The 274,287-nt window shown below is 42.4% G+C and overlaps 1 protein-coding gene across 2 annotated transcripts; it reads right to left on the reverse strand.

Annotated features, from left to right (window-relative positions):
* Positions 1-126,887: 126,887 nt before the first annotated feature.
* Positions 126,888-243,578, reverse strand: LOC106612724 (leucine-rich repeat and fibronectin type III domain-containing protein 1-like protein). 2 transcript variants are annotated; one of them, XM_014214177.2, is made up of 7 exons: positions 243,059-243,578; positions 180,758-180,964; positions 170,866-172,271; positions 142,897-143,573; positions 140,070-140,186; positions 139,074-139,479; positions 126,888-127,287 (listed from the first exon to the last, which is right to left on the reverse strand). In XM_014214177.2, the coding sequence occupies exons 3-5, from the start codon at positions 172,245-172,247 to the stop codon at positions 140,116-140,118; spliced, it is 2,130 nt and encodes a 709-aa protein (XP_014069652.1). In that variant the 5' UTR covers positions 172,248-172,271; positions 180,758-180,964; positions 243,059-243,578; the 3' UTR covers positions 126,888-127,287; positions 139,074-139,479; positions 140,070-140,115. The 2 variants fall into 2 exon arrangements, with proteins under 2 accessions (XP_014069652.1, XP_014069651.1); XM_014214176.2 differs by having other exon boundaries at positions 242,764-243,578.
* Between the last annotated feature and the right edge of the window lie 30,709 nt (positions 243,579-274,287).

The following is a 274,287-nucleotide window of genomic DNA, read 5'->3' on the forward strand; positions in this document are numbered from 1 at the left end:
CTATGTTTTTGTATTTCTTTGTTATGGGGCGTGTGTGGCTCCCAATCAGGCACAGCTGTAGTTTGTTGTTGCTGATTGGGAGTCACACATAAGTAGCCTGTTTTTCCTTTGGGTTTTTGTGGGTGATTGTTTTCTGTTTCGTTAATTTCTGACCAGACAGGACTGTTTGCTGTCGTTGCTATAGAGTGTTTTGTTTGTAGTGGTTTATTTTTATTAAATATTTAAAATGAATACACATCCTCCGCTGCACCTTGGTCTCATTACGACGACACCCGTTACAGGATGACCAAGGATGTTCTCTTGATAAGTGCATAAATTGGACAATTTTACTGTCCTGCTAAGCACTTTTAGGTGTCAGGAAAAATGTATGGAGTAAAAAGTACATTATTTTCTTGGCCTCCTTGCTCGCACACACTTTTTCAGTTCTGCCCACACATTTTCTATAGGATTGAGGTCAGGGCTTTTTGATGACCACTCCAATACCTTGACTTTGTTGTCCTTAAGCAATTTCTCCACGACATTGGAAGTTTGCTTGCTTATCCATTTGGAAGACCCATTTGCAACCAAGCTTTAACTTCCTGACTGATGTCTTGAGATGTTGCTTATATATATTTCCCTTTCCTCATGATGCCATCTATTTCGTGAAGTGCACCAGTCCCTCCTGCAGCAAAGCACCCCCACAACATGATGCTGCCACCCCCGTGCTTCATGGTTGGGATGGTGTTCTTTGGCTTGCAAGCCTCCCCCTTTTTCCTCCAAACATAAAAATGGTCATTATGGGCAAACAGTTATATTATTGTTTCATCAGACCAGAGGACATTTGTCCAAAAAGTACAATCTTTGTCCACATGTGCAGTTGCAAACCGTAGTCTGGCTTTTTTTATGGCGGTTTTGGAGCAGTGGCTTCTTCCTTGCTGAGCGGCCTTTCAGGTTAAATTGATGTAGGACTCGTTATATCTCGTGGATATAGATACTTTGTACCTGTTGCCTCCAGCATCTCACAAGGTCCTTTGCTGTTGTTCTAGGATTGTTTTGCACTTTTCGCACCAAAGTATGTTCATCTCTTGGAGACAGAACGCGTCTCCTTCCTGAGCGTTATGACGGCTGCGTGGTCCCATGGTGTTTATACTTGCGTACTATTGTTTGTACAGATGAACGTGGTACCTTCAGGCATTGGAAATTGCTCCGAAGGATGAACCAGACTTGTGGAGGTCTACAATTGTTTTTTTCTGAGGTCTTTGCTGATTTCTTTTTATTTCCCCATGATGTCAAGCGAAGAGGCACTGAGTTTGAAGGTAGGCTTTGAAATACATCCACAGGTACGCCTCCAATTGACTCAAATTACGTCAATTAGGCTATCAGAAGCTTCTAAAGCCATGACATCATTTTCTGGAATTTTCCAAGCTGTTTAAAGGCACAGTCAACTTAGTGTATGTAAACTTCTGACCCACTGGAATTATGATACAGTGAATTATAAGTGAAATAATCTGTCTGTAAATAATTGTTGGAAAAATTACTTGGGTCATGCACAAAGTAGATGTCCTAACCGACTTGCCAAATCTATAGTTTGTTGACAATATATTTGTGGAGTGGTTGAAAAATGAGTTTTAATGACTCCAACCTAAGTGTATGTAAACTTCTGACTTCAGCTGTATCTCATTGTGGAGCTAGAGGAGTTAGAGCCCTGTCTGTGGTCATAGATGAGATGAGAGCACCCCTCCAGCCAGGATGGAGTCCGTCACTCCTCAGCAGGCCAGGCTTGGTCTTGTTTGTGGGTGAGTCCCAGAAAGAGGGCCAATTATCTACAAATTCTATATTTTGGGAGGTGCAGAAAACAGTTTTCAATCAGCGATTGAGTTGTGAGACTCTGCTGTAGAGCAGAGACAATTACTCGATGCCAGTGGTGTAAAGTACATAAAAAATACATTAAAGTACTACTTAAGTAGTTTTTTTGCGTATCTGTACTTTACTATTGATATTTTTGACAACTTTTACATTATTAACTTCTATGGGCTATTCAACAGCCAGTGTAATCCCGTGGCGCGATATTCAAATACCTCAAAAATGCAAAAACTTCAATTTTTCAAACATATGACTATTTTACACCATTTTAAAGACAAGACTCTCGTTAAAAAAGGCCCTAATGATTTATGCTATACAACGTTTGACATGTTTGAACGAACGTAAATATATTTTTTCCCCTCGTTCATGAAGTGAAGTCCGGCGGGCTTAGATCATGTGCTAACAAGACGGAGATTTTTGGACATAAATGATGAGCTTTTTTGAACAAAACTACATTCGTTATGGACCTGTGATACCTGGAAGTGACATCTGATGAAGAGAATCAAAGGTAATGGATTATTTACATAGTATTTTCGATTTTAGATCTCCCCAACATGGCGCCTAGTCTGTATCGCAACGCGTATTTCTCTGGGCGCAGTGCTCAGATTATTGCAAAGTGTGATTTCCCAGTAAGGTTATTTTTAAATCTGGCAAGTTGATTGCGTTCAAGAGATGTAAATCTATAATTCTTTAAATGACAATATAATATTTTACCAATGTTTTCTAATTTTAATTATTTAATTTGTGGTGCTGACTTGAATGCCGGTTATTGGAGGGAAACGATTTCCTGAACATCAACGCCACAGTAAAACGCTGTTTTTGGATATAAATATGAACTTGATAGAACTAAAAATGCATGCATTGTCTAACACAATGTCCTAGGAGTGTCATCTGTTGGAGATTGTAAAAGGTTAGTGCATAATTTTAGCTGATTTTATGGTTTTGGTGACGCCTGTCTTTGAATTGGCACAACATTACACACAACTCTTGTAAATGTACTGTCCTAACATACTCTAAATTTATGCTTTCGCCGTAAAACCTTTTTGAAATCGTAAAACGTGGTTAGATTAAGGAGATGTTTATCTTTCAAAGGGTGTAAAATAGTTGTATGTTTGAAAAATTTGAATTTTGACATTTATTTGGATTCAAATTTGCCGCTCTTGAAATGCACCTGCTGTTGATGGAGTGCACCACGGGTGGGACGCTTGCGTCCCACCTAGCCCATAGAGGTTAATCTAACCACACTGTCCGATTTCAAAAAGGCTTTACATCGAAAGCAAAACATTAGATTATGTCAGCAGAGTACCCAGCCAGAAATAATCAGACACCCATTTTTCAAGCTAGCATATAATGTCACATAAACCCAAACCACAGCTAAATGCAGCACTAACCTTTGATGATCTTCATCAGATGACAACCCTAGGACATTATGTTATACAATACATGCATGTTTTGTTCAATGAAGTTCATATTTATATCAAAAACCAGCTTTTTACATTAGCATGTGACTAGCATGTGACTGGCATTCCCACCGAACACTGCCGGTGAATTTACTAAATTACTCACGATAAACGTTCACAAAAAACATAACAATTATTTTAAGAATTATAGATACAGAACTCCTCTATGCACTCGATATGTCCGATTTTAAAATAGCTTTTCGGTGAAAGCAGATTTTGCAATATTCTCAGTAGATAGCCCGGCATCACAGGGCTAGCTATTTAGACACCCAGCAAGTTTAGCACTCACCAAAGTCAGATTTACTATAAGAAAAATGTTATTACCTTTGCTGTTCTTCGTCAGAATGCACTCCCAGGACTTCTACTTCAATAACAAATGTTGGTTTGGTCCCAAATAATCCATTGTTATATCCAAATAGCGGCGTTTTGTTCGTGCGTTCAAGACACTATCCGAAAGGGTAAATAAGGGTGACGAGCATGGCGCATTTCATGACAAAAAAAATCGAAATATTCCATTACCGTACTTCGAAGCATGTCAACCGCTGTTTAAAATCAATTTTTATGAAATTTTTCTCGTAAAAAAGCGATAATATTCCGGCCCGGGAAAGCCTGTATACGTACAAAGAGAGAGAAAATAAATACATCTCGTGCCCTCGTGCACGAGCGTGAGTCTCAGAGTACTCTGCCCAGCCACCATCCAAACGCGATAATGTGTTTCAGCCAGAGGCTGCCTCGATATCATTCAGCTTTTTCCCGGGTTCTGAGAGCCTATGGGAGCCGTAGGAAGTGTCACGTTACGGCAAAGATCCTCAGTCTTCAATAAAAAGAGCCAAGATGAACAACAACTTGTCAGAGAGGGCGCTTCCTGTTTGGAATCTTCTCAGGTTTTTGCCTGCCATATGAGTTCTGTTATACTCACAGACACCATTCAAACAGTTTTAGAAACTTTAGGGTGTTTTCTATCCAAAGCCAATAATTATATGCATATTCTAGTTACTGGGCAGGAGTAGTGACCAGATTAAATCGGGTACGTTTTTTATCCGGCCGTGTCAATACTGCCCCCTAGCCCTAACAGGCTAAAGAAAATATTGTATTTTTTACTCCATACCCGGAATTACTCGTTACATTTTGAATGCTTCGCAGGACAGGAAAATGGTCCATTCACGCACTTATCAAGAGAACATCCCTGGTCATCCCTACTGTCTCTGATCTGGCGGAATCACTTAACACACATGCTTCATTTGTGTTGGAGTGTGCCTCTTGCTATCCGTAAATTAAAAAAACAAGACAATGGTGCCGTCAGGTTTGCTTAATATAGGGAATGTGAAATGATTTATACTTTTACTTCTACTTTTTAAACTTAAGTATATTTAAAACCAAATACTTTTTGACATTTACTCTATTGAGATATCTTTACTTTTACTCAAGTATGACAATTGGGTACATTTTCCACCACTGCTCGATCCCGACACATCTTTCTAGCTGATTTACATGCTGAAGCTATGTTCAGGGATACGAACTGTTGAGGGCCCAAAAAGGTGACACTTTTTTGGGCACTGAAACATGCAAAAAATCCCTGCTAGGGGGAAATGCAGGTTTGAACTAATTTAACAAAAAAGAATTTGATCTACATGATCAGTCTCTGTGTGTAAAATAAAAAGTGGTTGATGTGAACCTAACTCACAGCTAAAAAAATGTAAGAAAGTAATCTAATGTTATTTGTTGTCTTGACTTTACTGCAAATGACACTCAAGTCTTGAGAAAAAACAATACACTAATATTGCAGTTAGCCATGGCAGCCTTTATAATAGAACGCTTGTGACCACAACCACATCTAAATATTGCACTTGGGGAAAAAACATCTTCAAGTAGAAATTGAATGAAGCAAACAGGCATTCTATTTTTGCTATTTTATAGTGGCCACTATAGTAGACATTGACCAAGTGCACAAGGCTACATGTGTGCAAAAATAACGTTCACTGACTCAAAAATGTAATAATCCCCCCTCCCTCACACACGTGTTACTGTCAAGTTCAACACAACAAAACCAATATCACAACAAAATATAAAAAAATAACACAACAAAATATCAATAACAACATTATTACATTGTTAACTTTCTGCATGTGGATATATGTTCTTCAATATGCCAGCAGAGCATGAGACCCTTTGTTGGCATAATTGATCTCTTTCAGGCAGAGTACACCTGGCATAGCCCATTTATCCACTGTATTGAAAAAGTGATAAAGAGGGAAAGTGCGTGGGGTTCCTTTCACCTCTAGTGGCATCCAGCTTAAGCCATGCCCAGGTCCAGCAACACTTGATCCCTGAATCCACTTCTTTAACAAGCAACACCTCATTTTCACCTAATTCTCTCAATTTGAAAATGAACCACATACTGTAGAGGGAAAACATTAGTTCACAGATAGTAGTTAGTTTGTTAGCTTGTTAACTAGTCAACATTTCACACAGATTGCCAGGGTCCAGTAAGCAACTAACGCGTTATAACTTGAGGAACGGCAAGGAGTCGTATACCAGTTAATACTATAGGTTACTAATGTTAGCTCATCTGATGTTGTAACATTAGCTAGCTAATGTTAGCTGTCTGTCTTTACTAGCCAGCTAATTTTCACACTATAAACTCAATTATTTGATCAGTTAAGTTGGCTAATGTTGCTCAACATTTCTCTGGCTAGCTAACGGAGAATTCAATCCAGCTAGCAAAGTAACGTTACATAACATCGATAACAATACTTGTTCCACTACACTTTCTCCCTCACTTCATACATTCCAAATGCCAGTTGTTTTTCGGTTACAGCTCATGAAGTACGCTTCATCACCTTCTCACCCCTGTCTCTCTTCGCTCTTCAGTCGCGTGCTGCATTCTGTTGTTAGGTCACCTATTTTGGATTCAAAACAACAAATTTCGCCGAAAGGTGACTAGTTTACATCCCTGTATGTTGCGCTTGGTGACCTCTGACTGTTTCATCCTAACATCGTTGGTGCCGACGTGGATACCAATATACCTATACTCTCTACACTCGCCAGTTTTAGCCTTAGCCAGCACCATCTACAGATTATTGCTGGTAGCCCTGCCCCCTGTTAAACAGTGTATGATCGCTGGATGATTCTTTTAAGGTATAATATTGTGGGTAATGGATTCGCCAATGACTAGAGTTTTCAATTGTTCAGAGCTAATGGTGAGAGCGTTCGGCCTCAGACCCCGTAACAGGTGGAGGAGATACCTGAGAAGGCTCGGCCTCTGACTCCAACTCGCTGCTTAATGGGGAGAACAGGTTGAAAGTTTCTGTCGGCTGAATGAGCGACACAGGTTGAGCATACCGACAGTATTTCTTTCCAGTAGCCTTGAGAAAATTGTCCGGCTGTGGGGACTCTGCGGGGGGATTTATACTACTATCTGTACTTACTGGTGGCACAGACGCTGTTTCAATCTTTCCTACACTTAAATTGCCCTTGCCTAACGATTGCATCTGAAGCTGTCCTTGCAACACGGCTGTTCTCAACATAAGGCGATAGTTTTGTATATTATGAGAATAGCGACTGAAATTAAATGGCATAGTGTTAATGTTACTACTTAGCTTTTTCGGCTGGTAGAGGTCCTGTAGAACCATGTCCAGATAAAGCGTCCGGGGTGAAAAAGTTGAGTGAGGGAAAAACTAAGATGTTGGTAAATGTATTAAAAGTACAAACTGAAAAGTTTGACAGATAGGCAAGTAGCAACAAACAGCACAACAGCACAGAGACAAGTTTGGAAGTTGAGGGCGGAGCAATTGATTGATTTGTTTTCCTCCTACGTATTGATGTTGTACAGGTTTTGATGTCTAACCTACTGTTCTCCATACCTGCAGGAATGGCAGATGGCAGCAGCCTAGCACCTCTGGAAGAGAATGCCTCTCTCTCTTTTCCTCAATGCACATCTCCTCTCCTCTTTTGCATAGAATAATTTGAATGTGTTAGTGGCCTATCTCTGATCCTCGCCCACTGGGCACAGATGTCAATTCAACATCTAATCCACGTTGGCTCAACATCATTTCATTGAAATGACGTGGAAACAACATTGATTCAAGCAGTGGGTGCCTAGTGGGCTCTGTCTAAAGCCATTCTATCCCGAGCCCTGTCTCCTTGTGTTTTACGACCTAATCTTGGCCTGTCGTTGCATTTGGCCATCTTCGCCCTGATAATGCTCAACCATCGTGGAGTATTCCGTTCTCCCTGCGTATATACTTTATACTTCAATTTATTTACCTACTTTTCTGCCACTGCACGGTCCCAGGAATCCTCCTTCTCCTCATCCAGAGTGCACAACATACATCCCAGCTGAGGTGTCAGCAAGTTGTTCTTCTTGCAAGGCCAGCCACTTTTTATGCCTTAATCTCTGAACACAAGTGTTTGTCATTGAAATATTTGTGTGGCTCAGTTTTAAAACCCGTGGATATACTGTGCTGTACTGTATATGCAAATCTACTCCAAAAGACCGGGTTGGAGGGAGACAGTTTGAAGATAGAACTTGATGTCAAAACGATTTAATTAGTTAGCTGAAGTGGACGAATTGTTAAAGAATGTAGTCAAAGCAAAAAGTAATTGGATAGCTCTCAGGGATTTCTTTCTTAGCTTGGAAAAGGAGAATGAATGTTCTCCTATCTCTTTTCTTGATTCTTCTGCTCTTTTCCTGTGTGCATTATATATACAGACATCTGCCTATTTGATTTGGAGAAAGAGAGAGTTGATGTAAGGGGTATAGTGTCTTACAAGATTAAATGTGTTTGTCATTTCTCTGAGTCATTGCATGACTAGAAAGAGGCCTATGCCACCCTTACTATACAGGAGCTTTGAGGATGATCAGGCCGACTAACCCTACCCCATCCCATATCCATGCAACCCCTCTGCTGGTTGCTGGTTGGCTAGTCAGAGTTGGGCTTGTGATGCAGGGAAAACCAGCCATGCTCCTGATATAAGCTTTGCAAATTACAGAATGTTTCACTTTTATGTTAGTGCAACAGAGAGGATCTCTGAGCTCTGGCGAAATGCCCTGACCAGCCTGATTTCCTCTCATGATATCTGCCCCAAGACAAATCCCTGATGTCCCCCTATTGTGGGATTATGGCTCTGTCACAGCCTCCCAGTTCAATCTGATCAAATGTGAAAGTTTGTACACAGTCTGTGTCCTTCAGTGCAGATGGAGTTTATGATGGAGAAAATATACTTAAGCAAAGATTTTAGCTTTTTTTGGAAATGAACATTTTCATTTATGGCGTTTATTTCTTTTTTATGCGGTCTGAGTGATTTGAATCAAAGCCATGACAGTGAGAAATACATGTTTATCTTAATTTCACGCCCTTCACACTTACTGTACAAGCAGTATTTATATTTGATGTGACTAACACCAGGCTCTGCATTCTGAGAGTGACATGGGACGGTGGGAACGCTGAGCTGACGACAACACGTCACTCAAGACCCACCGACTGACATGCTGCCTGAGATTAGCTGCTTTTAGCTCTGACCATATTTTGTGTGTTTGTGTGTGTATGTGTGTGTGTGTGGGGGGGGGGTTATCTGTGTGTGAGCGTCATACTCCTGTGTTTGCATAGTACGTGTTCTAGTTACTTTTTCTAGATGTGTTGTGTGTTGTTCACGTCACATTTGCATTTCAAAGACCTGCACAGTTTTCTGTCCGCTCTGCTCGCCGACATGCCCTAGCATGAATGTTAATAGTGTAACCCTGAGCCTGCCCTGCCATGCTTCAGTGAACTAGCAGCAGAGACAGCCAGCAGAGAGAGGCTCAGGAGGGGTCCTGTTCTAGTGTGTGCTGCTGGATTGGAGTGTGTGTCCTGTCTCGGACCGCTCTCCTGCCTGCTCGCATGCTCGCTTGTGTGAAAGGATGCAGCCATCTTTGACGGTGTCTGTAATGGAAATGTATTACTGTGAGGGGTAGACTACTTCTGTATCTAGATACCATAAACAGTCCGTGCACATGCACCTACACGTTCTCAGTTTCCGGCGCCGACAAAGATGGCCGCCTCGCTTCGCGTTCCTAGGAAACTATGCAGTATTTTGCTTTTTTATGAGTTATTTCTTACATTGTTACCCCAGGTAATCTTAGGTTTTACTAATACAGTCGGGAGGAACTATTGGATATAAGAGCAACGTCAACTCACCAACATTATGACCAGGAATACGACTTTCCTGAAGCGGATCCTCTGTTTGGCCTACCACCCAGGACAATGGATCGGATCCCAGCCAGCGACCCAAAACAACGGCGCCGCAGAAGGGGCAGACGGAGCAGTCCTCTGGTCAGGCTCCGTAGACGGGCACATCGCGCACCGCTCCCGAGCATACTACTCGCCAATGTCCAGTCTCTTGACAACAAGGTAGACGAAATCCGAGCAAGGGTAGCATACCAGAGAGACATCTGAGACTGTAACGTTCTTTGTTTCACGGAAACATGGCTCACTCGAGACACGCTATCTGAGTCGGTACAGCCACATGGTTTCTTCACGCATCGCGCCGACAGATACAAGCATCTCTCTGGTAAGAAGAAGAGTCGGGGTGTATGCCTTATGATTAACGAGACGTGGTGTGATCATAACAACATACAGGAACTCAAGTAATTTTGTTCACCTGACTTAGAATTCCTCACTATCAAATGCCGACCGCATTATCTACCAAGAGAATTCTCTTCGATTATAATCACAGCCGTGTATATCCCCCCCCCAAGCAGACACATCGACGGCCCTGAAAGAACTTCATTGGACTCTATGTAAACTGGAAACCACATATCCTGAGGTTGCATTTATTGTAGCTGGGGATTTTAACAAGGCTAATCTGAAAACAAGGCTCCCCAAATTCTATCAGCATATCGGTTGTGCTACCAGGGCAGGTAAAACCCTGGATCACTGTTAATCTAACTTCCGCGACGCATATAAGGCCCTCCCCCGCCCTCCCTTTGGAAAAGCTGACCACGACTCCATTTTGTTGCTCCCAGCCTATAGACAGAAACTAAAACAGGAAGCTTCCGCCCTCAGGTCTGTTCAACGCTGGTCCGACCAATCGGATTCCACGCTTCAAGATTGCTTCGATCACGTGGACTGGGATATATGTTCCGTATTGCTGCGAACAACAACATTGACGAATACGCTGACTCGGTGTGCGAGTTCATTAATAAGTGCATCGGTGATGTCGTACCAACAGCGTCTATTAAAACATTCCCCAACCAGAAACCGTGGATTGATGGCAGCATTCGCGCAAAACTGAACGCGCGAACCACTGCTTTTAATCAGGTCAAAGTGACCGGAAACATGACCGAATATAAACAGTGTAGCTATTCCCTCCACAAGGCAATCAAACAAGCTAAGTTTCAGTACAGAGACAAAGTGGAGTCGCAATACAACAGCTCAGACACGAGAGGCATGTGGCAGGGTCTACAGTCAATCACGGACTACAAAAGAAAAATCAATCCCCGTCGCAGATCACGATGCCTTGCTCCCAGACAGACTAAAACAAGTTTTTTGCTCGCTTTGAGGACAATACAGTGCCACTAACACGGCCCGCTACCAAAACCTGCGGGCTCTCCTTCACTGCAGCCAACGTGAGTAAAACATTTAAACGTGTTAACCCTCGCAAGGCTGCAGGCCCAGACGGCATCCCCGGCCGCGTCCTCAGAGCATGCTCATGTGTGTTTACAGACATATTCAATCAATCCTTATCCCAGTCTGCTGTCCCCACATGCTTCAAGAGGGCCACCATTGTTCCTGTTCCCAAGAAAGCTAAGGTAACTGAGCTAAATGACTACCGCCCTGTAGCACTCACTTCCGTCATCATGAAGCGCTTTGAGAGACTAGTCAAGGACCATATCACCTCCACCCTACCTGACACCTTAGACCCACCCCAATTTGCTTACCGACCCAATAGGTCCACAGACGACGCAATCACCATCACACTGCACACTGCCCTAACCCATCTGGACAAGAGGAATACCTATGTAAGAATGCTGTTCATCGATTACAGCTCAGCATTTAACACCATAGTACCCTCCAAACCCTGGGTCTCGACCCCGCCCTGTGCAACTGGGTCCTGGACTTCCTGACGGGCCGCCCCCAGGTGGTGAGGGTAGGTAACAACATCTCCACCCCGCTGATCCTCAACACTGGGTCCCCACAAGGATGCGTTCTCAGCCCTCTTCTGTTCTCCCTGTTCACCCACGACTGCGTGGCCATGCACGCATCCAACTCAATCATCAAGTTTGCAGATGACACTACAGTGGTAGGCGTGATTACCAACAACGACGAGACGGCCTTCAGGGAGGAGGTGAGGGCCCTCAGAGTGTGGTGTCAGGAAAATAACCACGCAGTCAATGTCAACAAAACAAAAGAGATGATCGTGGACTTCAGGAAACAGCAGAGGGAGCAGCCCCCTATCTACATTGATGGGACAGTAGTGGAGAGGGTAGTAAGTTTTAAATTCCTCGGCGTACACATCACGGACAAACTGAAAAGGTCCACCCACACAGACAGCATGGTGAAGAAGGCGCAGCAGTGCCTCTTCAACCTCAGGAGGCTGAAGAAATTCGGCTTGTCACCAAAAACACTCAAACTTTTACAGATGCACAATCGAGAGCATCCTGTCGGGCTGTGTCACTGCCTGGTACGGCAGCTGCTCCACCCATAACCGGAAGGCTCTCCAGAGGGTAGTGAGGTCTGCACAACTAAAGCGTTCACCGGGTGCAAACTACCTGCCCTCCAGGACACCTACACCACCCGATGTCACAGGAAGGCCAAAAAGATCATCAAGGACAGCAACCACCCGAGCCACTGCCTGTTCACCCTGCTAACATCCAGAAGGCGAGGTCAGTACAGGTGCATCAAAGCTGGAACCGAGAGACTGAAAAACAGCTTCTATCTCAAGGCCATCAGACTGTTAAACAGCCATCACTAACATTGAGTGGCTGCTGCCAACATACTGACTCAACTCAAGCCACTTTAATAATGGGAAAATTGATGTAATCAATTTATCACTTGCCAGTTTATATTATTTATATTAGATCATGTTTACATAACCTACATTATTCATCTCATATGTATATACTGTATGCCATACCATCTACTGCATCTTGATGTAATTAGATGTATCACTAGCCACTTTAAACAATGCCACTTTATATAATGTTTTCATAACCTACATTACTCATCTCATATGTATATACTGTACCCTATACCATCTACGGCATCTTGCCATCCTGATGTAATGTATCACTAGCCACCTTAAACAATGCTGCTTTATATGTTTTCATACCCTACAATACTCATCTCATATGTATATACTGTACTCCATACCATGTACTACATCTTGCCTATGCCGTTCGGCCATCACTCATTTATATATTTTTATGTACATATTCGTATTCATTCCTTTACACTTGTGTGTACAAGGTAGTTGTTGTGGAATTGGTAGATTACTTGTTAGATATTACTGCATGGTCGGAACTAGAAGCACAAGCATTTCGCAACACTTACATTAACACCTGCTAACGATGTGTATGTAACATATTAATTTGATTTGATTTAGATTTTTTACACACACACATGATTGAACACATGTACGCACACACACACAGACACACACACACACCATCTGCCAAGGAGAGGGGGGCACATCACAGCACATCAGTGAGTCTTTCCGTGAGGATGCCAGAACCCATCACTGGCCCTGACCATGCTAGTACATGGGCTGAGAGGCATGTCTCCAGGTATTACACTGCATGGGGGAGCCGGACCACCGTGAATATGCATGGGTCAAAGAGAGGACAAGTACCATACAAGCAAACACAATGGAAAATAAAAAATGCTATTGTTTTGTGCTAAAAACCTTAACCCCCAGAGTTGATCGACGCACACAAAAAATATAAAAAAATTGCATTGGTGCGTCTCAGTCTACTGCATCCACCAATGTCACACGTCCGCATCTGCGGTGAAAGGTGGCAGAGTTAGAGCGATATTTGTCAGACCATGAGACATTGGTCTTCGCACAAAAACCGTCTGAATGGTTTGACCTACAAACTATTGCCACTCTATGGAAAGGGGAGAATCTCACAAACACGATTTGCTCTCCGACCTCCACCAGTGTCAGGAGACTCATCTGAAGTCGGTATAGTCGATGTGCCAACTTCTGTTTGGTAGTGTCTGAACAGTTTGGGCTACAAACGAATGATTCTCACGAACACGATGGTGTTCTCCGTTTTGCTCTACGACCCCCACAAGTGTCATGGGTCTCGTCTGAATTTAACCTGTACCGGTTTAAAAAAAACGAATGGAAGTACGAAGGTAGTTTGAGCAAACCCCCCAAAATAGGTTAAAAACCATATTTACTGTACTGTACAAAACCTGCTTGTAAATCAAACGAAGATAATCCCATTCTCAGAAAGATGAACAACTAATTGTTTTATGTGATTCTCAACTCCTTTTTAAATGAGAATTGATTCATTCATTACTCAAATGATGATTAATTGGACATTAGTATGCAGTATACATATACACCCCAGAAGTTGCCTCCCAATGCATGATTTGTGAGCCTTCTTGTTTTATCAACAAATTGAAGGGCAGTCTGCAGTTGTATCATTCATTTTTTGACATCTGAATTAATTAAATGTACCCATTGATTCTTGAAGTATGAATATAGCTTATAAATGCCTAGTGAGCTTAGTTCAACTGTGGTACCCCATCAGAACCCAACATATAAGCTTGTTCCACTCCAGTGTTTGAAAAGAAAGCAATTAAAAACAAACATTATATCGCATCAGAACATAGTGAACAAATATAAGGTTGATATCCTGGATGGTCAATCCTTGCATCCGTAGCTCTGTCAATGAATATGAGAGTGGTTACATTTCTCCAGCCATATCCCTCAGCTTTTTACCAAAACAGAGCTGAGGAGGTGCTTTCTTATTGTTTCAACTGCTGATTGTCACTTCAAGATAAGAAAGGCTGGTCATTGCTCACATCAACACCATCAGCCCACACACACTGGACCCACACAATTTGCACACCGTCCCAACAGATCCACAGACAATGCAATCTCTATTGCACTCCACACTTGAGATAATGCTAAAGTGTGCAAATCTGTCATTAAAGCAAAGGGTGGCTACTTTGAAGAATCTCAGTATTAAATATATTTAGATTTGTTTAACACTTGTTTGGCTACTACATGATTCCATATGTGGTATTTCATAGTTTTGATGTCTTCACTATTATTCTGTAATATAGAAAATAGTTCAAATAAAGAAAAACCCTTGAATGAGTAGGTGGGTCCAAACTTTTGACAGGTCCTGTATGTGAGAATGCTGTTCATTGACTACAGCTCAGCGTTCAACACCATATTGCCCTCCAAGCTAATCACTAAGCTAAGGACCCTGGGACTGAACATCTCCCTGTGCAAATGGATCCTGGACTTCCTGACGTCCCACCCCCTGTTGGTGAGGGTAGGCAAAAACACATCCAGTAGTGTGGTGCCTGGACAACCTCTCCCTGAACGTCAGCAAGACAAAGGAGCTGATCGTAGACTACAGGAAATGGACGGATGTTTCTCCCATTCACATTGATAGGGCTGGAAAGGGTCGAGAGATTCAAGTTCCCCTGTGTCCACATCCCTACCGATCTATCATGGTTCACACACACAAACACAGTCGTGAAGAGGGCACGACAATAAGTCTCCCCTTAAGGAAGCTGAAAAAATGTGGCATGGGCCCTCAAGGTCCTCAAAAAGCTCTACAGCTGCACCATCGTGAGCATCTTGAGTTGACTGGCTGCATCACCGCTTGGTATGGCAACTGCTTGGCATCCACCGCAAGGCGCTACAGAGGGTAGTGTGTACGGCCCAGTACAATCTGTCAGATTTCAAACCCACTTATTGATTGCCTCCCATTACATCTTCACACACTTTCAACCACACACACACACAATTGACTGAACACTTGTATGCAGTGGTGTAAAGTACTTAAAAATAATTTAAAGTACTACTTAAGTCGTTTTTTGGGGTATCTGTTATTAACTCTTTCAATTTTTGGCAACTTTTACTTTTACTTCATTACATTCCTAAAGAAAATAATGTACTTTTTAATAAATACATTTTCCCTGACACCCAAAAGTACTCATTACATTTTGACAGGAAATGGTCCAAATCACATACTTGTCAAGAGTGTACTGTAGGTCAACCCTACTGCCTCTGATCTGGCAGACTCACTAAACACAAATGCTTCATTTCTAAATTATGTCTGAGTGTTGGAGTGTGCCCCTGGCTATCCGTCAATAAAAATACAAATCAATTGGGCCGTCTGGTTTGCTTAATATAAGGACGTTGAAATGATTTATACTTTTACTTTTGTTATTTCAGTACATTTTAGTAAAGATATCTTCACTTTTACTCAAATATGACAATTCAGTACTTTTTCCACCACTGCTTGTATGCACACACTCTCTCTCTCTCTCTCTCTCTCACACACACACACACACAGATATCAGAGAGGTGGTAACTCACCAGCATTATGACCAGGAATACGACTTTCCCGAATTGGATCCTTTGATCGTACCCGTCAGCGCAATTGAATTTATCCCAGAGGTTGCTCCAAGACGCCGTCGGCAGAGAAGAGGTATTCAGAGTGGACTTCTAGTCCGACTCAGTAGGCATGCACACCATCCATCGCTTCTGAGTATATTACTCGCTAATGTTCAGTGTCTGGAAAATAAAGTAGACGAGCTCAGGCTGAGGATCTTCTTCCAGAGAGACATCAGGGACAGTAACATACTCTCTTTCATGGAATCATTGCTCTCTCCGGATATACTGTCCCCATCCTTACAGCCAGCTGGGATCTCAGTAAGTTACGCAGACAGGAATAAAGAATTCTCCGGGAAGAAGAAAGATGGTGGTGTATGTTTCATGACTAACTACTCATGGTGTGATTGTGATAAGATACAGAAACTCAAGTCCTTTTTTTTACCCGACATAGAACACCTCACAATCAAATGCCGACCGTATTACCTCCCAAGAGAATTATCTTCGATTGATAATCACAGCCGTGTATATTCCCACATATCCTGAGCCCGCATGTATTGTAGCTGGGGATTTTAACAAAGTCAATTTGAAGAAAATGCTACCGAAGTTCTATCAACACACTGACTGCGCTGCTAAAACGCTCGAAAACTGTTACTCCCACATCCGGGATGCCTATAAGGCCCTCACCCGCCCTCCCTTCGGCAAATCAGATCACGACTGCATTTTGCTTCTCCCTTCCTATAGGCAGAAACTCAAACAGGAAGTACCCGTGATAAGGTCTATTCACCGCTGGTCTGACCAATCGGAATCCATGCTTCAAGATAGTTTTGATCACGCAGACTGGGATATGTTCTGGGTAGCCTCTGAGAATAACATTGACATATACACTAACATGGTGACTGAGTTCATCAGGAAGTGTATAGGGGATAATGTTCCCACTGTGGCTATAAATACCTACCCAAACCAGAAACTGTGAATAGATGGCAGCATTCGTGCAAAACTAAAAGCGTGAATCATCGCATTTAACCATGGCAAGGTGACTGGGAATATGGCTGAATTGTCATGCCCTGACCTGAGAGAGACGGTTTATTTCTCTATTTTGTTAGGTCAGGGAGTGGGGTGGGCATTCTATGTTTTATATTTCTATGTTTTGGCCAGGTATGGTTTCCAATCAGAGGCAGCTGCCTATCGTTGTCTCTGATTGGGAACCATACTTAGGCAGCCCTTTTTCCCTCCTTGAGTTGTGGGATCTTATTTTTGTACTGCTCTGTAAAGCCTGCAAGACGTGACGGCCGTTTACCATTGTTTATTATTTTAAGTGTTCTGAGTTAAAATAAATATCAAGATGAACACTTACAATGCTGCACCTTGGTCTACTCCTTTGGACAACCGTTACATGAATACAAAACAGTGTAGTAAGGTAATCAAACAAGCAAAATGTCAGTACAGAGACAAAATGGAGTCACAATTCAACAGCTCAGACACGTGACGTATGTAGCAGGGTCTACAGACAATCACGGATTACAAAGGGAAAACCAGCCACGTCGCAGACACCAACGTCTTGCTCCCGGACAAGCTAAACACCTTGACATACTGCTTTACTCATTTCATATGTATATACTGTATTATATTGTACTGTATTTTAGTCATAGCCACTCCAACATTGCTCAAACGAAAATGTATATATTTCTTAATGTGTGTGACCAATAACATTTGATTTGGTGTACACACACACACACACACACACACACACACACACACACACACACCAAACCATATTGTCAGGTGCGTCGTAGAAAGTGGATCAAGGCGCAGTGGGTATCGTGCTCATCTTTTATTTTTATAAGTGAACATTTAAACAAAATAAGAACCCGAACGACAGTCCTGTAAGGTAACCTAACTATACATGGAGACAACCACCCACAAACACAAGAGAAAATAAACCCACTTAAATATGGCCTCCAATTAGAAGCAACGACAACCAGCTGCTTCTAATTGGAGGTCGTTCCCAAAACTAACATAGAAATAGAAAAACTAGAAAACCCACATAGAAATAGAAAACATAGAACATAAACCAAAAACCACGAAACACACAAAACAAACACCCCCTGCCACGCCCTGACTAAACTACAATAACAAATAACCCCTTTTACTGGTCAGGACGTGACACATATAATCACTTTGTGACATCTGCTGATGTAAAAAAGGGCTTTACAAATACATTGATTGCTAACATATTTCTGATTTACACCGAACAAAAATATAAACACAACATGTAACGTTTGGTCCCATTTTACATGAGCTGAAATAAAAGATCCCAGCAATTTTCCATATGCACAAAAAGCTTATTTCTCTCATATTTTGTGCACAAATTTGATTACATCCCTGTTAGTGAGCATTTCTCATTTGCTAAGATAATCCATCCACCTGACAGTTGTGGCATATCAAGAAAGTGATTAAACAGCATGATCATTACACAGGTGCACCTTGTGCTGGGACAATAAAAGGCCACTCTAAAAGGTGCAGTTTTGTCACATAACACAATGCCACAGATGCCTCAGGTTTTGAGGGAGTGTGCAATTGGCATGATGACTGCAGGAATGTCCACCATAGGATTGAATGTTAATTTCTCTATCATAAGCATTTTAGAGAATTTGGCAGTGTGTGCAACTGGCCTCACAACCTCAGGTCATGTGTAACCACACCAGCCCAGGATCTCCACATACGGCTTCTTCACCTGCAGGATTGTCTGAGACCAGCCACCCGGACAGCTGATGAAACTGTGGGTTTGCACAACCTAAGAATTTCTCCACAAACTGTCAGAAAACTGTCTCAGGGAAGCTCATCTGCGCCCTGCTGAGATGAAACAATGCATTACTTGAAAGGTATATATGCCTTCTATCTTTACAGTATCTTATAGCCACCCAAGATTTGTCTGGCTACTGTATGTCTCTTTCTTTCTCTTACTCTCTGTTATTCTCTCTCTCTTTTTTGCTCTCTTAATCTACTCTAACCCGTGTACTGGTGTATTCACACCTTCAGTAGTCACATGTTGAGTGGGCGTCTGTGTTTGACCTGGGGGGGTTGTTATACGTTGTTGTTGTCTATCTCTGAGCACACGTATCTCTGGCTTCCTCCTGTTTCAATGAAAAAGAGATGAAAAGAAAATATGAAGAATCCACAAAAGGGAGAAGCGGATGAAAAAAGGACAGTGTAAGAGAAAATTGTGTGTTTTTAGAAGGGTCTCTATTCAGAGAATAAATTAATATTTCTTAGTGTGGAGGCAGTATAAAAACTGGTCAAGATGGGCTCCAGTGATAGAGAATGGATTGTGGCTGAATTGAGAAAAAAAAGCTGCCATGATAAAAAAAAACAATGCTTCCTTCTGTTTTGCTCCTCTTCCTGCTCCCTAAGCTTCTTCTCCCTGGTTGATAGACTGGATTAGAGTTCCCTCTGCAGTCAGGGAAGCCTTGTACCTTTACAGATGGCTGAAAGCTGCTAGCTCTTCAGAGAGCCAATACCAAAGAGTGCAGAGTGATCCAACCTTCTAGTGGTTCAAGCTTAAATGAAAAAGGGCATTATGAACTGAAGGGGAAACCAGAGTATGAAAGGGTGAAACTGAGCTCTACAGAGCTCAAGGTTGAACTCTTTATTGAATGAAGAGAGAGAGAGTTTTCCCATAGGGTCTTTTCACCCTGTCAAGAGGTGTTTGCCGTGTTAAAGCCACAGGGCACTGAAGGGGTTAATGATGTAATCATGCCATGGATTAATTGATATTCTGAGTAACAGGGACATCGCAAAGGTTATTGTCTATTTGCCCTTTTGTTCCAAACCTCTCAAAATGTATTTATTCAGACTTTTACAGCCAGGGTTTATTTTCCTGGAGTGGCTTCTAAAGAGTAGGCAGAGAGAAGAAGATTAAAACTAGTCACTAGTGTGTCATACATTTTCTCCTTTTTACCCCTCTGTTATATAATCAAAGCCCAACAGGCAGGCTATCTCCGGTCGAGACAACCTTAACACGGCAATTTAATGAGAAGGCATCATATCCCATCATCCTATGACTCAGGAGACTAGCAGCCAGGGATCGGAGGCTGGTGCATGAGGCTGGTAGATGGGGCTGGTGGGGGAATGGAATATGGGGTTGGTGGGGGCTACTGGTGGAGCTGCAGCGACATTGGAGGAGAGAAAGAGCAGATGGATGACCCCAGGACTCACACTTTGGCAAAGCAATCGCACTTCTCATGTCTCAGCCCACACCTGGGTGCCTGCTGGCACATATTGGACGAGGTAAATGTGGGGATTGCAATAACCAGCTCTATATGAGATAGGACTCACTTATCTCCCATTGTAGTCCCTTTCCAGTGTGCGTGCGTGTGTGTGTGCGCGTGTGTGTGTGTGTGTGTGTGTGTGTGTGTGTATGTGTGTGTGTGAAAGTGCGTGTGAATGTGTGCGCGAACATGTGTGTGTGCACAAGCGTGTGTGAATCCGCTTCTGTACCTATCATTCTTTACACAAGACAGAATCCCGAATCCCATTAGAGCAAACCTGAATACAGCAGCTGTAATATATTGCAGAGTGTGGTGATGTGAAGATGTTTGAACATCTTAAAAACAGTGGAAGTCTTATTGTGTACTTGGTGAGGTGTGTGTGTGTGTGTGTGTGGCTGGCATCAACTGTGCAGGTTAGACAGAGGAGGGAGGAGGATGTTCAGAACCACCTTTTCAGGAGGGAGATGATGGTGAAAGCCTTCTTTCCTCCAGCACTTTTCTCTTAATGAGATGATCAGTGCTATTAATTACTCAGACTCAGTGGATGGAAATGCCTGTATGCCGTGAATGAATTTAACGAACGAGCTAAACGTGTTACTTCCACCCGTTAATTCAATTACTTGATTTTCTTTAGATATTAGCAGATTTGAATTGCTGTGGGTTATTCCCCACTTTAACCAATAGTAGGGATGGGAGATGAAAACCGAAACACACACTCTCCCTTCCATAGAGTGTCTTCGGTGTGCAGAATAAGAGGAATACTTTTTCATATAAAAACAAATAATTATGTGAAATAGACTAGACTTTGGAGACTTTCCAGGAAGGGTGATAGATGATAACCATGCGTAAATGTCAGTGAAAAATGGCCAAAGCAACATGCCACAGAATGTTTGATGTTTGCACTACGGTATACCACAAACACACCTTGGTTTGCTTGGTGAGTCCACCTGAACTTTGTTCAAGGTGAGTTGAGTAGAGCCTGTTCCTCTGACTATATTTCACATGCTAACGACGTTCGACAAGAGACCATCGGGAATGTCACTTCCACTACCGTTAGGAAAATTAGACATCAAGTAATTCAATTAGTGGCCTCGTCAAGTACACAGCACGGAGTGTGTGCCGGGATCGCGTCGCTGTGCCGAGCCCTCTCATTAACGCCACCTCCTATTAGACCCATTCTTTACATGGAGCTACGAACATAGAGTAGACTTGTTCAATGCGTGGGAAGGAGTTATTAGCTATTTGTATGGGATGGGATAGTGTGTGTGAGTGACGGTGTGTGTTTGTGGGGGTGGGGGTGGGGGGGGGGGGTGTTGATCTTGGGGGAGTGTTGATCAGGTGAAGCAGAATTCTCCATAGGGGCACAGTCAGAGGAGCGTAGTCAGCGTTTCCATGACAACGCTGCCTTGAAACACCTGTACAAAGGAGTCCTCGGGCAAACAACATGGAGAGGTTGCTGGAAGGTTTTCATACAGTCTGTGTCTAACAAGGTACCTCCATATGCAAAATATGGATGGCAGGAAGGAAGAGTTAAATGTAAGTCATTTGCCAGAAGATGACAAGACTTGTTGATATTAACATCTGCGACTTGTTGTTGGACGCTCAGTTCTGTGCACACTACAGGACAAAGGCAAATATCTAGTGAATGTTGGTTAAGCGCAGAGCTACAGTATATCAGCCCACATGGCGTAAGTAGTTTCAATACATTTCATTTGAAAATGTATAAAAGTGAAAATTATTCTCTCTTTGTGCTCTCTAACCATGGTTGATGGTTTCTCTCTTTGGGCCCATTGTCTTCTTTTCACCGTGCACACTACGTTCCCACTGCAGCTCAAGGACATCCATAGAGAGAGAGATAGTGGGACAGCAGCCACCCCCTTTACCTTCCTCTTTTCCTCTCCTCCGCCTCCCTTCCTCTTTCTCTCCTTCCATGGCTATGCCAAGGCCCCTCCATCTCTCAGCGATGTCTCTAATTGTCCAATGCGATCCAGTGACCTTGCAGAGTGAAAGAGGCTGGCTTGACAGAGATGGGCTGTCACAGTGTGGCCTCCAGTGCATTCTCCTTTCGCCCCCGTCCTCACCTAAGTGCTAGTTCTTTCCTATTCATTGGTTGGAATATCTATTCACATTTTACATTAACCGTATGTGTATGTAAGCCATTCATTTGATACGTATTCATAATGTTCAGTATATTTGAATACATAGAGAATGTGGTGTTACAAGGCAAAAGCTGCTGTGTACAGTCTGATGCAGTCAATACAGAACTCTGGGTGCTTCCTCAGTATGTTGTGCTTTCTTTCATTATCCTCTATTTGTTGTACATTTTACTGCATATTCCTACAGTCTGTTCTATGAATCATCTGTAATGAGTGTTTGATGCATAAAGTAAGATTAGTAACCGTGCACCAACTGGGAGTGAATGAATTATTCTCAATCAATAGACACATAAACTTCTCATTTCAAAAGGGAATGGATTTCCAAGTAAACAGAAATTACCTGGTCGTAAAGGAGATCCATTCTGACTGTAAATGTCACGCCGGTCTGATTGGTTCCTTTTCTTTGCATTCACTATTATTATTTATAAGGCCTTTATGCTGATGGAGTGTTCACTTATTTCTGAGATGCAGGCAAAACTATTTTGGGCATTCTATATTTATTAAATACACACAAGCACAAATATGCACGCATGCACGCACATGCACACACACACACGCACACACACACATTCTATTCTAGGAAAATACAGGTGGAGCTAGGTCTTTCAATTCCTTCAACACAATACATGAGTTCTCAGGATTTGAATTGAGCGGTCATACTCTTCCCCTGAATCCATCACTGTGCTGTTAATTTCTTCCCAAAGTGGTACTTAGAGTAGGGACTTATGGGATCTGGAGAGCAGCTGATATTTTAATATGTAGCATCTGTTTAATCCTTGATTTCTTGGAAGCGGATTGTCTTGTTACTACATAACCTCTAGTAAAAAAAACATTGTTTGTCATAAAAAGCCAATATGCTTCGTATTCTTAATCTTTGGGGGCTTCTGTTGTACTGTATACCTATGCCAGTTGTAAACACAATGACTGAATACACTTAAGTAAATCCTGCAGCCTCACGCTGGAAAATATGTGGATCCATTGAAACCAGTGATTAAGACAATCAATCGCAAACTGAGCAGCTGTTGACTCATAATTCACTTTTTTTTACAAGCTCTTACCAGGCCAAAAATATGGTAATGAGCTGGAATTGGCCACTGTAGATTTAATTTAATTTAATTTATATTCTAATGCATCATTTCGTTTACCTTTTCTTACAGTATAGTATATGTACCCAAGGGAACTCTCAATTATTTATTGATGCACTGTGATGATGCATCTATTGAAATTCATAGTATGGGTTCACAGCACATACAGTATGTATTTTTTTAAAATAAGTATTTTTCCAAGAAACAAAGCATATCATACATGTAAATTACACCTTTCAGATAATTATTTTATACATGCTTTTTGCTCCCTGAGTATAGTATTTTCAAGCTTTGGCTAAGAAAATTCACTTGTGCGGTGTTTTCAAGCTTTTTTGTAATCAGACTGTACATAAAAGCATTGCTCAAGAGAGTGGCTTTTACATACACAAGTGAGCTTCTTCAGTCACTGTTAAAGGCTGTGCTATTCCCTACAGCTGGCCTGCCCCTGCCCCATCTGGACAGGATAGATACCTCAGAATCCACATTGCCTCAAACCATCGCCCCATCTGGACCAGCCCTGCCAGGTAGGGGGCCACAGCACTTCCAGACGGGTCATCAATGTTGCATGGCATCAGCAGCCGGAACATTAACTCATTCCACATGGATGGACATAGTTTGTCCAGGAGGATGATAAAATGTGAACATTGAAAGCAGCAGGATTCACTGAGGTAAAATGACATGTGTATAAAATGTGTATTGATGGCACCGGAAGAGATGGCTGCCGTTTTACAGGCTCCTAAACAATTGTGCTATTGTGTGTGTTTTTTCGCGTTATTTGTAACTTATTTATTTCTGCCACCGTCTCTTAGAGCTTCTGGATATCAGGGCAGCGATCACTCACCTCATATTGGACAAAGACTTCTTCTTTAACGAGTCAGACGCGAAGGATTTACTTCAGACACCCGACAAGGCCCAAATCCCCGTCATTCGCATGAAGAAGAGACGGAGATATCAGGGACGTAGGTCGGTGTCATGACATGACTTTGATTAATGTAATGACTGTTATTTATTGAATCAACTTTCTATGTTTATTTGTTACTCGATTAAATTAATCATGTAACAATTAACTCATTAGGAATTTGTGGCACCACGGAAGAAGTTGTTTAACGAGTTTCCATCTCCCGAATTAAATTCAAGATAATATATATAAGATAACAGTAACATATTAATCATTATCTCATATCAGTCTCATTCTGAACATCGCAGACTTCTTGAATACGCAAAAACCCCAGCCTTTTCTGATTATTCAGTTCTACACAAATGTATTAAATTATTTATTTACTCACTAACTAAATAATAACACAAAATACACTTACATGTGTCACAACGTCCACAGAAGGTGGCTCCTCTCCCTGTTCGGGTGGTGCTCGGCGGTCGTCGTCGCCGGCCTACTAGCTGCCACCGATCTCCTTTTCTGTTTCTTTTGGTAATATCTGTGTAGGGTAGCACCTGTTTTGTGTTTAGTAATTAGTGGGGTATTTAGTCTGTCTGTTTTTTGTTTGGGGTTGTGCGGGATTGTTTCGTGTCTGTGATTGCATGTTGGGGATTTATCATTGTTCAGGAAATTACGCATTTTGGGCATTAGGGTTACTGGGCTGCATCCCGGCTCATTCCAGGACTGTTGTGTCTTCAAGGGAACCGTTCTACCCTGCCTTGTTTTGTTCAGCATTGTGGACTGTGGTTTTATTAAACGTGTGTCCACGTACTTGAGTCTCCTGCGCCTGACTTCACCCCTCCTGCATATCTATTACTGTAACAACATGAGAGAAAAGTCCTTAGTGGACTGACAAGATTTGACGGCTTGTTACACAATGGAGAGGGGGTGGAGAAAGAGAGAGATAGAAAAAGGGACATTTATCATGGATACATTCTATAACTATTCTCACATTACTCATACTTTGGTTGGAGTCATTAAAACTTGTTTTTCAACCAGTCCACAAATTTCTTGTCAACAAACTATAGTTTTGGCAAGTTGGTTAGGACATCTACTTTGTGCATGACACAAGTCATTTTTCCAACAATAGTTTACAGACAGATTATTTCACTTATAATTCACTGTATCAAAATTCCAGGGGTTTAGAAGTAAGTTGACTGTGCCTTTAAACAGCTTGGAAAATTCCAGAAAATGATGTCATGGCTTTAGAAGCTTCTGACAGGCTAATTGACATAATTTGAGTCAATTGGAGGTGTACCTGTGGATGTATTTCAAGGCCTACCTTCAAACTCAGTGTCTCTTTGCTTGACATCATGGGAAAATCAAAAGAAATCAGCCAAGACCTCAGAAAGAAATTGTAGAACTCCACAAGTCTGGTTCATCCAAATGCCTGAAGGTACCACATTGATCTGTACAAACTATAGTACGCAAGCATAAACACCATAGGAACATGCATCCGTCATACCGCTCAGGAAGGAGACGCGTTCTGTCTCCTAGAGATGAACGTGCTTTGGTGCAAAAAGTGCAAATCAATCCCAGAACAACAGCAAAGGACCTTGTGAAGATGCTGGAGGAAACAGGTATAAAAGTATCTATTCCACATTAAAACGAGTCCTATATTGACATAACCTGAAAGGCCACTCAGCAAGGAAGAAGCCACTGCTCCAAAACCGCCATAAAAAAGCCAGACTACGGTTTGCAACTGCACATGGGGACAAAGATCGTACTTTTTGGAGAAATGTCCTCTGGTCTGATGAAACAAAAATATAACTGTTTGGTCATAATGACCGTCGTTATGTTTAGAGGAAAAAGGGGAGGCTTCCAAGCCGAAGAACACCATCCCAACCGTGAAGCACGGGGTGGCAGCATCATTTTGTGGGGGTGCTTTGCTGCAGGAGGGACTGGTGCACTTCACAAAATAGATGGCATCATGAGGATGGAACATTATGTGAATATATTGAAGCAACATCTCAAGACATCAGTCAGGAGCTTGGTCGCAAATGGGTCTTCCAAATGGACAATGACCCCAAGCATACTTCCAAAGTTCCAAAGGACAACAAAGTCAAGGTATTGGAGTGGCCATCACAAAGCCCTCACCTCAATCCTGTAGAAAATGTGTCGGCAGAACTGAAAAAGCATGTGTGAGCAAGGAGGCCGACAAACCTGTCTCAGTTACACCAGCTCTGCCAGGAGGAATGGGCCAACATTCACCCAACTTACTGTGGGAAGCTTGTGGAAGGCTACCCGAGACATTTGACCCAAGTTAATAAACAATTTAAAGGCAATGCTACCAAATACTAATTGAGTGTATGTAAACTTCTGACCCACTGGGAATGTGATGAAAGAAATAACAGCTAAAATAAATAATTCTCTCTACTCTTATTCTGACATTTCACATTCTTAAAATATAGTGGTGATACTAACTGAACTAAGACATGGAATTTTTACTAGGATTAAATGTCAGGAATTGTGAAAAACGGAGTTTAAATGTATTTGGCTAAGGTATATGTAAACTTCCGACTTCAACTGTACCTTGCACATGAACCAAGTTATAGTATTTGTTTAGTTTTTAATAACTTCACAAAATCAAAAGCAATATGACATGATTATTCTTTAGATCCCCACGGACCACTCTTAACATTCTTATCTTAGAAATATTGTTCCAATATTGACTTTTTTGGACGTTATAATTTTTGATGCAAGAATTTCTTGGAGGACAAAGGCATTCCTTTGGTTGGTACTGAAGAGGGTTCTCTGCTACATAAGATTTACGATTGGCATGAGGTACCATAAAACTGGCCAGCCCCACACTCCTCTCCTGTGGGCGAGATGGGGGTCTGGCTATCTGTCAGCCATTTGTCAAACTGATCTGAGGCCTTGGATCCTCGACCAGGAGAGTCATGACATCAGGGTGCCTTGTAAGGGTCTGACGGCGAGTGTGTAAAACCATCAGTCCTATTAGCCAACGTGCAGTCATTGGATAACAAAATAGATGAGCTCTGATCACGACTATTCCACCAACGGGACAAACCTGTTGAGGACAGGCCTTCCGCTAGTGTCATCCAATGGAACAGCAGGGCGCGAAATTCAAAATATCAAAAATCGAATAATTTCAATTTCTCAAACATACAACTATTATACACCATTTAAAGATAAACTTCTCGTTAATCCAACCACATTGTCCGATTTCAAAAAGGCTTTACAGCGAAAGCAAAACATTAGATTATGTTAGGAGAGTACATAGACAAAAATAGCCTCACAGCCATTTTCCAAGCAAGGACATGCATCACAAAAACCCAAAACACAGCTAAATGAAGCACTATCCTTTGACGATCTTCATCAGATGACACTCCTAGGACATCATGTTACACAATAAATGTATGTTTTGTTCGATAAATTTCATATTTATATCCAAAAACAGCATTTTACATTGCCGCGTGATGTTCAGAAAATGTATTCCCACCAAAGCCTCTAGTGAATGAGCACATCAATTTACAAAAATACTCATCATAAACGTTGACAAAATATACTGCTCAAAAAAATAAAGGGAACACTTAAACAACACATCCTAGATCTGAATGAAAGAAATAATCTTATTAAATACTTTTTTCTTTACATAGTTGAATGTGCTGACATCAAAATCACACAAAAATAATCAATGGAAATCCAATTTATCAACCCATGGAGGTCTGGATTTGGAGTCACACTCAAAATTAAAGTGGAAAACCACACTACAGGCTGATCCAACTTTGATGTAATGTCCTTAAAACAAGTCAAAATGAGGCTCAGTAGTGTGTGTGGCCTCCACGTGCCTGTATGACCTCCCTACAACGCCTGGGCATGCTCCTGATGAGGTGGCGGATGGTCTCCTGAGGGATCTCCTCCCAGACCTGGACTAAAGCATCCGCCAACTCCTGGACAGTCTGTGGTGCAACGTGGCGTTGGTGGATGGAGCGAGACATGATGTCCCAGATGTGCTCAATTGGATTCAGGTCTGGGGAACGGGCGGGCCAGTCCATAGCATCAATGCCTTCCTCTTGCAGGAACTGCTGACACACTCCAGCCACATGAGGTCTAGCATTGTCTTGCATTAGGAGGAACCCAGGGCCAACCGCACCAGCATATGGTCTCACACGGGGTCTGAGGATCTCATCTCGGTACCTAATGGCAGTCAGGCTACCTCTGGCGAGCACATGGAGGGCTGTGCGGCCCCCCAAAGAAATGCCACCCCACACCATGACTGACCCACCGCCAAACCGGTCATGCTGGAGGATGTTGCAGACAGCAGAACGTTCTCCACGGCGTCTCCAGACTCTGTCACGTCTGTCACATGTGCTCAGCGTGAACCTGCTTTCATCTGTGAAGAGCACAGGGCGCCAGTGGCGAATTTGCCAATCTTGGTGTTCTCTGGCAAATGCCAAACGTCCTGCACGGTGTTGGGCTGTAAGCACTACCCCCACCTGTGGACGTCGGGCCCTCATACCACCCTCATGGAGTCTGTTTCTGACCGTTTGAGCAGACACATGCACATTTGTGGGCTGCTGGAGGTCATTTTGCAGGGCTCTGGCAGTGCTTCTCCTGCTCCTCCTTGCACAAAGGCGGAGGTAGCGGTCCTGCTGCTGGGTTGTTGCCCTCCTACGGCCTCCTCCACGTCTCCTGATGTACTGGCCTGTCTCCTGGTAGTGCCTCCATGCTCTGGACACTATGCTGACAGACACAGCAAACCTTCTTGCCACAGCTCGCATTGATGTGCCATCCTGGATGAGCTGCACTACCTGAGCCACTTGTGTGGGTTGTAGACTCCGTCTCATGCTACCGCTAGAGTGAAAGCACCGCCAGCATTCAAAAGTGACCAAAACATCAGCCAGGAAGCATAGGAACTGAGAAGTGGTCTGTGGTCCCCACCTGCAGAACCACTCCTTTATTGGGGGTGTCTTGCTAATTGCCTATAATTTCCACCTGTTGTCTATTCCATTTGCACAACAGCATGTGAAATGTATTGTCAATCAGTGTTGCTTCCTAAGTGGACAGTTTGATTTCACAGAAGTGTGATTGACTTGGAGTTACATTGTGTTGTTTAAGTGTTCCCTTTATTTTTTTGAGCAGGGTACATAACAATTATTTTAAGAATTATAGATACAGTACTCCTTGACGCAACCGCTGTGTCAGATTTTAAAATAGCTTTTCGGTGAAAGCACATTTTTCAATATTCTGAGTATATAGCTTGCCATAAAAGCAAGCTATACAGACACCCGCAAAGTTCTGGGATCACCTAAACTCAGAATTAGTATTATAAATATTCTCTTACCTTTGCTGATCTTCATCAGAATGCACTCCCAGGACTGCTACTTCCACAAGAAATGTTGTTTTTGTTGGAAATAATCCATATTTATGTCCAAATACCTCTGTTTTGTTTGTGCGTTCAGGACACTATCCAAAGGCATAATGCGCGAGTGCAATTCGAGACACGAAAAGTCAAAATGTTCCATTACCGTTCGAAGAAACATGTCAAACGTCGTTTACAATCAATCTTTATGGTATTTTTAACGTAAAAATGCGATAATATTCCAACCGGTCAATAACGTATTCATTCCAGAAGAAAAAGAAGGAGGGGCGTGCTGTCGGGCTCGCGCATAACCAAGTCCTTGGTCCTCAGGCAGTCCACTCATTGACTGAGCTCCTATTCTCTGCCGGTTACAGGAGAATGATGAAAAAACTTTCTGAAGGCTTTTGACAGCCAATGGAAGCCTTAGGAAGTGCAACATGACCCCACAGACACTGTAGTTTCGATAGGGATTCAAAAGAAGAACTACAATTCTCAGATCCCGCACTTTCTGGTTGGATTTTTCTCAGGTTTTTGCCTGCCATATGAGTTCTGTTATACTCACAGACATCATTCAAACAGTTTTAGAAACCTCAGAGTGCTTTCTATCCAAATCTACTAATAATATGCATTTTCTAGTTTCTGGGCCAGAGTAGTAACCTGTTTAAATTGGGTACGTTTTTCATCCGGCCGTGAAAATACTGCCCCCTAGCCCAGACAGGTTAATTTGGGTACGTTTTTCATCCGGCCGTGAAAATACTGCCCCTACACCTTAACAGGTTTTAAAAACTCTAACATCTTATGTTTCACCAAATCGTGGCTGAATAACGACATGGATAACAAACAGCTGGTGGGTGTTCGGTCCATGATAGAATAGCTGCCTCCGGTAAGACAAGGGATGGCGGTCTGTGTCTATTTGTAAATAACAGCTGGTCCATGAAATCTAATATTAAGGAAGTCTCAAGGTTTTGCTCGCCTGAGGTATAGTATCTTATGATAAGCTGTAGACCACACAATTTACCAAGTGAGTTTTCATCTATATTTTTCATAGCTGTCTATTTACCTCCAAAAACTGATGCTGGCACTAAGACGGCACTCAACGAGCTGTATAAGGCCATAAGCAAACAATAACATTTTCATTCAGAGGCAGGGCTCCTAGTGGCCGTGGACTTTAATGCAGGGTAACTTAACTACGGATCGGTTTCCCCTAACCTGGACGGTTGTTGCTAACGTACCTAGAATGACATTGTAAACAGCAGCCAACATGTCTTATATGGGCAGAAAGCTTAAAATCTTGTTAATCTAACGGCAGTGCCAAATTTTCAGTAGCTATCACAATACCATACTATTGTTTGAGGAGAGTGCACAACAACAAAACACCTTTGGCATGGCAACTGGTTTGATACATTCAACTCTGAAGGTAAATAATGTACTTACATTGAGTAATCTTGCTCAAATTTGTCATCCTGAGGTTCCCAGAGATAAAATGTAGCATAGTTAGTTTGATAAAATCAATTTCTATATTCATATGTACAGTAGGAACTGGGTTCTACAGTTTGTACCCCTGCTGTCTCTGACCATAATCTATCCACCTGCTTACATGCAAAAACCAAAGCAGGAAGTACCAGTGACTCGCTCAATAAGGAAGTGGTCAGATGACACAGATGCTAAGCTACAGGACTGTTTTGCTAGCACAGACTGGAATATGTTCCGGGATTCTTTCGATTGCATTGAGGAGTACACCACATCAGTCATTGGCTTTATCAATAAGTGCATCGATGACGTTGTCCCCACAGTGACCGTACGTACATACCCCAATTAGAAGTCGTGGATTACAGGCAACATCCGCACTGAGCTAAAGGGTAGCACTGCCGCTTTCACGGAGCATGACTCTAACCTGGACACTTATAAGAAATCCCACTATGCCCTCAGACGAACCATTAAACAGGCAAAACATCAATACTGGATTACCGGCTCCGACGCTCAACGGATTTGTCAGGGCTTGCAAACTATTACGGACTGCTAGTGACATGAGCCTACCAGATGAGCTAAATAATTTCTATGCCCGCTTTGAGGCAAGCAACACTGAAGCGAGCATCAGCTGTTCCGGACAACTGTGTGACCACGAACTCCATAGGCGATGTGAGTAAGACCTTTAACCACAAGGCCACAGGGCCAGACGTGTACTCTGTGCATGCGCTGACCAACTGGCAAGTGTCCTCACTAACATTTTCAACCTGTCACTGACTGAGTCTGTAATACCAACATGTTTCAAGCAGAGTCTCTGTGCCCAAGAATAACAAGGTAACCTGCCTAAATGACTACCAACACATAGCACTCACATCTGTAGCCATGAAGTGCTTTGAAAGGCTGGTCATGGCTCACATCAACACCATTGTCGCAGAAACCATTAACCCACTCAATTTGCATACTGCCCCAACAGATCCACAGATGTTGCAATCTCTATTGCACTCCAATCTGCCCTGTCCGACCTGGACAAAAGGAACACCTACGTGAGAATGCTATTAATTGACTACAACTCAGAGTTCAACACCATAGTGCCCTCAAAGCGCATTACTAAGCTAAAGACCCTGGGACTAAACACCTCCCTCTGCAACTGGATCCTGGACTTCCTGACAGGCTGCCCCTAGGTGGTAAGGGTAGGTAACAACACATCTGCCACGCTGATTCTCAACACAGAGGCCCCTCAGAGGTGCGTGCTCAGTCCCCTCCTGTACTCCCTGTTCATGACTGCATCGCCAAGCATGACTCCAACACCATCATTAAGTTTGCCGACGACACAACAGAGGTAGGCCTGATCACCAACAACAATGAGACAGCATATAGGGAGGATGTCAGAGACCTGGCAGTGTGGTGCCAGGACAACAACCTCTCGCTCAACGTGATCAAGACTGGGTCCTCAGATTCTCAAAGAGTTCTACAGCTGCAACATTGAGAGCATCCTGACTGTTTGCATCACCGCCTGGTATGGCAACTTTTCGGCCTCCAACCACAAGGTGCTACAGAGGGTAGTGCGTACGGCCCAGTACATCACTGAGGCCAAGCTTCCTGCCATCCAGGACCTCTATACCATGTTGTGTCAGAAGAAGGCCCAAAACATTGCCAAGGATTCCAGCCACCCTAGTCATAGACTGTTCTCTCTGCTACCTCACGACTAGCGGTACCGGAGCGTCAAGTCTAGGTCCAAAGGCTCCCTAACAGCTTCCACCCCCAAGCCATAAGACCCCCCCCCCACACACACACATTTTTACTCTGCTGCTATTCTCTGTTTATTGTCTATGCATAGTTACTTTACCTCTACCTACATGTAGATATTACCTCAATTACCTCGACTAACCGGTGCCCTCCCAACTCTGTACCGGTACTCCTTGTATATAATCTCACTATATTTTTAACTTGAGTTTATTTTAGTGAATACTTTAACACTTTTTATTTGATTTATTATTATTCAAAAAAATGTTTTAACTGCATTGATGGTTAAGGGCTTGCAAGTAAGCGTTTCACTGTAAGTTGAAAATGGGGCTCCCGAGTGGCACAGCGGTCTAAGGCATTGTATCTCAGTGCTAGAGGCTTCACTACAGACCCTGGTTCAGTTCCAGGCTGTATCACAACCAGCCATTATTGGGAGTCCGATAGGGAAGAGCAAAATTGGCCCAGTGTCCCTGGGGTTCGGCCGTCATTGTAAGTAAGAATTTGTTCTTAACTGACTTGCCTACTTAAATAAACAACAGCTGTTGTTTTCAGCGCATGTGACAAATAAAATTTGATTTGAGTATGAGTAATGAGTATTGAAGGCAACTAATTTAGGAATGTCTGCAATAGGCAACAGTTTGATTTGGCAAAAAGGTTGATTTTGAAGTTCACAGTGTTTTACGTTTGTCACGACTTCCACCGAATTCCTCCTCTCCTTGTTCGGGCAGTGTTCGGCGGTCGACGTCACCGGTCTTCTAGCCATCGCCGCTCCACTTTTCATTGTTCCATGTGTTTTGTCTTGTTTCCCCGCACACCTGGTTTACATTCCCTAATCACACTACATATGCAGTGGGGTAAAAAAACATATTTGATCCCCTGCTGATTTTGTACATTTGCCCACTGACAAAGAAAGGATCAGTCTATAATTTTAATGGTAGGTTTATTTGAACAGTGAGAGACAGAATAACAACAAAAATATCCAGAAAAACGCATGTCAGAAATGTTATAAATTGATTTGCATTTTAATGAGGGAAATAAGTATTTGACCCCCTCTCAATCAGAAAGATTTCTGGCTCCCAGGTGTCTTTTATACAAGTAACGAGCTGAGATTAGGAACACACTCTTAAAGGGAGTGCTCCTAACCGCAGCTTGTTACCTGTAAAAAAGACACCTGTCCACAGAAGCAATCAATCAATCAGATTCCAAACTCTCCACCATGGCCAAGACCAAAGAGCTCTCCAAGGATGTCTGGGACAAGATTGTAGACCTACACAAGGCTGGAATGGGCTACAAGACCATCGCCAAACAGCTTGGTGAGAAGGTGACAACATTTGGTGTGATTATTCGCAAATGGAAGAAACACAAAAGAACTGTCAATATCCCTCGGCCTGTGAGATCTCACCTCGTGGAGTTGTAATGATCATGAGAACGGTGAGGAATCAGCCCAGAACTACACGGGAGGATCTTGTCAATGATCTCAAGGCAGCTGGGACCATAGTCACCAAGAAAACAATTGGTAACACACTACGCCGTGAAGGACTGAAATTCTGCAGCGCCCGCAAGGTCCCCCTGCTCAAGAATACATATACATGCCCGTCTGAAGTTTGCCAATGAACATCTGAATGACTCAGAGGACAACTGGTGAAAATGTTGTGGTCAGATGAGACCAAAATGAAGCTCTTTGACATCAACTCAACTCGCCGTATTTGGAGGAGGAGGAGGTGGAAACATTATGCTTTGGGGGTGTTTTTCTGCTAAGGGGACATGACAACTTCACCGCATCAAAGGAACGATGGACGGGGCCATGTACCGTCAGATCTTGGGTGAGAACCTCCTTCCCTCAGCCACGGCATTGAAAATGGGTCGTGGATGGGTATTCCAGCATGACAATGACCCAAAACACACAGCCAAGGCAACAAAGGAGCGGCTCAAGATGAAGTACATTAAGGTCCTGGAGTGGCCTAGCCAGTCTCCAGACCTTAATCCCATAGAAAATCTGTGGAGGGAGCTGAAGGTTCGAGTTGCCAAACGTCAGCCTCGAAACCTTAATGACTTGGAGAAGATCTGCAAAGAGGAGTGGGACAAAATCCCTCCTGAGATGTGTGCAAACCTGGTGGCCAACTACAAGAAATGTCTGACCTCTGTGATTGCCAACAAGGGTTTTTCCACCAAGTACTAAGTCATGTTTTGCAGAGGGATCAAATACTTATTTCCCTCATTAAAATGCAAATCATTTTATAACATTTTTGACATGCGTTTTTCTGATTTTTTTGTGGTTATTCTGTCTCTCACTGTTCAAATAAACCTACCATTAAAATCATAGACTGATAATTTCTTTGTAAGTGGGCAAACGTACAAAATCAGCAGGGGATCTAATACTTTTTTCCCCCACTGTATATTCCCTCTGTTCCCCCCAGGTCTTTGTGTGGAATTGTTTTGTTACGTGTTTTGTGTGACGCGCCAGGCTGGTTTTTCCCCGGGTACCGTGTTTAACCCGAAGTATGTTTAATTGTTAAACATTTGCATCATTGTGACTGTTGTCGCGCTTTTCACTTTTGCCATTGGCTGGAGGTTTTTTGACGCAGTTGCGTCCGTCTGCTGTTGCTTCTGCCAAATAAAGTGTGCGCCTGATCACAACTCTCTGCTCTCCTGCACCTGACTTCTATACCAGTAGCGCACAATCTGACAACGTTCCCATAGGACTACTTTAATACAGTATATATGTTTATTTAAGTTTATTTAACTTGGGGATGTTAAAGGAAAACTCAACCCCAAAATGGTTTTTGGGCTATTTGTTTCATTAGTCCATTGTTGATATAGTTCCACAATGTTTTGCATGTCAGCAATCAAGTTTTCAAGATACAGTGTATATAACTTTCAAAATATAGAAATGCAGCCGGTTTGATGCATTTTACATCATATGATTCTGCGTTTGGTATCCTATGATGCAAAATGCTTCATAGCGGCTATAAAGGCAATTCGTAATCCAATTCAGAACTTGCCTTGAGGCCACAGTTATGTGATGCCATAGTCAGACGCACTTCCAAACAACAGTAGAGGGAATCCACAGCTCCAATAGTGTACACAAACGTTTATTTTCCAAACAAATGTAATTTTCATAGGCTGTATTCCATCAAAGTCAAAGTGACAAGATTTAAACTGTAAACCAAAGAGATAGACTGGTAGCACCATTCTTAGTAGCGTAGCATAGCGGTAAAAAAAAAGTAAGGTACCGACATACTTGAGGCCTAGTAAACCCATACTGCAAAAAGCCTAAATAGGTAAAGGGAAGAAGAACATGGGAAAAAAGGTGTGTGTCCAGGATAGGCTCCATAATGCTTTTAAATACCCATGATAACTCCATAATTCATAATGCAACATTTATACATATATTAAATAATACCCTTTTTCTAAATGGACCAAAACAATAAATGTAGCAATAAATGGGAATTTGGCTCCAACACGGCTGTATTTCTGTATTTTGAAAGTTCTATATCTTGAAAACTTGATTGCTGAAATGCAAAATATGTTGGGACTATGCCAACAATGGACTAATGAAACAAATATACTCTCTCCAAGGATAAAAGTTAACCAGTTATATAACCTGTTATAAAAAAAAAATACTTTACATTTTATGTCCCAGTTTTCCTTTAAGATGCATTTGCATATCCTTTTTTCCACTCCCCTCTATGTTCTTTCATTTGAAACGTAGGACATACTGTATACAGTTATGCCAGCAGCAGAGACGTCAGGGGGTTTGAATAGTTGATGCAGCAACAGTCTCCTTTTCTTGTACCGTTATAGAAATCTCCCCATTATGCATGTACCAACATGGGCATCCCCACGGCAATTCTCTAGCTTTAAAGGTGAGGTCACCATGTCTAGACTTCCCCTGTAGCCATCATTTGCTGCCAAAGGGAAAGATCCATCACACTGATGGTTGGGCTTCTGGCACATGTATTCTGCTTGATGAGATGAAGCAGAGACTTCCTGCTTCATTCTTGTTAGAGATAAATATATATATTTGTTTCATCTTCAGTAAGGATGTATGTAGATAAATTAAAGCCAGTTCAACCTCATTGCGAACCAAACCTTAGTTTAAAATCTACCATATCAGAAACAGTTCTGAAAATCAACGCCATTTATAGAGTAAAACGTCAAATAGAGTAATCAGTAAGAGCCAAGTGTACTGTATGTCTATATCAAATGAAGGGCACAAAATGAACAGGAGGGAATGACGTGTCACGCAGCCACTAAGAGGCATGACATCAGCTGTTAAACCACCCCCTTTGAAGCAAAGTGCATGTGACTGGGACTGGCAGTCAGTGTTGACATGTTCCACGAGCGTCTCCCTGTAGGGTTGGCAGGGTCATGGAAATGAACAACCTAATGAATCACTGCAGACTCTGATAAGCTGAGAGAAACAAGATACTCTGTGTATGACAATAAGTTGTAAACAGACAATTCTTTGGCAAGGAATTCTACGTGCATACATGTTAACCTGGTTAAGGTAAACAGGTCAGGACTTTGTTTGTAAACCTATATAATTCATTTACTATAAGGCATTTCAATTTTAACTGCAGGCATGTTCCATCATCTATCCAAACATGTTTATGGCCCTCATTGTGTCACTCATTTGTAGTCATTCAAAATGCCATAAATAGTTAATCACAAGTTAGCATCTCAATGAGTTAGCATCCAGGCTGAATAATTTTGCGTATTTTACAAATTCCACTCTGCTTTAGTTTCAGGTACAGTATTCATTGAGTCAGTACATAATATACTGTACATATGGCAGATATGGCAGCAGGCATCACACGTTCGAAGAAGAAATCTCCCAGGACTATTGCTTGGAACAATAGCAGATGTTTGTTTACCTGCTTCCAGGGGGCTTTTATTTTTCTGTCAAACCTGTTCCCCGACACTTGTGCATTGTAAATAATGAACGACACATTGAATACATATCCGTCCGCTTTGATTGGGCAGGTATTTCAACAGCTGACAACAACACAAAAACACAATACAAACCCATGCATCAGTTCCAGAGAAAAAACAAAAACAAACTGGAAGTCAAATGATCTTTAACAGTCATAAAGCATCTCTCGATCTGCCATTGGAAATCAGTTAGAGATTATGCATGCTCTTGCATGACTAAGGAGTTCCCTAAAAACACCATGGTCATGTTGACTGTCGCATAAATAACTGCCGTTGACAGTTTCCCCCAGTGACCGCAGCTCTGCTCCTCTGCTATCTCACTGGCATAGCTTTACTGTCTATCATCACATAACGTGTGGCGGTGTCCCATCACTGCAGTCTTCAAAGGTAGCCCAAACAGAGAGTCCTTTTTGTATATCAACAGACAAAGCTTGTGAATTATTTGCTAATCATTTCATTATAGCTATACAGGACGTCTGGCTGGGTAATTGTGAATTGCTACCATGAAATGTTTTATTAGGAAAATAATACTGCTGTTTTAGAGGATGATTTATACCTATGATATTCCAAGAAACACTAAAGTGTAATGATCATCACCTTAGGTTAATATGCTGGGATTCATTCAATTTGTTTGGGCACAGCAAGCATTGAGCCTCCATTTAGAATACAATTTATTTAGATGGAGATGCTTTACTGTCTATGATTGCTTTTCCAAAAGCAAATACAAAGTAGAAACTGCAAAATAGTTGAACGTTTTTTAGCAACTGCATGTATAAACTTCACAACGTATGAGCCAAACATGTTTTTGACAGACAAGATGATGTGTCATGTGTGAGTTGTGGACCTGCCAACTGTCTTTTCCCCACAACCTTCACATCCTCCACATCAAGATCAAGCAAAGCAATACAGTTCCATCCAAACGACTGAAGGTTAAAAATGGTTTCATTGAAAACCTCCACAGCTGAAATCCGACTGCGTGATAAAGCTTTTCAGGAACTCCAACTGTCCTCAGAACATCCCTTTGTCTTAATGAACACAGTTTGTTCTGTCATTATTGAACCAAGGACCTTCAGTGTACCATTCTCCCCTAACACTGAACCGCCCATAGACTACACGCTGGGATGAGCAAACATAGTAATTTTGCCTCTTGCCTGGTTGGCGCTGGCTCAGGCTCACTTAATCATCCGTTATGATCCAGTGGGGGCATCTCATCCCGCCCCAGACTCCCACAGCCGACCTTTGGTGTCACTATTAACTATTAGCAGCCTGTGTATCCCAGCTTAGGCAGGTACACTGACCCACTGCCCATGAAATGTGCATGAGGCCAAGACAATCCACTGGAACTGGGGTGGGATGGTGGGAAAGAGGAGAGGGGTGTGGTTGCAGACATGGGACTAAGTGGGCTGTCAGGGATTCAGTATTCCACCAGCGATTATACTGGTGCACCCAATGCCCTTGCAACGCGTCAGGCCAGTGCTTTTTGTTTTGTAAAGTCACACAAGATGGAGAGCCAAAATGTTGCCTCATTGTTAGCTTTAGAATTTAACCAGAACAAACTGGCTAGACATCATCTCAATGACTTGGCCCTTCCACACAAAACAAAAAAAGGTCCTTGGTATTTTTTTTTATTGCGGTAAATTTAAAGGAAAGAAAAATATATTCAGGCCTTCCGATTATAGTTCCATCTAAAATCCATTATGCTTGAGACGTGCAGCACATATGATTAAACTTCAGCGCACAGATAGTATAATCTTGGGCCGGTGCAGTCTGGCCAGGACAGTGGATCCTGACACAGGTAAACACATGCAGATCAATTTCAAAGAGGCCCCCAATTGCTACTTCACACGAGACACTTGTTAGACACAGACCGATATTTTATCAGTATTCAATGAGACACATTTCAATTATGTTACAAATCCATTTACGTCAACTTTGACATTCACTCTACATCCAAGGGGCCTATGTTGACTTGCTCAAAGAGATCTAATGCCAAAAAAGTGCCTTGATATATTTAGTCATCACAAAGGACATTTTTCAAGCCCTTTCTGTGTTTTTTTTCTGTCCTTGTGGAAACCACTGAAGCAGTAGACACAGATTAGATTTGACAAGGACAAGGCCTTGTGCCAATCCAACAACCCATGGTTCACATATCTATCATACAAAGGCATACACACAAGATTATCAGAAGCAACAGGTACTGTATCCCCACATCTGCAATAACTAGTCCCTGGGCTTCTCTCTTGCATTTTGATAGTTTTTTGCTGGTTATGGAAATAAGGGAAGCCTGCAATTTCCCTGTATGACGGATCAGGCTCGAAATCATAATCCCTTACATCACCCTAACAGGCTAATCAGTTCTCATTAATGGGGATATGTAGGAGTGATGTAACACTGCTCCTGTTTGGCTAAAGAGATCACGGAAACCATAGCAGCCATGGCTGCCCTTATATCCCGACATGGTTTGGAATCATATCAAAAGGGATTTCTCAACTGTAGCGAATAGTATAAAAGGGAGAACATTCTGCCCACTTCCCTGAGTATAAAAGCCTCCCATTATAGGCCTATGCCTTCACATCTTATCTCTCTCATTACTCTCATGTGAGGAAACATTCTGATTCCCCCTTTTCTCCTCACTATCAGATTTTGTTCAGTGATGACTTATCTGAGTTGCTGTACGCATGCGTGTGTGTTTGTGTGTGTGTGTGTATCACTGACCTCTTCAGTAGAGGTCTCCGAGATAGCAAACACACTATACTTCAGTAATCTTGGTTTGGAGTGAATGAAACACTGCTGGCACTGAGAGGTATATTGTGCACCTCGCCTATCAAGTTTTTTTGGTTCTTCCCTTCCCTTTTCCTCAACCTAAATATACCATAGGTCAATATTTTACCTTGTCAGCTCAGGGATTCAAACCACCAACCTTTCGGTTACTGGCCCAACACTCTAACCACTAGGCTACCTGCCGCTGAGGCAGAGGAAGGGCCGTAATGGTTCATGATGATCGTCCATGAGGAGCATGGAGCGGAGAGGGATTAACACACTCTTATCAGGGACCTAGCTACTCACGCAGCACACACAAACAAATAAGCCAGCTAAGATGTGTAAATATGACCTGATTGAAGTGTTCGCCTTTTATGAGCTCTGTGAAAGTTTTGGCAACACTTAACTTAAATCCGGCAGGTTATAATGCTTCATAATTTATTACAAGCATCTACAGTATCAACTTTCTAATGTCTTCTAAGACAGATGTTAATATGTTTTGTTCACCGCATGTAACCCCACACATAATAGGCCACGATGATAGTAAATCAATGTCTTACCTGTCAGGGCTGGGCCAAAGAGCCCCCTGTCATAATGCAAGTATAGGCCTAAGCAGGATTAGGACTATGGTGTTAGCTTGATGTTCGATAATTTGAAAGTCAAACAAATAACAAGCATCAAGCATCAAGCTAACTTCACAGTTACAAGTTGTGATTATCTGAAGAATGCTCCCTGAAATATTGTATTTCTGTTTGTCTAATAGTAATAATGTTTACCAGCTATATTAAACATATCACTCAGGCATTCTAAGTGAACAAACTCATATATTATTAAACCAAATATGAGAGGAGTTTCAGTTTGCGATAAATATTTTATTAATTCAGATTGTTAAATATTTAACGAATTCAGATGGCGGATTTGTTTTGGATTTGAGTGTGTCAAGTGTAAATGTTTGCTGAGGATTTAGCACTAGCACACTCACCTTGGAGTATTTGGTTCCAATAACAGGCTTGTTTTTTTCTCTGTTTCTCACTCTCTCTCACCTTCACTTCCCTTCCACCCTTTCTCTCTGTCTGGTTTTCTATTTTTTTGTTTTACCCTCCCTATAACACCCCACTTCTGTCTGTCACTCTCTCCCTACACTATCCATTATTACTCTCATATTCTTTCTTTCCCTGTCTTCTCATGTGTTTGTTGTCCACTAGCCTTCTTCTTCCACCTTCTCTCTTCTCTCTAGCCCGCTCTCCTTCTCTCCATCTCGTTTACACAGCACTCTGTAATTCATAGCTATTTGTGCTGCCTGCCAAAAGGTTGCCTCCCTCTCCAGCAATCAATCACAGCTCATTTTCCTGTGCGTGAGAGGCATGAACAGCGGCCCTCTGTAGGAGAAGGAGAGAGACTCAGATTCTGTCTCACAATCCCACAGCTCATAGAAACACCTGTTTCTCTTTCTCATTGATATTCTCTCTATATCCTCCCAACTCATCTGCCACACATAACTTTAAAACAACATCCAACCAATGCATTCAGTTTCAGGGGTAAAAGATAGAGGACACAATGTATTTCTTTGGTAGTTTAAAAGATACCCAGTTAGCATAATGTTCAGATAACCATATGTTTCTTAGAGCTTGGTAAGAAGGTGGTTGTCCTATGGTTACTTTTCATTCAAACTTCCCACAACTTTCTGGGATTGGTGCAGGATAGTTGCTTGGCTTTGGAACATTCTCAGCACCTTTAAGGAATTTTACAAAAAAAACTAAATTTTCTTGGTATTTCATTACTTTAACAGAACATTTCCTAAAAGTTCAAACATGGTTGCATTTAATTTCAATTTGGTAATGTTTTAGGAAGGTTCTTCAACTGGTTGGACATTGGAAATGTTCTCAAATAGTTCAGAAAACCTTAAGAAACAACGTTCTTCTGTGGGAATTTCAGTACTTCAGCATACAATTTCCTACAGGTTCGATTTAATGTCATGTTCTCACATTTTTTCAGAGGACAATAAGAAAACATACAAGAAAAAAACACAAGAAAACGTTAGTAAGGTTCAGAGCACATTCTAAGAATGTTATTTAAAAACATACATTCCATTCTCTTCATCAACAAAACACATCTCTTTCCTCTATCATCTAGGTAAGTGTGTTCGGGAGTGTTGGCCACGCCCACTAACTGGCCACACCTGATCTTAACGAGTGTTTGTTTAATTTGACATGGGCCTGTTTAAGTAGGCTAAAATGAACAGCTTTGTATTTGTAAAAAAAAACATGGAAAGAGAACAGAAGATTATAGGCTTGAATCTCACTTATGCTTAAGCCTGTCAAAAAAATGATGTGTTAGCATGGTTATAGATGTTAATTCTCCCGTTTTGGGGACGTTGAGCGGTACTGGACTGATTCGGACTGACATTTAGGTGTATAAAGCGCTCTGTGAATGCCGTAGTATACCGTGCCTTATAGTGCCAAATAGCCCCATCTGTCTGCTCTCTGTTTCCACTCTCTCAGCGGTGCTGACTTGAAATGTCAGGTTTCAGACCCCACATTTGCATTGGAGTGATGTGTCACATTTTCTGGTCTATTCAGACAAAAAAAAATATTCTCTCTTCCTCTGAGCGGCTGAGCCCAGCCTGTGAGATGGCATATGAACGAGTCCAGCTATTGTGGTTTCATCTCACTGTGATGATATTCTCAGCTGGATTTATAGCTCTCAACATGACAAAATATGAAATAGTGCCAATATTGTACCGTCACTAAGTATGATCATATTTATTTTAGAGTTATAATAAATATAAAATCTTATATAGTCAGTCGCTTATAATGTCATTTTCCATAGTTTCATATTTTCATAATAATTGTACTATGTACTTGAGCTTGTGTCCTCAAAAGTGAATCTCTGCGACAGTACCAGTTATTGTTTGTAGCCATTTCATGAAAAGAACATATATGGTGGAAATCTCATTTTTGCCCTATCATTCAAGAGGTTTCAATTAACAAATGTACCACCTGGTGATTGCAGGCCAAAGCTCCATCCCACCAAACAGACTGAAATTTCAGGTGCTCTTTTCAAACAGCTCTTACACTAAAAGGGCATTGTCATAATTTTCACAATTTCTCAGTATTATTCCAAACTCATAGTGTGGAAATATAAAACACAGGGAAATCATGTTTTTGACGGCACTGAGCCTTTAATGAAGTTATTAAAAAAACTCCAAACAACCTATCATTTCCATTCTCAGAGCGATAATAAAACCTCCCAGGAAAACTTTCAAGGAACAAGTGTTAAATATTCTCATAACCTCCACGCAACCTAAAAAATAAACGTTCCCAGAACAGCTGAAATGTTCACATCTGTTCTCAGAACATCAACAAAAAAAAAGTTTGTTTTTACCGGTCAGGAAACATGTCTTTGTTCCCACAATCAATGTGAAACCAAAAATATACGTGCTACCAGGGTATAGAGATGATTGCATTTTTCATGACTTGCAGACTTCAAATGTTTGTGCTGAAGGTAGTTCTGACCACTTGGGAGTGCCCCCCAAAAAGGGTATGCTCCAGTGGAGGCAGGTAGGATGAGCTATAGGAGGACGAGCTCATTGTAATGGCTGGAATGGAATAAATGGAACGGCGTCTGACATTTGGTTTCCATATGCTAGAGGTGTTTGATATGTTTGATACTGTTCCATTTATTCAATTCCAGCCATTACAATGAGCCTGTCCACCTATAGCTCCTCCCACCAGCCTCCTCTGATTTACTCAAATACATATTATGTTAAACTAATACATTTGCTCAGAGATTGCGAGGATAAAGACACTGAGCCTTTTTCTAAAATGTTTGACGAGACTGGATAACCTACAGTGCATTCGTAAAGTATTCAGACACCTTGACTTTTTCAACGTTTTATTACGTTACAGCCTTATTCTAAAATGGATTAAATTGTTTTGTTTCCTCATCAATCTACACACAATAGCCCATAACGACATTGCAAAAACAGGATTTTAGATTTTTTTGGAAATGTAAAAAAAAAATACAGAAACACCTTATTTACATAAGTATTCAGACCCTTTGCTATGAGACTCGAAATGGAGCTGTTCTACAACTTGATTGTAGTCCACCTGTGGTAAATACAAGTCATGATTTGGAAAGGCACACACCTGTCAATATAAGGTCCCACAGTTGACAGTGCATGTCAGAGCAAAAACCATGTCGGCCAAACTGAGCAATCATGGGAGAAGGGCCTTGGTCCGTGGGTAACCAAGAACCCAATAGTCACTCTGACAGAGGTCCAGAGTTCCTCTGTGGAGATGGGATAACCTTCCAGAAGGACAACAATCTCGTCAGCACTCCATCAATCAGACCTTTATGGTAGAGTGGCCAGACGGAAGCCACTCCTCAGTAAAAAGCACATGACAGCCCACTTGGAGTTTGCCAAAAGGCATCAAAAGGACTCCCAGACCATGAGAAACCAGATTATCTGGTCTGATGAAACCAAGATTTAACTCTTTGGCCTGAATGCTAAGAGCCACGTCTGGAGGAAACCTGATACCATCCCTACGGTGAAGCATGGTGGTGGCAGCCTCATGCTGTGGGGATGTTTTTCAGCAGCAGGGAGTGGGACACTACTCAGGATCGAGGGAAAGATGAACGGAGCAAAGTACAGAAAGATCCTTGAGGAAAACCTGCTCCAGAGCGCTCAGGACCTCAGACTGGGGTGAAGGTTCAATTTCCAACAGGATATCGACCCTAAGCACACAGCCAGACAACGCAGGAGTGGCTTCAGAACAAGTCTCTGAATGTCCTTAAGTGGTCCAGTCAGAGCCCAGACTTGAACCCGATCGAACATCTCTGGAGAGATCTAAAAATAGCTGTGCAGCAACGGTCCCCATCCAACCTGACAGAGCTTGAGAGGATCTGCAGAGAAGAATGGGATAAACTACCCAAATGCAGGTATGCCAAGCTTGTAGCGTCATACCCAAGAAGACTCAAGGCTGTACTCTCTGCCAAAGGTGCTTCAACAAAGTACTGAGTAAAGGGTCTGAATATTTATATAAATGTGATATTTCAGTTTTTATTTTTTATAAATTTGCTAACATTTCTTAAAACCATTTTTTGCTTTATTATTATGGGGTATTGTGTGTAGATTCTTTTTTAATCCGTTTTTGAATAAGGCTGTAACGTAACAAAATGTGGAAAAAGTCAAGGGGTCTGAATACTTTCCGAATGCACTGTATTGGAAGGAATCTTAGACCATTCCTCCACACATAATCTCTCCAGATCCTTGATATCTGTGCTCATGGACTGCCCTCTTCAATTCAAACCACAGGTTTTCAATGGGGTTCAAGTCCAGATATGGCCATTGCAAAATATAGATTTTCTGGTTAATTAACCATTCCATCATTTATTTGTATTTTTTTATCATACAATATAAGTCAGTATTTGTATAATTAATTTTATACAGTCTTTTTTGCTAGTCTTTATCAAGGGATCCAATAATTCCGGAACCCACTGTAAAGACAGAGTGATAGAGGTATTGGCAGGGTTTCCAGACTGACTGTCCGTCCCCCAGCCTGCTCTGGCTCAACCCCTGACAGAGTGATTTGCTCTCAACTCAACTCGACTGATCACTTAGGACTTATGAGAGGCAGTTCATTTCCAACGTGAAGACAGACAGCTTTTTCTGTTAGTTTATTTACTGGCATAAGGCTTGTGTGATATAAAACAATATACTACGGGGGGGGGGTTGTAGTGATCCACCAATATCTACCGTTATCTACCAATATCCACCAAACCAACTGAAAGATTGATGTATCTACATAGCAGCCATTTTGTGCCAAATGAACATCAGGCATACACATCTCACACTGGAGGGGAAATGATTGAGCTTGCTAAAGACTGAATAGGAATACGCCTAGTGTGCTGGGATAAAAATCTCTTTGTAATTATCTGGGTTTCATGAGATATTCAATGACCACTTGGAGTCCAGGGAAGTAGCACATAAATCAAACTGATTTACCTGATAGCTATATGACCATGTTAATCTTTCAGCAACTGCCAGTTACAAAAACCCATATTTACCAGACACTTTTATCCAGAGCAACTAGGGAAAAGTGCTTTGATTAAAGGCACATAAACAGGTTTTTCACCTAGTCAGCTCAGGGATTCGAAGCAGCGACCATAATGGCCTAACACTCTTAATCGCTAGGCTACCTGCCACGATATGAGGACGATTGGACATATTTGGAAATGTCCTCATTTTCGTTTGTGAAACCTGCAGAATAAACAAGGTGTTTCAGGGTTGTTCAAAGATAGGCTATATATGACAACTGTGAAAATTGTTCAAATGACAACATCAAATGCACAGTGTATATACTTTTTCCTTCTATTGGGTCACATATAATGCAGGGAGAGTGTGGTAAGTTGCACCACTCTTGTTTCAACAAAACCATACACAAAATGAATCATTTGACCAAATATTTAGGAAGAGGTCATCGTTTCATGGAGTGTGTGAAAGGAGAAGCCACATGGAAAAAATGGTAAGCAAGTTAGGGCTGAAGGGCTGCCATTTAGCACTGAAGTGGCTCCAACCACTCTGCACCACATCACATCACCTGCTCTTCAAAGACCCCCCTCAAAATTTACCAGTGCACGCTCCACTTTGAACTTGTTGCCAGGTTAATACTTAACGAGCCTCCCATTTGATCTTTTGCCATGAAAAGGGCACTGGCCTCAGTAGACTTGTTAGCAGAGATGCTAACCACCAAATCCCTCCACGTTTGTATGTGTTTGCGGGCAAATCAGCAGTCGCAACCCATTCAGGCTTTCATTTGTGTAATTGTGCGCCCTGTATTAAAAACCTACAGTGGGGGAAAAAAGTATTTGATCCCCTGCTGATTTTGTACGTTTTCCCACTTACAAAGAAATGATCAGTCTATCATTTTAATGGTAGGTTTATTTGAACAGTGAGAGACAGCATAACAACAACAAAATCCATAAAAACGCATGTCAAAAATGTTATAAAATGATTTACATTTTAATGAGGGAAATAAGTATTTGACCCCTCTGCAAAACATGACTTAGTACTTGGTGGCAAATCTCTTGTTGGCAATCACAGAGGTCAGACGTTTCTTGTAGTTGGCCACCAGGTTTGCACACATCTCAGGAGGGATTTTGTCCCACTCCTCTTTGCAGATCTTCTCCAAATCTTTAAGGTTTCAAGGCTGACGTTTGGCAACTCGAACATTCAGCTCCCTCCACAGATTTTCTATGGGATTAAGGTCTGGAGACTGGCTAGGCCACTCCAGGACCTTAATGTGCTTCTTCTTGAGCCACTCCTTTGTTGTCTTGGCCATGTGTTTTGGGTCATTGTCATGCTGGAATACCCATCCACGACCCATTTTCAATGCCCTGGCTGAGGGAAGGAGGTTCTCACCCAAGATTTGACGGTACATGGCTCCATCCATCGTCCCTTTGATGCGGTGAAGTTGTCCTGTCCCCTTAGCAGAAAAACACCCCCAAAGCATAATGTTTCCACCTCCATGTTTGACGGTGGAGATGGTGTTCTTGGGGTCATAGGCAGCATTCCTCCTCCTCCAAACACGTCGAGTTGAGTTGATGTCAAAGAGGTCCATTTTGGTCTCATCTGACCACAACACTTTCACCAGTTGTCCTCTGAGTCATTCAGATGTTTTTTGGCAAACTTCAGACGGGCATGTATATGTATTCTTGAGCAGGGGGACCTTGCGGGCGCTGCAGGATTTCAGTCCTTCACGGCGTACTGTGTTACCAATTGTTTCCTTGGTGAGTATGGTCCCAGCTGCCTTGAGATCATTGACAAGATCCTCCCGTGTAGTTCTGGGCTGATTCCTCACCGTTCTTATGATCATTGCAACTCCACGAGGTGAGATCTTGCATGGAGCCCCAGGCCGAGGGATATTGACAGCTCTTTTGTGTTTCTTCCATTTGCGAATAATCGCACCAAATGTTGTCACCTTCTCACCAAGCTGCTTGGCGATGGTCTTGTAGCCCATTCCAGCCTTGTGTAGGTCTACAATCTTGTCCCTGACATCCTTGGAGAGCTCTTTGGTCTTGGCCATGGTGGAGAGTTTGGAATCTGATTGATTGATTGCTTCTGTGGACAGGTGTCTTTTTTACAGGTAACAAGCTGCGGTTAGGAGCACTCCCTTTAAGAGTGTGCTGCTAATCTCAGCTCGTTACCTGTTTAAAAGACACCTGGGAGCCAGAAATCTTTCTGATTGAGAGGGGGTCAAATACTTATTTCCCTCATTAAAATGCAAATCAATTTATAACATTTCTGGCATGCGTTTTTCTGGATTTTTTTGTTGTTATTCTGTCTCTCACTGTTCAAATAAACCTACCATTAAAATTATAGACTGATCCTTTCTTTGTCAGTGGGCAAATGTACAAAATCAGCAGGGGATCAAATACTTTTTTCCCCCACTGTATGTTCAGCAATTGTCCCGTAAAAGCCAAATAAATACCTTGGAGCATTTGTAGATGTTTAATGTTGGGGACAGCGTGGTGTGGGCTTCATGCAATGTTTCCGTAGGATAAGCTTTGTGAATTAAATATTCAGTAGGGTGGAATAAACCCCTCTTTTAATGATTTGTTCATGTGCTATGTTTGGGTGTTTGGCAATAATTGTATTCTTCAAGCTAAACGACATGTCAGGGAGAAAATAAACTGCATAAAAAAAGTCTCTCTCTCTCATTTTGCATGTGTAGGTGCCTCTCACCCTGCCTATATATGTTCTCTCACCCTGCCTATATATGTTAACGCCTGTTCTGTTTATTGAACTCAAGTGATTTTGTATGTGTACTTCTGAGCCCATCCTTGTCTGCTTCTGCCTGTCATTTTTTTACATGTGTGTGTGTGTGTTATGTGAAAAAAGGAGGCATGTAGAATATTATGAAAAATTGCCCACGCACTTTGGTAAACAATGATTCTTTACTCTGGAATGGATAGTGATTCCAGGAAATGTTTCTTCACAGTGACTTGTAGCCTACTGTACGTTCACCGGAGACAGATTTCTGTGCTCTACCACAACAATTGGAATAGTAATATAGTCCTGTAATATCTAAGCTTCGTCTATGATTAATTTATTACTATACTGTGTCCTTTACATTTCATTAATATAATTACATGTTTAATTTTGACTGATTGTAATGTCGCAAACACTTTATTGAAATAATTTAAGCATTAAAGGGTTATTCCCCCTTTGAAACAAACGTTGTTGTATGTTGTCAATGTACCTTTATTCCATACATTCATAAAACACTGTGTCGTCTTATTTCCCAGAAGGATTGGGAAATACAACAATGCAAACAAAACAAATGAAACAATGTGCTGCAATGTATCGGGACCCAACTTTTCAGATATGTATATTGTCACAGTGTGCAATGAGACGATTCGGTCAAAAGTCAAGCAAAATGCTTCAGAGTAATGACCTGACCAGCAGGAGATTAAAATCCATTCCAATCAAACAGGGGAATCTTTTCACTATTCAATTACGCATGTTGAGCTGTCGTGCAAGCCAAAGTTGGACTGTCTCCGGCTATTCTTATATGCACCAGACAACTTGATTTGGCTGCAAGGTAATCTATTATTGGTGAGTAGCCTCAAGGATTTCTTACCGGGTATTCTCTCAGCAAACAAGCATTATAAACATTGATGAATCTAATAGTAGATGATTAGAGAAGAACCTCTTGTAATTTTCACTCTTCCATCAAGCAGTACAATCTTATCAGTGCACACACGCACACGCACACACACACACACACACACACACACACACGAGCCAATAGTCTGAATCAATCATGGATATTTAATCAAAGCTGTGACTGTGGGGCCACGCCTCTGCAGTACAGAGGATATATTATCGCAACGGAGTCATCAGGAAGTGAAGGCATCCAAATCTTGGAATGAGAATGTGGGGGTTTGGAATGAGATGTTGCCTTCTCTTCTCTTCCTTTCACCATCACTCTCCTCTCTTTATAGCCCCATAGTGGACACAGCAAACACAGACATATAGCTCATATGATACAATGCATCCCAGGCTGGTGGAAGTGATATACTGGGAGCTATATGGGGTCTATGTAATTGAAATAGAGACAGTGAAACAGTCCAAGACAAAAATAAGTGCGTTTGAACATACAGTAATGTCAAACATAGAGAAACGAGTCATTCAAAGTACATAAACCATTTCCACTGTATGAAATCTCATTCCGGTAGTTATGTAAATCACCGGACCTACACTCTTGGAAAAAAGGGTTACAAAAATGAGCGTTCTTCTAAAAACAGTTCTTATAATGAAAAGGGATAGGGTTCAACCTGGAATATTTTTCATCCTAAGAACCGATATGTCTCAATATTGGCCAACATCAATTGGATATTTGAGTGATAAATAAAAGTGAACTTAACCTGAGTGGTTTAGGTTAATTTACCATGTTTCGTTGGCTCTGCCTGTCAAGCAGCTGAAGGGCGCATTTGCGGTGGTACTGTTAGCTGATAATGTTTACTTTGCAAGCTACTGGTAGAAACTTTGTACAGTTGACTGTGTAATGACCGACGCTGGACGAGAAGCAGGTATGGGGAGTCAAACATTTAATGAGGAACAGACAAGGAACAAGACAGGAACAGCATCAGCACACGGGTAACAAAATACGAACGTTAATACGAACGTTAATGCGGAAGCAGGGAACAGAGCTAGGGGACAGACAGATATAGGGAAGGAAATAACACAGGTGATTGGGTCCAGGTGAGTCCAAATGATCGCTGATGCGAGTGACGAGGGAAGCAGGTGTGCTCGAGTGCCAGGGGGGGAAGAGTGGGAGCAGGCGGGACAGTAACCCCCCTATAGGTGTGCCACCCGGCATCCCACCTGGGTGAGCCTGAGGGGCCGGATGAGGCACGGGCGCTGGACAAGCTGGCTGGGTATAAAATCCCGACGAACCGGCAGAGGCGTGGGAGCCTGGCGAGCCGGCTGAGGCATAGGAGCCTGAAGATCCGGCTGAGGCGTGAAAGCCTGCTGATCCCGCCGGAACATGGGAGCCGAGCCTGCTAAAGCGTGGACGCCTGGCTGAGACGTAAAACCGTGGCGATCCGGCTGAAGCCTGATGTGGGATGGGCGCCTGCTGAGCCAACCGGGGCAAGGAAACCTCTCGAGATAGCTAGGGCGTAGAAACCAGACGAGCTGGCTTAGGCACCCCCGGTTCCATCGCCCGGTGCCCGGACCCAACGTCACCACCAACTGAAACGCCAGCACTCCCCAATGCTTCATTTGATGGCTTCCGCATTCTGTGAGGACCAACAATGGAGTCGAGAAGCAGGTACGGGGAGTCAAAATATTGATGTTTTGTTCCCCGAGCCACTTAGTTATCACTTTTTCCTTATGGCAAAGTGCTCCATCATGCTGGAAAAGGCATTGTTCGTCACCAAACTATTCCTGGATGGTTGGGAGAAGTTGCTCTCGGAGGATGTGTTGGTACCATTCTTTATTCATGGCTGTGTTCTTAGGCAAAATTGTGAGTGAGCCCACTCCCTTGGTTGAGAAGCAACCCAACACATGAAAGGTCTCAGGATGCTTTACTGTTGGCATGAGACAGGACTGATGGTAGCGCTCACCTCGTCTTCTCCGGACAAGCATTTTTCCGGATGCCCCAAGCAATCGGAAAGGCGATTCATCAGAGAAAATGTGACTTTACCTCAGTCCTCAGCAGTCCAATCCCTGTACATTTAGCAGAATGTCAGTCTGTCCCTGATGTTTTTCCTGGTGAGAAGTGGCTTCTTTGCTGCCCTTCTTGACCCCAGGCCATCCTCCAAAAGTCTTCGCCTCACTGTGCATGCAGATGCCCTCACACCTGCCTGCTGCCATTCCTGAGCAAGCTCTGTACTGGTGGTGCCCCGGTCCCGCAGCTGAATCAACTTTAGGAGACGGTCCTGGCGCTTGCTGGACTTTCTTGGGCGCCCTGAAGCCTTCTTCACAACAATTGATCCGCTCTCCGTGATGTTCTTGATGATCCGATAAATGGTTGATTTAGATGCAATCTTACTGGCAGCAATATCCTTGCCTGTGAAGCCCTTTTTGTGCAAAGCAATGATGGCGGCATGTGTTTCCTTGCAGGTCACCATGGCTGACAGAGGAAGAACAATGATTCCAAGCACGACCCTCATTTTGAAGCTTCCAGTCTGTTATTCGAAATCAATCAACATGACAGAGTGATCTCCAGCCTTGTCCTCGTCAACACTCACACCTGTGTTAACGAGAGAATCACTGACATGATGTCAGCTGGTCCTTTTGTGGCAGGTCTGAAATGCAGTGGAAATGTTTTTGAGGATTCAGTTCATTTGCGTGGCAAAGAGGGACTTTCCAATTAATTGCAATTCATCTGATCACTCTTCATAACATTCTGGAGTATATGCAAATTGGATGATACAAACTGAGGCAGCAGACTGTGGAAATTAATATTTGTGTCATTCTCAAAACTTTTGGCCACGACTGTACTTTCTGTGTTTGTTTTTTTGTTGCATTGAGTAGGAGAGTAGAAGAGAGTATTAACCAGCAGTGTATTATATACAGTAAACACCAAATTGGCCAGTTTTACCTAGTGTTGATTTTTCAGTGTTTAATTTGTAGTGTTAAATCAGGAATTAAATTAACTTAATTTGGTGGTGTAAAATAACCCTAATGTTGTTGTGTTGTTGTTAATAACCAGGGTTGCGTGTTTACTCTGTTTTGTGTAAAACACTCAAAACCATGTCTATCGTTATCATATTTCCCAGCATGCTCTATTGCAGGTTGCTTTTCAGAATTGTTTCAAAATCTGGGGTTTTGGATGCATTGACTGGTTTATTAATCTTATGCTACCCAAAGATAAATAACATATTATACACAAATCCAATCTGTTATTAGTTAGACTTACTGCACCCATTACTGAAATAATTGTTCAAGGTTAGATGATTTAGGTCGTCCCATTAATCAACCTACCCTACCCTGGCAGTCATTCTGAATTCAGATTGGGTGATTTAAAGTTCCAATTGCTGGATATCCTCACTCTGGCTTGATTCCAATAGGAATTACACTTCACTTTGCAAGCCAGCATAATGTGATTTGCAGGCCTGATGTGACCTGTAAACCAGGAGTTTCCTAACATTCCTGTGTTAGGGTATAACTAGGCCCTCACAGGAAGCCCTTATGATGTATGTATTCTCATAAAGAGATACATTTTAAAGACTAATAAGGCTGGTGGAACTGTTCACAAAGGGTTCTAGGAAGAACCCTTCAAAGTTAAAAGTGTTCTCGGTTTAATCGTTCACAGAGGGTTCCAGGAAGAACCCTTCATAAAGGGTTCTAGGTAGAACTCTCTGCAAATGGTTCTAGATAGCAACAAAAAGGGTTCTCCTATAGGAAAAAAAATGAATAACGCTACATGATTCTACTATATGATTCTAAGTGTACATCTTAAATAGTAAAGACAAAACTGCTTGAAATTGAATTGGCAGAAAATGTTGCAGTTTGTAGTCATCATTCCATGGCCTTGGAGGTTTAAAGTATGTGAGCACAGCTATTTCCCAGTTTGGATATTTTCGTATTCACAACATGGCTGTCTTGGCCTCGTTCATTTGGGCTGCATCCTCTTCCTGCTGAAGCTCCTTTAATCCTTTCCCAGGTTCCTCGGCAAGTGGCAGGGTCATTTTTTCCCCTCCCTTTTTACCGGTGTCCTGTGAATTCACTTTACACAGGAAAACTGCTGATAGGAGCCAAATCTTGAGGCTGCTGGGAAAATAGCAGCAGCAGAACTGCAAGTACCAGCAACTACCATCTTTAAAATGAGAAACTAATTGCTATTTTCTAATGGTTCCTTTGGGACTCCTAGGCCTCACCTTCACATAAATTCCAGAGGCTATCATATTTCCAAATGATAGCCCTAATTGAAGCACACAGGTCTTTTGCTGACATGCAGATTCAAAGGATTTGACTGAGGTGAGGTACATATGCTAATACGCACTCATAATTCACACTTTGGACTTGTTGTGCACAGCATCGGCTCTGCTGCGCTATTATGCATGTTATTTGGACAAACAGGTTGTTTGTCTGGAGGCTTATTATCAGAAATAATCAAGAATGCATTATGCCAGAGTACAGTGCGCTGACGCAGGGCTATCAGTACCCTATACAGTGATCCTAAATGCCTAGCTTCCCGAGTATTAGCATTAGCTCCAAAATGCCAAATCCCCTTCTTTATTGAGGTACTTTTCCAATCCGTCTCGCTCCTCTCCGGCGGTGGGATAATAGAAGCTTCATTAAGCAAGCAGCTTGCTGAGCTTCTTCTGTTTCCTGCATCACCACTGCTTATATGGGTCATGTTATATTTTTCCTAGGGGGAGCAGGGTGTGATGCAGCCATCCACGTGTGGGTCCTGTCGAGCAGCCGAGCGCACATTCTCATGCATTTTCTCCTTAATGGACAAATTATGAAAACTTTGAGATGGAAATGATCCATTTTGGACTTGGGAAGCAACGCTGCTTATGAATGATTTAAAGAAATGAGAGGCACATGCAGTTTCTGCAACTCTACCCAAGAGAATATTCTATTTTTCTCCCTCGACCTTAAAGTCAGTCTAAATCAGAGTGTACAACCGAAGCCCAGAACGACTGCACATGATCCTTAAAAAAAATCATTATGCTCTCTTAAATGTTACAATTTTTACCATACCCAGTGCTCAATACATACATGATTTCACCTGATGACTATCCAACCAAATGCACACAGTAAGTCAAAAGACATGGGTGTGTGTCCTCTTACACTGTTTTGTGTTAGCAGTATCACAATGGTTGCAGTGTGATATACCTTTTTTTTTGTATTGTGTGATATCACTCTAAGTAATTGTAGCCAATCAGACTGAACAAGATGTAACACCTCAATATGACACAAGTTAGATGAAAAATTACGTCCGGTTCACAACTGCAAAATATAAAGATATTATTTGAATGTCTTGTTGATGGTGAATGAAATTTAGCTGAAGCCATGAAGTGGCCAGGATGATACAGAGTATATCTGCAGTGTATACAATGTATGTGTACAGTGTGTGTCATCTTCACAGCATTTCTTAGAAAAGTGTTTGGAGCTTTGCCTAAACTTTTGCGTCTGACTTTTCCTTACAAAATGTGGTTTGATTTGATAAGAGAACACAGTTACTTACAGTAGATCATAATTCTCTCTCTCCCCCCTCTTTCTCTCTTTCCGATGACCTAGATTTCACAAAGCTGCAATGAGTCCGCTGCAGTCCCGTCCTCCTCCCGAGAGCGGTCTCAGGCACACGTTGTATACTCTAGTATGATTTATTTATCACATGCTTAATTGATGGACTGTATCACCATCAGGAGTTACAGTACACACAGGGAGTTTGGTCAAAGGTCTCTGTTCTCTCTGTCAGGACTCTGCATTTTTTAAATTCTCTTGTAGAGCATCATTATCTGTTAGAACAGACCAAATAGACGCAAATAGACCGAACATTAATTTTATACCTAGTAGGCAATAGTTTATGTCTTTATGTTTGTAGTGCCTTTTCTCTAATAGCTTATTTGGGATGCAAAACAGTATTTGTGAAACTCTGGATAGGATTCAACAGCATCTACAGGCTATCGAGTGGCGCAGCGGTCTGAGGCACTGCATCTCAGTGCTTGAGGTGTCACTACAGACACCCTGGTTTGAATCCAGGCTGTATCACATCCGGCTGTGATTGGGAGTCCCATAGGGCGGAGCACAATTGGCCCAGCGTCGTCTGGGTTTGGCCTAGGTCGTCATTGTAAATAAGAATTTGTTCTTAAATGACTTGCCTGGTTAAATAAAGTAAATCTAAGTTTACATTTGGAGAGATTTTACTTTGTCTCTATGTGTGACAAAGCGATGACAAAGGTGTCTGAAATGTCTCCAAGGCTCTCCAAGGCTAGGTGCTGTAATTCTTTCAGACGCAGTATTCATCTCCAAAGTTTATTATTCAGCATTTTGAACAATTAGGGTCAAAGTGTCCAGAGCTTTGGGCATAACAGTTCAATCCAGCCTTGTAAGGGCATAATTTTGATTAATGCATGCTTTTGCTTGGCCACTCATACCATGCCTGAGGCCAATGCATACGACAGCACTTACAGATGAATGTGTCACATAGGGCTTGTGAAGAAGGAACAAATCAAATATTTTATATTTGAGATTCTTCAAAGAAGTCTCCCTTTGCCTTAATGACAGCTTTGCACACTCTTGGCATTCTCTCAACCATGAAAATTAGGAATCTGAAATGCACCTGGAATGCATTTCAATTAACAGGTTTTGCCTCGTTAAAAGTTAATTTGTGGAATTTCTTAATGCTATCTTCTTAATGCATTTGAGCCAATCAGTTGTGTTGTGACAAGGTAGGGGTGGCATACAGAAGATAGCCATATTTGGTAAAAGACCAAGTCCATATTATGGCAAGAACAGCTCAAATAAGCAAACAGAAATGACAGTCCATCATTACTTTAAGACATGAAGGTCAATGCGGAAAATTTCAAAAACTATCATCAAGCGCTATGATGAAACTGGCTCTCATGAGGACCGCCACAGGAAAGGAAGACCCAGAGTTATATCTCACTATATTGGATCACACAATGGCAGAGGGATACATCCGAGGTGAGGATTTACAGATTTACTCCAGTGTAAACCTGTGTCACAGCTGGGGTCCGCCCCTATATATAGACCCCATGGCCGCGACACACAGTCTCTTTCATTTTCTCGCCAGAGGTCCGTATGGTTTGAGGTACAAACTTTCTGATGTTCGCTTGGTAAGTCACTGGTAAGTGTAATATCTTCCGTGGAAGTATACTCACTGGCTGTGTGCAGCCTGGAGCAGCTGGCCATATAAGCCAGCCCCTCCTCTTGAGTGCTCCTTTCGCTACGTGCGGTTGATCTGTATCTTTCGCCTGTGGTTTGTCGTACTCGTGTTTCGTTAGCGTTACACTACGTTTGCGTTACACTACGACTCCGTGTGCATCCATTGGTATGGTGGCTCTTGCTGCCACAAATTGTAATTTACCTTACACTGGCTTGTTCGATGTGTGTGTTGTGAATAACTTTAACATGCTGCTCCCCGCGCCGTAGACGGGTTCTCTGTTAATTACCCTGCAGGTTTTTTTTCTTGTTCTTTCCCCTGCAGAGTGTAAGTCTATCGTGGTGGGCTTTCCACTACATTGAGACATTAACTTTGGAGTTCCTTGCCGGAGTTACTCCATCATATGGTGCTGTTTTTACTGCTTGGATATTAAACCAGTAGGTAATATTGTAGTTGGCGTAAAACAAAAAAACAAGTCAATCAAATCCATTACTTGGTTGCTGTTTTTTTTGTCTGCCTGCTTTTCCCACATGCGTCTTCCCCCATTTTTTGCAGAGGTAATTTATCCCTCACCGGGTTCCTATTCCTCCAAGCGGGTCATGACATAAGCTCTCCCGGGGCGTCGGAACCCTGCTCTGTGGACTTGTTGTCTTGGCTGAGCTTATGGCTTCCTTTTGTAACAGGTGTGATGGTGACATCTTCCCTGGGGATCCGCATACCTCGTGTATGCACTGCCTGGGTTTGAGCCACCCGCAGAGGGCGGTGGAGCGCCCTACTGGATGCCTGTTTTGTGTGGTGTTCTCAGAACGCCTGCGCCTGGCGCGATTGGAGGCCCTGCACTAGTGGATCGGCCAGGCTCTGGCTCAGGCTGGGGACGAGCTCCCTCCCTCAGGAGTGGTGCGCCAGCGAGCTGTTTGTCCCTATACTGGACCCAGTACACCTCCCAGGAGGTGTGTAGCCGGAGCCACCGCAGGCATAGCCCTTCTGGAGGTTGATAGCTTCAGATGGTGATGGCAGCCGTTCCCTGTTGACCAGCGATAGGCTGTTCCTGGGGGACGATGCTGGCACTGTTCACCACCGTGAGCGAGGCTACCAGGCTGACAGGCCGTCAGAAGGCGGCAGCAGGTTTCATCACCCCCCAGCCTACTCACTCGGGTAGCCAAAGCACTGGACATCAAACTGGTGCATAGTGATGACTCTCCATCTGTCCTCATCTCTGCTGAGTTCCGCGAAGGTCCGGGAGTACCCAACCATGGACACCATGATAGCTGCCATGGTCCTCCCGGACCCCCCAGAGTCCTTGATGCGGACTTGAAAGCCACATATGGGTCCCTCTGCTCTGTTGGCCGCCTTATCAACGTGGCCATGCTGCTGCAGGCCTACCTGCAGACTCTGTTGCCCCGGCTGCAGGAGGGCACAGAGGAGCTCCACCGGGAAGCGATTGAGGTGTCTCGCCTGCTTTCCCTGTTCCAGAGGGATGTGGCCCGCGCCAACGGATGGGCCATGGCGCAGATGGTTACCTCCCAGCGCCATCTCTGGCTGGCCCAATCCCGTCTGCTCTCCAGAGCACATTTGCCACTCTCCTCAGGGCTGAAGTTTGGCCCAGGGGTTGATGACGTTCTGGAGCAGACTGATTAGGTTCGTAGGGACCGGGAGACCCTGAGACGGTTCATACCACCTCCTCAGGCCCCAGGTCAAAGGCAGATGGACTGTCGCCACCCACCTGCACCCAAACGACGGTGGGGTCCCTCTCCACCCCCATCACCTCGTGCTGAGGGACAACAGCGGGGAGGGGCACAGCGTGCAGTGGAGCAACAACCTGTCAATCATCACCACAATTGGGGGGCGCCAGAGGAGAGGCGGGCCCCGACAGGACCCCTGACACAATCTTCCCCGGCCTCAGCCGCTTCTCCCAGTCTCAAATGGCAAAGTGGAAGGAGGATGTGGAGTCCCCCTGGGTGTTGTCCACATTGCTCGAGGGGTACCGACTCCAATTCCGGTGCCGGCCCCCGTCCTTCATGGGCCTTCGTGTCACCACGGTGGTCGACCCCCCTGAAGAAACCCCTGCAGCTGGAGATCTCCTCAGTTCTGGACAAGAGACATCAGAACGGCTAGGTGGGTTCTACTCCACTTATTTTGTGGTACCTTTGCTAGGTACTATCAGGTAAATGTGGCACCTCCCTCTGCGTTTGGTTCAGCGGTCCTGGGCGTTACCTCCCTTTCTTTCCCCTTCCACTTTGACGGCCCCTGCATCTCGGTCCCGCGCTGGGACTTCGCCACTGGCTGGCCAGGTGCCTCTACAGTGCTAGAGGCTCCTCAAAAATGATGTGGAGAACGTGTGTCGCGGCCATGGGGTCTATATATAGGGGCGACCCCAGCCGTGACACAGGTGTACACGGCAGTAAATCTGTAAGTCCTCATCTCGGATGTATCCCTCCCTCCCTGCGGAGTGATACCAATATATTGGAGTGATCCATATAGCTCACATAACCGTGGTTACATACGTAACCTTCGTTACCTCTGCTGCAGAGGATAAGTTCATTAAAGTTACCAGCCTCAGAAATTGCAGCCCAAATAAATGCTTCACAGAATTAAAGTAACAAACACATCTCAACAGCAACTGTTTTTTATTTCACCTTAATTTTAGGATCCAACCCTTTTTTTCCATTTTCACCTGAAATGACATACTCAAATCTGACTGCCTGTAGCCCAGGACCTGAAGCAAGGATATGCATACTCTTGATAACAATTGAAAGGAAACACTATTAAGTTTGTGGAAATGTGAAAAGTAGGAGAATATAACACATTAGATCTGGTAAAAGATAATACAAAAGTAAAAAACATGAGTTTTTTTATTTATGCTTTGTACCATTTTGAAATGCAAGAGAAAGGCCATAATATATTTTTCCAGCCTAGGCGCAATTTAGATTTTGGTCACTAGATGGCAACAGTGTATGTGCAATATTGCTACTGTAAATTGGACAGTGTATTTAGATGAACAAGAATTTAAGCTTTCTGCCAATATCAAATATGTCTATGTCCTGGGAAATGTTCTTGTTACGTACAACCTCATGCTAATCGCATTAGCCTATGTTAGCTCAACCGTCCCGTGGAAGGGACACTGATCCTGAAGAAGTTTTAACAAAGAATCTGGAAAAGTTGCTAGGAACAGTTGGTATTGCCTCCAAAATATAGCCTAGTATATAAAACAAATGACACAAATGCAGGCTATTAATGGCTATAAACTAAATGATTAGGTGTATCACTCTTGTGTCATCCTCGATTATTGTTTATGCATTGTGTCCTCGTGTGGGGTTGTTTTTTAAGTTTTTGTAAAGGCAAATAAATCAAATCAAACATAAAAACAAAATGTAGGTTTATAGATCACAACAAAAACAGTCTGCGGCCTTTGGCTGGATGTGGATAGCTGGAAGGTGGGAAGCCGAATGAGATTCCTGGCTATTGCCTTTCAAATTAACTCATGGCTAGATGGCTTGCCTAAGGCGTATAGCTGTCCTCTGAGTGGAGGCTAAACGCCAGAGATGCAAATGCGGCTTGCCATGGGCTTATAGCTGTCCTTCTGAATGGGGGCTACCCGCCAGAGATGCAAATCACGTCTTGAGCGGCAAACTACACTCGCCCGCTGGCGTTTGGAATTTGTCATTTTGGGCGTAGCGGGAAATAGCAAGCGGGGGGGGGGCATTTTTTTTTTGCTATCTGGGTCTCCAGTAGGTGTACTGTACCAAAATGTTCACAGGCCATTTTCTCAAAAGTGGGGTTACAAGTTTATCAACTTCCCAAGCAGAATTACATTCCCATTGTTCCTCAACTGCAGTGTATAATATACCCTTTTCTATCTCTGAGTCTCTACTTTTATCTTGTGTAAAAAAAAAACATTTCAAATTTTGCTGCATCGGACCTAATCCAGGTGGTGGATGACAAATTACTTGGTTGCACAGCCTTTGGCCAAGACAAACCCCACTGGGCAAAAACTGGTTGAATCAACATTGCCTTCAAGTAATTTCAAAAGATCAATGTGATGACATTGAATCAATGTGGAAAACTAATTGGATTTGCAAAAAGTTATCAAGGTAAGGGCATTCCCAGCAGGACAACAACCCCAAACACACATCAAAAGCTACCTAAAATGGTTCAAGAAGAAACACTGGAGTGGCAAATGAAGAGTCCACGTGCTACCTGTCCCAGACCTGTTGTCCCAGACCTGCTGGAACCCTGACCTATTCACCGGACGTGCTACCTGTCCCAGACCTGCTGTTTTCAACTCTCTAGAGACAGCAGGAGCGGTAGAGATACTCTCAAAGATCGGCTATGAAAAAGCCAACTGACACTTACTCTTGTGTTACTGACTTGTTGCACCCTCGACAACTACTATGATTATTATTATTTGACAATGCTGGTCATTTATGAACATTTGAACATCTAGGCCATGTGCTGTTATAATCTCCACCCGGCACAGCCAGAAGAGGACTGGCCACCCCTCATAGCCTGGTTCCTCTCTAGGTTTCTTCCTAGGTTTTGGCCTTTCGTAGCCACCGTGCTTCTACACCTGCATTGCTTGCTGTTTGGGGTTTTAGGCTGGGTTTCTGTACAGCACTTTGAGATATCAGCTGATGTAAGAAGGGCTATATAAATACTTTTGATTTGATTTGAATCACATCTATAACTTATGGCAAGAGCTGAACACAGAGGTTGACGAATTAGAGCAGTTTGCTGCTGAAAAGTGGGCAAAATTGCCAGTAGGAAGGTGTTGTGTACTCACTGATGGCTACAAGAAAAGATTTTCTGCAGTTACAGTATCTTGGCCAAAGGCTGTGCAACCAAGTACTAGCTCCATGTTGTCAATATTTTTGTCTATGCCATTTGTCTTTATTTTCTAAATTAAACTTAAGTTCATAAAAATGAAATAGGTTCTGCAATATTGAAAATCCAATAACGTGTGGAGACTCACATATATATTTTTTAATTTCAACTTATTTGTGGTGTTAAGGATTAACAAAAATTCAGAAGAAAGGACCAGACTTAAACGTAACACTTAACTAGTTGCCTTGAATGCAGCTCCCTAGCAACTCAACAAAAACAAGCTGCTAACCTTTGCCAACCAGCCTCAACTACTGTTTGCAACACTTAACTAGTTGGCTTGAACGTAACTCCTCAAACAAGCTCCAGCTGCTACTAACTGCTAATCAGCCTCAACACCTGTTCTCATTCTCCTTAATCACCACTACCACCCTACTTAAACCTTACCAAACAGTCATTCCATCTCCTTGTTTGGTTTTGTACCCCTCCCCACCTTCTTTCTCTTTTTACTGAGGTGTCTTCTGCAGGGGAATTTCTTCACCACTGCATCCTAACTACCACGGCCTGACGGTGACGTCTACCTGAAAACGTACATAGTCAACCCCTCCGGATCCTTCATCTGTAGCCCTTGGCTTCATCTGGTCCATTCTCATTTCCCCAATGAATCCTCATTCTCACATTCACTCCATTTCCTCAATAAATATTCTAAACCCATTTCATGTCCGGTCCTTAAACTTGTGAATAGAAATAGGGAATTAAAAGTGCATGGGTGCCAATATATTTTGCTGCAACTGTACATTGAAGTGCTTCCAGAGAGCCAGTCTGGCTGAAGTCTATATAGGCTTCTCAGCTCCGCCACAATGACTTCTATTACTTCATAGAGATACAGTGAAAATATGACATCCTTTGTGACTTATTCATTCTTCAAATAAACAATACGCCTGCTCTCTTATTCAGTGATGATATTGGAAAACATGTTTTGGTGAAGTTTAATTATAAAAAATACAAATAAATTGCCTTTTTTTTGTATGAATATAGGCCTGTCAGATTAAGGACATAGTCATCCATGGTATCAGTGAAGACCCGTCACTCGGGGCAGAGCCTGAGCCCCACCTGTTTAGCTGAAAAAATATGTATATACAGTACCAGTCAAAAGTTTGGACACACCTACTCATTCCAGGGTTTTTCTTTATTTGTACTATTTTCTACATTGTAGAATAATAGTGAAGACATCAAAACTATGAAATAACACATCATGTAGTAACCAAAAAAGTGTTAAACAAATCAAAATATAGGCATTCTCTCAACCAGCTTTACCTGGAATGCTTTTCCAACAGTCTTGAAGGAGTTCCTACATATGCTGAGCACTTGTTGGCTGCTTTTCCTTCACTCTGCAGTCCAACTCATCCCAAACCATCTCAATTGGGTTGAGGTCAGGTGATTGTGGAAGCCAGGTCATCTGAATTCCAAGTCGGGAACTCTGGCCTCTTTCTAGAGCTCTGACCTAAAGATCACTGATGTCATGATTCGACCTTGTTTGTCTCCAAGTTCCCAGTGGTCGTGAAAGCACCATAAGTCCAGAGAATGCCAGACTTAGATGACAAAGTTTGATGACAAAATTTGCCCAAAAGGACCACCGCGCCACCTTCCTGTTCAAGTAAGCACAGCACAACAAGTTGAGTCCAAAAATGTCTTATATGCTGCTGCATACATTATGTAATATGCCAGGGAGATATGTATACTAGCTAAGAAAGTAATACAAAGTGTATGTTGTGTTGTAAGTGTGACAGGTTAAAGGAAATACTCATAGCCTGTTATACATTAAAAAGTACTAGTAAGTTGATAGTATGTGAGGATCTTAAAACATCTAAGGTTAAGAAGATCATGCATTCAGTACCAATTAATAGAGATTGATAGAATTGTCTTAAAAAGTTCAAATCCGTCAAGCGTACAAAGGGTAAGAATTGTAAGAGGAATGTGTAAACGTTATATTGATTACTTTATTTTGTGGTGCCTAATTGAAGAGTAAAAGTGTCAATCTGTGATCTACTAAATGCTCTTAATCTATGAGCCTGAGATCGATTGCTCTGGTCTCCACCCAAGTTCCCGGGGAAATCGCGGTCTTTTCCTCATTGCACTAAAGTTCTCAGTGAGGAAACAATACCATATCACTCTCGTGATTATTTCTCCTCTTTTTCAGGTACGTTATTGATGATAAAACAGAGTAATTTAAATGTAATAACTCGCTAACATGTCAAGAGTGTTTAAGGTGTGTTTTAGTAACATCTTGAGGAAGTTAGAGTTAAGTTTGCAGAGAGTAATATGTGCGTGTAAGCGAAGCCCTGCTCGGTTGCAGCGAAGAATAGCTTCGTACTGAGAGTAGCTGCCATTTTATATCGATTGTGAATGAACATGTACGTTGTTAATAAGATATTGTGCGGTGTTATTTGTATAATGGTTTTTCAAACACTTTATTGACTGTTGATAAATTGAGTTATGGTTTACTGAGTTAAAGCCTTGTGCTTGACAGTTATATTGAAATTAGTATATGTTTCAGTGAATTACAGTGTATACTGTTGTGACTTGAATAAGCCTTGTACCCTACAAAACTATCTATTTCCTGTAGATCTGTTGTTCTGTAAAATGTGTTACTTTTGTAAAATGATTGCACTAATGTTCTCATTGAGGAAACATTACCGTATAACTCTCGTGATTATTTCTCCCCTTTTTCAGGGGCGTAACATAAGCTGTTAGTATCGCATGTGCCTCACCCTAAACATTTGGTCCCTTTCACTTTCATAATTTAGCCTAGTGTTCTGACTTGGCCGTGCACATGTAGCCTATAGCATGTTTTAGAGAAATTCAATTGTAAGAGCCCTCTCTAATTATCCTAAGTTTCTGACTTGGTGTACAGGGAGAATACTGTAAGAACGGCCCATGTCCTGAATTCTATCGCTGTACATTTCAAAAGTGCTGAACAAATAGTTACATTGACTAGGTCCGTCCTAGCTCGCGGACACTGACGTCTTGCTCCAAGACAAGCTAAACCCCTTCTTTGCAAGCTTTGGGGATACCACCAACGCGACCCGCTCCCAAGGACTGTGGGCCCTTGTTCTCAGTGGTCGACGTAAGACATTTAAGCGTGTTAACCCTCACAAGGCTGCTGACGTCAGGGCATGCACAGACCAGCTGGCTGGAGTTTTAACGGATATATTCAATCCCTCCCTATCCCAGTCTACTATCCCCACTTGCTTCAAGATGTCCACCATTGTTCCTGTACCCAAGAAAGCAAAGGTAACTGAACTAAATGACTATCGCCCCATAGCACTCACTCATGTTATCATGTGCTTTGAGATGCTATCATATCACCTCCAACTTACCTGACACCCTAGACCCACTTCAATTTGCTTACTGCCTCAATAGATCCACAGACGATGCAATTGCCATCGCACTGCACACTGCCCTATCCCATCTGGACAAAAGGAATACCTGAGTCAGAATGCTGTTCATTGGCTTTAGCTCAGCCTTCTACACCAAAGTACCCTCCAAGCTCATCACTAAGCTCAGGGCCCTGGGTCTGAACCCCACCCTGTGCAACTGGGTCCTGGACCTCCTGACGGGACGTCCCCAGGTGGTAAAGGTAGGAAACAACACCTCTACTTCGCTGATCCTCAACACAGAGGCCACACAAGGGTGCGTGCTCAGCCCCCTCCTGTGCTCCCTGTTCACCCATGACTGCATGGTCACGCACACCTTCACCTCAATCATCAAGTTTGCAGACGACACAACAGTAGTAGGCCTGATTACCAACAATGACAAGACAGCCTACAGGGAGGAGGTGAGGGCCCTGGCAGAGTGGGGCCAGGAAAATTACCTCTCTCTCAATGTCAACAAAATGAAGGAGCTGATCGTGGATTTCAGGATACAGCAGAGGGCGCACGCTCCTATCCACATTGACAGGACTACAGTGGAGAAGGTGGAAAGCTTCAAGTTCCTCGGCATACACATCACTGACAATCTGAAATGGTTCACGCACACAGTCAGTGTGGTGAAAGCGCAACATCGCCTCTTCAACCTCAGGAGGCTGAAGAAATTCGGCTTGGCACCTAAGACCCTCAGAAACATTTACAGATGCACAACTGACAGCATCCTGTTGGGCTGTATCACTGCCTGGTACGGCAACTGCAAAGCCCGCAACCGCAGGGCTCTCCAGTGGGTGGTACGGCCTGCCCAACGCATCACCGGGGGCACACTGCCTGCCCTCCGGGACACATAAGGCACCCGATGTCACAGGAAGGCCAAAAAGATCATGAAGGACATCAACCACCCGAGCCACGGCCTGTTCACCGCGCTACCATCTAGAAGGTGATTTCAGTACAGGTGCATGAAAGCTGGGACAGAGAGACTGAAAAACAGCTTCCATCTCAAGGCCATCAGACTGTTAAATAGCCATCACTAGGCGGATACCACTCTGCTACTCAACCCTGCACCTTAGAGACTGCTGCCCTATATACATAGACATGGAATCATTGGCCACTTTAATAATGGAACACTAGTCACTTTAATAATGTGTACATACTGCTTTTCTCAACTCATGTGTATATATTGTGTTCTATTCTACTGTATTTAGTCAATGCCACTCTGACATTGCTCGTCCTAATATTTATATATTTCTTAATTCCATTCTTTTACTTTTAGATTTGTGTATTGTTGTGTATTGTTAGATAATAATGCACTGTTGGAGCTAGGAACACAAGCATGTAGCAACACCCACAATTACATCTGCTAAATATGTGTGTGACCAATACAATTTGATTTGATTCATGTCTTATCTGCTCGTCGTCCCCTTACGCAATAGTTTGTACATCTCAATTGTCAGTAGAAACTACATTTGTTTAAGTGTAGCGTGGTTCGTTCTGCGTTGTGTACTTTTAACTAGGACACTGCCACAACTGGAGGTCTGCTGGTTGAATTATTTTTTATTTGACCTGCACACGAAGAAACAACACACAATATGTTTAGCCCTTGGCGCAGTCACAGCTCTCCGGCACCTGCGCAAGCACATGGACACTCACTCAAACATGGTCCCAAGTACTCACAAGTTAACATAGGTACCCTAGTTAGCGAGCTCGGTGAAACTTGTTAACATAAATCTTTATATTGTCCACATTGTAACAAACTTATGGTAGCATAACAGTACATTGTGTAACATTACCAATTACAGAGCCAAGGACAACATACCTCACTAGCCAAAGGTCAGGCAAAAGAGAACAATAAGGGGGTACAAAAATACAGATAACCTGCGATGGGCCAAACCAAAATATATAAAACTTTTACAATCACTTGTATGTACAATATTGATATGAAAAAGTGTTTGTACACCAAAAAATAACATTAGCTATGCAGCTGTAATTCAATTAAAAAAACACACTGAATTATTATTATTATCAAATTATTAACAAACCCCTCTTGATCTGGCCTATTTGAATTGGTCCTTGTGTGCAATTTGGTGCATAATCTAGGGGAACAACATCACACTGCTACAGAAGCAAGTCAGCCATGTCAGCAACGTTTTATTTAAAGGCAGTAAATGAGGCTGAATGAACTGTTTCACTGCCAGATGAGGCTCCGCTGATAACCAGGTGTAGCGGTGGTAAGGATTCACTCCATGGTGCTGAAAAGAAAGCTCTGCTGTTGGGACAGGTTTACATAGGCCCTAACAGTTTGTTGGCACTGTTTGTCACTGTTATAGTGCAATTAATGCATTGTTAAATGTTGTGTTGTGTAGTGGCTTTGCTGGCATGCATCTACATGCTAACATTGCCACTGCATGGAATATGTAAAAGAGAATTGTGTTTTTTATTACTGCTCATAATCATCAGAACACACCTTTACAGCTTTTCAAATGGATTCACAAGCTGTCACATAAAGATTAATGACTGACTCAGACTGTCAGAACATCTCTTTCCTGTAGTCTGAGGGAGGAGTCTTGTTAGGGTACTGAAGGAAAGAGGAAATGTGCAGTTGAGAAAAGTGATCCACTAAAAGCCCCTGCCCCAGCAAACCCGAGGCGAAGAAAATTCCTCTCAGAAGAGGAAAATGAGTGAAGCGTCAGCGGGGGAGAGCCTCTGTGGCTGAAAGCAGGGTGCCTGACCAACCATATCACACCAGCGGGATTACTAGGAGTGGGTTCCCTGGGGGAACAGAAAGCATGTCTGCTGCCACAGAGGAGGCAATGCTATGCCTGCACAGGCACGTGTGATACAGGTTTCTGTCGACATCTGATGTTTTCACACAAACACTGCTTGGGTAAATCCTGTCATGTGTCTGCAGCCAAAGCCGTCATTACGTGAGTCTGCAGGTGTCCTCTAAAGCCTCTTTCTTCTAGGCCACAGAAAAGATCAGCGGAGACAGGTGACCAACAGTGACCAAAGTTAACAAGCTAACAAATAAAATAAAACCATAGGGTGCACAGCTTTACTGTCAAAGGATGCAACGGATACTGGGGATGTAGTGACAATATATTTTAAAGCTGAATTGTGTAATTGCGATGTACATATCTACTGTACAGTATGTGAAGTGAAGAAACAGAGACATTTTAGAGCCCATTTTCAAATGAGGTTGTATTTCACTACTTTTCAATTAATATTTCAATAACTTAAACTTCTACATCCCCTCCAGCATGAGACTTACACTGGAAACGTTAACAAAAACAGTTATTTCATATCAGCCTTTCTGCATTAGCCAAATGGGATTAAACTCATATATCAAGAGCAGATAATATTACTTTTAAAATCATTTCAAAATTCTAGGTGGAGGATTTGAACACTTTTTATAAGCGATTACAAATTGCTGCCAAACGGGGGCAGATTGACACAGACCGTGTGCTCAATGTTCTCTCTATATTCAATAAAACACTGACACAATGGTAGAAAATATTTTCAAATGGCAGAACATTGTTGTTGGTTGCACATTAGAGATTCTATTTACGACCATTTTATATGGTTGCAGTGTTATGTTAGTTTGACGACAAGTTCCACCTGGTTGGTATCTACTGTTTCAGTGACAAAAAGGGAATGCTGGATAATATGCTAATCAGCCCTCATAGCTACAATACCCAATAACATAGCTGCCACTAATCAAATAAAATCAAATGTTATTAGTCACAAGCGCCGAATACAGTGAAAAGCTTACTTATGAGCCCCTAACCAACAATGCAGTTAAAAAAAATATATGGATAAGAATAAGAGATAAAAGTAACAAGTAATTAAAGATCAGCAGTAAAATAACAATAGCGAGACTATATAGAGGGGGGTACCGATACATAGTCAATGTGCATGTAGGTAGAGTTATTAAATACATAGTCAATGTACATGTACATGTAGGTAGAGTTATTAAAGTGACTATGCATGATAACAGAGAGTAGCAGCAGTGTAAAGGGGGGGGGGCAGTGCAAATACTCTGGGTATCCATTTGATTAGATGTTCAGGAGTCTTATGGCTTGGGGGTAGAAGCTGTTTAGAAGCCTCTTGTGGACCTAGACTTGACGCTCTGGTACCGCTTGCTGTTCGGTAGCAGAGAGCACAGTCTATGACTAGGGTGGCTGGAGTCCTTGACAAATTTTCAGGCCTTCCTCTGACACCGCCTGGTATCGAGGTCCTGGATGGCAGAAAGCTTGGCCCCAGTGATGTACTGGGCCGTTCGCACTACCCTATGCAGTGCCTTGCGGTCGGAGGCCGAGCAGTTGCCATACCAGACAGTGATGCAACCAGTTAGGATGCTCTCGATGGTGCAGCTGAAGAACCTTTTGAGGATCTGAGGACCCATGACAAATCTTTTCAGTCTCCTGAGGGGGAATAGGTTTTGTCGTGCCCGCTTCACGACTGTCTTGGTGTGCTTGGACCATGTTAGTTTGTTGGTGGTGTGGACACCAACGAACTTGAAGCTCTCAACCTGCTCCACTGCAGCCACTTCGATGAGAATGGGGGCATGCTCGGTCCTCTTTTTCTTGTAGTCCACAATCATCTCCTTTGTCTTGATCACGTTGAGGGAGAGGTTCTTGACCTGGCACCACACGGCCAGGTCTCTGACCTCCTCCCTATAGGTTGTCTCGTTGTCGGTGATCAGGCCTACCACTGTTGTGTCATTGGAAAACTTAATGACGGTCTTGGAGACGCGCCTGGCCATGCAGTCGTGACTGAACAGGGAGTACAGGAGGGGACTGAGCCCTGACCACTGAGGGGCCCCTGTGTTGAGGATCAACGTGGCAGATATGTTGTTACCTACCCTTACCACCTGGGGGCGGACCGTGAGGAAGTCCAGCATCCAATTGCAGTGATAGGTGTTTAGTCCTAAGGTCCTTAGGACTAAAGGTCCTTGAATGCTGAGCGGTAGTCAATGAATACAATTCTCAAAAAAGGTGTTCCTTTTGTCCAGGTGGGAAAGGGCAGTGTGGAGTGCAATATAGATTGCATCATCTGTGGATCTGTTGGGGCGGAATGCAAATTGGAGTGGGTCTAGGGTTTCTGGGATAATGGTGTTGATGTGAGCCATGACCAGCCTTTCAAAGCACTTCATGGCTACAGATGTGAGTGCTACGGGTCAGTAGTCATTTAGGCAGCTTACCTTAGTGTTGTTGGGCACAGGCACTATGTTGGTCTGCTTACAATATGTTGGTATTACAGACTCGGACAGGGAGAGGTTGAAAATGTCAGTAAAGACACTTGCCAGTTGGTCAGCGCATGCTCGCAGTACATGTCCTGTTAATCCGTCCGGCCCTCCGGCCTTGTGAATGTTGACCTGTTTAAAGGTCTTACCCACTTCGGCTGCGGAGAGCGTGATCACACAGTCTTCCGGAACAGCTGGTGCTCTCATGCATGTTTCAGCGTTATTTGACTCGAAGCGAGCATAGAAGTAGTTTAGCTCGTCTGGTAGTCTCGTGTCACTGGGCAGCTCTCGGCTGTGCTTCCCTTTGTAGTCTGCAATGGTTTGCAAGCCCTGCCACATCCGACGAGCATCAGAGCAGGTGTAGTATTGACTCTTTGCCTGTTTGATGGTTCGTCGGAGCGCATGGCAAGATTTCCTATCAGCTTCCGGGTTAAAATCTCGCTCCTTGAAAGCGGCAGCTCTAGCGTTTAGCTCAGTGCAGATGCTGCCTGTAATCCGTGGCTTCTGGTTGGGGTATGTACGTACGGTCACTGTGGGGACGACATCATCAATGCACTTATTGATGATGACTGATGTGGTGTACTCTTCAATGCCATCAGAGGAATACCAGAACATATTCCAGTCTGTGCTAGCAAAACAGTCCTGTAGCTTTATATCTGCTTCATCTGACCACTTTTTTTATTGATCTAGTCACTAGTGCTTCCTGCTTTAGTTTTTGTTGTAAGCAGGAATCAGGAGGATATAATGATGGTCTGATTTGCCAAATGGACGGCGAGGGAGAGCTAATATGCGTCTCTTTGTGTGGAGTATAGGTTGTCCAGTGTTTTTTTCCCCCTCTGGTTGCACATTTAACATGCTGATAGAAATTTGGTAAAACGGATTTAAGTTTCCCTGCATTTAAGTCTCCGGCTACTAGGAGCGCCGCCTCTGGGTGAGCGTTTTCTTGTTTGCTTATGGTGGAATACGGCTCATTCATTGCTGTCTTAGTGCCAGCCTCTGACTGTGGTGGTATGTATACATCTACGAATAATACAGATGAAAACTCTCTCGGTAGATAGTGTGGTCTACAGCTTATCAATAGATATTCTACCTCAGGCGAGCAATAGCTCGGGATTTCCTTAGATCTCGTGCACCAGCTGTTATTTACCAAAATACATAGTCTGCCGCCCCTTGTTGTAACGGGCGTCATAAGGATTAGACCAAGGTGCAGCGGGAACGTGTATACTCATCTTCTTTATTAAAACAAAAGAAGGAAAAACAAACAAATCACGTATACAAAACAACGAACGACACTAAACAGTCCTGTCAGGTGCACAGACACAAAACAGGAGACAACTACCCACAAATCCCATTACAAAAACACCCCTATATATAGGACCTTCAATCAGAGGCAACGAGGAACAGCAGCCTCCAATTGAAGGTCAATCCAATGAACTAAACATAGAAATTGATAGACTAGACTGAACATAGAAATACACTAACATAGAACATAGACCAAAACCCCGGAACACTCTAAACAAACACCCCCTTTTACATAAGCACATAGACCAACAAACCCCGAGACACTCTAAACACAAAAATAAACCCCCAAAAAATCCCAAACTAAAGGGAGGGAAAGGAGGGTGGCCACTGTCACCGACGGTTCTTGTGCTACACCCCCCCCTCCCCCAAACCCCCTACTACAGAAGTGGCTCAGGCTTCGGCCTTACTCCCCAACCTACCCTGTCCACCCCCCCAAATACTCATTAAACTTTACCCCTCCCGAAGTCTCTGGGCTATGGCGCATCGCTGAAGACCTCGGAGGGCTGATGTACATTGCTGGAGACCTCGGGCTGATGCGCGTCGCTGGAGACCTCGGGCTGAAGGGCGACTCTGGCTGCGCCGATTCCCGACTGTAGGGCGTCTCTGGCTGCGCCGACTCCGGACTGTAGGGCGACTCTGGCTGCGCCGACTCCGGACTGTAGGGCGACTCTGGCTGCCCCGACTCCGGACTGTAGGGCGACTCTGGCTGCGCCGACTCCGGACTGTAGGGCGACTCTGGCTGCGCCGACTCCGGACTGTAGGGCGACTCTGGCTGCGCCGACTCCGGACTGTAGGGCGACTCTGGCTGCGCCGACTCCGGACTGTAGGACGACTCTGGCTGCGCCGACTCCGGACTGTAGGGCGACTCTCACTGCGCCGATTCCGGACTGTAGGCCGTCTCTCTCGATTCCGGACTGTGGGCCGTCTCTCTCGGCTCCGGACTGTGGGCCGTCTCTCTCGGCTCCGGACTGTGGGCCGTCTCTCTCGGCTCCGGACTGTGGGCCGTCTCTCTCGGCTCCGGACTGTGGGCCGTCTCTCTCGGCTCCGGACTGTGGGCCGTCTCTCTCGGCTCCGGACTGTGGGCCGTCTCTCTCGGCTCCGGACTGTGGGCCGTCTCTCTACGGAGCACTGTTGCAGGACGCTCTGGACGGGGCACTGTTGCCGGACGCTCTGGACGGGGCACTGTTGCCGGACGCTCTGGACGGGGCACTGTTGCCGGACGCTCTGGACGGGGCACTGTTGCCGGACGCTCTGGACGAGGCACTGTTGCCGGACGCTCTGGACGAGGCACTGTTGCCGGACGCTCTGGACGAGGCACTGTTGCCGGAAGCTCTGGACGGGGACTGCACACTGAAGACCTGATGCGTGGGGCTGGCTTAGGAAGTGCCAGACTAGGGACACGCACCACAGGGCTAGTGAGTGCGAGGAGCAGGAGCAGGACGAGCTGGACTGGGCTGACGCACTGGAGGCCTGGTGCATGGGGCTGGTAGTGGAGGTACCAGACTGGAGACATGCACCCCAAGGCTAGTGCGAGGAGCGGGAACAGGACATCCTGGACTGGGCTGACGCATTGGAGGCCTGGTGCGTGGTGCTGGCTTTGGAGACGCCAGACTGGAGACATGCACCCCAAGGCTAGTGCGAGGAGCGGGAACAGGATACACTGGGCCGTGAAGGCGCACTGGCGGTCTCGAGCGCAGGACTGGCACCACCCTTACTGGCTGGGTGCCCGCTTCCCCCCGGCAAATGCGGGATGCTGGCACCAAGCATACCGGCCTGTGGATGCTTGGCCTCGACACCGTGCGCATCACCACATAGCACGGGGCCTGACCAGTACCAAGCTGCCTCTGGTAAGCACGGGGAGTTGGCTTAGGGCTCAACCCTGGCCTAGCCAAACTTTTGGGGGGGCTGCCTCTCAGGCTTCCATGCCAACCGTGTTCCAGCCAAACACTCCTGTTCCTCTCCAGCCTTCCTCCATGGTCCCTCTCCGGCTAGGATCTCCTCCCAGGTCCACGACTCCCGATAGCTCCTCTCCAGCTCCTTACCCCGCTTCTTGGTCCGTTGGTGGTGGGTAGTACTGTAACGGGCGTCGTAAGGATTAGACCAAGGTGCAGCGGGACCATGTATACTCATCTTCTTTATTTAATCAAAAGAAGGAAAAAGAAACAAATCACGTATACAAAACAACGAACGACACTAAACAGTCCTGTCAGGTGCACAGACACAAAACAGGAGACAAATACCCACAAATCCCTTTACAAAAACACCCCTATACATAGGACCTTCAATCAGAGGCAACGAGGAACAGCAGCCTCCAATTGAAGGTCAATCCAATGAACTGAACATAGAAATACACTAACATAGAACATAGACCAAAACCCCGGAACACTCTAAACAAACACCCCCTTTTACATAAGCACATAGACCAACAAACCCCGAGACACTCTAAACAAACACTCCCTGCCATGTCCTGACCAAACTACAATAACAAAATACCCCTTTACTGATCAGGACGTGACACTTGTCTTACCAGACGGCGCTGTTTTATCCTGCCAGTACAGCGTATAACCAGCCAGCTGTATGTTGATAGTGTTGTCGTTCAGCCACGACTCCATAAAGCATGAGATGCTACAGTTAATGTCCCGTTAGTAGTTAAATCTTCTGCAAAGCTCTTCGACTTTTTTCTCCAAAGATTGCACGTTTGCTAGCAGAATGGAGAGATGTGGAGGTTTACTCGATCGCCTACAAATTCTCAGAAGGCAGCCCGCCCTTTTTCCCCTCTTTCTCCGCCTCCTCTTCATGCAGATCACGGGGATCGGGTCCTGTTCCCGAGATAGCAGTACATCCTTCGCGTCGGGCTTGTCAGTCGTGAAAGGAATAAAAATGATTCTGCTAATCCATGGTGAGTAATCACAGTCCTGATGTCCAGAAGTTATTTTCGATCATAAGAGACGGTAGCGGCAACATTATGTACAAAATAAGTAAAAAAATAAGTTACAAACAATGCAAATAAACAAACCAAAAAAGACAATGAGTTGGGGGCACGTAAAACGACTGCCTTCTTCTCCGGATCCATTTTACATCTTGTAACATGTATGTATTATTATTCACCTTGTCACTATTACCACAAACTGCTGCCACAGCACTCGATTTTAATTAGCTGACCTTATTGGCTTGTAGTGCATTCATGAAGTGATTGTACTAAATACTATGAAAACTAAAACCTGCACTAAAACATGCAGAGAGCAGGTTAGAGTTATTTCCGGTGACACTATGCAAAATCTGTGCATAATTGCTTCACACGTCATACTTCTGATACCTTTTTCATATACAGTGTATTTAGAAGGTATTCAGACCCGACTTTTTCCACATTTTGTTACAAATTGATTAAATTGTTTTCTTTCCTCATCAGTTTACAAATGATACCCCATAATGACAAAGCAAAAACAGTGAAATATCACATTTACATAAGTATTCAGACCCTTTACGCAGTACTTTGTTGAACAACTTTGGCAGAAATTACAGCCTCAAGTCTTCTTGGGTATGACGCTACAAGCTTGGCACACCTGTATTTGGGGAACTTCTCCCTTCTCTGCAGATCTTCTCAAGCTCTGTCAGGTTGGATGGGGAGCGTCGCTGCCCAGCTATTTTCAGGTCTCTCCAGAGATGCTCAAACAGGCTCAAGTCTGGGCCACTCAAGGACATTCAGAGACTTGTCCCGAAGACACTCCTGCATTGTCTTGGCTGTGTGCTTAGGGTTGATGTCCTTTGGGAAAGTGAAACTTCGCCCCAGTCTGAGGTGCTGAGCGCTCTGGAGCACATTTTCATCAAGGATCTCTCTGTACTTTGCTCCGTTAATCTTTCCCTCAATCCTGACTAGTCTCCAAGTCCCTGCCGATGAAAAACATCCCCACAGCATGAGGCTACCACCACAATGCTTCACCTTAAGGATGCCTTCTACTGAGGAGTGGCTTCTGTCTGGCCACTCTAACATCAAGGCCTGGTTGGTGGAGTGCTGCAGAGATGGTTGTCCTTCTGGAAGGTTCTGTCAGAGTGACCATCAGGTTCTTGATCACCTCCCTGACCAAAGTCCTTCTCCCCCGGTTGCTCAGTTTGGCTGGGCGGCCAGCTCTAAGAAGAGTCTTGGTGGTTCCAAACTTTTTCAATTTAAGAATGATGGAGGGCACTGTGTTCTTGGGAACCTTCAATGCTGCAAAAATGTTTTCGTAACCTTCCCCATATCTGTACATCGACACAATTTTGTCTCGAAGCTCCAAGGACAGTTTCTTCGACCTCATGGCTTTGTTTTTGCTCTGACATGCACTGTCAACTGTGGGACCTTGTATAGACAGGTGTGTGCCTTTCCAAATCATGTCCAATCAATTTAATTTACCACAGGTGGACTCCAATCAAGTTGTAGAAATATGTTACGGATGATCAAGTTAAACAGGATGCACATGAGCTCAATTTTGAGTATCATAGTAAAGGGTCTGAATACTTATGTAAATAAGGTATTTCAGTTTTTTTTATATATATTTGAAAAAATGGGGGATATTGTGTGTATATTGATAAGGGGAAAAAATTATTGAATCCATTTCAGAATAAGGCTGTGACGTAACAATGTGGAAAAAGTCAAGGTGTCTGAATACTGGCCTCAGACGATCCCGCATGTGAAGAAAGCGGAGGTGGAGGTCCTGGGCTGGCATGGTTACACGTGGTCTGTGGTTGTGAGGCCGGTTGGACGTACTGCCAAATTGAACATTAAATTATCTGGCAACAGCACTGTTTGACATTCTTGCAATCAGCATGCCAAATGCACGTTCTCTCAAAACTTGAGACATCTGTGGCATTGTGTTGTGTTACAAAACTGCACATTTTAGAGTGGCCTTTTAATTGTCCACAGCACAAAATGCACTTGTTTATTTTATATTTTAGTTTTATTTCACCTTTATTTGCTTAATGTGAGTCTGGAAGGAGAGTTTACAGTCAAGCCAGAAACCTAGGTATTTGTAGTCAGAACCGTCCAGAGTAGTGCTGCTGGGCGGGCGGGCAGGTGTGGGCATCGATCGGTTGAAGAGCATGCATTTAGTTTTACTTGCATTTAAGAGCAGTTGGAGGCCACGGAAGGAGAGTTGCATAGCATTGAAGCTCATCTGGAGGTTAGTTAACACAGTGTCCAAAGAAGGGCCAGAAGTATACAGAATGATGTCGTTTGCGTAGAGGTGGATCAGAGAGTCACCAGCAGCAAGAGCGACATCTTTGATGTATACAGAGAAGAGAGTCGGCCCAAGCATTGAACCCTTTGGCACCCCCATAAAGACTGCCAGAGGTCCGGACAACAGGCCCTCCGATTTGACACACTGAACTCTGTCTGAGAAGTAGTTGGTGAACCAGGCGAGGCAGTCATTTGAGAAACCAAGGCTGTTGAGTCTGCCGATAAGAATGTGGCGATTGACAGAGTGTCACAACATCTACGGAAGGCCCCGTTCGGGCGGTGCTCGTTGTCGCCGGCCTACTAGCTGCCACCGATCTCCTTTTCATTTTCATTTGGTGATGTCTGTTTTGTGTTAGCACCTGTTTTGAGTTAGTTCGTTAGTGAAGGTATTTAGTCTGTCGGTTTAGGGTTGTGCGGGATTATTTGTGTCTACTATCGTCGGGTTGGGGATTCTTTTTTTTCTCTGCCTTTAAATCTTTTTTGTATGTGGGTTTCCTGGACTGTGTCCCGACTCGGGTTGGGTGTTTTTTGCCTATTGTTGGATTCCTTGTTCCCTGCCTTGTGTTCGGCATTTTGGACTGGTGTCTATTAAACGTGTTTTCACCTACCTTGGTCTCCTGCGCCTGACTTCACCCCTCCTGCATTTATAGAGTTCCTGACACAGAGTCGAAAGCCTTGGCCAGGTCGATGAATACAGCTGCACAGTATTGTGTCATGATCATGTTGTTTAATCAGCTTTTTGATATGCCACATATGTCAGGTGGATGGATTATCTTGGCAAAGGAGAAATGCTCACTAACAGGGATGTAAACAAATTTGTGCACCAAATTTGCGAAAAATACACTTTTTGTGCGCATGGAACATTTATGGGATCTTTATTTCAGCTCATGAAACATGGGACCAACACTTTACATGTTGTGTTTATATTTTTGTTCAGTACAGGTAATGGCGCACATCCATGCTGCTCTGCACTCTATAGTATGAGACAGACTTCAGTTTGCCTCATTCTTCAGCCCAAAATCTCAGATAACACTTAGAACATCCAAATGAGTAAATCAACAGGATGAGGTCCTGGTAGGGTGTAAGTACAGTAGATATTAAAGCTTGTACAATCACTCTGTCATGAATCATTGCCTTGATTACTCTGAAGGTGTTGCATAATAATGCTGTACAGAAGGTCTAACCAGTCAGTCATTTCTTTGAATTCTTTTGACAGTCAACTGACTTGTTGATTAGCCAGTCTGTTGTATTGCAGTATTGCTGCTACTGTTGTGGTTGTTGTGGAGGAGAATTAGGCCATGTTTTACAATTCCCTAACGGCTCCCACTCACTCCCCCTGCCATGTTCATTATTAAGGCTTGGCTGACAAAGGCAACAATACCAGCATTAAACAAAGTTTAGCTTGCTAGAGGTGATGTGGAATATACAGTACCTTCCAAAATGTAGCCTACTAGGCATAAACTCTGCACTATAGTGATGTCTTGATAGGCCACACGTGCTTTCGGAATGGGTTTGCATATGTTCTGTGATGGCTACCGCTCACGGGACTATCTCAGACAACCCTGAGGCTACAGCTGACGACAGGAACAAGTACAAGTAGTCCCGCTACGACCTCCGCAGAGTCATCAAACGAGCAAAAGGTGGAATCATATTAGACAGACTTCTGTCTATCATATTACACAGGCTTCTGTATATCACATTAGACAGGCTTCGATGCCCGGATTTCAAAGGAAGACCCAGCCGTGATCTGCCCAACGATGCCTCTCTTCAATACGAACCCAATGCATTTGATGTATACTTCGACAATAACAACACAGTACTGTGTTTGAGGGCCCCCACCAACCCAGAGGACTGTGGGATCTCGCTCTCCGAGCCTGACGTGAGTAATTTCTTTAATCAGTTCAACACTCGCAAGGCCGGACGATATTCCAGAGCGTGTACTCGGAGCATGCTCAGATCAGCTGGCAGGTATATTCACTGTAATTTTCAACCTATTCTTGTCCCAGTCTGTAATCCCCACATGTTTAAAGATGACTACAATCATCCCTGTTCCCAAAAACTCTAAGGCTTCATGCCACAATGACTACCGCCCTGTAGCACTCACATCTGTAATCATGAATTGCTTTCAAAGGCTGGCTATGGCACCCATCAACTCCATCATCCCAGACACCCTAAACCCATTCCAATTCCATACCGCCCCAACAGATCCATAGAAAACTCCACACTGCCCTCACCCACTTAGATAAGAGCAATACCTATGTGAGAATGCTGTTCATTGACTACAGCTCAGCGATCAGCACCATTGTTCCCTCCAAGCTCCTCACCAAGCTTAAGACTGGATCCTGGACTTCCTGACGTACCGACCCCAGGTGGTGAGGGTAGGCAATATCACCTCTGCCATTCTGAATTTCAACACAGGGGCCTCACAGGGTTGTGTGCTTAGTCACCTCATGCACTCCCTGTTCACCCACGACTGCGTGGCCACACATGACTCCAACTCGAGTTTGCTGACAACACAACGGTGATAGGCCTGGGCAGGCCGGCTACCCAAGCCATGGAATGTTCTCTCTGCTTCCACCCGGCAAGCGGTACCGGTGCATGAAGTATAACACAACAGGCTCCTGAACAGCTTCTATCCCCAAGCCAAAAGACTGGTAAATAGCTAACAGAATGGCTACATGGACTGTTTGAATTGATCCTTATATTTTATTACTATGTTGTACTGTCTCTATGCACACTCACAGGACTCTACACACGCATGCACACTGACACTCCTGCACACATAACATGCACACACGTTTGTACTGATTCTACTCACAAGCACATTCACTCACATACAATCTTAATATACGCCGCTGCTACTCTGTTTATCATACATCCTGATGCCTACTCACCTTACCCCTATACATACAGTATCTACCTCTATCACTCCAGTGTCCCTGCACATTGTAAATATGGTATTGGAACTGACCCTGTACATAACTTCTCACTTTCTCGTGTTCTTCTTATTTCATATTTTTATTTCCTGTTTGTTTTTGTTCAACCTTATTTTTAATTCTATATTGATATGGGTTACTGCATTGTTGGGTTTAGACCTTGCAGGAAAGGTATTTCACTGTACTTGTGCACGTGACATTAAAACTTGAAACTTGATGGGCAAAGCAAACACTTTTGCCTTTAGAACGCTTTGCTCTTGGAATTTGACAGAACATCGGTTCTGCTCGCACATACACTGGGGTGTAAGTAAAGACTACAGGCAAACTGTCAGGCTCAGTAAACTATCTCATGCAGAGATGCCATAGCAGTTCATTCATCCTCTCCACCTCCGTTCTGTAATCCGCTCCACCTCCTGTCCACCCCACTGTTTTCTTTCATTCAGCATGGAATGTAGATTCTGTTTTCACATGAGTGCAAAACGAATGGACGTTCCCAAATTGGCTTGGTTAATCATTCAAAGTTTATATGAAGAAGAAGGAAACCTGAATGTTCATGTGCGCAAAGACAGTTTCAAGAAGGTCATGTGTACTGAATTGTTTGTTTTTGTATTTACAGGGTAGATTTGTAGGGTGAGCATTACAGTGTAATTAACTGCATTGGGACAGCTATGAACTCATGCCCTGAATTAGTTTACCATATTCAAAGTGAAGAAAATGAGACTGATGCAGACAAACAGTGGAGCAGCACAGTAAACAACTGTATTTTTACACATTCAGACAATTGTACCCGATTTCCCTAATGGTACCAATCAAAAACTATACATTCTAGAAAACTCATATCCTATATTCTGAATCAAAAGGGGTTAGAATCAAGTCAACAAACTGAAAAAGAAACAGACCATTGTATATGTAGATGTTGTAAAACAGCCTCAGAGAAATCAATACCTTGTCAGCAACCTGGGTTCAAAGATCAAATTAAGTGGGGAAATGTCATATTTTCAGTCGGGAAGCAGGCTTTTTCGCTGTCGAACAAGGCTTTGGGGAATGGGAAGAGCTGTAAATATCAGATCTGGAAATATCAGATCATAGCTATCAGTACTGTAGATGATCTTCCAACCCCCTGTTGCCTTGCGGGTAGCTTTAGGTATTAGACACCTAGCTAGAAGAGGGTAGTGTCGGTTGTATCAGGGTCAACGTCATAGTTCGTTCACTCACTACTGCCCTATGCTAAAAACAGCCACCATATACATAAAGAAGGCTGGATCAACAGCCTCAGGATGAAGATGTATGCACTACCTTTGCTGTCAAGACTTCAACTAAACAGACCTGTTATGCCTCATCCATCCCCTGACAGCAGCCATACTGTACCTCACAGGATCAAGTTTTTCATCAAACTTTGGGAAGACAAAACTAGCATTCATTAAACATTCATCGACATGGCCGCAGGTGAGCAATGCTCCTTTTCCTCATGCAACAGAAAACATAAATGGAAAATGTCAAACGTGGCACCAAAAAGAAAATGCAGGAGACATTTCCACATATCCAGAACATTGGGCATCACCAATTCCTGGACAGGATAAGGCGAGCTCTAACCACTGGAAGGAAGCACTAGTTGATGTCACCTCTCAGGGGAGGGACAGTCACCTACTCTATCTATTTCCAGGTCCCTTTGAATTGTAAATGCTTTACTGTACAATGCACTATCCATCCCTTCATTCTATACTGTTCCCTGTGTTTGCTGTGGTTCTGTGCGGATGATGCTGGACTTAGCCATCAAAATGGCTTAAATTGCATGAGTCATGTCTCACTGTGTATGATTGTTACCTAAAGGGAATAGGGAATATAGGTGAGGTGGATAACCTGAGGTGTCTCCAAGGGATGCCTGGAAAATGCCCTGTTGTTATTCCCGTCTGAATTCGGGATACTGAAAACTCTGGGGTTCTTAAGAGATCCTTACTCACTCAAAGCCAAACCCCACTTCTGCTTTAAAGTCTACAAAGCGAGGGGAGCAAAAAAATCAGGACTGTACATTTCAAGATCTTGAATCCTCATCCGAGCGAGGCGGACCATCTGGCAGCACCACACCAATTCTCCCCGATAAGTGGTCCAGCAGATACGATCAGTACATGAACAAGCCCTACAGCTTGAATTAATCATGAGCAAAAATGTAACCTCTTGTCAGCATCAGAGCTGTGAAAGGAGCACCATTCTCCCTAGTCAACGAGGTCCCTTATCAACACCATAGAAAGGAGACAGAACATGGAGTGTGCTTCAAACTGCTCACTTGCAACACAACTTCTGTTGGAGACCATTTTCATTATAGTGGAAGAAGGAGTCGGTAATGGATGTGGGGTTATTGACAAGGGCCCGGGTTCCCAAAAGAATCTTAAGGCTAAGTTCATCGTTAGAACTTAGCCTTAAGATGCTTTTGAGAAACCGGGCCCTGGTCAATATTAGCCCCCAGGTCATGCTACATGGACTTTATGGCACGTTCTGCTGACTACTTCCATCCTCTAACCACCATCTCTACCCTCTACACTTTGCATTCAAGGCTCACCTTAGAATGCAATCCCTTTACAAGATATTGGTCTTTACCCCATAGTCAATCCATGCTTCCTTAGTATATACAGAATCTCACCATAAATCACATTCATTACCATACTAATGTCTTTCAGATTGAAAATATATATTTTTTCATTAATTTGTATTCATCTGCATGAGGCAAGTCTGTACCCAATGCCAGTGGTTTGATTTGATTGTATGCAGGGTGCAAGAGTACACAATCTAATTATTATTCAAGAAGAATGTTTCTGCCATGTATAGTATTTTTCAAGCTTTTCATTGTCAGATCCCTTATGAAAAGAGTCGGAGTGTACAATGGATATTGGTCACAAACACACGTCGGAGGCACAGGCCGTTCTGGGACCATTCATGCTGGGAACATTCTGCAGCTAAGGCCTTGGCAAAACAAACACAGTCAGAAGAAGACGAGTACATTTGTACAGTTTGCTGTTGTATAATAACAGAACCCACCACATGATGTACAGTGTTATAAATACTCCCTGGCAGTAGCCTTGCATCACGGCCCAGTGTTTCCCTTCAACCCACTCAGCTTTGTTCAGCCCAAATATCTACCTCTTTCTCTGTGCCTCGGCACAGAAAGCCCTGGCAGGCTGGCAGCTCTCCCTGCTTTCTGTCCCACCTCCCCCTCGTTTTTGGAATGCCGTCCAAGAGCCTCTATGGACTGGAGGCTCCTAACCTTTTGTCTTCTGTGGATCTGCAACAAATGTCCCTCTCTGAGTTGATCTGTCAGGGCTAGGGTTACAAAAAAATCCCGCCAAAAATATGTCTCCATTGTCCATTATTACAATCTTTGGGCAACTCAATCACCTGGTAGAGCATATTTTTGGAGAGTTCCTAAAATTGTCAAACAACAACATATTAGTAATTGAATCATTCTTAAATGATGTTTTAGAAGTCAACAACAATTTTACCACGTTGTAATTTCCCATTTGATACACAATTAGTACAAACAATGTGTGGTAAAGGAGGTTTGGTTTTGCTCAAGCTCTCTTCCTGGTTTTCAACCATCTTTGAATGTGTGTTAAAAAAAATATGGGAGTCTGATAATGAAAACCACATGATCATTTTACTAAATGGCATTGGTTCAGATGCTAAAATATGCCAAACAAAATGTATGTTTAATTTCATTTAAAATTTGAAGTCAAAATTACCTCACCCACAAGGTTGCCTGTTAAATGGTTATAGTCCTGCACTGAAAACATAATAATTGTCTCTGTTAAACTCATACTGATAAAGTCACTATGGTGCAGTGCTTCAGTCCACCAAATGTTCTTCCTATATACCCATGTAAGGGGGATTGGAGAAAGGAAACTATCTTAAAGAGAGAATAATGATGCAAATGATGTGCATACATTACCTCAGTTAAAGGGCTTATCTAATATGTTAGATAATGCAAGTGAATGAGCACCATGTATCTAGCCTTCCGGTGAGTTCTGCCATGCATTTCCAAGACTGTAATGAAACAATATATCACCTCCCGCAGCCCACATATCGGGCTTCAGGAAGCGCTTGCTCACACTTCAACTTTCATCTTGAAAACATGGGTGAGAGTATACATAGAGTGCAAATGCTGCTCGTCTTCATATCTACTGTGAAACCAATCTGAGAGGCGGAGGAAAGCTAACACCAGTCTGCAGAGGGTTCACACACACTGACCAAGAGCATACAGTTGCCTAGAGAAGTGATTGTCAAGCAAATACATTCCTCGGAGAGCAATTCATTCAACTGTAATAATTAATAATGCTAAGAATATCTGTGGGCCCTCATCTTTTTAACTTGGTGTTTATCTGCCATTGCCTTGCTTGCAGATCAGGTGTTAGGTTCAGAGGGTGAGTGGGAATCTTGCAAAATAATAAAAATAACTAAATGATAAGATATTTTGATAAGGCTTGACGGAGAAGCCAAGGTTTTGGTTGACCCTGCAATCTCGAAGGATAAGTAGACCCGTGAAGATATTTATCTTGACAGAAAACATATTTTATTAACGAGATGGCAGCTTTTATTTATACCGTTGCCATTTTGGTTATGGCCCAAAGGGTAAACGTCATGTCCTGTGACGATGAGAGCCAGTAATAACGGTTTATAGCTTACAGTGCAGATCTAAAAACAGCTGCTCTTTAAAGCTCAGTTCCTAGTGTTTACTGGTCCTTTAAACCACAGCCAAGGAAAGCTAAGTGAAGACCTAGCTTAACAGGCTTTGGGATACAGAGGCCAATGAAAGTCAGTTTATCTGGTGGAAAAGATTGGGTCAGTGTTTGTATTCTTATCTCACCTGTGAGCGCTCACCTGTAGAGCATTTATCATAGGTAGAGGGATGGATGATAGCGCCTCCAGCAATAGTAGGCTACCACGCACATACATAACGTAAAAAAGGTCCATAAAAAAAACAATAAAAAAAATACATGAATACGCACGCATTTAAATATGAAGACAAGATGTACAGAGGCACACACAGACCCACACGCAAGCGCACGCACGCTGGCACAAACGCTTGCATGCGCGCACACTCACAGCATGGATTTATCCAGCACTTTAGACTTTACCCAATTCCTAATTGTCATCATTTTTTTATTGTGGTGATTCAAGGACTCTTTTTTTAAAAACCTTTGTGTCCAGAGGGTATGAACAGAAATAAGGTATGTAGTATTATCTATTATGTTTAATGCTGTCTGTGAATAATTGGCTTTGACCCTAAGACAAACAGCTTCATCACAATTAGCATATAAGCAATAGGAATGAAGGCCAACTGGGGGAAAAACAAACAAGTAGTCACTTTATTTGTCTCGTACTCATAGCAACTGGAGTTTGCTATGAAATAATGTAGTAAGAGGTTCGCAATCTGCTTGGAATCTTTCACTGTGTATTCATTGGCTCAAATCTGCATGGAAGTGAATGCAGATATTTTGCCACTGAACAGATAAACCAATTGTTATGCTGTATTTAAAAAAGGTTTGCATTTCTTCTATCAGCCATGAATTGAACCTCAGTCGCTGCTCAATTAGGGACTTGGATTAAAAAGGCAGAGGTTAGCTTAATCGCATAAATCAGCAGAAGTTCTTCTCTCTGGTACATTCTTTGTAGAATTAGAGATTTGGGTTGCAATTATGCTCTAGATGACAGAGAGTGTTTGTTACTCGGGAGGAGCTCAAGTAATCTTATTTCGACTGAACTGCAGAGAAGCACTTATTAACACATAATTTGCCAATAAAACCCTTATAAAACAGGGGTTTGAACACTGACCTTGACTGTGATGAGATGTTGTAAACAGCTATCTCAGAGGTTATTGATGGGTTTCACTTTTAGCTGGGGGGTTAATAACAAAAAAATAACTTGTATTGTATGTAACTGACAGATGAGTGGTTGAAAGAAGAGGCTGAGTTGCTAGGGCTCGGAGCTGTCCGCGCTTCTACGCCTGCACTGCTTGCCGTTTGGGGTTTTAGGCTGGGTTTCTGTACAGCACTTTGTGACATCAGCCGATGTAAGAAGGGCTTTATAAATACATTTGATTGATTGATTGATTGATTGATTGATTGATTGATTGATTGATTGATGGTTGCTGCAATAAGGCATAGGGTCACAGGTGCTGCTGAGTGTACAGCAAAACTGTGTGGCTGTTCTGTGCGCTGCTGTCTGTGGTCCTGAAATGTCAATTTCAAGGGTAACTCTCAACCCCAATATCAGTCTTTGCCCAACCCCTTAAAATGTTCATAAAATGCATTCAGGAGAGAAGTTGTGGGTGGCAGGAATTACTCGTAAATATTCATTTTGGGGGTGGGTAAACATAGTAGTACTTGATCCCAACACTTTCTCACTAAAGCATACTTATCAGAAGTCCACTCACACGCTCTGATAATAAAATTATGAGCATCGCAAACAAATGGCTCTGGACAGTTAGCTCTCAGTGAATAGAAGCCAAGTTCCTGACATCTGCTGGCACTTGCAGTCTAAGTTCAAGTCCCACATGGGGCACAAATAAAATCTCACTTACTGTGTTGGAAGGAAAGTGCAATCATCACCTTGAAAATTAGGATCTGCATTGCAGTGTTTACGCAATAACTCTTTACCAATGGTCAAAATATCTCAAAGATTGGTCTTGGGTACCGTATAAAAACATAAAACTACTACCAGGTATGCTTTCACTTTCAGAATTAGAATTGTGTGGGCACAGGATGAATATTGTAAATAAAGGATTTGTAAAGTTTTTTGTTTTTGTTTAAATAGATACCTGCCCTTCGTGGGATTATAACTCAAAATTATTCAAGTATAAGGCAACTGTTTTAGCTGACTGTGCCACCAAACAGTGACAGTAGTTAGTAAAAACTACAACAACTTGACCTGACCACCATTGTCATCCATTTCTTGTCACAATGATGTAGTTACAAGTATAAATGTATAATCCTCATAGCCTACATGTTGTTTTCTCCATAAAAGCACATATGTAGATGTGTATGAAACACTAAGCAAAAACGTTGAAATTGGTCATGTGCGGAAATGTGGAATAATGCCTTTTAAATTCTGTGCAACCTCAGTAGTCCAGTCAAGGAAGCAACATGCTGATATAATGGCACACTTCACTTACCAAGACCATTGCCATATACAGTACCAGTCAAAAGTTTGGACACACCTACTCATTTAAGGGTTTTTCTTTATTGTTCCTATTTTCTACATTGTAGAATAATAGTGAAGACATCAAAATTATGAAATAACACATATGAAATTATATAGTAATCAAAAATGTGTTAAACAAATCAAAATATAATTTATATTTGAGATTCTTCAAAGTAGCCACCCTTTGCCTTGATGACAGCCTTGGACACTCTTGGCATTCTCTCAACCAGCTTCGCCTGGAATACTTTTCCAACAGTCTTGAAAGAGTTCCCACATATGCTGAGTACTTGTTGGCTATTTTTCCTTCAATCTGTGGTCAAACTCGTCCCAAAAAATCTCAATTGGGTTGACATCAAGTGATTGTGGAGGCCAGGTGCAGCAGTCCATCACTCTCCTTCTAGGTCAAATAGACCTTACACAGCTTGGAGGTGTGTTGGGTCATTGTCCTGTTGAAAACAAAAGGTAGTCCCACTAAGTGCAAACCAGATGGGATGGTGTATTGCTGCAGAATGCTGTGGTAGCCATGTGCCTTGAATTCTAAATAAATCACAGACAGTGTCACCAGAAAAGCACCCCCACACCATCACACCTCCTCCTCCATGCTTCATGGTGGGAAGCACACATGCGGAGATCATACGTTCACCTGCTCTGTGTCTCACAAAGACACAGCGGTTGGAACCAAAAATCTCAAGTTTGGACTTTCCACCGGTCTAACATCCATTGCTTGTGTTTCTTGGTCCAAGCAAGTCTCTTCTTCTTATTGGTGTCCTTTAGTAGTGGTTTCTTTGCAGTAATTCGACCATGAAGGCCTGATTCACGTAGTCTCCTCTGAACAGTTGATGTTTGCGATGTGTCTGTTACTTGAACTCTGTGAAGCATTTATTTGGCCTGCAATTTCTGAGGCTGGGTCTTCCAATCCTGTGGCGGTCTTCATTAGAGCCAGTTTCATCATAGCGCTTGGTTTTTGCGACTGCACTTGAAGAAGCTTTCACAGTTCTTGAAACTTTCCAGATTGACTTACCTTCATGTCTTAAATAATGATGGACTGTCAATTCTCTTTGCTTATTTGATCTGTTCTTACCATAGTATGGACTTGTTCTTTTACCAAATAGGGCTATCTTCTTCATACCTTGTCACAAAACAACTGATTGGCTCAAATGCGTTAAGAAGGAAAGAAATTCCACAAATTAACGTTTAACAAGGCACACCTGTTAATTGAAATGCATTCCAGGTGACTACCTCATGACGCTGGTTGAGAGAATGCCAAGAGTGTGCAAAGCTGTTATCAAGGCAAAGGGTGGCTACTTTGAAGAATCTCAAATATAAATTATATTTTGATTTGTTTTACAATTTTTTTGGTTACTACATGATTCCACACAGTATGTGTTATTTCATAGTTTTGATGTCTTCACTATTATTCTACAAAGTAGAAAATAGTAAAAATACAGAAAAACCCTGAAATGAGTAGGTGTGTACAAACTTTTTGACTGGTACTGTAAGTTGTGCTGTCAACTGTTTGTCACCTGCTTTTATAGTAAGCCTTGAGGTGGTACCGCACAGCACATCTAGAGGGGAATGTATTTCATACCGAACCCCTCCATTGAGATGATGTATAGGCACCTTCTCAAGCAGTGGAGGCTGGTGGGAGGAGCTATAGAATGATGGGCTAATTGTAATGGCTGGAATGGAATAAATTGAACGGTATCAAACGCATCAAACATATGGAAGCCACATATTTGACTCTGTTCTACTGATGCCATTCCAGCCATTACAATGAGCCCGTCCTGCTATACTACCTCCACTGTTCTCAAGGTGCCTCTGCATCACGATTTCTATTGTAAAGTTGTAGCGCTAGAAGCCAAAAAAAGCTAGATTTACTACTGAAAGACCAAAATAAACCAAAATAAACATCCCTTTTTCAGGACCCTGTCTTTCAAAGATAATTTGTAAAAATCAAACTTCACAGATCTTCATTGTAAAGGGGTTAAACACCGTTTCCCATGCTTGTTCAATGACCCATAAACAATTAATGAACATGCACCTGTGGAACGGTCGTTAAGACACTAACAGCTTACAGACGGTAGGCAATTAAGATCACAGTTATGAAAACTTAGGACACTAAAGAGGCCTTACTGACTTTGATAAACATCAAAACAAAGATGCCCAGGGTCCCTGCTCATCTGCTTGAACATGCCTTAGGCATGCTGCAAGGAGGCATGAGGACTGCAGATGTGGCCAGGGCAGTAAATTGCAATGTCCGTACTGTGAGACGCCTAAGACAGCGCTACAGGGAGACAGGACGGACAGCTGATCATCCTCGCAGTGGCAGACCATGTGTAACAACACCTGCACAGTATCGGTACATCCAAACATCACACCTGCGGGACAGGTACAGGATGGCAACAACAGCGCGAGTTACACCAGGAACGCACTATCCCTCCATCAGTGCTCAGACTGTCCACAATAGCCTGAGAGAGGCTGGACTGAGGGCTTGTAGGCCTCTTGTAAGGCAGGTCCTCACCAGACATCACCGGCAACAACGTCGCCTATGGGCACAAACCCACCGTCGCTGGACCAGACAGGACTGGCAAAAAGGGCTCTTTACTGACGAGTTTTGTCTCACCGGAGGTGATGGTCGGATACGCGTTTATCGTCAAAGGAATGAGCATTACACAGAGGCCTGTACTCTGGAGCGGGATCGATTTGGAGGTGGAGGGTCCGTCATGGTCTGGGGCGGTGTGTCACAGCATCATCAGACTGAGCTTGTTGTCATTGCAGGCAATCTCAACTCTGTGCGTTACAGGGAAGACCATCTCCTCCCTCATCTGGTACCCTTCCTGCAGGCTCATTCTGACATGACCCTCCAGCATGACAATGACACCAGCCATACTGCTCGTTCTGTGCGTGATTTCCTGCAAGACAGGAATGTCAGTGTTCTGCCATGGCCAGCGAAGAGCCCGGATCTCAATCCCATTGAGCACGTCTGGGACCTGTTGGATCGGAGGGTGAGGGCTAGGGCCATTCCCCCCAGAAATGTCCGGGAACATGCAGGTGCCTTGGTGGAAGAGTGGGGTAACATCTCACAGCAAGAACTGGCAAATCTGGTGCAGTCCATGAGGAAGAGATGCACTGCAGTACATAATGCAGCTGGTGGCCACACCAGATACTGACTGTTACTTTTGATTTTGACCCCCCGTTAGTTCAGGGACACATTACATTCAATTTCTGTTAGTCACATGTCTGTGAAACATGTTCAGTTTATGCCTCAGATGTTGAATGTTTTTATGGTCATACAAATATTTACACATGTTAAGTTTGCTGAAAATAAACGCAGTTGACAGTGAGAGGACGTTTCTTTTTTTGCTGAATTTATATCACTTTTTGCAATGAACTGTCAAAATGAAGACCGGAATTGACGTGTTTCACTATAACTAAGCCTAAAACATCTGGTTTTTAATTATTTCATTTTATTTGTATCATTTTTACTATTTAACACATTCTTTGTGGTGCTGATTCTTTCTTCAGCACAATGTCAATGTATGTATTATTCACTTGAGACAACTAATTAACTGAAGAACAACAAAAAAACACCCTGTCCTTTAGACTTGGCCTTGAACAACGTTAAAAGGGAGCTCACAAATATGCTGGCGGACTATTCAAGACCAGGCCTGGTCTTCCATGCCAGAAATATGCAGCTGTTGGATCAATTCAGAATAATGCTTTGTGGAGTTGTTCCCTTGTTTTTTCACTGTGATCAGCACATTTTTAAGCCTGCAGCTGTCATTATTGTGCAAAGACAACAGTGACATGAAAAACTAAGGATTGGTTCCCAAAAAATCTATTTTCTATTATTTTGCCCTGAACAGATGCGCCGTGACGATCACTTCCAAAAATCCTGTTTGGTTCCGGCAGCTTCAGCCAACAAATAAGAGGATATTTCACTGAGACATGGTCCAGATCAGGAACCATCAGAAATCCTTCTCACAACCACAAACCACCTTAGGGATACTTAAACAAGTGCTATTGGTTGGCACAAGTTTACTGACACACATAGCATGTATTCCAGCGTCCATATAGTACTATGGATGCAAGTGGACAGATGAATGTCCTACTTTATGTACTTTATGTCAGTTCAATGTCTACAAACAATGTCTTATCTGGTCGTAGGGATGTCACATTTGCAACAGACGACATGGGAGCTTCATTGGGTGTGACAGTTAAAGGCTTACCAAAGGACAAGGTGTTACAGATGAGGAGGACAAGGTGTATAGGGTAATAGGATTCTACCTTATCTAACTCTAATTTAGTGTCTCCTTCCTTCGGGATCATGGCTAACAGTCTCCAAGGCAGTCAGACAGCAATGTTGTCCCTGAAAACCACCCTCAAGGTCGTCGGTGGAGTGACATCCATTTGTCAGTCTGACAACAGCTATCGGAGACACACAGGGGCATAAAGCCAGCACACTGCCACTCTGCTGGCCTCATTGTAATTTAGTTTGGATTATGCGTGGGTGGTATACTGTATATATCGTATACCGGGGTATTTGGAAATAGTCACAGGGTGTTTTTGTTATTTTAAGGGTTTTTTATTAATTTGAATATTTTTTGCTACTTTTAAGTAAATACCTGCAGTCAAGTTGTGCAATACATTAGGAGAGAAAGAAAATTGCATCACACATTCACCTGTCACATCATTTTTCATTATGAAGTTTACCGGAAGTCCAAGGTCACGTGGTGTTTGTTTACAAGCACACAATAATGAGAGACCGGAGCCTTGTGAGTCACTCACTGTTGTGCAGCCAAGTGATATAGGTGATCTAGTTAAATGTTTGTCAGCTCGATATCTCATAACTATTGAATACTGTAAACTGTCTAAAATGTGCTAAATGCGCTGCAGTTTTGCATTTTGTTTGCTAATTTAGTAGCTAGTTAGCTATCTAGCTACGTGATTAGTGTCTTCCAAAACTAACTTTCGCTTGGTAACAACAAAGAATCCCCTCCTGGATCAAGGGCCTTGCTGTCTAATATTTGTTCTGTGCGTGCAGCAAACTATGATTAGCATTTTTGACTTAATTGTATAACTTTATGAGCTGGGATGTCTGTCCTGCAAATACTTTAGGTCAGAGACTGTATAAAATGTTTGCAATGCACTCATTGGCATTTAGTTAGCATTCTCTATGGGATTTGACATGTACTTGATAACATTGCTAACCTTAGGATTACAATAGCGTCCCGTGTGTTCTGTCAGTATTACCGAATATCCCGGTATGGCACAAGGTATCACAATCTGGATACCGCCCAAGCCTAGTCTGGACTAGTAATTAATGCAATTTCAGAACCCATTAAGGCATTTAAATGGTTTCCATTACCTTTGATGTTGAGTGCATCTAATGAATATAGTCCAAATAAAAAAGATAAGGAACGTTTTGCCTATTCAAACATATAGGTGATATGATGTGCTTGATGCTTGATTTGTTACATTGTGTACATAAATACATCCGGTACTGTGCCTGCACTCTTATGTGCTCTTAAGTATCCCCAGAGAAGATGGCATACTTAGCAGGTTAACATATATCTTAGTACTCTGGCTTTTTGTAGTAGTAATTTATTTAGGACGATGTATTCTCATGACTGTATCTGGGAGAGTCAGTGCAGAAGCCTGGCTTAATGTCAGCACTTAAACTCCAAGTGATGAAGCCACCATCCACTTGTGAGAAATTACAAATATGAACTTATCGTAACTTTACTGCACTCTGCAGTTATCTTGGAGACAGGGATATGATTTATGGTGTCTGAGCTTGTGTGTCAGGATCCAAAGCTCGAAACACTTCAGTACTTCCCCCCCAATACTTTAAAGTGACAAGGAATGTTTTACAAAATGGCTTTGAGAAGGGTGAAGTGGTCTGGGTAACACAGAACCCAGGAAAAAAAAGAGAACATTCCATTATTCATGGTGTGTCCCTGGAAGATGGAGCCTGTGGTTGAGCTATGATGGTTTGAATATATTGTGGCAGGGTAGTAGTGGCTTCTCCACACACCCCCTTATCAGGGAAGTTAAGACTTCAGCACAAGGCATGTCAGTCTGCCTGACAAAATGTTCCATCCCTTCTCCATTGGGACTCGGAGGGGGGGGGGGTGTCACCCATCAATTATATACAGTATCTCGGCAAACCACTTTGTTTGTCATTTGGAATTCATATCAGCGGGCAATAAAGTGTTATATTGTGTGGGATGGGGAAAGCTCTCCCTTACTCTTTCTTTTTTTGAGAAAGCACAAATAGTTTTTGCCATATTTATTCAAATAAACTATCCCATGACATCATTAGAAGTTTAAATCCCATTACTATGTATTCATGTGGATTGTCATTAGCCAAACACACCAGATCCAGTGACATGTTAGTTTATCAAAGTCATCTAATGTAGTCGGTTAAGTTCAAGTTGGGTGAGAACCATCCACAAAGCGAGTAACAGCATTTTCCATTCTTTTATACCATTAATGGGTTTTCTGTTACTGCCTCAGTCTCATAGAGCGTGGGACAGAGTTAGAGAGAGAGAGAGAGAGAGAGAGAGAGAGAGAGAGGCTCCATAATTATGTCTGAAGTACCACATTTCAAACTCCTTTCATTTGTCTGGTTGTCAAAGCAAGGTGCAGAGGTACACATAACCGAAATGCTATTATCTTAATGACATTTACACACTTAATACACAAAGCAAGAGGTCTCTGTCTCTCCTTGGTGAATATAATTATCCTGCGCTCAGGCTGGTAGAATCTGAGTAACAGTAGTGACCTCCGATTGGAAATCTTTTCTCTCTCTGATCAGTGGTAGAAGGCTGCTCATCTCAGATCTGAGACATAAGGCTAAATGGCGAAAGGAGATTTTTGTGTTTTCTTATCTCCTCTCGTGTGTGTGTGTTTGTGTGTGCTAATGTGTCTAGCGTAACCTCAGTCCCTTGATGGCACTTTGAAAATCACTGAAAAAATCCAGAGTAACGAAAAAATGTATTCAATATTTTGTGTCCAGAAAATTGTGATTCATGTTTACTCCTGAACCGGTCTGCAGAGTGCTGTGTTAATCCACTCAAGCATGCTAAAACCGTGCGTCCCTGCCAGGTACCTGGGCTCCACTATCTACATCAGTTTTCTGGATGAGTGCATCTCAGCTAAGTTCCAGTGGCCTGGTACTGTATGGGCTTAGGCTCAGGGGCTTGTGCATGCATTGTTAACCATATAACGTCTGACCTATATCATACAGTACTCCAATCTTCAAATAAGTAGCTTGGTATAGAGGTAAGGTACACAACAGGTTACACATATATGTAAATATGAATATCACTAGGCGTATTTACATATTTTTCTTTTTACGCAATATTATTGTCGAGATGATCCACTTTAAAACTAGAGTTAGCTGAAATGTAAATACAATCTATAAATTAGCCAAACATAAACCCCAATGGTTACTTTGCATCTGGAGTAGGCTGGAAGTCTGTTATTCTGTTCCAGTGAGTGTCCTCTCTCTTAATTGAGTTACAGTCATTTACATTTCATTTCATAAATGAGACGAGAGCAGAGTAAAGGCACCCGTGGATAAGGCATTAATCATGCGTTTGACCATATGAAAGCTTCGCCGTCGCTTTCGACAAACACTCAGCTTATCGGCGGGCCCATCGCTTGTGTAGATAGCTGGTTAAATCACTCAATTTGAAGCTTGACTGCACTGTGAAATGAGTGTGGGTGAGGGTCAGCCATATCAGCCTATTTGGCTCCAATTAAGGGGGCCCTCACAGGAGTAGGGTTGTAAGGGGCGATGGCAGTATTGTCACAGCTGACGCTGTGTGGTGGTATTTATAGGTAAAAAGCCTTGTACTGTATGTCCTAACACATTCATGACCAGAACATACCTCTCTGGATGGCTCTGGGGAGGAGTAAAAAAGGCAGGGAAAGAACAGCCGACCCTCCACCGACCTTATCCGTTGCTGTTGGCAACACATTTGCTATACATTCCCACAGTCACGTTAGTAGAGAGAGTGTCTGGTAATGTTAAATGTTGAATGTTGACACATAGCTGTCACTGCGTTGTGTAACGTTGTGGAAGGTTGAGGTCCCCAGTTTTTTTGCAGTCGATTCCTCCGCAATACATGTCCCTGCTGCCATGTGTCTGTGGTACTGCAGTATCGTGGTGTGGTCTCCAGAGGTACCGTTGTTCCCACCTGTGGACTACAGGGAGATATATCCACTAATCACCTGGATTTGAGGGAGCTGCTCTAAAGATGCAGCTGATCCTGATCCAGGAAGGTCCCTGGTTCATACCGAGACAAAAATTAAGGTGACATGTCCAGATGTAGGATCTTAATTTGAGCCAGTTTGCTACAGCAGCAAAATAATCCTCAGCAACAGGAAATGTGAATTATTATGTGTATTATAATTAATGGACATTTTTTGTAGTTCAAATCAAGTCTGGCATTTTAAAGTGGAAATTACAAACTTTAGAAGCCTTTTTAAATCTTGAATACACTACAAGTTTGCATTTCCTGCTACGCAGGACAATTCTCAGCAACAAAAGAGTGATCAAATTAAGATCATACATCTGTAGTTGAAACTAGATAGAGGGCTCCACAACGGCAATCAATGAAATTACGTTTTTTTCCTCAGATGTTTTTTCCTCTTTCCCGTAAGAAGAATCATGCTGAAAATTCAAACCCTGTAAAGTGCACAAACTCATGCCTGGGTGCTGAAAAAAGGGAGGAAAAATGTAACGAGTGTGAGCATTTCTTACCTCAAGATGAAAGTATACGAATAGCAGTATGTAGACTTTAGCGTGTATTCACACACGACCAAGGCTAAACTGTCACTAAACGTTGTATATTTCAAGAATAATTGAATTATGCAAGGCATTACAAGAACTGAGCTCTAAAATATTTATTAAGCAATATTTTGTGTGGCTAATATATGGGCCAATTCCTATGATCAAGGTACCTTTCTTTTTAACGGTTTACAAGAACTAATTCTGCAAATGCATATTATTGTGTTATTTAATGTCATGTTCCAAGTATTGTTGTATAGCTCAGAAAGATGAAGACATTTCCTACGATGATGATGCATTATACAACTATGGGTTGAAGAGTGTGAAATGTGGAAATGTGTTTCTTTCTGAGAAGGGTGAAGTTCACAGGAAACATATAGGATCCAACCAGGCAACGTGGCACACAACAGGGATTTTCTGACCATGTCTGCTCACTTTGTTTTGCAGTACAGCAAACCTTTTTTCACCGGCAATCTGTCTAAGTCTTGCAAAAAATGTACAGTACTGTACACAACATTGACCGTGTCTACTCTTCAATTAGGGAGAGACAGAAGATGGTGGGGGCATTGTGTGATTGGCTCTGTGTGCCCCATCCACTTCACAACCCAATCTCCCTTACCCTACAGTAGACTGGATTCTCTATGCCACTCTGCCCCATGTGTGCCTCTAGCCTCAATACACACCACAAACTCACATCAGTTGATGCTCACCCTCAAAAACGGCTTCATTCAGCAGCTCTGACAACCTTGAAGATGCAATTGACAACACATAATCTCAAAGAAAGGTTGCATTTGAAATGATTCACTTCACTTCAGGACCAAATGGAATAATCAAATGGTAGTCATTGACACAGTGTTAAACAGTCCTCCCTTGCTCTCCCCTAAATTACATATATATATTTTTTTACCTTTATTTAATGGCTATTGAGTTGATTATGATCATGATGTTATGTCTACTGTCTGGTATGTATGAGCAGTGCTCTGGAACAGTTGAATGCAGCATGTGGTGAAGAACAGCATGAGACCGCGATTCGTCACCTAAGCCATAACAGCTGGTATTATTATTATGAATCTATGCATCTTTTGGGCAAGCTATCTTTACCTTCCTGTCAATGAGGTGCAACTTCATTTACAACTGTGGATGAAGTCAATTTCAAGTGACAGGCGATAGATGTGCAACAGTGTGAACACACACACACATTGGGCAACAAACACGCAAGCTTGTCAACTTAGATTACTGTTTGCAAATTGCATAGTATTGCACAGAGTTGACAAGGACATTGTAGCATAAAATGATATACCCACACACCTACAATAATTGTCCCAAGATGATTCCCATGGAGTCCCATAGTAGCTAACCTCTCCATAAATACCTCCTCAAGTGCAGATTAGTGTTCTCTCCTTATTCATGTGTCTATCATCAATTACACAGACAGAGGTTTTATGACATTGGGAGACAGTTAGGTACTAGGGAGAAAGAAGAGGAAGCCCAAAAATAAAATCCTCGATGATCCCATTTAAACGTTAATCTCAGCACAAAAACAGAGATGCAAGCAAATAACGTGATTAAGAGGCACTTTGATTAAAATTGGCAGCCGGCGAATTACTTTTAACACGCTCTACACCTCTCAAGGAGGACTGTATTTGAAGCTAAATAGCATCCAATTATTAAACAAGTAGTCTGCAGACCATACGAAAAAGATCCACATACAATTAGTGAGGGCACTGAATATGGTACGTAATACAATGACAGTGACTTACAATTATCTGTGGTCTGGAAATATACGACAACTAGGCCAGTTAGTTGAATGGAAAGAATACTGGATATTTTAATAATTGTGAGTGATTGCTAATGCTGAACGTTCCGAGCTGTGTCCCACCACTACGTGCCTCAATCATCATCACCACACTCCGCTGGTAATGTCCAGCGAATCTAGGCCTATGGCATTACAGCAAAACAAATAGGAAAGGAGTATTAGGGCATAGCCGTCGTGACGTTGACCTTCTGTCAGCTCCTGTGTTATTCGTAGCCATCCACAGTGTGCGTTTTGCCTCAGATAAAGGGGGCTGTTCTTAGTGAGTAAAGAACAGTGATTACATTGTGGGGAATAATTGATTCGGATAGTTTGGGATTTCCCGCTGTTTACTTAGGAATTCTGGTGTGTACCTAGTAATCAAAGGCTTGATTTGGACACCTGAACGGTTTAAGAGAGATCGTAATTTGGGTGTTTGGTCTGTGCTTGGATCAAAGGTGTAATTGGGCAACCTGTTTTGGAGGCATCATCTTATATGTGCCCAGCACGCAACTAGGTTGATACGCCAGCGTTATATTGGAACAGAGTGAGCCGCTCGTAATGCATTTGAATAAAACATACAGACCTTACATCAATGCTGTGAATGTGCTGACACCAGTGTTCCCCTCTAGGCGGTAGACAGATGCGTTAATACTAGTCATAATTGCAGCACCCTCCCCTACTGTCAACAGTGGCTTTTTTTCTTTCACCTGGCAGCCATTTCTAAAAAGCAGTCTCACACACTCTATTTTTCATCACAGCTTTTCCTCTTTCCTTCCCTTTCTAAAGTGACTGGCATGAAAATATCGCCCACCTTTCCATTACCTTAAAAACCTGACTTTAACATGAGCAATTACAATGATGTATTGCTTTCCGTTGTCAGCTTGTGGAAAATGGCAAATTTGAAGCAATTTGATCAGGGCTGTGGCGGAGCAGTGCTCTCAGCCCATGCCCACACGTTTGAAAAGAGGGTGTGTGGCGTAACCGAATCAAACGAGGCAGAGGGTGAGGAAGATTGAATGTTCTCATATCAAACACGGTGTAACTTCAAAGGGAGTTCACACCAGTCACTCAGTCTTTCAAACAATAATGTATGTGCAGAGCACTTTATTTGACTCACCAAACCACTTCATTAATGAAGACGTAATATAAATCGTCGAATAGTGTAAAGAAAAGTGTTCGTTACTTTCCATCCGTTAAGAATGTCTGAAAAAAAGGGGCATAGAGCAAAGATTAGCTTAAAAACATTACCATGTCTATTTTGTGTTGTTTGACCCTCTGTTAATAACCAAACTCCTAGAGTAAATGTCTCTGTAGGGAGAAAAATACATTGATACCGCTATCTCAGTGCAACACAGATACTCTCTCAATACCGCCGTTGTATGGGAGTAAGAGCCACACAAAATCAGCCTGCGAATGCACCAAACAGATAGTTGACAGCATGGTCATCCACCCACTCCACAGACACCACGGGAGGTAGTCTTCCCCTGTCTGTCAATCTGCCAATTAGACTCCTACACCAGGCAAGCCGGCAACTCAGATACATGGCAATTAATGGAACGGAAACACACTCCAGCAAAGGGAGTAAACACACCCTCTTTCATGTAAAGAGCTGGCCAAGCTAAACAACAAGAAAACATCCCTCTCCAGGTACTCAGCCCCCTCCTTCAGGTAATATATTTATGCCGCAGCTCACCTGGGTAAGGTGTCGTATTAGAGGTGAGCTCCCATGATGACATGTTGATGAGATAATGTACCACGTCGGCCATTTTGTTTACTCAAAACACGCTCAGCGCCTGTTACTGGGCTGCTGAATGCTTAAATCAATGGTGTTTTACAAGATGCTCTCCACAATTAAAATGCATTGTCCCTGAGCCAGGTTGCTCTTTCATTATTCATTACTGTGGATATCAAAGGCAATGAAGCACCTCACAAATTTCCATCTTTACTGAGCTTCACTGGTGTTTCACCAAACAGAACAGATCAGAAGCTAATCTCTGGCAGTGGGAGTTTTGGTCCTCCTAACAACAAATAGAGCCAACTTTACAACATACTGTAGGCTACAGTAAATCACAGGTTCACAAGCGCATAGAGTGTGAAAAGATCTGCAGTGCATGACATTATAATTTGTCCCATTTTCAATCTTCGTCCCACTACAAATTCTGCACTGTTGTGGCCTGAGACTACCTTCAAAACATTTCCGATAACAGTCCTCACACCAAGATTTGCCCTATTGTATCTTGTTTTCCTACTTATTCCATGTTGTTTCACAGGTTCGACACCACACACCTTTTCTCACGCCAATCTGTTTAATCTAATCTAATCACCCAAGAATTCCCTAAAATGGCTTTGACTAAAACAGAAGCAAAAAAATTTAGAAATGTTTTCTTGCACTCTGAAAAATCACTGCCTGCCAGCTATTCCAATCTGGGTGAGAAATACCCAGTCTGCGCCACAATGATTACAGTGAATAGCATTAGCCTAATCACGTGGGAGAACGGAGAGCTGCAAAGGCTAACGCCCAAGGCCATGTTCTTATTCACACTGGAGACGGCTGGGCAGTGGAGGAGAATCCATGTCTCCTGGTTCCATGGTTGGAAGCCATGATAGAGATATGATTACCTTGCATCACAATGTCCATTCCACAAAGATAGTAGTAGCTAGCCTGCAGCGGTGGACCAGTGCCAGGAATGGCCCTCCAGGGTAATTGAGGCCAGTTTGCAGATATAGCAAATCATCCATTTTGGTTGCGTTTATTTCTTAGCATTTAGGAGAAATCAAACACGTATAAATAATACATTTTGTTTCTAAGTGTTTTTTGGAGTCAAGGAAATGTAATGAAACGAGGTCAATGTGTTACGTCTTGACCATAGAGAGCTCTTATTTTCTATGGTAGAGTAGGTCAGGGCGTGACTGTTTTTTTAATCTAGTTTATTTATTTCTATGTTGGGTTCTAGTTTCTTTTTTCTATGTTGGGGTTTTTGTATGATTCCCAATTAGAGTCAGCTGGTCATCGTTGTCTCTAATTGGGGATCATATTTAAGTAGTTTTTTTTCCCACCAGTGTTTGTGGGATATTATTTTGAGTTAGTGCATGTTGCACCGCTGTCGTCACGGTTTGTTGTTTTTGTTTATTATATGTCTTGCATAGTTTCACATATTAATAAAGATGTGGAACGATACTCATGCTGCGCCTTGGTCCTTCTCTACACACGAACGTGACACAATGTAAATGTATTCCTATTGGATGACGATCTCCAGCACATCAAGCTTCCACAGATCAAACATCACGTCTCCCTAAATCACAGATTGGAAATTGATTGCTCTTATATTCAAATTAAAGATTTACAAAGAAGAGAGAGAGAACTGAGAATGAGGGGAGGAGAGGAGAGGCAAGACTCCACCAGAGTTTAGTCAATGTTAAATTCCATCTCAGGAGTGACTTTATGGAATCTGACCCTGGTTTATCACCCAGGAGATGTCTATCTGTGGAGACAGATTATTTGAGGACGACCATGACAGTATACTTTGATTGAGATGTGAGTGCCTGTGGCCAGAGCTGTCCCAGACACTTGTCTCTTATCAGTTATTGGACAGATGGCTGGATGTCTATATGTGCTGCTGTCCCAGCTCTATCCCTACACTTCACATCAATCACACTCTTCAATTCAATCTTATAACACCATACTTTTTCAAATTTCAAATTTTATCTTCATGGCTTTGTAAGTCTTTCTTGGATTAATCTAAAATTGAATCCATCTCATCAATAGATGGTTGAGGTAATACCTAAACAATATTCAGGTTCATGATTCATGTAGAAGGGAACCGTTACACAAGTTATATCTGATCATAAAACCTACATCGATAAAATTCAAAAACGACCGTAGCCTGAGGTTCAATGTGAATTCGAAGCAGAACCTTCACTAAAGGTTTTGGGCTAAAACGGAATAATCACATTTGAAATCTTCAGTTCAGTTCATATACTCCAAACTGAGTTTAAGTGTTTCTATGGATGGTTTATTATTCACATCAGATTTCAGGAGTCTTGACTCCTGTCTGACTCAGTTTAGCGTCATAATTGGCTCAGTTTGTGATTTGACAGACTGACACCAACATTCATGTGCATGCTATCATTGATGCTTGTCTGATTTCAGAACGCATCATTTTAAAGTAGTTTCATGTGTGGTAGGCTACTGGGAATACTATTCTCAGGAAGTGCTCATTATTCCATGGTTAGGAGCAACACGCAGACACCCCTCAAATCACTGTTTATAATAAAGCCAACAGCAAATGCAGAGATCAATTTACAATTGAATAACTTAAAATGTGCACTCTTCAGATAAGCCAGGCATCAACCCACATCCACTCTGTAGATACAAATAATATGAGAGGAATTATAACCAACCCCCCTGTCCAGATGTTATCCTATTGCACACGTGCTATACCATTGTCCATACTGTCAATCATGTCCATGGTACTTAATATTATGAAAGAACTGCGTTCAAAACTACAATGGCTCTAGAAGACATCACACACGTCAATCACAATAATTTGAGGGTTAAAAAGTTTGAGGTCGATGACAGATAAATTCCTTTGTGTCAAATTTCACATGCAGTCTGATTAAAAACGCCCTCGCTTTCATTCACTTTAGAATAAGTGAAGGTTCCACCAAGCCTTTCAGAGAATCTCCCAGAGCATAGCGTACACAGTTATGGACAGAATGCCCAAAGGGAAATGAGACAATACACTATTGTTGTGAGTATCACACCTTCAAGAAGCGATCCAAACTCATACTCCTACTCCCACACAGAGCCTCAGTAGAATTATAAACTGAAAGTCACATACTGTTGCAGTCACAGCACTCAATGAACTCTCTTAGAATCCTCGTTGATGATTGACTGATAACTTTGTCATATCATGTGAACAGAAAGGACCGGGTAGATCCAGCCAATTGCCGTTTATAGTCTCCCTCTGGATATCCTTATTAAGTAAGAAGGTATTTCATTGAGCTACACAAAAAGGGCAGCTTTCTCTTGATGCTTGGTTAAACTACATCCTTGCTCCTCTCTGCTTCATGTCATCTGGTTAATAATTTTTTCCATCAGTCTTACCGAACAGATGTGCCCACTCCATAACTCCTCTCTGGCTCCTTCACGGCAATTTTTGTTGTTGCTCAATTCAAAATCATCTAATTGTAACATGACACAGGGTACAACTGATATAAGGCCTCCTTATTGTTGGAAAGGTACATTTCCTACCTTAATGATGCTGCAGAAACAGCAGGGTAACCATCTGTAGTGCCATTCATGATTCAACGCATTTTCCCCCCAAAAATGCTTTATAATAACTTTCTCTGTTTTAAACATTCTGTAAAATTCAAGAAGAACCTTGAATTATGATCAAAGGAATATCTTTACATATTTAGCAGATTGTGTGCCATTTTTGTAGCAATACGTTAAGTGTACAAGAACTACTTGATAAATGCCCCAGGATTTGTAATTACGCTTTTTTTTCTGCTTCTTTGTTTGTAATGAAGTTATGCAAGAGTTAGTGAATCAAAATGATGCCATAGGAGATAACAACCATTCTGTCATTTGTTAAAATGGAAAGAAGAGCTGTGGCGATCTCAAAATATTTTTTCCAATGAACATGTACATCATTTGGTGGTATCAACTAGAGGTCAACCGATTATGACTTTTCAACGCCGATACCGATACCGATTATTGGGGCCCTAAACCCTGCTACCGATTAATCGGCCGATTATTTTATTTATTTATTTTCTAATAATGACAATTACAACAATACTGAATGAACACTTATTTTAACTTAATATAATACATCAATAAAATCAATTTAGCCTCAAATAAATAATGAAACATGTTCAATTTGGTTTAAATAATGCAAAAACAAAGTGTTGGAGAAGAAAGTAAAAGTGCAATATGTGCCATGTAAAAAAGCTCAGAACATGAGAACATATAAAAGCTGGTGGTTCCTTGAGTCTTCAATATTCCCAGGTAAGATGTTTTAGGTTGTAGTTATTATAGGAATTATAGGACTATTTCTCTCTATACGATTTGTATTGGATGTTCTTATAGGCACTTTAGTATTGCCAGTGTAACAGTATAGCTTCCGTCCCTCTCCTCGCTCCTACCTGGGCTTGAACCAGGAACACATCGACAACAGCCACCCTCGAAGCAGCGTTACCCATGTAGAGCAAGGGAAAACAACTACTCCAAGTCTCAGAGCGAGTGACGTTTGAAACGCTATTAGCGCGCACCCGGCTAACTAGCTAGCCATTTCACATCGGTTACACCAGCCTAATCTTGGGAGTTGACAGGCTTGAAGTCATAAACAGCGCAATGCATTGCGAAGGGCTGCTGGCAAAACGCACGAAAGTGCTATTTTGAATGAATGCTTACGAGCCTGCTGTTGCCTACCATCGCTCAGTCAGACTGCTCTATCAAATCATCGACTTAATTATAACATAATAACACACAGAAATACGAGCCTTAGGTCATTAATATGGTCGAATTCGGAAACGATCATCTCGAAAACAAAACGTTATTCCTGTTACATTGCACAACCTTCAATGTATGTCATAATTACGTCAAATTCTGGCAAATTAGTTCGCAACGAGCCAGGCGGCCCAAACTGTTGCATATACCCTGACTGTGTGCAATGAACGCAAAATGACACATTTTCACCTGGTTATTATTGCCTGCTAACCTGGATTTATTTGAGCTAAATATGCATGTTTAAAAATATGTACTTCTGTGTATTGATTTTAAGAAAGGCATTGATGTTTATGGTTAGGTATAGTCGTGCAACGATTCTGCTTTTTTCGAAAATGCGCTTTTGTTAAATCATCCCCCGTTTGGCGAAGTCGGCTGTCTTTGTTAGGAAGAAATAGTCTTCACAGTTCGCAACGAGCCAGGTGGCCCAAACTGCTGCATATACCCTGACTCTGTTTGCACATTTTCCCTAGTTAAAAAAAATTCATGTTAGCAGGCAATATTAACTAAATATGTAGGTTTAAAAATATATACTTGTGTATTGATTTTAAGAAAGGCATTGATGGTTATGGTTGGAGCAATGTGTACCTAAGGGATTATATGCAATGCAGGACAGGCTAGATAAACTAGTAATATCATCAACCATGTGTAGTTAACTAGTGATTATGATTGATTTATTGTTTTTTATAAGATAAGTTTAATGCTAGCTAGCAACTTACCTTGGCTTCTTACTGCATTCGTGTAACAGGCAGGCTCCTCGTGGAGTGAAATGTAAAGCATGTGGTTAGAGTGTTGGACTAGTTAACCGTAAGGTTGCAAGATTGAATCCCTGAGCTGACAAGGTAAAAATCTGTCATTCTGCCCCTGAAGAAGGCAGTTAACCCACCGTTCCTAGGCCGTCATTGAAAATGAGAATGTGTTCTTAACTGACTTGCCTAGTTAAATAAAGGCCAAAAAAAGATATATATAAGAAATCGGCCAAATCGGCATCCAAAAATACCGATTTCCGATTGTTATGAAAACTTGAAATCGGCCCTAATTAATCGGTCATTCCGATTAATTGGTCGACTTCTGGTATCAACCCATTTCCATATCATGTTCCAAATCATCAAGTTCATCAATGACTAGCCTTTTCCTCATACTGGGTCATACTGTCTTTATCATGGGTTTCCAAGTCTATATTCTAGCCTTAAGTCACTGCAATAATCGACTACAGAACTGTTACATTTACATTTACATTTAAGTCATTTAGCAGACGCTCTTATCCAGAGCGACTTACAAATTGGTGCATTCACCTTATGATATCCAGTGGAACAACCACTTTACAATAGTGCATCTAAATCTTTTAAGGGGGGGGGTTAGAAGGAGTACTTTATCCTATCCTAGGTATTCCTTAAAGAGGTGGGGTTTCAGGTGTCTCCGGAAGGTGGTGATTGACTCCGCTGTCCTGGCGTCGTGAGGGAGCTTGTTCCACCATTGGGGTGCCAGAGCAGCAAACAGTTTTGACTGGGCTGAGCGGGAACTGTGCTTCCTCAGAGGTAGGGGGGCCAGCAGGCCAGAGGTGGATGAACGCAGTGCCCTTGTTTGGGTGTAGGGCCTGATCAGAGCCTGAAGGTATGGAGGTGCCGTTCCCTTCACAGCTCCGTAGGCAATCACCATGGTCTTGTAGCGGATGCGAGCTTCAACTGGAAGCCAGTGGAGAGAGCGGAGGAGCGGGGTGACGTGAGAGAACTTGGGAAGGTTAAACACCAGACGGGCTGCGGCGTTCTGGATGAGTTGTAGGGGTTTAATGGCACAGGCAGGGAGCCCAGCCAACAGCGAGTTGCAGTAATCCAGACGGGAGATGACAAGTGCCTGGATTAGGACCTGCGCCGCTTCCTGTGTGAGGCAGGGTCGTACTGTTCTATCAGACTACTTCACACAAACCTTTCTACTGTCACGCAGAGCGGAACAGGTGGACCCAAGAGCAGACTCAGACGAGGAGACTGGGATGAGGTAACCAGGGTATTTATTGAAACATGGGGGGAAGATTGAGTGCAGGCCAGGGGAAGCTCAGGCGGATTGCTGGAAACCAGGTGCGGAGGCTGAGGCTGGAGCGAGAGGTGTGGGGACAGGGTAAGCAGGTCCGGAGGGGAATCCAAGGGAGCGTCGAGTGGGGAATCAAGGACAGAGTTGCAGGACTGATGAGAAGTTGGACTGGAGACAGGGACAATTGTCAGAGCGCGCAGAACTGTTGCGGAGAGGAAAACAGCATCAGACAAGGGAAAACAGGTACAACAGGAACGAATGGCTAGTAATATGGACTGACTGGGCAGAGATTACAATCTGGCAGTGTGGAAGTGGCAGGACTGAGTATTTGTAGAGGTCTTGATTATGGAACAGGTTGCAGCTGGTGGGGATCTGCTCTGACTCCAGCACACCGGTCTCCGCCCACACAATCACACACACACACAGAGAGAGGGGGAGAGGGAGAGAGCACTGGGGGAGTGGCGGCAGGTCAAGGAGACACCGGATGAGCACTAGAGGGCGTGGCAGGAGCAGATGTGACATGTACTCAACAACCCTTTTAATGTATGGAACTAACACAGCCGTTACATACATTATCTACATCCCCTATCACTTTGGTAAGCATAGCAGTCTTCAAATGGGCTACATGATGACATAAAACAACAACTCATTCTCTGGACAGAGATCCTCTGGGGACAGTTGGGGCTCTGAAATGGAGTCCTCAAGCCCGGATTGAAGTCCAGAAGAGTTGGGTGCTCACAATGAGTTGGCGGTAGATCTAGTGTTGCGACAGAGGTGTTAGCGCGTTAACCACCTCTAATCATAGGGATAAACCTGCCAGAAAATGATAGCCAGGGTCCACAGGGACTCCTGTTCCATCTCAGCTCTCCTGTTTCTCTCTGAACCGTTTGTTGGCATGGCAACCGGTGTGCAGGTTTTGGGCTGACCTTTTTCCAGTACGCTTTTATTTTGTCCATGGTGTGTGTGTGTGTGTGTCTGTCCATGGATGTGTGTGTAGTATATTAGGCTTTCACGGGGGAAATATGTCTCTGCTCATTAGGCAACTTTCCTTTCAGATGTTTTAATGTCTGACACATGCTCCTCCTTATTATAATCATTATTTTCCTATTCATCTCCATTATCAGGTAAGGAGCTAATGCATGTGGCTAATGTACAGAATTTCAAATCATGAGCAGTTTCTTGTTTGAAACAAGACAATACCCGCGACACAAATGTGGCTATTGATGTGTAGCATAATATGCTTATGTGTGAGAAACCTCTTTAAGCACACCATTTTCCGGATCAAGCAACATCCGAGATTTTAGGAAATTGTAGATATCTACTTAGCAACACATGAAAACACAGAGTGCAGTTTGCAAATCAGGCCGAGATGATCTGATTGGATCCAGGGAAGTCATGGGAATCAGGTGCAGGGATTGAGAGGGATCGAATCGCACAGATAAAGCTTTGTGAAAATGGAACCATCCCATCTTTTGTACTTCCGGAATTGTAAGCATTTATTTTATTATAGAGACAAGCAAACTGCCTCTCTCTTGAGCCTGGTATAACATCCATGCGGTATTCTAGCACTACTCATAGTAGATGCTGAAAGACTGGCAAGTGAGGCCATCTTTATAAGTGCCCTTTACAAGGTCCCATCTTATTGGTCTTACTGTAGATTTCAACCTGATTCTACAAGCCTCCTCTCAGCTGGAGGATGTTGGGGCATCCATCTGCCTGTGTTGTTTGTACTTCGCCCTTGATGCCTCAGTAAGCCGCGCTGCCTGCCTCCACTTGGGGATGTTTACATAATCACAGACGCACAATGAACTCCCAGAACAATCTGCTCCTATCTCAGCACCCGGATTAGCTCCTCCTGCCCCGCCCTTATCTGAGACTCAAGCCAGACTGAGAGATATAGTCTCCGGTGGTGGTGGTCTTTGTGACACACCAATCGTGAAGGTTACCATGTCTCTGTTAAGGGACATAATGACCTCCTTCCCCTCATTCACCATAGATAATGCTGTAATTTGTCTGTCTACACAGGGGGCCTCACAACCCTTTCCTTCACGGTCATCGTGTGTGTGTGTGTGTGTGTGTGTGTGTGTGTGTGTGTGTGTGTGTGTGTGTGTGTGTGTGTGTGTGTGTGTGTTTGGAAGACATATGGTCCCCTCTGACAGAACACCTCTGAAAAACCAAAATAATATTTAAAGTTTGAGAACAGGTGGATTTGTCTTTAATAAAAGCACTGGAAGATATTGTGCTTGTATAATCTGAACCTCACACACTCCTACTGCATCATATCAATATAAATCATGTGTCACGGCCGTCGTAATGGATGGACCAAGGCGCAGCGGGTATGTGAATGCTCATATTTATTAAACACAAGACAAGACAAGACAAGACAAGACAAGACACCGATGACCGGACAACCAGTCTTGTATGCTCACACAGCAGTACAAAGAACAATCTCCCACAATCCCCAAAACAAACAAACTCCTAATTATAGGACCTTCAATCAGAGGCAACGATAACCAGCTGCCTCCAATTGAAGGCCCCAATCCCAAATACTAAACATAGAAATAAACACCCTAGAAACAGACATAGAACTGTACAACATAGAACTAAACCAAAAACCCCGGAAACATAAATAAAACGCCCCTCTACATAAACACACACTCAAAACCATATAAAACAAATACCCCCTGCCACGTCCTGAGCAAACTATAATAACAAATAACCCCTTTTCTGGTCAGGACGTGACATCATGATTCAAATCAAATTGATGCAGGACAGATTATGTACATAACTACAATATTACAACTAGAGATATTACATTCCATATGCACAAAAGCCTTCCATTATGAGCAATGAAAAAGAAAATTCTCAAAAAAGTGAGATGTGATGATATTATTGTGTCTGAGAGGCCGCATTTACTGTAACTCGGAATGGGTCTGCTTTCATTCATTTGGCTCGTCCATTAGAAGCTAATGAGATCCCATTCATCCAGTACGCTCCTTCTAACAGCCATCGAGTGAGCAGCTAGTATAGCCGAACCTCAGAGTAGACGCAATTAACTTGGCATAACCCTGTATATGGGCTATCGATTTCATAATGCAGGACCCAAGGTTGCGGTGCATTAGCCTGCCAGTCTATACCCGCAACCAACCCGATGGCAGCCTGCCCGCATGTGTAATAAAGGAAGTGTTTCATACATTAACAGCTTTGTTCAGGGATCCGTTCATGGATGGTTCATATTCTATTGACGTACAGTGTGGTACAGGGTTTGTTTGGTAATGGCACCAAGTGAAATGGAGCAGCATCTTTGATGGAGTGACTGTGGGGCACGTATCACAGTGAGGCTAACAGAACCTGTCTCTTGTCCTTTAAATGCAGTCCCCACAGGCAGAGAGAGAGAGAAGGTCATCAGTCGGTGGGTTGGTAGACTGACGGGTGCCGATTTAACAGACATCAAGTGTGTTTCCGCATGCTGGCACGTTATCTCTCGCACACACGTGCACGCACGCACATGCGTACAATCACTGTCAAGTACAAGCAAGTAAACACTCTCATCGTCACACGCGCACATTCGCACACACACAAGTCCAGGTCATTTTTTTATACCACTGTCATTTCGATCCCTTGAGTCACTGATGCATGAGACAGGTTCAGATTCTCATGAGATGTCTTAACAGTGAGGAAAATGCTGCTTAAAGGTGCCTTTGTTTCGAATTCAAGACAATATTTGAAATCTAGCTTCTTCAATCTAAAAACTGATGCTATCGGGCCGTTGTTTTGAATGCTAGCTTCTATAGCTTTTATCCAGCTACATTACTGTAATATATTACCACTCTGAGACAGAGAAACGCATTTATTGTGCAGGGGACAAGCCCAAATGAACACATCTTACTCAGATGCTCTTTGAAGAGGGGAGCTCTACATCTCATTTAGGGGGCAGACTGCAATGAGGCCTAAGCCTGTTCAGAGTCTGGGCCCTAATTTACAGACATATGAGGAAACCCATCTTTTATGAATGTGTGAAAGTGAATGTGTGAAAGTGCGTGTGTTATTCTATATGTATGCAGCAAGACTATACAATATATAGGGACCATAGCATTTATGACTACATAAACTACTGAGACTATAGACACTGAGAGACTATAGATACGCGAGACTATAGAAAGTATAGATACTGTAGAGACTACGGCGACTGCAGAGACTATAGAGGAACCGCGGCAGTGATACGTATGACAGAAGAAGACTAGAGCGAGGGCAAGTAACAGTACCATGCCCCGCTGACAGCTGTCTGTAGGCATTAATAAGAGAAGTGTCTACGTCGTCTGCAGCCACTGATAATAGCATGAGGTGCTATTACAGAGAATATTTGAAGATGCACATAGGGTAATAAGGGAGATCAACAAGTGAGTTTGGGAATAGCACTAAGTGAATATGGATGTGAAAGTTGTGTATGGTTGTGTGAGTGTGGAAAGGACGTGTTAAGTTGATTGAAATTTGGAAACTAAGATGATTGATTGAAATTTGGATATTAGGTTGATTGAAATTTGGATAATAAGAGATTGAAATTTAGCTATAACGTACTGAGTGAATGAGAGCTGTCATGGGACTAGCTCCAGTGTGAATGTGAACTGATTGTGTGCTGAGTTTTCCAGTTCTGTGTGAGAGAGTTTTTCAATCTATAACGTTATCTAGGAGTTCCATCCACCACTGCCCATCATAGTGTGGGCTTACTAATAATAGCACAAGAGTTATTGAGCACGGGGTGTTGTTTTATTTGTATAGGAAGTAGCAGTCTACAGGCATTTCTGGGAATTGTCTATGTGGTTTGGGACCACTGTACCATAGTCTCTGGGAGGATAGAGAACCATTGAAGATACATATGGTACATAGGATGCACATGGAGTGGTGTGGATGTGAAAAACTATGCATAGCTACAGTTGAAGTCGGAAGTTTACATCCACTTAGGTTGGAGTCATTAAAACTCATTTTTCAACCACTCCAAAAATGTCTTGTTAACAAACTATAGTTTTGGCAAGTCGGTTAGGACATCTACTTTGTGCATGACACAAGTAATTTTTCCAACAATTGTTTACATTATTTCACTTATAATTCCCTGTATCACAATTCTAGTGGGTCAGAAGTTTACATACACAAAGTTGACTGTGCCTTTAAACAGCTTGGAAAATCCCAGAAAATGATGTCAAGGCTTTAGGAGCTTCTGATAGGCTAATTGACATAATTTGAGTCAATTGGAGGTGTACCTGTGGATCTATTTCAAGGCCTACCTTAAACCTCAGTGTCTCTTTGCTTGACATCATGGAAAAATCTAAAGAAATCAGCCAAGACCTCAGAAAGAAAATGGTAGACCTCCACAAGGTCTACAATTTCCAACGCCTGAAGGTACCACCTAAACCAACGCCTGAAGGTACCACGTTCATCTGTACAAACAATAGTACGCAAGTATAAACACCATGGGACCAGGCAGCCGTCATACCGCTCAGGAAGGAGAAGTGTTCTGTCTCCTAGAGATGAATGTACTTTGGTGCAAAAAGTGCAAATCACTCCCAGAACAACAGCATGGGACCTTGTGAAGATGCTGGAGGAAACAGGTATAAAAGTATCTATATCCACAGTAAAACGAGTCCTATATTGACATAACCTGAAAGGCCGCTCAGCAAGGAAGAAGCCACTGTTCCAAAACCGCCATAAAAAAAGCCAGACTATGGTTTGCAACTGCACATGGGGACAAAGATCGTACTTTTTGGAGAAATGTCTTCTGGTCTGATGAAACAAAAATAGAACTGTTTGGCCATAATGACCTTTATGTTTGGAGGAAAAAGGGGGAGGATTGCAAGCCGAAGAACACCATCCCAACCGTGAAGCACGGGGGTGGTAGCATCATGTTGTGGGGGTGCTTTGCTGCAGGAGGGACTGGTGCACTTTACAAAATAGATGGCATCATGAGGTTGGAAAATTATGTGGATATATTGAAGCAACATCTCAAGACATCAGTCAGGAAGTTAAAGCTTGGGCGCAAATGGGTCTTCCAAATGGACAATGACCCCAAGCATACTTTCAAAGTTGTGGCAAAATGGCTTAAGGACAACAAAGTCAAGGTATTGGAGGGGCCATCACAAAGCCCTGAACTCAATCCCATAGAAAATTTGTGGGCAGAACTGAAAAAGCGTGTGCAAGCAAGGAGGCCTACAAACCTGACTCGGTTACTCCAACTCTGTCAGGAGGAATAGGTCAAATGGGCCAAAATTCACCCAACTTATTGTGGGAAGCTTGTGGAAGGCTACCCAAAACGTTTGACCCAAGTTAAACAATTTAAAGGCAATGCTACCAAATACTAATTGAGTATATGTAAACTTCTGACCCACTGGGAATGTGATGAAATAAATAGTTCTCTCTACTATTATTCTGACATTTCACATTCTTTAAATAAAGTGGTGATCCTAACTGACCTAAGAAAGGGAATTTAATAGGATTAAATGTCAGGAATTGTGAAAAACTGAGTTTAAATTTATTTGGCTAAACTGTATGTAAACTTCTGACTTCAACAGTATATATGGAAATGAATGAAGACCCCAACCAGTTCTGTGTTAGCTAAGTTTTTAGTTATCTAGGGGTTCTGTCCACCACCGCCCATTGATCTACAGGTAGTGAGCGCTGACAGGAGAAGCCATTGAAGAATTTGAGAGGGTAACAGCCCCCGGACAATTTCCTCGATAACAAGATATGTGTACTCTACCTCTCGGGCTGCTGCGCTGTGATCGTTGCTGGTGGTGTGGACGTAAATAACAAAAAATTGATAACTTTATATAGGGATTATGTATGGAGATATGAAAGAAGAGAGTATTAATACCAAACATAATGTTAAATAGAAAACTAGAGTGAATATTTAACCTGTTGGGGGTAGGGGGCAGTATTGACACGGCCAGATAAAAAACGTACCCGATTTAATCTGGTTACTACTCCTGCCCAGTAACTAGAATATGCATATAATTATTGGCTTTGGATAGAAAACACCCTAAAATTTCTAAAACTGTTTGAATGGTGTCTGTGAGTATAACAGAACGCATATGGCAGGCAAAAACCTGAGAAGATTCCTTACAGGAAGTGCCCTCTCTGACAAGATCTTGTTCTTCTTGTCTCTGTTTATTGAAGACTGAGGATCTTTGCTGTAACGTGACACTTCCTACGGCTCCCATAGGCTCTCAGAGCACGGGAAAAAGCTGAATGATATCGAGGCAGCCTCTGGCTGAAACACATTATCGCTTTTGGCAAGTGGCCGATCAGAGGACAGTGGGCTTAGGCGCGTGCACGAGTCGACCCCGTGCTTTATTTTCTTTCGTCTTTTTACCTAAACGCAGATTCCCGGTTGGAATATTATCACTTTTTTACGAGAAAAATGGCATAAAAATTGATTTTAAACAGCGGTTGACATGCTTCAAAGTACGGTAATGGAATATTTAGATTTTTTTTGTCACGAAATGCGCCGTGCTCGTCACCCTTCTTTACCCTTTCGGATAGTGTCTTGAACGCACGAACAAAACGCCGCTGTTTGGATATAACAATGGATTATTTGGGACCAAACCAACATTTGTTATTGAAGTAGAAGTCCTGGGAGTGCATTCTGATGAAGAACACCAAAGGTAATCAAACTTTTCTAATAGTAAATCAGAGTTTGGTGAAGGCTAAACTTGCTGGGTGTCTAAATAGCTAGCCCTGTGATGCCGGGCTATCTACTTAGAATATTGCAAAATGTGCTTTCACCGAAAAGCTATTTTAAAATCGGACATATCGAGTGCATAGAGGAGTTCTGTATCTATAATTCTTAAAATAATTGTTATGCTTTTTGTGAACGTTTATCGTGAGTAATTTAGTAAATGTTTAGTAAATTCACCGGAAGTTTGCGGGGGGTATGCTAGTTCTGAACGTCACATGCTAATGTAAAAAGCTGGTTTTTGATATAAATATGAACTTGATTGAACAAAACATGCATGTATTGTATAACATAATGTCCTAGGGTTGTCATCTGATGAAGATCATCAAAGGTTAGTGCTACATTTAAGTGTGGTTTGGGTTTATGTGACATTATATGCTAGCTTGAAAAATGGGTGTCTGATCATTTCTGGCTCGGTACTCTGCTGACATAATCTAATGTTTTGCTTTCGTTGTAAAGCCTTTTTGAAATCGGACAGTGTGGTTAGATTAACGAGAGTCTTATCTTTAAAATGGTGTAAAATAGTCACATTTTTTAAAAATTGAAGTAATAGCATATCTAAGGATTTGAATAACGCGCCACAGGATTCAACTGGCTGTTGAGTAGGCGTCCCACCTAGCCCATAGAGGTTAAGTGTTTGTGCTTTTCTAATAACCAATTTCTGTGTTCATGCAGGTGACTGATTGAACAAACCCTCACTATCAGTATCTGCAATTTGGCAGTACGCCCAGACCTTTGTTTTGAAAAGCAGACAGCAGAAAGAGAGGGGGCATTAGAACCTCTGACAAACTCTTTTTTTGCCTGGTCACCTCTCTGTGCACATCTCTTTCAAGGTCAGCATTTCTCAGAGGGGAAAAGACGTCTTCTATTACATGATTGGGCCTCCACAGGGTGCTTATTGGAAAAGAAAGAGAATAAAAACCTATTTTCCCTGATTCACCATGGTGTAGCAGATCTCCTCCCTCTCTGTTGTTTCCTCTCTCCTTCCTTCGCACGCTCCCTTCCCCTTTTTGCCTCTCTCTCATCTCAAATCTCTCCTCTGTAATTCTCCCTTTTCCTTTCGCATTCCTCTTCATCATTTCTTACTATGTCACCTCTCTCCCCATTTTTACTCTCTTCCCTCCCTCTTTCATTTGGTGGGAAATATTCAGCAGAAAGATGGCCTGATAAACATACCCTCCATTTGCTTTTCTCTGCTGGCTTGAGTGGAACAACAAAAAGAGAAATCCAGCCAAAGGCTGATCAAGCGCTCAGCTCCTCCAGTTTTGTCTCCCAGGATGGTTTTCTAAATCCCCCCCATCCCTCTGCTGCTGCCTCCAGCGCGGCTCTCCAATGGCATGCTCCTTGGCGTCAGCTCAGCCAATCAGCATGTGGGGTTTGTTGACTTTGATGGCTATTTTGCTTGGCTCTGTCCCACTAGTCCTTGGCATTGAGGAGAGGAGTGTGAGAGGCTGTGCCTCTCTCCCTCGCTCTGTCCTTCCCTCCTCCCTGTCATCTTTGGACATCTACCAGGTTGCTTTACACAGGTGGGAGTCAGTGGGGTGGAAGGTGGTGGAGGTCGGCAACATATACACTCTTTGTCTTTAGAAAGAGGTCAGACAGAGTGCTCACTGTGCAGTGAATTAAAAGTCAATTGAAATGGCTCGCATTAGGCCTGCTTTATCGCTACCCTGTGAATTCCTCCTCCACCTTCATGAGCAGTATTTGTATTTGTATTTATTATAGATCCCCATAATATTAGGGGTCCGGCAAAATTACGTCTGTAGCCATGAAGTGCTTTGAAAGACTGGTCATGGCTCACATCAACACCATCATTCCAGAAACAGTTGATCCACTCCAATTTGCGTACCACCCCAACAGATCCACAGATGACGCAATCTCTAATGCATTTAACACTGCCCTTTCCCACCTGGACAAAAGGAACACCTATGTGAGAAAGCTGTTCATTGACTACAGCTCAGCGTTCAACACCATAGCGCCCTCAAAGCTCATCACTAAGCTAAGGACTCTGGGACTAAACACCTCCCTCTGCAACAACACATTTACCACACTGATCTTCAACACAGGGGCCCTTCAGGGGTGTGTGCTTAGTCCCCTCCTGTACTCATTGTTTACCCATGACTGCGTGACTAAGCATGACTCCAAAACCATCCATAAGTTTGCTGACGACACAACGGTGGTAGGCCTGATCACCGACAACGATAAGACAGCCTATAGGGAGGAGGTCAGAGACCTGGCCGTGTGGTGCCAGGACAACAACCTCTCCCTCAACATGATCAAGACAAAGGAGATTATCATGGACTACAGGAAAAGGAGGGCCGAGCACACCCCCATTCTCATCGACGGGGCTGTAGTGGAGCAGGTTGAGAGCTTCAAGTTACTTGGTGTCCACATCACATCATAGTCCAAACACACCAAGACTCCAGTCACCAAAGTCATAGACTGTTCTCTCTGCTACTGTACGGCAAGCGGTACTGGTGCGCCAAGTCTAGGACCAAAATACTTTTTAACAGCTTAAACCCCCAAGCCATAAAATGGCCACCCAGACTATTTACATTGACACACCCCCCTCCCTATGTTTTTACACAGCTTCTACCTGCTGTTTATTATCTATGCATAGTCACTTTATCCCTACCTACATGTCCAAAATAAATGGACTAACCTGTACCCCCGCACATTGACTCGGTACCGGTACCCCCTGTATATAGCCTCATTGTTGTTATTTTTATTTTACTATTTTTACTTCAGTTTATTTAGTAAATATTTTCTTAACTCTTTCTTGAACTGCATTGTTGGTTAAGGGCTTGTAAGTAAGCATTTCACGGTAAGGTCTACACCTGTTGTATTTGGAGCAAGTGACAAATAAAATTTGATTTGATTACATGTTTATGGTTCATTGTTTAACTAGCTAGCTAGCTACATGTCTTAACAAAAGACTCCACTATGCAAGTAACCATTTCGGGTGTGTTTGTAAATTCAGTCTGACCATCTACTCTGATTTCAGAGAGCTCTCTCGTCTGAGTGTGCCAGAGCGCAGAATAACTGATGAATTTATGAACACTCAACACCCATTGAATATGGCCGGTGTCAGTAAACAAAGGCAAAAAAAACGTAATGAAATTGTTGCCAGCATCACAGTTACAGTTACCAATGTTCTGGATAACATGAAAACAGCCTAATGAGCTCTGCTACGGCGAGTAAAATGGTCAGAGTGGGGTGTTCTCTCATTATGTGTCTGGAAGTAGGTAGCAACTTAGCCAATGTTAGCCAGTTAGCTTGGGTGCTTGACTGCCGTTGTGAGGTCAACCCTACTCATTGGTCAGAGCGTCCGGTGTGTGCTCTGAACGCTCTGAGAGCTACATGTTTTGAATTTATGAATGAACAATCTGACAGCACAGTTGCCGTCACCAACGCTCTGGGTAACATAACAGGCTAACCAGTTCTGCTAGGGTGAGTAATGTTCAGTGAGCTGTTCAGTTGTGTCTGGAAGTAGCTAGCAAGTTCGCTTGGGTGCTTGACTTCTGTTGTTAGCAGTGGTGTAAAGCACTTAAGTAAAAAATACTTTAAAGTACTACTTAAGTTGTTTTTTGGGATATCTGTACTTTACTTTACTATTCATATTTTTGCCAACTTTTAAATTTACTTCACTAAATTCCAAAAGAAAAGAATGTACTTTTTACTCCATACATTTTCCCTGACACCCAAAAGTACTCGTTACATTTTGACAGCAAAATGGTCCAATTCACACACTTATCAAGAGAACATCCCTGGTCATCCCTACTCTGATCTGGCAGACTCACTTAACACAAATGCTTCGTTTGTAAATTATGTTGGAGTGTGCCCCTGGCTATCCGCCAATAAATGTAAAAAATTATATGATGCTGTCTGGTTTGCTTAATATAAGGAATTTGAAATGGTTTATACTTTAACTTGTACTTTTGAGACTTTTAAGTATATTTAAAACCAAATACTTTTAGACTTTTACTCAAGTAGTAATTTACTGGGTGACTTTCACTTTTACTTGAGTCATTTTCTATTAAGGTATCTGTTACGGCTGTCGAAAGGAGCGGACCAAAGCGCAGCGTGGTAAGTGTTCATATTATTTATTAAACAACGAAACACTATAACAAAGAAACAAAACGAAAAGCCAAACAGTTCCGTCAGGTACGGAATACAAAACAGAAAATAACTACCCACAAACACAGGTGGGAACAGGCTGCCTAAGTATGATTCCTAATCAGAGACAACGATAGACAGCTGCCTCTGATTAGGAACCATACACTGCTCAAAACAAAGAAATACAATACATAGAATGCCCACCCCATATCACACCCTGACCTAACTAAACAGAGAAAAACATCTCTCTCAGGTCAGGGCCTGACAGTATCTTTACTTTTACTCAAGTATGACAATTGAGTACTTTTTCCACCACTGGTTGTTAGTACAGAACGCTCGGCTCAACCCTTAAAGAGATGGTTGGGGCTAAAGATTAAGAGGGTGTGAACGATGCTGAATGGGTGTAGACAAAGAAGGGCTCTCTAGTAGTAGTACCAAAAGATTCAAAGGCTTTTTCTCAAAAGTGAGTTTACAAGTTTATCAACTTTCAAAGCTAAATTACTTTCCCGTTGTTCCTCAACTGTAGTGTATGATATATCATATTGTAGCTCTGTGTCTCTACTTTTATCCAATGTAAAAAACACTATTTAAAATGTTGCTACATAAGACCGATTTGAGCCGGTAGGTCACCATTTTTTTTATCATTCTATATGTAAAATACTAAAGACATGCATGAAAAATGCATTTGTGGACATTTTTCCAAAGAAAATGTTTTGTAGAATAAAAAATTGATAACATATCAACAATTCCCTCTGGGTAAGTCTGGACAATACATCAAAGGATAACCACACAATACTTGGTAAATGAGTTGGTGTGTGGGAAGAGTCTGACTTTCGGGAAAGGGTAGTTAAAGACAAGTACACTGAATTTAGATTACCAAATGCCAAACACCTATTTAGACCCAATCACCATAACTTTAAAGTAAGTTACTAAATATAGTCCAGTTTGTAACATTCTCTATGAAATGGGCTTTTAAGTTATGTGTTAAAAATGATTGATGTGTGTCCATTTTAAAGTGGTTAAAATTCATTTAAATGTTCATGACGGTAGTACGATACACTAAAGAAAATATACATTTTCATCAAGTTTTTGCATTTTTTTAAATGAACCAAAATAAGAACAAAGCTCAAAATTGATACAGTGCCTTCAGAACGTATTCATACCCCTTGACTTATTGCAAACGTTGTTGTGTTACAGCCTGAATTAAAAATGGATTACATTTTTAGTTTTTTAACCCATCTACACACAATATATGAACTTAGCTCTATTCCTTTTCTTTTTATCCTAAAAAAAACTCCTCTAGTCCTTGCCGATGACAAGCATTCCCATAACATGATGCAGCCAACACCATGCTTGAAAATATGAAGACTGGTACTCAGTGATGTGTTGGATTTTCCCTAAACATAACCCTTTATATTCAGGGCACAAATTTATTTGCCAAATTTCTTGCAGATTTACTTCAGTGCCTTATTGCAAACAGGATGCATGTTTTGGAATACTTTAATTCTGTACAGGCTTCCTTTTTTCACTCTGTCATTGAGGTTAGTATTGTAGAGTAACTACAATGTTGTTGATCCATCCTCAGTTTTCTCCAGTCACAGCCATTGAACTCTGTAAACTGTTTTAAAGTCACCATTGGCCTCATGGTAACATCCCTGAGTGGTCTCCTTCCTCTCCAGCAAACTGTATCTTTGTAGTGACTGGGTGTAATGACCAAAGTGTAATGAATAACTTCACCACGCTCAAAGGGATATTCAATGTCTGCTTTTTAATTTTTCCCCATCTACCAATAGGTGCCCTTCTTTGTGAGGCATTGGAAAACCTCCCTGGTCTTTGTGGTTGAACCTGTGTTTGAAGTTCAATGGTCGACTGAGGAACCTCACAGATAATTTTATGTGTGGGGTACAGAGATGAGGTAGTCGTTAAAAAATCATGTTAAACACTATTATTACACATAGTGAGTCCATGCAACTTATTGTGACTTGCAATTTTTTTCTAAACTTATTTCGCCGTGTCAAAACAAAGGGGTTGAATACTTAGTGACTCAAAACATTTTGGCTTTTCATTTTTTATTAATTTGTAAAAATGTCTAAAAGCACAATTCCACTTTAACATTATGGGATATTGCGTGTTGGCCAGTGACACATCTCAATTTAATCAATTTGAAATTCAGGTTGTAACATAACCAAATGTGGAAAACGTCAAGGGGTGTGAATACTTTCTGAAGGCACTATACGTAGATGCAAATGTTTTTATTTCAGCCTGTGGTGCCTGACTTTAACAGGCCTATTCTTCATTTCGCTTCTCAGAATAATGTAGCTGTCACTGCTTTTTCAATACAATACACCTAGCATCCCCTTCTCACCATTGACAACTTCTCAACAATCTGTTAATGTCACAAAGAACCTCATTCTTCAACTCTGGAGTTACAGCATCTGTTAAAGTGGGACAAGAGAGAGAGAATGATAGTGTTTGAGAGGTTTGCCAAGGTCCTTGACAAAGAGGTTTACAGTTTTTTTAACCTTTATTTTTAACTAGGCAAGTCAGTTAAGAACAAATTCTTATTTTCAAGGATGGCCAAGGAACAGTGGGTTAACTGCCTTGTTCAGAGGCAGAACGACAGATTTTTACCTTGTCAGCTCGGGGATTTGATCTTGCAACCTTATGCTCTAACCACTAGGCTACCTGCGGTCCCAAAACTGTGCCAACCAATCCACACTATGCTGAAAATATGCCTTCAAGGCCCAGTTTTGTTGAGAAAGAATCCAGGAAATAACTAATTCTGAAAAAGCTTTGGGGGTGTAACGATCGTCTGACAGAGGGGACCAAGATGCAGCGTGGTAAGTGCTCATATTAACTTTAATGACACTTTAAATAAAACAAGAAAACGAAAGCCAACAGTTCTGCCAGGTGAACACACAAGACAGAAAACAACCACCCACCAAACCCCAAAGGAAAACAGGCTGCCTAAGTATGGCTCCCAATCAGCGACAACGATGTACAGCTGTCCCTGATTGAGAGCCATACCAGGCCAAAACAAAGAAATACAAAAACATAGAAAAAAGGACATAAAATGCCCACCCTAGTCACACCCTGGCCTAACCAAAATAGAGAACAAAAACCTCTCTATGGCCAGGGCGTGACAGGGGGATGTTGTGCGAGCTGTGAATTTGGTGACAAAGTTCAATGTGACAGAGTTCTATCATCCGTAATACATTTTCAGACAATGAAAGGTTTAACTTGAAGATAGCATTAAGTAACCATTTGTTCTCCCAATGTGCATAAACAATAACTTATAGTATAACAGAAATATCTAGCCCACGCAGTAAGTACCAATATTGTCCCAAGATGAGTTAGAGCCAGTCTATTACTATCTCGGTATGCTGGCGAGTGTAACATCATGTTCAAGAATTAAAATCACCCTATCACAGACGGACTTCTCAAATCAGCTGATAAGTGCCGATTTCCTCTATGACCGTTGCCTACATTTGCAGAATGGTGTATTACAAAAGTACTGTTGTCTACACAAGTAATGAATTACTCAATAAAGAAATCCAATACACATTGACACGCCTGCTCCTCCTCCCTGGCGCTTAAGGGCGCCAGGCTGCCCATCATTACTCACACGTCACCATCATTACACTCATCAGCGCAATATTGGACTCACCTGGACTTTCCCCTTCTATATCTGTCTGTTCCTCAGTTTGTTCCCGGTGTCAGCGTTATTGCAGTTATGTTTCCCCTGTTCAGACGATATCCTTGTTTGTTTCATGTCAGTTATTTATTAAATGTTCACTCCCTGTACTTGCTTCTTGTCTCCTAGCTTCTGTCCTTACACACATGGCCTTTAACCATCACCCCTGTCCCACATTCCATCAACTGGAAACCAGTACTGTCTGTGGTGGGGAAAAAAGGAAAAGGGAAAATCTAGGGTGAATGTGGACTGTATGTGGGTGTATGTGAGAGAGAGTCCGAAAGAGAGTTTCCTAAATAAAAATGTCCCCCCAATACATACAGTACCAGTCAAAGGTTTGCAACTCTCTTCAAGGGTTTTTCTTTATTTTCACTATTTCCTACATTGTTGAATAATAGTGAAGACATCAAAACTATGAAATAACATATGGAATCATGTAGTAACCAAAAAAGTGTTAAACAAATCAAAATATATTTTATATTTGAGATTCTTCTAAGTAGTCACTTGATGACAGCTTTGCACACTCTTGGCATTCTCTCAACCAGTTTCATGAGGTAGTCACCTAGAATGCATTTCAGTGGGCCTTGTTAAAAGTTAATTTGTGGAATTTGTTTGCTTCTTAATGCATTTGAGCCAATCAGTTGTGTTGTGACAAGGTGGGTGGGGGGGCTATACAGAAGATAGCCATATTGGGTAAAAGACCAAGTCCATATTATGACAAGAACTACAATATGAATTAACTAATAGAAATGACTATTTATAATTAATCACATCACGGGTGAGCTCACCATTGATCAAAATAATTGAGTAAAACACTCTCTGGAAATCTAAAGTAATCCGACAATGGGTCGTTTCTGAACTCTGCCATCCTTTTTTTCTCTCTCACAAAACCCAAAATAAGAGAAGACAAGATGAGTTTGGTATGTTTATTGTACGCATGTTGAAGGGGGTGTTGTCTACCATCGTTCACAACCCACCATTCATTTCCGGAAGTTCTCAAAAAATGTGTGAACCCTTACTCACCTCATTTTGTTATAACATATTTGGTTCGACAGACGATTACGTGAAACCCAGAATGCATTGTATGTCAACAAACATGGCTCCACACACAGCTGGAATTAGCTTAGCTCATCATAATCATTACAACCTTCAAAAAAGTATTTTACACACATATGTGCCCATTACAATCTATGCAAGAATCGGAATGCATGATTTGTCAATAGAACTTGAAAACATGTGAATAAAACAGTAAATATATAAACAATTACCACACAAAACATTTTCTGATAGTGATTTAGTGATACAAGTGGTGCGTGCCGGCAGTCAATCACGTAACCTCTCACTCCCACTCTGAGCCATTCAGTGTTGTTGTTTATGTATGTAGCTAGTGAGATAAGCTGTAGCATTAGCAATGTCTTTCAAAAGGAGACAACTCACAAATGCGGATATTTTTGAGATTTTTTTTATTCTGTCAATGAGTCTGAGTATGAAAGTCAGGAATCAGATTCTGACAGTGAGGAGCTGCCCCCCAACCTTGTAGCCATTGAAAAAACTGGATCTGAGGACTCCTTGTCCACTGACGAAGTCCCAGGTCCTTTTGAAGATGCTGGTGGTGATGAAGGCAGACCGAAAGTGGATGAAGTACTGGAGTTCAGTGGTAGCTGGAAGGCCGCCAGCCATTTCACCCCTCTTGGCCCTGGTGTTTGCTTTGATGAGTCCAAGTCTGGAGTGCCATGCCCCTTGCCATTTCCATCTGAGGCAGAGTGCTTCAAGTTGTTTCTGACAGAGGAGCTGGTGGGAGACATAGTAGAGGAGACCAATCGCCATTCCTTGGAGCTACAAGAGAAGAGAGAGCCAGGAGTGAGTGGGAAACTCGCTAAATGGGTGACAACCACAATTAGTGAAATGTATACCTTCCTGGTGACAGTCCTTCTCATGGGGATAGTAAAGAAGAACTTCCTAAGAGAATACTGGAGCACAGATCCTATGTTTGCAACTCTCTTCTTAGCCAACCTCTTTTCCCAAGACCGCTTCCTAGTTCTATTTCATCAACAATGCTACTGCCATCCTAAATGACCCGTTATACAAAATAAGAAATGACATCAGCCTTTGGTCGGGTCTTTGTGGCATACAAGGACCTATGCATTGATGAGTCCCTGACGTTCCGTCAATATATTCCCTCCAAAAGGCACAGGTTTGGGGTCAAGTTCTTTGTCATGTGTGACGTGAAGACAGGATTTGTCCAGGAAATTATAGTTTACACAGGGTCCACCACTGACATCCAACATTATGAGGGGTTTGGGGTGTCCGGGTCCGTGTTGATGACCATGCTGGCTCTTCATCTCAGCAAGGGACACACTTTGTATGTGGACAATTGTTACAGCAGTCCCACATTCTTCCAGCATCTGCTCTCCAACAGCATAGTGGCCTGTGGCACAGTCAGGTCGATCAGGAAGGGGATGCTGGTATTCGGAGGCAGGAAGATGCAGAGAGAGGAGGTAGAGTTCAAGGAGAACGGTCAACAGCTGGCAGTAAAGTGGCATGACAAACGAGATGTCCATGTCCTCTCCACTGTCCATACAGCAACCATATTGGCCACAGGGAAGGTGGAGCACCTGACGGGAGAGAGAAAAATCAAACCAGACTGCGTGCTTGACTATAACCTCAAAATGGGGGCAGTGGATAAGACGGACATGATAAACAGCTTTGTGGAATACACTCGGAAAACGACCAAGTGGTATAAGAAGATATTTTTCCATCTGACCGACGATGCCCTCAATGACCACATAGTTCACCGCCAAGTAACAGGTGAGATGATTACTGAACAAGGTATTTTTTATAACTGGACGTACAGTTACAAATCACATATAGAAACTATTAACCTAATAAGGCACTTACTTTGATAGAAACGCAGCCTGGATTTGAGATGCTGTGCCCTAGACCGCTGCGCCACTTGGGAGTCATAAGACCAGGGTAGCTTCAAAATACAACACAAGCTAACACTTCTCTGACGCAATTAGCATTGTTTTACAGAGCTAATAGAAGAATGTAGCGAGCTACATATGCACGATTGAATATAACACCATAAAGGTTTAGGAAATGAGTAACGTTACCTCGCGTGTCTGCGGTTATAAGGAATATACACAAATATATTATGCTCCATACATACAGTGAGCTGCAGTAAAAACGCCATAACACAACATACAGAAACTATTATAACGTAATAAGGCACTTACTTTGCTAGAAACGCACACATTTCCAAAGTTATTATTGGTAACGAAAACAACAATGATTACGATGCAGGCAATAGATGAAAAATGTGAACACGTGTGTGCAGGACGGGAGATGCGCAAATGTCTGCAGACTTGAACTGAACAAACAATTGGGAAGTGCTTGGGGTATTTTGTCCGGGTCAGAAATGTCAAAAAACGTAATTGTCCGCAAAAGTAAAAAGGACTTACTTTTATGTATATGAATGAGGAGGCGGAACACACCTCAATTCAAACTGTTCTTAGAAAATAAAAAGTTGTTAGAAAATCATTTGAAATTGACAAGTTGAAAACAGCCGATAAATAAGGGGGGCAGCGCGGATTAAATGTACTGCTGCGTAACAATCCCATTCTGGAATGGAGAGAACATTCTAACATCACGTGCATAAAAAAAATCGTGCTGGGGCGACCATTAGAGACATTTGGAACTCACATATGAAAAGGTTAACACTTTTTTGGTTACTACATGATTCCATATATGTCACTTCATAGTTTTGATGTCTTCACTATTATTCTACAATGTAGAAAATAGCAAACTTTTGACTGGCACTGCATATCGAATGCACTTTAACTCTCAAAGTGACTGAGGTTAGCATTCATTTTCTGCTTGGCAATCACCTATTTCTCCACCTCGATGTTCCCCTGTATTGATGCCAGTGAGATCGTTCGATCTCCTGTCAAGAGGAAATACTGATGATTTCGCAATTTTATGACGTATGTAATAACAGCATTACGATGATTTAGCACATCGGCAGACAGTCATTACTCTCATGGCACACATCTCTCAGCAAGCCTTTAGGTAGGCTGTAAACAGTCATAAACACCAGGGTCTAGCACTTTAAATAAGATATCTCATTCACACGAAGCATTCTGTTGGTTCAATGCCTGACTTGGATCAGATTCACAGGCAACAGACGGCGAAAAACACCACCAGAGAATCTGTGCAAATTGCAGTGTTTGAATTCATGTCGGCTTTGAGGGTCAGGGGGAAAAACATAAAAAGAAGTCAGTGGAATTGAGTTCTCAGAAATAAAGCCTACTAGGTAGGGGAGAGAGGCTAACCCCGATACTAATGATGAATACCTCCATTAGAAGGCTGTAGGACTGGTGGGGTAATATATATAGAGGGCTGGACTTGACGCTCTTGGACGATTCAAACCTAATTTATTTTTACCTCTGGGATCCCTTTTTACCTCTAAAGTAATTTGGATTGGCTGCCATTGTGATACAACCATGGGGTAACACAGGTTATTGGCTACATGGTGCCATGAGGCAGAAATAGGCGAGGTGGGGATAGGGTGTGGGTGTAATAGGTTTGTATAGGGAGAATATATGAGGAGGGGATGGAGAGAAGAAAAAAGGAGAGAAGAAGGTGTAACAGAAGGTAAATCATCAGCCACAAACAGGCCTGTTAGTCTCTAGGGAATTAATCCACTTTTTTATTTTATTAGAAAAATTTCACACACCAGAAAAATTACATGTACAAAACTATAAGATTTGGAATTGCGTTATGTACAGATACAAAAGATAAAGCCAAATAAAAAGTGACGGAGAACACAGAATGTGAGTCCCCAGCAGTGAGCATTTTTTCTTTAAGTCTGTCTGTTTGATTCAGTTCTCACTGGGTTCAGCTCAAAGGTGAAAAAAAAAACGCAACACAGGAGGAGAGGGTGATGAAGACCATTGTGACGAAGAGGTGGTGGTGATGCACAGACATGCGGTTCAGTTTGCTTAGTCCCTGTTGGTTGGAGTTCTTCCTCCTATATATCCTTGGGTCCTCGGAGTCTGGATGGACGAAACACAGCACATACCTGCAGAGAGAGGAGAGAGACAGCGAAATCAGTGAGGAATATGTTCTATTCTGGCCTCACATCAGTTACAGTTGACCACACATACAAGCCCACTTAATCCAGGTTGATAATTGAAAGGGCTTCATAAAGATCAGCCAACAATTTAGCCCCTGAAGTATAGTGATGATACTGGTTCTCCTTGACCAGTGTTAGATTTATTGAATCCCTGGCATACTAAGGCTTTATATATAATGAAACAGAGAACATCCATAACATTTCCATAAACACAATAGACCCAAGTACAGTTTAATACAAACACAGGAAGCTTCACAAACACAGGCAGCCATACGGCCACTGTGCTTGGACAATGCACTCTGATGGATCCATGCAGTGTTGTGTTCTACTGCTGTTTGATACAAATGTAAATGACTGGCAGCCATGACTTGCAGCCTCCCTCACAGCACTGGCCAAACCGTGGTGGGCATGCCTGCGTGGCTATGAAACAAAACAGGATTATAAAACAACAACCCAGTGCCATTAAACAGCCATTGAATTGACCAGATGCTTTTCCAGTATAGCGCAAGATTACATTTGGGACTCCTCGGCCTTAGACTCATCCTCAATGTCTCACGCACTGTCAACAGAACAGTGATAGGAGTTAAGCCGGTCAGCTCAGACAGCCGAGTCCTTATAGTAGCCTGACTAAGCCTCCCATCGGGCTGGACATTTCATGGCTATGGATGCATGGCAGGTAGTGAGCTGAAAACAAGCCTGGCAGACATTTTAGATGATCACTTTTGCTTACATCTACATACTGAACTAGGCACATGCTGCTGTATAAATCAAATCAAATTGCATTTGTCACATGCGCCGAATACAACATGTGTAGACCTTACAGTGAAATGCTTACTTACAAGCCATTAACCAACAATGCAGTTTTAAGAAAATACCCCCCAAAAAAGTAAAATATAAGTCTGGGTAGCCATTTGATTAGCTGTTCAGGAGTCTTATGGATTGGGGATAGAACCTGTTTAGAAGCCTCATGGAACTAGAATTGGTGCTCCGGTACCGCTTGCCGTGCGGTAGCAGAGAGAACAGTCTATGACTAGGGTGGCTGGAGTCTTTGACAATTTTTAGGGCCTTCCTCTGACACTGCTTGGTATAGAGACCCTGGGTGGCAGGAAGCTTGGCCGCGGTGATGTACTGGGCCGTATGCACTACCCTCTATATATAGGCTCTCTGGTGGCGTATCACTGTGTATGGCACCTGGAAGTAGCTGACTAGCTGGCACTGCAGGTGGTTTGTATTGGAGAGAAGAGGCTGAACAGGTGCAAGAGCAAGAGCTACAATTATGGATGCCATTTTGGAAATACTGTTCCCTTGTATATCAGGCTAACATGTTTGATGCTGAAAGCACTGAGTGGACTGAGGCCTATAAAGTGGAGGAGTTGAGAGGGTACTTATTTGTGCTTCTCAGTTGGCTGAATGTACTAGCATGTCAAAAAACCATAACTGCATGAAAGTGTTTTCAGTCACTTAATGCTGACTTCACGAGGCAGAAGTAGATTGTCCATTCGAAGCATAGGGGGCCATTACATCTTCACGCCCAACGCATTCAAACAAACAATTTGCTTTTCAATAACAAAGTGTACTATAACAAGTGACTTGAATTTTTTTTTTTTTTTACATTCCCATTCAACATGTTCTGGACTAGTCTATAGCAGGCTTTATCCTGTGAAAAAAATGTATGGCTTTTAATGTGACGTATTCCGCTTCAGGACCTTAGTGACCATGGGCGTTCTCTGCCTCTCCCTCCCAGCGTGGGAGCGTTGATAAAGTCAGCTAGCGTCTACCCGAAGCAGAACCTGCCTTCTCTACTACTCGCTCATTGGCACAGCAGGAGAGTCTCTCTTGAAGCACAACCACATATCACGAAGCGCTTGGATTCTGCAAAAGTGCAGAAATATCTTTCTGTATTTCCTTAACCACTTTAAACGTGTAAGTATCAAACTGAGTAAGGGCGACCTATTTGTACACTAGATTATAGCATCATACCGGTAGCTTGCTTTCCATTAGGCCTGCAACTTGTTCTAAACCATTCGTGGTGTTGCATCACACACTATTTTTAGCGAGTGTATACGAAATAGCTTAATTTACATCCATTTACAAACAAACCTTGTGCTGAGCATGCACCATTGAGCTATTTCTATGATCTTCTATCACCATCCAGGGGAAAGGATATTGGACCTGAATGAGGACAGGACCAACATTGCATCCGCCAATCTAGAAATGTTCCGAGAAATTTGACAATGTTCCAAGGGCAATAAGTGTATTCCATGGAGGGGTCAGTCCGATACACATTGTCAGGCTCTTTTACTGTCACACCCTGATCTGTTTCACCTGTTCCTGTGATTGTCTCCATGACCTCCAAGTGTCGCCTATTTTCCCCAGTGTATTTATCCCTGTGTTTCCTGTCTCTCTGTGCCAGTTTGTCTTGTATGTTTCTCAAGTCAACCAGCGTATTTTTCCCTTACTCCTTTTGCTATTCTCTTTTTGATAGTCTTCCCAGTTTTGATCCCTGCCTGACTCTGGACTACTTTCCCACCTGCCTGCCCTGACCTTGATTCTGCCTGCCCATCAGTACCTTTTGCCTGTCCACGACCATTCTCTTGCCTTACCCTATTGGATTAATAAATATTGTAAGACTCCAACCATCTGCCTCTTGTGTCAGCATCTGGGTCTCGCCTTGTGCCATGATATTTACACTACCCTAATTATGATTCCCATCATCACACCTTGCTTCTCATCAGTACCTATTGATTATGCAATTAATTGTGGCCTGAGCAGGAGATATAAATTGGGACCGGCTGTATTATGGATCGCAATCCGCCCCCTGGGGCAATCATCCAATGATCATCTGAAATGAATCACCTCAGTGTGTCTGCCACACAAATCTCTCTCCGAATGCCATCCAATGCCTGCCGACCCAGACACTGTTCAGGTGGCAGACAGTCATTTATTCTCCACACCGCCTTTCATCATCTCACCTTTTTACATGGGATGTTGATATTGTTGCTGTTTCACATTGTCTGGCTAGAGGGCGAGGGATAACAACAGTATTTTGCCCTTGGTTTTAGGTGTCTTTTAGTCACCAAAACTGGCAAAATCTCTTTAATAAAACCATCACTGTAGTATTGTGAAGCTCAGTAGCCTCCTTTGCATTTGCCCTGATCAGAAGAACATGACAAAGTGACGAAATGAAAACAAATAGAGCCTACAACCTAATGTCCCCTGCCGCCTCGGTTCTGCCCTATGATATCTGAGTCGAACGTCATTCTGTCTCCCAAATAATAACAGAGCTTGTTTGCATAATGTTTGCAAGCGACGCCATAGCTGAGATTTCAGACAGTTCAGCACAGACCATTTAGCCTGCTGTTCTTGACTTTTATTAGTGGGGGGACCTCTGTGATCTCACTCTAAACAACCTGTTTATTGATGCCAGGGACCTGTGATCATCAGGCGCTATGCCGCTGCTGATACATTGGGTAACAGGCTTATCACTGCGTCATCAGCATGGAGCAACAATTAGCCACATAACGATACTTTAATTGCAAGAGAAATGAGGCAGGAGACTTGACACAACTTAATGCGAAGTGTGGGAGGATGGGAAGATGGTCGCCATCAAGCCATACAACACGTCATAATTGATTTCTCCCAGGCCTATTTTAGCAAGGTGTTGATAGCAATCTAAAGTCAATCAATTTTGTTTGTTGTTTTTGTGCAGATTCTTTTTTTGGGGGGTGGGTGCGGGGGGGCGGGGGGGGGGGGTTCTCCTGAGCAATAAGGATCATAGCACATGCAGCCAAAAAAATGGCAGCCCCCAACTTGATTATCTACTTGCTGAATACAAACGCGTAGACAAGAATGGTATTGCCACTCGGTATATAAATATATTTTTCTGGGCGCAGACCGGCTGTGACAAAAAGAAACAGAATCCATGTCTTTGCAACTGTTTGGAATTAGTGCCAAGTTTAAATTGAGCTGCAGCGCGCCTCCGAGGCCCAATGCTTCAAACACCCAGAAAGCAGAAACTACGTCCCTGATTAAAGCAAACACACAGCCATGACAATAAAGAAAGCTGCAAAATTTGCTAAATAAATTCCTCTCCTGACATTTGCCGGCCTCTTGGTACAGTAGTAATTAATTACATTTGGCAGTGGTTGTGATATATAAAGCATCATCTGCTTTTTGTTTGTGTGGTGTATGTATTGTAGGAGCACCATAATTGTCTTGAGGGTGGAATCTTGTGTAAATATGAGAGGCATGGTGTTCTGTTCTCACAACAAACACACACATGCACGCACGCACGCGCACACACACGCAGGCATGCACACACAAACAGGCATGCACACACACATACATATGTATGAAAACACATACGCCCTGCACACGTATCCTACATATTGCTAATCAAAGCAAGGGCGATGAAAAGACAAAAACACTAATTAGGAAATTACACCGGCAGCAGAATTACGATCCTTTTAAAGTGGTTCTGTTTTCCAATCCTCATGTTATTTTGTGAGACAGAAAGCTGACGATACCAGGCTGTTTGAACTCAGTTTTAGATTAATGAAATAGACACACACACACATCTATCTTGGCTTCATCTCATCTCTTTCAAGTCTAACCTTAAACCTGTCTCATTTCTCAAACTCATGCTTGATGGTGAGATATGTCTTATCAATAGTGATTTCATGGCCCGGGCCTAGGTACTGACAGCCGGCTGAGCCTTTCCATTTGTCCCTGTCCTCCACGGGAATGGTGAGGGCTTAGAACAATGGAGTCCTCTGATTTCACACATCACTACACCTCAACCCTCTCCACATTAGTATCCAACGAAAAATACAAAACAAAAGCACCTGTCCACCCACCACTGACATATTATTAATTAGACAGACACACAATTAGTTTGCGGATAAAATATATTAACGGTCAGTTTACTCTCAACTATCAAAGGCAAAAGCCAGCCATCAGAGTGAGAGTAGGGTGAAACTATTTGTTAAGACATAAAGTGACGCTCCAGAGCATGTTCACATTGCACTCTCCTCTTCATTTTCCCTCCCTTCTCGACACGCTTCTGTGCTCTCAGATGTTAGCAGGTAAAAGAAAGAGTTCGCAGGGGAATTGATGGCAAGGTTTACGTCTGAGGCGAGAAATAGCTGCAATTATCAATTATGCATACCTCCCTTGCTTTGTTTCAGAAAGCCGATATGTAATAGCAGAGGCCCTTCACTGTAACATCCCGCCTCTCTATCACACGATAGGACCAGATCACCTTGTAATCACCTTGTTGTACAAATTGTAGAATGGCCGTCACCCAAGCCCTGTCTGAACACAAGCTGGGCGAGGGTGAGAAATCACCTGCAATAAGTTGTGGGATAAAATGTTAATGGGATTGATCTGTGTTTGGCTGTACTATGGTATACTATGACCACTGCAGTGATCTAAGATAACATAGACCTAAGCCATGACAAGGTCACTGGATAAATCTCTAGAAAGCACAAACCTTTCATTGATGTGAGAATAATTAAGTATGATCTCATAGGCCTCCTGGGAAATGACCACCTACATGCATGCCCTCCAAGAAATGTATTAATTGACTTAAATAAACAAAACGTTTCATGTTAGCACATAAAATAGGGCAGCAGGTGGCGGCAGGTAGCCTAGTGGTTAAGAGTCTTGGGCCAGTAACTAAAAGGTTGCTGGATCAAATCCCCAAGCTGACTAGGTAAAAAATCTGTCTAAGTACCCTTGAGCAAAGCACTTAACCGTAATTGCTCTTTCAACCCAGATAGCAGATGATTCTGGGCCACTGCGGCAACTGTTTGGCACTGCTGGCTTTGCCTCGGCAGGGTCCAGTCCTATGTGGGCCAACAGTGGGCCAAATACAGCAAACGAGTCCGTATTCATTATGGCAGGGTAAATTTGGGTCGATTGTGGCTTGCGATATAATGCCGACATATATATTTTTTTATTTTTTTATTAAATATGCACTCAACATTTTATCCCTATCATATGTACATATGAATTTCACTGTTATATTTAATTTATTTTAACTGCCTGTACCCTTTGATCCAGTGTTATTAATCTTTTAGATTGTGTATTAGTATATTTTGTACTGTTGGCCTACATGCAAGTAAGCATTTCATTGTAAGGTATTACTCTACTTCTTGCCTATGACAATAAACATACTTTCCATACTTGCCTTGACAATGGACTGAAATGAACCCCCTATTTTGGTGCTATATAAAGTTTAACCTATTTAATGGTTTAATGGTTCTTTAGAACCTAAGGAAAGGGTTCTTGATATAGCCATACAGGTTCCATTCATAACCTTAAGCATGGCTTTAATATAAGTTTAAAAAAAACCATCAAATAGCGTTTAACTATCTTTAAGGCAAAGAACTTTCACTAGTGAAAACCATGTTTCTTTTTTTGGGGTGTACCAAATGTTTTACTCTGTTAGATTATTCAAAGTGACACCTGAAAGTGAATACCTCCAACTCTTGGCGCCAGCCCCTAGTCATATGATATAAACAACCAATTAAACTACAAGACCCCTGCTATTTCGAGAGGAGACCCCAGATCAGTTACCAACTTACAGCATGGCTAGCTAGCTACATGCGACAATAGCACTGTTGTTGAATCGGTTGCATCCAATAGCTAGCTAGTTAGCTAGCAAGCTAACTTCATGAAATAGTTAAGCTAGCTATTTTTCCCTACCTGACATTTTATATAGCTTAACTAGCTGTTAATAATATATGTTCCTTATGAAACTGCAGTATAGGCAAGGTAACCTGGCAAGGTATAGCAAGTAGGCTGTCAACTGAAATTATTTGCTGTCCGGTTATTTGACTAACATTTGTGAGCTAATCGGGGAGCTTGTTCTTTGTGATCGCTAGCTTGCTATCTAAGTTAACATGTCCTTAGCTGCCCAGGTAAAATGAGCCAGTGTACTAGCTAACATTAGTAGCTAGCTACTGTTACTCACTGGCTAGTTCAAATTTTTCCTTTAGGTTGTGTGAGTTAGCTGTCAAGGGGCCACTACTGAGGACGCTAGCTATTAAAGGGTGAGTACTGTAGCTAGCTAACTATAGCTAACTCTATTTGATAAACATGTTATGTTTGTAGCTGTCTAGTAACAGTGCTATGGAATGTTAGATATATATGTGTGCTTGGCTAGTGTTACCAAGCGAATTAATGTGTGTTAGCTTGGCAAACATTAGCATGTAGCTGACATTACTGTGTTGACAAGAAGGTGGGAAGAGTGTCTGCCACTTGCCATTTAACCTGTTAGGGCTAGGGGGCAGTATTGACACGGCCGGATAAAAAACGTACCCGATTTAATCTGGTTACTACTCCTGCCCAGTAACTAGAATATGCATATAATTATTGGCTTTGGATAGAAAACACCCTAAAGTTTCTAAAACTGTTTGAATGGTGTCTGTGAGTATAACAGAACTCATATGGCAGGCCAAAACCTGAGAAGATTCCATGCAGGAAGTGGCCTGTCTGACAAATTGTGTTTCATCTTGGCTCTTTTTATTGAAGACTGAGGATCTTTGCAATAACGTGACACTTCCTACGGCTCCCATAGGCTCTCAGAGCCCGGGAAAAAGCTGAACGATATCGAGGCAGCCTCTGGCTGAAACACATTATCGCTTTTGGCAAGTGGCCGATCAGAGCACTATGGGCTTAGGCGCGTGCCCGAGTCGACCGAATGCTTTATTTTCTTTCGTCTGTTTACCTAAACGCAGATTCCCGGTCGGAAAATATTATCGCTTTTTTATGAGAAAAATTGCATACAAATAGATTTTAAACAGCGGTTGACATGCTTCGAAGTACGGTAATGGAATATTTAGAATTTTTTTGTCACGAATTGCGCCATGCTCGTCACCCTTATTTACCCTTTCGGATAGTGTCTTGAACGCACGAACAAAACGCCGCTGTTTGGATATAACTATGGATTATTTGGAACCAAACCAACATTTGTTATTGAAGTAGAAGTCCTGGGAGTGCATTCTGACGAAGACAGCAAAGGTAATAACATTTTTCTTATAGTAAATGTGACTTTGCTGAGTGCTAAACTTGCTGGGTGTCTAAATAGCTAGCCCTGTGATGCCGGGCTATCTACTGAGAATATTGCAAAATGTGCTTTCACCGAAAAGCTATTTTAAAATCGGACATATCGAGTGCATAGAGGAGTTCTGTATCTATAATTCTTAAAATAATTGTGCTTTTTGTGAACGTTTATCGTGAGTAATTTAGTAAATTCACCGGGAGTGTTCGGTGGGAATGCTAGTCACATGCTAGTCACATGCTAATGTAAAAAGCTGGTTTTTGATATAAATATGAACTTGATTGAACAAAACATGCATGTATTGTATAACATAATGTCCTAGGGTTGTCATCTGATGAAGATCATCAAAGGTTAGTGCTACATTTAGCTGTGGTTTGGGTTTATGTGACATTATATGCTAGCTTGAAAAATGGGTGTCTGATTATTTCTGGCTCTGCTGACATAATCTAATGTTTTGCTTTCGTTGTAAAGCCTTTTTGAAATCGGACAGTGTGGTTAGATTAACGAGAGTCTTATCTTTAAAATGGTGTAAAATAGTCATATGTTTGAAAAATTGAAGTTTTTGCATTTTTGAGGAATTTGAATAACGCGCCACGGGATTACACTGGCGCAAGCGTCCCACCTAGCCCATAGAGGTTAAGGTAAAGTCTCCATCTTTACTTTTTTGTGGTTAAACCTTAGTTTCAAACATAAGTGTTAGTAGGGCATGTCATAATAATGGTGTATGCCATTCCCCTTTTGACCCTCCTTCTGACAGTAGGACCTGCTCCTCTCCATTACCCAACATACAGCCCACAGTAACGTCAATAATATTTAGATTCTAAGGTTACCTAAACCTTCCTAAACACAACCAAATATACAGTATAGAATGTTTAATTACTGTTAGAATGTTGATTTTTTAGCTTGAATCGAGGCTCAACAGGTCTTATGTTAACTGTTTAGTGCTGGTAGAGAGATCATATAATCACATAACCATGACAAATTAAAGCTAAATCATTTTATTCTTCAATATTAATATTAATACATACTTGAAAATGTAACAGTTGTATTCTGCACTGTTTGTTTTTTTGTAGTTAAAAAATAAAACGTATATCTTGAGCTACCTTTTGAATATTTTCATGCCTCCTCACAGTGATTGAAGTTAACCCAGTGTTGCTTGTTGTTTTGGCCTTGGTTGGAGGTGGGGGGGTTTTATCTGTAAGGTTTAGCGACATTGTTGGTCTCTTTTTTGCATTTCCGTCTCGACTTAGTCAGCCATTATAATTATGCTTTAAAGGTTTGTGGTATTATTAGCAGAAGATAACCAATATCCAGATCTGTATGGAGCCTTAGTTATCCAAAACTAAGATAGTGTTTGTGTTTTTGATATTGAAAAAAAAATAGTAACTAGTTTTTCAGCAAAGGCTATTAAAATTAGGTGAATTACTTAATATTGAGATACAATATCCCTATCTTATGGTGCCTTTTCTGTTGTCTGAGTGGTTACAGATTGACTATTTGGGATTGAAAGGTGGCTGTGATGTGAAAGAGAGTGTGTGGAGGATCACGGCACACATAATCTTCCATGATCTTTCAAAGACCATGAACTGCCCTTCTGCCAACTGCAGCTCGAACGGATAGTTCACTGTAATTTAATGTTCTACTGTTGCCAAAGTCCTTCATGAATACTAGAAAGCATAGAAAGAAACATCGAAATAAACCAATGATTCTCCAATTTTAATTTAAAGCTGCGGTGAGGAGAATAATCAATTCCATTTTCAGGAATTTTCCAAGCTGATTAAAGGCACGGTCAACTTAGTGTAAACTTCTGACCCACTAAAATGTTGATACAGTGAATTATAAGTGAAATAATCTGTCTGTAATCTATTGTTTGAAAAATGACTTGTGTCATGCACAAAGTAGATGTCCTAACCGACTTGCCAAAACTATAGTTTGTTAACAAGAAATTTGTGGAGTGGTTGAAAAACGAGTTTTAATGACTCCAACCTAAGTGTATGTAAACTACTTTATACAAAAACAAATCATGAAAGAAAAGCATTGCTGTTAGAATTTTGTAAAGTTAGTGTGGGAGAGGTGCCTCCTGGCATTGACAACTTAGATGGAAAGCTACTGAGGATGGTAGCTGACTCTGTAGCCACTCCTATCTGTCATATATTTAATCTCAGCCTAGTGGAAAGTCGTTGTCCGCTACTAAAAGAGTGGTAAAGTGGCTTTTACTGGTTCTAACAGCAGACCGATCAGCATGTTGCCAGCTCTTAGCAAACTGCAGGAAAAAATTGTGTTATGGTCAAAACATATAGATTCAATGGTTGTAAAGATGTGGAGAGGTCTGTCCATAATAAAGAGATGCTCTGCTTTCTTGACACCACACAAAGCAAGTCCTGCAGGCTCTAGTTTTAGCTTATCTTGATTATTGTCATACGGTCAAGTGCTGCAAAGAAAGTCCTAGTTAAGCTGCAGCTGGCCCAGAACAGCGTAGCACGTCTTGCTCGTCATTGTAATCAGAGGGCTAATATTAATACTATGCACGCCAGTCTCTCTTGGCTAAGAGTTGAGGAAAGATTGACTGTGTCACTTCTTGTTTTTATTAGAAACAATGTGTTGGAAATTCCAAATTGTTTGCATAGTCAACTTTCACACAGCACGGACACACACACTTACCCCACCAGACATGCCACCAGGGGTCTTTTCACAGTCCCTAGGTCCAGAAATTCAAGGACACATACAGTATTATACAGAGTCATGAGTGCATGAAACTCCCTTCCATCTTATATAGTGCAAGTGAACAGCAAACCTGGTTTCAAAAAACAAATAAAGCAACACCTCATGGCACACCGCCTCTCCCCCACGTGACCTACTTGTTGTGTGTATGTACTGACATGTATCTGTAACTGACAGATGGACACACACACTACATGTTAATGTTTTTAAATGTATGTAAATTGTAAAGTCTTATGTCTGTATTGTCTTTTTCGTTATGTGTCGGACCCCAGAAAGACTAGCTGTCGCCATTGTCGTTGGCTAATGGGGCTCCTAACAAATTAATAAAAAAACATCTAATTGGGGACAACAGTCAATGGAGTGAGTGGAGTAGTAGAGAGTTAAGAGAGAAAGTAGCCCAATCCAGACAGATCTAGTAATGCCTACCCCTGTGTTGCGGCTGGGGTCCTCTCCCGCTGTGTTCCTCCATCAGTGTTTTCAGGACCTAATTGAGCTGATCACTTACCAAATTTGACTCCTCAATTGCCTGTCTGCCCATAATTAGCTCTCATCTGTTTAGCCATGTTATTAGTTAAGCCAGAGGAACCAGTAGCGTGGACAGAGAGGAGATGGGAGGCAGACATGAGATGTCTCTGGGAGAAAGATTGGGTCCTCCTCCAGAGTAACTCAATTTTACCCTCCAACACCCTCCCTCTCCTGTTTGTAGTCACAAACTAATCAGATTGGGCCTGTCTGGGGCCTCTAACATGGTTGGCTAAAAGCAACACAGAACACACTCTCACACACAGCCCTAAATTAGAGATATCTGTGGCATGCATGCTTGAAATATATGGTCAACTTGGTTAAATAATGAGTAAGGCCTGGGTGGTTTTCTGACCTTGTGACCTGACCAGGGAGTGTTTCCAGGTCATCCCACATAAGAGTACATAATCCTGTGTACACTCACCTTTGGCTGTGTCCCCATCCTGAGTCTGAAGACAGTCAGGTAAAGTAAGGTACATTATCAGCAGGTCCAGGAATAGATCCAGGTGCATGAACAGGTACAGGTATTGGCAAGTCCTGGTCCAAGTACAGGGCCAGGAACAGCGGATACATAGACAGTGTGAGCCACAGAGAGATACAAGGCAATACGTTTCAAAAGCCACTGGCGAGGCCGTTGGCTCGTCTAGCTCCAATCCCATAGATTATGATGGTGAATTGAGTTCTTATTAATCCATCTTGGGGTGTTTTCATGGGGGGTCCGTAAATACAGTGTGAACTATGGGGGACGCAAGGAGGATGTCTGGCAGGAGTCCTAAAAATGTTCCTGATTTCTAATCCAATCTCCTTGATTCCTGGAATCCTGGAATATTCTGAAAAACAAAAATATGACCAAATGGTTACTGACTGAGTTGAATGCATGATACTGTATGTAGAATCTAATCAGTGATTGAGTTGAATGCATGACATCAATCACAACTAATCTTGAGATATGTGCAATAGTTTGAATGGTAATTGAATTCATAATGATGATATTTACTGGAAGGTGAATCATATGATATGTTTGTTTGTATATGCTATTGTGCTATTATCTGTTTTGTATTGCTCCTACAGTGTATTGGTGTAGGAGGAAAATGTAAGTAATTGTAAGTCATGTTTCTGCATTATGTTGTTTGGATGTCTGCTGCTTTCAAAGGGGCAACACTCAGTGTTAAGGGGGTGGGCTCTGCAATTAGTCTCGCTGAATATGCCATATGTGTAGGAACAGACTCCTGAGGGAGGTCTCTGGCAGTAACGTGGCTAGCAATATGTTAGCTCTGACTAAGTGACATTTTCTCTCCGACACGGCCATCTTTCCATCTCAGTTTGTATCTATTCATCTATCTTACACTAAACCCCCTCCCCCATATTCTTCTCTCAGGTAGATGAATGGAGAGGAATAGGGAAAGAAGGGAACCATTACTCTTGGAGGTTGATGGCTGCTTCTCGCCGAGAAGCAGAAGGAGTCATCAAATTTTAAAGTCACTCCAGTCTCGGTGAGCCCTCTTGTCGTCGTCAGCGGCCACGGGCGCTGGCGTGTCTGGTGGGAGAGACAAATAGAGGTGAGGGATGAGGCGGGTAGAGTTAGTGACAGCCAGACTGGACGCGGTGCGGTGCGTTCATCACCTCTCGTCTCAGGGACACAGCAGGGAGCCTGCGGACATGGCTGCGGGAATGTGATTCATGGCCCGGTGTCAACTGTACCAAATTGGCACCATTTTGTCTCACACAGGGCAGCTCCACAGGTTTTTGGCACAGATCTGATATGGAATCCGGGCAAAGTGACTCAGATCACATGGTAGCCTTGCACTTACTGGTTGTGTGTCCGATATGATTCTACTGGTGGAAGCAAATTGTGATTTTACAGAGTGATTACAGAATGTAAGTGTATTGAGGGGTTGTTCACTGCAGCACCTTTTCAGAATGAATATACAGTGCCTTGCGAAAGTATTCGGCCCCCTTGAACTTTTTGACCTTTTGCCACATTTCAGGCTTCAAACATAAAGATATAAAACTGTAATTTTTTGTGAAGAATCAACAACAAGTGGGACACAATCATGAAGTGGAACGAAATGTATTGGATATTTCAAACTTTAACAAATAAAAAACGGAAAAATTGGGCGTGCAAAATTATTCAGCCCCCTTAAGTTAATACTTTGTAGCGCCACCTTTTGCTGCGATTACAGCTGTAAGTTGCTTGGGGTATGTCTCTATCAGTTTTGCACATCGAGAGACTGAAATGTTTGCCCATTCCTCCTTGCAAAACAGCTCAAGCTCAGTGAGGTTGGATGGAGAGCGTTTGTGAACAGCAGTTTTCAGTTCTTTCCACAGATTCTCGATTGGATTCAGGTCTGGACTTTGACTTGGCCATTCTAACACCTGGATATGTTTATTTGTGAACCATTCCATTGTAGATTTTGCTTTATGTTTTGGATCATTGTCTTGTTGGAAGACAAATCTCCGTCCCAGTCTCAGGTCTTTTGCAGACTCCATCAGGTTCTCTTCCAGAATGGTCCTGCATTTGGCTCCATTCATCTTCCCATCAATTTTAACCATCTTCCCTGCCCCTGCTGAAGAAAAGCAGGCCCAAACCATGATGCTGCCACCACCATGTTTGACAGTGGGGATGGTGTGTTCAGGGTGATGAGCTGTGTTGCTTTTACGCCAAACATAACGTTTTGCATTGTTGCCAAGAAGTTCGATTTTGGTTTCATCTGACCAGAGCACCTTCTTCCACATGTTTGGTGTGTCTCCCAGGTGGCGAGTGGCAAACTTTAAACGACACTTTTTATGGATATCTTTAAGAAATGGCTATCTTCTTGCCACTCTTCCAAAAAGGCCAGATTTGTGCAGTATACGACTGATTGTTGTCCTATGGACAGAGTCTCCCACCTCAGCTGTAGATCTCTGCAGTTCATCCTGAGTGATCATGGGCCTCTTGGCTGCATCTCTGATCAGTCTTCTCCTTGTATGAGCTGAAAGTTTAGAGGGACGGCCGGGCCTTCGTAGATTTGCAGTGGTCTGATACTCCTTCCATTTCAATATTATCGCTTGCACAGTGCTCCTTGGGATGTTTAAAGCTTGGGAAATCTTTTTGTATCCAAATCCGGCTTTAAACTTCGCCACAACAGTATCTCGGACCTGCCTGGTGTGTTCCTTGTTCTTCGTGATGCTCTCTGCGCTTTAAACAGACCTCTGAGACTATCACAGAGCAGGTGCATTTATACGGATACTTGATTACACACAGGTGGATTCTATTTATCATCATTAGTCATTTAGGTCAACATTGGATCATTCAGAGATCCTCACTGAACTTCTGGAGAGAGTTTGCTGCACTGAAAGTAAAGGGGCTGAATAATTTTGCACGGCCAATTTTTCCGTTTTTTATTTGTTAAAAAAGTTTGAAATATCCAATAAATTTCATTCCACTTCATAATTGTGTCCCACTTGTTGATGATTCTTAACAAAAAATTACAGTTTTATATCTTTATGTTTGAAGCCTGAAATGTGGCAAAAGGTCGAAAAGTTCAAGGCGGCCGAATACTTTCGCAAAGGCACTGTATGTGCATTGCAGTGCAAAGTGTGCATTACACAGCAATGACTTTGAGAATGTGGTTGCCCACTGCAAAGGTTTTGGTCAGGTTCAAAGGCAGCCAAATTCAATCATTTTCATTGACAAAATTATCCTCAGCCTAAATGGATCATTTTGGTTCATTATGTCCCTTACTTTCCACTAAAATCAATGTTGTAGCTGACATGGGTGATTGACGGAATTGAAAGAGAGGGCCTGTCTCTCCCTGACCCCGATTTAATTCACCATATTGATTTAGTGATTTACAAGGCCATGGCTCTGGATATCCATGGCCATTCATTCAGAAAGTGCAATTATCCAACGGGAACAATGTATCCAAGTTTCTCACTCTGGCGAGGTTCTTTAAAATATATCTGGCTGTGACCCATTGAATCAGTTGAATGGCCCTGTTCTTAGCAATTACATGTCTCTGAACTGGCATTTTATGTGATGCAATGAGGTGTGCTGGGCTGGGTTATGCTATGGGCTCATGTTCAGTGGCAGAGCTCTAGCTGCTGATACCTACTGTAGGTCACAGAAGGAATACAAATTAATTACAAGCCAGATGTTTCAGACATGCCATAGAGATACCACATTGAAAATTATGAAAAATTGGGTCACTCTCTCATTCACCCCATTCACAACCATTTGTATCTGTCTCTCTCTCTCAAGTACTTACTTCCCCCCACATCGACGATGGTGGCCTCTTTGGGTGTGAGGGAGGCTCTCCTCTTCATCTCAAAGGCAGTCCTGGAGTGACGCCTCTTACTTGGCGACAGCAGGTCCTCAGCAGTCATGTCTGATATCTGCACCGCCTTCTCACAGTCAACCACCAGCACCATGGTGTTAGAGTTCTTTAGGGTGGCATTAGGCGATGCCGCTCCACTCACACCCCCTCCTACCCCTGTCCCTGGTCCCACTCCCACCCCAGCAAAGGCATGACCCTGCTGCTCCTCCTGACTCTCTGTAACTTTAGACCCAGAGTGGGACACCTGTCCCCCAGCCTGTCCTCCGTTGGTCTGGGCACGGATGTTGGCCAGGGTGCCCACCTTGCCTGTGTCCATGCCCTGGTGGCTGTAGACCTTGTAGCGGATCATGAGGATGATGATGAAGACGAGAACGGAGGCCACGATGATGCCACCAATAATGATGATCATGGTGCCGCCCAGGAACTGGCTGTGGAGGGCCTGGCACTGGCTGTACTCGGTCTCCGTGATGAACTGGACACAGCCCACCTGCCGCGTGGCCGTCAACGAGGTGATGCCGTCATCGTAGACCGCCAGGACACACAGGTCGTACTCACGCCCTGACACCAGGTCACGAACCAGGAAGTCCTGACTGGTGGACGGGATCATTCTATTGATTAGAGAGAGATACATGTTTTAGGATTGATGACTAACATGGTATATACAGGAACTAATAATCTGTAGATGGGGGAAATATTTTGAAAAGATGATTAATTCTGGGTAAAGAAAGGTAGTGTAAATACTAGACTTGTCTAAAGGGATTTGTGAATGGATTTGGATAGTTCAAATGGACCGCTAAGACATACTTTTTATCTTAAGACATTTTTACACAGTATTATAATAGCGTTATGGTACACCCCTTGTTTTGAGGTGCGATCGAACTGTTACAGCCTATTGGGCTTACTAGTGGGACCGTCAAAATGACGAACCTCAAAATCAATATTAAAGGTCTATAACAATGGATTTACCAGAAATGTATAACATGGAATATACTGTGGATGAAAGTAATCAGTGTAAAGGTCCCTTGTGGATTCTCTGAAGCTTTGACTCTGCAGAGAGCTTGTGAGTTACATCCACAGTCAATCATCTAACCCTGGTCCAATGAGTTTGTAGAGAAAGACCATATTGAGATCAATGTCCATCCAAGGAGTAAAGCATGTGTCCAATAGGTGCCAATACTACCAGATAATATGGTGCATGTAGGCTTCAGAAGCACTGTAGAACCTATCAACATCAGGAGATACTATATATTCCTTCAACACAAGCAATTTCCTTTTTCCTTTTGGTACCATATCTTTTCATTCTTAAAATCACCCCTTTCAGCACTAAACCGAGCCATTCCCTGTCATAATAGTCTGGTGAATCAGACCTTTGCAATGACAACAATACGCAGACTGTTGTGACAGAAACTACAAACTTGGCAACACTGTACAGTAGTGTAGACCCTTGAAAGGCACTGTGACAGTGTGTGGTCATGTGTGTGATTTCTGACAGTATAAGTGAGCAGTGGATTATCTGTACACAAAGTGATGCCAGTAACATCTTGAGCTGTGATTTAATGTCAGTCCCCATTTTGCATAACTCTCCAAAGCTTCCAAATCTCCCATTTTCATTATGTGTGTATCATTAACTGGCTAACAAGTCTTGACATTTAAATTTACATCAACAGTTCAAAAAGCTGAGTTTGTAAACAACGCCCAGTGTCATCTCACTAAGCCGCCTTGCTTGAGGCTGAGTATACCAGTAGAACACTTAATATAAGTTAAGAAAACTCTCCTGGACTTGGCAAAAGAAATTACAATAATTTAATGTTCACCATTATTTTGAAGACATAGAGAATAGATTGTTGACAGTGTTGAGAGAATGGATGATTTAGGCTAGGACCTCAACCTCAATTGTGACTACAGTACTGAGCTGTCCGTCCCGGAATGTCCTCCCCCGGGACACAGTGACTGAGAATGTGCATGGCTCAGTACAGTGTTAAATCACAAGGTGCTTGGGATCATTAGCACCTCTATTCATTATAAACCAAGAAATACTCCAACTTTTCTGGTGGAAAGTTTAACATTTACACTAAAGACAGAATAAATTGTAAATATAATAATGGAAATGTAATTTTCAATCTGTTATGCAAACCAGACATATTGACACAGTAATTAAATAGGAAATATTCTCGGGAGTTGTTTGCACCAACTTCCGAATAATCCAGTGCATACAAGAAAATTAATGAATTGATGTGAATTGACAAATTGAATTACACGGGGGGGGGATAACAATAATCGTAACCCCGGCATCCGGCCAGAAATGTTATTACTGCCACTGCAACCCCTTCCTAATCTTTATTCACCGCGATTTATCTTTGCATCTTTCTCTAGAGTCTTTTCCAATCCAGTACCAGATAGAGAAGTGACATGCCAATCGCAAGGTTATGAAAGGTTCAAATCCACATTCTCCATTAAGACAATCAACCAACCGTAACCTTGGTCTTGACCCCCTTTTTTTTAAAGAGTCATTGTAGCTAATGCTCTTACAGATGCTCTTGGCTATTATGAAATCAGACGTCTGAGTCCAAGGGATTTCCTCGTTCACATGTAATACAAAGGCCTTACGGGTTGCCATGACAATACATCACATCATCTCAATGGGGAATGAACAACAGAAGAATATAAATAGGGTTCAGCTCCCTTAGCATTGTTCCATTTATCTTGGTCAACGTTCTCAATATCGCACTTACGTGGGCAGGGAATTGGTTGAGTGTATTCCTGTTAAAAGGTGAAAGACAGCGTTTATTAATTGTGGATCCCCTGAGGTGGCCGTTTGGCTTGCGTAACTCCTCCAACCTATTGACTACTAAAAAGTGAGCACCTGTTAGAGGAAGCATTATCCTAATCCAACTAGAATCATGGAAAAGTCTGCAAATTGGTCCACCAGTCTGCAAAGACAATTTTCTTCTGTCTCTCTATCTCTGTGTCACTCTCTCTCTCTCTCTGTCTCTTTCTCTTCCTCTCTCTCCTTTAATAGTTAATATTATGGTCTGTAGGGACAGAAGAAGATGACCGTGCAGAAGAGAGTAGCTGGCGGATCTCAATCCTGGATCCTATTAAAGCGTGGCAGGGGATAGGGAGGTTCTCTCTGTCTAACCACTTTAAAGGTGCTTTTGAAGTCCTCTCATTTGCCTCACCTTTGCCTGTTAATTTGACTGGAAGCCCAGAGTCTGTCTGTCTCTCTCTCTCTGTATAGGGATGACATCCAGACTGCCTTTACGGAGATTCATTATAGCACAATACTGAACAAAGTCGCCTTGATCTAGGCTGTGCAGAGGACCTTTATCTGGTGTTTCTGTGCTTTGGTTTATTACAGGACTTATCATGGACGTGGCGGCTCCGGAATAGGCTATCAGACATGAGACACTTTATGTGCTGGGGGCAAGGACAACATAACAAAACAGTTACAAAAATCAATAGAAAAAGGGTATTGGAGCAATGCAGGGAGACTGATTCTTGATTCATGAAAAACCCTTGCGGCAGATACCCCAAATTAAATTACTCCGCAATGAAGCCGGGTGCCAATTGTGAATAGGGGAGGAAATGATTCTCTTTGTGGGAAATTTAGGGCAGAGAAATGAAACTGTTAGTTGTTTATGTTTTTTCATTCTTCACGAGACTGATTGAAACCTCTAAATGAAGAGCCTGATGAGATGAGTGGAGCTTGAAATGGAACGCAAATTAAACGCTGCTTTTTGGTAAATAACTACGACAATCAGCGTGTTGATCTCAAAATGCATACTTGGATCACTAATATTGATACATCTGTTTATTTAGTTGGTGTTCAAAAACAATTTCCTAATACACTGATTTCAAATGTACCACACATGCATCCTCTCGACGACACATAGTATCAAACATCGACCTGTAGTAAGAGAAGTCTTGATTCCATAGACAGGAGGTAATGAAATAGCATGTTTGAAATTATATCTACATATTGTACTTTGTCTGGACTCTTTAGAGGGGTGATAATTCATGTGTGCTACAGGTGCCGTCTTTCTATCAGTAACATACACTGTTGTTTAAAATGTCGTAATATTGGTAGTAGCTCTTCCTAAAATCTCTGTTTTCTCAAGAGGAACAAGTAGGAACACAAAATGTCCTTCCCACATAATCCCATCTGTACGGATGCACTGTATAATTTCCTGAATGATTGGTGTGGAGTCTGGCGGAGAAACACTGACCTAAACATTTTTAATGCGTGGGGGATTTGCTTTGTGGATGATGGTGTATCGGGGAAGTAGCAGGGATATAAGGCATATCACTAGTGAGGTGTGTATGGCTCACATATTTATTTATACAATTATCAGAGCTAGCTCTAGTCTCAGGCACACCTGACTAGGTTACTAATGAGCCCCCACTGACTGAGGGGGAAGGGGGTGGGGGGGTGGGGGGGGGTGAGTGGTGCATGCAACTTTGAATCATTGCACACACACAGATCGTTGCGCGTGCGCACACACACTCTCTCTTTCAAGGCTGTGCAACCAGTTCTTTTTTTTTAAATAATTCCCCAAATTGGCTTTTCCAAAAGCAAGGTTGAGGATAAGTGACAGTCAATTTTATTTCTCTGACTCCCTTGTGTTGTCCCATTCATATCAGGTACGTCAGGCGGCCCCAGAATGAAATTCAGACGGGAAATATTTAATACTCTTTGTTAAATAAATGAGCTTGACAGGATAACTCATACCAGGTTGGGATAATAGACAAGCCAGAGGTGAATTCAATTAAAGAGTGACAATAAAAAATATACTTCTCAAGTATTGTTGAGCTTAGCAAAGTTTCAGTTTGAGGATAAAAATGTTGGATTCATGAGTCTGAACTTATTTTTCCCTGGTATTTTCTTAGCCAGCCTGGGGTCACTGAGAAGCACTGTTTGGGGACAGATTAGGAACACTAACACATAAACACAAATGTCTTCTTAAATCTCAATGCATCAGGCTGAATTTCCACTGCATTTTAACTGAGTTACAAACATCCATTTGATACAGTTGAGTCAATGATTTAAATAGAAGTCGTTTGATAAAAGAGGGAAGCATGAAATACTGTTGGTGCCGCTGCTCTCAAGGGTACGTACATACCCGGCACATACATAAAAACGCACAGGTGCACGCACGCATCCATGAACACACGCACGCTCACACACATAGTTAGACACAGCTGCCTGCCAGCTTCTCTAACAGCATGAAAGGGGACTGTATTGTGCCGACAGGCCTGGTTTTCACAGAGACTCTGTGCCACGCCCCATTATTCATTCCCCTCACAGCATCAGCGAAACGCTGCCCCTGGGCCCCAGGGCGAAGAGCACAGCCAGGGACAATCAGTCTGTGGGTGGCAGAGCCTCTACCCATTTCACTTCTGAACTAGGCCTCTCCCCTCCTGATCCTTAGCACAGACTGAATCCTGCCCACAATGTGGTGTGTAGGACAAAAAGGGCCTTTGTTTGGTGAGGAAGCAGGTCATGGATAAAACATCTGCAGAGAGGGCATTGCCCCCACATTTGGGCAGTCTTGATTCAACATTTTGAACAGAAATACAATGGTTCGTTGGATCAGTCTTAAACGTTGCACATACACTGCTGCCATCTAATTGCCAAAATCTAAATTGTGCCTGGGCTGGAATAATACACATGGTCTTTCTCCTGCATTTCAAAGACGATGGTATAAAAAAAAACATACAAACGGTTTGGTTTTTTCTTCGTATTCTCTTCTACCAGATCTAATGTGTTATATTCTCCTACATTAATTTCACATTTCCACAAACTTCAAAGTGTTTCCTTTCAAATGGTATCAAAAATGTGCATATCCTTGCTTCAATGCCTGAGTTACAGGCAGTTAGATTTGGGTATGTCATTTTAGGTGACAATTGAAAAAAAGGGGCTGATCCTTAAGAGTTTAACTTCTGGGAGGAATGTGTTGTGAAACTCTGATTTCTGTTGTGTGAAGGAAGAAAGGGAAGTCTCCTCCCTTGCAAAAATAAACTCTCGGCCAACCCCCTCCCTTACGCTAATTTCAACCGTGTTTATGATCCGGGTGGACACACGCAAAGCAGTAAACATGGAAGAAGTGAGTGAGGATGTTTTCAACACAGCTATTCCATTCTATCTCGTCATTTAAGCCACTGCAACAGTTATGCTTAAAATGTTTGACTAGTAAAGGGGACAATTTCACATGCTTGCCAACTGGAAGAATACACCAAGCGATGTATGGAGAAAATTTCTACAAACAAGCATGTTCAGCAAGCGGTTGATAGGACTGGCAGTGGACGAAGTGCGTACCGGTATGTATACATTTCAGATGAACTTGCGGCTAGCCAGCTGTATCATTCATCCTACATTACTATCAACTGGCCAGCTGTATCAGGCAGATAAAAAAAGTTTATTTGCTAACTATCCATTTGATTGATGAATTTGAGAAAATAGTATTAACTGCTGGACGGAAAATGGCTAACATTTTTTTTTTCCAGTAACAGTCAAAAGTTTGGACACACCTACTCAGAAATTGCAGCCCAAATAAATGCTTCACAGAGTTCTACTAATAAACACATCTCAACATCAACTGCTCAGAGGACACCGTATGAGTCAGGCCTTCATGGTCGAATTGCTATAAAGAAACCACTACTAAAGGAAACCAATAAGAAGACACTTGCTTGGGCCACGAAACACGAGCAATGGACATTAGACCGGTGGAAATCTGTCCTTAGGCCTGATGAGTCCAAATTTGAGATTTTTGGTTCCAACAGCTGTCTTTTGTGAGACACAGAGTAGGTGAACGGATGCTCTCCGCACGTGTGGTTCCCACCATGAAGCATGGAGGAGGTGTGATGGTGTTGGGGTGCTTTGCTGGTGACAATGTCAGTGATTAATTTAGAATTCAAGGCCCACTTGACCAGTATGGCTACCACAGCATTCTGCAGCAACATAAAATCCCATCTGCTTTGCACTTAGTGGGACTATCATTTATTTTTCAAACAGTACAATGACCAAAAACACACCTCCAGGCTGTGTATGGGCTATTTGACCAAGAAGGAGAGCGATGGAGTGCTGCATCAGATGACCTGGCTTCCACAATCACCCAACCTCAACCCAATTGAAATGGTTTGTGATGAGTTGGACTGCAGAGTTAAGGAGAAGCAGCCAACAAGTGCTCAGCATATGTGGGAACTCCTTCAAGACTGTTAGAAAAGCATTCCAGGTGACTTCCTCATGAAGCTGGTTGAGAGAATGCCAAGAGTGTGCAAAGCTGTCGTCAAGGCAACGGGTGGCTACTTTGAAGAATCTCAAATATATTTTGATTTGTTTAACACTTTTTTGGTTAATACATTATTCAATGTGTGTTATTTCATAGTTTTGATGTCTTCACTATTATTCTACAATGTAGAAAATAGTAAAAATAAAGAAAAAACATTGAAAGAGTAGGTGTGTCCAAACTTTTGATCGGTACTTTATATTTTCCTATATTATTTTCCCCTAACCCTACCATCCCTCCCCTAATTGGAGTAAACTAATGGATAACAACTCTTAGGCTTCTACTTCCATCTTATACATACTATATACATTTAAGGACACATTATAGTTTACATTCGTATCTTTCGCTTGTTTTTAGTCCCATCCTTCAGCTCCACTCAACCCCTCCCATCTATTTCTGAACACTATCCAGTTTTTATGTCTATTTTGGCATATTTTTCAACTGTGCTGTGATGTTTCACAAAAGTTTTGAACCTTCCTATTCGGACAGATTGTACATATTGTAAATTAAATATATATATTTTTTGCTAACAGTATTATTGTGTTACTAATTGATTGACTATGACTTTTTAAATCACCTGGCAGTGCTAGCGTTAGCTTCAGGTAAATGTTGCAATTCTTTAGCCATTTCTGTACCTGTGAACAAGCTACATATGGACAGTACCAAAACAAGTGATCTAAATGATTCTGTCTCTTCGCAGGAAAAGCTGCAGAGCTGGGATTGTTGTATCCCCCATATACTGTATATAACATTCTATTGCTTGCAAGAATTTTGTATAATAATTGAAATTGAAAAACTAAGTTTGAATCCGGCGCTGTTTTGTGTATCAGTTCATAAACCATGTGCCATGGAATAGGGAAATCTAAAATTTATTCCCAACTATTTTGCGATCGATATGGCACAGCTGTCAATGTTTTGTCCTTAAATGGAACTGGTATACTTTTTTATTTATCACAATTTTGGTCTTTAATGCAGGGCCAACAGACAAGTTCCTTACTTTCTCCCCCTTCCACTTGCCTCTTCCATTTGTGGTAATTCTGAAATTAGTTGGTTGTAATTTTGAGTAGAGCAGACATTTCCATATATTTTTGTTAACAGCAAGTGTGACAACTCCACCAGTCCTATTTATGATATCATTAACAAAGATTATACATATTTCTGTTTAAAAAAAAATATCTTTTTTTTTTAATCAATTAGTATATTTGAGTGTAATCATAATATATATACATACATATACACACACACATACATACACAGTTGAAGTCGGAGGTTTACATACACCTCAGCCAAATACATTTAAACTCAGTTTTTCACAATTCCTGACATTTAATCCCAGAAAAAATTGTCAGAAATGTCAGAATAATAGTAGAGAGAATGATTTATTTCAGCTTTTATTTCTTTCATCAGATTCCCAGTGTGTCAGAAGTTTACATACAATCAATTAGTATTTGGTAGCATTGCCTTTAAATTCTTTAACTTGGGTCAAACATTTCAGGTAGCCTTCCACAAGCTTCCCACAATAAGTTGGGTACATTTTGGCCCATTCCTCCTGACAGAGCTGGTGTAACTAAGTCAGGTTTGTAGGCCTCCTTGCTCGCACACGCTTTTTCAGTTCTGCCCACAAATTTTCGATAGGATTGAGGTCAGGGCTTTGTGATGGAATATCTTGACTTTGCTGTCCTTAAGCCATTTTGCCACAACTTTGGAAGTATGCTTGGGGTCATTGTCCATTTGGAAGACCCATTTTTTGACCAAGCTTTAACTTCCTGACTGATGTCTTGAGATGTTGCTTCAATATAGCTACATAATTCCCCTCCTCATGATGCCATCTATTTTGTGAAGTGCACCAGTCCCTCCTGCAGCAAAGCACACCCACAACATGATGCTGCCAACTCCGTGCTTCACGGTTGGGATGGTGTTCTTCGGCTTGCAAGCCTCCCCCTTTTCCCTCCGAACATAACGATGGTCATTATGGCCAAACAGACCAGAGGACATTTCTCCAAAAAGTACAATATTTGTCCCCATGTGCAGTTGTAAACCGTAGTCTGGCTTTTTTATGGCGGTTTTGGAGCAGCGGCTTCTTCGTTGCTGAGCGGCCTTTCAGGTTATGTCGATATAGAACTCGTTTTACTGTGGATATAGATACTTTTGTACCGGTTTCCTCCAGCATCTTCACAAGGTCCTTTGCTGTTGTTCTGGGATTGATTTGCACTTTTCGCACCAAAGTACGTTCATCTCTAGGAGACAGAACGTGTCTCCTTCCTGAGCGGTATGACGGCTGTGTGGTCCATGGTGTTTATACTTGTGGTACCTTCAGGCGTTTGGAAATTTCTCCCAAGGATGAACCAGACTTGTGGAGGTCTACAATTTTTGTATGAGATCTTGGCTGATTTCTTTTGATTTTCCCATGCATGTCAAGCAAAGAAGAACTGAGTTTGAAGGTAGGCCTTGAAATACATCCCACAGGTACACCTCTAATTGACTCAAATGATGTCAATTAGCCTATCAGAAGCGTCTAAAGCCATGACATCATTTTATGGAATTTTCCAAGCTGCTTAAAAGGCACAGTCAACTTAGTGTATGTAAACTTCTGACCCACTGGAATTGTGATACAGGGAATTATAAGTGAAACAATTGTTGGAAAAATTACTTGTGTCATGCACCAAGTAGATGTCCTAACCGACTTGCCAAAACTATGGTTTGTTAACAAGGAATTTGTGGAGTGGTTGAAAAACGAGTTTTAGTGACTCCAACCTGTGTATGTAAACTTCCGACTTCAACTGTATAACTTATGTTAATTCCCACCATCAGTCTGAGTTGAGTTCACCTTAGCCTAGCTAAGTGGACTATAGCTAGGCTTCTAGAAAATAAGCTGGGTGTACAGCAACAGTCTCTCTCTCACAGCCATTCCGTCACCATGTATTGTATGTAACCACTCAAATTTATGGGAAGAACTATGGGCAATAGCACTGATAAAGTATATTTTAGTTGACATGCCTGTGTGATGTGTCTAATATACATAAATAAAAATGTATGTTATATTTTGAATCATAAGCTCTTTGCTCTTACAACAGAAGTAAAACAATTTAATAAAGACCATATATGCCAAACATGCTATGAAAAGGTTATTGTTTTGTAATCTATCAATTGAAAAATGAAAATGAGTTGTTTATACAAAACTTTATTGCATTTGGTCATCCCCAAAATTAGGCCATTAAAATGGTTAGTTACTTAGTTGCATCCTTCCTCAGGGAACTGTCTGTGGATAGCTGACAACAGGGTGGCAGGTTTTTTGATGTGCTGCTCAAGAGTTTCATAGCTCAGAAGACTCACCTGGGGACAGGGGGATGGACACATGTTAGTTTTTATAAAAGTCTGGGAGACTTTTACAGGGAGGAGAGAGCATGAATTTGAGTGAGTACATTAAATCCAATCCAACCAGTGGCCCAGGACAATATGCTATGCTATCACACAGGCAGACTGCCATAGTAAAGGAGATTTACAGAGTGAATCAAGTGTACTATTACGAGTGGAGCTTACTTCTATGTGCTTTGGAGAGATCTCAGGTAGTTGGTCAGTAGGCTCTGGAGGTGCTTGGACCATTCTGTTTCTATGGTACCTGGAGAGAGACAGATAGAGGTAGTGAGTGTGCTTGAAATACAGTCCTCACCCGACCTCCCACTGACCCAGGGCGTTCTGCCTAAACCCTCTAATCACAGTCTCTCTGACAGGGAGTTACTCCAGGATTATACAGGTGTATGGTGTACAGGTGGTGTACAGGGCTTCTCCACTTATATGAGTGGAGTATTAGTACTCTTGATACTCGTAATAGTATCATGCAATTTAAAGAAAAACAATGACTTACTGACACAAGAGTGTTCCATGTTCCGGCTGGTAGCAAACCTCATCCTGGATGCAGATAAATGTCCTGCCTTGTCGAATGGTGGCATCTACCTCCACCAGGCTCAAAGAAATCAGATGACAAACCTGAAGAGATTAACAAAAGAAAATGGTACCTGCATTTAGGGTTCATGTATTAGTTAGCCTATTTCATGATTCATGTCTGTAAATGACAACAATAGAGCTGATTAAAAAATATGACATGCCATCCAATCAAATTATATTATGGCACAAGGTCCATCTCACTAACAATTGCTACTTCAACTTATTCCATTACAACATCATGCTCCTCCTTATTTTACTGTAGTTAGTTAACTTAGATGCTTGTGATTGTTGAGACCCAATTTTGCAGACAGACTGCCTCAAAGATGATGTTGGAAAACATTTGCTAGTCAACATGCATTGCTTTGGACACATGCCACGATTCTTGCTTTACATCTTACAGATATAGCTACCATAGGTAACTAGATAATAATAGTTTATGATAATTGCAGTTTAGTTTATCATCATCTACTGCAACTAGCTATGTGTAAAACTGAAAGACTGGCTGTAAAACGCAACAAGTTAGCTAGCTAACTAGATAACCAACAAGCTAGCTAGCTACTGTAGCTGGCTTGACACTCACTCCTTAACGTTAGCTTACCATGCTTTTCAGGACAACTCAACATTCTTCTTGCCAATCCCTTCGACTCCTTCTTGCCTACTCCTGTCTCTCAGTCTTCTTCTAGGTTCAAAACGTTATGGATGTAGACAGTCCGGTGTGTTATTGTCAAAAACCAACCCGCTCATTATACAGCCATCTGGTACAGTCAACGGCTCAGTGTTCCAGAGCTGTTCACTGGCACAGAAGCATCGATGTTATCTCAGATTTCCCAACGTCAAATAAAAAAGTGACATATCATATTGATACATATCTGCACTGCATATTATTGTTTGGGGGGGGGCTAATGTGAAGCATTTCATGAAACCATAAATATAAGAATATTAATTAATTTAATGTTTCCCCAGGGGTGCAATAACAACTGCGCACAGGGCTTGAAATCACCGCCCGAGTTTAAGCACCGCCATCGCCTAATCATGATTCATCCAAATAATCAATGAAAACCCCAAACCAGGAACTACTGCTGCTCGTAATCACATACTGTAATTCTACATGAGTCTTCGCTGTTCACGTGTGAATCTGTCCACGAAAGATTAGCCAATACAGAACACGCCTAAGGCCTGCCTGCCTGAGCCAGTGCCTGAACCAAGCAGAGAGAACTCCGGCAAGGGGAGAGCAGGACACGCATGACCAGCCTCTCAAAACAGACAGCAATTATTTCATCATTTATTCATGGTCTAACCTCGGTGCCCTCTACCTTGTGGAGAGGAAGCACTGGAAACCATGCTAGGTTTCCCCACCATGCTAATCAGAGTGAGCGCTTCAGCTCTGCATCATATGATGAGCAATACTCAATTGGGGTCAACAACAGGGCTCTTCAAGCTCTACACCATGCACTTCAGGTAAATAGGAATAAATATGAATGGTTAGAAATGTACTTGTGTGAATAATTAATTTCCCTAAGCCCTCAACACAAAATGGCTGTATGATGACCTTTGCCCTGCTACCTGGTTCTGAAGGTCAGGCTCAGATTGGGGTGTCAGAGTCCTCTGGCCATGCAGATGGTAGGTGTGCGAATGTTGTGTTATTGTATATGAGCCTAAACAACTATTTTGTAATTCTCCCTACCGGCTATTCAGCATGCTACCATTTCTATCCACACATGCTATCATTTCTAACTAAATCTCATCCATGACCCTCCAGCAGACTCTCCAGCATTCACCTAATCTGTAAAACACACAGATACCACGTACGTCTTAAACACACACTCTCAAATAGGCTAACTGCAGTAAATAGCTATCCAAGGTATTAACGGATTTTAATGTGGCATCTGTACTACCCTCATAATCATCATGTGTCCTATTCCCAGTGCAGATTAAGTATCTACTATAAATTCCTTTAGTGTGTACCAGAAGATAAAAGCACCCGAGATACTGTATCCAATGGAATGCCCATTCCCCATGTAGCCTTTGATGAATCAGTGGCGGAGTTTGTTTTTCATGGCTCGGTGCTTCGGGTGGGTGAAGATTTCACTTAAGGACCAATGGAATGGTCTAAAATGAGCAAACTCTCCCTACCTGGGGCACACAATACGAACTCAACCATTGTCACGATGTTGCAATGCAACCAACCAGCCAGCCAATGGTAAACATCGGAGACCCATGAAACCAACGCAACAGCCTTGAGATCCCACAATCTACCGAAATGAACAGCGAGACGATTCCATTTACCCAGCAGCATCTCTGTCATTCAGCATTTCATCCCCAGATGAGAGACGGTCAGTCGCCGTCACCCACAAAAAAACAATTGTCAGTCTATACAGCCGACAACAGTCAGTCTCGCTAAAATGAGCTCTGTGAGAATCACAGTCAGGATGAATAGAGTTTTGATGGCGTATCAGTGCTCCAACATTAGGAGTTATTCATATTCCCAGCACACCGCCGCGTTCCACCGCCGCGGTGTAGGGACGGGCTAATTCCTTGTCTTTATGGAAGAGGAAGGGATAACAAATCCCCCTGTGGAGGATGCTTCAGGTAAACAGTGTGGCGTCAACTCGGCGGGGCTAGCCTCGTATCTTCACAGGGGCAGCCAGATTAATTTGAGGGAATTAAAGAAGCCCCCTCAGTGACAAACACATGGAACCCACGGCCACAGAGCAGACTGGCACAGTAGACCACGAGACAGGGCTACACGGATTGCGATGACAATGGCACACAAAGTGAAAGACAAAAGCATACATTGGTTTCAGTAGGGGACTTTGGCAGAGGCAAGGGTGGTGCTTGTGCCAATTTTAAGATTGGGGGATCTGGGTGAGATGAGTGGTTGGATGTGTGTTGCTGCCCATCTGCCAGTGTCACTCCACCCCTCCCCTCCCTCAGTCCTGTGGACTAAGATTGCCATGGTCCTGCGGGCTCAGCCCACGCTGATAAGAGTTAACTCTGCTCCCCCCCGCTAATGTGGAATGGTGCAGAGGACGGAGAGGAGTCACCTTCCACGGACAGACATGTTACCGATACGGAGGGGAGAATCGCAGGATAGTTTGCCAGACTCTGAGCAAGTCAGAGCTGGCTGGTAACGCTTTGGGATATTTTCCTGTAATTGTCATGGCCATCATCCTAATTATAGAAGCCAATAATGTCATCACTGACATCAGTCATTACTTTCAAGCCCGTCATCTATTTCATGCTTCTGGTTGTCACCATCAACAGCCGAACCATCAACAGGCAAACCATTAACAGCCTAACCATCACCAGCATCACAGTCATCATGACCGTTACCATCATATGAAAACTCCCTGAATAAAGTTTTCATCAGATCCATTGTCATCTGTGCGCCCCCGATATTGTATAATATATATGGACCCAGCAGGTAGAGTAAAAGCAAAACACTTATCTCCGGCTTTTATTCCACTGGAAGAGGAGGACATTTGTGTTAGTGCTAAGTGTGCGGTAGCTGATAAAAATGGTGAATACAGTACATACCGGCGGGATGAGAGATTAAGAATAACAGAGGGAATAAAAGTAATGTATCTTTCCTTTCTGCAATCGCTGTCAGCGGTCATGCTAAGAGGGAGCATTTATGCAATTAAAGTCTGTGTGTGCCGTACCGCATGCAAGAGACCCTGCTGACAATGCATTTGGCTATCCTCGCTTCGCGAGTTAGTGAGGAAACTTTATTTACATGCCATTAGGCTGTGTAAACACATCAGGACCCTGAATTATGTGATGAACAACGCCATTAAAACAATCTCTTAATATGTAACTAACATCACTTTACAACGTACAGTGCTACTGATCTCCATCGACTCGTTTTTTTGCTTTCTATGCAGTTACCATTGCATACACAACTAATGGGTCTGTTCATTTTGATTGAATGTTTTTATTGTTTTTAGTAAGGTACACAAAACAAGGAACACTTGGACAAAGAAGCAAGTGACAAGATCGAAGAAAACATACAGTTCCCATCCCACAGGACTTCCCCAACCCAAAGTTACATTAGTGGTTCACAATAGCAGTCTTTTTACAGTCATATGCTGATGAAAGAGCAGATATCTTTCTCTCACCCGGCCAAGGCATTCGTGCTACAGATATTTCCATGTTTATAATGTAAATGAATGATAGCACCCACCGCTGTCTGTTTAAAGAATGTGGAGCCTGCCAACGTGAGGCTATCATCTTCTTGGCTGCTGTTAATCCAGCCAGCCAAATTACGTCGCTGCCCGACAGATAGGTCTAAAGTAGTGTCATCATTTAACAATAAAATAGATGGTGAGCATGGTACACTTCTACACATTATATCAGAGAGACAGGATGAAACAACCCCAGAAACGTAAAACGTCTGGACATTACCAAACCATATGGAAGAAATGTGCCAGAAGCCCCCCCCCAATTTGGACATTGCCTACCTTTCATCTTGAACAGTTTGCATGGTGTGCAGTAAGTTCTACGGGCAGAACATGTGTCTGTTCTGCCCTCTTCATTAATAGTATGATATGACAGCTAAATGCTTTTTCATAATACAGGAGTCAATATCTGGATCTTCGTTGTCCACCTTAACGACACAGGGTGAAACGACAAGGAACAAGAAATACTGAATTAAATATGAGTGAGAATAAGGAACTTCACGTGTAAATACAGAGCAATACACCATACAAACTCCAAAGTCGTGATACAAAAGAAAGAGCCGTCATACAATACATTTAAACAGAGGAAACATAGCACCATTCCACTAAGCCCAAGATGTACTCTTAAGGAGCCTAACGCTGCTCCTTAAGGTCCAAGGATCGTATGTTATTTTCAGAGGTAGACTGGCTCTGGCTGCCAAAACAGCCAAATAATCCATCTAAACGTGAATCGATTCTCAATTTTGATACGGTTCTAGAAACTTCAAATAATTTCACAAATATATACACTTACTGTACACTGTTTTAACCGGCTTTATCACGGTTGCAGCCGACAGTATTGTTCAGTGGCAACACATTTCTGATGGGCTTCTTCACTTGCACACAGGTATTTGGAGCATGCTAAATAGCGAATTAGCACAGGTGGTCCATCTGTCATCCGTCTCTCGTCCGTAAACACGCGCTGCAACATGGAGATATGGCTGTGTGGGAACATTAACCCTATAAAAGGTGTGTATTCATTTAACCTTTAGTTTTTTTAACATTATTTCTGGCTGATATGAAAGAGAAGGTATATCTCCAAAACCGTACAGCAAGCGATCCATGTTAATGTTCTGACCCAGCGCCAAGGATCTTCACAAAACAAATTACTTACAGTTGAAGTCGGAAGTTTACATACACTTAGGTTGGAGTCATTAAAACTCGTTTTTCAATCACTCCACAAATTTCTTGTTCACAAACTACAGTTTTGGCAAGTCAGTTAGGACATCTACTTTGTGCATGACACAAGTCATTTTTCCAAAAATTGTTTACAGACAGATTATTTCACTTATAATTCCCTGTATCACAATTCCAGTGGGTCAGAAGTTTACATACACTAAGTTGACAGTGCCTTTAAACAGCTTGGAAAATTCCAGAAAATTATGTCATGCCTTTAGACACTTCTGATAGGCTAACTAACACAATTGGAGTCAATAGGAGGTGTACCTGTGGATGTATTTCAAGGCCTACCTTCAAACTCAGTGCCTCTTTGCTTGACATCATGGGAAAATCAAAAGAAATCAGCCAAGACGTCAGAAAAAAAATTGTAGACCTCCACAAGTCTTGTTCATCCTTGGGAGCAATTTACAAACGCCTGAAGGTACCACGTTCATCTGTACAAACAATAGTACGCAAGTATAAACACCATGGGACCACGCAGTCGCCATACCGTTCAGGAAGGAGACGCGTTCTGTCTCCTAGAGATGAACGTACTTTGGTGCGAAAGGTGCAAATCAATCCCAGAACAACAGTAAAGGACCTTGTGAAGATGGAGGAAACAGGTACAAAAGTATCTATATCCACGGTAAAACGAGTCCTATATCGACATAACCTTAAAGGCTGCTCAACTCAGTTAAACTGAGTTTAAATGTATTTGGCTAAGGTGTATGTAAACTTCCGACGTATGTGTAACGTAATGGAACTGAGACTCATGACCAAGGGCTACATCCCACTAGCTATCTACCATAAAATTTCACAAAATGTAACAACATAACACATCTGGTTATGAAACAACAAAATGTTAACATGGATGCAACTGGAAGAACCTCTTAAGTAACAATTTCTTACAGACAATGCAACTGTAGGATAAACGATGGCAGTAGATATTGGAGGGAGGAGTTTAATGTGCATCTTCTTGCGCCATCTTGTACTTGAATGACCTCTAACCTGTGATCTTCTTCTTCTTGTGGCTTTCTGGCAGACTAAATGCTGTGTTGCGTAATGCTGCCTTTTGCAGGTCGGAGTGCAGATTGCACAATTTGGGGAAAACTTAAACTGCACCACCATCTAACCCTGCACCTATACACTATCCCCCAAAACCCACCACTCCTTCCTACTACTTTGTCTCTTAACAATCATACACCAGACCGTCGACATGGGAAGAATTCCTGTAGAATCTTCTGCATGACATGAAACTTCCTGTAGAATCTTCTGCACTAAAATCTCTCACACCCAAATATTTCTCTGCAGCTGCAACATCTATGTTCTCTGATTTCAGCTCCATCAGTGCAGTGCAATTGTTCACCATGGCTATAAACGCAATAAATCCAACCTTACTAAAACTCATCCTCTCTGGATCTCTCTCTTCAGGCCTACTCACTGGGAGGCTCCCAGTCGACTCACTCACCCATGGGACATTCTCTACTCTCTTCATTGCCTCAGCATAGGACATGTTCTGCCACACTCGAACTCTGGCAATCTCAACCTGTCTCTCTCTCACAGGGCACTTTGGATCCCCAGTTGCATGGGCACCCCCACAGTTGGCACACAGTGCTTTCTCCATCCCGACTGTACACTCCCTCTGACTATGCCCTCCTGCACATTTCTCACATCTTGGGATCAGTCTACGCACTGCTGCAACATGTCAGAATCCTTGGCACCTAAAGCACCGTAGGGGGTTCGGAACATAGGCCCTCACAGAATAACAAATATAACTGAACCTGACCTTATCAGGTAGAAACTCTGTGTCGAAGCTCAACAAGACAGACAGGGTATCGTCAGTCTCGCCATTGCCATCGGGTCTACGTCTCACCAAACACTAGGAATATTCTATTTAATTTGATCAGCCTCTACACTCTACGCTACCCCACTGATCATTCCTTTGAGAGGCGCCCTGCTCCGGAGAGAAAAACATCACACTCCCTCCAAAAGGCCTCTAACCTTGTCACATGACATGAGTCAATAAAAGGCAAATATCTGACCAGTAGTTGGCGAGAAGCCACAGAAACGTCTAACTGGAAACATGACAGTGGCCATGTGACTACCCTTGGTTGAAGTCAGGACATGGTCTTTGCAGCACCTGAGTCACACTGGGTCAAGTAGCACTTGCAGTTACTACATTTCTACTCTTCCCCGATGTTTGATGTGTGTGTGTGTGTGTGTGTGTGTGTGTGTGTGTGTGTGTGTCTGAATGTGAGAGAGAGAGTCACAGAAAGTATTTTTTTGTGTGTGCCACACACACCCACATCCATTCACATCTAGACGCACACACACACAATCGTCCGGAGCATCTGCTTCCCTCTGTCGGGTCCTCAGGTGGCACACAGGGCTAGTTCAGCCCACTTACACTGATGGCCATCTGGTTTAGGCTATATAAGTGGCCCATCAGTTTACACATGGCAGAGAGACTCCCTGCTAGGCTGCCCTCAACCCATGGTACACACTCCTGCCACCACTCAGAGTCTTATGATGTGCATGTTCACCAGACAAAACCTAGTGTCCCAAAACCAAATCCTTCCAGCCATCTCAAACTGCCCATACATTTTAGCAGAGCCCCGAGATGGAGACCATGTATCTCTCGTTGTTTCCAGACAACGAGACGTAACTGTACAACGGCAGAGCTACAGTAGGAGCTGCACAGACACATAAAACACGACGACAGTAGACATCTCTCTATAGACGAGTTGCGAATCGATAGATTTGATGAATTGGGTGATAAATATGGCACTGCAAGCGGCTTCCTCAAATCTGCCCGATTACATGAAGTGGCTTTGAGCTGAAGTAGGGGGGAGGGAGTGTTGGGCTCAGAACACCTTAATGCCTTGCAGAGAAATCCCAGTCATCCACAATCACTAAGGGGCTTAGCTACAGACTTTGAGAAGAAACACCCCAAGAGCATATAAGTATGGATCTACTATCAGCGGTCCTCTCACAAGCATGACAGTACATTGGCTTAGTTAAATTGAGTATTTCACAAATGAAATCTGCTTGGAAAACTCCCTAAAATTATTGTGGGGCATTTTCTGGGAGAAGACTAGTGGCAAAGTCAGCTTAAAAGTTAATTTGTTTTGTATTACTTCACAGTGCAGGCTTGTGTGCTTCCTATGACATTTGTATTTGCATCAAACTGTTTCTGCGATGGATTGCGTACTTCTTATAACATTCCTGCCAACCAAATCAATGTAATGCTTAATTTGGTCGAAATAGCAAAATGAGTGCTGCCGATTTTTTTCCAAACAAATTACAATGTCTATTTGATGCACCATGAACAACAGCATCCAAAACGTAATAGTATTGATCTATGATACAATGTAAATAGTTTTAAAATCCCATGAAGGATAATTGGATGGCTTGTGTCTGTGTGTACGCTTGTGAGAGAGAGCGTGAGAGAGGGCAAGAAAGAGAGATAGAAAGCATGTGACTGTGTGTGTGCGTGCATGCTTGCGTGTGTGTGAATTTGCGCTCAGATGAAGGAACATTCATGAAGACGCCGAAACAGTGAGTGTTCATATTACCAAACGGTAATGAAAAAGGCATGGCCTTTGCCCATCATTTCCTGTGCATCAATACACCTCGACCCATCCTCCTCATCCAATGACGTAGACCTCCGTTGTGATATCCACCAATAGGTAACTCAACAGCATCTCTCTCACATTCCGCTGCATTAACTCCTTTACAACAGGTGTGACCTGTTGTCGGCGGGCCATTAAAATCACTAACTGGGGCCAGCGCATCCCTCCCTCGTTATCGCTACGGCTGTCGCATGTCTGTCTGCTTAATTAATCTACACACTCTCAGGGATGGAGGAGGTGGCGTGTCAACGGCCATGATTAAAAATTGATCTGGGGCATGGGGAGGATGATGAAAACTCGGAGCAAGACGCCGAGGATTAGCACATGATTATGGGCCTGGGGAGGTGACAGGGCCTTTCGCTGAGCTCGGCTGGATTTGGACCAGAGGAGGAGAAAGAGAAAAGTGCTGCGGTGACTGTGCAGTACAAAAGGGCCTCACTCACGCCCATGTAACTAACTAGAGCCAAGTGGCTTCTTTGAACTGTCGCCCTTGATTTCATTCATTATTTTTCATGGCTTGAGTACAATTGGCAGTCATTGAAGCAGGTATTTGGTACTTGTGTTAATGCCCAGTTGATGTTAGGGAGTGTAATCTAATTAGCTAATACTAAGTGAATCATTTAATTAAGGGACAATGGCCTAATGGTTAACTAAGTGCGTAATGCCATGTGTGTGTGTGTATACACATATTAGTAGAGAATTACAAACTAATTAAATAAGGAAGGCATGAGTTGTAAGTGAACTAACTACTAGCAAGACTCAGGCTCAGTAGAAGAACTAGGGAGAAACACACTGCTTACACATTCTCCCATTGATTGATAAAACATACCATGACTGGGGTTACAAAGCTACCAGTAATTTACCAAAGTTACCAGAATCTTCAGTGATTTTGGTAATTAACAGAAAATCTATGGGAATCTATTGTAAGTTTGGTTATGTATACTTGCAAATAGCCTAATTCATGAAAAAAGGCTTGAATCAACAATGGCATTATTTTCAATTCCTTCTGTAACTCGTCCAACTATTGAATTTTTTCCACAACTGTTACCAGTTTGACGCCAAAGCATTGACAACAAATACATATTGGCATAGTAAAAAAAAAATATATAAAAGCTATTTAATGCTGCAACCCTCATATTAAACCCCAACAGGTATTAATTAAGTTGATGGTTTATATTTAGGATAATGTTTTACAGCTTTGTCCTATTTCTTTTCTTTGAAGATCATCTTATTTAATTATTTCATGTGATAAGGCCGCACAGAGGGCCAGAGATAATTACACACACTTGTGATATTCTGAAGTACCTAGATATCTTGTGATTGTCACGTCCTGACCAATATTTAGGTATTATTTGTATTATATTTGGTCAGGACGTGGCAGAGGTATATTTGTTTTGTATTATGGGGTTTTGTGTGTGGTGTAGTGGGGGTGTTAGTTTTGGTATAGGTTCTAGGTTTGTTTTTCTATGTGTAGTTTTGGGTGCTGGACTCTCAATTGGAGGCAGGTGTTTCTAGTTGCCTCTGATTGGGAGTCATATAAGTAGGTGTGTATTTGTTTGGTAGGTTGTGGGTAGTTGTATTTTGCACTGCGTTTATTTATGCCTGTAGAACTGGCACTAGTCTTATTTAGTTTTCTTGTTTTTCCTCCGTGTTCACATTCATTTAATAAATTAAGATGATGAGCACTAACTCCTCTGTGTATTGGTCCACGTTCTCCGACGATGATTTCGCTATATCGTCTGACGACGAAGAAAGCTGTGACAGTGATAGATTACGTAGAATCCATGAAAGATACCAAAATTCTGGTACTTTACTGGTAAACCTTGAAAGTTTCCAGTAATATGCCCTGCCTTTGTAACCCTAACCATGACCCAACATTCCTTTTTTTAAACTTAAGTTCAAGATATAATTGGATCATTCCAGAGTTGAAACAGGGATACCAGTGTGTGGTTTTAGGGTTATGGGTCATCTTACCACATAGTACACACCCTGCAGCCTTCCGGCTAAGAGAGTCATGCTAATCATCCCATCGATCATTTACGATGCGGGCGTCTAGGCTATTTTCTGCTACAGGTTAGGGTTTGGAGGGGAAAGTCTCTTCTCCACGCTATCTCCCAGTTCCCACATTAACCGTCTGCCAATCACCTCTGAGAAAGTACAGCTTCCAGAACTACTACCTGGAGCCTAATGACATATTGTACTTCCTCATCTCCATGCATGGCCTTGGTTAAGGTCATAGTATCACGTGAAATAAAGGTCTGGCTTCAAATTGAAAATATCCTCTATCACCCACATTAGAAGTCAAAGGAATCGGTCCATATTTCCAGCTCATTTCGTGTTGAGCTAAAACACTTGAGCCTCTGCAGTCTAGTCATAAACCTGTTATAATCTCTTTTCAGAGAGTTATCTATTATTTATTTTCCAGCAACATGATAGTCACGTAATTGATATGCAGCCATAGTAGCATGCAGAGAACCAGGCCTGTATACATTTAGGGAGTTTAGTTTTTTGGGGGCGGAGATGAGACACCCAGATTGGTTCATGTCTGGGTCTTCTGGTAGGGGATAAAGCCAATCGTCCCCTTGTTGCCCTTTCCAACAGAGGCATACGTGAGGAGAATACACTAAGATGGATAAACCTGAAAAAAGGGGAACATCACCGGATTCTAAGAGGCCAGTCATAGAAAATGTGAGCAATACAGAGGAAGAAGGAACACTTAAAAAAAAAAAGGCTAAGCTTATAGATTTAGTCAGACGTTGTATGGTAGTTTGAAGAGCAGTGTGTATGTATGTATGTATGTATGTATGTATGTATGTATGTATGTATGTATGTGTGAGAGAGAGAGAGAGAGAGAGAGAGAGAGAGTATGCACACTTGTATGTCTGCGTCTCTGACTTGGCTTGCACATGAGTATAAGTGTAGTATGAGTATAATGGTTACGTGCAGATGAGCATATTATGTGTGATATCACACACACTAGCTGAAAGCTTCAGCACTACGTATGCATCCAAATGAGACATCACACGTGATGGCAGCCTATCAGAATCCCAGACTTCTTTTTCAGACTGTAAATAATTTTAAAAAATGCCATCATGGCATATAACCTTGAATAAAGCGTTGAGGTTGGTAGGCGGACGAGGAAGAACAGGTTGGAATAACCATCTGTCCCACATCAACATGCTCAACACAGCACCTGGTTTCATTTGTATTGGCAGGCCTTAAAACCAACAACTATTATCTAATAGAGATTTCATAGCCTTTGTTTGTTTCATTTTATCAGTTCAATCGACTGATATGGACATATGGTTCCTTTACTTTTAAATAGAGTTTTGAGTTTTGACTCAATCCTCGAGAGTTGATTTATACAAGGCGTATTTTTTCATCAACATCTTACACAACAGTTCATGTTACAGTTATTGGCATCTGATAACAGAAAAAAATTGTTATGTTGCCATTCTTTGTTGAAATATGCTATCAAAAGGCAGGCAACAACATTCTCTTTATTCGAGATCCCCATGCGAGAGCCAATCTTACATACTATGTGAACCTGATGAGTCATCCTTTAAGCTTTAAAGCCCATGCCAGTTTGGAGGTTAGTTCCAATGAAACATAACACTGAGGACCGTAAATGTAAAGAGTCATTAACAAAAGAACAAGGTAGGACGGCTAGTTCCCTCAGCCAAAACTGTTCACCATCATGCACAGTGAGACAGCCACGTTGATGGTATAACCCATTGCTCAGGAGAATGTAATGCTCTTCAGTTTGATTCTATTTTGATTTCTCACAAGGCAATGCTGTGAACATGTCATTGTGGCCTCTTTGCAGGGGGCCTTCAAGTACAACACCAAAAGGAAATTACCTGTCACGTTCGAAAATAGGGTGTTGGCAACAGAGTCTTATCAAAACCATAATTCGGGGAATTCACTTATGCCATGCGCCGTTTCGCGCCACGCATCCTACTTTGCCAAGCCTTTGTTTAGAAGAATCCCGAAGGTTTAGTGTTTTTATTTGTTTCGTCTATATATAGTCCTTAGAAGGACTGTCTGAGAGGCATCGCAGGTACACTTCAAGTGGGCAAATGTTTGCATAACAAATGATCCCACTGGGCCCAGACGTCCATTCAACGTCTATTCCACGTTGGTTCAATGTCGTTTGAAATGACGTGGAAACAACGTTGATTCAACCAGTATGTGCCCAGTGGGACGGCTTTATCTCAACCAAAAAAACCCATGTCAGCTCATAGGGCCAACAAAGGCCCCAAATAAACAGGTGATGCATGTTGCATGTATACTAATAAATCACTCCGGTATAAACGGAACCAAGTCCGTCAAGTGAGTGGATTGGCGAGCTCATTAGTCATCACAAAGTATTAAAACCGCCAATGGTATAAAATGAGCAAGCAGTACATGTCTTCCTTCCTTCCCCTGACACGAGTCTACTCACACGCAAGTGTGATTATTAATATAGTTTAGTTGATCATCATGATATCACAGTGACAAAATATCTGCTCCCTCAATCTTTCTCTCTTCACTTCTTCCTTTCTTTCCTTCTTCCACTGTCTCCCCCTACAGTGCTCTTCCACCCATCCCTAATAGAATCCTCAAGCAGAGGCGATTTAAAAAAGTAGAGCATGAAAGGAGTGTGCATGTGCGACGGTGCCATTCTATTGTGGTGGGGCCTTTATTCACCGGGGGCCCCACTACAGAGAGGGACTGAGAGGAGCTAGGAGGAGTCGGCGCGTCCAATAGTCCTGTAAAGTCGAGGCGTTAAGGGGGAATTGAGGAGGAGTGACTACTGCCAATGTCCAGCTGGGTCCAATTGATTCCTGGTGACGCCCCGCACGGAGACACCATCAATGCCATCGATGGGCACCGCCCGAGTGACTGTGCCAGCAAATATACAGCGGGCCCTAACGGACCTCACAGCCGGTCCCGTGTGCTTCAAGCTTCATCCGTCTGATATAAACTGTCAATCACTTCCCTACATCAGAAGAATGGTGGGGGCCGTGTCCCAATACTGTCAAACGCCTTCCTTTAATAGTCTCATTTTATTTTTGGCCATTGACATGTGAAAGGAGGGCATTAATCAAATGGCCACCGGATTATTTTCATTGACACACCCCCCCAACTGTTTTTTACACTGCTGCTACTCGCTGTTTATTATTTATGCATAGTCACTTCACCCCTACCTACATGCACAAATTACCTTGACTAACCTGTACCCCCACACATTGACTCGGTACCGGTAACCCCTATATTTAGCCTCGTTATTTTTATTTTACACTTTTTACTTTAGTTTATTTGGTAAACATTTTCTTAACTCTTTCTTGAACTGCACTGTTTAAGGGCTTGTAAGTAAGCATTTCACGGTAAGGTCTACACTTGTTGTATTTGGCGCATGTGACTAATAAAGTTTGATTTGATTTACGCTGTATCAATTACATCTGTCAAGTAATTTTAGATTGGTGGTCTGGAAGGAAAGGACTCTCAGGCCCTAATTGGGCCAAAATGAACATTTGCTAGAAACATTTGGATGGAACCTGTTTTTTTATTTTATTGTTGTACAGAAATGCCTAAAATGATCAAGAACACATTTTGAGTAGGAGCTGGACCAGCCCATGGAGAACATTGAAGCTCATTTGCAATGGGCCAAATCAGCAGAAGGGCACCGACAGACATTTCAATAGCCTAATGCGTAGCGAGCTGGCAGGACAGACCATTCGTTCGGTCGACCCAGTTCCTGTGGGCATTATACTGATTCGCTCTTAATAATCTTTGGGCTGCAGCGTGTCGCGTACTGGGACCTGGCAGTGGCTGTTACGCCATTCCTCTGCACAGCTTTTGAAAATTGTCTAGAAATTACAGCTTCAGGGTGTTGTTGTTAGCTTGAGCTCTTCGTCTCCGAAACATGTCCTTTATGCACATTCTTCTCTTCTTCCAAATCAATATGGAAGACAAGAGGCAGAGTTTAAGAAAGCGTTGCTGCCCAAGAGTCGAGCAAAACCTCTGATTCGTCCAAAACAAAGAAAGATGTTTTTTATGATGAGCTGTTTGAGAAATGTACTGTACTTGCTTTGTTTGTGTGGGTGTGTGTTTGTATTAGTGTATTGAATGTTTTTGAGTGTACTATATGCTCATACCCTTCAGTGGGTGTGTAGACAAGTGCAAGATACATAATATGCTATGTTTACATAACTTTGTGTGTGCATATGTGTGTGAGCATGCATATGTGTGTGTGTCTGCAAGCATCCGTGTATGCTCACTGCTTTCCCAGACCAAGTAAATAAAATCAGACAACTAGTCAATGAGGAACAGGGAGCAATGTTTAAGTACTTAGTCCTAGATAAATTCACCTATAGTAACATCTCTCCTGTCCCAGTCAGTTAATTGGCTGCCGTGTTCATTAGTTTAGGCTCCCCACAATATCTGCTGAGAGAGAGCGTTTATCAGAGCACAGACACATCAGTCTATAGACTGTGTACCTGCTCTAAAACCAGCCACAATCCAAACTGTGTCTCTCTGTGCACAATGTTCCTCTACATGTTCGGCATTCAAAATCATCCCTCCAACTCCCCGTGGTAACAGAAACCGCTTGGGGTATACGTTTCCCCTGAAACAAAGATTGAAAACACCAAAGAAAGTGAAGTTCCCTCTTTCTCTCACTGTGGCTGTGCTTTTTTCACAGTGGGACAGAACCGCCTATCTTCAGTCACTAGGATTTGCCTCCAGAATGTCGACATGGATACCCTAAATGAGATCCCTAATCAATATGCTCCCTTAGTGACAGCTGCCATTGATCAGAGCAGAAAAACTAAACAAGTCGCCTGCATACAGGCCTGGGCCAGGCCCTGTAAGACGACGTGAGGAGCCCTGGGCCAGGCCCTGTAAGACGACGTGAGGAGCCCTGGGCCAGGCCCTGTAAGACCACGTGAGGAGCCCTGGGCCAGGCCCTGTAAGACCACGTGAGGAGCCCTGGGCCAGGCCTGTAAGACGACGTGAGGAGCCCTGGGCCAGGCCCTGTAAGACCACGTGAGGAGCCCTGGGCCAGGCCCTGTAAGACCACGTGAGGAGCCTGTCGTCTTACAGGGCCTGGCCCAGGCCCTGTAAGACGACGTGAGACTTGAATGAAAACCAACACTTTTTGATGACCAAAATAATTCACGAATTACGGATCGGTCCATCAACATCTATCAGAGTGCTACAAACTCAAAATAATTGATATAAATTGATGTTGGACCTGGCATATGCAATGAGGAAAGCATCAAAACAAAAAATAAATCGAAATAAACCTTGGAACAAGGACGAAGGAGCGAAATAATAAATAAGCAGACAAGAGAAGAAACATGTCTTCTCAAAGCAAATGAAAAATGTTACCTTTTTATCGCTTGCAAATAACGATTAGTAAGTACCAAACTAAATATTAACTCATTATAATTACATACATGTATACAACATGAAATGTTTCTGGTGTTCTTATGATTGCTACTGTTTAGCTGATAGACATCTTGTAATTGTATATCTGTGGGTCAAAATGTAATTTCATCATAAAACCTTGAGTAACTCATTAACACAAAAACACATGTGAATGTTTTTAACTCATTCTAACCAAGAGACTGAAGCTATATCCCCATCACCCCTGTTCAGATCCCTATCCCCCCTCACCTGTAGATGAGCGTGTCATCCAGGGAACTGTTGTACTGGACCTGGTACATCCTGATCCCAGGGACGTGGTTCTGATAAGGCCATTTGATCAGCACTGAGCTAGCTGTCAGCTCCGCCATCAGCACCCTTCCCTCCTGGTTCCTCCGTGTGTCATTGCCCGTGGCTGTGGTGGACTTGGCCGAAGTGAGGATGTCTGAAGGGCCAGGGTCAGGCTCCCGTAGCCGGTTGGTGCTGTTGGCCAGGTGGGGGAGGAGGTTGACAACTAGCTCCACTTGGCCCGTGGACTCCCCCGCCGCGTTGGAGGCAATGCAGGTGAAGATTCCAGAGTCCTTCATGGAGGTGATGTTGATGTCCAGGCTGCCATTGCTGAAGGTGACAGTCCGTGACGTGTTGGAGATCAGACGGCCCTCAGGGGAAATCCAGTGAATCTCTGGGTCTGGGTCTCCGTTGGCCTTGCACTTCAGACTGGTTGGCTGGCCCTCCATGGTGAAGGTCTTGGCAGACTTCCTGGTCATGACCGGAGGGTCACAGATGAACTCCTCCTCGGGGATAGTCCAGAAGTACTTGGCTGTGAGGTCTGGAGGAGAGGCGCAGGTCTCCAGGTCATCTTCTCTGGTCAGCCTCCTCAGCCACAGCAGTTCACAATTACAGTGGAGCGGGTTTCCACCAAAACTCATCACCAATGACGACTGAGGAGATCCTTTGGCTTTAGCGTAGACGGGGATGCGCAGAAAAAGTGGATCAGGTGGGATCTTCTTCAGCTTATTGGAAGTCATGTCTAGACGCGCCAGCTTGTGCAGGTTGGTGAAGATTCCTTGGGGCACATGCTCTATAAGATTATGGTCCATGTTAAGGGTGTTGACGTTGGTTAGACGACCTATCGTCTCCCAGGGGATGTCCACGAGGTTGTTGTAGGACAGGTCCAGGTCTTCCAGGGTTCCTGTGAAGTCGTCAAAGGCGTGGGGAGAGATATCGTGCAGCTGGTTGTTGGCCAAGATCAGGTGCCTAAGGTTGGTGAGCCCCCGAAAGTGGTCATCCCTGATCACACTCAGACGGTTGCTGTCCAGGTGCAGCGCTCGCAGCCGCTTGAGGTCCTCGAAGGTGTAAGGCATGATCTGGCTTATGGTGTTGCGGGACAACGTCAGATGGATCAAACTAGTCATGTTGGCAAAGTCCCGCCTCCTTATGGCTGTGATAAAGTTCTCAGTGAGCCGCAGCTCCACGGTGCGCCGGTCGATGACGGTGGGCACGAAGAGTAGGCCCGTCTTGGCACAGAGGATGGCCAGCGAGGGGGACAGGTTCTGGCACATGCAGCGCTTGGGGCACAGCTGCCCCCTGATGGAGACGGCCAGCACCAACAGGGAGAAGATCAGCCGGTCCATCCTCCCTCGGGCGTTCTGGGGAAACTGCAAGGCAAAGAAGAGAGGCACTGGTCAGGACATGTCAGGATGTGGTACTCCAAGTGGGGAATTTACTAGGAGAATCAAAATGTAATTCTACGTTTATCACAGTGGTCAAACTGAGATGAAATATCTCTATCAGCCATGATCGGAATGCAAAACAGCAGTGTTCGCCCTGCATTCAGATGATCAAAGCCAGTAAACGTATGTGAATACATTTCAATGAGTGGGCAATACCCTGAATTAAATGTTTAGCACACACTGAAGCATAAGGCAAAGGTGGCGTTTCAAGCGAGCCAATTTTATTAACGGCTTGTTTCTTATTTTCCTCCTCATAGATACTTCTTGAAGATTTTCGGGAATCATACACATGGTATGCTAATATGACCAATGAAGAGATAAGGACAAAGAATAGGTGTGTGTAATTATAGCTTAGCAAATCATTTTACTCAACATGCAATCCCTGGACAAAGTTAGTTGGCTGCCATATCACAGTTTAAGGATCTACGGGTCTACCTTCTGTGGATTTTCTAAAAGCCATTTTTTTTTTACATAGCTCCCTCCATCTCCAACATGAGTGAAAACACAAATATATCTGTATAGAAGACGGCAACTGGGAATGCATATACAGTTGTAGTAAAAGCACGCAGTCATCCACCCACACACTTACAAACTCATTTTTACGAATACACACGCAAATACACAAACAGCAATGCACACACAACACACAGCATGAGTACATGCGTAACCCACACACACTCTGAAAATAAGATTGGTAGTCCTACTACAAATGGGAAAGATCTTCCTGAAATGAGGTAGCAAGACAGATTTGAAATGCTATGAACTGCCGATGGCCGAGATGTTCTCATCTCTCTCTCTCGTCGTATGATGCATATCCATAAAATGGCACTTTAATGTATTTATCCTGGTTATTCCTTGTTCATGGCAAAGTACCCTAAACACACACACACAATATCTGTATTTACGACAGCATTTCTGCGGTTACAGTTCTCAGCTTTACAACTCAATGCACCAGGACATGTATGGGATTTGTCATCGGCCATTAAAAAGGCCTTATGTTCTTCTCTGTGAATTTAATAAAACCATTGAATGGATTTGGAATGGAGATGTATGATGCTATTGAATAGCTTCTCGCGTGTGACCAAGTGGCCATCCGCCATACAGCATCAACAGAAACACAGCAGCTGCCCATATGCATCTCATTTCACCGACCCAATTCACAGCTGCACCTTGGATTACGGGGCTAATGCTATGGTGAATACCAAACAAACGTAAAGACATGGACACCACGTTGAAACTCTTGAAATCTTTTTCATAAACATTCAATGTTATAGGACGCATTTGATCTAGTGAATAGAGGTGTAGTAGACACTGATGCAGTTACTCTCAAGGTCAAATCACTGTGTGGGACATTTAAGCTACCATAGATACCGTAATAGCCTACACAGCGTAAGTGAATCAAATAGGGTGGATGCTCTGAAAAACGTTTACCTCCTGGTTCTTCATAATTAAAAAGGAATGAACTGTACTGCCAGACAACACAAAAGCCAACTTAGCTTCCGTCAAGTGCTTATCCTGTAGCAATCCCGTCCTTTTAACGACATGTCAACAGCTATTAGCAACTGTAAATTGCGGTTTTGCCAGGAAGGAACAAAGAAATGCAGTGTATACTAATAAAGACTAACAATAAACACACAGATGTGTTGCTCCGTTGTTGAATAAATGGCGGGTCAGGTTGCTTTCAACTTGATAAGGGGAGATGTGGGTAAACGGCAAAACAACATGGCCGCTGTTAAATTTCCCTCTGTTAATCATCTCTCTCTCTCAGGCTAAGCTGTTGTAAGACAACACCATCATCTAAAGGTCAACAATCTGCTCTAAGAATGAGGGCCTGATTTCCAACTCCTCTCATATCAGATGTACTGAAGCCACAGCCCCGTCAGCCGTAGCGGGGAAACATCATTATGTGGGCAGAAATCTCCCAAGGTACAGGGCTTAAAATGCCAAGCAGCTAACCGTCAGCTCTCTGGTGAATCTTGGTGGGGAGACTGGAGACAGTTGACACCCCAGAGCTTATTTACGGGATGAGCCTCCACTCTGCTCTGCTCTGACAGAATTCTCTGACCCCCGTGCCTCCCCACAATGGAGATGGATTAGGCTGTCGGGCTGTGGAGTGGAACGGTCTGCAGTGCCCCAGGGGCCCAGGGAGGGCCCAGTCGATGAGAACTGCTGCCCCGCCCTCTTGGGATCGGGCTGCGGGAGAAGAGAATAGGAGCAAGACCCAGAGCGGTTCACTACGCATGGAGTAAATACAGCCAGGGCGATACTTGACGGCTGCCGTTTTCTCCACTCTGAGACAAACAGAACACGGGATCGCTTGTCCCGATGTTATTCAAGGAATCGCGCTTCTGCTTACTGTCAGTATGTTTTAATGCAGAAGAGTTGTACAGGACCACTAATGTTTTCTGGTCTTGCTGGTACAAGACAGGCTACAAGCGTGTGCAAATACTAAGTAATTAAAACATGAGCATCGTTCGTTTTTAAATCATATGAATGACCAAGTTTCTACAGTATACGTTGAAACATGAGGCAAGACAAAAAGAGCCTGGTAGAACGCGATGTCAGTAGTACACCAATGACCTCACATAGAGGACGACGACGGGAACATATATAAAGGGAGATTATTTCTCCTTCTCAGAAGGGCCTTCCACATAAACTGACAGAGAAGATCTGGCACACGCAGATGTTTGTTGTCTCAGCTTGCCCATCTGCCTTTAGAGCAAGAACTTCATTGCTAGGACAATCGTATCGGTGCGCGATATTTAATCACGTCGCATGAAATGTTCGTTCATCATAACAATGTGGCACCACATCCTGTGCGTCTGGCTGACATGTTTTGACAGATATGCGCTCATGCCATTGTTTTCTGTGGTAAGTAAAGAGCTACAAATATCACAGCGGTGTTTTTTTCCCCCTACTTGATGGTATGATGCCGATATTCAAACAGAAGAGTTCCACAAATATTTTTCGGGATAAGTAGATGATTCTGGTTCGGGTGTTTGTTCAGAACGCTGCTCTGGTCCGGAGCGTATCCATTAGCCCACGGACCAAAGGCCTATCTCTCTCACATCCCATTACACACCACCACCACTCTCCTCCTCAGATGAAGGGACGGACTGGAAAGAGAGAAAACAAAGTGCTTCAGCAAGACACTGTGCCATGCATCTCTGCTATTGGTCAGGGTGACCCTCAAAGTGTGCTCCGAGGTGTTCGGTCTCATAGCAACCGCAGATGAACAGGCAGACTAGGGGTCTAGGAGAAGGAGATTGGGTTTCAAAAACCCCGTAAATTGTATATTTGGAGACTTGTGTTTTTTGTGCTTGGGTCTGTGTAGGATTGAGATGGGACTGTGGCGGTGCTCAGACGGAGGGAGACCGCAAGAGAATCAAATCATTTGACACACTGTCTCAGACACTGAGTCATTTCAAGAGACACATAAACACTGAGGGGCAACATACCACTATATCCTATATAGTACATTTACAGTATGCTAGTAGATACCCACAGAGTTCCAGTAATTGCGCTAACGCTAGTTAGCATTGGCTCGCAAAACTACCTCCAGCTTCCTTCATACTGGATACAGACATAACAAAATGGTCCCCAATGAGTTCATCTGACTCTGGAGAAGTAGACGAAGGGCCTCATTGCTAAAATCCCGAAGTATCCTTTAAATCATTAACTCCGCTGCGTGACATCAACTACGCAGTATTAATGAGGAAACGAGGCAAAAAGTTCCTCACCATCTGTGCTTGTCAAATAAAATGGATAACGCACCCACTGCATATTACAGTAACTGGGTTTTGTTTGATGCTAGACACTGAGCAGACTTTCCAAGAGGGTATTTTGGAGCCATATTCAATGTGTTCCAGCGGTTCAGTTACAGTACAACATTATGTGATTATTGCAAGGCAAATAACCTCAGGGTTTACTATAACCTACTGTACCATAAACCCAGCAAGCCTTCAAAAAACCTGCTTTGACTGGAGCCTTAGAGATCAACTATTTTTCTGCGAAACCCTACAATCAGCATTATACCTCAAAGTCGACGGAGCCCTCGCCACACATCCCCACATTGGCCGTGACAAGCTACTGAGATCTAAGCCGCACAGGGAATACAGTGCATGTAATGGGGATACTACCCCTAATACATAGCACTGCGATTTGAATGATTCTCCCGCAATAGCTCTGCAGCATACTACAACCGTAACGCATACCACAAGACTAATCTAACATAACTGATCATCATTTACGGGTGCGTACATTTCCTGCAGAGTCATGACAAGCCTGAAATGAACGTGAAATCAAAGCGCCAAGAAAATACTCTGCCGGCTGTGGCCTTTACGTGGTGACACTGGCAAGCCAGGTTCCCTTTGAAAGCCCCTTTTAGCTGAAAGAGGCTAGGCGGGGGCCCTACTTGGTAGTCAGCAGTGCTAACTGAGCTCCATTCATGATCACTGCATGCAGCTGTTCCTCTAGGGCTCCTCTATTTGAAGAGATAAGACAAACTGTTTAAAGATCTACACTATAAGCAGTGGATGAAGTGGGACTATCATGATCTTTATTTCATTTGAATATTCCGTTTCTTTACCCCCTCTTGGCATCGTACTTTGCGGTGTTCACCTCCGTCTCAATTTGCCAGCATCAGGTACATAGCTGACAAATTAGAGGAAAATAGTGGAATGTGAAGTATATAGAATATTGTTTTACATTGAATCAGACATGGTTATATTTTGCATATCACAATCAGACCGATTTTGCATAACTGGCATACTTTTCAGACTGCTGAATAGGTTCATATTTAAATCCGTGTGCTGTTTCATCTGTCACACTACTGCTGCTATTACTTTGGATGAAAGGTAGTGAGACATATTCAATGGTTTTGAATTGTCAGATCGCTCCCCAAATCTCACAGTTCCTTAAAGACTTCACAGACTTGTGTCTTTTAATCTGACTGTCACATCACTGCATTACTGTGTGGTTCTCCCAGATGAAATAATGTAGCTTCCATAAAGTAAAAAAAAAAATAACACTGAATAAGGTGGTATATGATGCTATCCCCAAAATATGGTCATTTAACAGACTTTTATCCAAAGCTGTCAACAGTAAGACATATACAATATACAGTATGTGGCCCATGTGGGAATGAAACACACAACCCCGCTGTTGCCTGAACCATGCTCTAAACCGTCGAAGGTATTATAACTACCGTACACGGAAATCAAGCAAACTTCACAATGGGGTATTTTATCCATGTGTGATGCTGGGATAAAAAAAGTTGCATTTCTGTCAGTTTGCCTACTTCTTATTCCTCCATCATGTGAAAAAGAGCCAGTCCTTCAGCCTCAGAGCATTATAATACTTGAGTATGCTTCAAGAACCTTTTCTATGCAAAACTAGCTGAAATCAAGTATTCCATGGCCATACCGTAATGTGAATCTACACTGTTTGCCTAGTATTACCAAAACTCCAAAATGCATAGAGAATAAATGAATTATCCCCTGTCCCGCAGTAGAAAATGTCCTTCGGTTTTTGCCTATGTTTTCTTTAATTATAGTTGTGCTGCAAGGGTGCCCAAGGGAAAAGGAACTCTGCAGTCTGTGATCGGACCCAGTACAGTTTGATTGAGTCTGATTTCAGAGCCACTCTCTTCTGTCACATCTCCCCGGAAAAGGGTTTGAATAATCTCTAGCAGCTTCAGCAGACTGGCTCCATTTCACAGCAACTCCCAGTGAATTACCCTGGGAGAAGACACACTCCCTCCCTGGATATATCTGCCTCGACTCATCCCTGTCTCCCACTGCCCCCACCAAACCCACCTATACATGTCCCTCATCTACATCCCTTCATCTCTCTCTCCTCTTTCACCTTTGCCTCAGCTCCCATATCCATCCATCGTAATCTCCAACATATGGAAAAGAATCATGAGAATAAAATAATCTGATATGGCAGAAGTAGATTATTTGTACAACAATCTAATAAGAATCTGGTAAGATTTTGTATGTGTTGCCTTAAATGTCAGTGGTGTATTTGTATATGTATTGTCTTATATGCCTTATATGTCATACACAATTGAATAAATGAAATGATGCCAACAAAGACATGGTATGACATATTTAAGACAAAATACTGTATATGAATTATATGAGTCATCTATAAATATTTTAGGAAAAGTATCTTCTGAGAATGTAACCTCTACAAAATGAAGGATTTCCTTAATAGGTTTCACATAGTTTTTTTAAGTCAACAAATTAAAAAAAAAAACATGACAATTACTATAACAAAAATACAATATTTGTATATACATAAATACAATATTTATATATACATTTTCATGTATGAGTTTCCATGGTGAAGGTTGGGCAGCACTTCCTAATGGACAGTTGATTTATCTACAGCTATGCCTTTGGTCTCCCATCCAGGGTTTTAATCAAGCCCATCCCTGCTTAGGTTTGATATGTCACTGACTACTAACAATGTGCTATCGTGAGAATGGCTATTGAGAGATCTCCACTTAATAACTAAATAGATTCACTGCTGCTATCAAAGTCATTCCTCCTCATCTCCTCACTCCTCTTCCTCCTCTTCTCCTTCTTCTGCTCATCCCCCTCCTCTCTTCCTCCTCCTCCTCCTGTCATCCTCTTCCTCCACTTCTCCCTCTTCTTCTGCTCATCCTCCGCTCATCCTCCTGTCCTCCTCCCCCAACTCTCCTCCTCCTGCTGCTCGCTGCGGACTTTGCTTCTTTTTTCAAAAAGTGTCACATTGCATGCGTCAATGATGTCAGACAGTGGTATGCAAGTGCTTTGAAATGAGTATGTCCCATGTATGTGAGACTTTAGAATGGTATGTGTTTTATATAATACATGCAACATTTCTGTTATGTCTAAATGTTAACCACCAGTATGAGTCAGATATTACAAGAATCTTCTAAGTGTATTTGCTGCCATATGTATTACTGACAAGTTCCAGGTAAAACATATAGGAATTTTGTTAAATTCTTCTATAGCTTTTCTATATGGGATCCCGCTATCCTACCCTCTCTGATCTGCTCTTCATCTCCTATCCTACCGACTATCCATCAACCAATCCAACATTCTACCAATCTACCTATGCATCCACCCATGTATCCATCCACCCTACAACCCACCCATGTATCCATCCAACCAGCCACCCCTCTGTAATGTCAATATCAAAGTCAATATTCAAGATGGCTCCAGAGTGTACAAATCATTCCAAGGGAATTCTTCTCTGTTTTTCTCCATTAACTCAAAAATGCAGAAATATCAATTTATGCACATTTAACACCACCACCTGCCCCCAAATGACCTGTTGACATTTCTACCGCAGTGTTTTCCTTAAATAAAAAACCTTAAGAACATGCAAATAGAAAAAGGGCACTTTAGGGTCCGTTACGTGTTTCTACAGAAATGTCAAGGTCTCAGAATAGCTGAGAAATACTGCAAGACCTATCCAGGCAAATTACAAAATGACTCACTCAGACTGCATGCTGTGTTATCTTCAAGCATTATCCCCATTTCTCTTTTTTGTTACAGCTAGTTCAGTGATCAATTCACCGCTAAATGTAGGGTGCACATCAATGTTACTGGCTTTTAAAGCAACATCGAAAGTGCCTGAGTAAATTAAGACTGCATGGGCTGGCACACAAGAAAACCCTGGGTGCACATAGGCACAGCTACAGTATTATTTTCAACTTCACAAGTAGTAGTTGAGTTTGTGGTAATGGACAAGCAGATTTTACTTATGTATAGTGTTGTGATGGTGTTGTGGTAGGTTCTACCCTGTTAAGGGGCCTGTCACGTTGTGTTAAGGTACAGTTGACTTGTGACCCCAGGCCAGACAGGGGCAGCTGCCTCAGGGGACAGGCTACAGCAGGTCCCTGTATTTGATAGAGGCTATGACACTGACCTTTGACCTTAAACCTCCACACACTAAGGGTAGCTCTCCCAGAGGAGCGGTGTACCAGCTGCTGCCATGGCAACCGGTTGTGAAAAGTTAAACCGGCCCTTAAACCTCAGCCAAGACGAATAGGAATGGGAAAGGCTTCCTTTAAATTCTATCAATTCAGTTCTTGGAAATGAGATCCCACAAACCCAACTGGTGGTTTAGGGTTTGGATTTGGACTCAAATCAAAATCACCATTATTGATGGGCCAGATGGCCAGCAGATTGGAAATTGTGAGGGAGCTGTCTCTTGTCTTGGATATGTCAACATTCCCCCTTCATGCCTCTGAAATCAAGACCAAGTCCAAGACAGCTGTCCTCCATCAAGCCACTGCTGCCTCATTACAATATTCAATGGAAAGTCTGTCCATTATGCACACTGTGTAACATCCTAGGATTAGCAGTGCTGTTCAATACGAGATGTATCGAGGCACACAGTACTGATATACATACCTCTATCTGATGTGGTCTGGCAGGGTCGTGATCCTCATGAAGACTGTGTGGGATGTGTTGGCCTAGCAGAGGAGGGCAGACATGGGCAGCTATGTGGTCAGGGTGCCGCTGAGCAGGCGGTAATGTTGACTACCCAAGCAACATCTGGGTGTCGGTACTGGGCACTAAAGGAAACAAATGGGTCCCTTGTGGAGGATGTCCATTGACCTGTGGGTGAGAGAGAGAGAGAGACACACAACATGATATACACTGACTGTACAAAACATTAAGAACACCTTCCCAATATTGAGTTACAAATTGTCAGGGCTTGGCAGCGCTCCACAGGGATGCTGGCCCATGTTGACTCCACAGTCACACAGTTGTGTCAAGTTGGCTGGATGTGCTTTGGGTGGTGGACCATTCTTGATACACAAGGGAAACTGTCGAGCATGAAAACCCCAGCAGCGTTGCAGTTCAGGACACAAACCGGTGCGCCGGGCACCTACTACCATACCCCGTTCAAAGGCACTTCAATTTTTTGTCTTGCCCATTTACCTTCTGAATGGCACACATACACAATCCATGTCTCAATTGTCTCAAAGCTTAAAAATCCTTCTTTAACCTGTCTCCTCCCCTTCATCTACAATGATTGAAGTGGATTTAACAAGTGACATCAATAAGGTATCATAGCTTTCACATGGATTCACCCGGTCAGTCTTTGTCACGGAAAGAGCAGGTGTAATGTTTTGTACCAACAATGAAGTCAAAATCAGAGAACAGTTGTGGTACGACGAAACACATTCCACAATTGATTCTACTCTATTCCAGACTGGATTCAATCCAAGATTTATTCTATCAATGTATTTATGCTCGGCTCAACTTAACTATAATATTCTCATCTTTATTCTATTCTATTTACAGCAACAACAACAAAAAAGTTTAATCTGAGAGTACATGACAGATCTATTCCCCTCTAAAACTGTCCCTTCATGGCTGACCTCTCAGAGGGAGAGCCGAGTTAAACTCTGCTTCGACTCAAATGTAGCCCAACTCGCCGCCTCACACTCATGCTTAGAACTTTTTGCACATGCTGTTGGAAATATGCCCCAGAGTAGCAGAGCATATTTGCATTTTGCAGAGAGGAAAAACTGTGCATAATAACACACTGATGCACTGTCAAGTCCTTACTAACAAAGGGAGAGGAAAATAACAGACTCGCTCACACACAACCCAAACAAAGAGACTGATGGTTAACTCTGGGGTTATGTACACTGTTGACCTGCTTTCAAACTAGATGGGAAGGAATTGTGTTTTTATTTCATCCGAGTATTTACCTACAAATATATTCCGGTCTTCCTCTCCTTCACTCTTTCCCACCTTCCATCTATCTTTCTTCTCTCCTCTCTCCCTCGCTCAGCAACATGGACATAATTAGACAACCACTCATTTGCGACTGCATGACAAAACCCCATATGCTCTCATCGGTTTCATGATCTAACGAGAGGCGTGGTGGTTGCATAGGTTGCCATGAAAAAGCACTGCCATCATTTACAGAAATGCATTCAAATTAGGAGAGGAAGGGAAAAGACACTACATATGGTATTATTGATAATAATTCATCATTATAGCCATGTATAAAGGGGTAGCTCACATTTCCCTGACATAACATTTCCTGTATTTTTGATCCTCCATGTACTGAGCTGAATGTTGGAGTTGAAAACAGCTCCATGTGTCACCTGAACTGAAATACCTAGGCTGGCCCTTTTGTCTGGGCGCTCTGTACCCACATGCTCTGTATGTTTGAACAGACCTGGCCCAACTCTGGGACACGTTACACACAGGAATCTGTGGCCGCTCACCTGACCCAGATGAGCACACCGTCATGTCTTGCCTAGTTAAATAAAGGTTAAATGAATACAACAACAGAAATATGGGGGAGCTGTGAGTGATCAGATGTAACCGTCAGCTCAACCAGCCCTGTCAACCAGCAGAAAAACAACGCCGGTGGGTTACTTTGATCAGACGAAAAAGATGTTCATTTTCCAAACCACAACACAAACATCAGACAGGAAACACTGGCAGCTGCTGTATGTGGATGAGGAGCGTGTGTGGATAATGTCGGGTAAACGCGCCTGTTGTGTCTGCGAGACAGTCTGAAATATCCACTTAGGCACAAGAACCCTGAATAAATAGAGAATGCATTAAGATGGGTTAAAAAGTGTGTGTGAGTGCCACTAGCGGTTCGGGGGGAGGGGGGCAGTGCCCCTGTGACAACAATTTTGGACCCCCTTGTGGCCCCTCTAAATGTGGAGTATGAAATAATTTTTACATAACTACTTTTTGCTATCCTTCTTTGTTTACATCTGTTATTAGACAGTGGCAATGATGATGATTATGAACATGGTCTTTTGCCTGCTAATGCCTGCAATGCAGTGAAGAAAACAATATGACAACAATAACCTCTAATGTAACTGGCCCCTCTAACAGTACAACTGGCCCCAGCTTGCCCCCCCCCCAGTTGAAATGGTCTAGAACCATCACTGGTGAGTGCATGTGTGTGTGAGAGCATGACTGGGTATGTGTACAAAGTACATACGTGTGCGCATCTCACAATCCATCTCACTGACACTTCTCTAGCCGTGATTAATCAATCTGTCCATAGGGACATGTAGCGCGCTGATAGTCTGGGTTAATATCTGACCTCGCACTGCTGTTCATGAGGAGAGGATTACACATTTAGATCTTAACATAGAAAGGAATCTGTCAGCCACATAAATACTACTGAAAAGTAATTCTGGTGTCCATGCATTGTACACAGTTAAATACATCAAAGATAAACGACGTCGGTTCTAATATGGCAGTCAGTGAGACACTTGTGATTCTGAGTGCATCAAGGCTCCCTACACGGGTCTGGAGATTGCAGAGGGCTCTAGCCAGTCCAATGGCTTATTCCAGAACAGTGGGTGAAGCATTGTGAAGCACTGTGGGTAGATAGATGCAGAGATGTCACTTTGCATTGAGCAGAACGAACGCTTTATAATTGGAGCGCACTCTCGCGAACTGCAGGGTGGAGAGCGACGGCCTCAGCGTGATGTGAATCCAGTCACTCGTATTACAAGCAGCGTTCCAAATCACACACCCGTCGCCTCTACTGCAAAACCAACCTAAGGAGTGTGGCACTTCGTGTGAAACTGATGGGTTAGCGCTCACCACAATACATTACAATAAATCACGCTAAAAAGTCTCTGAACGCATGCGATGCAAATGGTCCGCTCTTATCGTTTCTCCAGCTTTGGTACCAAGGCGTAAAATGCAAGACTACTGATAACTGACCGACAGATGTGAGCCTAGCGAAATCCCAAGGGAACATTTCTCCGCATTACTGCCAACAGATAATAATCTGCTTTGCAAGCAGGGGGACAATTCAACTATGTTTTAGCAAAGGCATCACATTTGCTCCTCGTTACGGAGTACGCACACTGGTCTTGACACACCCAGCGTCCAGTGGCTTAGCGTTAGGCTTATTGGCCTGATCATTTCAAGTTAATGTCCTCCCTCCTTGTGGCTGTCATTTGCCAAATGTTGGTGTGGACGTGTTTCTGATACCTCTCTGAGGTACGGGGCCTGTTTGCAGACGATGCAGTTGACCGTTTCTCTCCTCAGCGGCTGTAGCAAGGCCCAGCTCGCCTCTCCTCTCCTCTCACTGCACCGCTAACGATTTAGTCTATATATAACCCCCCCGTCTGTCTGCATGCTTTTTCTCCTTTTCTCATCCTCTAGCCCCACACCAGACCCATGTATCTAAACCCCATTTCATTACAACTCCACAGCGGGTATACTAATAATACATGTTGGTGTGGATAAAGAATGGTGCAGTTTGAGTGAAAGGCTCAATATTTGCTGGTTGCCAGTTTGACGGTTGTGGCAAAGATAAAAGAAGAAACGGCAAATGTGAGCACAGGAGGTGCAGTGAAAGAGACGTGCCTGTTCTCTGTTCTTCTGATAGATAGCGCCGAGGGCTCTGGGTCTTACTGCAGTCAATCCAGAATGTCTGGCAGAGACAGATGTAATCTTCTATACACCAGCGTGTTGATGTTACGCCGTTAACATCTCTGCTGTACAGTTCTCGCAGTGACATCGTGAACATTCTATTGCCTTCCAACATCAAACGTGTCATTGTCGTTATGTAAAAGTATAAACACAAAGTGACAGGCTGTATGACATCAACAGCATGGTGGTCCAAATAACATAACTGCTGTATTTTAACACCAATAAACCTATCCGTTTGTCATTTGGTATATGTCAATGTAGCAAGCCAGGCAACTAAAAGCAATTTTCTAAACAGTGTTTTGGTTCGTTTCTAGCTAGGTAGCGCCTGCCACTTCGATGCAGCTACGACCGGAAGTGGCTTTTCGAAGCAGGTTAGGCAAGCGTTTTCGCTAACCCTAACTTTTTTCCTAACCTTAACCTAAACTCTCCTAACCTGCTAAAAAAAACACTTACAGTCGTAGCTGTATCGAAGTGGCGTGTTTTTAGGGAATCTCCTAATGTTAGCTAGCATAGCTGACAACATCTTAACTTTAGCTAATTTGTGTTCATTATTACAGGAATATAAATCAGAACAAGGTCATTATTTAAAAGGTAATGATAATTACCTGATAATGATTGATAATCAAATCAAATATTAATGGTCGCATACACATATTTAGCAGAATTATAATGATAGGTAATGACCTGAAATGGTCTCTTCACACAGACAGTGTGGTGAAGAAGTCGCAACAGCACATATTGAACCTCAGGAGGCTGAGGAAATTCGGCTTGGCCCCTAAGATCCTCACAAACATCTACAGATGCACCATTAAGAGCATCCTGCCGGGCTGTTTCACCACCTGGTACGGTAATTGCACCGTCAGCAACCGCAGGGCTCTCCAGAGGGTGGTGCGGTCAGTCCAACGCAATACTGGTGGCACACTGCCTGCCCTCAAGGACATCTACAGCACCCGGTGTCACAGGAAGGCCAAGAAGATCATCAAGTACCTCAACCACCCGAGCCACAGCCTGTTCACAGCGCTACCATCTAGAAGACAAAGACAGTAGAGATACATCAAAGAATAGGAGCGAAAGACTGAGAAACAGCTTCTGTCTCCAGGCTATCAATCAAACAGTCACCACTAGCCAGTCTCCGCCCAGTACCCTGCCCTGAACCTTAGTCACTGTTCTAGCCGGCTACCATCCGGTACTCTAGCCTGCTGCCCTATGTACATAGAGTCATTGAACACTGGTCACTTTAATAATGTTTACATACTGTTTTACCCACTTTATAGGTACAGTATATACTGCATTCTGGTCATGGCTCATCCTTAATAACTTCTTATTATTGTTGGTAGGTATTACTGCACTGTTAGAGCTAAAAATACAAGCATTTAGGCTACAATCCTTAGGAATCCTCACCCAGTTGACTACTTTGACTATTTTAAAATGGCGGAAGCATGGTGAAAGCCCTCAATGGCACTGCCAATGCTAAAACGGCCTTCTGGTCACTAGAGGCCTTTATCATTCTCTATGGGTGTGCACTGTCTCGTTGCTGATAACCATGACAACGGACGCTGCTACAGGGTCAGGCTTTTCCTTTTGAGACACGGAAAACCAAGTCGCAGGACGGTCTACAGACATTCCACCGGAGTATAAATTAAATGTTGTTTTGACCAGCGACAGTTGTCGTATTCTAATTGTCTACGGACATGTTGTTATACCAAGCATAAACCAGCCTTAAAGAACCACTGAACACCTCAATTGGCACATGTTTTTCTGTTTCTCATTATAAAAACAAGATTTCAGTCTTTGAGGTGTGTTTCCTGACCGATTCTGGATTTGGTTAATGATGTTTGTCCCCCATGAGACACCGTGGATGCGGAAGCCTCTTTCATTTCCTCAAAATCCCCAGAATGATAACATAACTTAAGAAATCTGTAATAAACGTTGACGTGTTGGTCGAGGATGTTTTAGTTGCTAAATTTTACATCTAACTAAGGTGTTTAGTGCAGTGTTTCTCAAGTAAAAAAAAATGTGTGAGGTGTTGTTCTATGTAAACAGTTGGAGCTGCTGGGCAGGTCTGTCTCACTGGGGACAAATTACCTGCCCTCCTAGACACCTACAGCTCCCGCTGTCACAGGAAGGCCAAAAAGATCATCAAGGACAACAACCATCCGAGCCACTGCCTGTTCACCCCGCTATCATCCAGAAGGCGACAAGCTGGGACCGAGAGACTGAAAAACAGCTTCTATCTCAAGGCCATCAGACTGTTAAACAGGCATCACTGCCAACATACAGACTCAAATCTCTGGCCACTTAAATACATTGACTTAATAAAGGTATCACCAGTCACCTTAAATAACGCCACTTTAATAATGTTTACATATCCGACATTACCCATCTTATATGTATGTACTGTATTCTATACCATCTTCTGCATCTTGCCTATGCCGCACAGCCACCGCTCACCCATATATTTATATGTACATATTCTATTCATCCCTTTACATTTGTGTGTATAAGGTAGTTGTTGTGAATTTGTTGTTAGATACTACTGAATAGTCGGAACTAGAAGCACAAGCATTTCGCTACACTCGCATTAACATCTGCTAACCATGTGTATGTGACCAATAAAATTTGATTTGATTTGACTGTCTATGCGATTAGATAGAGAGCAATCACTGCAGCTGTTCACCCCATGTTAGTGGGCAAATGGACATGGTCAAATCAAAACCCAACCTTAATTTACCTGGTGTGACGCAGGGATTTTCCAAACTCCGTTTTAGACGAGACTGACTTTATGGCCTAAATTATCCTTTTACACTTTGCAGTCAATTGTGCAAATAGAATAACAGTTTCTGAGTAATATCGATGCCACATCGGCCGTTTTGTAAGGGAGTTGTTGCTTTTTAAAGGCAGTCCCTCTTTAACTCCAGTTATCAGTGGAGGCTGCTGAATGGAATGGCATCAAACCATGTGTATGATGTATTTGATACCATTCCACTCAATCCGCTCCAGCCATTGCCACTAGCCCATCCTTCCCAAATAAGGTGCCACCAACCTCCAGTGGTTGTAATAGTAGAATGAACAAGGTCCAATTTCAAAATCAACTAGCCCATGTCAGCTAAATCGATTTAGCTAAGTAGTTAAGTTAGGCTATCCAGCTATCTAAACCTTGTAGTTATGATGGCAAGATTACGTGTCAAGCGGCCTAGACTTCCGAGGGGGCCCCCATTTGATTTTGTTGTAATGTTTGAGTCATTCAGACATTATTAGAACACACAAAAAATCATGGCAAAAGGTGTAGAATTGCAGGAAATAAGCATTAAAACTGCAACACTGTCTCTCTGCCAACAAGAGGTGTGTGAACAGTTGAACAGTTGTGTCATGGACAGGTTTTTGAGTGTGTGTGTGTGTGTGTGTGTGTGTGTGTGTGTGTGTGTGTGTGTGTGTGTGTGTGTGTGTGTGCGTGTGTGTACTAACACCCCTGTTAATACACTGATAAATGACAATATCCATCTGGGTCGTCTCAAATACTATTTGAGTAGCCCTTCTTAAATGAAGGTTCTACTTTTACCAGACACATGGACCTCAGTCGATCTGTACAATACAGCCCAGAGATTGTAAACAATTGTAGCTTCCTTTTACTTCATGAAACCCTTTATCTTTTGTATTTTTTGGGCACTTGAAAGTAGGACTATTTTTCTTCATTGACTTCCTCTGCCCTGAAATTGTGGAGGTGCTTTGCCATCGTGTTGTGATATTTTTCCACTAAATTGACTTAATTAGATCAGGCTCGGCACAAGGTCCTCCAGCCTGGGCTATATTTAAGAGCAAATCCTCATGACCTTTAGGGAGCTCTGTGGCCGCTGGATGCCAGCCACTTAGCCTCACCCTCTCCCTCCAAGACTGAGTGCACCAGGGTGGAAGAGTTAAGCTAGCCCGGATCCTCAGGCTGATTGGGACTGAAACCCCTTCATCTCAATGTTGGCACAACACAACGATGTTGTTCCTGCTTTTACCATGTCCCCCATCTCTCTATATCTATTTGCCTCTCTCACTCTCCTCCCTCACCCTCCTCCTGGGTCCCAGTCTCTCACTTCAGCAAACAGCTTGACCTTGAGACGTCCTGGCCCTCCCTCCCCCGCTCCATCCCTCGCCTCAGCCTCCCCTCCGGCTGCATCTGTACTCATTAATTTATCCATTTCTTTATTTTGTGACGACCGGCTATCCTCTCCGCCTGATCGGCCATCGTGATGTAACGGAGTGGTTGCTTGACGAACACCCCTACGTCTCTAACTCCTGGCGCTGTGTCCTCTGCCTCACGTACGGCAGAATCAGCTCCACTAATAGGGACTTTGACGGGCAGAGGAGAGGGAACCCTGGTGAGGTCCCCTATCATTACAGACCGGCAACGTGAGCAGACACGTTAATGGGCTGCGGTGTTGGAACAGACATAAAAACAGGCATTAGAGCACATGCTATTTACATTCTCTGAAACCTCCATTACAGGACATGCCGTTCAACATTGCACAGTCTTCCAAAGCCCTTTATCAACATGCCAACCGCTAAAGTGTCTACATCCAGTATCGCTGCACGATGGCCAATTACCTTATACACACACAGCTATAATCCACCTCCTTGGGGATGACATTTTAGGAGAGTTCAGGCGACCTAGCTGACATGAGCACCCCCACCTAAGAACATGTCTAAAGGGATCACACATAATTTAGGCCGTTTTTATGCCCACAAACTATGTCAATAACCAATGAAATCTATGACATCTCATCCAACAGTAGAGTAATGGGAAGCAGTTACAGGGGGGTCTTTAACCCCACCTACCTGCAATCAAGCAAAAATAATCATCTGCTTACGACCCCCACATACAACCACTATTTTAATAGTTCACAACAATACGCCCAATGGCACTGTTGGCCCAGCAAAATTTTGCAGACTGCCCAAGAATACGTTTATGAGGTGGAAAATATAGCCATTTTTAAAGACGCAAAAATTTGTATAGATGCATGAGGTCTGCGCTGGTTGTCTGCTCTTGTTGCCCACAAGTGATAGTGTCAATTTTACACTGATGTCTAGAAAACAACAAGCTTTGCTCAGTGTAATAAATTCTAAAAAAGAATGTGAACTGGATGGAATATGGGGAAAAATGCTTGTTTTAAATATAAAATGCCACCAAAAAATTATTTACTGAAACTTCTTACAAATGAATGAGTCACCCATGATTCACCAAACAATATTTTGAAAGAGGAAGCAAAGTACTTTAAGCATATGTTTTTGTTTCAGTCTCCTCCATCTCCACTAACCAAAGTTAATTGTAAGGATTTTTTCCCCCTATTAATAAAGTCAAATTAACAGCTGTACAGAAAGACTCATGTGAAGGCCAAATTACAGAGGAGGAACTTCTTGATGCAATTAAAGCCTTTAAGTCTGGGAAAACTCCAGGGCTGGATGGCATACCATTTGAGGTATACCAAAACTTTATTGATGTACTCAGAGGACCGTTATTAGCATGTTTTAACCACTCTGATAAAAATTGTAGATTACCAGATACTCAACAAGAAGGTCTGATTTAATGATTACTGAAACAGGAACCAAGTGGTAAATATAAAGATCCAGTCCACTAAAAAAATTGGAGGCCCCTTACACTTCAGTGTTGTGATGCAAAACATTTTGCAAAGTGCATAGCACTTAGAATTAAAAGGGTCTTTTCGGATGTTATTCATCCTAACCAGACAGGTTTTTTACATTGACAAAACATTGGAGGTAATTACAAGAACCGGAAAACAATAGAACACTATGACAAATCTGGGAAACCAAGCCTGGTATTCATTGCTGAATTTGATAAAGTACGACTGGGATTTATATATTAATATATTACATGTTTCAATTTTGGAGAATATCTTATACAATGGGTTAAGTTGTGTATAATAACCAAAGGTGTAAAATAGTAAATTATGGCTACTTCTCAGAAAGCTTTAAACTGTCAAGAGGAGTAAAACAAGGTTGTCCACTATCCAACAATAATTGGGGCGGCAGCGTAGCCTAGTGGTTAGAGCGTTGGACTAGTAACCGAAATCCCCGAGCTGACAAGGTATCTATCGTTCTGCCCCTGAACTAGGCAGTTAACCCACTGTTCCTAGGCCGTCATTGTAAATAAGAATTTGTTCTTAATTGACTTGCCTAGTTAAATAAAGGTAAAATAATATCAAGTGCCAAGAAATCCAGAGCTTAAAAACAAACAGATGTGTCATTGTACACTGATGATTCATGTTTTCTTTTAAATCCACAATATGGATCCCTCCACAGCCTCATAGAGGATCAAGAAACTTTTTCTAACCTCTCTGGATTAAAACCAAACTATTATAAGTGTACTATATTACGTATTGGATCACAAAAACAAAAAAACGTTTACATTACAGTGTAGTTTACCAATAAAATGATCTGACGGTGAACTGGACATACTCTGTATTCATATACCGAAATAAATAAATTATCTCATTACAATACATTTGAATAGAAAGTTAGCAAAAATAGATAAGATCTTGCTACCATGGAATGGAAAATACCTGCCTATTTGTGGAAAAATCTGATTGACTATTAGTCATATCCCAGTTTATCTATTTGCTTATGGCCTTGCCTACACCTAGTGACTCGTTTTTAAATGATATGAGAAAAAAAGATTCAATTTTATTTGAAAGGGCAAGCCACACAAAATTAAATGGGCCTATTTATATAATTTAAATAAATTCGGAGGGCAAAAATGATTAAATTTTAAAGCATTAGGCCTCTCACTAAAGACTTCAGTCATACAAATGTTATACTTAAATCCGAACTGGTTCTCTAGCAGATTAGTAAGAATATCTCACCCCATGTTCAAGAATGGCCTTTTCTCCTTTATTTAGATTACAATCTCTCACTTTTGGTTATTTGAAAATGAAATAATCTCCAAAATAATCTCAAAACTGGATGGTGTTCAGAGATAGATGGGAGGGGTTGAGTGGAGCTGAAGGATGGAACTAAAAACAAACAAAAGATAACTATTGTAAAATATAGTGTGTACATAAAATGTAAATCGTTTGTATAAACTGGAAGTAGAAGCCTAAGAGTTGTTGTCCATTAGTTTACTCCAATTAGGGGAGGGATGGTAGGGTTAGGGGAAAATAATAAAATAAAATATTAACTAAAATATATATTAATTGTATTTATTTACAAAAAATTATATGGGGGATTGGAAATTATGCAGACAATTACATCTATCTACAATATTAAAGCTGATCTACACCCCCCCCACAAAAAAAAAAATATATATATATATATATCACAGAATTGCTGTCAGGGACAAAGGAAATGTTCCAAAGACAGAAAAGTCAATTTTGTGTGTGAAAATGACTGGGGTGACAGACTATTCCTCTCAGTGGGATTAGTGAAGCAGACAGAGAGAAAACCACCTGTTTCTCCAAGGGACCCCGACGGGGGGTGGAAACAATCCACAACCAGAAATCGCCCCCTGGACTTTGATTATGACTGCAGGCTGCACATCACAGACAGCTGGGCTGTATTCACTTTGAAAGGACTGAAGCATTCTACTATTTTGGAGGGACGTATTCACATATCAGCTAGGATGGCTTGGGGGTTGAGGCTGTGTGAGTCTTGTGCTAGATCTTAGCTGGTGTGTTCGACCTTCAGCTCATGGTCAAGCTTCCTCGGAAGACATACATTACACAGTACATGCAACTGCATCAGATGGGGCGAAACTAAAACCTCTGAGCATAGATATTACCCTCCTGTAGTTTTTCAAACCTTTCACTGTGAAGAAATAGTTATTCCTTGCAACTTTTATAATTTCATATACAGCTTGGTCAAAAGCTTAAACCTTGACCCCCCCCCCCCCCAAAGCCACGGTGTTGATCCCCATCACTAACAGTAGGTGCTCTGAGGCCCATGCAGAGCATCTGATGGGCCACGTTAAGGTTTCATCTGTCAGCAGCCAGGCTCTCTCTTTCTCTCTCCATCTCTCTCAGCAGCCAGCTAGTTTAAAATGTCATTAGTCTGACTGCAGCCCTGGCCGTCTCGCCTTGTTATGCTCTCTGGCAAACTCCATGCTTGCTGCATTATGTATTCTTCCCGTTAGCTTCCTGCCACAGAACTAATAACGTTTTTTTTTTACTCCTCTTTTTCTTTGGGGAGGTGAAGAAGTACAAGGAGAGGTTGGGAGGGGAGGGTGGAGGGTGAATATAGAGATAAATCAGATGTAGTGAGAAAGTGTTCCACTCGAGTGATCGCTCCCAATGGAGACTACCCATCCCTGTGACAGTCTGCAACTCTGCTACTCACTTCCAAACGAGCTACAGTAAAAGCGGAGAGGGAAGGAGGGAGGGAATGCTTAGGCAAAGGAACGCATGCTTCCTTTGAGTGGTGCCTCTATGGGACTGGCCTCTGCTGATATAATATGTATCCGCCTTTTACCACTTCATTTGCATGATAGTGGAACTTTTCAGAGAGGAAAGATGTGTTTGCATGGCATTCCTCTAACTGTCATTTGGAGATGACACCTGCATGCTTATACATTTTTGTAGATGTAGCCCCATAGCATAAAAATAGCCCCATAATATCAACGGTCCACCACCATTTTTTACAGTAGGAAAGGGGTTATTTTCTGCTCATGCATTCTCCCACTGGTGTGCCTGGCCAAAGAGCTCTATTTCCATGTTATCCAAGAAATGTAAACACCTAGACTTTGCGAAAAGGCATTGGGACTTGGATTCGAACCGGTGCCTTGGTCAGATGACATTAAAATAGAGCTGTTTGACCACGCACACCAATGAGAAGAAAATAACCCCATGCCTACTGTAAAATATGGTGGTGGATCTTTGATGATATGGGGCTTTTGCTTTTTCCTGATCACTTCCTGAGGCCCTTGTTAAGGTCAACAGCATTATGAACTTCACCCAGTACCAGGATTTAGCCAAAAACCTGGTTTCTTCCAGCAAGACAATAACCCCAAGCACACATCAAAATCCACAAAGAAATGGTTAATTGGCATAAAAAAAATCTCAGTCTCTCAGATTCTGTATTGGAGGAATGGCTAAGATGCCTCCCAATGGGTTCCTCAACTCATAAAAAACTTTAGAAAAAGGCTCAGTGCCATAATCCTCGCAACGTGAAGTATTGATGGGTATTGTAAACAGGGGTGTCAATAATTTTGACTCCTACTTTTTAGATAAAAAATAAATACATCTCTTTCTCTGAGCAATTGTATTAGTGTAAAATAATATAATTTTAAAAAAAAATGTAGGAGCATACAATATAGCTCAGTATTTTAACATACAGTAATTTCTGCTCATCTTTATCAAGGGTGTCAATAATTTTGGACCCCACAGTATACGGTACATCATATAAGTAAACATTGGTCTACTGTGATAGATGATTAGCACAATAATTAACGTAATTAACAAGATAATTACAGTCATGTCTTGTGCACTCAGGCTCGCAACCCTTCTGCATATTGAAGACAATATCATCTTTCACTGATGATCGAATTTCCACCAGATTATTGAAGAAAAAAAAAACATGGAAAGACAGACTCTTCAAGTTACTGTAAAACCACTCCATGTTCTGTTATTCAAGCCTGAAACCAGAACAGTAGCACTCCAGCCTCAATGGACTGTTTCATACATAAAAAAAATTAAAAAATAAACAAACATCTGCCTCCTTTCCCTTCACACCAGCTTCCTTAATGCAGCCCTTGGGGCATTGCTGCACTACAGAAATAAACTCTGCTGGGAGTCTACACCACATGAATCAATAGACATCGACGACGGAGCAATTCCGATGGGAATACAGGAGTTCATATGGCACGCTGCATCCCTCATTGCTCATTGGTCGCCATTTATCTTTTGAGTCATCTGACTCACCACCCCATTCCCATACCCTCCATCCCTATGTGAATTTACTGTACATGATTGGTTTCTGACTGCAGCTTCACCCTGTCCGCCATTTTTAAAAAGAGTTGCAGTGTGATCCTCCTGAGCTATTAGGTTAACCATTTTCCCTTTAAAGATACAGATGGCTGCAGGCACAGATGTTTTAATTTAGGTCATTGATTAGCAATTCTCCCCCTGACTCACTAGCTAGCATTAGGTACCTGCTATGATCCAGCAACTCCTTTACTGCAATATGATCAATAACAAAATATGCACAATGGGTTTGCCTGGGCCAATCAATCCATGACATGTAATGATGCAATCAATCACTCAGGCACATGTATCTGGCACATAGCCTGTGGCAACTTACACAGTGACACCTGCGGTCATGACTATGAGTTGTGGATCTATGACATGACTCACACCTGGGTGTATTATATGTATACTTCCAAGGCCCAACTGTGCGTTGTAAAGAAGAGCATTTAGTTTGAGTATTTTGACTGGCATGAAGTTAAGATCTCTGCGGTCAATTGATGCAGTAGGCTACTTCCAGACAGTTTGTCTTCCCCCTGAGAAGAGGACAAATGGATAAAAAGAAAAAACACTTTGGGTTTGTTTCTGTTTTCTCCTCTAATCGATTTGCTACTCAGGGACTTCAGCTTGCTGAGCTAATCCTTGGACCACTTGTCAACAGTTTGGCAGACATGACATTTGTGGCAGGCGAGGCAGATTTGGGTCTGTCTACTGACTGAAGTCCAACTAGAACTTTCAATATGCTTACATAATCCGCTGCTCCACATGTCTTCCAAGCACTTCAATTTCCTGCTTCACAATGTCTTCCAAACACTTAATTTGTATATCGTAATTTGGCACCTGCAATACCATCAGGTCTGTACAATAAATGACTGATCCGTAATCTATTAGTGGATATGTCAATAGTTAATCAGTCTGATCTTATCCTCTTTTACTCTGGTCCCGTCTATTGATACCAAGCAATGTCAATATCACTGATATGTGATTATGGTAATCACCAATGGATCAATTATCCAAAATCACTAAAGTGGCAATCTCTTTTGGGAGACGTCATAAATGCTCACCTAGACCGGTTTGCACAGCATGCCTCCATGGCACAATGATCGAGGAGCGGAGCGTGAGTGAGAGAGACCATATTAGAGACACATATTTCCATCAGATTACAGAGACCCACAATAAATTCGAAAACAAACCCAATTTTGATAAACTCCCATATCTACTGGGTGAAATACCACAGTGTGACATCACAGCAGCAAGATTTGTGAGCTGTTCCCACAAGAAAAGGGCAACCAGTGAAGAACAAACACCATTGTAAATACAGCCCATATTTATTTTCCCTTTTGTACTTTAACTATTTGCACATATGACATTTGAAATGTCTTTATTAATTTGGAAATTTTGTGAGTGTAATGTTTACTGCAAATCTGTATAGTTTATTTCACTTATTATCTACTTCACTTGCTTTGGCAATGTTAACATAATGTTTCCCATGCCAACAAAGCCCTTAAATATACATTTTATTTAATTGAGAGAGAGAGAGAGAGAGAGAAAGAGAGGGATGGGGGAAGGGGAGAGGAGAGGAGAGAGGGGCTGGATTCACATGTGATTTGAAAATCATTAGTCAGAGAGTGAGCCTCTCCTCTGCCTATATGTGTGTCTGTGTGTGTGTGTGTTTGTCTTCCTTCATGCGTGTCTTCACTGCAATGCAGCACATATCCTTGCCCAAGCTCCTCTCCCTCATCTCACACATGCAGTGCAACCCTCCTCACTCCTCTCCATACATGCCACCCCTGCCCTATAGCTTCACAGTATTTCTCAGACTCCTCTCCCTCACCCAATCCACCCTCCTCCTGGCTTATAGCAGCCCTCACATTATGCATTCCAAGTTAAGTCACCAGTTAAGTCTCACCTTCACACACCATACCCTGATGATCACTCTCTCCTTCACATCACACCACAAAATCCTCCTCTCTCTCACCATTGCCCCTTACACCACCCGCACCTACCTAGCATCCCCTCCATAACAGTACAATCCACACCTTGATCCTCTAGCCTGAAGACCCGACATTGAATTGCATAGAATTCTACGTTGGGCAAAAATAAGCATTTGGATCAGGAAAGTTTGCTCTCACAACCTCAACAAGGCAGAATGCTGAGTAAAATGATACTTTGCCGGCTGTCCATGTGGTTGGTCCTTTTGCAGGTAGGAATGTGAGACAAAATATCTACAGAGTAGTGTTATCAACTCAACCTTCAGTAGGTCGGTCTGTATATCGTTTTGGATTTCTGTTTTTTCTTTCCCAATACTGATGCAATTCGCACGTGAAAAACACTTGCACAATATGGCCGAGCCTAACCGAAAGGCAAACAGCTCCAGCTGATTGCGAGGAAATGGGCTTCAGTTGACTACATCTGGTTACATTCGGTTATTGTTGACATATTGTGCATCACGTGCAATGCTTCGACAGATTGAAAATACAAATTGACAGAACCTACTGGAGCCACAAAAAGTTGGGTAAACAACACTTTCCTGTGGATACCCTTTCGCCACCTCCTACCGCAAAAATTACCAATAGCATGTACGGCCGGTAAAGTAAGTGGAAATATTTTATTCAACATTCAGCCCTTGTAGAGGCTATTACACATTTTTTACAGAATGATATCCACGGGGTAACCATGGTAACAGTCTGACGTTTAGGCAACCCTACCCCCATTCCTTTCCTCAGTTTCCCCTGGTACACCTCACCCTTGATGCACCTCACCTGCCAAAGGCTAAAAGATGGTTGCTTTGATGTGACCTCTGAAGAGAAATAGCACTTCACACTCGATATCGGCCGGGCCGCTTCAAAAAGTCTCCTTGAGCACCACTTCTTCACATGTACGCATTATCAAAAACTGAGCGCGTACGTCGATGCGCGTCATATGGAATCTTGATCAGTCGTCCATCCTCTGCCTTTCGTAGGAACTGAGCTGGTAGTTTGATATGATTCAGAGCAAGCTTACTGTTTAAGGGATATCCTCTTGTGAAGGATGTTTGCTATAGGAGACATTAATAGGTTGTCTCCCATCTCTGAAGCAGTGGACTCCTGTTGTTAACACATACACTGTGTTTGGGAGCTCTTACCTACTCCCCCCCCCTCTCATCCATCAGCCACAGGAGCCTCGTGGAAATGAGAGTTCTCACCTGCTCTTCATCCAGCCAATCTGATCGCTGGGACTGATCAGTGAGGTGACAGGTAATCTAGGAGGAACTGCAGTGTTATTACCGCCGCCATCTTTTACACCTCTGGAAGATGGAAGGTCTTCTTCTTTAAAGCTAGATTCTGCACTCCAAACCGTAGAGCGTTTACATTTAAAAAACCATATTAAATATACCTTTTAAGTATTAAAAAGCGACCATGGTGAAATACTACTCTAGCATTTCCCTAGGTGGGTATAATAGGCTGATAATCACCATTATAAGGGAGTTGAAAACCTGAGTGCAGGTTAAGCCAGAATAAATATCTCCCCTCGGTTTTCATTTTGTAACATTTACTTTCGAATAGAATTCTCCCCAAATAAGTGTTGCATGTTTAATCACCTTTGTTTTTGCTCTAAATTTACACAAGTTACGTGAAAACTACATGTCCAACAGATGCCCTTGAACAAAGAAAGGAGGAGGCCATGTGGTGTGAAGCAGAGAGCTCCTTCTCTTTGATATTTCCGGCTCCAGCTCTGGGCTTGTGGGAGAAGGTGTGATCAATCACATTTGAAGTGTTTGATTGCTACCAAAGGTGTGGTGATGCAGAGAGCAACCGCGGCAAGACACGGAAAAACAACAATACTAGCAATCTCTCCGAGTTGTCCTCTATGATTTATTAATTGGATCCCTGGCTTTTGTTTCTTTGTGTCTGACTCAGAAGAAAGGGGAAAGGTGAGGCACCCCACCTCCTACAAAAGGAACGCAATCAAGAGGTTTCTGTGTCTAGCTGTCATGAAAACCATCCGTGATGCTATCTAAACTGCAGGCAAAATGTAAGATTCAAATCGAACCCTTGATACAATGTGTTTATCTTTCTCATAGGAAAAAAAAAAATCTCATCAGAAACATGTTGGTGATACTAAAGCCTGCTGTGGCGATGTAGTCTCCTTTTTTGCCAGCTTCATGCAAATTCCCTGCTCATTAGATATCGCATGCATTCTGATTTCAAAGATTATCATCACACTCCTTACACACACACACACACACACACACGTAATGTACATGTGCAACATAAGCTGTGAAAATAAGACTTCAACGCTCTGTGTCCACGCACGTGCATGTTCCACTCGCTAAATTTGCCATGGCATGCTCTCCCACAGGAGAAGCAGCATGCTACAGTTTCAACAAAGAGGCTTGTGCTGTGCACTGAACGTTTTAGCGAGGTTCACCCCACCACCCGACAACAGAGTGTTGTGGAAATGTGTTTCAGACACAATAACTGTGGATTGACAATGTGTTCCAGGTTCTGGAGGAGCACTATTAGTGAAAGGTTAATGGTATTCTGGCTCTGAGACAGTGGGGAGAAGGGGGATAAAGAGGGGAGGGGAGAGGAGGAGACGCAAAGATGAAAGGAACGCATGACAGATAGACGTACACAAAGTGCCGGTAGGTGACAAGGGCCTTGAACATTATACAATGTTTCGAGACAATAGCAGTGTTCCTGTTCCATCTCTGTCCCTCTTCATTCCCCCTTGCCTCCTAACAGCCGTCCCCTCTCGTCCTACTAGGCATGCTCTGCTACAGAGGTGTGAATGGTTGGAAGAGAGAGAAACAGGTAATAGAGAAATAGGGTAGATAGTGAAAATAAGACTGTACTGGGCTATGTATTCTACCAGTCTACCTGTTAAGTTTGATGCTGTATCCAACAGGAACGCTTCAACATTCAAGCATGTGAAACATACTTCGAGCCTTCGACAACAAGTTATAGCCTCTAGCTAGCTATTGATTTAAGCCATTGTTGCTTGTCTCTGTGGTACTGAGGGAGTAAGAACCACCTTGATGCAACTGGGGTGTTAGCATGAGCAGATGACAATTCACTTGTGTTGTGTTGATGGCAGGTCTTCTCTGCAAGTCTGCTTCCGTAAATACACTGAATGTACAAAACATTAGGAAAACCTTCCTACTAAACCCCTTTTCCCTCAAAACAGCCACAATTCGTCAGGGTATAGACTCTATAAGCAATCCACAGCGATGCTGGCCCATGTTGACGCAGATGCTGGCCCATGTTGACTCCAATCCCACTGTTGCGTCAAGCTAGCTGGGTGTTCCTTGGGTAGTGGACCATTCTTGATACCCACAGGAAACTGTTGAGCGTGAAAAACCCAGCAGCGTTGCAGTTCTTGACACACTCAAACCGGTGCGCCTGGCACCTATTACCATACTCCGTTCAAAGGCACTTAAATGTTTTGTCTTGCCCATTCACCCTTTGAATGGCACACATACAAAATCCACTGCCAAAAATAACCTTGATTTATAAGAGTAAAATAAGTAGAAAATATAACTATATGTGAAACTGACTAATTGCTTCAAAAGTATAATCCCAAAGCACACATTGAATTAAACAATTTCTTATGTATGTTTGCATATTTCATATTTGCATATACACTGAGTGTAAAAAACATTAAGACCACTTTCCTAATATTGAGTTGCACCTATATATACTGCTCAAAAAAATAAAGGGAACACTAAAATAACACATCCTAGATCTGAATGAATGAAATAATCTTATTAAATACTTTTTTCTTTACATAGTTGAATGTGCTGACAACAAAATCACACAAAAATAATCAATGGAAATCCAATTTATCAACCCATGGAGGTCTGGATTTGGAGTCACACTCAAAATTAAAGTGGAAAACCACACTACAGGCTGATCCAACTTTGATGTAATGTCCTTAAAACAAGTCAAAATGAGGCTCAGTAGTGTGTGTGGCCACCACGTGCCTGTATGACCTCCCTACAACGCCTGGGCATGCTCCTGATGAGGTGGCGGATGGTCTCCTGAGGGATCTCCTCCCAGACCTGGACTAAAGCATCCGCCAACTCCTGGACAGTCTGTGGTGCAACGTGGCGTTGGTGGATGGAGCGAGACATGATGTCCCAGATGTGCTCAATTGGATTCAGGTCTGGGGAACGGGCGGGCCAGTCCATAGCATCAATGCCTTCCTCTTGCAGGAACTGCTGACACACTCCAGCCACATGAGGTCTAGCATTGTCTTGCATTAGGAGGAACCCAGGGCCAACCGCACCAGCATATGGTCTCACAAGGGGTCTGAGGATCTCATCTCGGTACCTAATGGCAGTCAGGCTACCTCTGGCGAGCACATGGAGGGCTGTGCGGCCCCCCAAAGAAATGCCACCCCACACCATGACTGACCCACCGCCAAACCGGTCATGCTGGAGGATGTTGCAGGCAGCAGAACGTTCTCCACGGCGTCTCCAGACTCTGTCACGTCTGTCACGTGCTCAGTGTGAACCTGCTTTCATCTGTGAAGAGCACAGGGCGCCAGTGGCGAATTTGCCAATCTTGGTGTTCTCTGGCAAATGCCAAACGTCCTGCACGGTGTTGGGCTGTAAGGACAACCACCACCTGTGGACGTCGGGCCCTCATACCACCCTCATGGAGTCTGTTTCTGACCGTTTGAGCAGACACATGCACATTTGTGGCCTGCTGGAGGTCATTTTGCAGGGCTCTGGCAGTGCTCCTCCTGCTCCTCCTTGCACAAAGGCGGAGGTAGCGGTCCTGCTGCTGGGTTGTTGCCCTCCTACGGCCTCCTCCACATCTCCTGATGTACTGGCCTGTCTCCTGGTAGCGCCTCCATGCTCTGGACACTACGCTGACAGACACAGCAAACTTTCTTGCCACAGCTCGCATTCATGTGCCATCCTGGATGAGCTGCACTACCTGAGCCACTTGTGTGGGTTGTAGACTCCGTCTCATGCTACCACTAGAGTGAAAGCACCGCCAGCATTCAAAAGTGACCAAAACATCAGCCAGGAAGCATAGGAACTGAGAAGTGGTCTGTGGTCCCCACCTGCAGAACCACTCCTTTATTGGGGGTGTCTTGCTAATTGCCTATAATTTCCACCTGTTGTCTATTCCATTTGCACAACAGCATGTGAAATGTATTGTCAATCAGTGTTGCTTCCTAAGTAGACAGTTTGATTTCACAGAAGTGTGATTGAGTTGGAGTTACATAGTGTTGTTTCTTTTGTTCCCTTTATTTTTTTGAGCAGTGTAGTACAATCCATGTCTCAATTGTCTCAAGGCTTAAAAATACTTCTTTAACCTGTCTCGTCCCCTTCATCTACACAACTGAAGTGGATTTAACAGGTGAAAGCAATATGGTTTCACCTTGTCAATCTACGTCATAGAAACAATGTTCCTAATGTTTTGTACAATCAGTGTCAGTGCGTATGTGTGCATACACTGTACGTCCATGTATGTATGTGTGTATATAATAGCACGGGAATGTGTGTGCATGTGTGCAGGCTTGTGTGTTTGGTGTTGGAAGGATGTACAGAGATGATGTTGACATGGATTAACTCATTGCCATGAAGGGACAGCTATAGGCTGATGAGGCAGTATGGAAGACGTTATCTCGGCAAACAACATAATTATTTGACAAATGAGACTAATAGTAGTTACACATTGCAAACATACAAAACCCCTCTGAGCTGATTAGCATCAGTACAGGTGGATATAGTTCACACTACACTATTTGAAAAACCGAAAAGGGTTCTTCGGCTGTCCCCATAAGATAACTCTTTGATTGACCTTTTTGGTTCCAGGTAGAACCCCTTTTAGTTCCATGTAGAACCCTTTACACAGAGGGTTCTACATTGATCCCAAAATAGTTCTAAATGGAACCAAAAAGACTTCTCCTATGGGGACAGCCGAACAACTCTTTTGGAACCATTTTTTCTAAGTGAAAATTAATTCCTGTCCCGTTTTGTCCTGTGAAATGTTTTCCCATACAGTTCTGATCACCAACAGTGCTATAACCTTGGAACTTTCCTGTCCCTATAAAAATCACTCCAGTCATTTTGCATTTTAGTCATTTAGCAGACATTCTTATCCAGAATGACTTACACTGAACAAAAATATAAATGCAACTAGTAAAGTGTTGGTCCCATGTTTCATGAGCTGAAAAAAAAGATCCCAGAAATGTTCCATACGCACAAAAAGCTTATTTCGCTCATATTTTGTGAACACATTTGATTACATCCCTGTTTGTGAGCATTTCTCCTTTGCCAAGATAATCCATCCACCGTACAGGTGTGGCATATCAAGAAGCGGATTAAACAGCATGATCATTACACAGGTGCACCTTGTGCTGGGTGTAATAAATGGCTTCTCTAAAATGTGCAGTTTTGTCACACAACACCATAGATGTCTCAAGTTTTGAGGGAGCGTGCAATTGGTATGCTGAATGCAAGAATGTCCACCAAAGCTGTTGCCAGAGAATTTTATGTTCATTTCTCTACCATAAGCCACTTCCAACGTCATTTTAGAAAATTTGGCAGTACGTCCAACCGGCCTCACAACCGTAGACCACGTGTAACCACGCCAGCCCAGGTCCTCCACTTCCAGCTTCTTTATCTGCGGGATTGTCTGAGACAAGCCCCTGATGAAACTGAGGAGTATTTCTGTCTGTAATGAAGCCCTTTTGTGGGGAAAAACTCCTTATGATTGACTAGGATTGGCTCCCCAGCCCATGCCCACCCATAGCTGTGCCCCTGCCCAGTCATGTGAAATCCATAGATTAGGGCCTAATGAATGCATTTCAATTGACAGATGTTCCTTATATTAACTGTAACTCAGTAAAATAGTTGAAATTGTTGTATGTTGCGTTTATATTTTTGTTCATTATACATGAGCAATTAGGGTTAAGTGCCTTGCTCAAGGGCACACCGACAGATGACTTTTCACCTAGTTGGCTTGGGGATTCGAACCAGCAAACTTTCGGTCACTGACCCAATGCTAAGCTACCTGCAGTCCCATCCTGTACTCATTTTTACACGCAGATATCAGAAATAACTTCCTCAGTAAGCCACTCATCTGCCTGTCATCCGCTTTGCATGTGAGTAGCCATAGCAACTGCTCCGTTTGCCTGCTGCTCAGAGCTCATGAGACAAATTGGCTGCACACACAGGCAACACACATTAGGAGATTTTGTCAATGACCTACTACCTACTTACCCAAAGTCGGATAAACTCATAGATATGGACATGTGTAATTGTGTATGTCATACGGAGATGTGTAATTGTGTGTCTCCGTGTACATTTTGGAGGGAAATTTAGCATAGTTTTGTGAGTGATTGCTAACTAGCGTTAGCTCAATGACGAAGTCTTTGAGATGAGCTAGCATGCTAGCTGATCCTATAGACTTCTAGTCATTGCGCTAACGCTAGTTAGCAACTTCTTCCAAACTGAGAAATAAAAATGGTATATGTGAGGTCATCTGACTCTGGATAAGTAGAAAAAGGGCATAATTGACAAAATCTTGCACTATCCCTAATGACCTACCTTATGCCAAATATGTCCAGTCGATGCAATTAGTTATTATTCAACAACATGGAGGACATGATTAGCATAAAAACTAAACAAACACACTGGGATAGGCTAAAAACAAACATTCATGGTTCATACCATTCCTCCACAGTATTTTAAACATGTAAATAAAGTATTTGGTACTCATACAGTGCATTCGGAAAGTATTCAGACACCTTGAATTTTCCCACTTTTGTTACGTTACAGCCTTATTCTAAAATGGATTGAATTGTTGTTTTTTTCCCCATCATCAATCTACACACAATACCATATAATGACAAAGCAAAAACAGGTTTTTAGAAATGTTGGCAAATGTATAAAAATAAATAATGAAATATCACATTTACATAAGTATTCAGACCCTTTACTCAGTACTTTGTTGAAGCACCTTTGGCAGCGATTACAGCCTCGAGTCTTCTTGGGTATGACGCTACAAGCTTGGCACACCTGTGTTTAGGGAGTTTCTCCCATTCTTCTCTGTATGTCCTATCGAGCTCTGTCAGGTTGGATGGGGAGCGTCATTGCACAGCTATTTTCAGGTCTCTCCAGAGATGTTCGATCGGGTTCAAGTCCGGGCTCTGGCTGGACCACTCAAGGAAATTCAGAGACTTGTCACGAAGCCACTCCTGCGTTGTCTTGGCTGTGTGCTGAGGGTCATTTCCCTGTCGGAAGGTGAACCTTCACCCCAGTCTGAGGTCCTGTGCGCACTGGAGCAGGTTTTCATAAAAGGTCTCTCTCTACTTTGCTCTGTTCATCTTTCCCTCGATCCTGACTAGTCTCCCAGTCCCTGCCGCTGAAAAACATCCCCACAGCATGATGCTGCCACCAACATGCTTCACCGTAGGGATGGTGCCAGGTTTCCTCCAGATGGCCAAAGAGTTCAATCTTGGTTTCATCAGACCAGATAATCTTGTTTCACATGGTCTGAGAGTCTTTAAGTGTCTCTTGGCAAACTCCAAGCAGAATGTCATGTGCCTTTAACTGAGGATTGGCTTCCATCTGTCCACTCTACTATAAAGGCCTGATTGGTGGAGTGATGCAGATATGTTTGTCCTTCTGGAAGGTTCTCCCATCTCCACAGAGGAATTCTAGAGCTCTGTCAGAGTGTCCGGGTTCTTGGTCCCCTCCCTGACCAAGGCCCTTCTCCCCCGATGGCTCAGTTTGGTACCCTTCCCCAAATCTGTGCCTCGACACAATCCTGTCTCGGAGCTCTACGGACAATTCCTTTGACCTCATGGCTTTGATTTTGATCTGACATGCACTGTCAACTGTGGGACCTTATATAGACAGGTGTGTGCCTTTCCAAATCATGTCCAATCAATTTAATATACCACAGGTGGACTCCAATCAAGTTGTAGAAACATCTCAAGGATGATCAATGTAAACAGGATGCACTTGAGCTCAATTTCGAGTCTCATAGCATCGAAGGGTCTGAATGCTTAGAAATAAGGTATTTGTTTATTTTTTATCAATTTGCAAAAAAATCTAAAAATCTTATTTCACTTTGTCATTATGGGGTATTATGTGTAGATTGATGAGGGAAACAATTAATTTAATCAATTTTAGAATAAGGCTGTAAAGTAACACAATGTGGAAAAATTCAAGGGGTCTGAATACTTTCCAAAGGCACTGTATCTGCCACCCTACTCTTTACCTCAGATGGCAGTTAACCTCTATGGGCTAGGTGGGACGCTTGCGTCCCACCTACTCAACAGCCAGTTGAATCCTGTGGCGCGTTATTCAAATCCTTAGATATGCTATTACTTCAATTTTTCACAAATATGACTATTTTACACCATTTTAAAGATAAGACTCTCGTTAATCTAACCACACTGTCCGATTTCAAAAAGGCTTTACAATGAAAGCAAAACATTAGATTGTGTCAGCAGAGTACCGAGCCAGAAATAATCAGACACCCATTTTTCAAGCTAGCATATAATGTCACATAAACCCAAACCACAGCTAAATGTAGCACTAACCTTTGATGATCTTCATCAGATGACAACCCTAGGACATTATGTTATACAATACATGCATGTTTTGTTCAATCAAGTTCATATTTATATCAAAAAACAGCTTTTTACATTAGCATGTGACTAGCATGTGACTAGCATTCCCACCGAACACTGCCGGTGAATTTACTAAATTACTCACGATAAACGTTCACAAAAAGCATAACAATTATTTTAAGAATTATAGATACAGAACTCCTCTATGCACTCGATATGTCCGGTAGCCCGGCATCACAGGGCTAGCTATTTAGACACCCAGCAGGTTTAGCACTCATCAAAGTCAGATTTACTATAAGAAAAATTTTCTTACCTTTGTTGTCTTCGTCAGAATGCACTCCCAGGACTTCTACTTCAATAACAAATGTTGGTTTGGTCCAAGACACTATCCTAAAGGCTAAATAAGGGTGACGAGCATGGCGCAATTCGTGACAAAAGAATTCTAAATATTCCATTACCGTACTTCGAAGCATGTCAACCGCTGTTTAAAATCAATTTTTATGCAATTTTTCTCATAAAAAAGCGATATTCCGACCGGGAATCTGCGTTTAGATAAACAGACAAAGGAAAACAAAGCATTCGGTCGAAGCGGGCACGCGCCTAAGCCCATAGTACTCTGAGTGGCCACTTGCCAAAAGCGATAAAGTGTTTCAGCCAGAGCCTGCCTCGATATCGTTCAACGTTTTCCCGGGCTCTGAGACCCTATGGAAGACGTAGGAAGTGTCACGTTATTGTACAGATCCTGAGTCTTCAATAAAAAGAGCCAAGATGAAACACTACTTCTCAGACAGGCCACTTCCTGCTTGAAATCTTCTCAGGTTTTGGCCTGCCATAGGAGTTCTGTTATACTCACAGACACCATTCAAACAGTTTTAGAAACTTTAGGGTGTTTTCTATCCAAAGCCAATAATTATATGCATATTCTAGTTACTGGGCAGGAGTAGTAACCAGATTAAATCGGGTACGTTTTTTATCCAGCCGTGTCAATACTGCCCCCTATCCCCAACAGGTTTTAAATACACAAACAATTGGTCTTGACTGGTATTGTTGTTGGTAGTAGAGCAGCTATGCTGCTTCAGGCCGCTTGTCCTGCTCTCCGGTTGGTATTTGATTAAACTGCTGCATTTTTTTTTACAAGCCATGTACCGCTGCATTTTAAAAGACAACTATCAAATTTCTTTCCTTTTAATGGCTCTAATGTTAGTGATGGGTACTTGGCTGCAATGAGATGTCGCAATTCTTACGTTGAAAGTTTTATAATTCACTGACGCACGTTGGCATCTGAGGTAAAGTAGGCACCGGCAGTGTCTACAACTAGAGCAAGGCGCGAGAGTAAGCTGACGGAAAGGGAAGGGGGGAAAATGACCATTTATTTTTGTATAGATTTTTATTAAGTAAACTATATTACATATTTCTACCCCCCCCCCCCCCAAAAAAAACCCTATTCCTCTACTGTCCGTTTCTGTGGACTGTCAATCCTGTCCCGTCCAATCCTGAACTTGACTCCCTTTCCTGATGGAATCCCGCGGGACTCTCTGCGAGAGGCCTGTTCCCATATCAACCTCTAGACCACACACCACATAAGGCTACGTATGCACAGGCTCCATAGGACAACACAGACATAAGCATGACAGTACAAAGAGTCAGAATTGTTAGATGCAGCCTTTGAGTTTGTTTAAATTGGAGAATGTGCTCCATTCTCCATCTCCTCGGCTCAGCACTGCCCGTCATTTTTACACAGCTGGGCCGTCTTCATACAAGCTTTAGCAATAAAGCAACATGTAAAGCCTCATAATGGTAATATTAACAGAGAATAGCTTCTATATCTACTGCTATTGTAGGCTCTCCTCTCCTCCAACCACGCTACTCTAAAAGGGGCCAATGGTAGATAACCGTGAGTGGTTTAGGCTGGAAGTAGTAAGGAGAAGAACTAGACAGATGAAAAGCATCTGAATCGTCAATCAAATTTCACTCGGCTGGAGACGGGGAGAGGGAAGCAACGAGGACAGTCTACAGTTTTTCATTTTTCTTGGTTGAGCTAGATAAAATGAGAAGATAGGCTAAAGGCAAAGCCACATACAATATTAACACACAACACTGTTAACACGTTATCTGGACCAAGGCACGTGTGCCCATGATGCTTTGCAAAGCAGCATGAAAGCAAGTGACAGTTATCCACTTTCCCAGGCAGCTTCTCGGAGTAGTAAACCACTAAAATGCAGAGATTGTCAGGCTGCGGAGGAGGTATGAGAAAAAACACGGACCCCCTTCCCTGGGAGCCTCAAGTCAGCCGCTGCTGTCACGGCAATGTAAGCTGCTAGCCCCCATCACATGTGTGGCTCCTGGGGAGGCAGAGCCCGTTCCTAGCCCTATGATCCAGGAACAGATCAGGTTCCTAACAGACGCCCCGTCACGACACACCTCCCCTTTGATCAGCCTGTGGAAGCATTTTCCACCCATCCCCCACCCAACCACCAACGCCCGGAACCCTTTGAAATCACACGTTGACTAAGGCAGTTGGCACGCTGTGACAGCGAGAAACGTAAGGACTCTGCAAAGTTTGCTGTGTGAAAATAACCTAGAAAACAAATACGTCAAACACTTTGTTTGCAGTGTGTAGACTTTGTAGATGGACGATTTTCGTTTGATGCTTTTCTTAGTCTCTTTCACCTGTCACTGGGTGATGCCCATTAATTCGAGAAAAAAAAACCAGAAAAGAGAGCAGTTTCGAGACCAGTTTTACGCTGTTTTAGTACAGTACAGAAGTGTGATGAAGTCACCAGAGAAGTCGTGTCAATGTGCAGAGCTAGGTTCCTGCCACTAATAGAAAGAGACTGCTTGGCTCTGCTCGGCCTCAGGCAGAATGTTAGTCCACATCACAGAACCAACTGTAGGGCAATACAGGCTAGGACTTAAATATATACAGTACCAGTCAAAGGTTTGGACACACCTACTCATTCAAGGGTTTTTCTTTATTTTGACTATTTTCTACATTGTAGAATAATAGCGAAGACATCAAAACTATGAAATAACGTAGTAACCAAAAAAGTGTTAAACAAATTTAAATATATTTTATATTTGAGATTCTTCAAAGTAGCCATCTCAACATTAACTATTCAGAGGAGACTGCGTGAATTAGGCATTCATGGTCGAATTGCTGCAAAGAAACCACTACTAAAGAACACCAATAATATGAAGAGACTTGCCTGGTCCAAGAAACACAAGCAAAGGACATTAAACCCGTGGAAATATGTCCTTTGGTCTGAGTCCAAATTTGAGACTTTTGGTTCCAACCGCTGTGTCTTTGTGAGACGCAGTATCGGTGTACGGATTATGTCCTCATGTGTGGTTCCCACCGTGAAGCATGGAGGAGGAGGTGTGATGGGGGTTGGGGTGCTTTGCTGGTGACACTGTTTGTGATTAGTTTAGAATTCAAGGCACACTTAACCAGGAATGCTACCACAGCATTCTGCAGCGATACGCCATCGCATCTGGTTTGCGCTTAGTGGGACAATGACCCAAAACACACCTCCAGGCTGTGTAAGGGCTATTTGACCAAGGAGAGTGATGAAGTGCTCCATCAAAAGTACTGGCCTCCACATTCACCTGACCTAAACCCAATTGAGATGGTTTGGGATGAGTTGGACCGCAGAGTGAAGGAAAAGCAGCCAAAAGTGCTTAGCACGAGGCAACTCCTTCAAGACTGTTGGAAAAGCATTCCTCATGAAGCTGAATGAGAGAATGCCAAGAGTGTTCAAAGCTGTCACACTTTTTTTGGTTACTACATGATTCCATATGTGTAATTTCACAGTTTTGATGTCTTCACTATTATTATGCAATGTAGAAAATAGTAAAAATAAAGAAAAACCCTTGAATGAGTAGGTGTGTCCCAACTTTTGACAGGTACTGTATATTAAAAGAGACTCTAAAAAGAATTCTAAAGTAAATCATAAAATTCTAAAAATACCAAGCTGTGTAGGCACTTTGTCATATGGGACAAAAGGGCAGAATGGCAGGTGCTTAGGCACTGGTTGAGCCCTATCTGTACACATGCTTGCTTACAATAAGAAATAACACCGTCACAATCAACGGATCAATAAAGAGGATACATTGAGGATATACATAGTGGTGCTGTGCTCAGGAGTCTTACGTCATTCTTGATGTGTCAGGAACATCCATATTTGGTGTGGATCTGTGTTGCTGAAATATAACCCAAACAGGAAAATATATATACAGTAAAGAAATAGGATAGGGCAGTCCCTGACAAATAAAAGTGGATTAATCCATTGCGGCCTCCGGGTGTGAATCAGACAGGTGTGTAGTTTGAGGGTTATTTCAATGGTGGATGGCTGACTCTCTATGAGAACATAAACTGGATGGAGACCGGTTACTATTTTGTAGATTTAATCATCAACTGCACACAGATACAGCCATGCATGAGCTCAGTTACTTCCTGTTCTCACCTATTTTTACTTTCAACCAATCACAAAACAGCAAGTTGGTTGCCAGGTAAACACACTGATTCCACATTATTTTTAACAAACCAACAGTGAAACAGAAAATAACTCTCATAAAATAATCCTACAGGTGTCTCGTGTGTCATACATCTTTGTTATATATTTGCCACTGCTCAACAAAAAAAATCTCTGTCGACCAACATCCTATCAACCAAACAATCGACTTGTCGACAAAATGAGGTCAGCCCTAGTAAAAAAAACATCTTGCATAATTTCACGGGAACACTGCCACAGGCTTCGGACCTGTCTGTCAACCTCAGCATCTAGATGACACCAGAGCTGTCCTTTTAATGTGAATTTGTCATACCATCAAAGAACTAGAGATAGCCAGAGCTTATTCCTTTTCTCAGAATCATAAGTACAGCTTAAACCCTAAATCCACATCAAGTGCATCAATATATATATTTTTTTAAAAGGCCACGTAGACTGGCACATCAAACTTTAGTGTCAGCGTCCATTACTAGACATGCATCTGGAGTAAATTAGTAGAGGTTACAGACTTACAGAAGTCCCCTTTTACAGAGTCCCACCTTTAAATGCCCAGGGTTGAATCAGACAGATGAAGCTTTATATGTGAGTGATTCATCACGAAACCAGTACAAAAAAAGACCATGATTTTCACGAAATATAATCCATAGAATAGTCCTTTGGAGGAAGGATTGTTGACACGTTTGACATTTGCATCTAAAAGTTGAATTGAGAAATAATGAATTAAAGTGTGCGTATTTATGACATCTTGGCCTTACTCAGGCCTCATTTAAGACTCCATAATGTTTCAGCAGGTGCTACAAAGCAAACATTTGTTTCGTATGAAGCTTAGCCGCTTGCTCTGTAATATGAGTACTATTTTGTAAAAAAATACAAAAAGAGTACATTAACCCTTTGACATGTACAATCACATATTTGTGATCATTGTTGAATGGTCCCTGCAGCTTGCCATCGCAAATATGTGATTGGAACAGTACAAACAGAACGTACGATACAACAAACGCATCTAAACAGTATTGTTGTCTGAAAAGCCTCGAAACAATGTTTTGTACTGATGGGAAATAAAGGTCTTCACAACTTTATTCCTCAATTTCACCTTTCATTTTAAAAGATACATGCAAATTTCATCATCCAAGCGTCACACGGAACACATCCACAGCTCATTCCATTAACCAGTCTAAATAGCAGGTTGCTCTGACAAAAACCAAAACATAAGTTAACAGCTCGACTTATTTACAATGTACCACATCTCTGGTAAGCACAAGGGAAAATGTAATATTGTTTAGAAAAGAGATTCGTGTCAGCTAAGCTAACAGCAGCTAAATTGTTTATGATGGCAGCCATGTTTGTTTATGTTTGACAAGCGAAAACTTCCCAATCCCAGAATGCCATTCATTATAAGAAGCAAAAAAAAAGTCAAAGATGGCTGCGCCCGTTGCCTGAAAAATATTAACTTAGTTTGGCCACTTTTCAGCATATCACAAATATTCCAAGTACTTGTTACAGTGTATACAAGAACCGGAGCACATCACTTGACAAGTCGTTTACAGTTTTGACAAATCACAAAGCAAATTAAATGTTATCACATCACCTGAAATACAAGCCTACTGCCAAGCCTAACCATAGTTTGAAAGTTAAACAGGGTTGCCAGATATGGATGAACCAATTTTAGGGGGGTTGGGTCATTTAATTTGTGGTGAGTTTTCAAGTCCATGGCGGTAGAAATGGCAGAAGATATCGTGGGGGGATATGATGCAGGAAATATTACTATGATGGGGAATTTAACAACAAATAAGAGAAGTTTAACCTGTTAGGGCTAGGGGGCAGTATTGACACGGCTGGATAAAAAACATACCCGATTTAATCTGGTTACCACTCCTACCCAGTAACTAGAATATGCATATACTTATTACATATGGATAGAAAACACCCTACATTTTCTAAAACTGTTTGAATGGTGTCTGTGAGTATAACAGAACTCAAATGGCAGGTCAAAACCTGAGAGATTCCTTTACAGGAAGTGGCCTGTCTGACCATTTCTTGAACTTCTTTTCCATCTCTATCATTTACTAAGGATCTCTGCTCTAACGTGACACTTCCCACGTCGTCCATAGGCGCTCAGAGCCCGGGAAAAAACAGAATGTCTTCATTCCAGCCCCAGGCTGAAACACATTATCGCCTTTCTCAAGTGGCCGATCAAGGGACACTGGCTTATGCGCGTGACCCCGACCGCCCCGCCTTTGGGATTTTTTCCTCTGTTTGCCGAAAAGGAGATTCCCTGTCGGAATATTATCGCTTTTCTACGAGAAAAATGTCGTAAAAATTGATTTTAAACAGCGGTTGACATGCTTCGAAGTACGGTAATGGAATACTTAGAATTTTATTGTCACGAATTGCGCCATGCGCGCGACACTTCTTTACTATTTCGGATAGTGTCTGGAACGCACGAACAAAACGCCGCTATTCGGATATAACGATGGATTATTTTGGACCAAACCAACATTTGTTATTGAAGTAGCAGTCCTGGGTGTGTATTCTGACGAAGACAACAAAAGGTAATCAAACTTTTATAATAGTAAATATGATTATGGTGAGTGCTAAACTTGCCGGGTGTCTAAATAGCGAGCCCGTGATGCCTGGGCTATGTACTTAGAATATTGCAAAATGTGCTTTCACCAAAAGCTATTTTAAAATCGGACATATCGAGTGCATAGAGGAGGTCTGTATCTATAATTCTTAAAATAATTGTTATGCTTTTTGTGAACGTTTATCGTGAGTAATTTAGTAAAATGTTAGCGAATTCCCGGAAGTTTGCGGGGGTATGCTAGTTCTGAACGTCACATGCTAATGTAAAAAGCTGGTTTTTGATATAAATATGAACTTGATTGAACAAAACATGCATGTATTGTATAACATAATGTCCTAGGGTTGTCATCTGATGAAGATCATCAAAGGTGAGTGCTGCATTTAGCTGTCTTCTGGGTTTTGGTGACATTATATGCTGGCTTGAAAAATGGGTGTCTGATTATTTCTGGCTTGGTACTCTGCTGACATAATCTAATGTTTTGCTTTCGTTGTAAAGCCTTTTTGAAATCGAACAGTGTGGTTAGATTAACGAGAGTCTTGTCTTTAAGTGGCTGTAAAATAGTCATATGTTTGAGAAATTGAAGTAATAGGATTTTTAAGGTTTTGAAAATCGCGCCACAGGATAGCAGTGGCTGTTACGTAGGTGGGACGAATTCGTCCCGCCTAGCCTAGAGAGGTTAACCTGTTAGGGCTAGGGGGCAGCATTTGCACGTCTGGATAAAAAAATGTACCCGATTTAATCTGGTTACTAATCCTACCCAGTAACTACAATATGCATATACTTATTATATATGGATAGAAAACACTCTAAAGTTTCTAAAACTGTTTGAATGGTGTCTGTGAGTATAACAGAACTCATTTGGCAGGCAAAACCCTGAGACATTTTCTGACAGGAAGTGGATACCTGATGTGTTGTATTACCTTTAAACCTATCCCATTGAAAAGCACAGGGGCTGAGGAATATTTTGGCACTTCCTATTGCTTCCACTAGATGTCACCAGCCTTTACAAAGTGTTTTGAGTCTTCTGGAGGGAGATCTGACCGAACAAGAGCCATGGAACGATGATGTCCCATTAGACACCTGGCGCGCGAGTTCATGTTGGGTACCCTCGTTCCAATACGTTATAAAAGAGTATGCATTCGTCCACCTTGAATATTATTCATGTTCTGGTTAAAAAAGGCCCTAATGATTTATGCTATACAACGTTTGACATGTTTGAACGAACGGAAATATATTTTTTCCCCTCGTTCATGACGAGAAGTCCGGCTGGCTTAGATCATGTGCTAACAAGACGGAGATTTTTGGACATAAATGATGAGCTTTTTTGAACAAAACTACATTCGTTATGGACCTGTGATACCTGGAAGTGACATCTGATGAAGAGAATCAAAGGTAATGGATTATTTACATAGTATTTTCGATTTTAGATCTCCCCAACATGACGTCTAGTCTGTATCGCAACGCGTATTTTTCTGGGCGCAGTGCTCAGATTATTGCAAAGTGTGATTTCCCAGTAAGGTTATTTTTAAATCTGGCAAGTTGATTGCGTTCAAGAGATGTAAATCTATAATTCTTTAAATGACAATATAATATTTTACCAATGTTTTCTAATATTAATTATTTAATTTGTGACGCTGACTTGACTGCCGGTTATTGGAGGGAAACGATTTCCTCAACATCAATGCCATAGTAAAACGCTGTTTTTGGATATAAATATGAACTTGATAGAACTAAAAATGCATGCATTGTCTAACATAATGTCCTAGGAGTTTCATCTGATGGAGATTGTAAAAGGTTAGTGCATCATTTTAGCTGGTTTTATGGTTTTGGTGACCCTGTCTTTGAATCGACAAAACATTACACACAACTCTTGTAAATGTACTGTCCTAACATACTCTAAATTTATGCTTTCGCCGTAAAACCTTTTTGAAATCGTAAAACGTGGTTAGATTAAGGAGATGTTTATCTTTCAAAGGGTGTAAAATAGTTGTATGTTTGAAAAATTTGAATTTTGACATTTATTTGGATTCAAATTTGCCGCTCTTGAAATGCACCTGCTGTTGATGGAGTGCACCACGGGTGGCACGCTAGCGTCCCACCTAGCCCATAGAGGTTAAACAACACAATGTAACTCCAAGTCAATCACACTTCTGTGAAATCAAACTGTCCACTTAGGAAGCAACACTGATTGACAATAAATTTCACATGCTGTTGTGCAAATGGAATAGACAACAGGTGGAAATTATAGGCAATTAGCAAGACACCCCCAATAAAGGAGTGGTTCTGCAGGTGGGGACCACAGACCACTTCTCAGTTCCTATGCTTCCTGGCTGATGTTTTGGTCAGTTTTGAATGCTGGCGGTGCTTTCACTCTAGTCGTAGCATGAGACGGAGTCTACAACCCACACAAGTGGCTCAGGTAGTGCAGCTCATCCAGGATGGCACATCAATGCGAGCTGTGGCAAGAAGGTTTGCTGTGTCTGTCAGCGTAGTGTCCAGAGCATGGAGGCGCTACCAGGAGACAGGCCAGTACATCAGGAGACGTGGAGGAGGCCGTAGAAGGGCAACAACCCAGCAGCAGGTCCGCTACCTCCGCCTTTGTGCAAGGAGAAGCAGGAGAAGCACTGCCAGAGCCCTGCAAAATGACCTCCAGCAGGCCACAAATGTGCATGTGTCTGCTCAAACGGTCAGAAACAGACTCCATGAGGGTGGTATGAGGGCCCGACGTCCACAGGTGGGGGTTGTGCTTACAGCCCAACACCGTGCAGGACGTTTGGCATTTGCCAGAGTACACCAAGATTGGCAAATTCGCCATTGGCGCCCTGTGCTCTTCACAGATGAAAGCAGGTTCACACTGAGCACGTGACAGACGTGACAGAGTCTGGAGACGCCGTGGAGAACGTTCTGCTGCCTGCAACATCCTCCAGCATGACCGGTTTGGCGGTGGGTCAGTCATGGTGTGGGGTGGCATTTCTTTGGGGGGCCGCACAGCCCTCCATGTGCTCGCCAGAGGTAGCCTGACTGCCATTAGGTACCGAGATGAGATCCTCAGACCCCTTGTGAGACCATATGCTGGTGCAGTTGGCCCTGGGTTCCTCCTAATGCAAGACAATGCTAGACCTCATGTGGCTGGAGTGTGTCAGCAGTTCCTGCAAGAGGAAGGCATTGATCCTATGGACTGGCCCGCCCGTTCCCCAGACCTGAATCCAATTGAGCACATCTGGGACATCATGTCTCGCTCCATCCACCAACGCCACGTTGCACCACAGACTGTCCAATAGTTGGCGGATGCTTTAGTCCAGGTCTGGGAGGAGATCCCTCAGGAGACCATCCGCCACCTCATCAGGAGCATGCCCAGGCATTGTAGGGAGGTCATACAGGCACGTGGAGGCCACACACACTACTGAGCCTCATTTTGACTTGTTTTAAGGACATTACATCAAAGTTGGATCAGCCTGTAGTGTGGTTTTCCACTTTAATTTTGAGTGTGACTCCAAATCCAGACCTCCTTGGGTTGATAAATTGGATTTCCATTGATTATTTTTGTGTGATTTTGTTGTCAGCACATTCAACTATGTAAAGAAAAAAGTATTTAATAAGATTATTTCTTTCATTCAGATCTAGGATGTGTTGTTTAAGCGTTCCCTTTATTTTTTTGAGCAGTATATATACACACACACAAATATTATACCAGTCAAAAAAGTGTTCCTCAAATCAGCCACCCTTTGCCTTGATGGCAGCTTTGTACACTGTTCACTGTACACATTCTCTCAACAAGCTTAATGCGTTTGAGCAAATCAGTGTGTTGTGACAAGATAGGGGTGGTATACAGAAGATAGCCCTATTTGGTAAAATACCAAGTCCATATTATGGCAAGAACAGCTCTATTAAGCAAAGAGAAATGACAGTCCATCATTACTTTAAGACATGAATGATAGTCAATGTGGAAAATGTCAATAACTTTGAACGTTTCTTCAAGTGCAGTCGCAAGAACCATCAAGCGCTATGATAAAACTGGCTCTCATGAGGACCGCCACAGGAAAGGAAGACCCAGCGTTTACCTCTGCTGCAGAGGATAAGTTAATTAGATTATTAATTACCTCAGATAGCAGCCCAATTAAATGCTTCACAGAGTTCAAGTAACAGACACATCTCAACATCAACTGTTCAGAGGAGACTGTGGTAATCAGGCCTTCATGGTCGAATTGCTGCAAAGAAACCACTACTAAAGGAGACCAATAATAAGAAGAGACTTGCTTGGGCCAAGAAATACAAGAAATGGACATTAGACCAGTGGAATTCTGTCCTTTGGTCAGATGAGTCCAAATGTAGGATTTTTGGTTCCAACCGCCGTGTCTTTGTGAGACGCAGAGTAGGTGAACGGATGATCTCCGCAAGTCTGGTTCCCACCGTGTAGCATGGAGGATGAGGTGTGATGGTGTGGGGGTGCTTCGCTGGTGACACTGTCAGTGATTAGTTTAGAATTCAAGGCACACTTAACCAGCATGGCTACCACAGTATTCTGCAGCGATACACCATCCCATCTGGTTTGTTCTTAGTGGGACTATCATTTGTTTTTCAACAGGACTATGACCCAACACACCTCCAGGCTGTGCAAGGGCTATTTGACCAAGAAGGAGAGCAATGGACTGCTGCATCAGATGACTGAATTGAGATGGTTTGGGATGAGTTGGACCGCAGAGTGAAGGAAAAGCAGCCAACAAGTGCTCAGCATATGTGGGAACTGCTTCAAGACTGTTGGAAAAGCATTCCAGTTGACTACCTCATGAAGCTAGTTGAGAGAATGCCAAGCGTGTGCAAAACTGACATCAAGGCAAATAGTGGTTACTTTGAAGAATATAAAATATATTTTGATTTGTTTAAAACACTTTTTTGGTTTCTACATGATTCCATATGTCTTATTTCATAGTTGTGATGTCTTCACTATTATTCTGCAATGTGGAAAATAGTAAAAAATTAAGAAAAACCCTTGAATGAGTAGATGGGTTCAAACTTTTGACTAGTTCTGTATATTCAGCATTTAAAAAAAATATATTGTTAAATATAATATACTCTACAGGCCTTTCAAAGTTCTAGAGTGCAATCTCTGCTAGTTTTAAAGTTATGTCACATTTTGTACAGAGAAATTGGCATAGGTGGCAATGTAACCAATCCTGCATATCACCAGCAGAGGGAGACCATTGTGAATCCATTTTCACATTCACTCTGTTGATGATGCTTCCAAATTCAATCATAACCCTAAAAGTATCAGAGATCCCACTCTGGAACTTACATATGCCCATAGAGTATATTATGTTCAACAATATATTGACATTTTTACCAAATCATTTAACAAATAGATATGTTCATATTTACAATGTTCAATATTCATAAGTTAATATTAAAAAAAAAAAAAAAAAAATACCACTCATATTACAGAGCAAGCAGTAGAGCTTTATATATGTCAACAACAAACATCTTTGTAGCACCTACAGATAAACCATTATTGACTCTTAAAGTAGGCCTGGGGAATTATGCTTTCAGATACACATTTCAAATATATGTGAACTATCCTTCCTCCCCAAAAAATAGATGACTTACTTGTCAGACGAAATTGATCTTACAAAGTCAATATAATTGAGGGAGGCTACACATTTTCCAAAATCCAAATGTGTTCTCCTTCTAATAGAAATACTGTACCAAGAGGTGTATTTCAATGTGACAATGAATTATGTAGTGTTCAATAGTCCTTCAATAAACCCATTGATGTGGATAAGAACCTTTCTCAACCCACTGGCTGGTTTCAAAGACAAACACTTATTCTATTAAAGGGAAAATAGCTCACGATACAAGATACGTTGTTTTATGTCTATTGTTTATGAGCAATTTCAGATGCAACAGATGCAATTTCAGATGCAACAGCAATAACCTCTGAATATCATATCACACGATGAGCCCATTTGTGTATTCTTCAGCTTTTACAGGGATAACAACATTGTGCTCTCTCTGCCTTAAAGCCTTCTCCCAGTCCCTCAACAGTGATATTGAGCCAGATAATGAACGCCTGACCAAAACATAATGACGTCTGAAAACGAAATAAATGAGAAGGAGCCACCATTTATAATTGACCTCGCATTGATGGCATTCAATAATATCATGGATTAATTAGCGAATAACGTGAAAATATCCACTGCAAAAAAAGAACCTTGATTTATAATACGAATAGTAAAATAAGTATAAAATACAACCATATGCGAAACTGACTAATAGTTTCAAAAGTATAATCCCAAAGCACACACTGAATTAAACCACTTCTTATGCATGTTTGCATATTTCATATTTGCAAATACACTGAGTGTACAAAACATTAAGACCACCTTCCTAATATTGAGTTGCACCCATATACAATCCATGTCTCAAGGCTTAAAAATCCTTCTTTAACCTGTCTCCTCCCTTTCATCTAGACTGATTGAGTTGGATATAACAAGTGAGATCAATAAGGGATCATAGCTTTCACCTGGATTCACCCGGTCAGTCTATGTCATGAAAAGAGCATGTTTTCATAATGTTTTGTACACTCAATGTATGTACATGCATTAGTAATTATTGTGTATTTTAGGTATGGGAATTGCTACCACTAATCATAACCTTTGTTATGCTCAAACTCATTAAATTATACATTTAACAGTAGTGAAGCATTTCTAGGCCACTGCGTTGGAGACAATGATCAAACAGTCACCTGACAACTCAGTGCAGGGTCTCAACACCGCCTATTCATCTACCCATGAACACATACATTCCAACAACCATTTCTCAAGCTTCACTTCTGTGAAAGAAAGGGCAGGGCATTAAACAGAATAATGCAACCTGTGAGATATTCCCAAACAGAAATAAATCACAGTGTAAATTTCTCATCTCTTCTCATCTCTCACCACGGCCTCTCCCTCTCTCCCACTGGGGAGCGAAGCAGACAGATGTCACCCTCTGAACGAATCACATCTCTGCTAGTCTAGCAGCAAAACTAGAAACTGTCACGTGACCGCTACACACACACTCAGGTCAGTTGAGTTAGTGCCAAGCCCCTCTGAGAGTAGGACTGGGAGCCAGGCAACGGAATACATCAAGGTGCGAGCCTGTCATGTACACACACACACACACTCTTACATAACAGCCGTTAGGACCCATTGGATCACACTCACAAACGCACTTTATAGATCTTATGTTATCACGCACTTAGGGTAGAGTTCAAAAGGTGAAAAGGCTCAGACAGATCCAGTGCCAGCCCAGCCACTTATGGCCATGAAACAGTAGACGTCAGATGAAATTAAGAGAAAAACAAGTATGTGGGTTGGGCATGACATGAGGAGTGATGCAATGTGATCTACAGGTCACATGTAATGGGAGTGCAGTACAGGAAATGGCTTTGGTCTTTGGCTGCATTGGCTATATGGTCAGGTGACACTATTTATGACGCATTTCAGTTTATCATTTCAGTTTGTTTGTGAGAGCCATTTCAGAAGGGAAGTGCTGCCAACATAGGGGATCCTTGATGTACATGGTGTTAACAGCATTAGACCTGTGTCTAAGTCGAGTAAAGCCAGCGAGAGTGGAGCGGATGTTGTTGGTTAGACTACTTTAGGTCCTAGTAAACAAACTATACACTCTAAGAAAAAAGGGTTCCATAGGGGTTCTTAGGCTTTCCCCAAAGGAGAAACCTTTTTGGATTCCACTTGGTAAATATTTTCTTCTTCTTGAACTGCACTGTTGGTTAACGGCTTGTAAGTAAGCGTTTCACGGTAAAGTCTACACTTGGTGTATTCGGGGCATGTGACAAATAACGTTTAATTTGATTTGATGTAGACCTGTCCGTGGAAAGGTTATACTTAGAAATATTAAGGGTTATTCAAATGGTTATCCAATGGGGACAGCTGAAGAAATCCTTTCAGGTTCTAGATAGCACCTACCATTTAAAGTTTTTATAATTTTTTAGTTGACAAGACAAACAAAAAAACTATTTTTTCTAAGAGTGTATGTATGGGTTAGGGAGAACAGGTAGGGAAGTGAACTCCTATTGCTCAGGAACAATGCATATCTAAGGGCCCTATAAATAAAACAAGGCCCTTATTAAATATGCAACACGTTCTCGTTAACATATATTACACTTGACAGACAAACACCCAGAGTTAGCGGGAACCTTTTGCAGTGGAGATGTGAAGGTTTGAGATTTAAATGGTATGAATCAACAGGAGGTTGGTGGCAACTTAATTGGGGAAAACGGGCTCGTGGTAACGGCTGGAGCGGAATTAGTGGAATGGTATCAAATACATCAAACACATGGTTTCCGTGTGTTTGATGCCATTCCATTTGTTCCATTCCAGCCTCCACTATGAGACCTGATAGAGTGCACTTGGTGAACCTATTTAAATGAAGCATCAACATTATCATAGCTAATTTGAGCCGAGGGAACAATAATGAAAACTGCACGTGTGAAATACGGTCCTTGTGTAATAGGAACATTCCGTTTTGCCTTACAAAAATAGGGCTTATAAGTCTGAGAAAAAATATTTATTTGCTTTCAGTCTGTTAAATGCTAATGTTATTTTAAACACATCTCACACTGCAACAAGAACACAAGCATTCATGGGCACATAAATAAGATAACTAGTATGAAATGGTACATACTGTCACACATCAAGAGGAAAAGGAATGTGGCTTCTCCATTCAGGCTGGCCATGAAAGTCATATGAAAATCAGCCTGTTTAACCATGCGCCCTCATTACCCATATCGATGTGCGGAGCGATATCTGCCAACAGATCTTTGTCTTTTTGACAGTACCCTAACTCAATGGGAGCTGTAAATGCCAATGCCTGCACTATAGAGAAGTGATGTGTCCAGGAGTTGGTGTCTCCAGTGGTGTAAAGTACTTAAGTAAAAATACTTGAAAGTACTACTTAAGTAGTTTTTGGGGGTATCTGTACTTTACTATTTATATATTTTTGACAGCTTTTACTACATTCCTAAAGAAAATGATGTGTTTTTTACTCCATACATTTTCCCTGACACCCAAAAGTACTCGTTACATTTTCAATGCTTAACAGGACAGAAAATGGTTCAATTCGCACACTTATCAAGAGAACATCACTGGTCAACCCTACTGCCTCTGTTCAGGGGGACTCACTAAACACAAATGCTTTGTTTTTAAATGACGTCTGAGTGTTGGAGTGTGACCCTGGCTATCCGTAAAAAAAAGAAAAAAAGATTTGTGTCCTCTAGTTTGTTTAATATAAAGAATGTTTAATTATTTGTACTTTTACTTTTGATACTTAAGTATATTTACTTTTGATACTTAAGCATATTTAAAACCAAATACTTTTAGACTTTTACTCAGGTAATATTTTACTGGGTGACTTTCACTTTTACTTTTACTCAAGTATGTGAAATGAGTACTTTTTCCACAACTGGGTGTCTCCAAACGTTACACCTTTGCTTGCAGGGGGAAACCTAGAATTATGCTTGGCTAGCAGACACTTTCTGTGATTGACTGTAATGTACTCTGAATGTCTAATGGTACAATTATGGATAGAAATGCACTATATATATATACAGTACAACTTAGTTATGCTCATACTCTGGATCAGCATGATCTCACGACTCTCCCTGAAGCCTTCAAGAACACTACTAACCTCCTTACCTCCGTTGCCCTGGCGTAACTTGGCCTAACCTAACCTATCCTACCTCAACTCAACTCAAGGCTCTGGACTGGATCTTTTCTCTAATTACCAAATTGTAAGAAAAAAAACAAAGTGCTATTGATTTCATCTGACTTGATTTACGAAAAGATGCTGACAAAGAATTTCTCCAACTAGCCAGACACAGTGGCCCCAAGCAAGTAATCTCATCTGCTGCCTGATTGTCAAGGCCCATGAGGGACCTAATTACAGACACGCAATTTACAGCACCCAGTAGCATCACCACACTCCACGTCAGCTACTGTATAATGGATCAGCACGGAATAATTCACAGCAGTTTTCCTCAATATATGCAGCACTCAGGTTGACCTCTGGGTAGCGTCTACCCACCCTAAGCCCACACACACATGCCAAGCCACACAGCTGTTGCAGGGATCATATGCAGGACGCTTGGGCAATGTAATGATGTGGCAGAGATACTATGGAGAACATTGAACCGCTGACTCAGGGAAATATGCCAGCGCAGCATCCACCTCCTCACATAGATCTGCATAAACAGACAGAAAACAGGCAACGTAGACAATGCCGCTCCACCGCTCTAATGCACTCTGGTGTTTGAGGAGCGGGTTGTGTAATTGTTTAACCTGTTGTAAGAGTGTGCAGCTTGTGTGCTAACACAGCATGTGTAATTTCTCACTGGGGCCAGGGTTAAAAGACTGTCATGATAAGAGCCTCTCAGCAAGCAGCATCTTGTTCCATAAATACTCTGTCAATCACAGGCGCTTTGTTTATGTAGCAGCTGTTTGGATGTAAAGCCGGGGGTAGAACAAAGAGAGAGTCGAGCGTCCTGGAGCGTTGCACTGTGGGGGAAGGGGTTAAGCGGGATACAGACAGTACCACGTGCTCAACTTTCACTTGGGCCGGGGATCAGTTGAGTTTGTCCCCCCCAGTTTTATCATTGGAATGTGATACAAAATGAGGCGTCGTGTGCTTTAGGACTATGCGGACGCTTCAGAGTGGTCGGGTAGGCTGTTTGCTGCTCATTGAATGCTGCTCATTGACTACAGCTCAGCATTCAACACCATAGTACCCTCCAAGCTCATCATGAAGCTTGAGGACGTGGGTCTCAACCCCGCCCTGTGCAATTAGGTCCTAGACTTCCTGACGGGCCGCCCCCAGGTGGTGAAGGCAGGAAACATCTCCACTTTGCTGATCCTCAACACTGGGGCCCCACAAGGGTGCGTGCTCAGCCCCCTCTTGTACTCCCTGTTTGTTCACCCATGACAGCGTGGCCATGCACGCCTCCAACTCAATCATCAGATTTACAGACGACACAACAGTTGTCGGCTTGATTACCAACAACGACGAGACGGCCTACAGGGAGGAGGTGAGGGCTCTCGGAGTGTGGTGTCAGGGAAATAGCCTCTCACTCAACGTCAACAAAACAAAGGAGATGATCATGGACACCAGGAAACAGCAGAGGGCGCACCCCCCTATCCACATCGACGGGACCACAGTGGAGAAGGTGGAACGTTTTACCTTCCTCGGCATACACATCACTGACAAACTGAAATGGTCCACCCACACAGACAGTGTGGTGAAGAAGGCGCAAAAGTGCCTCTTCAACCTCAGGAGGCTGAAGAAATGTTGCTTGTCACCTAAAACCCTCAAAACCACCCACAACCGCAGTGTTCTCTAGAGGGTGGTGCAGTCTGCACAATGCATCCCCGGGGGCAAACTACCTGCCCTCCAGGACACCTATCGCACCCGATGTCACAGGAAGGCCGACAATAACCATCCGAGGCACTGCCTGTTCACCCCGCTACCATCCAGAAGGCGAGGGCAGTACAGGTGTCTCAAAGCTGGGACCGAGAGACTGAAAAACAGCTTCCATCTCAAGGCCATCAGACTGTTAAACAGCCATCACTAACACAAACTTGAAATCTTTGGTCACCTTAATAAATAGAACACCAGTCACTTTAATAATGCCACTTTAATAACATTTTCATATCTTGCATTACTCATCTCATATGTATATACTGTCTTCTATACTATCTATTATATCTTAGCCTATGCCGCTCTGTTATTGCTCATTCATATATTATACAGTGGCAAGAAAAAGTATGTGAACCCTTTGGAATTACCTGGATTTCTGCATATATTTGTCATCAAATTTGATCTGATCTTCATCTAAGTCACAACAATAGACAGACATAGTGTGCTTAAACTAATAACACACAAATTATTGTATTTTTCTTGTTCATATTGAATACATAATTTAAACATTCACATTTTGGTTGGAACCCCTAGGCAAATTAACTCTCCAAAAGCTAATTGGAATCAGGAGTCAGCTAACCTGGAGTCCAATCATTGAGACGAGATTGGAGATGTTGGTTAGAGCTGTCTTGCCCTATAAAAAACACTCACAAAATTTGAGTTTGCTATTCACAAGAAGCATTGCCTGATGTGAACCATGCCTCGAACAAAAGAGATCTCAGAAGACCTAACATTAAGAATTGTTGACTTGCATAAAGCTGGAAAAGGTTACAAAAGTATCTCTAAAAGCCTTGATGTTCATCAGTCCAGGGTAAGACAAATTGTCTATAAATTGAGAAAGTTCAGCACTGTTGCTACTCTCCCTAGGAGTGGCCCAAGAGCACAGGGCAGAATGCTCAATGAGGTTAAGAAGAATCCTAGAGTGTCAGTTAAAGACTTACAGAAATCTCTGTAAAGTATGGTGGAGGGAGCATCATGGTTTGGGGCTGCTTTGCTGCCTCAGGGCCTGGACAGCTTGTTATCATCAACGGAAAAATGAATTCCCAAGTTTATCAAAACATTTTCCAGGAGAACATTAGGCTGTCCACCAATTGAAGCTCAACAGAAGTTGGGTGATGCAACAGGACAACGACCCAAAACACAGAAGTAAATCAACAACAGAATGGCTTCGACAGAAGAAAATAAGCCTTCTGGAGTGGCCCAGTCAAAGTCCTGACCTCAACCCAATTGAGATAATGTGGCATGACCTCAAGAGAGCAGTTCACACCAGACATCCCAAGAAAATTGCTGAACTGAAACAGTTTTATAAAGAGGAATGGTCCAAAATTCCTCCTGAGCGTTGTGCAGGTCTGATCCGCAACTACAGAAAACATTTGGTTGCGGTTATTGCTGCCAAAGAACGGTCAACCAATTATTAAATCCAAGGGTTCACATACTTTTTCCACCCTGCACTACAAATGTTTACATGGTGTGTTCAATAAAAACATATTGTTTGTGTGTTATTAGTTTAAGCAGACTGTGTTTGTCTATTGTTGTGACCTAGATGAAGTCAGACCAAATTTTATGACCAATTTATGCAGAAATCTAGGTATTTCCAATGTGTTCACATACTTTTTCTTGGCACTGTACGTATATATTCTTATTCCATTCCTTTACTTAGATTTGTGCGTATTAGGTATTTGTTGTGGAATTGTTAGATATTACTTGTTAGATATTGCTGCACTGTTGGAACTAGAAGCACAAGCATTTCGCTACAGTCGCAATACCAACTGCTAACCATGTGTATGTGACCAATACAATTTGATTTGAGTTGAGGGGACGTTTCCACAGCAGCAGCTCTCCTTCTTAGTCGCGCATTAAATAATTTAACAAGTTATCAAGTGACAAGGCCAGAAAGGATATGATAGAGAAGCAGCTGGCAACAGTCCCCTCCCCTGGCCCATCTCTCTCTATGGCCTCTATAACCCACCCTCTCTGTGGCCTCTATAACCAACTCTCTTGAGGGTCTCTATAACTCTCTCTCTCTGGCCTCCATAACCCACTCTCTCTCTGGCCTCTTTATTTAACCCACTATCTCTGGCTTCTATAACTAACTCGCTCTCTTTCTCCCTCTCTCTCTGTCTCTAACTCTTTCTCTATCCCTGTCCTCTATAACTCTCTCGCTCTCTGGCCTCCATAACCCACTCTCTCTCATGCATCTATAACCCACTCTCTATCTGGCCTCTAACTATCTCTCTCTAACTCTCTCTGGACTCTCTGGTTCTCTCTCTCTCTGGCCTCCATAACTAACTCTCTCTCCCTCCCTCTCTCTCTGGCCTCTATAACTCTCTATCACTGTCCTCTATAACTCTCTCTCTGGCCTCTACAAATTCTCTCTCTATCACTGTCCTCTAAAACTCTCTCTCTGGCCTCCATAATTAACTCTCTCTCTCCCTCCCTTTATCTCGGGCCTCTGTAACTCTCTCTCTCTCTCGGGCCTCTGTAACTCTCTCTCTCTCGGGCCTCTGTAACTCTCTTTCTCTCGGGCCTCTGTAACTCACTCTCTCTCTCGGGCCTCTGTAACTCCCTCTCGGGCCTCTGTAACACTCTCTCTCTGGCCTCTAACTCTTTATAAGTCTCTCTCTGGCCTCTATAATCAACTATCTCTCTAACTCTTTCTATCTGTCCTCTATCTCTCTCTCTGGTCTCTCTATCCCTGTGTCCTCTATAACACTCCCTCTCTCTGTCCTCTATAACTCCCCTTCTCTCTCTGGCCTCTATAACCCACACTCTCTCTGGCCTCTATAACCCACCCTCTCTCTCTGGCCTCTATAACCCACTCTCTCTCTGGCCTCTATAACCCACCCTCTCTCTCTGGCCTCTGTAACTCTCTCTCTCTCGGGTCTCTGTAACTCTCTCTCTGGCCTCTATAACCAACTATCTCTCTGGCCTCTAACTTTCTATCTGTCCTCTCTCTCTGTCCTCTATAACTCTCTCTCTGGCCTCTACAAATTCTCGCTCTATCACTGTCCTCTAAATCTCTCTCTCTGGCCTCCATAATTAACTCTCTCTCTCCCTCCCTTTATCTCGGGCCTCTGTAACGCTCTCTCTCTCTCGGGCCTCTGTAACTCTCTCTCCCTCTCGGGCCTCTGTAACTCTCTCTCTCTCGGGCCTCTGTAACTCTCTCTCAGGCCTCTGTAACTCACTCTCTCTCTCTCTCTCTCTCTCGGGCCTCTGTAACTCTCTCTCGGGCCTCTGTAACACTCTCTCTCTCTGGCCTCTAACTCTTTATAAGTCTCTCTCTGGCCTCTATAATCAACTATCTCTCTGACTTCTAACTCTTTCTATCTGTCCTCTATCGCTCTCTCTGGTCTCTCTATCCCTGTGTCCTCTATAACAGTCCCTCTCTCTGTCCTCTATAACTCCCCTTCTCTCTCTGGCCTCTATAACTCACACTCTCTCTGGCCTCTATAACCCACCCTCTCTCTCTGGCCTCTATAACCCACTCTCTCTCTGGCTCTATAACCCACCCTCTCTCTCTGGCCTCTGTAACTCTCTCTCGGGTCACTGTAACTCTCTCTCTGGCCTCTATAACCAACTGTCTCTCTGGCCTCTAACTTTCTATCTGTCCTCTCTCTCTGTCCTCTATAACTCTCTCTCTCTGGCCTCTATAACCCACTCTCTCTCTGGCCTCTATAACCTCTTGCTCTCTCTCTGGCCTCTATAACCTCTTGCTCTCTCTCTGGCCTCTACAACGCTCTCTCTCTCTGGCCTCTATAACTCTCTCTCTCTCTGGCCTCTATAACTCTCTCCCTGCCTCTATAACTCTCTCTCTCTGGCCTCTCTCTCTAACTCTCTTTCTAACTAACTATCTCTCTCTCTCTGGCCTGGCTCTGTAACTCACTCTCTCTGGCTTCAGTAACTCTCTCTAACTCTATCTGGCCTATATAACTTTCTCTCTATCTCTAACTCCGCCTCTCTCTCTGGCCTCTATAACTCTCTAACTTTCTCTCTCTCTGTTCTTGATAACTCTCTCTCTCTGGCATCTATAACTCTCTCCCTGGCATTACTCTCTCTCTAACTAAATCTAACTAAATCTATACCTCTCTCTAAATCTCTCTCTCTCAAACTCTAACTCTATATCTCTCGCTAAATCTATATCTCTCTCTAACTCTATCTCTCTAACTATATGTCTCTCTGTCTAACTATATCTCTCTCTAACTCTAAATCTCTCTCTAGATCTCTCTCTCTAACTCTAAATCTCTCTCTCTCTAACTCTATATGTCTCTCTAAATCTCTCTCTCTCTCTATATATATATATATATAAATCTCTTTCTCTATCTCTCTCTAACTCTCTAACTCTATATCTGTCTCTCTAACTCTCTCTCATTAACTCTATATCTCTAACTCTATCTCTCTCTCTAACTCTATATCTCTAACTCTATATCTCTCTCTCAAACTCTGTATCGCTCTCTAACTCTAAATATCTCTCTCTCTCTATCTCTATGACTCTATATTTCTCTCTCTAACGCTAACACTATATATCGCTCTCTAACTCTATATCTCTCTCTCTAACTCTAAATCTCTCTCTAACTCTATATATCTTTCTCTCTAACTCTAAATATCTTTCTTTAACTCTAAATCTCTCTCTCTCTCTCTAACTCTAAATCTCTCTCTCTAACTCTAAATCTCTCTAACTCTATATTTCTCTCTCTAACTCTCTAACTATATCTCTCTCTCTAACTCTATATCTCCCTCTCTCTAATTGTAACTCTATATCTCTTTCTAAATCTCTCTCTCTCTCTAATTGTAACACGATCTCTCTCTCTAACTCTATATCTCTCTCTCTAATTGTAACTCTATCTCTCTCTTAATCTCTCTCTAACTCTATATCTCTCTCTCTAACTCTAACTCTATATCTTTAATTCTATATCTCTCTCTCGAACTCTATATCTTTCTCTCTCTAACTCTATATCTCTCTCTCTAACTTTATATCTCTCTCAAACTCTCTCTCTCTTACTCTGTATCTCTCTCTAACTCTAAATCTCTCTCTCTAACTATGACTCTATATTTCTCTCTTTAACGCTAACTCTATATCGCTCTCTAAATCTCTAAATCTCTCTCTAACTCTATATTTCTCTCTCTAACTTTATATATCTTTCTCTCTAACTCTAAGTCTCTCTCTTACTCTCTCTATCTCTCTAACTCTATATATCTCTCTCTAACTCTATATCTCCCTCTCTCTAATTGTAACTCTATATCTTTCTAAATCTCTCTCTCTCTAATTGTAACTCTATATCTCGCTCTAACTCTATATCTCCCTCTCTCTAATTGTAACTCTATATCTCTTTCTAAATCTCTCTCTCTCTCTAATTGTAACTCTATATCTCTCTCTAACTCTATATCTCTCTCTCTAACTCTCTAACTCTAAATCTCTCTCTAACTCTATATTTCTCTCTCTAACTCTATATCTCCCTCTCTCTAATTGTAACTCTATATCTCTTTCTAAATCTCTCTCTCTCTCTAATTGTAACTCTATATCTCTCTCTAACTCTATATCTCTCTCTCTAATTGTAACTCTATCTCTCTCTTAATCTCTCTCTAACTCTATATCTCTCTCTAACTCTAACTCTATATCTTTAACTCTATATCTCTCTCTCGAACTCTATGTCTCTCTCTCAAACTCTATATCTCTCTCTCTCTAACTCTATATCTCTCTCAAACTCGCTCTCTCTTACTCTATATCTCTCTCTTACTCTTTATCTCTCTCTAACTCTCTAACTCTAAATCTCTCTCTAACTCTATATTTCTCTCTCTAACTTTATATCTCTCTCTCTAACTCTATATGTCTATCTCTGGCCTCTGTAATACTTTCTCTCTCTCTGGTCTCTATATCGCTCACTCTCTCGCCCTCTCTCTGGCCTCTATAACGCTCTCTCAATCTCTGTCTCACAATTGTACTATATTCCTCCCTCTCTCCCTGTATCTGCCCATCCCTCATCCTCTCGTCATGAATAGATCCTCTGCTTTTTGGGTTATTTATATGTTTTATATTTAGATCTGTACCAATCTACTCGAGGATCTTTGAGGTGAATGAGTTTGGGAATGTGATTCTCCCTGCATAATTCTGATCATAAACCCGGCACACCCCCGTCTGCCTTTTCCAGCCCTTATCCCAACCTGACGTGTGTCAGTAAAGTCTTAGCTCAGGAATCCTCTCGACCGGCACACTATCCTTGGCAGCACTAATGCTAATGTGGATTGATGGATGTACACAGGCCCAGATGTGGCATCATGGCCTGGTGACACTGAGCGGGATAGGTCTGTATAGATCCCACCGTCTGATAGTAGAGGATGCAGATGGTTACAGAGAACATTGTTATTTATATCATCCACCCGACAGGCTGCACTAGGATGGGAGGGGGAGTGGGAGAACACTGATATTCACAATGTTTGCTATGTGTCATGGTTGATTTGCTGGCCAAGTGCTGCACCCTCTAGGACTAATATAAAGGTCCAGACAGAAATATGTGACTTTGGACGTGTACAGCACAGAAGCTGACCTGGCAGTGAGGTCTGTCCCAGCCCGGCACAGTGCAGTAGCTATCCATTAATACCCTCATCTAATCAGGCAGTGAATGGCACCAATCCAGCTGCCTGGCAGCAGAGGTCAGAAGCAGGCTGATTGAGATTCTGGACGCTCACTAGGCAGGATGCAGCGGGATTGAGTCACCTCGGAATGCGGCAGCCGGGAGGAGGAGGAACAGTCCCACAGAGCCAGATCTGTTCCCCGGAGGGGATTCGGAAAGGGATTAGTTCAGTCTGTGGCAGTGGTTACAGCAAAGAGAGAGAGAGAGAGAGAGACAGAGACAGAGACAGACAGACAGACAGACAGACAGACAGACAGACAGACAGACAGACAGACAGACAGACAGACAGACAGACAGACAGACAGACAGACAGACAGACAGACAGACAGACAGACAGACAGACAGACAGACAGGTGGTGGGGCGAGAATATAGAGCACAGAATACAGGCCAGGATATGAAGTCAAAGGAAGGCCAACTGTTGAGATAAAAATAAATGAGGCGTAGGAATTTAAGGTTGACTTGTGTAATAACAGGCCGTGGGACTTTTTGAATCCCCATAATCCATCAGCGAATGCTATTGAATCTTCTGTAGCCAACCTAGTGAGATAAGATAAGCATACAGTAGGTATTCATAGGTAGCACAGTCATTGCTCCCATACTTAACCTCTACCTCAGTGTAAAATGGCAAACACAAAGGAACTGAAAGACCCTCGTTTGCCTACCTAGTAATTAGGTATTGAAATTAGATCCTTCCTAAACGTTGCAAGCAAATTATTGCAATTACAATGTTACATTTTAACGGTTAGGTGCCATCGATGTGTCATCCTCTCGCTTTGATGTCATCCAAACAAATAAGAAAGATCAAATAGACAACTGGCGTAATTAGCGAGATAACAATAGTTGTACAATATATGGAATACGAATTTGCTAATAGAACATTTTGGGGAAATTTTAAAATTATACATTGTCAGATGCCACGGTCTCCCTCTTTTCTTGCATAGCCACAGTAACAACCAACATGAGATGCAAAAGGCTACAGTCCCCAGGTCCAACAATAGCCATAGAGCCCAAGGTTCCATCTTGAAGAATGGCTTCTGGCGTGAGATGGGGGAGCGATGGACCCCCACTTTAGTCATAAGCCTGGTCTGCAAATCTGTTCCATCACAGTGGGTGGTAACAGGGGAGGGGCTTAGTCAAATATACTTCCATAGCAGCCTATTTGGGTTTGATAAGGATCAATTGGTAAACGACATGCTGGGCTGATTGTGGATCTATAGCTAAAAAGGACCATTGTGATGCAGTAGAGCTACACTTAGTGGTGTTAAGTACGGGATGGAGTGGAGGGGAGGGGATGGGTTGAGGGGTGGCACTAGTGATAGGAGTGGGGTTATGAGCACAGTGGAGCTGACATACATGATGAGCAGGGAAAGCGGTGTCATTAAATAAGGGATCTGGTAGCTGGCTGTGATGTTAGTCTTTGTAGAACATAATTATACATGCATAAAACACACTTCCTGTAAATCACGCTTCCTATGCTCATCGGGGATTAGGACTTCCTGTCGTCATCATACAGCACCATGCTGACGACCAGCCTACTCCAGCGCAGAAATATCTGCCTCAATCCCAGGGAGAAAGGCATCAAAAAATGTCATCAAAGGAACACATTTGGTGCTGTGCCTTCTTCTTTTGGAGAAGGCACAACCATAACACACATTTGGAAAAGCCTTGTCCAAAAGACTCATTTAACTGATGCAGGGATAGAATCAACAACACATTATTGACTGTGATGCAAGTAAGCGCGTAGCCATTGTGAAACGATCAGCATGAGAGCAGCTAATGAAGGCCAGGTTTCATGGCGTGGCTGGCAGGAAGCCTTGTCAAAGACGCCAGCTACATCAAGGTACAAAAACAGGAACCCGAGAAAGGGTATTAATACGTGTCTGACACATCCATCTCAACACACTTTTACGTGTGACGAAAACACCTTGCACATTTTGAGGACAACATCACTTTACCAAGTTTTCACATTAGCATACAGCTATTCCTGAAGTTATTTTTTTTCCCTCTCTATCTTGGAGCATTATTGGGTTTTCCTGACACCGGGATCCTTGGGGGTAAAGAGACTTAATTACCCCGCTGAAGTGTTCACTAACATGCCATCCTGATTGATAAGAAAGGCCTTTGAGCTAGACTTTAAATGATTCACAGCCTTAAGGACTGGATGGAAGAACACCTGTTTAATAAGTGCTTACTAACCAGGAACCAACACCTGCATTATCAACAGATCAGGTGATTGGTCCAAAACTGCTGAAATCTAGCACCTCAGTGGACGTTGTTACTGTAGCCTACAGGCTCTGCTCAACCGAGAACATCTCTGACCATAATTTCCCAAAACGTTAATGAGACCCTCCGACAGGCGATTACTAATGACAACTGAGCTCATTTTCAACACAGAAGCGATATCATACTTTATCCATTCATTTCAAAATGCATCATGAAATATGCATGCACCTTTCATCACTAAGTTGATCTGCGATCATAGTGAAATGTTGTTTAAACTGTGTTCATTTTAGACACATTCATTTTGGGAGTTCCTTTTTGACTTGCAGTTCCATTTTGACTTGCCATGATTTGCGTTACATGTTTTACGGTCTCCAAGAAGAAAACACATTTTAGCTGTAAATCATATTTCTGGAAAATCCAACAGATTTCAGGAAAATCCTTACAAACCCTTCCAAGGCCAGGATGCTCCACCAGGCCTATTCTCACATTTAAATGGTGAACCCAGGAGCAGATGGGGCAGCCATGTGCCGTATTATAGAGTCATGCTGGCACTGACAGCCACAGGCTGGCGGTATGATGTCCTCACCAGCAACATGGAAACTACATGGGCGGAGGGCACTGTCATTTCATGTGTCCCTGCCTGTCGCCTGTCTTTGAGACAGAAGGTTAGAGGGTGGGAGAAGGGATGGAGGGGGGAGGTGAGAGAGAGAGAGAATCTGGCATCCATCACCGGCTATCCATCCATCATCGCGGGACAAAGGACGCCAGACAGCATTAATAGATCTCGAGAGATACAGTAGCTCGGGAGCGCATACACTCTTTGTTAATTTGAGGACAGCGTATCTCAAGATTCCCATGTCAAGTGTTATTTGTTACCTCCGGGCACACAGCAGAATGATAAAAGGAGGGAGATAACAGTCCAGACATGCACACAGATCCTTGGCAGCTGTTGAACAACACAGAGCCAAAATCAGCCTATCCATTAACACACACAGGGAGTGGATCAATACAAGAATGCAGAGGGCAACAGGTTACTGCCAAAATAAAGAATACACCGACATAAAGTGTCATAAAAGGGCGTCGAGCCACCATGAGCCAGAACAGCTTCAATGCACGTTGGCATAGATTGTACAAGTGTCTGGAACTCTATTGGAGGAATGTGACAACCTTCTCCCACGAGAAATTCCATCATTTGGTGCCATTCCAGAATTACCACTGGGACCGTCCTCCCACCCATCCAGCACATCTACTCGAAACGGTGCCTGAGGAAGGCCTGCAGCATCATCAAGGACCCCACACACACCAGCCTTGAGCTGTTCATTCACTCACCATCGGGCAGACGGTATCGGAGCATGAGGTCTGATAACAACAGGATCAGAGACAGTTTCAATCTACAAGCCATCAGACTGCTGAACACTTGAACTGGAGTGACCACCTTCACGGACTCTCTGCACCTTAGCACACACATTATACATATACATATATATATATACACATACATATATATATATATATATATATATATATATATACACACATATACATATATATATATATATATATATATATACACACATATACATATATATATATACATATATATACACATATACATATATATATATACATATATATACACATATACATATATATATATATATATATATATATATATATACATATATATATATATATATATGTGTATATATATATGTATATGTGTATATATATGTATATATATATATGTATATGTGTGTATATATATATATATATATATATGTATATGTGTGTATATATGTATATATATATATGTATATGTGTATATATATATGTATATATATATATATATATATATACACATATATATATATATATATATATATACAGTTGAAGTCGGAAGTTTACATACACTTAGGTTGGAGTCATAAAAACTTGTTTTTCAAACACTCCACAAATTTCTTGTTAACAAACTATAGTTTTGGCAAGTCGGTTAGGCCATCTACTTTGTGCATGACAAAAGTAATTTTTCCAACAATTGTTTACAGACAGATTATTTCACTGTATCATAATTCCAGTGGGTCAGAAGTTTACATTCACTAAGTTGACAGTGCCTTAAAACAGCTTGGAGAATTCCATAAAATGATGTCATGGCTTTAGAAGCTTCTGATTGGCTAATTGACATCATTTGAGTCAATTGGAGGTGTACCTGTGGATCTATTTTAAGGCCTACCTTAAAACTCAGTGCCTCTTTGCTTGACATCATGGGAAAATCAAAAGAAATCAGCCAAGACCTCAGAAAAAGACTTGTATACCTCCACAAGTCTGGTTCATCCCTGGGAGCAATTTCCAAACGCCTGAAGGTACCACGTTCATCTGTACAAACAATAGTACACAAGTATAAACACCATGGGACCACGCAGCAGTCATTCCGCTCAGGAAGGAGACACTTTCTGTCTCCTAAAGATGAACATACTTTGGTGCGAAAAGTGCAAATCAATCCCAGAACAACAGCAAAGGACCTTGTGAAGATGCTGGAGGAAACAGGTTCAAAAGTATCTATATCCACAGTAAAACGAGTCCTATATCGACATAACCTGAAAGGCCGCTCAGCAAGGAAGAAGCCGCTGCTCCAAAACCACCATAAAAAGCCAGACTACGGTGTGCAACTGCACATGGGGACAAAGATCGTACTATTTGGAGAAAAGTCCTCTGGTCTGATGAAACAAAAATAGAAGTGTTTGGCCATAATGACCATCATTATGTTTGGAAGGGGGGAGGGGTATGCTTGCAACCCGAAGAACACCATCCCAACCGTGAAGCACGGGGGTGGTAGCATCATGTTGTGGGGGTGCTTTGCTGCAGGAGGGACTGGTGCACTTCACAAAAATAGAACATTATGTGGATATATTGAAGAACTCAAGACATCAGTCAGGAAGTTAAAGCTTGGTCGCAAATGGGTCTTCCAAATGGACAATGACCCCAAGCATACTTCCAAACTTGTGGCAAAATGTCTTAAGGACAACAAAGTCAAGGTATTGGAGTGGCCATCACAAAGCCCTGACCTCAATCCCATAGAAAATGTGTGGGCAGAACTGAAAAAACGTGTGTGAGCAAGGCCTACAAATCTGACTCACTTACACCAGCTCTGTCAGGAGGAATGGGCCAAAATTCACCCAACTTATTGTGGGAAGCTTGTGGAAGGCTACCAGAAACATTTGACCCAAGCTAAACAATTTAAAGACAATGCTACCAAATACTAATTGAGTGTATGTAAACTTCTGACCCACTGGGAATGTGACGAAATAAATAAAAGCTGAAATAAATCCTTCTCTCCACTATTATTCTGACATTTCACATTCTTAAAATAAAGTGGTGATCCTACCCGACCTAACACAGGGAATTTTTACTGGGATTAAATGTCAGGAATTGTGAAAAACTGAGGTTAAATGTATTTGGCTAAGGTGTTCGTAAACTTCCGACTTCAACTGTGTGTGTGTGTGTGTGTATATATATATATATATATATATATATATATATATATATATATATATATATATATATATACACACACAAACACAAACACACAGTGCATTTGGAAAGTATTCAGAACCCTTGATTTTTATCAAATGTTGTTACGTTCCAGTCTTATTCAGAAATGTATTAAATCGTTTTTTTCATCATCAATCGACACACAATACCCCATAATGACAAACCAAAATCAGCTTTTAGAAATGTTTGCAAATGTATTACATATAAAAAACTGAAGTGTTACATTTTCATAAGTATTCAGACCATTTACTTAGAACTTTGTTAAAGCACCTTTGGCAGCGATTACAGCCTTGTCTTCTTGGGTGTGACGCTACAAGCTTGGCACACGTGTATTTGGGGAGTTTCATTCATTCTTCTCTGCAGATCCTCTCAAGCTCTGTCAGGTTGGATGGGGAGCGTCGCTGCACAGCTATTTTCAGGTCTCTCCAGAGATGTTCGATCGGGTTCAAGTCCGGGCTTTGGCTGGGCCACTCAAGGACATTCAGAGACTTGTCCCAAAGCCACTCCTGCGTTGTTTTGGCTGTGTGCTTAGGGTCGAGGTCCTGAGTGCTCTGGAGCAGGTTTTCGTCAAGGATCTCTCTGCTCCGTTCATCTTTCCCTCGATCCTGACCAGTCTTCCAGTCCTTGCCGCTGATAAACATCTCAACAGGATGATGCTGCCACCACCATGCTTCACCATAGGGATGATGCCAGGTTTCCTCCAGAAGTGATGCTTGGCATTCAGGCCAAAGAGTTCAATCTTGGTTTCATCAGACCAGAGAATCTTGTTTCACATGGTCTGAGAGTCTTTAAGTGCCTTTTGGCAAATTCCAAGTGGGCTGTCAGGAGTGGCTTCCGTCTGGCCAATCTACCATAAAGACCTGATTGGTGGAGTGCTGCAGAGATGGTTCCCGCATCTCCACAGAGGAACTCTGGAGCTCTGTCAGTGACCATCAAGTTCTTGGTCACCTCCCTGACCAGGGCCCTTCTCTCCCGATTTCTCAGTTTGGCCGGGTGGCCAGCTCTAGGAAGAATATTGGTGGTTCCAAACTTCTTCCATTTAAGAATGATGGAGGCCAATGTGTTCTTGGGGACCTTCAATGCTGCAGAAATGTTTTGGTACCCTTCCCCAGATCTGTGCCTCGACACAATCCTGTCTCGGAGCTCTACGCACAATTCCTTCAACCTCCTGGCTTGGTTTTTGCTCTGATATGCACTGTCAACTGTGGGACCTTATATAGACAGGTGAGTGCCTTTCCAAATCATGTCCAATCAATTGAATTTACCGCAGGTGGACTCCAATCAAGTTGTAGAAACATCTCAAGGGTGCACCTGAGCTCAATTTCGAGTCTTATAGCAAAGGGTCTGAATAGTTAAGCTATTTGTTTTGAATTTTTTAATACATTTGCAAAAATGTCCAAAAACTGTTTTCACTTTGTCATTATGGGGTATTATGTGTAGATTGATGAGGAAAAATGAAATGTAATCAATTTTAGAATAAGGCTGTAACGTAACAAAATGTGGAAAAAGTCAAGGGGTCTGAATACTTTCTGAATGCACTGTATATATGCTACCATTCAAAAGTTTGGGGTCACTTAGAAACAGACACCTCACAAGTCCTCAACAGGCAGCTTCATTAAATAGTACCCACAAAACACCGATCTCAACGTAAACAATGAAGAGGCAACCCCCAGGATGCTGGCCTTCTAGGCAGAGTTGCAAAGAAAAAGCCATGTCTCAGACTGGCCAATAAAAAGAAAAGATTAAGATGGGCAAACGAACACAGACACTGGACAGAGGAACTCTGCCTAGAAGGCCAGCATCCCGGAGTCGCCTCTTCACTGTTGACGTTGAGATTGGTGTTTTGCTGGTACTATTTGATGAAGCTGCCAGTTGAGGACATGTGAGGCATCTGTTTCTCAAATTAGACACTCTAATGTACTTGTCCTCCTGCTCAGTTGTGCACCGGGGCCTCCCACTCCTCTTTCTATTCTGGTTAGAGTCAGTTTGAGCTGTTCTGTGAAGGGAGTAGTACACAGCGTTGTACGAGATCTTCAGTTTCTTGTCAATTTCTCGCATGGAATAGCCTTCATTTCTCAGAACAAGAATAGACTGACGAGTTTCAGAAGAAAGTTCATTGTTTCTGGCCATTTTGAGCCTGTAATCGAACCCACAAATGCTGATGCTCCAGATACTCAACTAGTCTAAAGAAAGCAAGTTTTATTGCTTCTTTAAATCAGCAAACCAGTTTTCAGCTGTACTAACATAATTGCAAAAGGGTTTCTAATGATCAATTAGCCTTTTAAAAAGATAAACTTGGATTAGCTAACACAACGTGCCATTGGAACACAGGAGTGATGGTTGCTGATATTGGGCCTCTGTTGATATTCCATTAAAAAAAATCAGCCGTTTCTAGCTACAATAGTCATTTACAACATTAACAATGTCTACAATATATTTCTGATCAATTTGATGTTATTTTAATGGGCAAAAATGTGCTTTTCTTTAAATAAAAAAGGATATGTCTAAGTGACCCCAAACTTTTGAACGGTAGTGTGTGTATGTATGTGTATATATATATATATATATATATATATATATATATATATTCATGCAACATAGAGCTGGGAATTGCCAGGGACCTTACAGTACGATTACACGATACTTAGGTGTCGATACGATATGTATTGCGATTTTCACTATTCGATGCTGTAATTGTATTGCGATTCCATGTTAAAAACATATTTCTCACCATATGTCTGCCGCCGAGGGTTAAGAGAGAGCCATGACATAACGAGTTTTGATCAGTCCTGGAAATAATAGTGCTGAAAACATATTGGCTCCTTATTTAAAAGGAAGATGGAGAACAATCTGTGGTTCATTGAAGGTACAGACAACTAGCGGTAAAATAATATTGCGATATTGTCAAAACAATACGATATTTGTCCAAAATAATATCCCGATATTTAACTGAATCAATTGTGCTTCCTCCATCACTAATGCGACACATACAACTGCTGCTACCAAATGTATTATGATTGCTAAATACTGCATCATTTAAAAACTTGCGCCCCAATCCCCCTTCCCCGAAACACATGTACATTTTGGACTATAAATTGTGGATTCCTGTATTATACTTATGCTAATATGTTTTCTTATCTTTTCTTATTTCTTATTGTTGTTGCATTGAGAAGTAACCTGCAAGTTAGCATTTCATTGGACAGTGTATACCATCCAGTACATATGACTAATAAAACTTGAAACTTGAGAACTTAAATAAGTGTTCAACTGGGTTGAGATCTGGTGACTCAGATGACCATGGTATATGGTTTATATCGTTTTCATGCTCATCAAACCATTCAGTGACCACACATGGGGGCATCTGTGGATGGGGGCATTGTCATCCTATGGAGGTATAGCCACGGTCGCTAAAATAATGGCCTGCCCTGCTTGTATATGCATGACCCTAACACCTCAGCTCCACTATACGCATTGCGTTGCCTTGCCATCAGTGTCAGGACAATGTGACGTTCTACCTGCTACACAGAATGCGTTGTTTTGAGAGAGAGAAGAAGAGGAGAAGCAAAGAGTGTCTATATTCTATTTCCCCTACTGTACTGTTCCATTATGTATAAGTGCAATAGCTTTGGCCCAGTTTTTCGCTTGTATTAATTCAATTGTTGCTAATGGTTGTACTACATTATCTTCTAATTACACAAGTTGATTTTGTTTACAATGTGAACATAGTCAATGTAGCTTGACTTCATAAATCTTAGTAAAATAACCAGTGGTGTATACTCGAAGCCATACAATAATCAACTTTATTTCTCCTTATTTCTTTAGGGAATGATAGAATGAACTGGCGCGTCAGCCATCGGGAATTGAACCTTGGCCATTCTTAAGCTTGGACGCTGCAACGCGAGCGCAACATGGGCAGTACAGCAGCTTTGATTGATTTCAGAGGACGCATTCCCTCAATTGCTGATGGCTGATGGTTGTAGTGTAGCAGGGGCGTACACCTCTGCGGAACCACCTGCTTTCAACATACTTTGCATCATTCATTTACTCAAATGTTTCCATTATTTTGGCAGTTACCTGTATCTAACCAGACAAACAGGCATGTGTTATCTGACCTGGATTGTTTAGTAGCATATTAACTTTGTTCCCACAGATATAAGAACATTGTCATGTGAAGCATAACTGACTTTAGCTCATGTGAGGAGCGAGCTGCGAGCTGCATCTGGTGCTCCGTGGCCCCCTACCTGCAGTAGAAAATAAGACATTATCAGTCACTGCAGCTTGACATTCAGAACACTCCTCGCTGGATTTACGGTAGAAAGGATATACAGCTAGGTGCTGCATCAGTGGAAAGAATGCACTGCCATGAGTGGGCAATGAAGAGGAGAGACCTCGGGCGGCAGCCAAAAGCCGAATTGCACAAGATCAACGACGTGCATTAGGCTAACAGCCAAGTAGCTCAGGTGGAACATATTCATTAAAAGTGGTTCTGTGTTATGTAATGCCAAGGGAGGCGAATGATTAAAAGTCATTTTGAATTATTGAAGAAACATAGGTCCACCATGGTGCAATACAAAATTAAAAAAAAGGGTAGACCAGACGAAATTGTGTTACTGCTCATCACATTACTCATCACATTACTCATACGCAGAGGCATTTCTTAAACTTCCTCCTCCCAGGGTGCAATATACTTGACGTTGTGGGGAACATGAGTGCCCCAACATAAATGCTTTATAACCTTGTGGAATTGCAACGTGATTGGAGATCGATTTTACAGACACGGTCTCGCCCCTTTTTTCTGTCTTTTTGAAATGAATAAACACGTAGGCTAGGTTCCGTTCAGTCAACATTGTTTTAAAATCATTTCCAATGCATTCTTCATAATTAACACTTTCTTCACATTGTAGGCTACCATCTCCATTGGCCATAGTGTACTTGACACACAATCGAATCGATTTAGAAAATGCAATGGCTATAACGGAACGTAAGAAGCATATTTCACACAGTCGCAAAGCAGTTTGGTGTGCTGTAAGAGTGCATGCAGTATTTGTCACAAATCAAGACAGAGAAGGATGATGATAGGATGAAAGAATGTAAGTGGTAAATATCTGGATGGGGGAACAAACTTGATAATGACCATATCTTCATTTCCTGTGGTTGTTTATGTCGTGAGACTATCAAACAAGACTAGAGTAGTCAGCTTACTCCTAACGAATGGTGCAATTGCCTATCTATAGACCATTACGCAGCATTCTGTTGTAGACTCCCACCAAGTCAAACAAACCACACCTGATCCACACCTCGTAATAGCCTACCATGAAAAATGCAATTACACATGGAACTCCACTATAACGTAACAGCTCAATGAGACAATACTCGTACCTCTGTAGAAACAATTATCCCTTTTTTCTTACTATGTTTTGTCCGAATTGAAAATCTTGCACATGAGAAAACAATGAAATCATGATGATTGATGGTTACCTCTATTCCTGAGACTGATGTTGCCTCTCCGTTATATGTCAATCTCCAGTAGGCTATGCCACGAGGTAAATAGCCCGAGTAGATTTTAACAATAAATGCATCGAGTTGCCGCCGGTCTGCTTCCCCAGTAACAGAGTTAAGAAGCAGCACAACCAGCCAAGATTTCTGGACTTGGTGCGCAAAGAACACTCACTTGCACCGCGGAGGGCAGTTGCGTTGCAATTAGTTCCCACATATATTATCACACAAATGAGTAGCATCTGTGCGTGCGATTTCCAAGTCTGACATTTCTTACTTTTTAGCTTCAAATGAGCCGACCCAGACGGAAGAGCCCTGTTTCCCAAGGTTTTCTGTAGAACACAACGGACATTCTAAATAGTGTCAGTGATTGTAAATTAATCTGCCGAGTCCATCATATCCGAGCCCCGACTTCGATCGTTAGTAGCCTTGTTGAGGCAGGAATATCCGTATCAGGTATACATCCTTTGAGCGAAGACCTAGAAGTTCAGTCGGTAGGGTCTGCTGCTAACCTGACGACTCACACACTACATTCCGCTGCTCTGTAGTTCGCGGAGAAGAAACTAACGTCCGTGGGCGTGGCGTACCGTTTGGCCGGAGCTAAGAGTCTGGATAGCCAGGCAAATTCTCTCTCCACAGCTACATGCCGCAGCCGGCCAACAAACTCTTTACACCTCCGACTTCTATTGTCAAAATGGTACTGCGTTTATGGGATTACAAATCGGAACTTCAAATCATGCTATCGAACGTGATGTTTTGCTTTAAGAGACAGTATATTGACTGCTGTCAAAGATTACGTTGTATTGACTGTGAAGCCGTGAACACAAATAGCAACAACAACAAAAAAGAGCACACCATTTATGATGATGATGCGAGCGCTTTGATGAAGCGTCTACTTTAACCAATCCACAGCAGGGAGTGGATTACTGTGCTCAATTTACATGTTTGAGATTTTATAGGATTATTTGAACGTGCGCAATTATAGGATTAATTTGAGGAAATGTTCTACATGCAAACCTCTATATTTTCAAAGAGCCATATGATGGCGATGTTTCAAAAAGGAGCTAAAATATGTGGTCGGAATGTGTATCCTTTCTGACACATGTAGATTGAAAATGTAATATAGCCTAATATATTTAACCCCCCTGTTGTGTTCGTTTCATGTTAATTAATTCTGTGTTCCTGGTGCAAAATGACCGCCCCATTATAGCTGATTATAAATCCATAATAATACATATATTATCACCTAATGTTGTGTTAGATCGTTTTATCAACTTAAGTTCTTGTGAACATTACACGTTTTGAACTTCTATTTGCTATTTATGGCCTGTAGGCCTCATTGACCTGAGCTCATACAACTCGTTTTTTAAGTTAAAAAAAAAGCAGAATGTATGGATTATTTTCACTATAACAAATACTCAGAGGAAACATATTGTGCTATTTATCACAGACTACTTTGTGTCAAGAATAACAAGGACTCTCTCCTCCTCACCAGTGTCATGATCAAAGATATGATCAAGAGCCTCACGTACAGTATATCGTTTGGTCATTGTGCTGCCACAGAATGAATTGTGAGCAAGGCCTCAAAAAAGCTTTAAATACCAGAGCTGTGAGAAAAGTTCTATATATTATTGAAACAATGTTGCGGTTGTTTGTGAGAATGCCAGTGTGGTTCCCGTGGGGGAAAGATTCTATTGGGGAAAGGTTCCCGTGGGGGTTGCCATGGAAGCCAAGAAGGAGAGTGAGGTGTGTGTGTGCTCAAACACACATGCATGTGGGGGTCTGGGAGAGGAAGTGTGTCCATCTGATGAATGGGCATGTGCCTGAACTAAATTTTATACACTAATTGTAGTCTCACCCACTAATTTCTAACGACCGGTCATTTTTGACCGGGAACACCACAGGTGTACAAAAGTTAAATAAAACACCCAAAATGTTATGAAAATCATCAAAATGTGTTTTGTGTGTTCACATGCCCTGTGTGGACAAAGTCATGGAACCTTATGACAATCAGATTAAATGAACTCCATTTTTCAGAAAGAAAACTTGTAAATCGGTCCAATTCGACCGGAACACAGCAGGAGGGTTAAGTTAATATTGATTAAGAAAGTATACCACACCGTTAAAAAAAACATGGTTTCAGGGCCCAGCGCTGTATCACTAGTCAGTTCAGCACCATGGACAGAGCCGAGCACGCATAGAAATTCAGCACCGTTTTCTCACATAATAACATGGACAGCAGCACGCTTTTGGTCTGAAAATCCGGTCTGATAAGGTCACATCTCTCACTTCTCCTCTGCTACCTCTGTGACAGAGTGGCTCTTCTCCATTTTGATCTCATTTTAGGGAAGACTGCTTTTAGGTACTCGGTGTCAGACAATGATACAATGATGATTCGGAAATGGAACCACAGTCAGTGGGGAGTAAGCTGATAACTTCCCCCACTGAGTCAGAGCAAGGACCAAAGTTCAAAAGGACAGTATAATTAATCCGATTGTTTTGTTTCGAAAATTTGACCAAATTGTTGGTCACAAGTCATAAATATGTTCACGTATAGTATCGTTGAAGCATAGCTATAGCATAAGGTCATAGCATAAGCTATAGCTAAAGCATACAATCACTCCATTATAGGTGTGCTCCAATATCCTCCAATGGAATTCACTTTCCTGAGCTTATGATTCGTGTCCTTGACTCCAGAATGACTGGGCTTGAGTCCCTATCTGGTTTTCCCTGGATTTGCTACATTGGTGTCAAAAGTGCGATGAGGCTATCAGGACATGTGACTTGTGGGAAGATATGAGTGAGTAACAGAAAGAGGGATTAATAATATAGACATCCTGTATAAGTGCATTACCAGCTTCCCCAAGGGAGTTAACTCTTGTGGAGAACATGTCTGCTTGGGAAAAACCAGAGGGACATGGGTTTGAGTCCCAGTTGGACTTATGGAAAAAAATACTTCACTCTAAACTATCTGTCTCTAGTAGCAGGCATACTGTCTCTGGCATACTCCATCAGGTTCTATGTCAATCAATTGATCCATAAATCAATCAATCCCTTCTCAATCCCTCAATTTAGAATTAGCCTTGTTTAGTTTTAACCACATTGATTTCCACAGTAGTCTGCATGCGTTTCAGAGAGTTTCTGCCTAGTCGGTGGATGGTATGGAGTGAAAGCAGCGTACCCAAATAGATTCCAACAAAATACTGTAGCGTAAACACAGCTGTTGAGGCCGACATCCTTCCGAATGGATGCCAATTTCCTGAATTACTAGCTGATTTGTTTATACAAACACATTTTAAGGAATTGTCTGTGGTGAGTAAAATACCTTGACCATCATGTTGAACTTTTTTCTTCGGGAATGTTGAGAATATCAGACAACTTTGGAAAGCCAATAGTTGTTTTAAAGGTGTCCTTCAGTGACACAGAGATTGAACTCAGCAGACCTTTCGATATCTCACCAGGTAGGTCATTCATTCTACCCCTGGAAAACTGGGAATGAGTCCGATGGAGAGAAACAGAGACAGAGTGAAAAATCGAGATCCGAAAATGGAAGACGAAGAGATGGAAGAGATATTCCGCCAGCGGATGTCTATCTCAGAGAGGGCAATGAAAGAGTGATTGATTGAAGATAAGGAGGTGAGGAAAAGTCAATACTGGATTTGAGATCAGGAAGTTGGAACAAGGTTTTAAGGTTTCCCCTGACAGACTCAGGACAAGGGCAAAAATAAACTGCACTATTGTTTCTGTACCAGAATAAGATAAAGGAAGAGTAGACTAACTGAAGTATGTATTATCCCAGGAGAACATGGAAGATAAGGTGAAACCTGGAAAAATTGAATTACAAAGATAAAGGTGAAACATTCCCAAGAACCAAACAATGTTGTGTAGTAAAGTACTGTACTTGATAAGGTAAAGCACATCAAAAATCACAAAATATTAGTTTCAAGTGCAGATACTGTAGGAGTGAGAACAGTTCTCTAAAGGTTACCTGAGTGTATGAAATTGAAGCTACCAAATCAGCATGGCGAAAGTCTCCTTCAGATATACCCGTTTCATATATTTGTGGTAGTAGTTACAGTGTGAAGGTTAACTAACACTAACTCACACAACAGAAACATTTTCTCAACCTAGTCCTCATCTCCAAAAGACACAAAGGACTTTTCACTCCAATGAATGTCACAAACAGAAGGAAGGCACAGACTTTAAACAAAGTGGGGTGATTGATAATGCATTTTGTATGAGGGAAAAAGAAGATAAACTATTATTTTTCAATACGAAAGAAAACATTGATATAATTATAGAATTCTTTGTATACACTGTACATATTTTCATTAAATTGCTATATGTTTGCATGTTTAATGTGATACTTACACAAATGTACTGTATCATACAGTTATGTAGGTGCAGCTGCTGTTTGATCAAGTCAAGAGAAGGTTATGATTGTAAATATTGTTCAATGTAATGGGTGTGTCGTGTCTACATAACTGAAAATATAATTGCATCAATCAGTTGTGCCAGATGTGATCGCTAATCCATAGTGTAATAGATGATTGATGGCTACCTCCTGGATAAATTATCATTGAAATACTCACAGGGTTTGTTAGGAGAATGTGGTCATTCCAAGGATCAGGGCCTTTCATAGGTCCTTTTTCATATATCCATTTATTTGTCAATTCATACCAGTTAATGGTGAATTTTGTCCACGTTTGACGCATAATCCATTGCGATGCCCTGCATACTCTGAGCTCTAGGGTGTGTATCAGCCAGGAAAGCTAAGCCAAGCTAATAGCCTAATTACACTTCAGTGATGAATGGCTACTGTATAGTACAGTTCTGTTTTTCAAATATTACTTGCAGCAAAATTAATATTATTATGTTTATTTTGATCATGCAACAGATTCCGGGGAGCAGAAATTGATTTAGAACGTATGCGTGCAGAGTGCAAGACAAGGTGCGTGCTGCAACATATAATGACATTAACAACTACCTTGATACATACTCTGCCATGAGGTACCAGGGAAAATCCCCTTACATGCAGTATAGGCTGACGGATGGACATGGATGCAGCACATACATAATTAGATAGACACACACACATCTTGATGCATCTCTTCTGTGACAGCTAAGGCCTGTGTTTTCTATGCTGGAGAGGAACTGAGGAATGGATCATAGTTAATGATGAACTCGCTGCAGTAAAATACTAATCATCCACAGCACGCTGAAATTGGCTTTCCAGAATGGCAACGTGCTGAAGTTTGCAACAGTGGTAATCAAACCAGCTTCACGGCCTACAGTCCATCAATAACTACGCTGTGCATATAAACTCTATGAGCAAGACAAACAGTGGTGCTAATGTTCCACAGGAATTGTGCCTTTACAGAGCTCAGGTGATATTGTTAAAGGGTAACACAGTCAAAACTAACTTCATTATATGCATAGTACAAATGTGAAGCTTGTAAGTTGCAGAGATTTCTGTGCTTACAACATTACAGTGCACAACAGCAATACAGTGCTGCTCTTGGTAAACATTTTTTTTTGTCCAGAAAGAGTTTTTCATAAAGAACATTATGCTAATGTCTTCCGAGCTTCTTGTGAGCTTCATTCCAAGAATTTGCCACATTTACCTTGCATAAAATTCAGACAATGTCTAGGAGACCAGCAATAGGTTTTTTCTGGGTTGATTCATTGATTAAAATTAAGACAGGGACCCAGAATGGTCACTGAGAAAGAGTCTGTTATATGACGATCATCGGTCATGAGAGGAGCCTTAGGGCAGAGACAGACTAGATTACTATTGAGTCAGCAGCCAGGCAGGGAAGGGCAGGTGTGTTGGAGAGGCTCATTGCACTGTTATTAATCAGTTGTAACACCATCAACCCTTGGGCCTGTTTTCTGTTTCTTTTGGTTTACTCGTGAGACCAACAGACAACACTCTTCAAATCATCAGCTGCTTTTAATTGAATGCCTGGAAGGATCTGTGTTCAGATATTGTTAGAGGACTGGCTGAATCTCTGGTTAGGGGCTAGATTACATATATTTAGGGACCTGTTCCAAAGCAGATTACCCGCATTAATACATGGCAAGCAAGTTCTAGCTATTGTGAATGGGGCGTTTCACCAACTGCAATTACTCTTTTCATTACCAAAATATAGCGTGCTCTATTTTAAGAAACCTAATGCAATGGTAAAGCTTCATTATACTCCTGTGGTGATGTCTATGGTTTTTACTTGATTACTTATAGTTTTTCATGTTGTCTCTCTGTAATTGTGTAATGACTTGGTGCTGCCTATCCTGGCCAGGACGCTCTTGAAAAATGTATTTAAAATCTGAATGATCCCTTCCTGGTTAAATAAAGGTAAACAAAGCCTTGTGGTTAGAGCATTGGGCCAGTAACCGAAAGGTTGCTGGATCAAATCCCAGAGCTGACAAGGTAAAAATCTGTCATTCTGCCCCTGAACAAGGCAGCTAACCCACTGTTGTAGGCCGTCATTGTAAATAAGAATTTGTCCTTAACTGACTTGCCTAGTTAAATAAACGTTAAAACAAAAAATAAAAAAATTGGACATTGTAGTGGTCTGGGTGTAGCTGGTGCAGAGGAGTCAGCTGCAGGACAGCAGAGATGAGTAACACAAGTAACTTTACTCAAATATTCCAATAACATGTAATACCGAGCCCACAATAACGGACTGAACATACATAAAACAATCACGCACAAAAACCATGGGGAAAACAGAGGGTTAAATAATGAACATGTAATTGGGGAATTGAAACAAGGTGTGTAAAACAAAGACAAAACAAATGGAAAATGAAAAGTAGATCGGCGATGGCTAGAAGGCCGGTGACGTCGACTGCCGAACGTCGCCCGAACAATGAGAGGGACCAACTTCGTCGGAAGTCGTGACAGACATTGACCTAACGTTATAATAAGATTAGCCTTCCATCGCCGTTGATATGGCCTGTTAGTGACTTTGCCAGGTGAAAGGTAAACAAACTGATAGGCAAATAGCCTAGGGTACAAGTTGATTCAGTACCAAGGACAGAGATCGTAATTACTGCAATTTGACAGTTAGGTCCAACAAATTAAAGCAAAAGATGCAATTTTTTAACAAAACGAGAAAGGAAAAACAATAAGCAGTATATTGTAATAACTTGATCTACCTAAACAGACTTCCTAAAGTCACATTTTGTTAAGTTACACATTTTGTTAAGTTACTTATTCTAAAATTGATTAAATAGTTTTTTTGCCCTCGTGAATCTACAAACAATACCCCATAATGACAAATACATTTTCGCAAATGTATTAAAAACAAAAAATGGAAATATTACATTTACATAATATTCAGACCCTTTACTCAGTACTTTGTTGACTCACTTTTGGCAGTGAGATGCTACAAGCTTGGCATACCTGTATTTGGGAAGTTTCTCCCATTCTTCTCTGCAGATCAAATCAAGCTCTGTCAGGTTGGATGGGGAGCGTTGCTGCACAGCTATTTTCAGATCTCTCCAGAGATGTTTGATCGGGTTCAAGTCTGGGCTCTGACTGGGCCACGCAAGGACATTCACTCCTGCGTTGTCTTGGCTGTGTGCTTAGGGTCGTTGTCCTGTTGGAAGGTGAACCTTGCCCTAGTCTGAGGTCCTGAGCATTCTGGAGCAGGGTTTCATCAATGATCTCTCTGTACTTTGCTCTGCTCATCTTTCCTTCGATCCCGACTAGTCTCCCAGTCCCTGATGCTGAAAAACATGCTACCACCACCATGCTTCATCGTAGGGATGGTGCCAGGTTTCCTCCAGACATGATGCTTGGCATTCAGGCCAAAAAGTTCAGTCTTGGTTTCATCAGACCAGATCATCTTGTTTCTCATTGTCTGAGAGTACTTTAGGTGCCTTTTGGCAAACTCCAAGTGGGCTGTCATGTGTTTTTTTACTGAGGAGTGGCTTCCGTCTGGCCACTCTACCATAAAAGCCTGATTGGTGGAGTGCTGCAGAGATGGTTGTCCTTCTGGAAGGTTCTCCCATCTCCACATAGAAACTCTGGAACTTTTTCAGAGTGACCATCGGGTTCTTGGTCACCTCCCTTGCCAAGGCTCTCCCCCCGATTGCTCAGTTTGGTGGCCAGCTCTAGGATGAATATTGGTTGTTCGACACAATCCTGTCTCGGAGCTCTATGGACAATTCCTTCGACCTCATGGCTTGGTTTTTGTTCTGATATGCACTGTCAACTGTGGGGCCTTATATACAGTGCCTTGCAAAAGTATTCACCCCCTTGGCGTTTGTCCTATTTTGTTGCATTACAACTTGTAATTTAAATGTATTGGACATACACAAAATAGTCCAAATTGGTGAAGTGAAATGCGGCACCATGAAGACCAAGGAGCTCTCCAAACAGGTCAGGGACAAAGTTGTGGATAAGTACAGATCAGAGTTGGGTTATAAAAAAATCTCAGAAACTTTGAACATCCAACGGAGCACCATTAAATCCATTATTAAAAAATGTAAAGAATATGGTACCACAACCAACCTACCAAGAGAGGGCCGCCCACCAAAACTCACGGACCAAGCAAGGAGGGCATTAATCAGAGATAACCCTGAAGGAGCTGCAAAGCTCGACAGCGGAGATTGGTGTATCTGTCCGTAGGACCACTTTAAGCAGTACACTCAACATAGATGGGCTTTACAGAAGAAAAAAGCCATTGCTTAAAGAAAAAAATAAGCAAACACGTTTTGTGTTCGCCAAAAGGCATGTGGGAGGCTCCGCAAACATATGGAAGAAGGTACTCTGGTCAGATGAGACCAAAATTTAGCTTTTTGGCCATCAAGGAAAATGCTATGTCTGGCGCAAACCCAACAATTATCATCACCCCAAGAACCACATCCCCACAGTGAAGCATGGTGGTGGCAGCATCATGCTGTGGGGATGTTTTTTATTGGCAGGGACTGGGAAACTGGTCAGAATTGAAGGATGGTGCTGAATACAGGAAAATTCTTGAGGGAAACCTGTTTGTCTTCTAGAGATTTGAGACTGGGACGGAGGTTCACCTTCCAACAGGACAATGACCCTAAGCATACTGCTAAAACACCACTTGAATTGTTTAAGGGGAAACAATTAAATGTCTTGGAAGGGCCTAGTCAAAGCCCAGACCTCAATCCAATTCAGAATCTGTTTGGTGAGAATCTGATTCAGAATCTGTACACGAGCGGAACCCATCCAACTTGAAGGACCTGGAGCAGTTTTGCCTTGAAGAATGGGCAAAAACTCCAATGGCTAGATGTGCCAAGCTTATATGGACATACCACAAGATACTTGCAGCTGTAATTGCTGCAAAAGGTGGCTCAACAAAGTATTGACTTTGGAGGGGGGGGTGAATAGTCATGCACTCTCAATGTTACGACTTCCACCGAAGGTGGCTCCTCTCCCTGTTCGGGCGGTGCTCGGCGGTCGTCGTCGCCAGCCTACTAGCTGCCACCGATCCCTCCTCGAGTTTCTTTTTTGTGAAGAAAGAAGGAGGGAGGTTTGCGTCCGTGCATTGACTATAGAGGTCTAAATTCGATTATGGTGGTCTATGGCGACGGAGTCATTTCACGGAGCACGCTTCTTTACAAAATTGGATCTCAGGAGCGCGTATAACTTGGTGCGTATGCGGGCGGGAGATGAGTGGAAGACAGCATTTAGTCCCACGTCCGGCCATTATGAGTACCTCGTCATGCCGTATGGGTTGAAGAATGCTCCAGCCGTCTTCCAATCCTTTGTAGACGAGATTCTCAGGGTCCTGCACGGGCAGGGTGTGGTGGCTTATATTGATTACATTCTGAAATATTCCGCTACACGCGCCGCGCATGTGTCTCCGGTGCGCAGAGTACTTGGGCGACTGTTGGAGCATGACTTATACATCAAGGCTGAGAAATGCGTGTTCTTCAAACAGTCCGTCTCCTTCCTGGGGTATCGCATTTCCACATCAGAGGTGGAAATGGAGTGTGACCGCATTTCAGACGTGCGTAATTGGCCGACTCCCACCACGGTAAAGGAGGTGCAGCGGTTTTCAGGGTTTTCCAATTACTACCGGAGGTTTTGTCCGGGGTTTTGGGCAATTGGCTGCTCCCATTACCTCACTGCTGAAGGGGGGGCCGGTGCGTCTGTGGTGGTCAGCTGAGGCGGACAGAGCTTTAGGTCGCTTGAAGTCTCTGTTTACCGAGGCTCCCGTGTTGGCTCATCCGGATCCCTCTTTGGCATTCATGGTGGAGGTGGACGCGTCCGAGGCTGGGGTAGGAGCCGTGCTCTCACAGAGCTCGGGCTCGCCACTGAAGCTCCGCCCCTGCGCTTTCTTTTTGAGGAGCTCAGTCCGGCGGAGCGAAACTATGGCATGGGGGACCGGGAGTTGCTGGCTGTCGTAAAAGCTCTGAAAGTGTGGAGACATTGGCTTGAGGGGGCTCAACACCCTTTCCTCATCTGGACTGACCACCGTAATCTGGAGTACATCTGGGTGGCGAGGAGACTGAACCCTCTCCAGGCAAGGTGACCCATGTTTTTCACCAGATTTAGATTTACGATATCGTATAGACCAGGTTCCCAGAACACTAAGGCAGACGCACTGTCCCGTCTGTATGATACAGAGAAACGGTCCATCGATCCTACCCCCATACTTCCGGCCTCTTGTCTGGTGGCGCCGGTAGTGTGGGAGGTGGATGCGGACATCGAGCGGGAATCTCGATCGGAGCCTAATCCGCCTCAGTGTCCTGCCGGACGGAAGTATGTCCCGCTTGGTGTCCGCGATAGATTGATTCGGTGGGCGCATATGTTACCCTCCTGTGGTCATCCAGGTATCGATAGGATGGTGCGAAGCCTTAGGGGGAAGTACTGGTGGCCCACTTTAGCCAAGGACGTGAGGGTTTACGTCTCCTCCTGTTCAGTGTGCGCTCAGTGCAAAGCTCCTAGACACCTGCCCAGAGGGAAGTTACAACCCCTCCCTGTTCCACAGCGGCCTTGGTCACACCTATCGGTAGACTTCCTGACCGATCTCCCTCCATCCCAGGGAAACACCATGATCCTGGTCGTTGTGGATCGGTTTTCTAAGTCCTGTCGTCTCCTCCCTTTGCCCGGTCTCCCTACGGCCCTACAGACTGCGGAGGCCCTATTTACACATGTCTTCCGGCACTACGGGGTGCCTGAGGACATAGTTTCTGATCGGGGTCCCCAGTTCACGTCCCGGGTGTGGAAGGCGTTCATGGAGCGTCTGGGGGTCTCGGTCAGCCTGACCTCAGGTTTTCACCCCGAGAGTAATGGGCAGGTGGAGAGAGTAAACCAGGATGTGGGTAGGTTTCTGCGGTCGTATTGCCAGGACCGGCCAGGGGAGTGGGCGAGGTATGTTCCATGGGCAGAGATGGCCCAGAACTCGCTCCGCCACTCCTCAACGAACATTTCGCCCTTTCAGTGCGTGTTGGGGTATCAGCCGGTCCTGGTACCATGGCATCAGAGCCAGACCGAGGCTCTTGTGGTGGAGGATTGGGTACAGCGCTTGAAGGAGACCTGGGAGGCCGTCCAGGGGCACCTAAAACGGGCCGAAGGCCGGCAGAAAATGAGCGCTGACCGCCACCGCAGTGAGGCCCCAGTGTTCACACCAGGGGATCGGGTCTGGCTCTCGACCCGAAACCTACCCCTCCGCCTGCCCTGCCGGAAGCTGTGTCCGCGGTTTGCGGGGCCATTTAAAGCCCCAAGGAGAATAAACAAGGTGTGTTATAGGTTACAGCTCCCCCGTTATTACCGTATTAACCCCTTGTTTCATGTGCCTCTCCTCAGGCCGGTGGTAGCTGGTCCGCTTCAAGAAGCTGAGGTGCAGTAGGTCCCTCCGGCCCCCCTGGACATCGAGGGGGCCCCGGCGTACACAGTACGATCCATACTGGATTCCAGGCGTCGGTTGGGGGGCCTGCAGTACCTTGTGGATTGGGAGGGGTACGGTCCGGAGGAGAGATGCTGGGTGCCGGTGGAGGACGTCTTGGACCCATCTCTGCTGAGTGAGTTTCACCGCCTCCATCCGGATCGCCCTGCGCCTCGTCCTCCGGGTCGTTCTGGAGGCCGGCATCGGAGCCACGTGTCTGGGGTGGGTAGTGTCACGACTTCCACCGAAGGTGGCTCCTCTCATTGGAACTTCTTTGCTCGCCTGCTCCTGATTCCTACACCCCCCCCTCCTACTAGGAGGCATTGTTACAATCAAGTTCTTTTTTGGGGTCTTATTTCTTGTTTGTTTCACCCCAAAAATATTTTGCATCTTCAAAGTGGAAGGCATGTTGTGTAAATCAAATGATACAAACCTCCCAAAAATCTAGGGGGTGAATACTCTCGCAAGCCACTGTACATATGTGTATGCCTTTCCAAGTCATGTCCAATCAATTGAATTTACCACATGTGGACTCCAATGAAGTTTTAGAAACATCTGAAGGATAATAAATGGGAACAGAGTGTACCTGAGCTCAATTTCAAGTCTGAATACTTATGTAAATAAGGTATTTCTGTTTTTTATTTTTAATAAATGTGCAAACATTTCTCTTTTCACTTTTTAATTATGGGGTATTGTGTGTAGATTGATGAGGAAAAACATTAATTTAATCAATTTTAGTATAAGGCTGTAATGTAACAAAATGTGGGAAAGGGGAAGGGGTCTGTATACTTTCCGAATGCACAATGGGCATAATGAGTCCAAACTTTTCCCAGAAGCTGCATGGACAAAAATCAAATCAAATCAAATGTATTTATATAGCCCTTCTTAAATCCGCTGATATCTCAAAGTGCTGTACAGAAACCCAGCCTAAAACTCCAAACAGCAAGCAATGCAGGTGTAGAAGCATTGTGGCTAGGAAAAACTCCCTAGAAAGGCCAAAACCTAGGAATAAACCTAGAGAGGAACCAGGCTATGAGGGGTGGCCAGTCCTCTTCTGGCTGTGCCGGGTGGAGATTATAACAGAACATGGCCAAGATGTTCAAATGTTCATAAATTACCATCACGGTGAAATAATAATAATCGCAGTAGTTGTCGAGGGTGCAACAGGTCAGCACCTCAGGAGTAAATGTCAGTTGGCTTTTCATAGCCGATCATTCAGAGTATCTCTACCGCTCCTGCTGTCTCTAGAGAGTAGAAAAGAGCAGGTCTGGGACAGGTAGCACGTTCGGTGAACAGATCAGGGTTCCATAGCCGCAGGCAGAACAGTTGAAACTGGAGCAGCAGCACGGCCAAGTGGACTGGGGACAGCAAGGAGTCATCATGCCAGGTAGTCCTGAGGCATGGTCCTAGGGCTCAGGTCCTCCGAGAGAGAGAAAGAAAGAGAGAATTAGAGAGAGCATACTTAAATTCACACAGGACACCGGATAAGACAGGAGAAATACTCCAGATATAACAGACTGACCCTAGCCCCCCGACACATAAACTACTGCAGCATAAATACTGGAGGCTGAGACAGAAGGAGTCAGGAGACACTGTGGCCCCATCCGATGATACCCCCGGACAGGGCCAAACAGGCAGGATATAACCCCATCCACTTTGCCAAAGCACAGCCCCCACACCACTAGAGGGATACCTTCAACCATCAACTTATCATCCTGAGACAAGGCCGAGTATAGCCCACAAAGATCTCCGCCATGGCACAAACCAAGGGGGGGCGCCAATCCAGACAGGAAGACCAGGTCAGTGACTCAACCCACTCAAGTGACGCACCCCTCTTAGGGACGGCATGGAAGAGCACCAGTAAGCCAGTGACTCAGCCCCTGCAATACGGTTAGAGGCAGAGAATCCCAGTGGAGAGAGGGGAACCGGCCAGACAGAGACAGCAAGGGTGGTTCGTTGCTCCAGTGCCTTTCTGTTCACCTTCACACTCCTGTCAAATGCTGCTCTAGATATATTCATAAAATATTGGTTATATGCTACTGATTACGCTACTGTGCCCCTCTGCTGGGAAAATCGATGCCAAAACCAATTGCGGTACTGCTAAGACCAGCTTTTGGTGAGTCTTAAATGTCACTAGTCGTGCTGCATGAAATTGGCACACGTTTTTAAGGACACACCTCAAATATTTCCATCCCTCCCACCTCAGCACAAGTGAGCTGATATAAGACAGGTAAAGTACCAACCCTGGCACCAGGGTTGGAAAATAGTATAGCGCTGGCTTTACACAGTAAAAATTGCCGAAGAGCGCGCGTTTGACACTAGCGCCGCCTTAATTAACGCCAGCCAGAAATGGAGTCCAGTTTGTCTCTGCTGGCCTATCAGGGGGACTTCTTAGGAGACAAGGGGACTCATGATTGTCAATACCAAAATACCAGAACTGTCTAACTGAGTGGTCTCTTGAAGAAATGTTATACAGTGCACAAAAGAAGCCTCATACGACACTGTCATACTCCGAATCAAAACAAATAATTGATCATCATATTTTCCAGCATTATCGGAAATAGCAATGCATATCTCAGCTCTAAAGAGCATGCTAGTTGATATCAGGTTAACCAAATGTAATTGTGCACAAGTTTAATGTCTACACAGCATTAGCCTTTCAGTCTCATCCGGTGTTAGACTTTAGCTTCAAAGCAGATTTTTGTTGTTGTTTTTCAGCTCAAGGCTCTTGATTTTTCAACTGAGCAATTTAAAGGCAAGCGGCATTGTTGATCTTATCTCCCAGCTTTGCCAATTTACTCAATTTATGGTGAGGCACTTTCGCAGCTATCGAGGCATCCAGAGAAGATGTCCTGAGGCCAGAACTTTGTGGAAAGGGTGCATAGGCTCCAAACAATTGTTTAGAGACACGGGGGATGAGTGTTTGATTTGAGCCAGTAAGGCAGAAAGACAAATGCATTAGAGGGGACAAGTTTGTGGAGGCTTGTTGCCTTGCTTTCTCTCGATGCCAATGTTCTCAAGTCATATCACACTTGCCCAAGTCCAACAGGATCTACATCGATAATTAGCATGTTTGCCTTTTTGTATCCTGCACAAGGTTTGCCGCCTGATTACAGCAATGTCCATAACACTTGTCAGGCATGCTAAAAAAGTGACACGATCCCTGTCAAGTACCATCTGTGTTGTTTTTCCTGAAAATACGGTTCATATTCTCTGGTTAGCTGTAAATGCTGCAGTGCTTCTGCAGCATGACAGTTGTACATTTGTATAATTGAACAAACTATGATCCCAAAGTAAAAGGCCACATTGACAGAGGTACAGTAAGACGTTCCAGGAATTCTTATAGAATAAAACTAGTATAATGTCTTGGTTTGCCAACAAGTATACTCTATGAAACAATACACTGGCAACAGGCAAGCACCATATGCGCTGCTCAAGAGCTAAGCTAAAACAATTCTGAAACAATTAAATATACAGATCAAATGAGAATGTCCTAAAGCCTTTAAAAGAGAGTGTTTGTATACTTGGTGATGTTTGAAGCTCACAATAAGGGGACATAGCCTGAGGTGTGAAACCTTTCCATTTCCCAAGCTTGTATCACAGCAACAGGGTGAGGAGGAAAAAAACTTAAGGACAAAGTACAGAGAAGAAATACCTTTATGGTTCAGCACCAGAAAGCTAACTAGTGAGCATAAAGGTTTGAAAGACAAATTGCAATCTATAAGTCAAGTCATTCACCATGTACACATGGAAAATTACAATGTACTGTATTGTCGCCAAACATCTACTTGAGCATGATGGACATATGGGCGATTCCATACTAGCGTGGCCCAGAAATATTTTTGGTATCTCAGATCGTTCTGGCAATTCTCACATAGTGACTTCATTGTGATGAAAGATGTTTGACATGCTTTTTACATTTGTATCACAATTTCTTTTTAGACCTATACATGCATAATTTAAGAACCTATTACCCGTAAACCGTACTTCATACAGACACCATCTTGGTATCATTATACTTCTTATAGTGTGCGCTAAATGATGGAGTTGATCTATATTCTGAAAAAATAAATACGTACATTTGTCCAAGATTAAACATATTAATATGCATATCTCAAAATGATCCTATTTTTAGACATTAGGTTTGGAACAATATACTCCTCAATCACATCACATTTCCAGAGCTGGTACTTTTTAAAATATGTCACATTTTATAATTAGAAATGGACATTATATGTCATTAACCAATCACATCCCTCCTTTAGGATTGCACATTCAGCAAATTCATTTTACCATTCACTGTGTTGGTGGTGCTCATATCGTTTATATTTACTTTAAAAGTAGCAGAGTACTCTCTCTGGAAACGCGATATACTTGTAGAGTATTTTGTTGAAAACAATATGTGTAATATCGAAAATTGTACTTTTGAGATAATTGTAATATTTGTAATGTTGAATAAATTAACATGAAATTGTATTTCAGAATCTAGACACTACTGTGATGACCCTCCCACTCTGTCTGCCGTATTCTTTCTCTTCGCTCTTGTTTTCCTTATTAGGATGTTGGCGGGCGGAGCTGGGAGGGTCGTCAGCGACTTGGGACACACCTGGGCGTGTCCCAGGATAAATACACCTCTTCCCCATTCGTTGAGGAGACTTTCTCCATGCAAACACACTGATAGGTTTTTGTTGTGGCATTTATGTGGCTGTTTTATTTGTTTGCGTTGGCACCTTTCAACACCCCTCATTATCACATTTATGCACGCAACCACTCACACTACTGATTACTGACTACACACACACCATTGTTAATTGTATTTAGTTTACTTTAGTTAATGAATATATGTTATTCCTTGTCACCCTTTTTGTTACAAACTTTGAGCCGGTTCGTGACAAGTGGGAGCTTGTCCGGGATCTTGAAGGTATTGCGTTTGGGAGAAAACGTGGAGTTAATGTTTGAAAACTCAGTAGGTGCTTTGTTTGAGTTGTAATGTTTGGTGCCCAGTATTGGTTGCCTTTGTTTGGTGAACTTGCCACTGCAGTGGATAGTTGGTTGTGTGCTGCGTTGGAGAGAGTATATTGGTTAGTTTCCAGGCCCCTGCCCAGGATGGAGACTCTTGCTCTACTTGCTGTTGGGACATTGGTCTGAGGTGAGTTCAATCGGCTGTGTACCTCGGTGGGAGATTTGGGTAGGGTAGTGACACTTACTACCTGGAGCTATATCCTTTTTCCCATGGTAGGCTTAGCGACGTGTTTCACTTTGGAATACGTTGGGCATGGTTTTTGTTTGTTATTTTTATTTGTCTGTGGACTGAGCAGTTGTCTTGGGGGCACATCTGTGGCTTGGGGGAAATCTGCCAGTGTGCTGGGTGGTTTATTTCTTTGCCAGTGGACTACAGTGCATAATTACCCACCGCAAATCCGCACAAAGACTAGGTTTGAGTTATTGTAGGTTTTGGGGAAGCTCCATATATCTCTGTAGTGCCCAGTGTGAATGTAATTTACCTTGTTCTGGTCTGGTGTGCTCAGCAGAGGGCAAGAGCGAAATCTTTTTAGTTTTTACTTCTGACTACGGTGTCTTACGTAGATGAGTTAATTTGCTTTCCATCAGAGGAACTGTTAGAATTCTGTCTTAAAGAACAGCTGTTTTCAGATTGCTGAACACTAAGGTTGAAATTAGTGAAATGTCTAAAATTCAGTTATGTTGATGTTGGCAAAATTTTATGAGAAGGACCCTGAGATGTTCTTTTCGTTGGAGCTTGTTGCTGACATGTTTTCTTGTGCGTCCTGTTCCTGAATGTCTGACTGACCATTGTTTGGTATTGTTCTGTCGCTCCTATCTGTTCCCTTCTGGTCTCGTTTTCTTCTTTCCTCTTTCACGTTGCTTCCGGTGTGCAAAGGTTGCTGAGGTCTGGGGAGGATGAGGTTGGCTGGGGCAAGTAGAAGTGTGAACACGTACCCCCTCATCAATTTGGGACGCAGGGGCAATTTGTTTGTAACTTGTATGGTGTTCTGGGGTGCTTGTTGGTCCCCGGTTTTATGGGGGGGGGGGGTGTGATGACCCTTCCACTCTGTCTGCTGTGTTCTTTCTCTTTGCTCTTGTTTTCCTTATTAGGATGTCGGTGGGCAGAGTTGGGAGGGTCGTCAGCAACACACCTGGGCCCAGGTGTGTCCCAGGATAAATACACCTCTTCCCCATTCATTGAGGAGATTCTCCATGCAGACACACTGATAGATTTTGGTAGTGGCTGTCTTGTTTGCGTTAGCACCTTTCAACACCCCAAATTATCACATTTATGCTCTCAACCACTCACATTACTGACTACACACACCATTGTATTTAGTTTACTTTAGTAAATAAATATATTTTGTTATTCGTTGTATTCCTTTTTGTTATAAACTTCAAGCCGTTTCGTGACACTACGTACTTCAGAATCTACTCCATATTTTAGAGCACACTATGGAGTATATTGATACCAAGGTGTTGTATGTACTATTTCATCCAGGCACTTGTCTTCTCTTGTCTGGACTACCGCAACTCGCTGCTGGCTGTGCTCCCCGCTTGTGCCATAAAACCCCTGCAAATTATCCAGAATGCAGCAGCCCACCTGGTTTTCCACCTTCCCAAGTTCTCTCATGTCACCCCGCTCCTCCTCACACTCCACTGGCTTCCAGTTGAAGCTCGCATCCACTACATGACCATGGTGCCTACATTACGGAGCAGCAAGAGGTACTGCCCCTACCTACCTTAAGACTATACTCCAACCTGAGCACTCGATTCTGCCACCTCAGGTCTCATGGCCCTCCTACCCCTACGGGAGGGCCGCTCCCGCTCAGCCCAGTCCAAGCTCTTCTCTGTCCTGGCACCCCAATGGGGGAACCAGCTTCCCCCTGAAGCTAGGACGAGTCCCTGCCCATCTTCTGAAAACATCTGAAACTGTATCTTAAATAATCCTCCTTACCTCAACCCTCCCCTCCAAAAATAAATACAAATGAATTAAACACTTAAGCAGCACTTGACCCCCTCCCACGCTCTGACTCTACTGATAGCTACGTTAGTAAGGAAAAATGTCCTTTCTATGCCTGTGATGTGGTTGTCCAACCTAGCTATCATAAGATGAATGCACTAAGTTGCTCTGGGTAATTGTGTCTGCTAAATGACGAAAATGTCCATCTAAATCTATCATTACTGCAGGTTGCATCACCACAGTCATTGGTTATGGGGATTAGCTAGTATGGAAAAACAAATCTAGTGATCATTTCCAGACGTAGCATCATACCAATTTTGTTCACAGACTATGCACAACTGACAAGATCTCAGGAAATGTAAGCAGGAACATTGTACCAGATCAATCCCTTGGGGCTTCACAGTAATATGGTCATGAAAATGATTTAAGGTTGTCTACCTCCCTGGTGATTTATTGTGTGTGAGCACAAGATGCAAAAGCCCTAAAAATAAAATATGACTGTTGTACTTCATGGGCACGTTGAGGATAGAAAAGTTAATGTAGGTAAATGTATGTCAATAGGGGTTGGGGTGGGGTGGGCATATTAGGCTAAATCATTTTGCTAAGAGCTTGGGACCACCAGAGGGAGTTCTGTCACCGGGAGGGTTCAAGATATGCTGAAAGGTTTCATAAGTATGTATTATGGCTTTAACAATGCTAATTAGTCAACGTGCCATCGTCAACAGCATGCTACCTAATTACAAACTAGGATCACATTTGAATATCTTCTTTGATAACAGGTCATACATTTCCATATGAATGCGGTTCATTTACATATAAAATATGTACACATAAAATGTTTATGTTATGCTATGACCAAATAAGGAAGCTTTGTTGAGTGCTTTGGGAGCCTGTTCAGTTATGCATTATGCTCTAGTTGGACTTTTGAAGGCCTTTGTCTTGTTTACTCTGCTGTGAGAGGACAACACACACACATCACTTTATTTACAGTTCATTAGGTTCTGAATATTGTGATGGACTTCATCCAGTAGCCTATTCTCTTTTTACTCCAACGCAATCTTCAGCAATGTCAGTTATAAAACGTTCTGTTACCTGTATGAATATTCCCATCCAGTCAATGGTATGAGTTGAACTTGAATAATCCTGGGTGGAAGTTAGGAGACTGAGGCAAACGTGGGATGCACACAGCCATAGCGGATTACACTTTGTCTTAGCTTCTTCTACACCTCTACTTCAGCTAACTGAGAATGCACTGCTCAAACACCTAATCCCATAACAAATGGCGATATCTCTAATTACGATTTGGGGCAAGTCAGTGCTATCACCTAAAACAAAGACTGGCTCCCAAATAGGAGGTAAGAGCAGAGAAAATGAACAAAGGCCTAGTAATGCAACTTTGACTGCACATCTGAAATTATCTCGTCCCAAATAATATTTAGAATAATGCCATGGATGGTAAAAACCAGTCATGCAGGGAAGGTTCATGAGGAACATTTGAATCTGTCACAGGGGTTAACTGGATCAGGACCCGAGTTGTTTTTATTTACATTTATAATGGGATTCCCTGATTCGTCTCCTTTGGGGCCTGCAGGGCAATGTTGTGATGCTGTCAGCAGCCTAGGTGGCAGAGAAAGGCAGTCTTAGTGTAACTCCCAGGCTTCCTGGGGTATTGTTGGCAGTGTTTTGCATTCCAGGGAAAGTCAGCGGGCATTTACTGCTGTGCCCAGGGAGATTCCCTATGCTGACCTTTTTGGTGATTTATCAGCTCTGACAGAGTGTGGGTTAGTGCTGGGGACATGCAAATTCAGCCAAGGCAGAGAAGGGTGAGAAATGGCATCGGCATCATCAAGCAGCATAGGAGGAGGGTCATTCTATTTCTATGTGTAGAACATTATTCAATGTTTACTAAATAAAAAATGTCTTCCATTATCCATATGACAAAACAATTAGAACTGAACACAATCAATCATTGCATCAATGACCCATGCCAGATTACTCCTTAACCATGTTTCTGACAGAGGCTTGACCGGTTGAGGAAATTGGTGGTGTGTCAATCCTGCTCTGTTTTTGTCACTTCTCTATAAGCATTCTGAAATTCCTCTTGTGTTAATTCAAAGCCATAAATATTGTTTAAAGACCCATTATAAGAGGACAGACACAAAGGAATGCTGTGAATTATCCCGCACTCATCTCTCTTAGACATGTCAGAGCAGGGTACCTTTCAGCTACATTATTGTGACTCTTAATTTCACGGCCCGTCACTCTCGGATCAAACGCTATGGCAAAAGGCTGTCGAGCAGGCCAGGGGGGACACAGGTCGATGAGAGAGGGGGGTCAGAGGAGGGTAAGAAAGACAAGAAGAAAGCTATTACATTAATACAAACAGGCAACTCTAAATTACGGAGCTGTGCGGAATCGGTTACACAAGTCTCCCAAAGACGGATTCAAACTCTCATTTTAAATCCCCCACATTTCCAAATTCATCATAACACTGATGACAAGCCATTAACTACATCCTCCTCGCCAATAAAAAAAAATGCTAACCCCAAAGCATTGTGATTGATGGATGTTTAACTTTGTCTTCACCACCTGGGAGGGATTGACTGTGCCTGTTGAAATCAGAGACAGCAACAGAGAGGTGGAGGAAAAGGATTACACCTCTTGAAATGAAAATCACCCATGTGGAATACATTTGAATATTGTGTTATAACTTTCTTAGTGTGGGATACAGTATCAGCCAACGCATCCAAAGATTAGATAATAATAGTAATGAAAGTAATAGTAATACAAATAATAATAATAAAATAATAATAATACATTTTATGTGCAACTTTCAAGGTACCCAAGGTACATGACAATACCAAAAGCAAAGTGCATTACAAAAAAAGGCACATGGCACCACAATAACAGCAAGATCAATAATACCTGGGTAAAAAACAACAACAACAGCGGACAGGTTATCAAGGCAGTTCAAATTCTGAGGCTACTTTAAAATACCACAAGAGTGGAAATGCACTTTTTCTCAAGTGAAATACGATGCCTAGAGCTTACCCATGATGTTGTACAACAATTGAAGTCATATCGTTTTAGTCGAAGTCTGACATATCATCTCCCTTGGGGCTCAGTTGGTAAAGCACGGCGCTTCCAACACCAGGATTGTGGGTTCGATTCCCACAGGGGACAATTATGAAAAAAGTATGAAAATGTATGAACTCACTACTGTGAGTCGCTCTGGATAAGAACGTCTGCTAAATGACGTAAATGTATTTGTGCTTGAAGTGGGGACTTAAAATGTTTTGGTATCCATGCCGTGTGTTTCCCCTATGATATAACGTGCCAATACTTTTCAGTTAATATTCATTTTCAGGGCTGGGTTTTATTTGAATGTTGACACCCACCAGCATGGCATTTTTGATTCATTCATCAGAATCACCTGCAAGTTTTTCCTCTTCGCGAGTCTCGAATGAGCTGAGTCAAATAGCTTTTTTCCATATCCTAGACTTGGCTACCTGAGCCATGGAGCAAATTAAAATAGGTCGTGCAAACTTATGTTTTTGCACCTCCACTTTTTGTTGTTGAAAATGAACATAATCCATTGGATAATTTGTACATTTTCATTTATTTTGAGCTCGTCTGTTCAAGAAAATATATATATCTGACAATTTCATAAATGGTATAATTGCGTGATATGATAGCACTTTGCAACCATGTTCCCCCCCCCATCGCCTCAAGATGAATGGTTTTGACCATTTAAGTCTTGATTCACTACATGTTTCACTGCTTTATTGGTGCAGCTAAACCACAAGTGTCTATCCTGTAATTAACAGGTACCTATTTTGTTGTTACATTTGTATCAGTGTTTTGTCAGATGTGCTCAGGGTGTTGTTACATGTCATTTGCGACATGCATCATGAGCAAAGTGATTGTAGCCTATCATTTCACTTCCCCTGTGAGAACCATGGGCACGGGCTGACTTGGCTTTGCTGTCCCACAGACAAAGCCTGCCAGCAGCCTACCTGATAAAAAGAAAAAGAGCTAAACCAGGGTTTAAAAGAGAGGTTGAATGCTAGTCTGAAAAGGTGGGTTTTGGTGAGGGGGTGACCAGTAGGGGACTGTGAGGACTGTGGGTGTAGATGTATAGCATGTTGGAGAGATAGGAGGGAGACAAGCTATGCAGCGATTTGTAGGTTAGGAGTTTCATTGGAAGCCAGTGGAGGGTGTGATGTGTTCCCAGGGTTTGGTGTCGGTGAGGAGTCTCATGGCTGAGTTTTGAATATACTGAAGTTTGATGAGGGAGCTGGCAGGGAGTCCATACAGGAGAGCAATAGACCAGGCATAATGTAATGAAGGCATGTATAAGGGTTTCAGCAGCTGAGTCGGTAAGTGAAGGGCGGAGACTGCCGATGTTCTTAAGATGGAAGAAGGCAGATTTTGTGATGGCTTTGATGTGGACATCAAAGGAGAGTTTGGGATCAAGGATGACCCCCAGGTTTTTCACCTGAGGGGCAGGACGACTGATAGAGGAGTCGTCAATGTTAAGGCCAAACTCCTCCACCTTCTTCAGGACCGATCTGGGGGCCATCAACATGGCCTCTGTTTTATAGCCGTTGAGCTTCAGAAAGTTTGAGCTCATCCATGATTGTATTTATTTTAGAGAGTTGATGGGTGTTTAAGTGTCTCAGAGATGGTTTTGGAGTGAACATAGATTTGTGTATCATCAATGGAATTGGAGACTGTTTTGATGGATGATTTGACCGATGGGTCGGATGTAGATAATGAAAAGGAGATGCCCTAGGACTGAGTCTTGGGGGACCCCCTGGCAGACAGGAGCATGGGCAAATTTGGTATTTTGGTATTTATTAGGATCCCCATTAATTGTTGCAAAAGCAGCAGCTATTCTTCCTGTGGTCCACACAAAACATGACAGAATAAAGAACATTAATAAACAAGAACAGCTCAAGGACAGAACTACATACATTTAAAAATGGTACACATTGCCTACACATCAATACATACACACAAACTATCTAGGTCAAAATGGGAGAAGCATTGTGCCATGAGATGTTGCTTTATCTGCTTTTTTGAAACCAGGTCTGCTGTTAATTTGAGCAATATGAGATGAAAGGGAGTTCCACGCAATAATGGCTCTATGTAATACTGTACGCTTCTTGAATTTGTACTGGATTTTGGGACTGTAAAAAGACCCATGGTGGCATGTTTGGTGGGGCAAGTGTGTGTCAGACCTGTGTGTAAATTGACTATGCAAACAATTTGGAATTTTCAACACAATGTTTCTTATAAAAACAAGAAGTGATGCAGTCAGTCTCTCCTCAACTCTTAGCCAAGAGAGACTGGCATGAATAGTATTTATTTTGGCTCTCTGATTACAATGAAGAGCAAGATGTACCACTATGTTCTGAGCCAGGTGTAGCTGAACAAGGACATTCTTTGCAGCACTTGACGAAATGGCGGGACAATAATCCATAAAAGACAAAACTATAGCCTGCAGAACTTGCTTTTTGGATTGTGGTGTCAAAAAAGGAGAGCATCTCTTTATTATGGATATACCTCTCTCCATCATTACAACCATTGAGTCAATATGTTTTGACCATGACAGTTTACAATCTAAGGTAACATCAAGTAATTTAGTCTCCTCAACGTGTTCAACAGACACACCGTCTAGAGCTTAGGGAATGAATTGTACCAAATACAATGCTCTTGTTTTAGATATTTTCAGGACCAGTTTCATACTGACCACCCATTCCAAAACTGACTGCAACTCTTTGTTTAAGGTTTGAGTGACTTCATTACCTGTGGTTGCTGATACGTATATGGTTGAATCATAGACGCACAGGCGTTGTTTAATGCCAGTGACAGGTCATTGGTAAAAATAGAAAAGAGTAGAGGGCCTAGAGAGCTGCCATGCAGTACACAACACCCTACATGTTTGACATTAGAGTGACTTCCATTAAAAAAAACTCAGAGTTCTATTATATAGACAGCTCTGAATCCACAATTTTGCAGAGGTTGAATAACCATAAAACATACGTTTTCTCAACAACAGGTTATGATTAGAGCTTTTGCAGTGACTGAGTTATCACCACACTGGCAATCATGAGTCATGACAGCAGCCATCTTCCACATGACCGTTGAGTCACAGAAATCTCCTTTTATGCACTCTGGACGTGCTTTGGTAGTACCCAACTTACTAATGACCATCAGGTCCTAATGACCTGGTATTCGGGGCTCTATTGTCCCACTCTGATGTCAATGCAAACGCTTTCGAAAATCACATCAAACATATATCATCAAATCTGTAGGCCTATAGTACTTTTAAAACTCACCTCGCTGTGCTGATCTATTTGAAGAAAGAAGTTCAACAGCAGGTTGAAACAGTGTAAAACATGGATGTTGTGGATGATGTTTGAAAGCCTAACACAATGAAATTTGACATCGCTTTCAAAAGTGATGATTAATTAAAAACACCAGATGCATATTAGACCTTATGCATATGCATAGGTTTATGAGCCCAAGCCTGAAAAAAACAACTGAATTATACGTTATACAATACATAGCTTACCGCATGGCATAAATCATAAAACAAAACTGATTTAAGATGTTTTGGTACATAATTGGTCTAGTCTGTACTCCAAAATTAAACAAATTTGAGTAATCACCTTTGAGTGTGGACTGCGTTTCCATCTCCTCCTCTCTCTCCTTTATTCTTTTCTCGAGCACGCAGACGTTTCCGAACAGACTTTACTTGGTTTCCCAAATTAAGCACTGGGTAGCAGCAGGAACAAGGTTGGAGAGCCCATGGCATACAGAGTTTGGGCGGAAGAGAGCATGCTCCTCAAACGGTGGTTGACGAGTGGAGTGAAATCAGTCTTCTTATATTTATTTCTCATCTGCTCATATTAAGCACATGCTCCTTCGCTATAAATCCATGGTGGCCTACAAAACGGACCAGTGGGAAAGCATGTGGCTTCCATTCGCTATTCGAGTGCATACAGATGACATGTATCTTTTCCCGTGTCCCTGTTTCTGCCCATTTGATAATGGGCCATTCTAAATCGAAACAAATTTGACATATTAGTCAAGTCGAGGTAAGTTGAGAATTGTCTGATGGGTGAAAATATGATCACTTGATGAGAGAACAGCTGTGCAGCCTGAGGCAAGGAACGTTTTTTTTGCTACTTTCTCAAATCCTCAACAGCCTATAGTTGCCTCATGCAGCCCATACATGTTTTGATTTCTAAGACATTCCAACGTTTGAATAATTCACAACTAAATTTGCCAAATAACTGTAAATCTAGCATAGGACCTGTTTCAAATGATCACTTTTACGCTCAACATAGCCACTTCATATGCGCAGTCGCTCTGTAATGGGAAAAATATCCTTTCTATTTCATTCATTATATTCTTCTTACCATAAGATATGCTTATAAGATGGGCAATTATTTATCTTATCAGCTAAATGAACAAGCCTACAGCCTATGGCCTGAAGCATAGTCAGATCATGTAGACCTACAGTAGGACAACTCCTATTCTGTTCTTCTGAAACACATTTTCTTCATATAATGTTTCTTTAGACCTGACTAAAATAAATAATGGATTCATTGTGATGGTGTAAATTAAATTGATTTATTAGACTTTTTAAATGTGGATGTTCCAAAGGTCCACGTATCAGCAGCTTGTATGCACTGAAAGGCTGCACTGAAATCTAACAGAACAGCTCTCACAATCTTCTTATGATCAATGTATTTCAACCAATCATCAGTCATTTTTGTCATGGCAGTACATGTTGAGTGCCCTTCTCTATAAGCATTCTGAAAGTCTGTTGTCAATTTGTTTACAGATAAATTGCATTGTATTTGGTCAAACACAATTTTTGCCAACAGTTTGCTAAGAGCTGGCAGCAAGCTGATAGGTCTGCTGTTAGAACCAGTAAAGGCCGCTTTATCACTCTTGGGTAGCAGAATTACTTTGGCTTCCCTCCAGGCCTGAGGACAAACACCTTCCTCTAGACTCAGATTAAAGATATGACAGATAAGAGTGGTCATAGAGTCAGCTACTATCCTCAATAGCTTTCCATCTAAGTTGTCAATGCCAGGATATTTGTCACTATTGAGCATAACAATAATTCAAATTTACACTTCATTATTTGTTTTTTTAATGCATGAATATGATGACTCACTGTTTGTTGTTGGCATTTCCTGCCTAATTTTGCCCACTTTACCAATGAAGTAATCATTCAAATAATTGGCAACATCAAATGGTTTTGTGATGAATAAGCCATCTAATTCAACTAATTTGCCTTTCTGCCCGCACGTCATTCTTTATGTCATTGATTTTGGCTTCATAATACGGTGTCTTCTTATTTTTGTGGAATTTAGTTATGTCATTTCTCAATTTACAATAAGTCAGCCAGTCAGATGTGCAGCCAGACTTATTAGCCACTCCTTTTGCCCCATCTCTTTCAACCATACAGTTAATTTCAATTCCTCATAAATCCATGGAGCCTCAATATTTCTAACAGTCAGTTTCTGTACAGGTGCATGTTTATCAATTATTGGAAGAAGCTATGTCTGTGAAGCATCTGGATTCTCTTTATTAATCGCATCTGATCAAAAAAATATGTTTAACATAAGTCACAGCAAAACCTTTTGTATGATCTCCTATCCACTATTTTGTGAACCAGTTTTGCAACTTTGGCTTTCCTGGATATAGCCACTATATTGTGATCACTGCATCCAATAGTTACGCATACAGCTTTAGAACAAAGTTTAAAAGTATTAGTAAAAATGTGATCAATACATGTGGATTGTCTTGTTCCTGTAAACACCCTGGTAGGTGGATTAATAGCCTGAACCGGATTACAGTGAGAAGCTTCCTCTTGATCGGACAGCTTGATGAAAACCAGTCAATATTCAGGTCCCCAAGAAAGTAGATCTATCTGTTTACATCACATAATGTACACTATCAAGCATTTCACACACATTATTTTGATACTGCCTGTTGATACTGGCCTATAGCAACACCCCAAAATAATAGGCTTTTTAGATGAGGCAAGTGAACCTGCAACCACAGCACTTCAATAACACTTCACATTAGATATTCTCCCAAAAATTACAGGGATATGGCTCTAAATATATATAGCAACACCTCCCCCATAAGAATTTCTGTTAGAGGTCCCCAAAGTACACACATCCCTGGTTCACTCATCTTTTCAGTTTGCTGCAACAAACACTCAAACTGGACAGTTGTATCTCAATCTCTTCATTCAAAAACTCAATCATGGACAGTTGTGGCTGTTTTGCGGGATGTATTGTTGTCTCTACCTTCTTGCCCTTTGTGCTGTTGTCTGTGCCCAATAATGTTTGTACCATGTTTTGTGCTGCTAACATGTTGTGTTGCTACCATGTTGTTGTCATGTTGCTACCATCTTGTGTTGTCATGTGTTGCTGCCTTGCTATGTTGTTGTCTTAGGTCTTTCTTTATGTAGTGTTGTGTTGTCTCTCTTGTCGTGATGTGTGTTTTGTCGTATATATATATATTTTATAAAAAATAATAATAATCCCAGTCTCCGTCCCCACAAGAGGCCTTTTGCCTTTTGGTAGGCCGTCATTGTAAATAAGAATTTGTTCTTAACTGACTTGCCTAGTTAAATAAAGTTTAATAAAATAAATAAATACATTTCTGTCTTTCTATAGATTGTATATCCTTGAATTGCTACTGCTATATCATTATAGGAATTATAAAAGTGAGTCTCAGAAATGGCTAATATATGAATGTTATCTGATGGGCTATTTTCAGCCATTTCCTGGGTAGCGTCTCAGAGATAGACATAATATGAAAAAGAACAAATAAAGCAAGAAGAAAGAAAAAAACATTCAGCAGTCTATTAATAAATTGGTGTGTAAGTGTGTGTGTCTGATGCGGGGTTGAAGCTACGAACCCATAGGCTTGGCTCTTTAATCCTTTCTACGGTTTTGGGACGGAGGGTGGACAATGAGCCTGTCGAAGCGGATGTAAGCAATGTCCTCACACGCTCTTGCAGCTTTCATGGCCGGGATAAGTTATTTTCTCTTCTGATGCACAGCTTCAGGATTGGAAGTGCCCCAGGGTCACAAACTGATGCCTGTCTGACAGGTAGGACCTAAAACAGGCCTGGGCTGTGATTCCCATTGTCCTCTCCATTCTCTAGTAGGAGATCATTGACGACTTTGACCAGAGCCGTTTCCGTGCTGTGATTGGCCCCAAACCCTTATTGAAGTCGCTCAAAGAGGTCATAGAATAATGTACTTGTGTCATAAAGCAGGTCACCAACACAAACCACAGGTGATAAGGTATTAAGGAGTTCATACTGTCCACAATATATCCACACAGAACATAAAGTATGTCATATCAATGCATAGCACACACCTCTACTTAATTCAAGACGTGTCTGTGATAAGCCATTCATTCATTGAATCCCATAGGAGCGACGGATACAATGGAACCTGGTTAGTTAGTTAGTTAGAAACATGTTATTGTTAATCCAGACGGTAATTTGAAAGGAACATGTTTATTTAAACATTAAAATCACACAGACACTGCAGATGAATCACTGTAGGTCTGTAAATGTTTCCCACCGACTATCAGGGAAAATTCATCATCAACCTCCCTGAACAATGGCTGTTATTCTTTGCCTTTCCCCATGGCGATGGATGACAAATGGACTTTTCGTGTGTTACCTCATTTTTATACCCCAACTAAACAGGAAGCAATTGAAGGCCACAATACAGTTCCTTAAACTGAGATGAACTTTAAAAAGTTGAATCGGAATGCAGATTTGTTATGTTTTTTTGTAAGAATCTTTAGGGGTGCCAATAACTTTGACACTTAAATCCACCATGTTAAAGCTAATAGGTTCAGTTGAAATTGATGGACCATAATGGTGTAGGGATATATTGCAGTCTCTCATTGTCTTATTGCTTTAATGTGCATCATGACCACAAAGTTTATCCTGTGTGATATTGGAAAGGTATTCCAAAATAGTTGGTCTAAAAGCTATTTTCAGCTTGTTTGCAGAAAGGGTAGCAGGATTGCTGAAAGCGTGCTCAAGGTTGACCTCATTCAATTCTCCCTCTTCGGTTGGCATGTTCAGAATGGATGCTGGTACTACAATTGAAGTTCACACTCCCACTGACCATGTCTTTATAAGCCACTTCTCATAGGAGGTCAGGTGGAACTTCTATAATGAGTAAACTAGACGGCCAATTGTGCTGTTGACAGCTGAAGGACCATCCCTTCAGTCCCCAGACACTAAGAGGTGCACCAGAGGTGCGTTCAACAAGGGAAATAGTTTGTGAATGCTTGCTAACGTTTGATAATATATTCCATTTGTTTTGTTTTGTGACCGTTTGCTAACATTAGTTAACAGTCTGAGAAGGTAGTGTGCAACGAACATAAGTGTCTGTTTCGGGTCTAAATTACCTCTAAAAATAATCAAGAGGCCATGTAGACTTTCTACTCTATAAAGTATTTTTCACTTTGAATATTTACACTAATAAGACACAGTAATCCTTACAAAAATTAGTAGTTTGAAGTTTCACCATAACATTTTGGAACATTCATTCAAATTGTTCAACTTAAATTGTTACACTAAAAGCATGTCGCTGCAAACAAAAGCCTTGTTGAGCTCACCTCAGGTACCACACCATGGTGAAAACTTGAAGAGATTTTGGAGTTGTGGGTTAAAATCTCCCCCTAGGTTGGAAAAACATGAGGGACATGTCAAACTGCTGATTTATGAACGTTTCCATGTGGTCTATATTAAAGGGGCCTTCATTTTTTTAATTACAGGCTTTAAAAATTCAATATTGGTGCAGTAATTTCTTCTGTAAATATCAATGAGACACAAAATGTACTCTATTCGTGGAATGACCCGCCAACCCTCCTGAAACAATGGGCATGCTGTAACGCCCTGGCCATAGAGAGGGGTTTTTGTTAGCCCAGGGTGTTACATTGGGTGGGCGTTCTATGTTCATTTTTCTATGTTTTTCTATTTCTTTGTTTTAGACCGTGTGTGGCTCCCAATCAGGCACAGCTGTAGTTCGTTGTTGGTGATTGGGAGTCACACATAAGTAGCCTGGTTTTTGTGGGTGATTGTTTCTGTTTAGAGTATTTCCTAACAGGACTGTTTTGCTGTCGTCTTTTGTTCATTTTTGTCTCTTTTTTCTAATTAAATTTCAAGATCAACACACGTCCTCCGCTGCACCTTGGTTTCATTACGACGACACACCTTACACATGCAGTCGAATTTAAGATGGCACCTGTGGGTTGGACATCACTCCAAACACGCCCATACCTGCTGCCTGCTGCATAATAGGCAATTGTCATTACAATATAGTGTAATAACATTAACACATGACTTATTTAATTTATTTTAAGGGTAATTAAAATAAATTCATTTTCAATTCTTGCTTTCATGGTAACATGTTACATTGCAACTCTACAAAGTCTAAAATCAAGTTCAAACTGGAGATTTTTTACACATAGAGATTCTCAAAACCTCCACTGAAATAACCCAACTCAAACACATCTAAAGACCGAATCACACGGAGAGACGCAGTCAACGATGTCAGAATTTGCACGAGAGTAGAGAGCGTCAATTCACATACACTG

Source organism: Salmo salar, chromosome ssa09, assembly GCF_905237065.1.
Source record: "Salmo salar chromosome ssa09, Ssal_v3.1, whole genome shotgun sequence".
NCBI lineage: Eukaryota > Metazoa > Chordata > Actinopteri > Salmoniformes > Salmonidae > Salmo > Salmo salar.

Coding starts and splice junctions, on each gene's coding strand:
- LOC106612724 (XM_014214177.2), bottom strand. CDS start 172,247: ATGGACCGGCTGATCTTCTCCCTGTTGGTGCTGGCCGTCTCCATCAGG. Junction 143,574..170,865: donor GATGACACGCTCATCTACAG/GTGAGGGGGGAT, acceptor TCTAATCAATAG/AATGATCCCGTCCACCAGTC. Junction 140,187..142,896: donor CATCGTCGATGTGGGGGGAA/GTAAGTACTTGA, acceptor CTCTCCCACCAG/ACACGCCAGCGCCCGTGGCC.